This window comes from Desmodus rotundus, chromosome 1 (assembly GCF_022682495.2).
Source record: "Desmodus rotundus isolate HL8 chromosome 1, HLdesRot8A.1, whole genome shotgun sequence".
Taxonomy (NCBI): domain Eukaryota; kingdom Metazoa; phylum Chordata; class Mammalia; order Chiroptera; family Phyllostomidae; genus Desmodus; species Desmodus rotundus.
In genome coordinates this window covers 49,382,877-49,632,481 of record NC_071387.1, presented here as the reverse complement: position 1 = coordinate 49,632,481, position 249,605 = coordinate 49,382,877, and the positions used below count along the sequence as shown (strand labels likewise).

Genomic DNA, 249,605 nt, shown 5'->3' with positions numbered 1-249,605 from the left:
GTATAATTCAATGATTTTGCATTATTCACTAAGTTATGCAACCATCACGACTATGGCCACAACACTTTCATCATTCCAATAAAAAATCCATTTCAGTCGTCCCCCAGCACCCGTCCCCACCTTTAGTCCCAGACAACCACGGATCTACTTTCTTTCTCTATGCATGTGCTTGTTCTGGACATTTCATACAACGGGTAGACTTTGGGTCTGGCTTCTTAAACTTAACATAATAGTTGCACGGTTATCCATGCTGCAGCATTTATCAGTACTTCATTCCTTTTTATAGCTGAATAATAAATAGTCCACTGTACAGATAACACCATTATTTATCCATTCATACATTGATGGATATTTTAGATTGTTCCAACTTTTGGGCTCTTATGAATAATACTGCTATGAACATTTGTGTACAAGTTTTTGTATAAATATTTGTTTTCATTTCTCTTGAGTGTGTATCTAGGAGTAGAATTTCTTGGCTCAATGGTAACTCTATAACTTTCTGAGGAACTAAAAATTTTTCAAAGTGGCTGTACTATTTTACATTCTCATTATGAAGGTCCTAATTTATCCAAATCCTTGACAACAGTTATTACTGTAATCTTTTTGATTATTTGTATCTAGTAGATATAAAGTGATACCTTCTGGTTTTAATTTGCATTTCCCTGGCGACTAATGATGCTGAGCATCTTTTCATATTTTTATTGGCCATCTGTATATCTTCTTTGGAGAAATATCTATTCAACTCCTTGCCCATTTAAAAATTTTTATTGTTGAGTTGTAAGAGGTCTTTACTTAAATCTGATAAAGATACTAGTCCTTTGTCTGATATATGATTTGTAAACTTTTCCCCCTATTCCATGAATTGTCTTTTAACTTTCTTGATAGTGTCCTTTGAAACACATGTGTTTTTAATTTGATAGTCATATATTTACATTATAACATTAGCTAACACTGATGTTATAAGCTAACACAATAGTTTTTCAGACTATAAAAGTAATACATGCCCATTATAAGAAAAAAAAGCTTTGGAAAAATATTTAAGAGGATAAAGAAAAAATAACAATCACGTCTGACTCCATCTCCCAGGTATAGCCACTGTTAAGGTTATAGCAAATTTCCTCGGGCCCTTTTCTAATGGAGTATTTATTTATTTATTTGAGATGGCCCCCAGTGACATCATGTGGCCCTGCTCAGCTTAGGAAATGGATGTCAAAGCCCATGCTGCTGGTGTCAGAAAACATGTAAGATAATTATCTTAATCTAGAAAAAAAAAAGAGTTCCTAATTTATTTCAACCTAGAACACGATAGTCTCAGCCTCGTGGTTCCTGGAAATAACGATTTGGAAGGTAAAGGATGAGTTGAATCATTTGCTTTGGTTATGTTACAAGTAAGTGTTCAGTTTGCATTAAGCTGGAGTCCTGTTTGAATACATTTTATATGTTGCTGAAGGACATGACCCTAGTTCAGGAAATTTGAGCCAAGGGTAATCTTTATTCACAATTATGATCTTCATTATGTCATTGTTACTATTATAAAATATTTATAGAGGATTCAAAAAGGTATAGGGCATTCTTCTAGGAAGCTAAGTAGAGGGATTAGGTGTACAAGCCTGTCCCTGCAGAACCACTATATTTAGAACATTTACTTATTTAACAAATACTTATCGAGGGCCTACTGGGCCCAAAACACTGGGTTCAGCTTTAAAAAGGACATGAAGAATCCCAAGAAACTACCCATCTTTTAGGGAAGTTAATACACATACAAAATTAACTTTGGCCTAAGGAAGATATAAAGTATTATTATAGTTTAAACAATATGATTTTAATAATTGAAAACACGTACTGAGCTCTTACTTCCTGTGTAAGGTAGGCACGATTATTATCCACGATTTGTAAAAATGAAGATGGAAGTTTAGGAAGGTTGAAACACCTGCAGGAAGACACTGTGGGAAGTGGTGGAGGCAGGACTCAAACTCAGGTGGCCAGAGGCAGAGCAGAACTCGGCACTAATCACCTCCAGCTAGGACAGCATATGCATAACATTTTTAAAAATTTTAGAGATAAGTTTGCACTGAGTCATTGTCACTGAAGCTTTTTTCTTCCTCAGCAAGGAACCCTTGCTCTGGTGATCTTTCAACTTTGACCTCATATGACCATTCTCTAACCCAGTAATTTTCATATAACTGAGCTGCCTTTGAGCCTCAGAGTCTTTTAATCAAAGAAACGTTTAGTGGAAGATAAAAATGAAGGCTCTCTGAGTGAAGCTAAAGGGTAGGGGAGTCTTCCAGGGTGGTGGGGCCCTGAGGCTGCCCTGCGTTCGATGACAATTAGATTATGGCAGTTGAAACTTAGTAAGGAGTATTGATGTCAGTACAACCTCAGTATCGTCACTAAAGAAGTGTTGACTTTTCTCGCCATTGGCAGGGCTTCGTCTCGTTCCATAGATTGATGGGCATGAGCCTGATGCGATTTTACAATTAGTCATGTTTAATGTTCCTTGATACAGTTAAGTGTAGCTCCCTCTAATCATTAGTTATGTTTTAAATGTTAAAGATAGCTTGCTTACCTAGAGGTCCTCAAAACTTGTCAGGATGGTGGGTGGGTAAAGTCCAAGGTTAAGCACCAGAACCAACCAAGGTGGAGAAAGGAGGGTTCCCTGCTCTGGTTATGTCAGAGCCTTTTACCAAATGCTGTATTCAAAGGAGACCTGGTATGTATAACATAGTGTTGAATTCCAACAAAGAAGGGCTTAGGCAACTTTTCTCTTCCAGGCACAATTGCACAGCCTGACAAAGCACGGCCAAAGGAGGGGAAGAGAATGGTGAAAGGGGAGGAGGCAGACTCAGAGTCTGGGGCCAATGGCTTTAGTTCAGGGGCAGCACCCTCTCTGAAATTCAGCTTTGAGACTTGGAGCCAAGGCAGTTACTTATAGGATTTTATTGTGTACTGTCATTCCTAGGAATGACAGGAAACATACGGAATTCTAGAAAGCTATTATTATTATTATCTTAACCAGTAAGTGCACCCAGCTCCTTTCATTCACCATCTCAGGCTGGCTCAAGGGCAGTTTGCTTGTCTAACCAACGCACGTGTTTGCCCTCTGTTCCAGTCTGTGTACCTTAGGAGGGCTCCCCACTCTGTGTTGCCCGTCTTTTATCTCTCTAACGGGGCGTCACATGAAGTTGCAGTCACAATGTCAATGAGGGCTACTGTCATTGAAGCCTTGTCCAGGGCTGTGGGTCCACTTCCAAGAAGGCTGTGACTCACATGGTTATGGGCAGAAGGCCTTTGTTCACACCCTCTCCATAGAGGGCCTCTCCACAGGGCTGCTCTTGGCAAGGCAGCTGGTTTCCCCCAAAGCAAGTGATGAGAGAGAGAGAGAGAGAGAGAGAGAGTGAGAGAGAGAGAGAGAGAGAGAGAGAGAGAACAGCAAAATGATAGCTGCAATGTCTTTTATTTATTTATTTAAAGATTTTATTTATTTATTTATAGAGAGACAGGAAAGGAGAAAGAGAGGGAGAGAAACATCAATGTGTGGTTGCCTCTTGTGTGCCTACTGGGGACCTGGTCCACAACCCAGGCATGTGCCCTGACTGGGAATCAAACTGGTGACCCTTTGGTTTGCAGGCCAGCGCTCAATCCACTAAGCCACACCAGCCAGGGCTTTTGCAACCTAATCTCAAAAGTGACCTACCATCACTTCTGCCATATTGTATGGTCTCATAGGTCCTGGGACAATGTGGGAAACTAAAGAAGGGAGAGGGGTGGCTACTCAGAGACAGGGATCATTGGGGAATCATCTTAGAGGCTGGCTACCACAATTATGAATAACAATAATAGGACATTTTTTGCTCAAAAGCTTGTTTTGGTTATTAAATACACATTACAGATATACACTGAAATAGATATTTCAAAAATACTTAGTCCTCCTAATTATGCTTTTTAAAAATAATCATATTTACTTAGTACTTTCTATGAGCCAAGCACTATGCTAAACAATTTCCATGGACCCTCCCCCACAACTCACAACTCCAAAGGAGGCACCGTGAGTTGCCTCCTTTCACAGAGACAGAACTTGAAGCACAGGGAGGTTAAGTAGCTTGCTCAAGGGCACAGTGAGTCAGACTGTGGACTCACATCGTTTAAAACACGTATATCATCACTGAGCTATACTGATTCCCTCCAGTCATAGTTTTGTGAAACATCTCTAACCTACCCATGGTTTAGAAGTAAAGGACCATCACTCCAGGGAAGTAATTCAGAATTTCCCAGCAGTCACAGAGTAAATAAATAAAGACTAAAAATTGGAGGTTAAATTCCTGAGGTCTTTTATCATGATTAAGACTACACTGATTAACCTGTCTTCTCTCCCCCTTCTCTGCTCTTCCCTCTCTCCACCCCAGCCTCACTGCCTTCCTTGCAGCTCTTGGAACACTCCAGACGTGCTCCTGCCTTACGTCATGTGTGCTTAACATTCCTCGTCTCGCCCTCAGCATCAGCATGGCTCCTTCCATCACCTCCCCACTCTGATGTCAGAGGTCACCCTCCCAGAGAGGCCCACTATTTACTGTAATGCCTCTCCACCACCGTCACTTACTCCCATGCTCCATCGCCTGTTCTCCCTTCCCATCGCACTTACCGCCCATACGCTACCGAGTACGCTTATTTAGTATGCTTTCATGTCTCTGCCTACCCCAGAGCACAAGCTCCGCGAAGGCAAGGATTTGGGTCTGTTTTGTTCACTGAGGACCCCTAGCACTCACAACAGCCTCTGCTGCACAATATAGACTCAACAATAAATACGATATGTTGGATAAACAATGAAATAACAGGGAGGAGCTTAACGCATGTAGCTGACAATCACAGCTTGGCTGAAAATTTAATGGTCAATCTATTCTCCAGCCATACCTTTTTAAATTTGATAGTGAAATTATCTAGCGATTTTTGTCCAAATACATGTTTCTAGAGAGAATTGTTTCCTTTTAATGAGCATTCCACATTTGTTGTCAAATGTGTTTGTTTTTTAACCAGAGAAGATGTATTAGAAATTTCTAGAAACAACAAAAACTCTAGAAACAAAAGATGCTTTTAACCTAGAAGAGAAATAAACGAGGTCAGGATTGAAGTATTTCCATTGCCCAGGTGATGGTCCATCCCTCTGTAGAGTGACCCTATAAAACCTGAACAAATATTTACCTTTGACATTAGAAAAAGGAAGGAAGTCCAGCAAATGACATTTCATAAGGAGTGAAATGAAAGAATTTCCTTTCTTTACTCATTCGGTACAATCCATTCCTGTTCAGTGTGCTTCGTTCCCCTGGACACAGAGCTCTTGCTTGACGGAAGGTCCGCCATCAGTCTGACTGTCCCAGGCCTACCTGGGATAGTAACTGTAAGCTTGGGCATCTCAGAAGGACACTTTACTAGTTGACAGTCCATTCAAGAAAGGTCTTATCAATGTAGAGGTTTTTTACTTTAAACCAACTGAATATATCGATGGCAGTAATGACATCTAAACTGTATTAGGTAAGTGCTAGCCATCATATCCACATTATCTCTAACTCTTCTAGCAATTGTACGGGGTTGGTACTGTAGTTATGAAGCCCGTGAAGCTAAGCCATTTGTCAAGAACACACAAGCAGGGCAGACACTCGAACCTGGACTTTCTCTCTGACTCCCAAATCCGAGCCAGTGTCACGGTGTGGCTCTCCGGCCCTACCCCTCAGCCTAAGCAGGAGCCTTACCTAATCATGTAAGTTGCAACAACCAAATATTGCATGGTACATAATTATACTCCAAGTTTGCATTGTTTATCTGAAATCAAACGTCTTGTATTTTTATTTCCTAAATCTGGCCACTTCACGTGTAAGGAACCTTGGGGCTCCTTGAGCGTAGTGGTTCTTAGCCAGGGGTGCTTGGCAAAATGATCCAGAGGGCTTTTTCCAAACACGTACAGCTTCCACCCAGTATTGCATGAGGATTTGGGGGTGGAGCCTGGCCTATGAATTTTCAAAATGTTTTATTCATTCATTAAAAGTATATGTATATTGAGTACCTACCCTGTGTCAAATGCTTTCATATGCTTTGGAAACAGCAAGAAAAACAAAATAAAGTTCTGCCTTTGGGTATCTTCCCAGGTGACTCCCAAATTCATCCCTGTTAAGAACCAATGGGTCAAGCACCCTTATTTTACAGATTAGGGGAAGAGAGGCCCAGAATGGGTGCCACACTCGCTCAAGGTCACTGACAGACGAGGGACTAGAGATCAAGTCTCCTAGCTCCTAGCCCAGCACTTTTTGTAAAAAAAAAAATATCTTTGCCAACCACAGGTCCTCAATTTTCCAGAACACTTCCCTTTTAGCATTCTATTATCTTTTTTAATTTTTTTTAAATTTATTTACATTTAGATAGAGGGGAAAGGAAGGAGAGAAACATCAATGTGCAAGAGATACATCGATCAGTTGCCTCTCACACGCCCCCAACCAGGGACCTGGCTGGCACCCCAGGTATGTGCCCTGACCAGGAGGCGAGCCAGCAACCTTTCAGTTCCCAGGCCTGTGCTCAATCCACTGAGCCACACAGCCAGTGCAGTATTCTATTGACTTTAAACTTACAGTCTTTGGTTTGCAAAATACAGTGTCACAAGCCATGTCATTCTTAGAATAATACACTTAATACTGCTTGAGGCTCTCTCTTGTGCCCATAACACCAAGGTATAGATGTCCACAGAGAGCAGTCATAGAGAATCCCGACCCCAGATGAGAGTGGCGGTCACTATCGGCGTTCCATTCTTTACACAGCAAATGAGCAGCATTTCCCATGTACACTGACTTCTGCATTCTCCCAGTAACCCGCTCTCCTGTAAAGGAGACAGAGAAGATGTTACTGTAACTGCCCTTTACAGGTGGGGTAACCGAGATTAGCTCACACAGCCGAGCTCAAAGAACTCGTAAGTGGCAGAAACAGGATTTCCCTCTCCAAGGTGGGATAAAATAATCTGAGAATGAATGAAAATTTCAGCTTGTTTCTTTTTGTCCTCCCCCTGCAGGAAAGGGCAGTGAAGGCGGAAGAAGCCTGCTGTTACCAGCGAGGCACTAACGGGCCTGCTGCAAAGCCTCCCTCCCCAGCAGCTCTGCCCTCTCCTCTCAGGTTTCACATTCCTGCCACGGGGGACCGTGTGAGGGCATTCCACTGAAGGCAGAAAACACCTCAATCAAAATGCACACAAGTCACCCACAAACCATGCCCCAGGGTACCCCCATATTTGTAGGGATTCATGGAGCAGATTAACTAGTTAGTACTGCGTTCCTAGGAAGTCAGTGGGCACCTGGACTGTTTTGCTTACAAGATGAATATGAAGTAATTATGTGAGGCCTCGGAAGGAGCCTGGAAGTGAGAGCTTGGGAAAATGGGGCTTGAGGTCTGAAGGAGAAAATGCTGACTTCTTGTCAAATTTTCATGAGTCCCCAAGGCAGGCACTCCCTTTATCAGGAAGTGAAATGCAAGCTCCATACACATTGAAATGCAAATTCCACATGAATTTAAAAGATAAAACTGCTACAACACATAAAGAGACAACAAAAAATGGAAGAATAAAAAATAAAGTTGCCAAGTCTATACCCCAGCCCCTTGTGGGCACCAGGCTGCCTTCAGCAGCGAGGGATCGCTGGGGGAGGGTTTGGAAGCCAGACTCTAGCCCACCTCCATCATTGGAAAACTGAGCAGACTTGTCCAGGATAATCTGCCCTGGTTCCACCTCAGTTCCTCCAATCCACACTCCCACCCACCAGCACACACATCCCACAGTTTTCCAATTATCTACCACTCCCCTTTGCTTAAGGCTCTCAAGTGTCCTGTTGATGACCTATTCATCTAACAAGGGCTTAGAACTCAGAACAAAGTTCTGTTGCCCCCCAGGATCCAAGTCAGTCTCAAGGACTAAGGCGGAACTCGACATACAGGGTCTAGTGCAAATGACACCCTTTTTTAAATTACAAAATCTTTCATTAAAAAACCGTAAGCATGTAATTCTGTAACATAACAATATCATGCTCAAGCACACCATATGACATTTTAGGTGAAATGTTCAAATTAAAACTATAAATTATTACACCCACATTATTACTCTACCAACCACACTCAAGCAGGTGTTACTTCTGCTGGACCCTGTATTTATAAAACATAAATTTGAGGTATTTGTGAGAGAGGCCTTCTAAATGGCTCTTCTTTCCTACAGCCCTCCACCCCCAATCATCCTATATACATCCACCAGCTGAATTTTTTTGAAGATTTTATTTCTTTATGCCTAGAGAGAAGGGAAGGGAGGGAGAAAGAGAGGGAGAGAAACACCAGTGTGTGGGAGACACATTGATTGGTTGCCTCTTGCAGGCCCCCACCTGGGGGCCTGGCCAGAAACCCAGGCATGTGCCCCGTGAGGAATCAAGCCAGCGACTACTGAGCCACACCAGCCAGTTCCTACCAGCTGAATTTTCTAAAGGACCAAGACACTCCCACATAAAAATAAACTTCACTCCCCTACATAAGAATAAAAGCCTTCCACAGTACTGCCTTTAAAAATACCAATGTTTATTCACCGGGTAATCCCTGTCCAACCACAGTTTAGGTAAGGATCAACTGAGACAATGTATGTGAAAATGGTGAAGAATACAGTATGTTACATCCATACAGCATTTCAGAGCTTCTGAAGCACTGTACATGTCTCATGTGATTTCACGATATCAGAGAAAGCATTTATGTTACTTTTACTATGTGTATATTTTGTTTCTATAAGTGGGTTTTTAAATTCCAGGTCTTTAACTTTTTTGTCAGTTGGCTGATATGAAATGTAAAATTTCATATAAAATTATAATATTCAATATCAAGTACTATGTCATTAAATAGTAATTAAGATTTAAAAGGCAGTGCCCTCACCTAGTGTTTCGTCACAAGAAGGATATTAAAATAAGGCTTTTGCCATCATTCGTCCTCATCTGCACTATGTATTGAGAAGGGCAGAACAAAGCTGCAAAAAGCACAAGAGTTTGTGACTCCTGGAAATCAACTAGATTAAAAATCGTTTTATGTAATTGAAGAACCTATAGAATATGGAAAATGTTTGGGCTTTTGCTTGCTTTCTATTTCTAAAAGCTCAGAAAAAGGCAGTGCCTCTGAATAAAAGACCAGTGGAACTGCATTAAAAGCTGCAGTTAGGTTGGTGAGAATTTACAAGAGGCTGCAAGAGCGTGGCCTCTGCAGCTGGTGCGCCTGCGTCCAAGTCCTGCCCCGCTGCGGTAAGCTATATGACCTTGGACAAGTTGCTTAATCTCTTTAGACCTCAGTTTCCTCATCTGTAAAGTGGGAGTAATAATAGAAGTTACCTGCAGAGTGGTTGTAAAGATTAAGTGACTTAATGTTTGCAAAATACTTAGAATAAGGTCTGTCTCATATTAAACATCTTACAAGAGATAATGGCGATGATGATGATAACTTGAGAAAGAAAGACAGGACCAAATTCAGCATTACACAGAGCAGAGCATTTGTTCAGATGCTGCCGTGTGTCCTGGTAAAGCAATTTACCTAGCAAGGCCGAATCCTCATTTGTGAAACAGCTCTATGGCCATGTGTAAAATAATCTATAATCACAACAGATCTGAAGAGGGCCTTCCTATCTCAATATGAAGTTGACAAAGGTTTCAGCTCATGAGAGTCTGAAGTTATTCCTGTAGTAGGAGATTGAAAACCCCACATCAAACTGGCTTAAGACAAAAGGGGACTTCTTAGCTCCTGTAACTGAGAAGTCCAGGGGAAGCCCAGGCTTCAGGTTTGGTCGGATCAGAGTCTCAACTCTTGACTTCAGGACTCACTTTTTCTCCATCTCTTAGATCCTCCTTCTGCAGTTACTACTTAGGTCTCAGGTTCTGCACATGGCCCCCTGTAGCTCCAGGCTGTTTTCATCATCACTGCGAACAGACCCAGCCAAAAGGAATGTGGGAATCTCTCCCAACTCCGCAGCTAAAGTCTCCTTGTTACCACAAATGGGTGTGAGGCATCTTTTGAGGGTTGTGGAAATCTTCTAAAACCAGACTGTTGTGATAATTGCTCTGTAAATATACTAAAAAATCATTGAATTGTATACTTCAAAAGGGTAACTTTATGGTATATGTTATACCTCAAAAAAAACCATTTAAAAACAGATTTTCCTTGTATCTCTTTGGCTCTGTAGGGGGGTCACATGCCCATTTCTGAACCTGTCACGGTCTGAGAAGTGTGACACTCAGGTTGGCCAGGCCCGAGTACCGCATGCGCACCCTGGAGACTGGGGCAGCATCAATTTCATCCAAAGCACAGGCACTGAGTGTGGGGCCCCTGGAGGCCGGAGATGTGGGAGGAGTCCTGTGTCACCTCTCTGTGCCCCACTCAGCAGGCCATCGGCCCCATACTCCCTGAGAACGAACCAGGAACAAATCCTCCACCTTTATTTGTTGTCATTGTACACCCTTTATCTCACCTCTCACTATCTCTTTCAAACTTGATTCTCAATGCTCGTGACTGTGGGCCCCAAGGAGGGATGAGGTAATGGATTAGAGTGAACTGTGCAGCTCTGGTTTAACTGATTCTCCAGGGCACAGCGAGAGGCAGGGCTTTAGGCTCTTCTTACTTTACTGAAGAATGGCGACATCAGAGGAAAGCGGACACATCCGGGGTGCTGAGAGTGCAGGCACTGTGTCCGTTGTTCTTCTAATCTTTACAACAACCTCAGAAGGAGGATAATCTTATCCACCTTTCAGGTGTGAGCCCACTGGCTCCGAGACGTACATTAAGGCAGCACCGCTAGTCTGAGGCGGAGCTGGGCTTGCAGGGGGTTCTGCCTCCTCTGTCTGTAAGGCGCAACTTTAACCTCTAGTTGACTGTCTGCTTCTAACAAGTCCAAATGTGGCTGGCAGGCCCCATTCACAGTCAAGGCCAGTGTCCTTGAAACCCTTGGGTTCCAGTGGAAGGGAAGTGGCTTCTCTCAGCTCACCTGTGGCAGAAGCAGTGAGCAGCCACTGACCCGGTTCTGCCAAACTGAAGGTGCAGCTCCTGGGGGTGCAAACTGACACCCTACCTGCTCTAGGTGGGCATAGATGGATCTGTCTGGCCAGCGCCATATTGTTACGAGTAGCTGCTATTGTTTTTAATAAACTTGAGAGAACTTCATCTGGCATCACAGCTGATTTTAGCACTCTTTAGAGCATTCACCCCGTTACTTCACACCCGTACGTTAGCTGTCTGACACTCAAAAGCATTTGCCTTTGCATCTCCCAGAGAGCTAGCAAGTCGAAGGGGAGCCTGCCCAGCCCCTTTCTCCACGCTGCAGTGTCAGAAGACCTGAGTGGAAAATTGGAAAAATGCATTTTCTTATGCAACCAGTGGTGCATTTGCACTAGAAACTATAAACTTTGGTCTCATTATGGATCAACGAAGCTTCCAGGGGCAGGCCCAGGGACCTAACAGCATTGTGTACCACTTTTCCCCCATCTCCCCTGATCCTCTTATCAGCCCTGTGAAGCACACACCTCTGCCCTGGCCCGTGTGGCTCCATTGGAGCGTCATCCCATAAACTGAAAGGTTGTGAATTCGATTCCTGGTCAGGGCATGTGCCTAGGTTGTCGGTTTGGTCCCAGGTCTGGGTGTTAGGAGAGGCAACCAATAGATGTTTCTCTCACACATTGATGTTTTCTCTCCCTCTCTCTCTCCCTCCCTTCCCTCTCTCTAAAATCAATAGGCATGTTCTCAGGTGAGGACAAATACAATAAAATAAAGCATACACTTCCGTGATTCCTATTTGACAGGAGAGAAAACTGAGGCTCCCCCAGGCACCATAACTGGCCTGTGATCACAGAAATCGGGTCCCAAGCCCTGGTTCTCAACCACTGTTCACTGCCTGCATTCCCAACCCTGCCCTGCACAACAGGGTCTCACCTGGGGAGAACTTCGGGCACACTGGTGTCTGATTCAAACCCAAGTCCAGCTGAGTCTCTAGGGGCTTGAGGTGAGGCATCCGTGGTGGTTGAATATTTTTTAAATGCTACAGGTGACTCTAATGTAGTCAGAATGTGAAACTATTTGAAGAGCGAGTGATACAAATGTACATGTCAAATGGGTGCTTTGGGGGAGCTGAGGCATGCTTACATCAGATGGTAGGCCGGCGGGGCCCCGAGCTGTGGGGTGCGTGTCGGCACACTCACAGGAGCGGTGCAGCAACAGGAGGTGGCATTGCGTAATAGTTGATGGTAGACAGAAGACTTGGGTTTGAATCTGGGCCCCTCATTGATTGTATGACTTGGGGTGCCTTATTTTACCCTTCTGAGCCTCTGTTTATTTACCACTAAAGAGGGAAGAATAATGGGCCCTGCCTTAGAGGTTGTTCCGAGGAGGCAAGTGAGGGCGTGCGTGCACTGAGCTCAGCACCCACTTTGGCACCTTGTGAGCAGTGAGTCACTGTCAGCTACTGATGACAATTACTGCACCACCGAGTGCCTGCTACAAACAAGTGGTTTCAAAGACAAATTCAATTCTGAATGTGGGTCCTGCTTCCTCACTTGTGCTCATCAGGTTTTTAGAATTACCCTACTCACTTGAAAATGGAATTGATTTGCCGTGGTGGAGGTAAATGTCCTCCTAGAGGTGGCAATTCGATTCGCAGCCTGTTGATAAGTCTGCAGACTGGGTTGCGGGTGGATCCAGCAATAGAAGGGGAGCGCTAAGGGCTCTGCCTGCAGGTGGTGGGGCCCAGCTAGAGGAACTGGGAAACTGGGGCCCTAGGAAAAGCCTTCAGTTCCAGATAAGAGGGAGGCTGGAGGCTGAGGAGGAGCAGGATCCGGGCTCAGAACAGAGTGGGTGACGGGAAGCCAGTTCCAGAGTCTGGGGAAAAAGTTGTGAGGTCTTTTATAAGGATCCAAGGACCTTTCTTCTCCTCCCTACCTTTTGGCTTTTTCCTTTTTTTCTCTTTTTTCTTTTTTTGCCGTTCTCACCACCTGACATATCTACTATCCATTTATCTCAATGTTGCTAATTCTTTTAAGCCCAAATCAAGCCTTGACTATTCTGTGACTCTCTGTGGACTAATCTAGATGTAAGTTAGCAGAGTTTCCTGTGCGTGACTACAGGCCTTGATGTGATTTTTGCCTGGTGTTGTTAGTAGCCTTTGTATGAGCATATCTCATTTAAAGATATTTTTGAGTTCCTAGAGGATAGAGATCACATTTTATACTTTATACCCTGCCTCCTCCTACCACAAAGGTTAACACAAGTATTTGGCTCTTAACAGATAAGAGTACATTATTTCCACACACATCACAGAACCCAGAAGTCAAAGAAGGCTTAAGGATATTGCAGTCCACAAGTGGCAAACTGTTCTCTTGGTCCACAGTCCAAATCCAGCAGAGATTTTTACTTGGCCAGACCAGTCCTTTATTTTTTTAAATATTAAGTCTGGATGCCTTTAGGTGGGATGTGTCTGTTCAGTCCTTTGCTGTTTAATCTACTTCCTAATGCCTTAACATTTTGCACCATTTATCTGCCTGTCCCCTAAAGGCATTTGAGTCTGTGAGCCCAAATTTAAGTCCAGCTCCCCAAGCTCTTGGATCTTCCCCACAGCATCTCTAACACACAGCTCTCTTGCCTATGCTTCCAGAGGCAGCTTATGAAGAATGGAGAGCGAGTGAAAAAATAAAATGGAGTCACTATAGTCAAGCTGCTAAATTACTGAACTTGAGTTGCTGAGGCATGAGGAAATCATTCTATTCTTTCTTTAACCAGCTTGGGAACTTAAGCTTCTTAACTCTCTAGTTATACATTCTATAGAGAACCCTCTGAACACCCCCTTGCAGGAGACTTAGGAAAGAATGGTCATGTGTCCAGGTCACCTGACATCCATTATCCAAGGCCCTGGAAGCCTGGAAGACTATCGATTGTCTCAGACCAATCCAGAGGCTAAGGATGCTTCTTCTCAAGAATGTACTTTTTAGAATGTACTTTTTAAATATAAGAACTCTTAGCTTTTCTTTCTGTTCTGGAATGCTCTGGGTATATCGCTTAGTTGTGTTTGTGGTTTGCAGACCCCAAGACCCCTTCATAAATCTCTGCTCTTTATTTTTAGCCGAAGCCTCCTGACCTGCTGTGTCAGTCGATGGGAAGTTTGTCCCGTTGGTGGAAGGCTTTGACTAAAAGTTCTTCCTGAATGAAAATCATAACTTAAAGCCACCAGCTAAAATTAACCTGCTACAGATTAACTACTTTAAATCCTTTTGGTAGCTCACTGTTGACTGCTGAATACCTTTTCCTCTCCCAAGCATTCCAGCACAAGATGGATATAGGCTTGTAGGGACATTTTCCAACCTGTTCTTTAGGAAGAAGACAGGGAACTGAGAACCACATTTGACTTTGCTCTGCACCTATGGTCATCTGAAAATGACCTTGGCAAATACTCCTCTTTACTCTTATGGGATCCTGGCTGCATGTGTCTGTCCAATGTTTTGTACTTATGATTGAACTTTCTCAGTCATCTTGGAATCATCTAAGGTCTGTCTAGCTCATCTGATTCTGGGTGAGTTGAGAGTCCTAGGCTGGACCAGCACCCCAGCTGCGATCTGAGGATAGGATGGATCTAAGTAGATCTTATCCCATAACGCCCCATTAAACCTAGACATTTTCACAGTTTTATGCTGTACAGAAGTCAGCTCGTGCCTGAATGCACAGGAATGCAAGCCCAGCAATTATTTACCAGCTGGAATGTGCTTTTTGTGTTCCTCTCTGTCTTGAGGGAACTCTTTCAAAGCTTTTGGTTCTAGTTTTGACGGAGTGGATTGTAGACCTGTTATAACCTGATGAGAAAAAAGTGCTGTACTCTTCTGTTTTCAGGAAAATAATCTGTATGTGAAGAGCCATCTGGAGAACTGGGTACATCATAAATCACCATTAACACCAACTGTACTTACTGGGAGCCCAGTTATTTTCTTGCAAGTAGAGACAGGAGGATACAGTATCGGCTTCTGAAAACAATGTTGTCATGAACTTCTTGTGGGAGAGCCAGAGGTCAGCAAGATCCCAGGCTGCTAGTGTGAGAAGAAAACTGCCCTAGTGGGGGGAGTGGAAAACTATTGGGATTTTTCCTTTCTCCTTCATTTGCAACCTCCCCCCGACCAACCTAATGTTTTTATCCTATGCAGCTTTTCTTATATTCTATTAGAAGTATTTGTGGTGACCCATCAATCTTAATTAAGATGCGCATTTTCAAGTCACTGTCACTGAATCACCTCAAGTGAGCCATCTAACTCCCTTGGCCTCTCCTTACCCACTCGGTGATATGGCTACTGGAAATGTGCCCAAGGTGGCTGGCACCTTGCTGAACGTGTCATGTGTTATCTTACCTTCACGTATCTCATCTAAGTGGGAGACAGAGGCTTACAAAACTCACCAATTCGCCCAGCATCACTGTCTCAGTCTGTTTGGGATGCTAGGACAAAGCACTGTAGACTGGGTGGCTTACAAACAACAGAAGTTTACTTCTCACGGTTGGAGGCTGGAAGTCTGAGATCAAGGTACCGGCAGATTCAGTGTCTGGTGCGAACCCTCTTCCAGGCTGCAGCTGGCTGGCCCCCTTCTCGCTGTGCCCTCACATGATGGAAAGAGACAGAGTGAGAGAGCTCTCTGGGGTCCCTTTCGCAAGGACAGTAATCCCATTCAGGACGGCTCCGCACTCCTGTACTGATGAACTTCCAAAGGCTCCACCTGCTAATACTCTCACATTGGGGGTTAGGGCTCCAACATAAGAGTTTGCAGGATGGGGCACATTCAGTTTATTGCAATCACTAATGGGTAAGACTCAGGCCTGAGAATGGAACCACTGTATACCTTGGATTCCAGAGCTGTGCTACCGACACCAGTCCACATTGCTGTCTCGCCCGGCACCTCCTCTGTGCTGTGGAATGTCACTATTTTGCTTGAGGCTGACTTAGCATTTAACCTTGAGCTCATGGCTGACCTGGCGTGATGAGTTCATGACCCGCAGGCAGACAGACAGGCACCTACTTGCACACCCACTCACCAGTCGATGACACTCAAGAAGGCTTTGTAGATAAAATTCTAATATAAATAGAAAATCTCTTTTTGTTGGACATCATCACATAGGGCCAGCTGTTTCAGCTTCTTAATGAACTGTGGCTTAGTCTGATGCTGAAATCAACGCTTGTTCTTTCTGAGGGCAAGATCATTGATGGGACACATTCCGGGGTGACCATGGATGCCTGAGGTTTGTTGGGGGGATACTGCACATATAAATAAGCGGTGACTACCCCTAGCTAAGCACATCAAATTTTCTTCATATCCTCCCTATCGGAACACCAGAGTAAGCCTGGTGTAGGGCACTTCTGAGTGTCCCCATCACAGGAACTGCGGTAGAGAGTGATGGAGCTGAGACATGATGGTGCCCTGTCGGGGGCCTTTCGCATGGTGATCACTGCCCTGTCTGACATCTGACATTTCAGCTGTGCGATTTGTGAGGAAACCAGGAAAAGGCTGCGTTAGACCCTCACCCAACAGTCTCCGGGGTCCATGGCCCTTCTCTGGACCTTTCTTTGTTTCACTGTAGGTATTCTATAGAGGTTATGGAATCTGTCAGCCTCAGGTTCAAATTCTGCCTCTGCCACTCACTGCCTGTGGAGCAGTGGGCCAGCCCCTCGCCCAGAGAACTGCAGTAGCTTCTCCTGCACATGGAAATCACAGGGCAGGCGGTTGCCAGGGTCAGCTGAGCCGGCACAGGAAAAGGACCAGCACGGGGCCTGGAGCACAGCAGGTGTTCGGGCGCTGGATTCTGTCCTCCTGTTTCAGTCATCCATTGCTGTGTACAGACCGTCCCGAGTGAGTGTCCCTGAGGACAATGCCCATTTGCTGTGAGCACTTTAGTGAGCTCTGTTTGAATAACAACCAGGCATTTGCTCGCGGTTCTGCAGCCTGGGTTGACCTGACCTAAATTCACTCCTGCACTCATGCCTCTCATCAGGAGGCTCTGTTGGGGCCGGAAGTCCACGATGGCTTTACTCCCATGTCAAGCATCCAGGCAGGGGTGGCTGGAACAGTAGAACCCGGCCAGGATCCTGGGATCTCTCTTCCCGCGAGGTCACTCCGTCAGGGTGGCAGCCGGGCGGCTTCAAAGGAGCGCACCAAGTGCACTCACACAGGCCCTACACCCAGAAGAGACCCCCTTGTACTGATGCTCTGTGGCCACTGCCTTGAAATCCTTAATAGTTTATAAACAAGGGACCCTGCTTTCTCATTTTACACTGGGTCCTGCAAATTACCTGCATTTTGCCATGTATAATGTGCACTTTTAGCCCAGATTTTTGAGGGAAAAATACGGGTGTGCATTATACATGGATAGTACTAATTCTGTATCTATATAAATGTTTTTAATTATTTTATTTATGCTTATGTGTTAAAAGTAACTCTGGAAAGCAATAACGATATCTTTATGCAAAATAATACCCTGGAATACGATCATTAGTTTTGTTGCTAAATATAAATAAATAAATAAATAATTGAATTAAAAAATTAAAACAAAAGAATTTTTTTTACCTGAAAGTTTGGGCCAAAAACGCGGCCACGCATTATACACGGCAGAATATGGTACATCTTTCCACAAGGCTCAGAGCTCCCAGAGGGTGAAAAAAGAGGTTGGCAAGCTGCTTAAGGCCTAGGCAAGAACTCTTGCCGTATCACTTCACTGCATCCTATGGGCCAAAGCACAACTCACGAGGCTGTTCGGATTCAGGGGAGGGACAGGAGCGTCTTTGTGGCCACCCACCTCACCTCAGTGTCCTACTTTCAGCGTTTCCGTGAGCATCGGGCCCCCACGGTGCTCATTTGGTACCAAGAAGCAGAAACCCACCCGAGCTATCCCGTAAAAAGAGGGAGCTATGGTAGGCCCCCATAGAACTGAGGGCAAACCCAGCCCAGGGAAGTGGAAATAAGCACTAGAAACTCAGGGCTAGAGGCCGTGCCTGGCCTCCCAGGGATCACATTGATTTCCTTGGTCCCTCGACCATGGTCTGGGGAGTGGCAGGAGCCTGGTCACTCGGAAGAGACAATTGCACCTTCCTGAGACTGTGGCCAGGGCAGGCCCTGGACAAGAGGCTGTGGATAAGTGGGCCACACAATCTGACAGAAATGATTGTCTTTGTTTACCAGGTATTTACGAAGTGCCACCAGTTATGTTCAAGCCCATGTCTGTGTGATGTAACTCGGCCTCAGAGGAGAAGGGCCCCTTCCTTTTAGTCGTACAAGGGTATTTCTTGCTATCTCTGACTGAAGCAGAGGGCAGGAGAATATGGGTGTTGGATTTCTTTTTAGTGTTCCTTAGCCCAGTGAGTCAGGCCTGGTCCTTGCTGGCTGGCTCACAAGTCCTCATGTGGCAACACCCACCTACAGTGGGGGTAAGAGGATGCATTCTGTTACTAAAGAGTGACAATGAACTTCCTAGAACAGCTGAGTGAAGAAGGACCAGAAACTGTGACTTTCCCTTACTTGATTCTGTCCCTCTCCAGGGAAGATGGCAGAGTTGGGCTCTAAGAAGGAAGGATTCTTTTTCTATGATTAACCCCATCTCTTGACCTCGCTCCTCAGTGTGCCCCAAACCTCTCTCCTGTCCTACCCCATTGCAGTTCCTTCACTCACACCCTCAGTCCAGTGTCCTTACTCTTCCTTGGGAAACCCCATCTCTTTGCCCCCGTACTTACTGCCCTCCTCCATCCTTTCATGGGGCCTTCTTGCATATCCAACATTTATAGCCTCCACTGGTGCTGGGGTTTTTCCTGTGCCCAACTTTGTCAGCTCTGAAGGGTTCAGTCTAGTAGGTGAAGACACTGGTGGGTGATCAGATCCCGGGGCAGGTTCCCACCAGTGACAGCTGTGGCAGTTTTTTTCATTCGTTACCTAGGAAACAAGCAACTTCAACCAATTTCCCCGTGGCAACGCAATCTTGTGATATTTGAAGAAATGGTATTTCCTCTGTTAACATGACTTTGACCAGCTCCTCCCACAACAACAACCATGGCATTATTTAGTTGAGATGGAATTTACATTTTCCACTGTCTAGTTCACATGACGAGAATCACCACATGAACTACAAACAGCTCCATCTTCACTACCTGGGGTGGCTGGTGTCTACCTGGATAAGAACTTCCTCATCTTCAATCTCTCTCCTGCTGAAAAACAGGGATAGCTCCTGGTCTCAAGGAACTTCTGCTCTAGTGGAGAGGGCAGTAAAACTAGAGAGTAACAGGCAATGAGGGGTACGTGGGAAAGAGAAGACATTTTTAAGTAAGTGTGGCGTGGGTGATTAGCCCGTGACTAGGTTCCAACTTGGAGCTTGCGTGCAAGGTGATGAGCCTTCAAACCTCATAGCCGTGCACACATATGTGCTCCCACTGTTGAGGGGGTGCTCGCTGAGGGCGCAGACTGGCTCTTATCTCATCTCTGCAGGAAAGACATCCCACTTACACACTCAGCTGTGTGGGCTGGCCATGAGAACCCCCCCTCTCCCCACTTCTCATTTTTTTTCTTTTTAACCCTCACCCAAGGATATGTTCATTGACTGAACAATTGATTGATTGATTAATTGATTTTAGAGAGAGACATCGATTGGCTCTCCCATACATGCTAAACCAGGGATCAAACTTGCAACCCAGGTATGTGCCCTGACGGAGAATGGAACCCACGGCCTTTTGGTGGAGAAGATGTCACTCCAGCCAATTGAGCCACCTGGCCAGGGCTCTTCTCCCCTTTTCATTCCAAGTGCCCATTTAGCCGTGACCACCCAGGTTCCTCCCTTGGAAGTGGCCCAGGAAGGAGATTTTAGGTCCATGCCCGTTTGCCATGATGTTACTTTACCTGATTCCCACTTCGACTCTGTCTTAGGCAGCTTTGCAATTCCTGAGGGGAAAGGCCCCGAGCCGCCCTGAAATCTGCAAATGATGCTGCCGTAGCACTTCCCTTTCCCAATTTCCAGCTGCTGACTACCCCACAGGCTGACTTCTGCATCCGACGCCAAAACCACTCCAGGGCACATGCACATTAGCCACCCAGGGCCTAGGGTAGGTGGGTGCCAGAGGGGGGTGCTTGGTTTTGAAAACTCCGTCTAAACTGCTGCACTTGCTAGAACACCCTTAGCTCAGTTCTCCGCGGGTTAGGGCCAATGAATCTCTTAACCCGTGGTTGTTGCTCTGCGCAATCCTTTTTAGAAACCTTTTGCTTAACATGAACCTGGAGACATTCATGCCCTGGACCCAAAGTTGGAGCCAATGGAGTGGAGAACAGGAGGCCCCAGACAAACTCTGGGCTTCCAAATAAGCAATGTCAGCTTCATTGTTGCAAATCTGTCTCGGCTGCTAAGTTCTCTCTTTCTTCCTTAGTGCTATCTGGGAAACTTGCCGCTCAGTACTTGCTGCTCAGTTTCAAGTGGAAGACGGTATGCTTCGATACCCTCAGGGAGCACTTACAGGCTGGGGACACACAGGCGGGTTGTTGCACCCGTGCATTTACCTCCCAGAGGAATGTACTGGAAACATGCCACACACCAGAAGGGAAGCAGCGTCGGGTTTCCAGGCGCCCCTGTGTGCCCTCTCCTTCCACTGATAGCCTTTCTTCCTTCTGCCCTGAGGGCTCTTGCTGTGGGCCTTGGCCAGACAGGGCACACTGTCACTGCTAGTTGATACACCAGGCTTTTACTTTCTGGCACATCGGGCCTCTGTCCTGCCTGCGCCTTTGGCCTGCTTTTGATTGCCAGCGGCAGATGCAGCTGTGTGGGGGCCTGGCTGACTTGCTGGAGGTGTCGATTGTAAACAGCACTACCTTACATTTAGGACAGCACTTTCGAGTTTCCAAAACACTTTCCCATGCATCAGTCATCTCAGCGGATTTCCTCCACAGGTTGGAAGACAGAGCAACTCATCTCTACTTCACGGTGAAAAAACCTGAAGCTCAGAGAGGCATAGGAGATTGGCCAGAGTTGTAGACTAGAAAATGGCAGAATAAGAAACCAGGACCCTGAGCCTTGGTCCAGAGACTTTTGGCAGTCACCGTGGGTTTGGTTTTTTTTAATCTCACTAATAACCTGCTGGATGACGGAACAATTTGTTCATCCACGTCATGTTCTCTCTCTCATCACATAAAGGAACTGATAAGAGATATTTTGCACCTGTAACTTTTAGAGCTACAGGACCCTGAAAATCACTCCCTTATCCTTGCTACCATTGATTTGCTGTCTTCCAATGTGTGGGGAAAGTAGTAAAGGTGGAAGTCACTCAGCTGTCAACTAATGGCACAAAGATCATGGTCAAACCTGAGCGTGGGTTGGCCTCAGCAGCATCCTTCCAGACAGCAATGCCTCCCAGGGTGGGCTACAGCATCGAGGCCTTAGGGATCAGGAAGGTAGGCAGCTCTCCAGATAGTTTTCACCCGAGGCCATGCTGCAATTCCTCCAGTAACTCCAAGACTGAAAACCTCAGTGACCATCAGGGATTTGGCTTCTCAATCAGGCTCTGTGAGGTTGGGTTTAAGATTATTAAGGGTAAGGTCTTGGATGATTCAAGGAAAAGCACTAGAAAAGAGAAAAAGAATTCCCTTAATTCTTACTTACGCATTGTTAATAGGTAAAGTCAAGAGGAAATGGAAAGCTATTCCGCCAGGGCCATTGACCCTTATCATCTGTCCTCCTTCAGGAGCTGCTTTTAGTCCAGAGCGACAGAAAAGGGGCAGTCTGGCCGGAATCATCACTGATGGCCCCTCCATTCATTACTTCGGCCCCTCACAAGCATTCATTGAGTGTTGTCCACCGTGGGACACGTGCTGGGGATACAATGAAGAACAAAAGACAATTTTGATGTTTGACTTTTTCCCACTGAAATCTAATTTTATTCCATTTCCCAGTTGCTCTCATTCTTCTCCCACCTCTATGTTTCTGATTCCCGATCATTTGCACCACTTTGGCAAGACACCCCCGAGGATGAATCGCTGGTCAGCAAAACATCCTGCCGCAGTCTATTCCAGTCCCCACTCTCCTTCAGGATGTGACAAGCCCTGGGTCCTCCTTCATACACTGCAGGTCCCCTTCAGGCCCCTCCCAGGGGATGGTCCTGCCAGCTCAGAGGTTGTGAACATGATATGAAATGAACTATGATCCTTATGTCACAAAAGTTCCTTTTTCTGAATGCGTTTTCTTTAAAAGCAAAATGCCCTTCAGAGAGCTAATATGATTTGTTTTCCATCCTTTAGCCTTTCTTCCTTGTTCCCTGCAGAGCTACCAGTTCCTTAGCCATGTGGTGTGAGTTGTTGTTGATCCAACGCTTCTAGTGCAAGGAGAGAAACTTGCTTCTCGTGAGCAACTCCAAGTAGAGTGAACCCAAGGAAGTGTACTGGGGATTCTGAAATACAGAACCTTCCTCTTTGTGGAGGTTGGCGGTATGAGGTTGTGAGGCTCAGGACTGCATTTGCCGGGATGAATGAGCCTGGAATTTCCAGGGAAAGTGCGGGGACGGAGCCAACCAAGAAGAAGCAGAGATGAAAAACAGACCCAGGAGATGTGTCGGTCCTGAATCGAGCTGAATCTGAATGATTATTACTTCTGGATTATTCTACTAAATGAGCCAATGAACTCGACCACCTCATTTAAAATTCTGATTTAAGTTTAGTTTTCTGTCCCTTACAAAAGATCACCAACTGAGAACTACCTTTAGCATAGGGCTTGCCAGGTGGTGCACCAGTGGGCAGGCCTGTAGGTATTTCTCGGGAGTGATCGCCCCAGCCTTCTGGTGGGGACGCAGAGCAGCAGAGCTCCAGGGCTGCTCGAGCAGGTCGTCTCCAGCAGTGAGTCGTTTGTCTGTTTATCCTGGTGAGGCAAGAAATACGAAATTTTAATGTACCCTCTTATGTTGATTTTAAAACATGTTAATAATTATTTAATAGTCCTCTGTTCAAAATGGTGAACCTAGTTCTCCTCCTGGATGTGGACTGAACTCGGTGATTTGCTTCTGGCAGACATGAGGGAGTATGGCTTCTGGGGCTAGGCCATAACAGATATTGGCACTCTGGCCTTGCTTCTCTTCAATTGCTCACGCTGGGGACAGTAAAGGTCATGTCGTGAGGGCACCCACGCGGTCTGGGAGGGTCCATGTGGGGAGGAGCTGAGGCCTCCCATCGATGCCCAGCACCAACTTTCCAACGTTACGAATGAGCCACTTCGGAAGATCTGCCACCTTCGGTCAAGCCTTCAGATATGGCAGCTCTGGCGGACATCTTGACTGTAAGCTCATATAAGATCTTAAATCAGACCGCCCTGCTAAGCCACACCTGAAGTCCTAATCCACAGGGACTGGGCAAGATACTTATTGTTCACACTTACTGTTGTTTTAAACTAGTTAGTCTGGGTTTCTTTGCTATGCCTCAATAAATAGCATTTATGCCCACGATGTGAGGAAGATTGGGAAGTATTGCCCTAAGTCCCAAAGAACACACTGGATTCTGTGGACACACCCAGCATTCTGGAATGTGTTAAAACCTTTAGGGTTTTTTTGGGGGGAGGAGTGGGGGGTGTGAAGTGATAATCAATTGCAGTTTTACAACATTTGAGATAACAAGTATTTAAAAATAAATTCAAGGCAAAAACAGAGGTTCCCTGTCTTTGAAAACATACTTGCAACCAAAATGACCCATGCCAGGCTTGACAGGTTTTTGTTTTAAAGTAAGTCTATTGCCATGGATGGGGCTCCCTACTGAACAGAGTTGTGGGCTGTAAGACAAGGAGTGTCAGGACAACTCCACCAGGACTGTGCAGTGCATCCAGGCTTCATGTTTCTAAGATTCTTACGAGATAGTGACAGTTGTACCCTTGACCTTGCTGAAGGTCCAGGGGCCTGAAGCTAATCAGAAGATTTCTCCAATAAGGTTTCATGAAAGAGTTTTTCAAAATTAAATCAAGATGGCTTTCATGGCCTATCAGGTTTCTCTAATGTTCAGAAAACAAAAGGCCTAATTTGCTTTACTCTTAGGAATGTTTAAAATGCTTCTTTCTCGGCCCTGGCCAGGTAGCTAAGTTGGTTAGGGCATCATGCCGATACAGCAAAGTTGCTGGTTTTGATCCCCGGTCAGGGCACATACAAGAAATAAACAGTGAATGCATAAGCAAGTGGAACAACATAGCAAAGCTTCTCTCTCTGTCTCTCCCTTTCCTCTCTCTTTAAAATCAAGAAAAATAAATAAAATGCTTCTTTCTTAACCCCACATATAGACTACGTAATCAGAGGAGCTATGTCCAAGTTTTTTGTTTATGTGATTAAAGAAGTGCAGCAATGCTTCCGGTTTATTCACGACCTTTACTTAAAGTACAGCCACATGATCTGGAATTGAGGAAAGAGCTGGGGTTAGCTCAGAGAGGGTAGGAGCAGCCAGAACCAATGGTGACCAGTCCGTATAACCCCCACTCCACCAGCTTTACTCCTGGGTAAGCCCACAGGCTCTCATTCAGAATCCTGTTGTTCTTACTCCAGATGCTGTTCCCTCTACTTTGGCTATTTATATTCTGAGCCCGCAGACCATAGGCATCAAGTTACAAAAGCTGGAAGCATTTAGAACTGGGCCATCCAGTACAGTAGCCACTAGCCACATGTTGCTACTAAGTACTTGAAATGTGGCTAGTCTTAATTGGTATTAAGTGTAAAGCATAAAATCTGTAAGTGTAAAATACATTGAAAATGTATTGGTCATTTTGGTTGCAAGTATGTTTTCAAAGACAGGGAACCTGTTTTTGCCTTGAATTTATAACTGAAAATACAGATTTCAAAGACTTAGTATGAAAAAAAGAATGTAGAATGCCTCATTAATTTTTATATTGATTGCACTTTGAAATGACAATATTTTGTATATATCAGGTTAAATAGAGTATATTATTAAAATTCATCCCACTCATTTCTTTTTATGTTTAATGCGGTTTGCATTATATTCCCATTGGACAGCGCTGTTCTAGAAGCAGGCCTACTGATACTCGCTCATTTAGTCATTCAGCAAATACTTACTGAGTGCCTCCTGTGTGATGGACCCTGGGCCATGGGACAGGAAGGCAGCGGTGGACACAGTCCCTGCACTTGTGAAGCAAGTGACACGCACTGGGGTACTAGAGAGACTACAAAAAGACACTTTGTGACAATAGGTATTTAAAAGCAGGGGACGTTTAGTCAGGAATATCTTAGGTTATTAGGATTATTAAGGCTCTTAGCATTAAAAGCCAGCCCTATATAACTTAGCATCTAACCCTGTTGTTTGAGAGCGGCATGTCATAGGCGCCACCCTTGAGTCATTCAGGAAAGGCTGCATTCCGCAGGGCCTGCTGCAGACGTACGCGGTCTCTTCCTCACCACACTGAGGGGCTTTGGGGGTGGTGACAGTGTCATTTAACCTGGTCTCACTCAGTATCCTCCCCACAGACGATGCTAACCAACAGATGGAATGAGAGTGCATCATGTAAACTCATTTAAGAAAGCAAATAGGTGTATATTTTAAAAATAGTTCTGCCCCAAATGCTTAAAAAACAAAGTTTGCCACTTAAACTTAAGCTTTAGATTAAAAAGAAGTTCTCTTTCAAAATATAAATTCACGCAGACCTAACAGTATAGACAAAACGTTCGGGAATAGCCAAATCAAATTCTCTCTTCGGCCCACCAAGAATAAATACCGAGAAGAGCTACAACCCTGGGTAGCACTGTTTGACCAAGGCCACCACCACACACGCTTCTTTTCTCCGAAGTGCTTCACAAAACATTCAGACGTATTAATATAAAAAACACAAGTTGCACCCTGGCTGGTGTGGCTGAGTGGATTAAGTGCTGTCCTGCAAACCAAAAGGTCGCCCGTTCTATTCCCAGTCAGGGCACATGCCTGGCTTCCAGGCTAGGTCCCCAGTTGGGAGCATGCAAGAGGCAACCAATAGATGTTTCTCTCCCTTTCTTTGTCCCTCCCTTCCCCTCTCCCTAAAAATAAATAAATAAAAAACACAAGTTGCAATGGGAAACACTTTATTTAAAATTCTTATTACAGTTTTAGTACCAGTCAAGATAATCAGTCATATTACAAATATATAACTTAATTCTCAAACAATAATTTTATTCATCTTTTCCCTAAAGTACATTGTAAAAAGAAGTCACAGGTGACTGTATCCTGTAGGTGATATATACATGCTGACGTACAGCACTGTATTCTGATATGAAAGAAGAGATATTATTCTTTTATAAAAATAAACTTGATCCCGAGAGGAGAAAAAGAGTGAGCAAGCTTGAGCATAAGAAAAACTGCAAAGCACTATAGGAGAATTGTTTCAGTTTAAGTGAACGCGGCACCCAGGACTTCGGGCTGAGCGCTCAGAGTACCATGTGCCTCCTCAATCAGTGCTTCGAGTGTGTTCCTCTACAAACACACGTTAAATTAACTTAACAGCAACAATAGAGCAAAAATAACCAGACGACAGTGAGTCCACTGTCACTGAAAGGATAATGGTGTCACGAGTGATTAAGCCACGACCAAGGTTCCAACCACGACGAGTTGCAGATTTCTGGTGAGGCCCCTCATACACTCATTGAACACGTTTTGCGCTCCTGCAAGCTCACCCTCCTTTCCCATAAATCGGGGATGAGTGAGGTTTACTCTGAGTAGGCTGGTGGACGACTTTCCCATTTTTCCTCGGGCAATTTGGGTTGATCCTGTAAAGCCTAATATGGGCCAGAGGAAGTCATCTTTCATGTAGACAGTAACCGACCACTCAGCAGGAGATGCTGGTTATGCCTCGTTTTGTCCAACATTACGAAAAAACATGCTTTAGTAAATACACAAGCACCCTGATTAACCACACTCTATTACCTATGCCCCCCAAATGGGCAAAATGTAGTCAGACCCCACTGTGGTCATTTGGATCCCAAAGTTTCCAGAGTGCTGTCTGGTCAGCGAGCCTGTAGTCTGTCCTGCATGGCAAATGTCCTAGGTTTTAAGTACCGGTGAGTCCTCTGGGGTTGCAGAACCTCAGTCCCAGTCTCCATGGGTGAAGACAGTTTTTCTTAGCTGCCCTGTGACAACTGGGTTTCACATTTCCTCAAACTAGATCGGTGGAAGGAGTCTCTGAAATTAAGGAGAAAGAGAAAGAAAAAGGAGGTGAGAAAGATCAGTTAGACTTTTGAAGAGGGGGGGGTGGGAACTGCCCACTGGAAAAGGACATCAATCAGAGAACTCAGTAAATAATAAGAGAAGGTGCTGAGGTCCTTTTACATTGCACCAGGGAATACATAGCGGAGGACGGCTGGCACAGGGCCAACAGGAAGGGTCCCAGCAAGGACAGGAGAAGGTACAGGGAGGATCAGGAAGGACACAGAACAGATCAAGCTCTGGCAGCTTGTCCAACCCCAGGCCCACTCCCAGCGCTCCGCGGTGTGTGCAGCAGAGCACGCCCTGATTGCTGGGCCTCACGCCCTACCCTTTATCCCCCAGGAAGAGGCCTTCTCTGCCCCATTCTTACCTCTTTTGACTCTCAACTCTGAATATTGGTTTGTAGAGCTCTGGAATTTTCCGCTTGATCATGGGCCTGAGGTTCTCTTTCAGCTTGTCGTAGTTCTTCTTGAGTTCCTGTTGGTATTCCCTCTGGTCTGCTGTGATGAGGCGCCTGTTTTTCTCTACGGCCTCACCGCACCTGAGATGCACATTTCAGGGTGGGGAGAAAATGAGGTTTTATTTCAGAGGAGTTTGAAGTGCTTAGAAATGTGGGGTGATGATCTGGTGAACCTTTCATGAGTGACCCTAGGAGTGTTTACAAACTCGATGGCCTATCCGGATCACCTGGGTAGCATTTCAAAATGTGGGTGTCTGGGGCCCACCTCAGATTTCATAAATCAGAACCTCTAAAGGGCAGTCCCCAGGGATCTGTATTTTCAAAAAGTTGCCCAGGTGAGACTGATGCTCCGATCTGCTATGTGCGAGGTGCTATTCGAGGAATTTCACATGCATCGTGTGGTTAAGTTTTCCAACAAAACCGGGAAGCCTATGTTTATCTCTAGTTTGACCTTGAAGCTCACAAATGTTAGGTTGCTTGCCCAAGACAACCATGTGGGGAAGTGGTGGCCGCAAGACTCAAACTCAGGTCACTGCAGAATGGAAGCTCTTTGTTTACCAGAAACTCACTGTGACTTACAGCCACGTGGCAGAAGCAGCTAACGCCATTCAGGCCTCTCCTGCTACAGACATGGAAATGTCGGGGAAGCACAACAGAATTTTGTCGAAAGAGAAAGGGAAACTCCAGATGCCACAAAGGAAGAGAAAAATCAAAAGCAGAGTGACAACAGCACCAGTGCGGTGGCAGCTGCCAGGAGGGCTGTCACGTGGCTCTGAAGACCGCACACAGGTCCTGGGGGAGGGAGCCGGAAGGCAGGTTTCAATGCCCACACAGGATGAGGGGTGTAGCCTTGCCCAGGGCAAAGTGGGGTTCTGGATCTGCCACCTGCTTATAGTTCAGAGCCTTGAAAAGCTACCCCATCCATGTAAAAGGGTCTAGAAAAAAAGCTGAAAATTGTCCAGAGAGGTGGAATGGAAGTTTGTTATCAGCTTGGGGCCACTAATCGGAAAGCAAGTCACCTAAAGAAATTGAAATTGTAGGCTTGCACCATATGTGGGTATGAGTTACTAATTTATACCCCTCTATTGTGGGTACTCCAATTAACTATAAAATCAGACCGAGATTATTGAAATCCCTAGGGTTCAGGTGGAAATAAATGCAAAGCTGCTCTAGAGAAACAGTCTCTTAATCAGGGCCCTTGCCAAAGATGAGCTCCCAATAAAATAGTTACAGACCACACGTAGAAACCAACCACCATGAGGGAGAACCAACAGATACTATAAGCAGGAGAATTAGCCCAATAAGAATTGGAGATAATAGAATAATGTAAAAGCCCAAAGTTAATAGAGAGGCATAATACAAGGTACAAAATCTATGAAAAAAATGGGAGAGTATGAAAAAAGAGATCAGGAAAACTGCAGAAAAGAACTAAATAGAACTTCTAGAAATAAAAGTGGAGTCACTAAAATAAAGAAAAAGTCTCAGTGGATAGGCTGGACAATAAACTAGATGCAACTGCAGAACTCATGAACTATATGACAGACCTAAGAGAATCACCACAGAGGTAAAAATTTTAAATATGAAACAAACGTGTAAGAAACCTGCAGATAAACATATAATGGAGCTGCCCAGCCCACCTCTAAAAGGATGTTTAAGAGAATGTAAATGAGTAAGAGGCAATATTCAGAGATAACAGCTGATCATTTTCCAGAATTAAAAACAGAAGTCCCCTAACCAACAAAAACAGATCCACACCTACCCCACGGAGGGGAACCCGTAGAGCGTTAAAGAGAAAATACTAAAACCTTGTGTTTATCTAACTGGGGGACAGATAAGCCTAGTGTTTTCATGGTTTCCCACACAGTATGGACAAACCGAGGAAGAAAATCATATTAGTTAGGCATAATAAAGTCTTGCCCTTTATACTGTTCTACTCAAGGGCACTTCCATACCAACAAAGGTTGAAGGGACAACATAATGGCTGAAATTTAGCTGACATGCAATCATTAGTAACATTTCTATTATCCTTCAAATGAATAGGATTCTGGTGATGAATGTGGTTTAAACTGTTTTCCTAACAGTGGCGCTAATCTTGGTTAAATTAAGAGGATACCGAGACCTGGTTACCAAGTTCTCCTTGTTACCACTGAACTCATTTTCAGGATGGCAGTCAAAGGTGAAGAGCGTGGCCTGTCGCAGGGGCAGGGGAAAGCTACCTGGCCCAGGCAAAAGGAAGCCTGTGACCACAGCTTCATCACACAGTTCGCCAGCTGTGAGAGAAGGGGTGGACTTAACTCAGCCAGAAGCCAAAAGAACTCCTTTAACTGGATTTTCACCCATCGTTTAAGTCTGACATTAACTGAAGCCAATTGCAGGACACCTGAGGTTATATATCAAAGGTTTCAAGGAACGGCTAGAAAGGGGAGGTATATAGCCTATGAATCCTCAGAAACCTACCTCTCCCCCTATTATTTTTTTATTACTGCTTCACTAACAGTTGTGAGCTTCCACACGGGTAAAGTCAAGTCAGTTCCAGGATGACTTCGAGGGCCAGGTTTGTCAGTAACACAGGCAGACTGCAAGAGGCCTGCAGGAGCTGGCTGCTAACTTGGGGACGTCTACTCGGACAACTGTGGGAGAGCTAACTAAATTCACTGTAGTCCGTGTTATCAGAAGTAGTAACAGCTACCCGACACATACTGATGCTGTACCATGCGCTTTACATGCAGGCAGAGCTGGGGTTGAAACCCAGTTACGACTACTCATTAGCACGATGACTTAGCCATTGAAATCCTGGTTTCTCATTTGTAAAATGGGAATAATAATCTCATAAATCCCCTGGAGTTGTTGGGGTAATGAACGAGAGGCTGCGATGATCGGGTAGATACGTGCCTTCGGAGTGTGGCAGATTCTGTTTTTCAAAGTGGTCACAGCAATGACTGCCCCTCCTGTATTTTCTTCCTGAACCCAAGTTCAGGAAGACCTTGGGGATGCTGGCCACATCCCCAGCAAGAGGGGGTGGTCCTTTGTGACCACCCCAGTGGACACAATGTGCTGTAAGTGATTCTGTGTGACTAGGTAGTATGGCTTCTGCCTGGGTAGTATGGCTGTCTCTCCTGGGACATGTACCTTTGGAGGGCTGAACCACCAGCGATTCGAGTTATTCTCAGCTCAGACTCTGGATGCAGGGGGAAAGAAGCCTTTCGGCAACTCAAGCCCCAGCCGCTGTCTGTCACTGAGTGAGAGACCGGGAGCAAATCTGCCTTGTTGAGCCCGGCCTGCCCTTAGAACCACATTCATATTAAGTAAATGCAACTTGTTGTTTTAAGCTACTAAGTTTGGGGCTAGTTTATTACACAGCAATAGATAAACATGGTATTTTTACAATGACAAATATGTTAATAGGTGGAGTGAAAAATGTCCATATTTTTGTAGTAATATTACTTTATATTTTAACCAATTTTAGAATTTATAAAATTGTTTCATATATTACATTTTCTGTATTTCTTTCTTCCATTTGGATTATATTCTCTAGAATTTCGTATTAAAGTTAAGTAATTTCCACTATGTTAATTTAAATCCACGAAATAAAGAGAGCCATGTACTAGATTTCCCTCCTAGAGAATAGCTGTATCTCTTGGGAAGTATACACAGGATCACAACTATATTGCAAATAACTTTCTTTAAAAATGGTCTTATCTATAATATTTTCATTAGGTTCACTGACACCACCATTCCACTCCTCTGCTGCTCCCTTTGTTGATAAATTCACTGAACAAGAACATTTTCTTACAGAGAATGCACCTGGGGTTTTTCAGCAGCCAGAGGCCACAAGCCCAGCTGAAGGGGTCCAGGTAGGACAGGGAGTTGTGCTTCTAGAACATGGTTCCTGGCTCTTGCTGATAGTTACTTTCTGGGGCCTCCTACAGAGAGGCGGTCATGTGGACCTTACTCTCTGCATCTATTGGCCTCTCTCCTCTGCAATGCCCCTTCAGCACAGCCCGCACATCAGTCCTTCTGCACGGCAGAAAAATGCTGTTGTTTTCTCAATATCCATTCCCTTTGATCTTTAGGTATGCCCCTACCCCCTTGGAAAATTACATTCCCTAGCCTCCCTTAACAGATAGGAATGGCTGATGAGATAGAGCATAAAGTCACTAGGAAAGGTCATTAAAAGGGCATAGCTTTTTGCTACTCCAGGATGTGTTCATGATGGCCAGAGCCCTTGCAGCCGTGTTGTGACTGTGAGACTGTGAGGATGGGTGCATGATAATCAGTATGGTAGAGCAAAAGAATGGAAAGAGCTGGGGTCACTGATGATTTCTGAGGTCAGCATACAGCTCTGGGATCACTGTACCTGATCTTATTTTATATGATAGAATACGTTTCTTTATTTTCAAACAATTCCCCATTATTAGCAAGTGAATGTAATTCCTAGAGAGAAATGCACAGCACAGTAGTTAAGAAGAAAGAGTCTGGAGCCAAAATACTCAAGTCTGAATCTTGCTTTGCTGCTTCCTGGCTCTGTGACATCAAGCTAGTTATTCAAGCTTCCCATGCCTCAGTTTCTTCACCTGTGATGTGAAGGGAATAAATTACTGTGAAGATGAAATGAGTTTTAAACACACAGAATTCTTAGAACAGTCCTGGCACATAGCTGAAACCTAGAACACAGTGATTAGTACACACCCAGTCTGAGTACAGAAGCTATTTGTTCAGTCTGAGTTTGACAGACTATTAAAAATTGTATATTCCAGGCCCTCATTTTTCACAGTTGATGAAACTAAGATGAAAAGGCACGAAGTGCCCTGTCCAGAGTCACACACCTGTGGGAGCAGCAGAGTTGGGTCCTGATGTTCCCAGGCCAATGTTTCATCAGCCCCACTGCGTCCCATGGTGCAAACCCTGGAGGTGCACACAAGGCCTGGGTAGATGACCTTTATATGTCATCTGACTATGATCAGATCAAGTCCCTGTCCCTATCCTAACTGATAAGGTCTCTATTTGCCCCACTGAATAATGTTACACTTACCAATCACTTAGTATGTGCCAAAGCCCCATCCTAAGCTCAATTATTATTATTATTATTATTATTATTTTTATCCAGACACTAACTTTAAGAGGTATTCACTGTTACAGCTGCGGAAACTGAGGTTGGGTAACTTGCCCAAGGTCACATCGCTAGTTAAGGCAGGGTGGGTACTTGAACCCAGGCAACCTGGCTCAGGAGCCCACTCTCCTGACCCCAACCCCGCAGACGCTGCCCAGGCAAGACACTGACCTTTCCAACCACCATCCAGGCAGAAGGCCTTGGTCTCAAGAGGAAACTATTCTCTCTGGGGTCCCAATTTGTAGCATTCTGCCTTTCTCACTTTCTTCCTGATAACACTTCAGCAAGTCCCCACTCAAGGCCCAGTGAAAAAACACAGTGGCTGGAGCGAGGGGAGTCTGACACAGACGCTGGAGCTGCTGAGGAATGAGGCTCCCAGCCTCATTCCATGACTGGCCAAATATATATGGGGTGGGCAAAAGTGGGTTTATAGTTGCGAGTGACATTCTTTTGAGTTAATTGTAACAATCATAACCTGCAAGTCTTTTTCCATACGAACAACTGTAAACCCACTTTTGCCCACCCTTGTGTGCTCCAGGCCCTTTAAGGTAGAGAAGGAGTATTTGGGAGCAGGGCACCAGAGGAATACCTGGCCTCTCTGCAGAAGAGCTCCAGTGGAGGGGTCCCAGGGGCCTACTGCAGTAGCCTTCTCCAAGCCTGTCCCCTTCATTTCCTCCCTCGCAGCCTGGCCTCTGCTAGACCCCCGGTCCCAAGGGCACTCCTGTCCCAGTGGAAGAACAGTTTAAATCCTGCTTCTGCCACTTACTTGTTGTGTGACCTTGGGCCAGTCATAACCTCCTTCAACCTCATTTTCTTCGCCTACAAAATGGGTTTAGGGTAATGGAGTGGTGTCAGGTACATGAGGACTTAGTGGAGTAACTGCCAGTGGGAGGGCCGATGGGTCAATGTTGCCTGCCTTTCCTAGAGCAAAGAGGGCTTGCAGCCCGACAAGAGGCACTCTTGCTGTGTGCCCCCTTTGCTGTGGACGGGGAGGCACCAGACTGAAAGTGCACAGCACTACGGGGGCAGGGAGTGCACCCTCAGGTAGAGGAGGAGCAACTGCGGCCAGGTCTTCTTGCTGTCCCCTCTGAGCCACCTTGGCCTCCCCTGCTTGGGCCTGTGTCACCACCTCCATCAGGGAAGCCACAGTGGTGGCCCTTTCCCCCTCCTAAGGGCAGGTGTGGGAAGGGGACTAGATTGGGGCTACGGGCTTGGGAATGTGTCCACTCTCATATCTGATGGCTGGAAGCAGATTCTCAGGACCTACTAAGCACACTAGAACCCATGCTGGGGGGTAAGAGGGGTCCGTCCCGGATCAGACTGTAGGCTCGTCTTTAGTGCTTGGTTCACACTACACTGGCCCTGGGCTTCTGTCCTGAGGGGTCACAGAGCCTGTGGTTCCAGTGATCATATTCTCTAATTTGGTGTCAGCCCAGCCACCCTCCAGCCAGGGCCCCCTCCCTGAAGCAGGAGAGCGCTAGCAGGCCCTGGGGACCTGGAGCTTGATCCAGAGAGCTGGGGGTGGGGTGGATCAGAGTGGGGACAGGACCAGACTGTAACACAACTGGATTTTTTCCTTTAGAATCATCGCAGCTGGACGGGAGGGGGAACAAGCCATGCATGCATGTGTGTGCGTGTGTGCACGCGTGTGTGTGCATGCATGTGTGTGTGTACGCGCACACACAAGCTGCTCCACTTGTCGCTCAGTTTTCTGAGTTTCTCAGTTTTCTGTTTAGCATCCTAGGCCCACCAGAACAGGTCTCTGTGACCCTGGGAAAGTAACAGAAGTCATTCACATGTCCCCACTGTTGACCTGCTTCTGAGCCAATCTCTCATATTTAAGGCTTTGTTGTTGCATCAAATATTTGGATCTCTTTCTACGTACTACTTCGGTTTCCACCTACACTGTACACATTTGGTTTCCTTTGGCCACGTGGGCCAATTCCGTCTCCTTCCTCTTCATAGACCTTAACTCTCATTTAAAACCACCACCGTTCAGCACTCCATCTGCTGACTCTGTGAGTACACATGCACAGTGGAACTCTCCCTGGGTGTCTCTGAAACCAATCTGTCACTGGGGCCATGCATACTGCTATCTTTTATTTAGATATAAAAGTGAATCTAAAAATAATTTAGTCTTTACAGGATCGAGAAAGTTTAGATTATATTAGGGACTAAAGTTATGTGTTGAAACTAATACCGTGTGACGGTATTTGGAGGTGGGGCCTTTAGGAGAAATTATGGTTTAATCAAGCCCTGAGGGTGAGACCCACAGGACGGGATTAGTGGCCTTATAAGAAGAAATCCCAGAGAGCTTTCTCCCTCTTCCTCTCTCTGCACCACCTAAGGTGCAGGGAGAAGGTGGCCATTTACAAGCGGCAAGCGGGTCCTCACCAGGTACTGAATCTGCTGGCACCTTACCCTTGGCCTTCCGGGCCTCCAGCACCGTGAGGGATGAACGTCTGCTGTTCAAACCACTCAGCCTATGGCATTTTGTTTTACCAGCCTGAGCTCACTAAGACAGAAATATAAGAAGAAAATTTAAAACACAGATTGGCACAAATTGCAGCACCTAAAAGAGTTTCAGTGCTTTGGGGAGCAGGTGGGGGTGGGGGGACAGAATGTTTGTATCTGTCCATCTTGGGCTCTGAAACCCTGAGGCTTTTTTCTTATTACAGGAAACGGTAGGAGGGGATTGAGGTCCCAACTTGGCAGCTCTCTGAAGAGCCGCAGAACTGGCTGGATGGGCATCTGCAGCTGCAGTCGGCCTGCCAGATTCTTTACGGCTGCATCCGGTTCTGCTGCAGCTGAGTCAGCGCGGCCACTGCCCAGAGGCGGGGCCCAGCCGCAGCGGGCCCAGCTAGCGCACATTTCCACTATTAGCAATCAGAGTCGGAAGATGCACTTATGTTCACCTTGGATATCCGGGCTTATTGACCTGCAGCTAAAGTCTGCTGAGAAGCTGGGGTCACCAGAGGAAAAATCTGAGAGCTGTTCCGGCACCCCCCCCCCCCCCCCCCCGCCCCTGACATTTTCCACTCCTGTGTCACCTCTGCTGTCTGAAAGCAGAGTGGGCGGAAGAAAAAACAAGGTTCAAACCAACTTCACAAAATTGTCACTCTATTCATTAAAAAGCTGTCACGGATGACTGGACTTGAGCAACGAGAGGAGAGAAAGGCTTCCATACTTACCACTAGTGTCGCAGGTACAATTTATAGACCATAACATTCACTCATGTTAAATGTACCTTTTGAGGAGTTTTACTGAATGATTTATACAGCTATACAACCTTCACCACAGTCTCTCCTACGACTTTTGACCTGCGTGAACTAAGGTGAAAGGAAAGTCAAGCCAACCACCGTCTGTGCGGACGTGAAACAGGAGCGGGACTGCCGTTCCCCTGCGTGCCTGTCCCACTCGCACTGGGACTGCTCCACTTTGCCACGGGCAGCACAGCGCCTGGCACGAAGCATGGGCTTGATACGGTTTGCTGAATAGATGAATGAACGGACTCTACAGCTGTTTCAGAAGTGTAACAGTAGGGACACTTACTGTTTTGAAGGGAGGAAAGGGAAGAAAAAATGTGTGAGTCAAAAAAGGCGTGGCCTGAGGGATTAAGGCCCTGGGGAGACAGGGAGGGAAAAGAAACTGTGAGAGGCGGGCGATCAAGCAGCCTCTGGAAGTTCAGTCCCAATCCCACCCCGCAGCCCCAGCAGCCTGGAAGCTTGCTGGGCATGGGAACTGCAGCAGCCCAACCGGCAGTGGGGCAGGCGGGACTGTAGCCCGCTTCCCCGTGTGCATCATCATTAGAAGGGCTGGAGAACATTTTAAATGGAAAATTTGCTTTTGAAAATCCAGTATTTTTGCAGACCATTCGGGGTAGAAAGGTAACATTGCTAAAAGTCCACTGCAGGATTCTGTTAAAGGCCCACGCCTAGGAAAACCCACTTCGTTCTGTGGACCTTGTCGGGAACTAGTTTAACTCAGCCCTGGTTCTCTTTGTAGTCGCTTGTCCTGGGGCATGGAGCTAAATGCAAATCCACGTTCAGTGGAGACTTCATAAGTGCATTTTAACTGAGGAATAAAAATCATGTCTTTTCCTAATGAACTTTCTTTCACATTTAAATTCTCAGAGTCCCGTTTACCAATACCACTGCCTTTCAGGTCTCCCCTCCTTGCCCAGTCGCTCTCACGGAAATGTGCTGCTCTTGCTGAGTCAGAGGTGCCCAGACGTGTCCTGGACCTTCCTGCCTCTCAGACTTGTGGTCACGTCAGCCCCTTTACCTGTAACTGCTCCTTCTTCCCGCCACCCACTATCTGCCCCCTGTACGTTTAGGACAAGGTTTGAGCGATACTTTCCTTGAAGCCTTCCCCAGCTACTCCAGCCTATACAGGACGGTTCTCTTCGGAACTCTGTAGCCCTATGTTCAGTGCACTTTTTTTTTTTTAATATGGAATGCTTCATGAATTTGTGTGTCATTCTTGTTCGGGGCTGTGCTCATCTTCCCTGTGTCGTTCCCATGTTGGTGTATGTGCTACTGAAGCGAGCACTGTGTAGTGCGCTCTTAGCAGTTCCTAGCACATGCCACATTGTGTTGTTATTTAGCCCTGCAAATATGTGTCGTCGTGTCAGGAGCAGAAGGGTGCCCAGCTCTGGCATTCCCACAACCAATATCAGACCTGGGTCAGCCTGCATGCTCATTAAAAGTTCCATAGGGTCCTTCAGGGGTCCAGAGAGGCCTGGGCCACTGCCAACCTCAGCAGCCTTCAACCACAACTAATTTTAAGTGAAGACGTGTGGAAAGTAAATAAAATAGTAAATAAAAATTTTCCCAATACTTTCTAGTCTTCTGTTTCATGCAAATGCACTATGAAGGAAAATCTAGCTTTTGTGTAATGCTAGAATTGTTGTCAAACATTATCAAACACAGGAAACAATTCAAAGAGCAAAACATTAATACATATAATCTCTGTGTGTGCACGTGGGTGTACATGCACGTATCACACAGAGCCACACCCACCCACCCCTTACTACCACGCAGCTGTGATTTTCCTCTGTACATAGCAAATTTGCACACGTCCCACCAAACCTGTGAAGGAGGAGATATCAGTAGTCTCACCCAACATTAGCATTCTGATGAGTTGTCACTAAATTTAGCAAACTTTAACTTTTAGCCTCCAATATCCCCATCTACCAAGTAAGGATAATCCTATACTTTGTTTGCTTCTCTAAGGTTCCGGGTGAGAGAAATATTGGTATGCATTTTTCTGATGTTCTTTCTTATGAGTGAAATGCCACCACATCCTTCATAATCATGCTTTCTAGGGTCACGGAATCCCAATATACATGTCTATATTGCAGTAGATTTCAAGAACTTGCCCAAAGAGCCAGGCTGGGCAGGCTGCTCCTGAAGGCAGCCCCACTGCAGAGTTTGGGAGCAGAGAAGGGTCTTGTCTGACACTGGGAATTGCCAGAGGTGATTGGATAAAGCCAGGTTTAGAATATTGCCTTTGTCTCTCAATTCGAGACAGTGCCTATATTTAAATGTGTAAAAATAAGTTACTGCATGACACAGGAAACTGCACAGACTGCCAAGGCCACGAACCTCTCAGGCTCTAATGCATCTTGGACTATCAGCACCTTGATGGAAGTGTGGGCTACTTGGTTGGATTCAGAAGACCTGGATTTGAACTTCATGCTGCTGCTAACTGGCTGTGTGACCTTAAGTAAAGTCATCTTCCACCTCTGAGCCTGTGTTCCCCCTTTTGTAAAATGAGGATGGCGATAATACTTGTTTTGTAATGAGAGTGTGAGGCATATGTGCGACGATGAACATGAGCACTGTATAGTTGAAATGCCAGTTACTTAACAGTAGTACAAGTGGGTTCCTCCACTGCACCGGCGCCCAACCTTGGGCGTGTGTTGGAATGCCCGAAGGCCTTGTGAAAACACAGATTGTGGGGCCCCCCTCTGCAGATGCTGAGTCAGTGGGTTTGGCTGGTGCCTGAGAATTTGCCTTTCCAGCTAGTTGTCAGATGCTGCTGGTGCTGCTGGCCCGGGGAGCACACTTTGAGAACCTCTGCCCTACTGACTCCCAGCCGATTTCCTTCTTACCGCATTATGAATTCCTTAAAGCATAATCTCAATTTGTTGTGATGTCGATAGAATTTGGGGTCAGCTGGTATTTCAGCCAAAAACACTTGGGCTACTTCCAGTGGTCCCTGAAGGAAAAAGTAAAAAAACAATACTGACATTGGAAATAAAACAAAAGCATTTGGGAAAGTCTTGGCATGATTTCTTGATTTGAACATTTAATTTTATAGTTGGTTTGACCAAAACAAACAAAAAAAATTAAAGAAGGTCTTAAACTTTTCAGGAATCTTCGATTCTCAGGGAGGAGTCTAAAGTTTTCAGAGAATAGTCAGAAGTATAAATGTATTTTCTTAATCAAATGCTACTAATAATAGGTTTCCCTTCATATATAAAAACAATGCTACTATATCAAAGGCTTTAAGATGCTTTTCTAAGAATGGGGATTGTCTCGCTCCTTCCATTCCTATTCACTTGCCCAGTTGCCCTCGTGTAAGTCCTGGTTTGAGTCAGGACAATGCAGCCGTACGCAGTCCATGGTTGTGGGCTCACACAGTCTTCTGTTTTCATGAAGGGACTGGGACTTACGAAAGCAGAAGCTTCCTAATATTTTCTGATCTTGGAAATATAATAGTCATTTCTCCTGTCTGCTATTTTTGTTCCCTTGATGTTATGTGGACACAGAATTTTGCAGGGGGGTCCAGTTGTGCTGAGTGAGGGAAGAGTCACAATTCTCAGTTTCTCAGTGTGGGGTATGGACAAGAGTGGATTTAGATCTGAAATTAAAGTGATCCTCTGGACAGAGAATACCAAAGTGGTTACCGACCAGTCCATGGCCTGTTAGGAACTGGGCTGCACAGCAGCTGGCCACCAAAAAACTGAAATTACCACTTGAGCCCTGCCTCCTCCCCCCAACACCACTAGCCCCCCATCCGTGGAAAAATTGTCCTCAGCAAAACTGGTCCCTGGTGCCAAAAATGTTGAGGACCTCTATTCTAGACCCTTTTCCCATTCTCCTACAGGCATTCTTAGATTAGCCTCAAGCTGTGCAAAAACTCTGCCTAAATTGGGCATGACTAAGCACTTTCCAACAGGACCCCAAGTCTGGATCATGTCCAGTCTGGTCCTGAGTGAAGACTGAGAGAAAACGGTGCTCCTTTGATGGGCCACTCATCTCCAGGATTTCTTTTCTACCTTGGGTTGTTCCGTGAGCAGAAGAGGTCACCCAAAGTGTTCTAGACCTCACAAGTGTTCAATCCAAGTTTAGGAACATCATTTGCATGTTCATCAGACTCCCCCCATCAACCTCAAGTGCAAGCATATCATGGAAATAACAAGAACCAGAGGAGCTGCCACCAGCTGGATTTGCTTACCTGATTTACAGTTGCTCCCACGGAGCCCTGCAGCACCATCTGAAGCATCTTGGCATCAGGGGGCTCTTGGTTAATGGCAACCGCTAACTGCAGGGTCTTCTTCTTCATATCTTCAATGGCAACTTCGATTGGCGTCAAAACAAACTGAACATAAGACAAAAATGTAGGGAAGTCATTGTCCACTCTTATAAGCCATGGAAAACCTGGAGCTATGTTATGGAGTGCACTTGGATTTGAAGAAGCAGCTAGGCAGGCTTTCAGAGTAATTTAAAATAATCTGTACAGGTTAAGAAGAAGGAAGGGCCTAATATTTTTGAGTACTTATTATGTTCCAGGAACTGTGCATACATTTATTATTTACTCCTTTAAAGAACCTCCTTACTGCCTACATTTTATAGTTAAAGAGGGATTTGTAAGGTGAAGAAAGTGCCGTGAAATGACACAGGTAGTATGTGGGGAGGCCAGAATTTGATCACAGTGATGTCTACATTCAAAATCCATGTTCTTTCTGCACTGCTAGGCTTCCTTTTATGTTATTAAACAAGTCACCCAACTTGTAACTGGGAAAGCTATCAGAAGAAGAGCTTTCAAGACCTTCTCCCCCACCTTAACACAGGATTGTGGCACCACGTGTGCCTTCCCCAATTACCCTGAAGGTGAGTTCCTGTTACATAGAACTCTTTTAAGGGTCAGTCTGCTGGTTGCTAATTTCCGGTGGTTTCAGATACGGTCCTTCTTGAATGTTATGAGTGGGCTTGGGTCTCCCTAAATTCATATATTGAGTCCTAAGCCACAGGATCTCACAATGTGGCCTTATCTGAGACAGGGTCTTTATAGAGGTAACCAAGATAAAAGGAGGTCATTAAGATGGGCCCTAATCCAGTATGGCCTATGTCCCTGTAAGAAGAGGGAATGTGGACACAGAGACACACACAGAGGAAGGATAATGTGGAGAAACATAGGGAGAAGGTGGCCATCTACCAGCCAAGGAGAGAGCCCTGCACTGGATCCTTCCCTCACAGCCTGCAGAAGGAACCAACCCTGCCAACACTTTGAATTTTGACTTCTGGTCTCCAGAACTGGGACACAGTAAATTTCTGTTGTTTAAGCCACCCACTTGGTGATATTTTGCTCAAACAGGCCTAACAGACAATAAGCAGCCAAACAGGTTCTCAGAGAATAACAGATGGCCAAGAACAATCGTAAAGGCTTTTATTGGGACCATGAGTTTATTTTTGTGCTATGCCTAATGTCCTAGTGTTCAAAAGTCCAAAACAATAAGAAACACAGCAGATGCCTCCTGCACCACCCTCTTCTTAACTGAGTCACAGTCCAGGTTTTCCCTGCCCTGTGAAACTCACTCTCTGATGTGCCTGCTGAACACCTGAGCTAGTGGGCCACTCTCCTGTGAGCTCCGTCCCTCCTGCTCTGGCCCGGTGAGGTGCATACGCAGTTCATCTGTGTTTGTTCACCAACTTGATTAGGCCTGTTATACTTGTTATTTGAATGACCTAATCTAATAATGCACAAACTATGGGTGCAGAAAGAAAAACAGTTGTTTCTACATAAACCAAGCTCAATGCTTGGGCAAGACATTATGAAAGTTATTGTTATAAATATTCCTGTCATATTAGGTGTGCACATGACAACTATAAAAGGCTGGGAGTAAAAAAGTCATAAAAATCCAGAAGGATTCTTCTCTCATACTGTTTAGCAAGTGCATTATGGGTAGGGTTTACAAAAGGAAGACAATGCTGAATTGTGATCAGCCAACCCAAAATAATAGAGAAGGCTTTGTCATTCATTATATAAAAATGCATGACAAATAAATGTACACGGATGTGTTTTAAAGTAAGAGAAAATGTTTAATGTATGTTTAATTTTGAATGATCTGTGACTTTAGATACTTTCTTGACCAGTCTCATGGATGAGAAGTCTTCGGTACACAGATCCAGGGAAGAGCAAGGGCTCCTTCCTGTCACTGTATAGATGAGGGAACTGAATGAAGACAGGTGGCCTGTGCAGGGTCACAGGAGGAAGCTGGGACCGGAAGTCACTCGGCCTCCTCGTCTACAGTGCATGGTGCCCTGCCTCCAGCTTCACCTCTCGCTCACCGGGGCTGCTGGCTTGCTGTTTCTGTCTCTGATAGTTAACAACACAATCATGGCTAAATCACCTATAAGCTTTTACATACACAAAAACTTAATATAAAGTGTTTGAAATTTAAATTTGTACATTTCATATCAATTTGTCATTAAAATACAATTTAAAATTATAATTATATAAACATCTTTATATTAAAGGTAAAATATAAAATATTTAAACATAAAGTAGTGTTATGAAACATGTGGCTGCCTAACTGGGATTTCCTGGCATCACAAGAATGAGAGAATAACCACCAAAATAATATTTCAAGTGTGTCCCTTTTTAGATTCCACTCCAGTCCGCGATGGAGGAGGTTTGTGCTGTCAGTCAGGGAGGCTACCCAGGCCCACTTGTTCCGTGGCAGCCTTGTCTACAGCCCAGTCCCTGCGGGTGCCATTACCTCCTCCTTCTGGATGACGCAGATGCGGGTCTTGATGTAGGGGAAGGCGTGCATGGTAGTTAGGACCGTGTTCCGCCGGTACTGCTCGTGCAGCTCTCCACGAGGCCGCCCCTCCAGAGTGAAGGGGGTGGTGTACATGAACCTCCGCAGATTGAAATTCTTCTCAAAGTAGGTTACCCTGTCTTTCATCTCGTACTCATCAAAGTAAGGCTCCACAAAAGTGATCTGTATGTAAGCCTGAGGGGGAAAAAGGCAAGGGAAAGAGAAGATGAGTTATTTGCAAATAACCACCCAGGACGCACTGGAGGGGCATGCTGGAACCAGTGCAGCAGCACCACCACCCCCCCACCCCAGGTCACTAATGCCACAGAAGCTGAGTACGTCAGGCAAGACATTATGAGGCAACACTTCAGCCATCAGCCAGGCCTCTTCTCCAGCCGCAGGGAGAGAGAGGCCTGCCAGAAGCAGAGGGCAGTGTGTGTCTGTGAAGTCAGGCCCACAAGCCACCCCTCCTAACTGATCCAACTGAAACTTGGTACGGAAGCTTGCCAGCTGCTATTCAGAAGAGACAAACGCTCCTTTCCAGAACAACCGTGACCACTGTGCGTTTGGAAGAATGGCCAGACTAAGTGAAACTGACAACACCCCGTGCTGAGAAGGAAGGGGAGCAGCTGCAACTCTCATACACCGGTGGGGGGGATGCACAATGGTGCAGTCACTTATGAAACAGTTAATCACAGTGACCACATGACCCAGCAGTCCCACTCCAACGTGCATCCCCTAGAGAAGTGAAACGTATGTTCAACCTGAAACTTCTACACAAATGTCTACAGCAGCCTTATTCATCACAGACAAAAACTAGAAACCACCCAGGTGTCCCTCCAGTGGGGAACGGATAAACAAACGGTGACGCATGCATACAACAGAATACTGCTCGGCAATAAAGAGGAGCAAACTACCACAATATTGTTAAATCTCACGTGCATTGTGCTAAGTGAGAGAAACCAGACTCCAAAGGCCCTACGATTCTGTTTATTTACTCTAGGATTCCATTTACATGACGTCTGGAAAAGGCAAAACTGCAGAGACAGAGTGCAGATCGGTGACTGTCAGGGACTGAAAGCAAAGGGAGGGCACGGCTACAGAGGGGCAGGGAAGTACTTCGCAGCGACGCAACTCTTACATAGCTCGATTGCGGTGGTGGTTACATGTGTTCGTCAAAACGCATAGAATACCAGGAGAGTGAATTTTACGGCACGTACCTCATTTAAAAGTGCACGCACACACGCACACTGTGAATAAGGGCAATTTACTAAGAAAGAAGGCCTTTTTAAAAAAGTAAAAAGAATGACAATGACCATAGACTCCGCCACACCCACCCGCTGAAATGGATGGGCGAGGTCACTGATCTCAGGCCGTAAATCACTAACCAGTGTGATGAAGTCGGGTTATAATTCTGGGTTTGGATTCTTCTTTCAAACTCTCACAACCTACTTCAGTCCTTTTAAAAGAGGGAAGAAGAGCACCTTGCGTCGGGGGTGGCACCGGGGACGCTACGTAGCATGTGCTGTGCACAGGTCATTGCGGGCACACAGCCGCAGACAGTTCCCACCTTTGCAGACCTCAGACATTTCTGACTGAAGCTCAGCGCGGGCCTTACACCAGTTACTGCTTCAACCAACCCTAGACTAGGGAGTATGTCTCAAATGTGCAAGTCTTCTGAAATATGTAGAAAAACAAGCCATTAAATTTGGCCATTCCTCCCTGCTTGCATCATCTTCTTAATATCCTAGAGGGCGGAACTGAGAGAAGAGTTTGGACTCCTCATTTTATAGGCCTGCCAGATGGAACAGCTCCTCTGTCCCCCAGCCCTTAACAATACCTTGAACTTGCATTTTTTCCAGCAGCTCAGAAAGCTCTCTCATGAACATATCTGTCTGTGGGCTGAGTGGGCAGGCATCTCTCTGTGGTATAATAAAGAATATATCTAATCTCTGTTTGTGTTTCCTGGGACAGAGCTTCAAAAATCCTTAGCATTTTCTCACTGATAGGAGTATCTTTTTTATTTAATGAGGTGACTCTTGCCTGATGGGTCCCTAAATAGTTTCAGGATTGGGGCTGGTCACCCAAAAACCAACCATGTGATCAGAGGGTTGGGGAGGGAGGGGAGAGAGGCTGCAGACTGAGTTTGATTATGTGGTTGATGAGCTCACCAATCGGGCCCACCTAGATTGGTTAAATCTGGACACCAAGGCTCGGTGGAGCCTCCTGGTTGGTGAACACACTGACCTGCTGAAAGGGTGGCAGGCCTGGACTCCATAGGAGAGGGCAGAGAAGCTCTGGGCTCCCTCTCAGGCTTGCCTTGTGTACCCGTACCCGTAAAGCTGTAATCATTCGTATAGCACTTTTCGGAGCTCTGTGTCTTTCTAGTGAATTATCTGATCTGAGGGGTGAAGCGGGAAAATCTGAATTTGTAGCCATCTGGTCAGAAGTGCAGGAAGCCCGGGGCCCTACTGGAGACTGGTGTCTGAAGTGAGAGCAGGCCTGTGCAGGACTGGGCCTGTACCCAGAGGCGTGTGACGCTAACTCTCGTTAGGGATGAGACAGGACACCTTCTCATGTGAGAAGTGAGGAACCTGAACTCCAAGCCCCTTACACCTTCCCCAACAGCACAGTGGTCCTGCCCTTTCCTGGAAGGAACACCTGAAGCTGAAAACAGTTGTTGGTGAGAAGGCTGCATCTTTCTAACATGTTTTAAATTGAGAGTTTAAAGTTTTTATAGAAAGGCAGCAGGGAACAGTGAGTAAGAGTATGGTTTGGGAATGACAGAGCCTGAGTCTGAGTACTGGCTTTGGCACGTGAATGATCATGGCAAGCTGCTTCCCCACTGCACACCTCAGTTTTCTCATCTATAAAACAGGAACAACACCACCTACTTCACAGCGCTGTTGGAGAATGAAATGAGGTATGTAGGGCCTAACGTGGCTCTAGGTACACAGTTGGTGTTTAATAAGTAGTAGCTTATTATGATTCCTACCTTTGAGTATGGATTTTTTTTAAATCCTCACCCAAGGACATGCTCAGAGAGGGGAAAGAAGGTGGGGGGTGGGAGGGAGGGAGGGAGAGAGAGAAAGAGAGAGAGAGAGAGAGACTGATGGGAGAGAGAAGCATCGATTGGTTGCCTCTTGTATACGCCCCAACTGTGGACCTGACCCACAACCTAGGCATGTGCCCTGACCAGGAATCAAACCTGGGACCTTTCAGTTTATGGGACTATACTCCAACCAACTGAGTCACATTAGTCAGGGTGGTTTTTTAAAGATGTAACCAAGTAGTAGTTGAACTCTTGACAGAAAAATTTGGCTACATTGAAATGACCTGGGGAGTCCAACCAAGGAGGTCATTTTATTTTCCTGGGGTAGAACAAAGGGAATCATAGCCTGATGGTTATTTTTCGCAAATTTCCCCTTACCTTGTTAGGGTCCAACTTGGTTTTGTCCACAGGAGCAGAGTCTTTTATTACTTCCACAAATTCTGCACCAAAACATTGACTATAAAATCCCTAGGCAAGAGAAACCAACATATTATAAAGGTTATTTTAATGCAACTCTTTATCTCTCAGAAGCGGAACAAGGTTGGAATAAGGGAGAATTTGCTCATTGATTACTGAAAGTCTCTCTGATCTAATGAGGTAAGTCCAGCATTTCCTGAGACAAAAATAAAAACATAAGGAAGTCTGTCATCACAAACTTTTACATGTTTCCCTGGAGTGTGTACACTTCACCTCTAACTCAACGAGCGCCATCATCATTCCTGAAGCCGCCCCAGGGGTATGGCACTATTTACTTCTTGCCTGGTGTACCCTAGGGACTTGGGGGTCACTAGGCTTTCCATAATGTGACAAAACACAGTGCAAAAGAAGAAAACACATGTGCTTCTAGTCCTAAGTTGGGGAAACACATTAAGAACCCAGGTGTTCCTGGGGTCAATTGCTAGTTCTTCTCTGAGCTCGATGACTCTGGGCAAGTCACCCAGCCACTCTGGGCCATTGCTTCTTAGAGTAAAGTAAGGATTAGAGACCTTTGTTTTATTTGGCATGAAAGATAGTGTAAGAAGAAATCTGGCAACAAAAGTGTTTTAAGTTTTACAGCCACAGTAGGGCATAAATTCAAAGCAATAACAAGAAAGTATAAGGAGTGAATCTCTGGTTAATTGCTGTCATTAGTTCAGTGGACCCCACTTATTCACCCTGAGAGAGGGTTTTGTTTTGGGGGCACCCCTTGACTTTCCTCCTAAGTTCTAAGTACCTGGCTCTTTCAATGTCTGCTTCCTTTTTCCTCACTTTTCTTTTTGCTGTTTCCCTTTTTCTTCAGCCTCTCCTCCAGGAACATGCTGCTTCCTTCCACTACCACACAGATCATATATAAACGGCAGATTGAACTTGGGGCTGCCAGCCATTGGTTGGGGTACTGACTCTTATTGCCCAAAATGGGGTTCTCCGTGGACCAGCAGGAAGAGCTTGCTGTGCCATAGCCCACGGTGTGGCTACTGGGAGCATCTCTGTGTCATAAGTGGGATGTGTTGTCCAGTGACACCAAAAAGATGGCCACAGAATTTTCTAAGGATGGTTCAGTAATTTGGCCACATTACTTCAAAGTCAAGGTAATCTTCAACCTGAAAAACTATGACTAAAATTTGGAAAGGGTTCCAAGAAAGCATATGACTTTGGTTGAATTTTTGGATAGTCTTGAAAATATTCACCCTGTAAATTTACAAACTTTGACAAGTATACACATAAGCTTAGGAGAAAACTATCAAATCTTGCTTTACTTCATGATCTCACCTAATATGTTCATATTCTATATGCAAAGTGGAAAATTTTATATATCGATCAAAGATGAATCCACGACCCTTTGTTTTTTTGTAATGACCAAGTCTAACTTTTTTTTTGGTAAAGTATACAATGTTAAGCACACAAAGTCGCTTCTCTTACCTCTAGTCTATGAGAGATCTCAGGAAGCTTGGTAATTGCAGGCTCTTTGTAAACAAATTCTTGTTCATCCAAATCCCCAAATTTGGATCCATAAAAGCCAACTCGGAAGTAGGTTCCAAACATTCTCTTATGACCCTAATGAGCAAAACAAGAAAACCTCTCCTCAGTTATGTAATTTATGAGAACCTATTGAATTGAAAAGGACAGGAGTCTTTTATTGTTGTGTTATAAAGCATTTTTCCCCTGTGGAAAATATAAACAGAAATCACTCCTTAAAAAATTTAATGTTTATGGAATGAATTTTGGAAGCGATAACAAAAGAAATCCCATGAAAAATTTCTAGGGCTTTTTTTAAGTGAGATTAAAAGATTCTCACATTTCCTGCTTGTAAAGTAATTCAAGCTGCCTCCTTTCATACTCTGAATCAGGGTCAGTCCTCCTGTCTATTCCCAGCCCTTTCCTGTTTGGTAGGTGAGAGCTGTGGTAATGATGTGCTCAAGGTAAATCATTCCCTAGAGAGGATGGAGGGCTAAGCATCTCTGGGACAGGGTCACCTGCTGCCACCAGGTAACAGTGTTGGCCAGGATCCCCAGATACCTTGCTAATGATGCTGTCAAAGGCCTTCTGCAGCTTGTCGTGAGTGGAGGTCAACTTCCGGAAGTCTCGATGTGCTTCTAGGATGGGAATGACCAGTTTGTAGACCTCATTAACTGTCTCATACAATCCACCCTTGGAAAGAGAAGAAAATCAAAGAGGATTTAATCCTTGGAAAGTTGGAAGAGCAACCAGAATTCATTATGCACTGGAGAATGGGTTCAGTATTGGCACCACAATATTTTACAGAACAGGAGTGACATCTGAGCATCTTCAGGATGGTTGGGGCACTCACATTGAACATGCTAAATGGTTCCGCATAATGCTGTTAAGCAGGGAAAAGGGTTTTCAGAGAGAAAAAACAGGCCAAGAGATGAGAAGAGCAGTTCAGGACGGCAGATTTAGCATATTTAAATGTAATCAGGCGCCCACTGATGACCAGATATTCAATATATGCCTGAAAGGAGTTAGTAGGATTGTAATAGTTGGTCTTCTTAAATTTCAGGAAAAATATCAGTAGGAGTATTTGGGACTTTTTCTGAATCCTGAAAAGTAAATCAGGAAAAAAGAAGCAAGAAGATAGTTAAAACAATAATTAAAATACATAGAGGTTTGTAGGTTGGAAACTTGGAATTGAAAAGTAGGAAAGAAAGAAAAATATAAGGATGAAAACAAAATTGGATTATCTAAATATAGTGAAGTATTAAATATTTACTTGGCTTAAAATGTGAAGGAAGATGGAAATTATTAAAATACTTTCCCCCTTGCCCTGAATCTCAGTGACTTAATCCAGTGATTTCCGACCAGTTTGCCACAGCAGGTGAGCTGCAAATATTTTAAAAACACGCAACACCTGACTATTTAGTCAGGGGCGCTGACCTCTTTTCCCTTTGACAGTCAAATAAAAAAATGACGACAGCCAGTACAACAATAGCCATCTGGTGTGAATGAATCAAAATTATACCTATTTTGTTGTCAGAGCAGCTGCAAATATACTTCTGGTGTGCCGCAGTGTCAGTCACTAGTTTGTGTGTGCCGTGAGACGGAAAAGGTTGGAAAGTGCTGGTTTAATCTGTACGTGTTTTCTCTTACTAGGAGTGTTTACACCCAGACGGGGCTAAGAAGGGGTCTCCATGGTTTCTGCTCCCTGCTTTCTGGGGGCTGGATCTGGCCTGTGGCGATCCTGAGGATGAGTCAGTTGTTAGGAAGAAAGATGCTGCCTATTTATCCCTTCCCTCTCCTCCTTGTGGTGCCACCCTAATGTTTTCCTCTATGTGAGGGAAGATGAGGCAGTGAAAACATGCCTCATCATTTATTGTGTAACCCTGGGCAAGCCATGTCACCTCTCCGTGGCTTTGTTTCCACCCCTATTAAAGGAAATAACACTGCGAAACTGCTGCCCGGCCAATGAGCATGCAGGTAAAACCAGACTGCTGCGGTGATGAAAAGCTTTCTCCCCTCCCTTGAGAGGTGATGTAATTTGCATCCACCAAAGTCCCCCTGGCAATGTGTTGTCATACACACCCCTGCACACCCCTGCATGTGTTGTCATGAAGTGGGACTGGCTTGGCCACTAAGGCCACATTCACAGCATCAGGAGTTCAGCCCAAACATGGGGGCCAGGCTCCTGGACCTGCTGTGTGCTCACCGTGCTGAAGAGCTCGGCCGCCTGCTCCAGGAGGCCCACCAGGCCGCTCTCAGTGAAGTACCGGCCGGAGCACACGCCGTCCTCGTCAGGCGACAGGGTGTCTTCAGAGACGGCAGATTCCTCCAGCACATTGGAAGAAATGTTCTGAGACAGACCACAGTACAAGTTCAGAGAACAGGGAAACCAGACTAACAAAAGGCACCACAGAAATCCAAAACGCGGGACTGAGAGCCACGCACAAAGATCTGCAGCAGGCCTGACGTTACACAGGCCTGTGGTTCTGCGGGAAGAGCCCTGGCTGCCGTGCACTCCGAGAGGACAAGTGAGGAACCGGTCTTCAAATCCCACAGTTTTCTTTTTTTAATAGCCATTAGGAGATGTATAGAGGATACTTACCTCAATGCAAAAACAGTAGAGTTAGTTTAGTGAAACGACCTTAAGGGACATCCAGCTGGGGTCATGTTTTTAAAAAGCAAAAAGTAAGTAACAGTTGACTAGATGCCTTGTTTCACCAGCTGAGTGAACCTCTTAGTTTTCAGGGTGTTTTCTGAAGAATGTTGCTACTACCGCCTTGATTTTTACATGAATAGCCATAATGTTATATGCCAGTAGGAAACTGGAATGTCTTCTCTATGGAAATTTTTATGGTAATGTAGAAGTTTTTCTCCCTCCACCCCCAAACATTTTGTTACTTCCTACATACTTCCTTTGCATAAACTGGAGTTTAAAGTCTCTGGCAGAGAACACAGTGAGTGAGGCCAGGGCTAGGGTGAACCACTATGACCCCAGGGCTGCACTTACTCTCAGGGCGGTGTAAGTGCTGACCATCAAGTTGCTTGACCCTGAGAATGCTTCCTTAAAATCTATTTCCTTAAACTCCATGCCTTATGTGCCTTGCTTGCCTCTCCCCAGCTCTGGCCCTGGCAGTGACTCTCATACTCTTGACAGGTCAAGAGAAGAGTCGTTTTCTTCAACTTGTCTCACAGCTGTGGAAGAAATGAATGTGGAACATAGACAAAATGGGAAATCTTTCTAGCTTAAGAAATTTCACAGCACACATACCACTATTTTCTTTTCCTGCACTCATGGCAGGCATAACTAATCAATTATAGCACTCTTTCCCCTGAAGCTTAGGTAGAGTCTCAACAGTCTTCTTAGCATAGTACTCTAGTCAGCCACTATCAATGGACCAGAGTTGGCTTTTAAAGTAAAGATCTGTCTGCCTCCTAGCTTGGCTAGCAGGATCAAGTGAATCAACCTTAGCAATCAAGGAAAAAACAGTTGTTATGGTCCCATATCTTCACACCCAATATTGTAATGTAGTTTTAAGGATATAGGAGGCTTTCAGAATCTTTTGTGGCCGTCTTTCTTCCAAATGTGTTCTCTCTATAATGAAGTTTCTGAATTGGAGATAACAGAAAATCCAAAAGATTCATTCAAAAGAATCTAACCCAAAAACCAAATACTTTTCAGAATTGTATGCAATTGTCTACATGCAGAGGAACAGATTTGAGATTAAGTAGTTTCAATAGCTGTAGTCATAGGAAAAAGATTCTGGACAGACTTCCCTGGCTTCAGAATTAGGAGGTAAAAGTAACAGCAGCATCTGAGAATGTATTCACATCTACATTTGTGAAGTAAATAGTGTACTCCAGAGCATAGGATTTCAATGATCTCAGTTCCTTGGAATTCGGTGGCCTCAAAGTTATTTTCTTTTCACAGATTTATCATCTCCAGTTTATTATTCTTTTCCAAAAATTCCATTTTATTGGAGCAGAACAAGGTTGAAAACTAAAGCACAAAGCATTTAAGAACTCAACACTGAACATCTGTTACTAATGCTGCCAGAATTCTTTCACCCTTCTATAAAGTAAAGCCTCCTGGGGAGCCATCCATAACTCCAGGTGTGGACCTCAACTCTGGCCCAGCCAATTCCACTTCTCATTCCATTTCTCTGGCCATTATGATTGGTTCAGGCATAAGGACATGTTCCCATCAGAACCAATGAGATGCACTGAGACTTTCTCAGCAACTGCCAGAAAAAAATGAGGCACTTGTCTATTCTCCTGGACTTGAACCTGGGAAGATGTAAGCCTAAATATTTCTCAGTAAGTGTGGGAAACCTGTGAAGAATGAAGGCAACATAACAGAAAGCAGAGACAGGAAATGGTGTTGACACTGAGGTCTGATGACATTGTTTGGGCCCTCAGGTCCAGTTTGGCAGGTGCTACTCCAGGCTCACCTCCCTCATGCAAGCTGATAAATTCCATTTTTACCTTTGTTCACTCTGGGTTTGGTGTTTTGTCCCTTGCAAGCATACATTGCCAAATGAATTTGGTATGTCTCATTTGAGAGAAAAGAGAATTAGTGCCTAAGCATCAACATAATTTTGCTTCTCTTCTGTATCTAACACCTAACTCACCATGTTTTGTGTATCATGAAGACTTCACACTTCACAGCTCCTTCTGCCTTCCCCTTCACCTTCCTTGTCTTTCTGAGCTTCCCTTGACCTCCAGGCTTGGTCACATTATAAACACTCACAGCATTTTTATTATAGCCTTTATCATAATTATAATTGAATAAGGAGTGAAATAGTTATATGTCATTTTACCTGGCCAGAATGTAAAACTCATGAGGACAGAATAGGTGCTTAATAAACATCATTGAAAAGAATGAATGAAAGAATGGATAAAGAATATGAAAAAGTAGAGCTATATGCACCCCCATGTCAGGACAATGTGGGGTTTCCTGTAGCTTCTAGAATAACTATTCTATCTTGCCCAGGCTTGACTCAGTATAAGCAGATCAACCAAATTCTAGATGAAATTAGAATTGTAAGGTTTAATAATTATTAAAGTGATAGATATCAAATAAAATAGAATAATTGGGAAAAAGCATAAAAGAATACTAATAGTTCTGTTAATGAAACAAGAAAGGAGGACAATACAATTCAAAGCTAAGCGATAAACCTAAAGATTTTTCTGGGTATTGAAAGACTAGCACTTATAATATTTACCCTTGATAATAACAAATGACCAAAATAAATTTGATGAAAGAAGCAGATACAAAACTAATGTGATATTTTATGCTTTTTGAATGAGATTTAATTTTTGGCTTTTATAACAAATATTGCTAAGTTGAGAAGAAAGTTTATTTGCTGAGGATAAAAAATAGAAATTTTTGTTACGAAGACCGTAAGAAAAGAGGAGTTAACAATATGAGGCATTCCCAGAGTGGCAGGTGAACAGTATTCTGGGAAATCAGAAGCTCCGGACTCTACCAGCAGCAGATTCAGTGATTTCCTTTCTAAGCCGGTGAAAGCTACTTTCAATTGCCCTCCCTCTGCTTCACACAGCGTCACAAAAGTGCGTTGAAGAACAATAATGAGAACAAAGCCTTTTACAAAACCAGTCATGCAAATTCAAATAATAATAGTACAAACACTTATCATTTTGTGAGTCTGGCTTGAAAGGGGCTTAATTACTGTACTAACTATATTGTTTGTGGTTTTAGGGTTGGTCATTCCTACAGATAATGTCTCATAAAAAACAAACAAACAGTACTCCTAACACTTTTTCCTCCTCTAAATACTGTGCTAAACTATTTAGTAAAAACAGTCCCAGTGGCTACTTAGCATTCTTGCTTGAATCAATTTTCAGGCCTGGCAAACGAATTCCCTTTGCTAACTATGGGAACATTCAGCTCATCATAAGAATGCACTGATTCATCCCCCTTTTCCCTTCCCACATCAAATTGGTTCTTCCTTGGTTTTTGGCTTAGGGAATGGGATACTACAGAGTTGGGAACTGTAATCCAAGGAATGGGCCGTAAGGAAGATCATTTCTCCAATGTTTGGAAAATGTTCTCATGGTTCACAGGTCTGTGAGAAAGAGTTTAAATAACCTTAGAAAACTTGCTCTGCTTCCTTATCTGTGAAGTGGGTGTAGTAATACCTTCCCTATCTGCCTGCTTCACTGGTGGGTGGGGAGGTCAGATGAAATCACAGGTGTGAAATGTTTGGGAATGTGTGAAGTGCCTATCAACTCTACATTTATTGTAATCAATAATTTAAAAAACAAACCAAGATGGTGCAGCAACACAAAGAGGCAAATATAATACACTAAAGCAGGTTTTTCAACCTTGGCACTATTGATTCTTTGAGGGGGCCAGACAATTCTTTGAGGGGGACTGTCCTAAGCATTATATTTAGAAAGTCTAGCAGCATCCCCAGCTTATACCTATTGGATGCCGGTAGCGCCCACCCTCCCATCCTCAGTGGTAACATCCAAAAATGCTTCCAGAAATATTCAAAAGCCTTCTAGCCTGCGGGGCAAAACTACCCCCAGTCGAGAACCGCCGCTCTAAAGGAAAAGCTGAACTTGCCCCCACCTGGAAGCTGACGCTGCCCACGGGCAGGTAGCTATGATCCTCCAGCATGCTCAGGTACTCAGCCACTAAGGCAGCTGCGTGCACCAGGCACATGGCGGCCTCCGTGTAGCACTTCTTCTTGGTGTGTTTCTCTGCCATGTTCTGGAGCCAGGTCAGCCGCAGATCCGGAGATGTCTGGTAACTCTTGGCAATTCTGAGGGCAGAGTGGGAGAGTTTCAAGGACAACTGCTTAATGACACTGCTTTTCTACTGTGTATGGCCACTTGGTTTTTCTAAGAATTTTTTTCCCCAAGAGTTTTACCTACACATTCAGAATACAAGAGAAAAGGCCAACATTTATCAGTCCAGCTGTTTTCGTTCCATGTCTAAGGTGTTCTGGACTCCAAGAAATAGCATTTAATTAAAGCTTTATGGGAGGAAAAAGACCTGATAAAATGATATCTATTTTATTTTATTTTTGTAAAGATTGTATTTGTGTTTTTAGAGAGAGGGTAAGTGGGGGAGAAAGAGAAGGAGAGAAACATGGATGTGTGAGAGGCAACCAATGGATGTGCGAGAGAATCATTGATTGGTTGCCTCTTGCACGCCACCAACTGGGGACCCGGCCTGCAACCCAGGCCTGTGCCCTGACGAGGAGTTGGACAGGAGACTTCCTGGTTCACAGGCTGGCTGGGGCTCAATCCACAGAGGCACACCAGCCAGGGCAAACCATATGTATTTTAATGGATCTCTAGCAGGTTTCTTCCTTTTCTTTCCTTTTTCTCAAAATAACAGGGGACAAAAGTACTACCATTTTTATACCATATCAGAACAATTTGCTTCTGTAAGTAGTTTCTCCTGAAGAAGGGCTGTAAGGCAGTATTTTTAAACTACAGAGTAAAATATGATTTTTAAATAAAACTGTACATGTATGTTTTAATAGAATAGTAAAAAATTGTATAGGAAGTAATTCATATAACAGTTGATAGTTCTCTTCTCTCATCCTATGGTAAGCAGGAGATAGTGTTAGAAAATAGGCATCTTACTTTCAGTTCGGGAGATCTTCCTGACAACTTGCACATGAATCAACTTACTCTGAATGATTGATTTCTACCAATTTCTATATACGGTTTTGGATGTCATCCAAAACAGTGTGCCCACAGAGCCTGTGATAATCATTACATTAACAGGAGCCCTACTGTGACAAACCCTAGATGCACAAGTGACCCCCTCCTGATTGTGTCAGAGAAGTTTACCTGTACATGAGATCCATAAGCATCTCAGGATCTTCTTGAAATTCCCTCATTTTCACTGTGTCGTATAGGATGCTATTCAGGTTGCAGAGCAGTTCTTCTACCTGCAAAAGGTGAGTGTACAAGGCCCAGATAATCTTTACTTTGTATGTAGTCCAGGGCAACGAGTCAGGACCGCACTGAAAGTGCAAGGGGCAGCCAGGAGCAGGCTTCTCTAAGAGTCAAGATTGCAAATGGAAGGCAGCATTGACAGGGTCCTCTGGAGCCTTCGTCTTTGCAGGTACAGGTGCTCCTGAGGCCCAGATGTGCACTGGCCCTTAGGACACAGGAATTAGCCCTGAATCCTGAATCCTATTTTCCCCTCTTGGTTACCTTTTTTAAAAAAAAATAGTTTGAACTAGTTGCACTATTTACATAGTTTGAACTATTAGTTTCAGTTATTTGCAACTTGAAATGCCCTAAACTGTTATCTAGAACATCAGGGCTTTTTATACCAAGCGGGAAGCAGCTTAGGACCTCAGCTTAGGTTCTACATTTTTATTTATATATATATAATATTTACGTATTTTATAAATATATATCTATATATTTTATATATAACTATATTGTGGTATGTGTATATATGCATATGTATACACACATACATACATATGCATAAATTCATATATATGTATATACACATACGTATTTATTAGTGGTTGATCCCCACCCAGTCGTGAGACAAGGAGTGTTCTTCAGTCTACCTGGGTGGGGAAAGGTGTCGTCTGCATGGCCTCGTCCTCTTCCGCATAGGCCAAGATCGTCCTCAAGGATTTTCTCAGGTGCTCCTCATTAAAGTCTGACGCTTTGCCCACCAGAGATGCCAGAGACATGGTTACTTGCATCTTTACTCTTGCAAAGTTCTGCATTAGGGAAAAGAAACAATGGAACAAATAAGAGGCATTCAGCTAGTAGGTAATTGAAGACAGTAGAGACAGACACCAATAACTCCAATGTTTTACGCAGTTTCAATCATCTTCTTTTCTCTCCATGAAAGATGAGGTGTACTTTGTATAAGATGCATATTGTTTAAATGGTTTAAAAGGATATTGCTCCGACGTAAATCTGTCAGCTCCCTTTAAATTTTCACTGGGGCCTGGGCAGCCTCCATGCTGCCAGGCTAGAAGTTTCTTACAAAGTTGGGTCACAGGATGTCTCCTTTTGTGCCAAGATTTTTCTGCTTGGAATTTTAATTAAACTGCAAAGAGGAACAGGATCTCTCTCAATGGCTGGGATTTCCAAGATCCTGGACTCTGGGTAGGCGGTGACTTTCTGTTTCTCCTTTCCTTCCAGGCCCATGTAGAAATATGACTATTCTAAAGTCCTCTTTTAAACAGTTATACCTAATACATTCTGAGAACACTGCTTTCTCCCATGGGCCAATTTATCTTTTAATATCACTTGAGCATGCCCATTAACATGACTACAAATGTAAATTCCAACTGAACATATCAATCTCTAGACAAGCTAAAGCAAAAGTTGAATCTTTTGCAATAAAACAACTCCAAAGCCGCCTAAGCTTCAATGAAAACTAAGGTGTAATGATAATAATCACCTTCCACAGGTCATTATGGAACCAGTTAAGCAAACTTTATAAATAGGACAAATTCTTTTGAATTCTTAACTTGCCTGTTGTATTTTTCCCTACAGATGCCAACTTTTAATCTACATATATTCATTTATCTTTTTTATTTAAACATGCATGTGGAAACCACCGCATTCATCAGTTTTGATTTTACTTTTGAATGCAAATTCAAACAAAGGCTGCTGTCCATCTGCATACTTGATTGTTTCTTCACACAGGAAGAAGTAAATTGCAACCCTGCGAACTTTTCCTCAACCAGTGCTTTGCATTGACTTTCTCTGTTGAATCTGGATCACCCTTCTGGTGTGAGCTCTTACACTGGTGGCTCCAAAACTGAACCTCATGAGGAGGTAGAGGGTGGCGCAGGCTTGGCTCCGGGTGACGTCCATGCTGCTGCTGCAATGGTGCAGCACACGCTGACACAGGTCTGCACACTGCTCCACCTCCTCCTCGAACAGCAAGTCGCCGAACTAGGAGAGACATAAGGGGCTATTAGGCATCACTTGCTTTCATATGCTTTCTGGATGCTTGTTGAACTATGCGAATGTCTGCTTGGACAAGCAAAAAGCCCAGAAAAGTTAATGCGTGGCTCCATAAAGATAATGAGCTACTTGACTCAGAGGATGAATTGAAGTGATGGAGTTGACTTAAGATTTAATTATGAACCGCACAACGAAGAACGGCTGCATAATTAATTGCTTTGTCAGCCAGGTTGCATTCACCGGCAAAGTCACAACTCTGAAGGAATCATCCTGCCTTACTGGACTCCCTAAAAATTATTGGTGACTAAGAAAGAGAAAGTGATTCTGCATGGGGAAAGCAGAATTTCACTTTCTAAATGGAAAGATCTCATGTAGAAGGCATCAACTGAGATTTGCAATAAAGGGGGAGAATGTGAACTGCCTTAAACCACTTTACTTAAGGAATATCTATATTTGGGCTAAGAAAAAGAAAAATTTATTTCTAAACTTTCTGACATTTTATGACATGACATTTTTATACGACTTACTAATGGGTGACATGCATAGAACTTCAATCTCACTCAGATGAGGTATTAGAGACAAGAGTGCAAGGCAAAGTTGCTCAATGCACTTTTGCTCTGATATCTCCGGTGAGTGGCCAGTCCAAACTTCTATAGTTCAGCCCACATTGCAAGTGTGAGGGCCCCTGTTTTTCGTCTCCATGGTGCATCTGCTTTCTTTCTAGGGGAGACTTCAGACCTTCACTGCGGCGTCAATAGAATACTCTGTGGGTTTGGGTACACCTGAAGGGAGATGTAGGAAGCCAGATGAGAATCTTAACTCTTAATTAAGAGTCAGAAAACAAGCAATCCGTGTTTACCTTGGCAATGAGAGCACGGAGTGTTGCAAAGCAGTGAGTCAGGTAGGTGGTGCTCTGATCACAGCTCAGAGAATTCACCAGGACTCTGAGAACACCTCCCAGCAGGCTGTCTTTACAGTCCAAAGCGGAGGTTGCCTGGGGAAATGGAAGAAGAGCATCACTGAACCCTGGGCTGTGCCAGGGCACTGAGGGGTGAAGACACAAGCAGACACTTTTGACAACTAGCACAGGGATGGCTGAAGTCCTATTTCTTTCGATCTGAGATCACAAGGTTTCGTAAAGCACTGCATACATCCATTAGCATGAGAACCGAAGACCCATCTCCAAAAGATTTTGTTCCCAAACTCCCAATTTATTTGGGGTTTATGCCTAATTCTGGGCTGATAAACTAAGTTATAAGGCACACCTCCCCCACCCTGGGCAAAAGCTTTTGGAATGTTCTTTCTTTGTATACCAGGCACAGCTTTCCCTTGAGCTTCAAAACGCAACTGTGGGCTTCCCAGAACAATAGGGGCTGCTTGGTGGCAGAGACGTTTCTACATACGAGTTTGTTTATTAGAGACAGTAAGATTAAAACCACCAGAGATAATGACAAGTTTCAGCTTTCTCTGAAAACTGCAAATACATGTTGAGGACTGGCATTAAGTACGCAGCACTCAAAGTTGTATTACATAAAGATATACCCAATGGGATGCCAAGCGTTTCAGTTGTCAACAATACCACATACTTTTTATCTTTATTTTTGTACCAGGATTACCTTGATTTTAGACAACCTGAAAGTTGGATACCTAAAATGCCACTGTGTTTCAACAATTTTTCTTCTTCTAGCCACGCCCCCCCCAAACAAACATTGGATCTACTCTAATGATTTCTCACTGGAAACACATAAAGGACTAATTTTTCAGGTTAACTAAAAACCGAATATAACTTAGACGTCTTGGTAATTTTGGGACACATTCACTTAGAAGATGAAATTAATGTGATGACTTGTATTGTTCACAGTGATTACTGTTCACAGTGATGCTATACTTTTCTATAGCAGGGATGGCAAATTCAGCGCACAAATGACTTTCCGTCACTAATTTGTGTCCAAAACAGACACACTCTTTTTTACACTGAATCCAGTCATAATCGTAGCTCCTATACCAGACATCAACCGTAATTCAACTGGAGTTGACCCACCCAAAACAAACAATAAACAACCCTAGCAACCATCCTTATTCTAGATACTGAACTATAAGCCCACCAGCACATTATAAACTTGAAACACTCAGGCAGATTTAACTACAAGGGTCCAGTTTATAAAGCCCCTAACTCATTCCAAGTGAACAGCAAGTCAAAAAAGCCTGAAGAATGTTCATTATCTCTGGAATTTGTAATTTGGACACTTGTAAACTGCCTAACTTCATTTCTTTTTAAAAAGGCATTTAGAGATCATGTTTATTTCTTTGACAAGTTCCTCTAAAGAATTCTTTGTGAAATCTCAGTAAACATACTCATGCCAAAGAGATCGGGTGTTTGCTGTCCTCACCTGGATGATGTTTTCCTGCATGTCCAGGATGATTAAATTTGCTTCTGTAGCTAGATTGCCACTGATCAAGGCTTCTTGATCTAACTCTGCCTTTGTTCTAAGAAAGAAAAAAGAGGTCAAATTAAAGCACATATCAAACCTGGCCATATCCCAATGCTAGCAATCTATGCAACAAGGCATAAAGAAATCTTCTAAATAGTCAGTCTTGGATGAATACAAAGCAAGCTGGCTATGGGTAACTAAGGAGCGCAGGGTGCTTTTTGTGACTGGCGTCTGGTTAAAAAGATTTTCTAGGTAGAGTCTTGAATCTATCCTCGTTCTCACTATTATAAATAATGACGAGAATTACAGAAATAACAAGGTGGATAGAAAAGTAATCACTGGTTGCTACCAGCAATTACGCTAGCCAGTCAAGCTGCTGCATAAAGCCTCAGGAACATTCCTGCATTTCATGCTTAAGAACCATCTCCACATGTGAGCCTCTGCAACCAACTGAAGGGGGAGAGACTGAGTGGGATGTGAATTTGGCAAACAGCAATGCTGCTGGATTAGGAAAGGGTGATGCTTCAGAACTGGGTCAGGGATGAGGCAGTCTCTTGACTTCTCAGAGGCTGCCTTGGGGTTGCACAGTCAAGTGCGGGCCTTTTGTCCTTTTCCAGTGGGAGGCGAGACTGCATTCCTGTGGGGCGGGCCTTCCAATATCCTACTGGATGTTCATGACTGGCTATTGCCCACTAGGGAGTGGAAAATTGACTGGTGCTCTTTATCTACTAGGTTACATTTTAGGGACTCAGAGCGTTTTATGCACAATTTCATCCATTCTCACAAAATCCAAGGGAAGCTGGAGATGGATATCATCTAAATTTAGTTGCCAGGAAAGGGGAGTGGAAAAAATTGACCTTCCAAAGATGTCCTAGTGGCCAAATTGTTAGCACAGGGGTCAGGGTGTCATGAGGTGAGCTCCAAAGGCTTGGATCCGGATCACCAGCTGCTCTTGAGACCCCTTCACCTAACGGTGGGGGTGGCACTGGTGTTCATGCCATTGATACCTCTGAATAAATATTTCCCTTAGTTTTAAATGATTTCATGCTTAGTATAGGCTCTTTGGTCCCCAGCTGCTTTACATGTTTTTCTCATTCTCCAATTGATGATATTTGTGTAAAATAAGTAAATTCTAAAAGCTAAAATACATTTCATTAATTCACTGATAGGTGTAGATTCAGAGCAATGCTATCCAACAGGAACACAATGGGGACCACATATGTCATTTTCTATTTTTCAGGAGCTACACTAAAAAAAGCAAAACAAAATGGGTGAAATTAATTGTAATGCATTTTATTTATCTCAATATATCAAAAATATTGTCAATGTGTAATCACTACAAAAATTACTGATGAGATAGTTTCCATTCTTTCACCTGTACTCAGTCTTCAAAATCCGGTGTGTATCTTCCCCTTATACTACTGCTACGGTGGCTGCTATGGCGGATGGTGAAGGGCTAGGGTATCCTAATTCCTTTTTTCCCCCAAATTTTGTATCATGCTAGAATACGTATAACACACAATTTTCCATATTAACCGTTGTTGAGTGTATAGTTTGGTGGTATTTAGTACACTCGTGTTGTCCTGCGACCACCACCAGTGCTAATCTGGCTTTTCAAAAGCCCATTAACTATTCCTTTGAAATAGTGATTCTCAAAGTTGACAGCACAATAGAATCACCTGGGGAGTTTTACCAAATGCGGATTGCTGGGTCCCACCACCGGAGATTCCAAATTAAATGGCCACAGGTACATCTGGGTACTGGAAGCTTTAAAAGCTCCTGGGTGGTTCTAACATACAGCCCAGGTTAGAAACTACTGCCCGAAAAGGAACAGAGCCAGAATGACTGACACATGGTCTGAAAGTGGTGCGAGACACCACTATCATAATTACAGAAAGTTTTCCAAAAAAATTTTCTAAATTGAGCAGCTTAATTTTGCTATGGTGTCTTTTAAAAAAGGAAGACGGAAGGGGAACGAAGGCAATTTTAAAAAGGCACCACCCCTGAAAATCTGCAGAGGTGGATCGTTAGCTCTGACAGTGAGCAGCGCACCAGGGAGTTCAGGGGCCGAGAACCCAGGAGAGAGAACTGCGAGACCCTGAGTGAGAAGGCTCAGCATGGCGCTGTTTCTGCAAGTGAAAGGGAAAGGTTTCCCAAAATGTCAGTTTACACCGTCCAAGCAAAACATGCCTTGTTAAGCTCTTCTTTTAATCTCATAGAGTAGATGTCCTAACCATCTATGCAGTTCTGCATCGCCTACTACATGCATGCTTAAAACACTTTTTTAAAAGACTTATTTATTTATTTATTTTTAGAGAGTCGGGAAGCGAGAGAGAAAGAGAGGGAGAGAGACACTGATGTGAGAAACATTAATCGGTTGCCTCGCAACCCGACCGGGGATCGAACCCACAACCCAGGCAGGCACGTGTCCTGACCAGGAATCTAACCAGTGACTTTTCAGTTTGTGGGACAATGCCCAACCAACTGAGTTACACCGGTCAGAGCTTTTTGTTGTTGTTCATTGCCTGGTCTAGAACTTACGGACTCTGAGAACCAGTATCTTATAAATCAGTTCAGGAGACATAGAACAAGAATAAAATACCTAAACCAAATGGATGTCATTAATAAGACCAATAACTGGGCTTTCCAAGTAACATCTATAATAAAAATGTGTTTATCTCTTTAATGTTTTAAAATGAATTAGGGTCTCCAAGAGTCTTATAAGTGGATCAGAATGACGCATTCTGTGGCAACAACAAAGACAGTAACTTATATTTAATTATAAACTAACATTGTTACTCAAGTCTGCCCCACCCTCCACTCCCTTGTGATGGGTGCTTTACACACCATGGGGATACCCTTCCTACGCTGTGCCAAGTGTGTGGTGGGCGTGCCGTTAGCTGTGCAATGCTTTGCTCAGTGCACTCTGGGATCCGTTAGGTTACCTGCTGCTAAGGGGAAGAGCAGACATGTGCTATATATTCAACATACTTAGTTCTGTGTCCTCATATATCCAGATTATTGTGCATATACATACCTACACACACACACATCTCATATATTTCAATCCAAGCAAGATTTTTCTTATTTCTTTATAATTTTTTTTCTGATGATATACATAATACTACATCCATAGTAGGAATTAAGCAAAGCATAAAGTAAAAAAACATCAATTACTTCCAAAAGAAAACCACTGCTAGTATTTTGGTAAATTTCCTTCTAGTAAATTAAGAATGTATTTACTATATATAGTTAGAGATTTAAGATTCTACTCTCAAATCAAGTGTCTATCCTGCTTTTACTTCTTTAACTACATCATAAGCATTTCCCATATCATTAAAATGATTTCAAAACATTTTAATGCCAACCTAATATTTCCCTATTCTTGAGCATTTAGAATGTTTCCAATTTTAAAAAATAATTTTATGTGATGCCGATATAAACATCTCTGAAGAACAGGTCTGTGCACATTTTTGGAGAGGAAATGCAAATTGACATTACGTGATCCTGGGTACCCTGTGCTATCCCCAGCAGCAGCTTTGGAGAAGCTATCTGAGATGGCTAAATATTTGTTTTCTTTAAATGTTTATCAATGTGATAAATGTTTAAGAGCTGGAAATCATAACTTATACCTTTGATTATACCAAGCCCCTGGATGAACCGAATTTACATAGAATATGATTTTAGTTTCTTACCCTTGTAAGGAAATAGTAATACAAGTAGCCTGGGAAAAATAGTTTGGAACTTTAGGTAAAGGTAGCACAAAGTTGCTGAGTGACTCACTTATCTAGCTTCTCATTAGCTTGCCGCCAATGTGTCTGCTCCTTCTTCCATCTCAAATTTTCACTTAGGCATGAAAACCGGTCATTCCCTAGGAGTTCAGAAATGCATGATAAGAATTTGATTAGCGTGAAACCCTCCAAAATAACCAGAAGTGCTGTAATAATGTCAACTAAGAGGACTCAGCATTGTTTCTCTGGCTAATTAGAATCCATGCTGGATGCTGCTAAGAGACAAAGCCCCTGTCCGTGTCCACACTGGCTTGCTCTTTGATTTATAAGCTAGAGCTTTAGGAGAAACCCTGCCTTTCTGGGGTGCTGGTGAGCATGTTCTCATGAATGCAGGGTTCCAGTGAAACTCTGGAGGTTCTCGCTGAGTTACTGAAAAGGACAGGGTGGCTGTCAAATGAAGGTGCCCATCCACCCCTGAAACAGCTGAGCTCCTTTCAAGTTCCAATCTTCATGTCCCGTTGCATCAGGCGAGCTATCAGTAAGACTGAGGGTACCTGAGCCCTTCCCTCTATTCTGAATGATTTGGGGAGGTGATCTCGGAACTAGAACTACCCAGTGTGCTGACCATGCTCCACGGAGACAAGGTCAAATATCCTGTGGAGAGGCTTCAGCCCTGAGAGAGACACCTTTTCTCTCGTACTGTGACTCCCCTTCTTGGATGTGATCTCTAACCACCACCCCTGGGGACATTTCTGGGGCTCCTGTGACCTCAGGAAAGTAGCTTTCCCTGATAGACACAGGGCTAACATTATACACTCCATACGCAGAATCCCAAACCTGCTGGTCTCTATTCCCATAATGCCTTAAGTCAGTGATGGTGTCTCCTCATGTTGGGAGGACATTCCTTCCCACAGACGGCGCAGAACTCTCTGACAGAAAGCAGAGAAGGGCAGATCCAATGCACCTGGACCCCGGCGCCGCATCATCTCCCCTCTGGCCCCTTCACCACGGAGCAAAGCCTCTTCCAGTCTGGCCTTGACATCCCTTGACTTCTGCAGGACTTGGGTGCTGACTTTGTCAGAACTTGGCTTTCCCTGGACAGGACAGAGGGAGAAGGACATTGAGTTTGGTAAGATCTCTGTCCATGGGGAGGTCTATGTACTCCAGGTGGCTCCAGCCACTTTGGACATGTGCTACACAGAGACCCTGTTCTGGGGGATCCCATGGCTAAATCCTGTTCACGGGAGTGGAGCTCTCTCTGTAGAAGGCAGGGATCCTTTCCCTGTGGAATCTACAGAGGTTATGGATATGCAAGTAGGTATGGATTTTAATACAGAAATAAGAAAAATTACTGATGCCTCCATTGCCCAAAAAGAGGGGGACAAGGACAAGACAGGATGGGACTTGGGAGATGCACATGACTCTAAAACCGAGCCATCACACACCTACCTTGTACTCAAAGCACGAGACACAGATGAAAAGGAGATCTAAAATCCTGTTGAGTTGCATCGATGGCAGGTCAGCAATCCACTTCCTAATGAGGCTCTGGTCTGCGTTTTTCATGATCCAGAGGAAGCAGATCATGAGGTTTCGGGTTGTGTCGGCATTTAGCATGTTGTAATGCTTATAGGGCTGGAAGCAGGCAGATGGAGAAAAATGCAGGGGAAGAAGGTGAGCAACAGAAACATTGAAAGTTTTAGGGGGTGTTAATCTCTTAGAACACTCTAACTGTACTTTTAACTTGGCTAGGGTCTGTCTCCACGAACTTGGCCTTTTCCTACAGGGGAAGCTGTGTTCTTTGAGCTGGGCTGCCTGGACAAAGGGCTCACCTGGGGCAGTATTTGAGCCAGGCTTTTAGCCACGTATCTTTGGACATTCTCTGCCTCAGGAGCTCTGTGGTCTGGTGGCCTGCCCTGGACCTTGACCCCACCCCATGCCCGCAATCTCAATGATAAAAAGGGGCTCCCATGCTGCTAAGTATTTCTGCCTCAATCTGGACACTGGACAACTTAAAGCAGAGTCTTACAGTAGAGAACTAGCCTGGCTAGGTTCCAGAAATGCCCTAACTGTTCAGAATTTAACTTCTTTGTCACAGAGTCTAAAGTATAATATGCTCAACAAATTAACCAAATCCATAATTTAGTGGAGTCCTCTGCAATGTGACTTTAACCACAATTTATGTCTTCCTGGGTGTGTGGGTGTGGGACTTCAGGCTATTTCCTTTAATACATTGGCCACGAGAGTTCATGTTAGAGTGCTGGGCATCCTTTCTGCTACTTATCAAATTGGCACAAAGAACAGTATGTGGCCGCAGCCTTGGTGCATGTGACGTAGCTAACACCCAGTGGAATACAGTGGTGAATTTGCAATGAGGTATTTGTGAGTATGTGATGGAAATGTCGGTGTTGATGGGGATGATAGGGCTCATGACGTTACTTTAGTTTTTCTGAGTAGGGTGATAAGAAGATATGAAATCTTTAGATATAATTTCACAGGGAATATCTCCTAATAGATGAGCTTTGGACATTTGGCGTTTGCCCTTAGATCAAACGACAATGTAAAAGGCACCCGGCACCTCAAAAAGCTAACTTTCCTACGATGGATATTAGAAAGTGGAGGAAGTCATTAAACACAGTATTTTCCAAACTATAGGATGAGTGCTGTCAACTGTCAAATGTCTTTTTCTTCCTTCTGGCCCTCCAACCCTCATGGGGGTTTGTTTCCTGGGGATGTGGGTGGCAGGGTGACTACATGCTGGAGGAAAGAGAAGAAAGCCATCCAGCAAAGACAAGTTAGGTCTAGATGCTGCCTTCCCAGGAGAGAACCGAGTTGCGTGCTCCGCAGATAGTCTCTACACAGTAATGCTCAGTTAAACTAGCCGGAGGATGCAGAGCTGACTTGGCAAAGGGATGGTCAGAGATCATCCAGGAACAGAGAGAGACTGTGTCTCAAGTGAATCAGAAGGTTTATTCCAGGAAGAGCCCCTCTTTAAACCCACAGTCCGTGCGTGAGGACAGAGTCAAATGCCTTTGCTCAGAGTCTCTGGGAACCTAGAGAAGCTGAAGACCTTTGCTTAAGAAGTCTCTGTCAAGTAACCTTCACTCATTTTTTGGAGGCAGACACACTGTGAATGAGAAATACATAGAATAAACATAGCTCAAACCTCCCACCTGAGGGAGCCTTGGTTTGATCCTCTGCAATAATCTGATTCCCCAGGTTCACCTCTTTCCTGGTTTTCTGAGCCTTGACCTTGGCCCACTGAGACTGTCCGAATTTGATCTGTGACTCTCCTGCTGGGGCCAGCACCCTGCCCGACCATGCGCAGCCTCATCTGCACCGTTTCCCTGCACAGCTGCCAGCCTCATAGTGGCTCCTTCTAGCATCAAGCAATACAGCAGAAATCTCACTGCCTACTCTATGGTAGGTTCTACTAGGTGAATATGAGAACAAGCTCATCAGAAGATGGGAAGAGACATAAAATGAAAAATAAACTAGAGAAATGGGCAACATACCAGGGAAGACAGCATTGTTCCATTTGTCTTCAAATTAAAATGATTCCCAGCGATGGCCAGTGCCACATTCTGGTTAATTGCACCGATCCCTTCTTGTTCTTCATCCGAACCACTGGTGCGGTTTTTTCCACCACGGGGATCTGCAGCTGCAATTCAAACATCACTGGTTTCATCAATGCAGTCGTGCTCCTTGGCTTTTACCCAAAGGAGCTGAAAACTTATGTCCACGTAAACACCTGCATTCAAGTGTTTATAGCAGCTTCTTTAATAATTGCCAACACTTTAAATCAACCAAGATGTCCTGCAGCAGGCGAATGGATGAAAAAATTCTGGTACATCCAGACCATGAAATATTATTCAATACTAAAAAGAAATGAGCTAGCAAGCCATGAAAAGACATGAAAGAACCTTAAATGCATTGTGCTAAGTGAATGAAGCCAATTGGAAAGGCTACATACTATATGATTCTACTTCTGTAGCCTTTCCGATTGGCTTCATTCTATGTGATTCTACTTACGTGGCATCCTGGAAAAGGCGAAGCTATGGAGACGGTAAGAGTTAAGTGGTTGTGGAGGGTTAGGGGGAAGGGAGGGATGAATACGCAGAGCACAGAGGAGTATTCAGGCAGAGGAGCTCCTTATGGTACTACAGAGATGGATACGTATCACACATTTATCCACACCCTTGGGATGTACACCACCAAGAGTGAACCCAATGTAAACTATGCACTTTAGGTGATAACGGTGCGTCAGTGTAGTTTATCAATTGTAAGAAACCCACCATTCTGGTGGGGGATGCTGCTAATGGAGGAAGCGATGCATGTGTGGGGGCAGGAGGTACGTGTATGGGGAGTCTCTACACCTTCCCCTCAATTTTGCTGTAAGCTGAAAACTGCTTTAAATAGTTGTCTTATGGAAAAATACAATAAAAAAAATAAAAACAGTGGTCCTCAAAACCAACCCCAAAATTTAAGTCTTAAACAAAATCTTTGGTAATGTCAAGCCAAAGATGGTGCTTTCCTATGTCCCCTACCCAATACCCAATGTGTGACTGGTCCCTATCAGTCCTAAAGGCAGCACAGTAACTTTAAACCTGATGTTTAGCATTATTTATCTGTTACTATATACAGGGAAAAGCAGGCTAATAAAAAAGACAGAATGTCCAGGACAAGACGCTGCTAGAAATTAATGTTTCAAATTGTGAAAATGAAAATCTCAAAGCTTTCGTAACACTTTCCTATAATATTTAGAAAATTTATTCACATACTTTAAATAATAACTGAACATAAAGGAACCTATAATTGTAGCATTAAACAAGTATCTTATAGAATGACAAGCTATTATCATAAATTAAGCAATACTTTATTAATTTTTAAGTGTTGGAAGTGAATGCTAATTTATCACATCTGTAATAGAGACATACTTTACACATAGGTATGGAGGCATGCAAACAGAAAGGTTCAAAGGGTTGGTTTTTAAGAACACTACCAAAAAGTATTGGTAGTGTTCTGTATTTCTAAATACAGAAAGTACTTAGAAAATGCTTAGAAAAGTGTGTTAAAACACTTGCATCTGATTGATCTGTTAACAACTCATATTTTATTAGACCTGTCTACATTATCAGTATTTGGACCTTCAATTTTTCAGAAAAAGTAGAGTGTGAACAGTATTTTCATCTGCTAATGTTCTGCAAACAGAACTCAGTTTTTTTTAAGAGCTCAATTAAAAAAAAATAATTCAGTATTATGTTTTGAGGCAATTGGAGTTTTAAACAAATAGTAAAATGATTGACACATAGAACTTATATGAGACCTGATAATATTATAGGGATATTTGAGGATGCATTCTCACTTCCTTTAAACATGCATAGGGCCACGGGTACAAGAAAAGGAAGGAAGGATCTAAACATGTGCTGCACAAAATGCTCTTATAGAAGAAGTTCTCGTGCTTCCTGAGATGTAGGCGCCGTTTTCACCTTTTTCCTCCTGAGGAAAGGGAAGTCATTGAAAGGCTGAGGATCTCCTCAAAGGTCCCATATAGTAATAAATGAGCTGGAGTTTGAATTAAGTTGTATCCTCTTAATTTAATTTAATTTTTCTTATTTTTTTAATCCTCACCTGAGAATATGTTTATTGATTTTAGAGAGAGAGGAAGGGAGAGAGAAACATTGATGAGCTGCCTCCTGTACATGCCCTGACCAGGGATTGAACCCACAACCTAGGTATGTGCTCTGACCAGGAATCAAACCTACAACCTTTTGGTATATGAGACAATGCTCCAACCAACTAAGCCACCTGGCCAGGGCTATATCTTTTTTAAAGACTATATTCTTATTAGTTTATCAAACTAAAGATTACATATACAATAGATGTATTATATCACATTAATAATGGGATACTTTTTACTGTTTACCCATTTGTTACTAAATCACAAGCATAAGGTTCAATGCATAAGAAAAGAAATTATTGAGATTTAAAAGGTTCAAAGACAAAGTGCTAAAAAGTTTTGATCCCAAGTAACTGATTTGGAAAATTCTAATCAGCAAGGAATCTCTGGACAATGTGTGTGCTTTGGGAACAAACCAGTGATGGGTCTTTAAATGAGACTTTTTAGAAACTTTCGTGCAAATCTCTGGCAATGGTCCGCAAGATACCCTGCTCTGAACTACATCTTAAAAATCTGAAGATGACTCTGCTCTCCGCTCACCCTCCAGTCGGGCACTACGAGAGGAAGCTCTAGGCATCTCACCCCGCAGCTTGCTCACCCTGTGTACTAAGCTTGCTTCTGTCATTTCCTTGGCTGTTTTTTTGCTCATTTGATGAGCTAAATAATTCTTACCAACAATGATTTTAGAAATAATTTACTCACACATGAATGATACTTTTCATTAGAGGAAGCAGGAAAATGCGGATGGTTCCAAGATTCCAAGGATTATTGCCTGCCGGGATGCTGGGCTCATGTGAGCATTCCTCAGACCCCAGGATGCTTCATCAGCCAGGGGGCAGTGGAAATTTCTAAGAACCTTTCTTGAGTTAGGGGAAAAGCAAGAACCATTCTGAAGTGGTCAGAGTCCTGTGTGTGTATGTGTGTGTGTGTGTAGGCAATGGGATTGTTTTTCTCAGGTGCAGGGCATTTTCTTTCATTTACATTCCCTAATCCACACTGTAATACACACCCTTTGAGACAATTCATCCTTTCCTCTCTTTCTTTGTGAGTTACCTACTTCCAAACCTTAGCATCGGCTTCTTAGTACCAAAGGCAAAATTCCTCTGCTATGGCAGAATGTCCTAATGCTGAAGGACACCATGCTTTATTATTTTTTTGGCATGGAGCGATTGTTTATGTTCATTTGCAGCTGCTTCTTTGCTTAAGCACTCATAAAAGAAAAGATAAGGAGTACCTTTATTTTAAGGCATTGGAGTAGTAATCTCCAAAGGGATTGTGATTCTGTTATTATCTCATCCTTTGTGGTGTATAGTTTACAAAGTTCACTATATACCACCAGACCAATGAATGAATGAATGAATGAATGAACAAATAATTTCTACATAAAAAACATACACAGGGCTATGTGCCTTAAACAAAAAAACGTATTGGGGCTGTAAGAAGGTTTGGGGAGCACCAGTGAGCAGAACTGTTCACATAACCATATCAGCACTAGAGCTAACGACAGAAACCTCATTCAAGTGGAACATTTGGCAGGGTCCCCCATCAATCCAGAGAAGGAAACAGAAAGTATGGTTACCTGTAAAGTCATAGAGCTGTGGCAAAGCATCCAAAATGATGCCAACCAAAGGCAGGTAAAGGGCAGCAATTTTGACCTTCACCTCTGGTTTGACACAGCGTGGGTCCAGGTCGTGAGAACTTAGCAGGCTGTGAATGGCACTGACGGCTTTCCTTTGCACTCTGCTGACCCTGTGGCACAACACGGAACACTAGAGGTTATGGAGGTTCTGAGGGAGAGTACCCGAAATGGTCTCAAACAACAAGGCATGACCAGAATGCTCCTAAGCAATGGGGTGACAGTGTGAAAATCAATGGGGTGGCAGTGTGTACAGCTCAGAGACAGACTACCTGTGTTCTAGTCCTGGGTCTGCTGTTAGCATGAAGTTTCCAAGTTCATCATGTTGTAGCACCAAGTACTTCATTACATTTTATTGTTAAACAATACTGTATGAGTATATGACCTTTTATTTATCCACTCATCAGTTGGTGGATATTTGGACTGTTTCAACTTTTTTAAGATTTTGTTTATTTATTTTTAGAGAGGGGAAGGAAGGGAGAAAGAGAGAGAAACATCGATGCATACATGAGAGACACATCAGCTGGGTGCGTCTCGCATGTCCCAAATTGGGGACCAGGCCCAAAACCCAGGCATGTGCCCTGACTGGGAAATAGACCCTGCAACCTTCTGGTTTGCAGGCCAGCACTGAAGCTACTAAGTCACACCAGCCAGGGCTCCACTTTTTGACTATTATGAATTATGAATGCTGCTATGAATATTTTTATATAAGCTTTTGTGTGGATATAAATTTTATTTCTCTTGGGTATATACCTCAGAGTACAATTACTGGATCATATGGTAACTCTATGATTAACCTTTAGAGGGACTTCAAAGTGTTTTCAACAGTGGCTACACCATTTTACAACCCTAGCAGGAGTGCATGAAGTTTCCATAGTCTGTTTGTCAACACTTGTTACTGTCGGTCTTTTTTATTAGCCACCCTAATGGGTATGAAGGTGCTATGGACTGCATGTTTGTGACCCCCCCAAAATTCACAAGATGAAACCTAATCCCCAAAGTGATTGTGTGGGCCTGTGGGAGGAGATTAGGTCATGAGGGTAGAGTCCTCATAAAGGAGACCCCAGGGAGCTCCCTTGCCCAATTCTGCCATGAAGGACACACAGAAGATGGCCATTCTGAACTAGGAAGTGGGTCCTCACCAGACACTGAATCTGCTGGCACCTTGGTGCCAGGTAATTTCCACATGCTTGAAAGCATTATGGATTTATTTAATTTTTTAAAAGATTATTTATTTATTTATTTTTAGAGAGGGGGGAAAGAGAGAAACATTAATGTGTGGTTGCCTCTCATGTGCCCCCCACTGGGGACCCAGCCTGCAACCCAGGCATGTGCCCTGACTGGGAATCGAACCAGAGACCCTTTGGTTTGCAGGCCCACCTGAGCTACACTAGCCAGGGTGAAAACATTACAGATTTAATGATGTGTGGACATCTGTGGACACCCCCCAGGTAATGGGGGTTGCAGGGAGATCCATTAGAAACTGGAGGTGTGGCTCCTTTCAGGGGTCCAGGTACTAAGATCTGTCCCCCTGGCGCTTGCCTACCACAGATGGGCAGGTGTTGGTGGGTCTACAGATTGTCCTGGCAGCAAAAGAAGTACTGACCAAGAGGAAGTATTGTTAAAGGATGAGATCTTTCCGAGAGTTCGGTCCACATGGTAAAGTTTGTGGGAGTAGTTCTAATAACTTACCAGGAGAGTAATTGACAACCCAGAAATCAGGGATTATTGTGTTGCTGAAGGGATGATACTCTTAATTAGTAACCCACTGGGGGTTAGAAAAGGTAGGGTGTGTTTTGCTAGTACAATAACAGCAACATATTTACAAGGAATCAAAACAGGTGTCAGGGCTGTTTCTCCAGACATCTGACTGGAAGGGAAACAGAAAACAGAACTACTGCTAATGTGATTAATAAGAGTACTTTCAGAAATCATGTAAATCACTCCTATTAAAGGACAGTTAAGTGTGTGTGTGTGTGTGTGTGTGTGTAGGCAGTTTTCTTTGGGCTCAGAGCTCCGTGTTAGCACCTTGTCAGAATGTGTCAGGGCACTTTGTGTTGCTGTGGAAATTCATGTTAATTATAGGCTAGAAATGCTACTGAGAAAATTAAGAGGAGTTTAGTTAGAGTTAAGAGAAGATGAAACTGAAGCCTTGGAAAATGAAGCTCACTAAGGATACTCTTGGAGGGAGGCAGAATTTGGAGCTAAACACAGGAACTTTCCCACACTTACTAGGAGACAGAGGCATGCATTTACTTAGGCAATATCCGTATGAGCAAAGCAGGTAAAATCTATTTGTTAGTGCAGTTACACTAACTTGGATGTGCTCCTGTAATAGTTTCATGCAGATATGCCCTGTTTCTTTCACTAAATTATAAGCACTTTGAGAGAGAACTTGAGAACTCCCAGTTAAACAAAAATCTGTAACATACAGCCACACTGCCATTCATCAGCATACTTTCCCCCAGAAACTTCTTCAGCAGAGGAAGAGAGAGGTCCAAGCCATAGAAATAGGTTTTCCGGGCTGGGGATGGTGTGGTAGGGAGAGTGAGCGCCGGGGAGGGACTTGGAAGAATGCGCCTCTGGATTTGGTTCTGCTATGTAACTTTGGGCAAGTTCCTTCACTTCTGTGAGTCTAATCTAAACACCGAATTACATTCCAATCCTAATGATCTTGGGATCTGAGGCCCTAAATGGTGAGCTCTGTGGGGGCAGGGAATTTTGTCTGTTTTGTGCGCTGATTCTGATAGGCTCCAACACTCAACTGTGCCTGCCCCATCTACGGCATTCAGCAATTGTTCATAGAATATATAATATTTTGGAAGGCACTGCCTCCTTTCGTCAAATCAGGTAGACAGTGTTTTTCCGATCATAAGGGCTCGTGGAGCATAGGGAGCAAAGAAAAGAAGAGGGTGGTCGACCATCCTTCCTGTCCGTTGACTTCAAGGCTGGATACTGCCACATGCCCCTCGGTGATCAGGTTTACAAGAAATCAAAGGATTTACAAGCCCCAGACCTGTGCCATCTCTTAGCTTGGGAGGGTCTCTTTACAAGAAACCTTATAAATCTGGACAAAGGGCAACTGCTTTCTCATTAGCAGCCACTTTCTTTGTCAGCATTGAGCCTGGTGGCGTCTTGCTGCTACCTCTGTGTGCACACTGACCCCCCCCCCCCCGCCCCCCCGCCCCACCCAGGGGCACATGTTGAAAATGGCTTCATTCCTGAGGAGTTTACTAATCAAGCAGCTCTGGGAAGCCTGCTACGCAGTAGAACTGGTAAGTTCTTCTCAATGAAAAGTGGCTGGAAAATGCCATTCCATGGTTTCTCTCCCTCCCCCATGCCTTCCACATTCCTGTGGGCATAGTTTTCTGAAAGCACCGATGCGCTTACTCTTCGGAACTGGTGAATGGCAACGTTGTTCACCAAGCACAAGGGGGCGAACTGCAAACTTTAGTAGGTAGCAGATTTTTTTTTTTTTGCTTTGCATTCCAATTTCAATGTCAGAAACATACCCTTCCCCTTCAGCATCCAGGGAAGCAGCCAGTTCAGTGAAGAGAAGCCCCGTGAGGAAGTGCTGCTGGCGGTACTCCGGAGTCAGATCGAACATGCTGGCAATCTTCTGGTCCTGGAAACTGGAGCAGGAGCTCGAGTTCTGCAGAAATGCAAGGGGCGGTTCTATGAGTAACAAGAACTGGAATTGAGATCACGAGAGCTGGTACTTATCGAGCACGTAGTATGGCCAGGATTTGTAAGCACTACCCAGTGAGGCAGGTACCACTACTATCTCTATGGGACAGATGAGGAAACCAACACGTAGAGTGGTCACTTAGCTTCCCCATCCCCACATAGAGAGGACTGCCCATTGGGAAAGATATAACAGAAGCATCCAGAGTCTATTACACAGTGAGTAGTACTTCCTTCCCACCCACAATCAAAGGTTGAAGATGAGAATCCTAGGATAACAATTGGATAGGGAAATGGGAGCTGGATCCAATGCTGGAGCTGTGAGCAGGCAAGTCCTCTCTGACAAACTGCCTCCGTTGAACAAACAGGCCCCTGGATACTGCGCTGCACTATGCGTCGTTTGCACACAGTGTTTGAATTTGGCTGGTCTGGAAACTAGAAGCGGTGTCACGTCGGGAAGTGTCAGACTGGCCAGTCTGAGGCAGTCCCTGCGCCTACGGGGCACACTTTCTATTTCACTAGGAGAATCTAAAATGTCTCTGGAAACCCTTGACATTTTCCTAACTCCTTGGGGTGGTTACAAGGGAAACGTGGGCGAGGACCTAGGGCAAAGTTAGCACATTGGGAATTGCTGCTTGCAAGACAGGTCCTTCTCAGTCCACACTCACAGTCACGGAGCTACTATCTGGCTCATGTCTTCTGGCAAGATTATTATTATTTTTTAATTAATAAGACAAGCCTTACCCTTTGTGCTAGTATCAAGGAATATGCAACAGAAACAGAACCTAATATTGAGAAATCCCACTTGCTTCTCTGAGCTACTGATTTGCTCCATATAAATGGAATGTTGACTATAAAATAGCATTTCCTTAAAGTTCTTCTAGAGCACACTAATCCCTTGAGAAATCTATGGAAGAAAAACAAAAAGTTTCTGGAGTCAAATCATGTTGGGGATCACTGCTTGTCATGCACCCCTCCCATTTCTTCCCGCACCACTCCCCGGTGTATTCACAACTTACATGAACAAGTTGGAGACTCTTGGATGGCCTTCTGCAAAGAAATCTGTCAACACAGGGTTTCCAAAACTGATATGACTTTGGAATCCTGTATTTGCTTACTACCTCTCAAAATCGTCCAGAATCTGGGGCCCACTGAACCTAACTGGAGAAACACTGTTCTTGGCTGAAGTCCTGCCTCTAAGTATTAACGCGTGTGTTACTCTTTTTGGCTGATCATGTCCCAGACTTGTTAGAAATACACTCTCTATAAAACAGCCCGTTTGCTTGGTTTATAATGAGCTCTTTTCAGTGCTTCAAGAGCTAAGTTATCTGGACTATGATTCAAGGTGGATTCATGTTGTGCTGAATTCCATTCTGTAAGAGTATCAGGAAAAAGGTCTAAGAAAGTTCAAAGATATAACACCCATGTTAAAAACTACTATTAGATCATTTTGGAATTAATATAAAGGAGCCTGCAATTTCATAAATTTTGTGGTGCAGGGGTTTAGGAAAAGTGAAGTGAGTAAAGGAGACTATCAAGCTAAAGTAGAAAGATGATTAATGTGAGACAGAAAAAGACATGTGACTTTTCTACAAATTTCTAAATTTTCATAGTGTACATGGAGTCCTTGCTCTACTTGGCCTCAGCAGGGACCCTGGAGCCTAGAGAGACACCAGTCACGCAGCACGCAGATGACCAGTGAGGTGGTGCAGCTTCGGGTAGCGTACTTGTATGTATCTGGATCAACCGATCCGCTTCAATAGTTTTCAATAGCTTGATTTTTCTTTTAGTTAAAAACACCAACCTTTACAGAATAAGTGACTAAACGAAGCTGATGCAGAGAAATAGCGAGTACAATTCTTTCAGTGAGCCGATTACCTGGGAGGATATGGAGGGACAGGGAGATACTGGCGCAGTGTCAGCGTTCATGAAGAAGAGGTTCAGATTGAGGTAATGCTCGTGGCTGCAGAGGATTCTCAGGAACTCCAGCCTCATGGAGATGAGGATTGGGAGGCTGTTCAGCTTGGCTGACAGCTGGGAAGAAAAACGAGAAAAGGACAGAAGCATTTATTATAAGGTCAATGGAGTTGAGGCTGACAGACACAAAAACATCCTTTCGCCCCAGATTAAGGCTGTCGGGTTAATAAAAATGAACAGGACAGCGTGACAGATGGCAACCTGTATCACAAGGAGGCCCAGTTAAGTTGCCCTCCCTGCACTGTTTCCCTTCATGCTTCTAGCCTAACCCCCGTCTAAAATGAGCGCTCCGGTCCCGAATCCCAGTCTTGTCGAATCTCTAATACCACGGCAAGCCTCTGCTGGAAGTAATCTGGAGGTATGTCAGTGTAACACAGTATAATTAATTTTACAAAAAACCCTACTGTGTCCAAGAAACTAAATGAAAGGAGGGGACCCCACATGGTGCCACACAAAACTAAGGGACTGTGACTAGATGGCCTTAAAGCTGCAAGTGTTCTTTTGTAGTTTCTAATTAAAGACCCCCACAGGAAGTTTGCAAACCAGTTCCCTGGATGAGAGCATCGAAGCACTTAGAAGAGTATGTAGTCCCTGCAAAAAAGCCATGGTGTTTGCTTCAAAGGGGGAGAGGAAGAAGGAGAGGAGGAAGAAACAGAAAGCTGAAAGAGTTTTCAGGAAAAATTTTTCTTTAGCAAACAAACCATGCAATTAGCAATAAAAAGCTGACAACGGTGACAGTCTGGAAGAGGTCTCTTGCTTCCCTCCCGGGAAAGTTGACAACTAAAGGACCCTGGCTCAGTGGGCTGTGACTCAGAGGCAGCTCCTCTTCAGGCAAACTATGGGAAGAAGGGCTTTGATGGACCGTGAACCTACCAATATGTCATTATAAACGCCCTCCCGCCTTGGCACAGGGAACCAACACCTCATCCTTACAGATGGACATGCCTCCTCTTCATGCACTTTAAGAGCAGTTTTATAAATGATATAATTTAAATGAGCACATATTTTCAGCCATTTTAGGAGAAGCCATTGTGTTGTGGCATTTTTGCCTGGAGAACCAATTGGTAGTTAGACATTTATTTGAAACAAATGAATGCCATTATGTATTATGTAAAAATAAAATAAAACATATGACTTCTGTGTAAGAACAGTGATGAGAACCCACACGTTTATCAATGTATGTTGTTGGCTAATTTTGGACCAAAGGGGCCACCAGCAAATTGAATTGGTCAGAACCTGGTCTTACGCTCATCACTCATTCACAGAGTTGTTGGATCAAGCCAGCTATCAGGACGTGAATGCATGAGATATTTACACTTGAAAAGGCCACACTGTGGGTATCTTTCATAGTTCCCTTGAGACTTCATTGAAGACAGAAATTTCAAAAATAACTTTTGTGATGTTTAGAACAGAGTAAGGTGCAGTTCCTGAAACATCCTCCTCAGAGGTCAGGACCCACAGTGGCCGCCTCGGTGGCCCTACCCAAGGGACGTGTGCCAACTTAGTGGCACGTTGAAAGTAACATAGAGCAACTGAAAAACTAGATTTTTCTATCGTTAGTGACTATTAATAAGAGACTAAGTTTATATTCGTGGTCACAAAGTCCATAAATGACAAAAAACATGACAGAATATTTGAATCAGGTTATGCAAAATGACGAAATCAGAGGACTTTGGAAGAATAGAACTTGCCCCAGACAAGATGCTCATACTGTATCTGGATGGCTGGGCTCAACGAGTTACTTCACCATTGACTGGGGCCATGACTTTTCAGGCCTGTGTGCTACTCACTGTGCTAAGCAATACCCATGGTGTCACTGGCAAACACAGAGCACACATTCAGAACGTTTAAACCTCAATAAATCTGATGCATTCGTATCTTTTCTCAGACCAGGAAGCTACTGTCCCAAATGTTGAAACCCCCAAATGACAGATGTGCTTAATGGCATCACTGGCCTTAGAACACGGGTCTCCAGATTTCTAGCCTAAGGTTCTCTGGCATTGGAGACTGGAAAGAGGGAGAAAAAGGAGAGTAAATTAGAGGTACACTCTAACTTAAAGGAAAAGGAAAGGATTAAAAAGAGAAAGAGAAGAGAAAGGAAAGAGAAAAAGAAAATTAAAATGTGCATTTGCAGGGCTGGTACATATCTACTTTTGATTGTTTTATTTGCCTTTTGCTAATAAAAACTGCCCACAATGAGCAGTGATGAAGATTCTCTCTGTGACCAAACTCTAGTCAGGCTCAGTCTTCAGGTGTACCCTCAGGAACCCAATTTTAGCAAAAATCCTGCTAAGACAGTTTACTTGCAACCTCCCACCCTTGATATCAGAGCACCTTTAATATCTGACCAAATAAACCCTCATCTCTTACCATCCTCCAGATGGAGGTGATCACCCTCGCCTGCCTTCAGCAACAATCCTGTTTGGTCTCTTTAGCCAGAATCTTCCCTTTCCTCTGATGTTTCCTTCCTCTCAGTAATTACTCATCCACTGACCACCCCCACTCTACTCCTTGGCTATAAATGCCCACTCTTCCTTGTTGTATTCAGTTTGGAGCCTAATCTCACTCCCTTATTGCAAAACCCCATCTCAGTGGTCCCCATACCTATCACGACAGTGCTGAATAAAGTATGCCTTACTGTTTACTGGCATCATAAATAATTTTTTCTTTAACAGCAGCTAAACCTGGACTTACAGTGATGTTCTAGTATCTCCTTTCTATACATAATCTCTTGGAAAACAGATTGACTTCTATTCGTAATTCATTCGATGACCTGTAATCCTAAACCCCTAAGAGGGATGGCGCATTCCCCACCACTCCAATCTGGTGGAATGTGGACCAGAAGACCCACACAAGGTCAGGAGGTCAGAGTGCAGCAGGTGTTGGTGCTCTGGGACTTCCGATGTTTCCTTAGGGTTCTCTTTTTATAAGTCAGTGTTCTTACTGGGAGTTCCTTTAGCGAAGTCATGGTCTTTTTGGGGGGAAGGACAGATCTTTTTATTTTACAAATGAGGAAATGAGACCCACAGAAGTTGAGTGACTTCAAGCTCACTAAGGGATTAACCACAGGGAGCCAGGCCTGGTGGAACAGGGTGATGAACGCATTGTGCCTGGGAGTCGAGCAGACATGGCTCTTTTCTCCCTGGACTAGTTACATTACCCCTCTAACCCTCAGCCTTACCATCTGCAAAATGTTGATAACAACACCTTGCAAAGAGTAAAAAAACGACTTTTATAAAGTGGCTAACAGAGTGCCTGGCACAGAGGAAGAAGCCAGTGGTGGTGACCGTGGCGGTGAAGGCGGAGGCGGTGGGTGCCAGTGATGGCGGGAGTGGCAGGTGATGCCATGGAGGCAGGCAGGGGTGGCAGTGCAGACGACAGTGGTAGTGATGTTAAAACAGGGTTATGGAAAGAAAGGAGTAGTGACAATGACAACTGCTATTTATATTACTATTTTTGGGGCAGTCTGGAGGGGGCAGTGAACATAAGAATTCCATTTTAAAATCTGGGGAAATGGCACTAAGATTCTTGGATTACAAAATATTTCCTTTGTGCTCAGTGAAATTCAGTCCACTTTTTATTTTATCAGGGTCCTTTAGAGTCAGAATTTCACAACTACAATTTCATTAATTACTTCGTATGTGAAAAGAGACATCATACTTTGAATTCTATACCTGGTCAAAAGTAAATGCTAGTCATGTAATTTCCATTAAATGTTAAATTGACAAAGCAGATCTTATCATTAGCAAATTTTAGTCTCCGTAGATTAACTTGCTAGCCCTTCAGCACTGGCTTGGTGAATGCTCTAGGAATGAATGCCAGGCACCGCGTCTGCGGATGTCCACGGCATCAAACTCGGAACGTTCAAGAGCCAAGCTGTCTGAGTTGGCAATGACTAAGAGAGCACACCACGGCCATGAGCATCACACGGGACAAGAGGGAACCAGGAATGACGTGGCCGTGCCTGAGGGGACACTCACCTGGTTGCAGTAATGTTTGATGAGGTTAAACACAAAGCCACGATCCATGAGTGAGAGAAGGTCATACAAGAAGAAAGCGAGGCTGATATTCATCTTTTCCGCCTGATCGTTTTCCTTAAAAATAAACAGCAAACACCCAAATCATTCCGTGACAAACCCTGGTCATAAAATCCCAGGTGCCTGGTGGAAAAATTGGGAGAGGCAGGTCCTATTTTTATAGTCAGTGCTCCTCTGGGAGACACTGGGCAAAGCAGGTAACCCTGCAAAATTGGAGCAAATACCATTTAGAACTTAACTGAAGCCAGGGGTGTTAGGTTGAATCAAGTAATTCTCTCTCTACTGTTAATGCTAAGGTACATTTCCTTCTAGTCTTTTTTCCTACATGCATATTTATATGTATATAATTGAGCTCATTCTCTATATACAATGTTGGTCCTGAATTTTTTCATTCAATGGTACATAATAAACATTTTCCTATATTCTAGTCTCTCCTTTTTCTTCACATGGCTCTACCATAATTTATTTGATTCTGGTAAGTGCTGTTTTGGCAAAACTAACTTGAAATGTACCGACCATCTTCAATGAGACAGATTCTTGTAAGGACTGTTCCAGAAAATCAAATCTGGATAAAATAATCCATTTTTACCTACGGGCTTTTTTCCCTCCAATTAGGCAGGATCCCCAGCCTAAAGGGTCACAGTCACACACGGTAGAGTGAACTCGTGCATAAACTGAGGCCAGGCTTTTGTTTCCATTACTTCACAGTGCTCATATATCTGAAGGGTTTTACAGTACTTCAGAGCAACGGGAATTCACTTGTTCATGGTCACGTGTCCTATTCTCAGAATGATAAATCCGTTGTCTCTGATACTACTGAAGATATTTTCCTCATGTTGTATTGTTCAGTTTGCCAATCCAGGCCAAGCTGACCAGTCACCAGCATGGATGAAGACCTGACAAAGAAGATTCCCCCGTATCACTGAGCAGCACGTCCTCATGCTCCCAGCATCCTCTGCAGGGGCCACTCCTGAGCAGTAGACACAACTGTCTGAATATCCTGGCATGGAATTGTCGGTCTTGGTTTTGCTGCTAGCTGTGTGACTTTTGGAAAGTTTACCAACCTCAATGTGCCTCATTTTTCACACCCACCAAAATGGAGACACCGTTGCCGCCCTCACAAAGTTTGCCGTGAGAAAAACCAAGTGGTCATTTCTCCCGAGCACTTGGTACAAGTTCGTTACAATGAGAAAGGTATTAATCATGATCATTGCTGCCTCAAATTTTACATCTGCCTTCAAAATTTTGTTTTATTTCATTTTATAAATTTAACTTTCTATTTTAAAAGCATTTTCAACTTAAAAGAAAAGGTTCAGGAACAGTACAAAGAACTCCTGTATACCCTTTAACCAGGTTCATCAGTATTTGACAGGTTGCTACATTAGCATGATTGTTCTCTCTATCTATATAATTTTTCTCTGACCCATTAAAGAGTAGGTTGCAAATATCATGCCCATTTACCCCGTAATGCTTCAGGGTATGTTTCCTAAGAACAAGAATATTCTCTCTCATCTCTACATTGAAGCAATAATTTAAACTATTGCAATTCTATGTTGCAGTTTCTTCATAGCAATGCTCCTGCCCCACCGCAGGGTCCCATCCAGTATAAACTGCAGCATTTATTTGTCAGGTATAGTCAGTCACATTCAAATCACTGTTTTAAGAGGATGCCTATTTTTCTCTGATTATGAACACAGCAGATGTTTCAGGTGAAACATTTAGAAAGTAAAGAGCAAAATGACACAATTACCTTCTGAGGCTTTACTACAAGGGCTGCAATCTCCGAGGTGACCACATTGACAATGGTAGTTATGTCATCTTTGAAACGGTCGGAAAAGCGAGTCCTCCGAAAATTGTCCTGTTTGTCCGTGTTGTGTACGTACTGGGCCATGCTTTTCACCTATAGTGGGGGTGGAGGGAATGTCAACATGGAAGCTGGTGACCAGCCTGAACACTGCGGAAAAGGAGAAAAGGCTGGAAGAAGAGCTCATTAACAATACACTTCCTAACACTTTATTGGTGCTGGTCGTTGCCCAAGCAGGAGGCTCTGGACTAAAAAATGCTCCTGACATGCAAATGGTTACCATGGTGGCGGGAGGTGGGAAGGGTGTCCTCTTCTTGACCCCAAGTCAGGGAGCTTCCTCCTTGCTGCTGACAAAGCCAGAGAGCTTAATTTTTTAGCTACTGTGTCATAAGACTCCCCTTCTCTCAACTGCCGACGTCAGGCGGGCAGACCTGGGCTGGGCTGCCCGAGCCACGTAGCTCTCAGTCTGTCGTAACCCAGCGCACTACCGACAGAGGGATGGTTTACGGGACTGTTTTGGATGTGAACTGATGTCACTGCTATCCCTGAAACCACAGCAAGGAGAAGTGGGAAGAGATGTTCCTCCTATCTTGATTTCGAGTTGAAATGGAGAGCGTGTTTCTTTCCAGGAACAATTCTATAGGGTGCTAGCTGGAAACTTGACCACTATTTGGAACATTGCCTCCAAGAGAAATTATGTTTTCAGTTCTATAAGACTAACTTGTTTTACATATATTTTAAATATGTGTATTTATATATGTATAAAAATACATATTTATATATTTCAAATATACTTATATATTCATTTATGTTTTATATTTGAAATACATATACATTAAAATAAAAACCTGTGTGTCAGTTGGTGACTGTATTATGACCAGTACATCACCAGCTCAATGCCTACCACGATTCTAAATCGAGATCATGCTTATGTTTTGGACTTTTCCCTGGGACCAGGAGATTTGTGGGTCCACACGACTCCCTTGGATACAGTCTGAGTTGCATCTTGGCCTTGTTGGAATCTGCTGGGAGCGATTAGGAACAGTCTGTTGGGAAAGATGGGGAGTTCTGCTGCTAGTTGGGTGCCTACCCTCTGAGGTCTTTTTCATGAATGTGTCCAGGCTAGTCAGGGAACTGCTGCGAAAAGAAAGGGCCCTGGAAGTTAAATCACCCACATTTGCCTGAATGTGACCCCCCAGGTCAGGGCTGGACAAAGAGGGGAGAAAGATAGTTGTATGGGGAAGGACTCCTGCTCCTAAGAGCTATATGGGTGAACTTCTTTGCACTAACAGCAGATTTCTTTTTAAGAGTGCAGGACTGGCAATTTTCACCAGCACTGAGACAAACAGATATTAAAAAAAAAAAAAAAAAAAAAAAAAAACAAGGAAAAGGTAAGTTAAGGAGAGAAAACAGGCTGATAAGCTTTACATGCTTCATGTGTAAGATAATGCCCTGGCCCGCCTGGGGAAGACCTGAGAACACACAGCCCTGAAGCCCCGTGTCAGAGCATGGCTTCTCTTCGCTGTGAGGTTCTTCTCGGGCCAGCCCACATGGACAAGTCTGCACCCCAGTCTCACACAATTGGTGAGAGGACCTAAGGAGGGGTGGGAACTGGACCCCATTTTTGTCTGACAGTCCTGCCTCTCATTATGCTAACAAAGGACCTGGGAAGACAAGGCCTCTTTGTTTGGCGCTACCCTATTCCTGATCCTCTGCTGGCTACCCTACCCAGCACCAGGCTTTTAGAGCTCACTGTGGTACTCGGCTCCTGCCTGCTGAGCCTGGCCATTCTACAACCAAATAAATAATTCTCACAATACCGCACTTCCAACCAATGGCCTCTTTCCAGACCGTCAGCAACTTGCCAGCTACCGTGTCCTTTGTATCTCTAAGAGGAGCACCCAATAGAAATATCAGTGGATGCTTGGCCCATTATTTGTACGGTGGGGTAAGGCAGGAAAATATTTTCCCTCATATTGGCCTTTGTGACCTACTCAAAGCAGGGTACCTCCAAAGAACACCTTGGTGCAGAAGTTCATGTCCTGAGTAAACTAGGTCACCCATTTACCACTGGGTTCCCAAGGTCTGGCTCAGAGGTTTACAGAAGCACAGAGATTTATTCATTAGCAAGTTTCAAACTCACAAAAGGAGTGTTTAACGGCTCTAATGCCAAAGCGGTTGTTCATTACTGCTTGGGCATTAACACAACTGAAAGGTGTTAAGCCTCCTAGGTTGTTGGCCAAGTTCAAGGAGAGGCTGTCCTTTCTTTCTTGTCAAGATTCTTGGGCAAAATAAAACTCTCTTGGTTATCATCATCATCATCATCGTCTTTAATCCTTACCTGAAGAAGATATGTTCATTGATTTTAGAGTCGGCAGAAGGGGGGGGCGTGGGAGGGAGGGGGAGAGAGAGAGAAAGAGAGAGAGAGAGGAAGGGAGAGAGAGAGAGAGAGAAACATTGATGTGAGAGAAAAACATTGATTGGTTGCCTCCCATATGCATCCAACCCACAACCTTGGTATGTGCCCTGACTGGGAATTAAACCTGCAATATTTGCTGTAGGGAAGGATGCTCCAACCAACTGAGCCACCCAGCCAGGGCCTGTCTTGGTTTTTAAGTAAGTTCCTGGGCATTCATGAAGCAAATGTATGAACAATGCAGGGAGGGCTGGGCGCCTTGTCTGAGCCTGAGATCAGTTTCCACACAAGGTTCTGGATGGGGCTGACATTTTCCATTTGTCCCACCCTATCCCTTAGATCCATTTCTTGCCCTTTTCTGCCTGTCTCTGAACCTCAAGAAGCTGATCTCCATAGACTACATCTCTCAGGCCTCCTTGGGCTTCTGGCTGAAGTTGGCCAATGGAGCCGCCAGCAAGGGATGCATGGGTGGGAGGACAGAGAGGTCCCAGTATTTGTCCACTCCACTGCCCTCATGCCCACCACAGCACGGTTCCTGGCAGTGGCAACATTTGTCTAAGACTCCAGCTTCTGTCATGGGGCCTTTCTCCTCCGTCTTCGCTTCCTCTAGGCCCCAGTTACAGTGCTCCTTACCCTTGCTTCCTTAGAGCCGGAATAACAGCTTCCAGCACTTGCTGCTCTGTGGGTGCCTCACCAGCCCTCATCTGCTTCTGTAACCTTACATTCACCCTGGGGAAAAACCCTCCAACAATGCTTTTCAGTTAACCCTTTTGAGTAAATCCAACACTTTCCTGTCGGGACCCTGGTGGACTTAGGTTACAACATTCGGAGCACTGGGTAATGGTGTCTTGGGTGATCTGCAGGTTGACCAACCCCCTCTGTGTGCTGAGATTGCCAAGAGCTTTCTTTACAATTATTGCATCTGTTTAGCATAAGGGATTCTTAGAGAGAAGAAGCACTATCAGCTTTAGCTTGTGCTTTCTCTCCTGGGTAAATAAATGTGCAAGGTCAAAAGCAGTTTTCACCTTTCCCATGGTTCTTAGCTCCCTGCAGTGAGGGGCAGCAAAGAGGTACTGATGAAGCCCCGGGTGGACCTGGAGACTCCTCCTATGGCCACCATCCTCCCTTGGACCCTATCTGTAAATTGGGGATGACAGAAAACTCCAGCTTCAAGGTTGAGGATTAAATGAGATAACACTGAAAATGGTGCCTGGCACAAACAGTAAAATGTACAACACATTTCGATGTTGTTATTTTCCTCTCTTACAGATGCCAGTTGTTAGTAGAATTATACGAAGGAGAGAGCCACTGTCCTACATACAGAATGCCAATGCGCTTTCATAGGACAGCTCCAGGCTGCCGTGTGGAGTGGCCAGCACTGCTGAGTTCGTTCTAATTGAGAATGGAATAATAATTGCAGCAATGCATTTAAAGCTGACTTCTGCATGTGGTCAATATGTGTTGCAATTTTGACCTTCCAAGGGGAAGCAAATGGCAGAGACACGGGACTAGAACAGAAAGTTGCAGAATTGAGGCTCCACCCCTCACTGGCTGAGAGGCCTGGGCAGACCCCCACTTAGCCCCTGTGTCCTGTGAGGGCGGTGGTGCTAATCCGCAGGGCTGCTCTCCCACAGGGCCTCCCTGAGGCTTCAAGGACACATTAAGAAGCCACTAGAGCTGCTATCAGAACCCTCACACAGCACAGTTTGAGGACCAACATCCTAAGAGTTTGGTTCTCCAATGTAACAACTGTAGCACCTATAATACATTAAACAATACCTAGGAATGATTAGGTGAAGTGTGTGTGTATGTATATATGTATGCGTGTGTGTGAGCAAATGACAATACATCTTTATATTGAGATACTACTTTCCTGTGAAGGGCCTTTTTCCCTATGAGAGTCTACAATGTTGGATTTAGTTTTTGCTTCTTGCTTTTTAAAAACCTTGCAGTATGACAGATGAATCTAGTTTGAGATCATTCATACATATTATCTCTAGAAGGATTAGGACCCAAGTGAATCTTCTATATGGAGAAACGTGATGGTGGTGGGATGGGTAAGGAGAAGCCGGATGTATGGGACATGAAATGTTGGTTTTGATACTTCTCACATCTTAAGAAAGAGCTTAATGGCCAGTCCACTTGGCTGCCAGAACACAGAGTTCACGTGTCACTGGGAAGTCGTCGCTCTGAGACCTGTGCATTACAGCCTCCCTCTTCGTGGGCATGGCTTTTAGGATGCAAAATGCTGGCCCTGGCTGGGCAAACAAAGACCCTCAGCTTTGTTTAGGCCTCTCAGCAGAGGTGGGGGAGACTATGGACCTTCAGTGTGCTTAGAAGCCACCCAGGGAGACAAGTTAATGCACAATGCTGACTCCCACCTCTCCTAATTGCATTCAGTAGTTCCAGGGAGAGTCTCGGGAATCTGCTTTACTTTTGCTAAGCGCCCCCATGATTCTGATGCAGGGATTTGAGACTGAATTTTGAAGATACTTCTCTAGTGAAACCAATCTTCAGCTAGGACTTGGAACTTGGTGAAACTCTCAGGAATTTGAATCCTAGGTGTGTTTCTGTGGCATGGGCCTGAGGTTTTTTAAGCCCTATTGTACACCACTTCCCATTTCCACCCCAGGGTGTGCTTTATTGCTGTTTCCTTTGGCCCTCCAGTTCGCTGGGTGCTGTTGTTCAGAGCTGACCCCATTTTCTTAGGCTTGAACATACACAGATCAGCTAGAGCTCAGCTGAAAACCTGACCACCTCTCTCTCTTTCCCTATACAAAAAATTATCCACTTAATGCCACAGGAGAAAGAACCTGGTAAATATAAAGTTAACTCTATCACTATCAACCCAGTCCTAATTCTTATTCTGCTGATTATCTGTACATTTTCATGTGGTTGGGGGTCTGCCCTTTTATCCCTTTTTCATTTAACATCACTTCACAATGCATTTCCATTTACCAACAAAAGTTATTCTTACTGGCTTTATGGTAAAAATCTTTTCATTTCTAGCAACAATTAAACAAAATATAGGTTTACTATTATTCTCTTTATTTTCAATTTAAGAACTACCTTATACTTCTGCTTTTCTGCTAGAGAACTGATAGAAGATGTAGGGTAAAAAGATTTACAAGTTTCATTGTTTCCCCCAACAAATATTAGTTGGTGCTTGTATGATGCCAAGCCATGTGCTGGGTCTAGAGGTAGGATAATTGGGAAGGTAGACTTGCATCCTAGAAGTCTAACCAAAAGTCAGGAAGCAATTATAAATTGTGATAAGTGTTAGAAGGGAAATAAGGCACTTAACAGGAGAACAGAGAGAGGAAGACATATTACAGTACCAGGTGGGCAGATAGGGCTTCTTGGAGGTGGTGACATTTAAGCTGAAACCTAAAGAGAAGAACCAGAAAAATTTGCGCTTGGGAGGGAGGAAAGGGGGAAGGGGATTGAGAGTTTTAAAAAGCCTTTGAGGATCAAAAGGCCTTGGCATCTTCAAAGAACCAAAGGGGGAACAATGTGGTTGGGTGAGGTGGGGAGGCATGAGAGGAGCCGGTTAGAGACGGAGGTAAACAGAAGCACCCAAGGGCTTTGTGGGTGGTGGCAAAAAGGTGTGCTTTATTTCCCCTACTCTGAAAATCACCAAAGAGTTTTAAAGAGGAGAGTGACACTATCTGTTTAATTTGGAGAGCTCCGTGGAGAATGGATGGCTAGGGCAAAATGGCACGCAGCCAGGTCAAAGACGAAGTTACTGCAAGAGACACCTGAGAGATGAGAGTGGCTTGGCCAGGTGGCGGGTGGTGAAGATGGTGAGAACCAAGGTGTTGGAGGTAGATTTTCAGAAGATTTGGTGGCACATGGGTGGCAAGGTGAGGGAGAGTAAGAATTTAAGTCATGATCCCAGGTTTCCAGTGGGAGCAACTCCGTGGATAAAACGTCAGTTTTGATACGGGACACTTCATTGCCTTTCTGCAATGTGCTCTTCATGCCCTACCAAGCACACATGTAAACATGCAAGAATCTCACCAGAAGCTCAAAGAAGAACCAGGCGTACTTGAAGACTGTTTCTCTCACCATCCCAGCGCTGACCACCATCTGCAGGGCAAGCTCCTCGTGGAAGTGCTGGATGACACACACACAAGAGACCACATTCACGTATGACAGGCTGTGAGGACAAATGCTTTATACTCCAACGCCTCTCTTCTTTCTGCAGCAACTGTAACAGCTTGTTACAAAAACTGTAATAGCTTATTACACGTGTTACTGCCACGTGTGTCCTAGATGTCCTAGACCACAAATGGGTGGCAAGGCCCATGCTGAAATAACCCGAGCTGGGAGAACATTTGGGGCAGGTAGGAGAAGGCTGGCCACAGTATCACACAGGAGAGCTAGGTTTCAAGGACGGGCCTCAGCACGGGAGTGAGCCTGCATTCTGGCGCGGCGGCCGGAACTGAGACTGCCCGTGTTCCTCCTTTCGGACCCTGCAGCAACCCCCTGTGCGAGCCAGGCCTCTCTTTACCCTCAGTTTCTCACCCATAAAATCTGTTGCTGGTTGGTAGCAATGGTTCTCAAATTTGAATGTGCATCAGGATCCTCAGAGGGCCTGGGAGGACCCAGACTGCTGGGCCCACACCCAGAGTTTTGGATTCAGACTCAGTAAGTCTGGGGCAGGACCCAAGAATTTGCATTTCTAACTAGTTCTCGCTGGAGACCTCTATTTGGAACCAATGACTACAGGCATCTGAACTCCCTTCCTGACTGGACGGTTCTTGTTTTTATATCCTGCTATGGCTTTGAGGGAAATGAAATGGGTTAATTTCATGGGCAGATCCTCTGCATTAAAAGGTATCTTGGTAGCAGCCTGAACTCACACCTTCTAAATTCCGACATCCCAGAGTCAGATGCTTGAAAATTCCTCAGCTCCACTTCATGTCTACACGTCCCTTCCAGTTGTCTGAGTGCTCAACAGCCAATGTAGCAGATGGTAGTTTTTCCACCTTTTGTACCTTTCCCATTCTCCACGCTATCTGGCTACTTGTTAATGTCCTTGATACCAGTGTTGATGGGAGGAAATTTGAGGCTAAAGGGAGGGCACTGACTCGTCTTCATTTGCCTGAGACTGTCTTGGTCTTAAAATGAAAGTCCTGCATCCAAGAAACCACCCCCCGCCCAGTCCTGGGAAAACTGGGCCAGGTGGTCACCCTAACTAATGACAAAAGTGGGTATTTTCTATGGATTTCATTTATCAAATGACCACAAAACATATAATAAGACAGATGAACTAATTGTTTAGTTGTTCTGTGGGTAAGAAAGCCCAAACTATGTGAACATCCTAATATCTGACCCTACGGTGCTGGCTCTTGTGGCAGGTGAGTTTTGCCTAAAGTAAAAACTGATTGTAGCAAAGACTGCCCTTAACCAACCTTTAAATCACCCACAATGTATAGTATGCATGCAGTGCAATTTACTAATTCCTATGTACATTAAAATTTGAGAGTTAGTTAAACTGAAAGGAGAAAAATAGAAAATCTCTATATATGGAGAGTCTAGGAATTCCATTTACATCCCCAACTGGTTCTGGTCATGAATGGAGAATGCTGAAGCTTCTCAGTGGGTTCCACCTCATTCTCCCATGTGAGTCAAGTCTTTCTAACCTTAACACACGTGAATACATTTGTTTGCTGTTGGGAGTCTTAAGCTTTCCCCTCTGGGAGAGGAAGAGGCTGAGTGCTAACCCAGCAGGTGGTCTAAGTGTGCACATCAGGTAACGTGGTTACACGTGAGTCTTCCCACTGCAGGAAAGGTGACACTCCACCAGCTTCAAAGTAACCTCTGGAAAGTAGGTCAGTTTGAGTGCCAGGGTCTTACCACGAGATGAGATTAGACAAGGATAAGCTGCTTCTTAAGGTAATTTATGCTTATTACATGAACACCTTGCTCCAGAGATGATAGAAAATAGCCAGGCAGCTAAACCCTGTCTGCTCAACTAGGAAGGAAACACATTGGCTAAACTTCCCTCTGAAATAAAATGATTTTCTTCTGGTCATTAAGATGACTGGAAACCAAGTTAAAACAAAGTAACTGCAAAACTCCATAATGATGGCCCCTGGGAGAAATCAGGGGCTGCCTTGAGATTGTCAGGCTGTAGGAAAAACCATGGTTTTAAGAAGGAAAATGGTACCTGTAACCAGTGACTGCAAAGCACGAAGCTAAGTTTTAGAGTAAGTGAAACATGTATTTTCAGCACCTACCCATATCTTCTTTCACTGCTTTCACAGTTACCTCCTGGTACCTCTCTCCAGGTTTACGGTGCCTCATGACTGCGGTGTGCAGCCCGCACGGCCTCTGGACGCCTGATTTTCCCCTCACCCAGTCTCAAGTGAGCTATACTGAGGTTCGCTTCTCCCCTCCCTGCGTAATACACATTTTCCTGAGGTGCCAGCTCTTACAAATGGCTCCCATCTTAGTAGAGGTCTTGAAATACACTCAAGACCTTAACTTAAGTGGCTACTACAATGGTGAAACGCGGGTGCATGGCGGAGAAGAAAACTTGGAGAGACAGCTTTCCCCTGCCACATCTTAGACCACACGGGCGGTGACTCTGATTGGAGAATTTTGCTAATATAAGGAGGTCTGGTGAGCAGTTTTACTACTTGTCAAGTCTCTGAGCTTATAGAACAGGTTGACTAGAAAGAATTATGAGGAAGCATTTCATATTTCTTTGATATATGTAGTATTAAAATAAACGAAACCTAATTATTTCCATTCACATTTGTTGAGGATGAATTGTCCCCAGTTTACCTTCAACTAAAAAAAGCTAATGCCGTGGTTCTCAAAGTGTGGCCCCTGGACCAGCATCGGCTAGGGGCATGTTAGAAATGCGAATTCTTGTACCCCACTTTAGATCTATTAAATCAGAAATTCAGGGGGTAGGGTCCAGACAAACCACCCAGGTATGTCTGATCCTTAGTAAGTTGCAGAAGCACTGAGTTAGTAGGTAATTACAGAAAATGATGGATAAGGACAGGGCCCCAAATGTCTAGTGTGTGTGTGAGTGTGTGTGTGAAGGGTGGGAACAGGCACCAGCAAATGTCATCCTCACACAGCCCTGCTCAGTACCTTTTTGCTGGCTGTCCTTGGGGTTCCGGTGGCACTTGGAACATCATTATTGCCAGAGCCATAGTAAGACATCCGGCTGCAGTTGCGATCGGCGATCTGAAACACACAAACCACGATTCAACAGACGGCTGACAGTTGTTCATGGGGAGGGTGAGCCAGGGGCCTGAAGTCACGACCTCAAAATTCATTTTTTAATGTATTTCCTGCTTTTACCCTGGTTACGAAGGTAAAACAATCGTCATACATAAATATAACACAAAGCAAAGAAGGTAAAGTTACACCTAATCCTACTTCACCTATAGTGAAACCTAGCTCAGTACCAGGGGGCGTGCTTTAAGTGTTCCTTCAACAGTCTCTGACTTCATTGGGACAGTGGAAAAAAATGTGTGGGAACAGTGCCTCTCTGTGGGTTAGTATGGTATTGCATCCAGCCTCCCAAACACTATAGTTAAGAAATTGTCCAAAACCACACGGACAAACTTTTATCCCTTCGCTACAAAACAGAAAATTCTTAACTCAGTCCACATAGAAATTCAGTATTTTCATTTTTGTTAAACTGTTGTGATTAAGGCTGTCAAGGATAACTGTGGATCACTTCTCCCCTGGGAAATCAGAAAATGACATTGTTTAAAGGGACCTTATATATGAGCTTGAACTATGGGGTGCTGGCAAATGTTTAACAACCAGCTCTCAGGGGTGAAGTGAGGAGGGGACCAAATCGTAGCACTTGCCAATTTCTGTGCCGTAACTTCTTCCATCATCACTATTTCAACATAACATGGTGTCACTGAGCATAACATTGAGAAGAGATATGTGGTAGCAAACCATTATATATTGTTTCCAAAAAAACAGATACAATAGACAGAAATAACCTCTAGAACACAGATAATAGTAAAATGTAGTAGGATAATTAGGGAGGGATAAGGTTTGAGGGGATAAGCTGTGTAAAGTGGAATAATTTAGATTTCTGGACAAGTGCGAAGGTGGTACAGGGAGTTCTAATGCGCCATTCTCCCAGATTCCAGGACGGTTAATGTCTTACACAGCTATGGTATGTCTGCCAGAGCTAAGAAATTACCACGGCCACATCACTATTGACTGACCCACAGCCTTTCTCTGCATCCCACCAGCTTTTCCGCTGATGTCCTGTTCCTGTTTCCAGGTACAGTCTGGGACACCACAGTGCCTTTAGGTTACCTTTGTCCTTCATATCACTTACTTAATTGTCACTTTACATAATTTAATTTTTAATAATTCAGACTAAGAATTCATGTGGGAAAAACCCCACTGAATTATATACTTTGAAAGGGTGTATTGTATAGTTTGTGAATTATATCAGTTTTTAAAAATTTCAGATGAGAGGTACTCTACAAAATACCTGACCAGTGCTCCTCAAAACAGCAAGATCATCAAAAACAAGGAAAGTCTAAGAAATTGTCACAAGCAGGAGGAGCCTGAAGAGACATGACCACTAAATGTAATGTGGTGTCCTGGATGGGGTCCTGGGACAGAAAAAGGACGTTGGGGAAACCTGAGAAAGTATGACCTTTAGTTACTAATGATAACATGTCAATATTGGTCCATTAATTGTGACAAATGTACTATTATAATGAACAGGAAAACTGGGTATATAGCATATAAAAACATTCTATACTACACTCACAATAATTCTATAAATCTAAAACTGTTACAAAATAGTAAAACGTTTATCAAGAAAAAGCAACAAATTCATGGCAGGAAACACAATAGAGGGCAATTCACCAAACCTCTCAGGATCTCGGGTTTTATTTGTTCATAAAATGTGGCTGTGCTCTTTGGGATTATTGTATGGGGTAATCAATCAACAGATGCTAATGAATGCAGAAGGCAGCTATGCAAAAACAAAACAAGACAAAGACAGCCTTTCTAGGTATTAGAGAAAGCTAAAGCTAAACATTTTTCCTGGAAAATAAAATTCATGATAGTCATCGAGTCCTATGGTTAAACCAGCTACACCCTAAACGCCTCCTACCAGAGGGAACTAACTGAGCAGGTCCTCAATGCCAGACTTGCGTCTGCATCTTTCAGGATGACCTCAATCACTTCAAAGGAAAGAATATTATACCTCTAAAGCTGAGCACGAAAGCATTCGACCAACACCGCAGTCAGCAGTAGTGGATGATTTTGTGTTATTTCTCCAAGTGTTAGTTAAAAACAAAAAAAGCCTGCATTACTTTCCAGGGTTTGACATCTTCCTTACCTTTGAGGACATGATGTTCTTAACTTCCTCGTCTGCTGGAGAGTGTGCCCCCGCAAGGTCTGGGTTACTGCTGCTCATCACCCGGGCCTGCATCAGCTTCGAACTCACAGCAGCAGCAGACGTGCGTCCATATGTGTGGTAGCGAGGGTCAGGGAGGGCAGTGGGGCCACCTGCTCCCCATCGGGTATAGACATGTCAACAGAAAGGGGGTCAGAATCACTGACTGGGCTTGAGAAGGAACAGAAGAAGGATGGGATAGGCAGTAGGATGAAAACCTACTGGGTTAGGGCTTGGAATTCGAGTCTTATGATCAAATGCCCGGGAGAGGCCGGGGAGGCCAGATCCGGGGGTAGGGGGATAGGATGTGAGGCAGAAGGGAGTGGGGAGAACTGTGGTCGACTGCTGCTCAGCTACAGCCTGTAAGTGCCATGGGGAACTAGCCCTCAGGGTCGACAGAGCTTCTGATTTCTCAAGTGAAGCTAGAAATGCAGGTATTTTTAATTAATATTTAAATGATAACAACTTTGCAAGTGATACCGTAAGGTCCTCTGAGACTTCACATCCAAGGGATCATCTGAACCTCATGAGGATAAGTGTAAATTATATACCAGTGTTTTCACCTCTAAGTATTGACTTGTCTCCAAAAGTGATTCTGTGAGCCTATGCTACATTACTGGTATTTAAAGAAACTCAATTGAAATTGCAGGTTTACTTGAAGCGAGGCTGCATGGACGAACAAAAGTGCCGTGACTCTTCGTCAGGGCCTGGGGCTCTGGAGACTCACTGATGAGACCCTTTGTTTCATGCCCACCAGAGGTTCGGTTTGATTACTACCTATGTAAATAATTAAGAGTGGAGAAATGTGAATTTCTTTTTAATTGCAAAAGTTTAGTTTGGGAGAAATGAGAAAAGGGATTTAATTTTTCATCATTACTATCAAATATATATAATTTTCTTTGTCATTATTATCCCAGAATCCTAGGCATCTGTTGTCATTTCTCCATATTTTAAAAGAGATCCTAACTGAATCAGAAGTTACCAACTGGGGAAAGACCAGTGAGGGATTATCAAAAAGGCAGAAAAAATAAGTGCTTCGAATAAATAAAGAGGGATGAAGGCAGGAAGAAAGCAAGAAAAAAAAAACTAGAAATAAGCTTTTCATTTTACTATTCATGCCATTTTTGTCACTCTGAAAAATATAATTTAACTTTTGCGCTTTTAATGTTATTTTGCATGATGTGGCAGGGGGGCGGGGTGAGGGTGCCCTGCCGCCAGACTCCCGCCCTCGAGGCGACGCTACCTGACTTGGGCAAGTCCCTCTGCAGCTCTGGCAGGCGGAAGACGTAGTGCACGTAGGAGGCCAGCAGGCAGTTCCTGCCGTGCTGGTCTTTGCTCAGGTCCTTGCTGTTGTGCAGGCTGTTGGCGATGGCCACCACGGACTCGAAGGCAAACTGGGAGAAGTTGGCTGAGGAACCAAGATAAAAATGGGCAGCTTCACAGTCAGTCCTTAGTGAGGCCAAGGTGAAACGCTCTCCAGGGCAGTGACAGGGAGCCCTGCCCGCTGACCAAGAGAACCAGGGTGGCCAAGATGGTGGTCTGAGGCTGAGTGAGTGTTTTCGGGAGCGTCAGCTTGCCAGCTCTGCTCATTGCCGATGATTTCTCATTTCCTCCCTCGTTTTCCTCCCCCCGCCAGCACTGTGGTTTTTCATGACAAGGACATGAGGCTGTCTCGACACCCTCCCCTCTCTAAAGCATGATGTGAAGTGGTGCTACTCAGTGAAGCCTGCACTGATGTCGTCCGCATCACCTGGGAGCCTGTGAGAAATGCAGAATCTCAGGCCCTCCCCAGACCACCTAAGCCAGGACCCGCATTTTAACAAGATGCCCAGGTAATTCTCATGCATACTGTGGTTTGAGATGCACTGTTGCATCTTGGAGTACAGATTAACCTCAAAACGTAGGAATATGATGTCATTCCCTACTGGACCTGTACAGAGGATTGGTTTACCATATCCCCGCCTGCTCGGGAGCTCAGCCCTCCAGTCTGGCTCCACCCTACTCAAGCAACCTTGGACCCTTTTCTGCTCAAATTCATCTTCCCTCAGAAGGAGGCACTGTTTGTATAATCCCCATTCCGTCTTTTCTTTCTCGTCTTGGCGATTTTGCTGACGCTGTTGTCCTCCCCTAGAAAGCCCTCCTTGCTCCCACCTGCAAAACCACACCAACCCTTCCACGCTCAGCACAATCCCCTCTCCTCCACAAAGCCTTTGGCGCTACTCAGTATAGGTCTTAACTGACACCAAGTCACAAGGTTCTCCGGCTGTTTCCGGTGGAAAATCCTGTCTTTCTCAGTAGGCTGGAAGCCCGTCCGAGGCAAAGCGCATTTCTCACACTTTCTTGTCTCTCCACAGTGCCTTCCACAGTGCCAGACACAGACAGGTCTGAATAAATGCTTGCAGCCTAAAGGCGCCTGTTACTCTGCCTGCTCTAACACCCTGCTGTCCCCACATGACAAGGCGGCAACTAGCTATGGAGAAGAGGCTCAAACTGTATGAATGAACATTTTTGCCTAATAAACAAGTCTACATTAAATAACTGAAACATTCAAAGCAGTGCGCCACAAAAGTGGGGGCATAAAAAGAAATCTAGGGGTGGGGTGGAGGTCACTGCTCTGCAGGAATCTAGCTGGAGAGGAGACAGCTACATGTATGAAATGTCGTCTGCAACACAGGATGTCTTGTCTGTGGAACCACAAAAGACACATCCCAGGATACAGTGCAAACCAAGGGATTAAGAAGACGTGCTGGTCCCTGGCCTGCGCGTTCAGCAAGCACCCCTCTTACCCCTCCACCGCCACCAATTTACTCATGTTCCACGGCCCAGCTGTGCTATTCGTTTCTTTCCTCACACTCCTGTGCTGTTCTGGTTCTCTGTTTTTGCCACTCTCACCTCACTGTCCCCATTTTGGCTGCTTTCTTTCTACACCTCCTTCAAGGTCATATCAAACACTCTCTGCTTCCTAGGGGCCTCCTTCATCCTCCCAGACGGAAGTTTTAATGCTTCCTCCCCCCCCTAATATCTAGCTGTGTCCTTTTGAGGATTCTTGTCCTGCGCTGCTGCTCTTCACTGTATTGTAAGTCCTCTGAGGTCAGACATACTCTCAATTATTATTGTGAAGCCTACAACTGTTAGCTCAGCACTGGGAGCACAGATGGTACCCAAAAGCCATCTGCTAGACTCAGTAGCACAGGATAAGACAAGCCCAGCTGAAAACAGTTGTAGACAAAAATGCCCTACAGCAGCCAGTCTGCCCCTGCAGGAGGCAGGAGAACCACAGGGCCCACATCTTACATGATATTATTTCTGAAGGAAGTTTTACACATTGTATTTAATGGTAATTTGTTAAAAGCAAGCCTTTAAAGTATACTATCAGCCAGAAAATAGATGAATGGTTGCTAGGGGCCGAGGGGAGGGGTAGATGGGGAGTGACTGCTAAGAAGTATGGGATTTCATTCAGGGCTGAAGAGAATGTTCTGGAATTAGTAGTGGTGATTGCACAACCTTGTGAATATATTAAAAACCACAGAATTGTACACCTAAGTGAGTTTTATGGTATGTACATTATATCTCAATGTAAGAAAGTGATCACATTGCATTTCAATTTAGAATTCCTTTCTTTCCACTTAATGAGTTGTCTTATTCTTTTAAAACATTATATTTCCATGTTGGTCAAGAAAATAAAAATACCTTAGAAGTACAAGAAATGCAGCAACTATCAGGAATGGAATTTGAAAGACTACCTCTAATCATTCAATAAATTTATTTTTAAAACTATGATTTTAAGCATTCAGTCTTGATTTTTTTTTTTTTTTAACATCCAGGGAGAGTCAAAAAATAGCATTGGACTTAGCCTCCCTTGGACTCACATCATCAACAGAAAGGAAGACCACACTGTCCCTGGTCCCGGGGTTTCTGGAAAATCACGTTTCCTAACACAAAAGGCACTGCCTGCCTCTTCCCAGCCCCACAGGCCTCCTACCTGTCTGGCCAGCGATGACCATGGGCTGCACGGACAGCTGGAAGAGCTTGTCCAGCACCAGGTGCAGGAAGAGCACTAGAGGCTCCAGGCGGGAGGAGTTGAGGCAGATGATGCTGAGCTTCAGCTCGTGCTCCAGGGTTGTCTCACTGATCTTGTGGTCCAGCACGCGGATGGGGAAGGACACCTGGCTCTCCAAGGAGTGGCAGAGAGTGAAGAACTTCTCCAGATGGTTGTCCTGGGAGGGCAGACAGCAGGTCTCAAGGGTCTTACCACATCAAGATTCACCAGTGGATTCACAAACACAATTAAGTATAAGAGGTTCCTTATGGGCAGATCCTCTCATCCCACGTTTTAGACCAGAAGTTCTAAGATTTTACATTCCAGAACAAGGTTATGAACTACTTTGTTGGATGGTGTGCACCAAATAGAACCTCTCAATAATTATTAACTGAAGAAGAAAACAATTTGCACTCTGACACGTTTTGTAAGTAAAGGCAAGCAAGACAGGTAAGCACAGCCAAAAAGGGGTCTACTTAGGTGTAAAACCCAAACAGGGGCAGGAAAAGGAGGGAATGTAGAAGTGGGCGGAAAAGGCTGGTGAAAGGACGGAATTACAGAAGGAAATGAGATAGCGACTTCAGATGAAGTCTCCCCACGCAATTTCTCAGCCAGCAGTGCTGGGTTACTTCATTTAGTTGCTCAACCTCTTTATAAGGTCATCTCATTTAAACAAAAATTAAAGCTGAACAGGCTTGTAGGTCCCCATGAAGAACTAAAGGTTATTTTGGTTCTATCCACGCACAAAGCTCTGCATTGATCTTCTACTGGCCTGTCCTTAGCAGGTTCTCTGTTGCACCCCCACCTTCATCGTCAGCCCTTTGGCTCTGATGGGAAGTGGGCCTTGATGTTCCTTACCTGGGTGTGAACGGAAGAAACAGCTTGCACTTCAATGTTAAATACCCCCTTGTGTCCTTCGGCCCACTTAATGGGAGGATTCTGTACAGGGACCTTCTGCGTTAGAGGGAAAAAAAATAGATAAAAATTGAGTCCCCTTTTCTGATTGCTAACAAGCAGATTGAAGCCACTTGGCTGTAAATGTCAGGGTTATACAAATAGAAAACTCCCTGGAAATTAATAGAACTGGCCTTGGGGTTGGAAGCCCTGGGTTCAAGTTCAGTTCTGCACTGAACCTACGTACTATATTTTGCTGTGCATAATGTGTACTTTTTGCCCAAATTTTCGAGGGAAAAATAAGGATGCACATTATACGTGGGTAGTACTAATTCCATGTCTACATAAATGTTTTTAATTCTTTTATTTACACTTATGCATTAAAAGTATAACTCTTAAAAGCAATAATGACATTCATATGTTAAAAAATAAATACTAAAATTCTTTTATAATACAAAAAACTACCTAAATATAAATAAATAAATAACTGAATTAAAAAACTGAAATGGAAGACTTTTTCCTGAAAGTTTGGGCCAAAAATGTGGGTGTGCATTATATGTGGAAAAATATGGTACTTTTACTTTAACAAGTCAATTAAACTCTCTGGAACTTCATTTTACTAGTCCAGAAAAGGGGGTTTAAACTGCGTGATCTGTCTGTAAGCTCTCGTCCAGCACTGATAAATCACGGATGCTAGGAACTGAAATAATGTAATACGTTGGCAATTTCCTCATTAATCAGGAAAGTCAGGGCAAAGTGTAAAGTATCTTTACATGACATAAAATGTTAACGTTTGAGTGCCTGCAATTACATTCCCTTTTAGCGAAATGTTTCCAAGTAGCAGTCCTGCTAGGCTCCTGTTTTAATTACTTAAGTGACTGTTTTATACCATTTATGTATCAGTAGCTCTATAGCTTGAAGAGGCCGTTTCTTGCCCTAAATTCCCATGGAATTATCTTCCTCTAGAGACATCGGACAGCGCCGGGTGAGGAGGGCCTAGCCTGCCACAGCCATGTGAGTGTGGATTTTGCGTCTCTTGCATTTTAATGGAAGGAAGCATGCTGTATTTGCAAGGGTCCGATGTGTGGATGGGGTGGGTACTTGTGGGAATATCTAAGAGTGTCACAAACTGGGGTCAAAGCTGGATCCAGCCCACAGACAAGTTCTGTTTGGCTCAGTGTTAGAAACTTCTTTGAATTAGTTGCTAACATTTAAAAGTCAGAAAATTTCACATGAAAGCCTATTTGTCTAACTTCTTTTGAGAACTAGAAGATATGAAGACATTGGGCTTGCAGCCCAGAACGGCACTGATTTGTAGAGTGGAGGAGCAGCTGTGACCTTCAGTGGGCAATCTCCAGCATGGACAAATTCCACCAGGATCTGGCACTCATTATTATTTTTTTAAGACTTTATTTATTTATTTTTTAGAGAGAGGGGAAGGGAGGGAGAAAGGGAGAGAAATACCAATGTGTGGTTTCCTCTCGTGCACCCTGTACTGGGGGCCTGGCCCGCAACCCAGGCATGTGCCCTGACTGGGAATTGAACCAGTGACCCTTTGGTTTGCAGGCCGGCAGTCAATCCACTGAGCCACAGCAGCCAGGGATGGCACTCATTAATGAGTCCCACTCCTGGGGACACTGGAGTCTGCCATCTATGACCTTAAGCAGCACGGTCCACTAACAAATGTATTGTGAGCTATATGTATGTCACTTAAAATTTTCTAGTAGCCACATTAAAAAAATTTAAAAGGAATATGTGATAGCAATTTTAATGCTACATTTCATTTAACCCAATATAGCCTAAAGATTATTGTTTCGATATGAAATCAACATAAAAATTATGAATGAGATACTTTACTTTCTTTTTTTCCTACTAGGCCTTTGAAACTGGGTTTGTATTTTATACTTAAAGCACACGCCAGTGTGGACAAGCCACATGTGATTAGTGCCTACGGTACTGGACAGCGTAGGTCTACACGATATAAGGAGGGGCTGAGGGTATATCTACAAAGGTAGCTTAGGGCGAGAATGAAAAGCAAATCATAATTACTCAAGCAGAGAGCTTGATGCTTGATATGCATTATTTCATTTAACGTTCACTGCAGCCTTATGGGCAGATATGGGCTAGTTTCACTCTGAGACACAGAGAGGGTAAGCTACTCATCCATGTTCGCATAACTAGGGAGTGGCAGAATCTGGATTTTGGATCAAAACTTGTCTTTAAAACCCAGGTTTGTTCTGCAGTATTAAGGAGATAATTGAGGGGTGTAGGCAATTAGATTACGCACGATGAAAAGGTGGGTTTGAGGGCATCAGAAGGGACTTTGTGTCCAAATCATAAAGCGTAATTAGGGAATGTCTGGGAACAAACTCAGGTGGCTCTGAGGAGAGCAGTTTTGGTCAAAAGCCAGGCATGTGACTGTGCCCAGGGCAATGAAAGCTTCTCTCTCCAGAGAAAAAAAAGGAAATAAGAGAAAAATGGAATAGCCTGGGAATGATGGATGGGTAGTCAGAGTAGGGGAAAAAAAGTTCACTGTTAAGGTTGGGACTAAATAAAAGTCCTAGGAAATTCTTCAACTTGAAAATTACAAAAGAAAAACACAAAAGAGATGAAGGGGAATCTGTATAGATTAAAAACTCTTAAAAGACAAGTCAACCAATAGCAATGTATAGACCTTATTTGGATCCTGATTCAAACAAACAATTGGAAATAAAAATATGCCATTGATGAGATAATTGGAAATTTGATCATTGGGTATTTGAAGATATTAAGGACTTATTAATTTTTAATGTATAACAATGATATTGTGATGGTTAAAGAAATAGCCCTTATCTTTGGAGATACATACTAAAATATGTATAAATGAAATGCTACCATGTCTTGGATTTTCTTCAAAATAGTGCCAAGTGAAACCAACCAAATACAATACAGAAGAAAAAAGAAACAAACCTACGCCCACCAGACTGAGAACATGAGAGCTGGTGCTGCTGCGGCCAGAATGGAGCGTCCCAGGGCTCCCTTTCAGTGGCTGTACCGCAGCGGAGTGGGTGGGCAAGGGGCAGTGCGGGAAACAGGAGGCGGGAAAGACCACTGGCATTGGCAAGGGAGTGAAAACCCCACTAGCCATCTGAAAATTAACCCAGAGGAGAAACCGGTGGAATCTAGACTGGGAACCTTTTTTAAGGGTCCGTGCTGAGAGCAGCTGTTACCACGAGTGGGCTCTATTTGTCTCCCCTTTCATAATACATTATTCTGTGAATCCCTTTTTGCAGATAATGCAAGGTAATGCTGCCTCTGGCACCAGGCTGCACTTACTAAACATTCCGAATTAATGATTTCTAAAGAAATGAGTTTTAGGACCGGTTGTTTTTCCCATCCCAGCAGAACCACGTGTTCTCAGAAAATGCCATATGCAGACAGACTCCTGTTCCCCAAAAACATGCCGAGCATCCTCGATCCTGTTCAAAGGACCAGGAAGTGGACCTGGGAAGGAGGTCCTAGACCACGGCTGGACAAGAAACAGCGGATGGCCAGCTTGCTGGTTACCTCTGCAGAATGCATGGAGTAGTTGGGTGGCAGCTTTTCCAGGGCAACTGGGAGACAGTAGGATCCAGTTTGAAGACGTTCATTTAAGAGAATTGGCAGCCACTGAAACAGATGATGTAAAGAATAAAGTGGAATTTATTACTACATGTAATTCTGGCAATTTATCTAGCTCACAATAATCAAATGCAACTAAACGATGATTAGATATTGACCAGGACTCTTTTTGGCAGTAATTTCTGTCAAGTTCTTTGCATTTTAAATGATCCGAGGGCTCCTGAGATCCTAATACCAGTGATTTACTGTTTCAGAGCCAAAGCAGTAGTGCTTTTCTTTAAAGCCAATGTTTCTGTGAGTCTGAACAACACCGAAGTTGTTCATTTTTTAAAGAGATGATATTTTGCTCCCTGGAGGAAAAAAGAGCTAGTTTTATACAGGAGTTGGCCAGAGTAGGTTTAGAGTTGTATGTGAAATACGGAGTTTATTCCTGTATTATTATTTATTAATTATTGTATATTTTCTATATGAACAACTGTCAACCTATTTTTGCCCACCCTGTATGTGAAGCATATATTAAAAAAATTGGAAATACTAGATACTGCAATGCTTTTTCTAAAAAAAATAAACGAGTGTTCTTTCAATATCTATCTCCCACTGGCTTTCCGTTCCTGAAATTTGTCATTGGCTAAGTCAAGTCATCTCTGCTCTTTGCTATAATCCGGTTTGGCACATTCTGTTACTTCTGACAGGAAAAGGCAATGGAATAGAATTTAGTTGTTTATCTCTGCAGGGACCTTGGATGCACCACGAACTTCAGTGTGAATCGGCAAGTTGAAAATGACTCACTGAGTATCCCAGGAGACTTTCTACGGAGGCTCCTTGCTTCTGCTGACAACTGATATGATAGAAGGTGAACAGGAGGTGGTGATTTACTGTGAGCTTGGCAGGGAGCTTAATTTTCACTTCTTCATAGAAGTCAGGAGACCTGTTTCAAAAGCACATTATACACACATAACTTTCAGCAAGAATGATGACTTCTCTGACTATAAATTGTAGCGCAGCGGACCCTTTGTTCTTTAGAATTTGTCTGCTTGGTGTTTTGCTTTTTACTTTACATCATTCTGCTCTTAAGCTGGAAGTCCTTGGGACCACACTTACGCCACTAGATACATTTCACTTACATAAGAGCACTCGGAAACTGAAGACTTTCGGGTGGACAGGATTTCCCCACACGATGGAAAATTCCAGCAACTTAATTTGAAAAGGGGATGAGGTTCAGCATCCTGCCATGACCCCCTCTCTATCTCTACCCCAGGAACAAAGACAGGCGCACCAAAGGGTAGTGGAGAAACAAACGAAGGATACAGGAAGAAAAGGAATCTGATTTTACTGAACTATGAAGTCCCAGCTACTTTACCAAGGACTTCATGTACATTACTCATTTATTCCTCATCCCAACTCAGGAACACGGGCTCAGATGAAGACTCAAGTGGGCCAAAGGTATCAGGCCAGGATCAAACCCAAGTCTGCCTGACCCTGTACAGAACCCTGCCCTACCTGTAAAATGTGAAGAATAATGCAGACATTATTTTGGAACTGAATTTACCCACATATTAACAAGTGTTCCATTTCCCCTTTGGGCAACTTAAATGTTCTCAAACTAGGCCATGGCGCAGGTGCACAGTGGTGGATAGAAGACAGGGAGACAGAAACGGGATGGCTGGATTCTGTTTCTGGTCCCTCCAGTATCTCAAACCCAGTTAAGAAATGTATTTCTTTATTTTACAGCATAAGACCCCTCTGTATTATACTAGAAGAGAAGGCTCCAGGACAGTCAAAACAATATTACATTCCTGAGGATATGTTCTCCCAGTCTTAGTGGCAAAAATTGTGCATCTCCAGCAGAAATCACGAAACTAGTGTGAATTTCCTCTGTCCCTGAGTCCCTGAATTGTAAACACCATTGGAAGGAATCAGGATGGGATTCAGAACAGCCAGCAGATAACAAAACAATCTTGGCATGTGTTTAGAACCACAATATACTTACTTATTATGGTATGTGACAGCTGTGTACACTTCCTGCAGAAATTCAGGCCCACTGGATTTCCCGAAGATAACCTGTACACCAATATAGAAAGGACCTAATTAACAGTGGTATTTGGATATATCAAATCAACCATCATCAGCCCAATGGATGCTTTGTTCTCACAGAGCTCTATTTTGTAAATTCAGACTGCTGAGCTCTACAACTAGCCCAAGCACATGGATTCAGAAGAACTGGCTACAAAGGCTAAAGTGAGGCTCAAAGGGGCTGTATTAGTGACCCAGTGACGCAGGTTTGTGAGACTGGAAAACCGGTGCTCTGTCCACTCTGCCTCACTGCCTAGAGGTCTGTATTTTCGGGCAAAGCCATACTGTTTCGTCCACAGTTAAAGATCCCTGGCCCTGGCTCCTTTCCCTCCAGAGACATGGGCCTGCTCAGTGGGGTGGTCAGGACCTTCACTGCCCACATGGTTGTGCTATTTAGAAAAGACACCTCTTGGGCCTGATTCAGCCCTAACAGTACATGATTTGACAAGTGGACTCACCTTTGGGCAAAGAAATAAAGGGCCCTTTCTACTGCAAAGGTACGCAGTAACCCCTTTGCTGGGTCCCAGGGATTGGTGAATAGAGAACAGGCTGGAGTTGGGCCCCCACGCATCCCTGGCTGGGCACCTTGGCCATGTTCAGGATCTGCCCTGCTGTAGCTGGCAGCTCTGGCGGACTTGCCATGAGCCAGAGCAGAGACAATCAGGGGGGCCTCCTCTAGGATTTCTTTCCCAGAACCACTGCAAGAGAATACCTTGCATTGGGAAGGTAGATGAGATATGAGGAGGATTTTTTTTAAAGGAGGTATTTGAAGAATGGAAGGAATGAAAAAAATTATTTCAGTAGGAAGGTATAGTAATTGAATTCTATGATTTACAGAAAATTGTAATAGCTAACTATCAATTTCATTTGTGGCAGACGGCTAAAAAAATACAATTCTGGCATTTTGGGTTCCTTAGAGAACACTGCATTATATATTTATTATTTGATTTATATTTTGCCTTGGGATGGACATCCAATCCCAAAAGGTGTTGAGATGGTGTGTCTGTATTATTTTTATTTTTTATTAAATATTTTATTTATTTATTTTTATACAGAGGGGAAGGGGGGGAGAGAAACATCAATGTGTGGTTGCCCCTCACATGGCCCCTACTGGGGACCTGGCCTGCAACCCAGGCATGTGCCCTGACTGGGAATTGAACTAGCGACCCTTTGGTTCACAGCCTGCGCTCAATCCACTGAGCTACACCAGCCAGGGCCCTGTATTATTTTTAGGCGTACTTTACATTCATCTCTTGGTGTGGACTGGGCTTGGGTAGATGCATGCTGCCCTGCACATCCGGAGGTGTAGCGAACACGGCAGGCATGCTGGGCCCATCTCCCTACGTCTTGTGCTGTGAGGGTGGCATGGACTTGATTATATTTTTCAGTCTTCTAATATAATCTGCATTTCCAAATTTCATAGCTCCTTATGGAATGAGTTAGGAAAGAATCTTTCCATTGAGACTGACCCTGTCTCCCCATCCGCATGCTGGGACCAGTACTGGATGAGCCACAAAGGCCTGTGCACAGGCTGAGTCGGGTTGCGCTGAATAGACATACTCAGTGCGCTCACGAGCCCTGGATTCTGACTGTGTGGACTGACAAAGGACGGTCAGGACACCTCGGCCTGAGGCAAATGTTTATTTCCCCCTTTACCGGCATAGCGCTGCTAGGATCCTCTCCACACATAAACTGGATCTTTATTGTAATGTTCCGGGCAGATGCCAGTTTGTTAGCAAAGTTCAGCCTCTGTGGGTAGACATAGAGAAGGTTTCTGGAAAAGAGAAGATGAAGAACCGGTGAATAAAGCCTAAAGCTTATTTTAACCATGTTCTCCAGTGAATGCTAAAGCCTGCACTCATGAGGTGATTTTTCTGAATAAGGTTTTCCTTTCAGAAATGAATTATTTTTGGAGGAGTGAGTGAGATACTGCTGCTTCTTCCTCCTCAGCTGCAGTCATCTGATAATAACCAACAGTGTTCTTTGTTTCATTACCTATAAGAATGTGTCGGCTGCAGCTGAGTCTTAATGTCTTGGGTGTGTAAACCCGCCTAGGGGCAACCATATATCTGAGGCACAGATAAAAAAGCAAAAAAGGCCCAGCTCACTTTAAACAAAATTCATGGCCATAGATAATGGCCTCATTTCACTTCCTCTCTAGTTTCAACTTGCTAAATGGCATGACATTCTGTAATGGTTTAGCTTTCTTTTCTTATCTAAGATGACAGTTCAAATGAGCTACATAATAATAACAATGATGTAAATGATATATCTATTCAACAACTTCAGGACATCTTATAGACTCAGTATAGTTTTGTATATTTTTTCTCTGCATTTGCATTATTTCTAGTATATTTCATTAAAAGGTAAGCTGTATGAGAATAGAAATTTTTATCTGATGTTTTTAATTCATTAATGTATATCCAGCAGCTAGAGTAGTGCCTGGGACATAGTAGGTGCTAACTAAATCTTTGATGAATAAAAAAATGAATGTGTATATTTTTAATGAGCTAAGCAGATACTAGATTATAGGGTCTAGGAATCAGGGTTTTTTTTTTCATATTCCAATCTAGATGAACTTTTAGAGTTTAAAATTTTATTATGTAAAATATTTCATGCAATTTATCATTGATAAAAGCAAAGATATGTATTTAACTGAATCTTATAAAAACTTTAGTCTTACACCAGGTATCAAGCTAAGGTTAATTCCATCACAAGCAGAAAACCACACCACAAACCTGCATTGCTCAGTCTGTTCCACAAAACCTCAGAGCTTTGCAAAATGTTAGCAAGCATGTGGGGAAGAGAAGGAGGGGTGGGTGATGGGTGAGGAAATGCTGTTGGAAAAGGCTGTGTAAACCAAGATAAACAGGTGAATGTGCCTTGTGAATCTCTAGGGGAGGGGGAAGACTCTGCTCTTTTCCCCGAGTATTTGACCTTGGAACACGTTTCATTGATTTATTCTTTCATGGTCTATTTCACAAGTTTAACATTCTCAGAAATCATTTGGGGAAAAAACTGAAATAGCTTTTATAGGTACAGAAGAACATTCCACATCAAGGAAGGAAGAGTTAGAGCACAAGAATTCTCTAGTGAAATATCTTGCACAGTAATGAATGCTCTCAGGTATTCAAGGAGAAAAAAAAAATCCTTGAAAACTGCCAAGAACACACAGGAGCTGTTATTCTTTGCATGTGCAAGTTCAAAGGCCATGGAGGCAAATAAATAGCATTTCTAAGTCTTACTTGAGTACAGTTTCTCTGTAGTGGTAACTCACTGGAGGCAGAATAGGGGTGACACAGTGTTGGAAACAGATGTGAGCTGCTGTATCCTATGACCTCTCTAGGCCACCTGGCCTCTTGCATGTCATTACCCTGGCATAGTAGCGACTGGCACGTTTCCCCTCACTGGCTGGTCTTCTCTTCCACATCTTTCTAGCTACCATGCGGTCCTCTTGTTCTTTTTTAACAGGGTCATAACTGGCTGTAAATGATCAACTGCATTGAACACTTCCTACATTCCGGTGAAAAAGAAGATAAATGCAAGACAATGACCTCATCAAAAGGAAATGAATTAAATTTAGATGATGAGCAGAATACTCAATGAGTACCAACTATCAGTGACATGTAGATGGCCTCCCAAGAAAGGCAGACGACAGGCTGTGACACAATGAAGGGATTAGCATAGAATTCTGGGGAATGCAAGATGGGAGGCACCTAGTCCAAGCCCCAGATTTTAAAGATGAGAAGCTGAGGCCCCGAGAGGTAAAGTGACAGTTCACTTTGAGTTAGCCACAGAGTGGGTGCAGGATCCAGTTTAGTGCTGTTTGGACTCTACAATGTGGCTGTCTCGGTGACACCTTCAAAATCACCCTCTGTCAAACGGAGGGGGCTCCACCTTGATGCAGGTAGGTATAGGGGGACCTCAGACACCATCAGGAGTGGACATGGATATAGTAATGACAGCAGGCAGTTCACAGTTGGGTGTGGGGGTATATGTGGGCTATACACCCCTCTTTAACTCTTGTTCATCTGCTGCCACTTCCATCAGCAGCACTAGTGTTTACCAAGCGGCAGTGTCGGGGGAATGGGTAAGGGTGTTGGCTTTGGAGCCAGAGAGCTGGCCTTGGGCAAGTTACTTAGCCTTTCCAAAGCTCCTGTGAGGCAAATAACTGTGCCTCTACCTCCTAGGGCTGTGGTGGACATTAATGAGTAAGAGCTTAATAGATGATAGCTAAATGATGATTGTTTCTTCCATAAAGCTGATTAAGTTACACACTTCAACCTACACGCCCTTGTCCAACCTACCCTCGTTTCTCACCTGGACCACTGCAATGATTTTCCAGCTCATCTTTTGATTTCTACACCTTCCCCTTACAATCTATTCCTTACATACTGGTCAGAAGGATCTTGCAAATTGTAAAATAGATTATGTCAGGTCCTACAACAGTTTCCCAAGTTTCATATGATGGGCCTATATGACCTGGCCTTTGGTAATTTCTCTGATTTTACCATTCATCACTTTCCCACAGTGGCCTTTTTGAAGGCCTAAAACATTCTGAATTTATTCTCACCTTGTACCCTCTGCTCTCTCTACCTAGAATTGCTTCTCTCAGTTTGCTATGTGACTGATTCCTTCTCCTTGCTTGGGTTTCAGCCCACATGTTATGTCCTCAAAGAGGTCTTTCCTATCATCCTATTTAATCGGTTCATTCCACTCACACACATTCTCTCTCTCTTTTAAAATGATAAGATCAGTATAAATACATGCGATGATGAAAGTAATATGTGGTTATAAAAATAATACCTACCCATTAAAAAAATTTGAATACTTGGCAAGTACAGAAAAGAAAGAATAAACTGGTACCCTGACCCATGTGGCTCAGTTGGTTGGGTGTCATTCCTCAAAGCGAAAGGTCTCTGGTTCAATTCCCAGTCAGGGCACATGCCTGGGTTGTGGGTTTGGTCCCCAGTTGGAGCACGTATGAGAGACGACCTCCCTCTTGTAATCACCATACTGTTGTCTGTGTCCAGCCCCCCAAAACCCTCCCCCCCGACAGCTGTCAGTCTGTTCTCTGTATCTGTGACTCCATTTCTGTGTTGTTAGTTTATTTTGTTCATTGGATTCCATGTATAAATGAAATCTATGGTATTTATCTTTCTCTGACTGCTTATTTTACTTAGGATAATAATACTTTCCAGGTCCATCCATGCTGTTGCAAAAGGTAAGATTTCCTTCTTTTTTTTTTCTTTTTTTTTTTTTAACATCTAAGCGGTATTCCATTGTACCACAATGGAATAAATGCATCACAGCATTTTTGTCCACTCATCTATTGATGGGCACTTGGACTGCTTCCAAATACTGGCTATTGGAAATAACACTGCAATGAACATAGGGCTGTATATATTCTTTTAAATCAGTGCTTTGGGTTTCTTTGGATGTACTCCTAGAAGTAGAATTGCTGTGTCATTGATCTGCTCTTGTTCAGTTTGATCAACTCAGTGTGGCAGGGAGCGATGTACGGATTAATAAGTCCATGAGCTCTGTAAGTTCTGTACCACATCTTGGGACCCTTGTTTACCTGAATATGCTCAATGACAAGAGAATCTACATCTTAACCCTGAAGTTCAGCATTACTCTCTGCATTTTTAAGCATGTGCAGCAAAAATTCAGCACACTTTTTGGGCCAGTGGCACCATGTCCAGCCCCACTGTTTAGCCTGGGCACACTTAACCAACTCCACCATTGTAATGATGGAATGGCACACATCACTTCTTTAAAGTGACATCCTTCATATTCTTGGTGGCTTTTCGGATATGCATACCCTTGATGGCCTGGGCAGTTTCACAAGTGTTCTTAAAGTGAACACAAAGATTTGAACCTCTTGATTTGTATGATTTTGTGGGGTTTTCTGGGTCAAGTGAACAGGAAACCATTCAGAGGTCACCTCAGGCCACTTATGTAAAGAGCAAATATTCTTTTTTTTAATCCTCACCTAAGAACATGCTTATTGATTTTAGAGAGAGGGGAATGGAGGGAGAGGGAGAGGGAAAGGGAGAGAAACATGGATGTGAGAGAGAAGCATTGATCAGTTGCCTCTTATACACATCCCGACTGGGGACCAAAACTGTAACCTAGCCATGTGCCCTGACCGGGAATCAAACCCATAACCTTCCAGCTTATGGGATGATGCTCCAACCAACTGAGCCACACCAGCCAGGGTGAGAGCAAATATTTTTAATAATCATGATTTCAATGGCTGCATGATATCTTATATTATAAATGTGCCATAATTTACACTAGTCTCCAAAAATAAGCATTTAGATGATTTCATTTTAAAAAATTATAAAGCTGTGATAAACACTTTATATATATATGTATCTCTTGCCCTTCTGCAATGTAGTATACTTTGGGAAGAATCCCATTTAATTCTATATAGTTCTTCATCTTTGAATTAATTGAAAAGACACCAAGCAACCTTTCTTTATGCTGTGCTTAAAGAAATGAAGAGCCAGAGTTGGTACAAACGCTTTGAAGTAGCTGGATGAAAGGGCCCATGTAAACGACAGCAGTAGTAGCCCTGCCAGATGGGTAAGCAAGTTAGCTGCCACAGCACCCCTCTCCTCCAGCCTGGTACCAGGGCACCAGCTCCCCATTTCACATATCCCCCAACACTGGCCAACAATTCTGCACATTGCTTCTGAAGGGGCTGCTGACCCCAAGTTCAAACAATGTCACCATGGCATTCAGGGTCCTTCCCGGTACTGAATACACTTTCCTCCCAGTACAGAGCTGAGGGAAACGCTGAGAGAATTTAGTCCAACATTCCTTTCTGCAGGCTAGGAAACTGACTCCCAGGGAGGTTAAATAACTTTGCCTAAACACTTTTTTAGGAGGATGCATTTCCCAAGAATCAATATATTTCTTAATGGAAAATATGTTAAGTGACATGTTTTGTTAAATCTGAAGGCTTTTAAAGACATGAATATAAAAAAATAATAATATTTTCTATTGGGAGGGAAGATATCTGCCTTCATGGGCCATAATCCATACAGCCTAAACCATCTAAAAGTAATTATTAATAAACTGATAAACAGGCTCATATATTTTATATGTGGTAAATTAAGGTCTCATATTAGCTAGAGAAAACCCTAAGAATTGTATCTAATGATTTTCGAGAGGATAGCCCATAACCAAAACAGGAATTACTTGGTATAGCAAATCATCGTGAAAGCTTCTCTGGTAACTACACGTCCAGTGCATATACAAGGCAGTTAGTATACGCTCATCTTCCCCCAGGAAAAATGGTTTTCTTCAGTCACATGCATCGCAACATAGAAGGGAACATTTGGTATTCGTCAACAGTGTTCTTTCCAGAGCTACTTCAGATGGCTTCTCTCGGTTATAAACTGTTTTGGAAACTCCAAATTCTTTCCAGTGATTCAGCAAAAGCCTCTTAACTAATTTAATTTATATCCTGCTATGATTTAGCAACTCCAGGAAGTCAGAGGTTAACTCGTGGGATTTAATCATTCTTAGATCAAATCGTTGACCAAACTGTTTCTGTTCTTTACTGTCTTGGGATAGTCTCCTATTTTCTTTGCTGAAAACAGGTTATCCCAAGGGACCTTGAAATCTTTCAAAGCCATAATGCAAAAAACATCAGTTTGGTTCCTCCTCAGTTTAGCCTGTTCTTTATCCAGTGCAAGGAAACAAAGAGAATGGCATGCTCCTCTCACTTATTCCCAAGATGACATCAATGTTCTCTCCCAGGGGCTTCTACAGCTTGGAATGGAGCTCAAGATGCAAGTGAGCTACAGCAAAAATCGCACTGGCCACCTCTTTAAACAACTGGACACTCTGAACACCTCTTTAGCTGAGCTTCTTACTCAAGTTAGCCAGCAGGAGAGGAAGGACGAAGACCTGGAGAGGAGAGCTGAGCAGCTTGACAAGAGGAATGAAGGCCTCCGTCAGCTGGTCGCTGAGCTCCAGCATCAGCTGGTTGCGGGGATGCAGTACAGAGAGAAATTCAGTGAGAGGCTGGAACTGCTGGAGCGGAAGATGGAGGATGCTGTGCTCCCCAAGGCAGATGGGCTCTCTCTGACACAGGTGATGGACGACATCATGGTGAGTAGATCATTACTGATCATTTTAGTCGACTATTATTTTATTGGAAATGAAATATTTTTTAATACTATTATCACTCTTTTAAATAGAAATACCATTCTCTTGCAAAATAGACCCCAAAGTAAGATCACAACAGGAGTTATTTCCGCTGTGAGAAAGCCTGGTCAAGAAGAGGGGTGGTGCAGATTAATCCCATGTGATGCAAATGCTTATTTATCTTCCATTGCTGGTAATGGCAACCTAAACCATGTTTTGAATAAAAAAAATTTGTGTCACTGGCTCCCAAGGAGTGGGTGGAGGAACACTCAGTCATGTCATAAAGCAAAAAGGTAGCTTTCTATTCTCTGACAACATTTTACTTGCAAAGCCTTGGGGTTCCCAACGAGAGCCAAAAGATTAAATGTAGTTGTTCAAAGTCAAACAATCCTTGGTGCTTCTTATGTCCCTCTTTGAAAGTGAGACCGAAGTGAATTAAATGGCTTGTACTCATTGCATCGTGTGGAGTGAACATTCAGAATATAAAAGGTTATCTATGACAGGGCTGTAAATATTCAAACACTGAATATGCATGAAGGGTCAGGGCTAGAAGATGATACGAGGAAATGAAAAGAGTAGATTTGACTTTGAAATGCAATTGGTATCAATTTTCGTTTTCTTTCTATTTTAGTACAGAAGCTGGAACAAGGCCCCAATATCAAATATATACTTTTCTAAAAAACAAAATAAAAAATTGCCATTTTGTGGCCTGTGGTATCTCCGCTGTCTTTTGAATATCAGTAATGCCCGTAATTTAAGCTGCTGTTATACCAGGGAAGATGGGCTTGTATGGAGAGCTGTGATTAGCGGCCCTTCCCAAATAGATAATGGGTGAAACAGTCCTTTAAAAAATTACAGAATGCTCTACAAATGTAAGGTGGACAAGTGAATTTCCTCACCTGTAATAAAAAGATTGGGATTAAATTTCAATTCAATGATCCCTGACAAGTGCTTTGCTGTAAACTGCAAAATATGACACAAAGGAGGATTATCTGCGTATCAGGACTATGTAGAACAGCTGAGCGAACTTTAAAATACAATTCTAAACACTCTGTGGGACTGTAAGATCTTAATATATGAGGGGAAACCAAAAAAACCATTTACTATCTTTGGAAGGGTGGGCCCCTTGTAGTACAGGCTTCCCTGGCTAGGTGAGTGTTCTAGGAAGCCATCTGTATCAGCGTACCAGTTGGTGCTGTTATGAGAAGCTGTGCTCAGTTTCCATGAATTTTTTTGAAGACTCTTTCAACGCACTTGCCCATTTTATGATGGGTGATTTTCCAGAGCCCCTGCCCACCCTGCACTGAGTGTTTAACAGTTTTTGACCACACCAACATGACCCCCGTGCTCTACCCTCCTTATTCACCCAATCTCACCCCAAGTGACTTTCTTTGTTTCCCCGGATGAAAAAAGTCCATAAAGGGAAACATTTTGGGAGGAAATGGGAGATGGGAGAGAAGAAACAAAAAATGGAAGAAGCATGAAAAGGCATCAAGATGACAAGTTCAAAAACTGCTTTGAGCAGTGGAAAAAATGCCTCAGTAGGTGTATTGCATCAAGTGGAGAGTGCTTTGAAGGTGACTGAAGTTTAAACATGTGAGAATACACACATGAGTTTCTATAAATAAATTCCGGGGTTTTGGGGGGGTCTCCCCTTGTGTGTTGCTTGGGGAATCCATCAGTGTCTCTGGGCGTCTCTCTCCACCTTTCCATCTCTTTCTGCCTCTGTCTCTGCATGCCTGCCTGTCTGCCTCTAATCTGTGATTGTGTCTCCCTCTGCCCCTCTGTCTGTCTACCTCAGTCTCTCTTTTTCTCAGATCTACCCTCTCCCCTCTCTCTCTCACTGCCCCTAAGACAATGACAAAATGCTTTTCCTGAGGGGACACTCCTCCAGGTGCATCTAGTCACTACAATCCATTTTGTTACAACTTTGCAAGTGTTTGACGAGTTCCTACTGGGAGCTGGGAGTGGGTTGTGAGCAAGGCCACATTTCTCTCAGGATGATCAACACAGAGCCTAAGATCTATGGACGGTTTGCGACCTCACAAAAATATCTGAAACGTCCAAAAATAATCAGCTCCAAAATCCAAAAAGTGAAAGCTCAAAACCAAAATTAATGAATTTTAAATTAAATGCTTAACAAATCCAACATTTTCACAATTAATTAACAACAACTCTACTGAATTTCACCTACAGATGAAAATCCCCCCCTCCAACTTTACAGACTGTTATAAAATTACACATAAAGTATTATAACAAATGAGGAAGTGGGTGCATCCTAATGTTTTAAATGGCATGGTCAGTGCTTTGGGGTTCAGGGAGGCCTTAAAATTTTCTTGGATATAGATACCAGAGAGGGAAAGGATAAAATCCCAAGAAATTGGTTTTTCTGCTTTATTAGTTTTCTTATAGCTTGAGACACAGTGATGGTTTTTAGCTGACCATGGGCAACATGCACAGGGTTGAGAAGGGCTAGGAAATTAGTACCTGGTTCTGTTGATACAACTGCGAAGACAGCTTTATACAGAGAAAGCGTGCCTACCTATTTTGGCGATTTCAAAGTAATTTCTTTTCCTTTCCTTGTGTTTTAAAATTCTCTTTCTCTAGCCCTCTGTGCAAAGACAGAACCAAAGAATTGATGAACTATTTGCTGAAGTGAAAATGCAGCAAAATCACCTGCACAAGCAAGATGCCCTCATTAAAAAACTCCGGGAAAAGGTTGGTGCCTCTTACTCCGTTCAATAATTTGTTGGCAGCAGACTTAGATTCCAACAGAACGAAATTGAAATGCCTCTTAATATCAACAACATCTTACACTTATTTGGTGTGTGTTACTCAAGGGTTGCAAAGAAAATTGCAAATCTAGATCTATTCTTTTAAGGTACTTAATGCAAAATGAGCAACTGAGGAGGTGGCTGTATTTATCATTCACATTGTCAGCCAGAAAAATTTACTTTAAATGTAATGGTAACAAATAGCCAACATTATTTAATTCTCACTATGTGTGGGCACTATTCTAATAGCAGCTAGGCGTACCTGCAGCAGATTCCACTATTAGCCCCATTAGGTAGACGATAGAACTGAGGTACAGAGAGGACGCATGACTTGCCCCAGGTGACGCAGCTAGCACAGCACATTCAAATCTGGGTGCTCAGAAGCTCACACTAGACCCAGTGCCCATAACCACTGCTATTTCTAAGAACAAGAGTAAACAGTATCTTTGGTCAACAACAGGATTCACCAGAACATTATTATAATGTGGTCTTCTATTGTATTATTTACAAGGGCAAAATAAAGTTTCCCCAAACTACATTTAAAAAAAAATGTTTGAAATAACACAGTTAAATTAAAAGATGAGAATAATTACTGTCCCTCGGTGTTAGATAGAAGTTTGGATGTTTTAAATACATCAACTGCAAATTAAGCTAGAAATCTTAGAGCTCCATATCTGGTATATTCTGGAATTACCTAGGATACCTGCAAACCAAATATGGCTGTGTATTTGAAGTGGGGGCATACACTGTAAATGCACACTTACAATGAGCTAAGATTTTGTTACTCAAAGAATGGTGGGGGCGGCGCTGCATCAGCACCAGTGGCACCTGGGGGCCAGTTAGGTAGGGTGCACCATTGACCTGCTGAACCAGAACCCGCCTTTTAACAACACTATGGGTGATTCAAATGCACGTTGAAGTTTGAGAAGCACTGATCCCTGGTTTGTTTTTAATTTGGTGGACATATGAATCTTCTGGTTTATTGTGTTTCCTTCTGTTTTCTTGGCTGCTAGGAAGCTCCAAGTCAAATTTGCAACTGGCTTTTTAAGGCATTGCCAAGGACCTGAAGATATATTCTGAGTATTAACCTTATCCAGGTTTAGATTGATTTCTCTCTCCTTCTTTTCCTTTTACCCAGAAATTTTATGCCTTGTTTTACAATCTGTATAAGCTGCCTTAGATACCTTTTAGAATGAGAAGGTTTATAAAGACATAACACTAGCCCTATCCTGTCTTGTCATTCCAGGGTCTAATGCCATGATTTATGTTTATTTCTAATACTTCAGGTTAAGTCAAAGCACAAACCCACAAAGGAATCAGTGAAAACTGGAAATGGAAAGAAATCCCTTGATGTGTAGGGTGAAGAGGACATTCCAACTTCAGAAAGCAGAGCAAGAAAAACGAAGCATGAGTCCTGCTCTGGGGCACAAGTCGGAGTCCACACAAGGCTGCCTGTCCTGGGAAAGGACACAAGATTAGAAGGAGGAACTGGGCGGGGGTGGGGGGTGGGGAGTCACAAGCAGCAGCTTGCCCCTTAGTAACCTCTGTGCTCAGTGGGCTAGGCTGCAATGTTTCGTGTAAATGCCGGTACTGTATTCTGAAAACTGGGGTCCTCTACCCCGCCCCTACAAAAAGCAAATGCAATTAAGTAGGCAGAGACTAAATGTTACCAAATTGTTTAGAAGCACTACAACAAAAGACTAAATATTCTCTCTCTCTCTAGTCATGTTATGGTTTAAAAAATGCACTCAAATGAGAGGGAGAAAAACAAATAGGAAGCCAGCAAACTCTCATATTGTACTTGTTTTTGCACCACTTTTAAAGGTTTTGAAGGGAAAAATAATTCATTCTTTCTCAATTGATGAACTACAATTTGAACATTAGATATGGTGTCTTTATATTGAACAGTTATTATTACTACTAATAATTTGTTTCAAACATGGACAAAAAGCTCACCTATCCTCTATTTGCAGAGTTCCTTTTCTCTCACATCAATTCCCATTAATCCTCTTAAGAAAGGAGCTTCCCTATGGAGAGACTAATATAGCAAGGAATTTAAGGAGGCCTCTTGCCAACAGCTAGTAAGGAACTAAGACCCTTAGCCCAACAGTCCAAAAGGAACTGAATCTTGTCAACAACCATGTGAGTGAGCTTGAAAGCAACTCCTCTTCTAGTTGACCCTTGGGGTCATCACAGCCTTGGCTGACATCTTGACTGTGGTCTTTTGAGTCAGAGGCACCCAGCTAAGCCACACCTGGGTAACCAATGGAAACTGAGAGATAATCATTGTTTGCTGTTTTAAGCTGCAAATGTTTTTGTTACACAGCAAGAAATAACTAATACATTTAAAAATTATATGTCAGGTAGTCAGTGAGAGCTGGACATGCAATTTCCTTTAAATATGACTTTACCTTGTAAAATTTCTTCCTCTTAGCTGATTCTCAAGGTTATTCTCCTGGACTAAGGAATACAATATAATGACTACCTATAGAACAACAGTCTTAATGTCAAAAATAGCCTCTTTGGAGTCAATCCAATCTGCAACTAAGTATAAAAACTGAGAACTTTAAAAAACATAAATAAATAATTTGGGAGGTTCTATTTTGATTCTACTAACCAAATTAACTAACACCTTCTAAAGAGGCTGTGACAGATAAAAGTCATAAAAGAATGCTAAAGAGTACCTCCCACAAACATCCTTTCTTCTCCCTAAAACAACAAATTTAATGAAAGCCTCCCCAAGTGAAGACAAAGCATACATTTCAATATTTGGTTTTGTAAAAGAACAAAAACTCAAGTTTACAGATTTCGTTTTGATGCCAGATCTTGACAGGGCTGCATGTTTTAAAAGATCACCAGTCAGAATTGTCACATGGCTGACTGATTGAACCAACCTGGCATTCTTTTAAGGGATAGAGGGAGTACGTTTCTCCCTCTATCCCTTCAGCTTCGCAAATAGTTTCCTAAAACAAATCTGCCAGCTAACAAAAACACATACACATACAGAAAGTTTCCAACTTTGGCTGTTGTGGAAGATGACTTTTGTTTTCCTCTTGGTGTGGGGTAGAGCCTTTATTAGCCTTCTACCCATTAAAAAACAGCCAATGAATAACCAATATTATTCATTAATATGCTTGCTTGACCGTTCCTGATGTTTAAATATTGTTCGCTGCTTTGCTGTGGGTTGGAGAAGGAAGTACTGGAATTAGAAGAAACAGCAGGCTTACTAAGAATAAATTGTCCTGATGCCCCCACTACCTCTAGAAACATATACCTGCTTCGGGGACTTGATGAGAGAGAAGTCTTGTCTGGGTTTTGGAGGTGGTTTCAAAATATTGTAGGGAAGGGGGCTGGGGAGCACAATTGTTATCAGTGTGCTTTTTCACAAACTATGGACAGACCATTAATTTGATGTTTGATCTCAACAAAAAAGGAAGCAGCCATTGATCAAGCCTCCACCCATGGGTTGGGCGGTTATTAGAGTGGAAGAAAACCTGTCTGAGGAAAATGAATCACCTCCCTTCTCTCTTCCTCACCCCAGTAAGAATAAATCACTCATGGTACGAAAGAATTACAGTAGCATCTGAGTGTCCTGGATGGTGTGTACATCGGCAGCCTTTGGCTCAACATCTGTGAAATAAAAAGTTTTGCAACCAGGAAACATAAAGGCCAAGGATGCAAGAAGAGAACAGAACTCTGAGCTTGAGACAAGCCAAGGTTAAGGAGCACAGGGAGCTCTCTGCCAAGGTGGGCGGAGGGGAGGCCAAGTTCTCACCTTGACAACAGTGGGAGTGAAGGGAAGGACAAGTAAGCTCAGAAGATGTATCAGAGGGGGAGAAATAGAATAAAATTAATCAAAGAAGAATTCCTATGTTCCTGCTCTGGGAGGCAAATTTACCCAATTCTTATCTGGAAAAGAGTCAGAATTCTAAGGTGTCTGAGTTTGACTCCTTTTTCATCTTCTGAAAAGTGAGACACAGTTTATATATTTGTGCATGTCATCTTTGAGGACATTAACTGGCACCTTGATATAACAGAAATCTAAATCTATTAATAAGATAAAGAAACTGGTCTGCTTCCTATCTGTGAACCCCTGGAGGGAATTCTGATAGGAAAGAAAACACGGTGGCCCATGGCGAGTGGACTGATACAAAAGGAAACACAGGCTTGGTTTTAAAAACTGTAACTAACTCTAGGAAAAGATGATAAATAATGTTCTTATTGCAAAATATATAATTTTTAGCATAGAGGTCTTATAAAACTCATTTAAATTAGCCAATAGTTTGAGTTCCTCTAATTTTATCCTTATTAAACAATAATATTTATATTTCCACTTGGTTGCATGAATCTCAGTTTACATTTTGAAGATTTTCAAACAAAGAACATAAAACAAATGAGGCGGAACCAGACAGTTTTGGAAACTGTATAACCTTTCTGGTATTTAGGCCAGTGGATATATGAAATTCATTTTCAATTGTAAAAACAATACACGATATCCAATTGATTCACCATGGTTTTTAAAAAAATTACCTTATTACATTGTCAAAACTTAGTCCTTCCCTACTCATAGTTCTCTCTTACTCTGTGAAGTGAGACCAGAATGCATTGCCTCCACCCAAACCCACTTTTCCCCTGGGAAGACGGTGGCAGTGACACAGCACATAGTATTTCTCCCAGAGCATTCTGACTTCTGCTGAGATGGGCCAAGGGCAGCCTGCCTGAGGCCTCGAAACCACAGGACACCCACTGACAGCTGTTAAAATGCCTCTGCTCCAGAGGCGGCCAAACTCTTCGGCCAAACTCTTCGCAGGGGGAGCGGGTAAATGCTGAGCTTTGGGCCGCCCAGAAAGTACACAGGAGAGGCAGACCTAAAAACGAAAAACCAGAAAAGTAGAGAAGATATCCCCCTCCCACCAAATGGTAAAAGAAATAAGAGGGAACGATTATCCGGGGGATAGCTCATCAGAAGACAAGCTACTTCAACGAACTAATTTTAAAATAATAATTGAAAAACTAACAAAAGCACAGAAATCAAAGAAAGAAGGCTTTTTCGGCTTTAGGAGGCTTCTTCTAATCTAAGCAAACTATTCATCATCGTAACCAAACACAAGCCCAGATTTGCCTTACTTTCATCACCACTTATATTGCTTCTGCCCTCAACCAACCCCAAACCCATGGAAAAACAGGATATTTCATGAACCTTCATGCTGAATTCTATGTAAAGAATCTATGAATAAAATGACATTTGCCATCATTAAGTGGACAGAGCAGATTTTTTTTAGGACAGTTGTTTATAGGCAGTAATACTAAAGCACAGTGGACTCAAAATGAATGAGTGTAACGTAGGGTCATGACTTGTGGCAACAGTGACATAAATGTACCCAGAACCGAGTTAACACTATTGCAGTTCTGTGTATGAGTCAGGATCGGTCAATGTGTATACAGTGAACGACCCCCTCCCCCAGAAATGAGATTTAACTCTCTGTCTACACCACAGGATACAGACCCCCACTGTATCTTCCAAAAAGTTCCAGCTTCCTAAGGTCATGACTTTACTAATGAAAGAAAGCAGAAGCTGACAAGTGAAAATAAAATCCTTTGCAAAAAATGAAAACAGTGCTCTCTTGAGATACCGAAACAGTTTTTGGTGATTTTTTTTTTAGTGCAAAAAAAAAGCAAAGAAATAAAATGTGTTTTGCTTCAATAAAATCACAACTCTCTTTGTAGCAGGAAAGAGCAAATTGTGCCTGAATCTAGAAAGTGAACAAATTGTGCCCCCCAGTGGCTGAAAGGATAACTTTGCAAAACCCGCAATTGTTAACTAAGTAATCTTAAGTATCAGGCTTATCCTGAATTTTTCATTTTTCCAGAAAAAAAAAAAAAGGAGGACGACTGAGTTTTGGAGCAGGGTATCAGGAAAGCGGGGGCTGAGCTCCTGATTGTACTGGTATTATTGAGACCAACTTGCCACAACGAAGTTGAGTACAGAGACTTAATGACCTGGGTAATTCAGGCAACAGGAATCACTTTGCCTTTGTCTCCGTTACTTGGCTAATTCAAAAGATTTGATTTTGCCTGGGCTGCACTGCTGTTCTTAAATTAAGTATTTGTTCATAATAAGTTTCATGTTCCACAAGCAACTACTTGCTAAGCTTGGTAAAAAACCAAGGACTGGGCTGCAGGGCTTACACTTAAGGCAGAGTTCTTTAAAGGGTGAAAAGCAGGAATTTATCCAACAAATATGCTTGCATATGTGTGAAAGACTATCAGATTTTTCATTGTAACTTCATTTGTAATACCGAAAATGGGCAACATATAATGATGTAGACGCTCGTCATTAGAGGGTTGAATGCATCGTGGCACATCATACAATGAGATCCAGTGCAGCTGTTAAAAAAAAGCAGGAGGCAGTTCTATGCGTTCCTATAAACCACTCTCCATGCTACAGTGACCAGTGAAAAATCAAGGTTCAGAGTAGTGTGGTGACTGCGCCGCATGTGCCTGGAACGGAAACCTGCAGGGCTATGTCAGCTGCGCATACACAGGCTGTTTCTGGAAGGACGCACAAGAAACGGACTTTTTTAAATGGCTGTTTCCAGTCATCAAAAATAGGATTCAACTGTGGAATTTATGTCATTTTTTTTCCATCTGTTTTGTTCATTAATATTTCTCCAGTGTTTAGAATAAGGCCTGGCACATTGTATGCACTGAATAATATTTGTGGAATAAATAAATAAGTAAAATCAAATATTCAAATATGTATCATTATTTGTATGTGTATATATATATACACATATATATAATCTTCAAGGAGGAGACTTGCAGGAGGTCAAGAATGGGAGAATTTTCACTCAGTGTTTTTTTTTATTTTTTAGTTTGTAACACTTTTATTAAGAGTGAACAGATATCAGTAATTTCTGAACTGTAAACAATGGGAACTAAACTATCAAAGGAAATACATTAAGGAACATATACATTAGACAAAACCCCCTCAATTTTCTTACTGTCTTTATACATCAATGTGTAATATTTAAGTATAACTGAATCCCTTATTAAGCAAATGCTTTTGCATATGCTGCCTTCTCTTTTCCTTTCTGTGCCTTTATCTTTTGTTTGACTTCCAGCAATTCTGCCTGGATGGCTTTATCTTCTGATGTATCTCCTAAGCTTTCTTAAGATCAGCCAATGCTGATCTTCTTTTAACCCTTCTTTTAACCCTTGCCATCCTTGAGCTCTACAGTACAGTGCTTTGGTATTTGATGGGTCCACTTCAAGAGCCACCACACTGTCAGTTGCTCCCTGCCAATTTGACATCGCCAGTTTACAAGCACCAATACTCAGCATGCAGCTTAAAGCTACAGGTTGCAGCTTCAATCTATCTAAGTAGATAGAAGTTACAGCCTTTGAACCTTCCATGTATCTTAAAACCTCTGAGTACTTTTTAATGGCCATCTTCTAGTTCTGGGATTTTAAAAAAGTACTTCCAATGTTTTTTAAGTCTTCCGTTATTAATACTATTTTATCTAGGTGTTTTAAATCTATATCTGCATCCTTGGGGAAATCTGGATGCCTGCCGCCTGAACCATCTTCTGGGAATATTCCCCGATCATCCCCTTCCTTCAATTCTCCGCATTCTTCAATAATGCACAATTTGGCAGGCTTTTCAACTTTCACTTCTACATTTTTCAGAATTCTTGCCGCACCCATTCCTTTAATTACTTGGCCAAATACCCCATGTTTCCCATCCAAATGAGGAGTCGGAACCATGGTGATAAAGAACTGAGAGCCATTTGTATTGCTGCCTGCGTTTGCCCTGCCCATGCCCAGTAAACCCTGCTGGTCATGCTTATAGTAGAAATTCTCATCTTCAAGTTTCTCACCATAAATACTTTCTCCACCTGTCCCGATCTGATTTGAGAAGTCTCCATCCTGAATCATAAATTTCTTAATAATTCCATGGAATGGGCATCCTTTGAAATGGAGAGGTTTCCCAGTGGTGGGTCCAATGCCTTTTTCTCCTGTACACATTACACGAAACTTTTCTGCAGTTTTGGGTACAATATCTGCAAACAATTCTAAGACAATTCGACCAACTTGCTCGCCTCCAATGTCCATGTCAAAGAAGACTCGGGAGCTAACTGGGGTTGGAGGGCTTAGCTTTGGGGGACAGGTATTACATTTTGACTTGCAGATGCGTTTGAAAACAGGTTCGGAGCACCTCGTGGCCACCTGGTAGCTCACACTCTGTTTTGTATGTGATAAATTTAAACCATTAGAATCAGCTACCTAATCCAAAATAAACTTCAAACAACTAAAGAAACAAATAAGAATGGGGAGTTATTATTTTGATAATTATTTAAGTAAGGCATTGCTTTCATAGTGATTCAGACCAGGGTTAAACACTCCAGAAATGACCAATGTTCATTAGCAACGACACTGGAGTACTTACAGCACCTGAGGGGCAATACTCCATACAAAACTGTCCTCGTGTGGAGCGGTTTCCTGCTGTGGTATAGATTCCTGATAGACAAGTACTTGCTCTTGGCCAATCCATCTCACCTGGTCTCCCTGCACACGCTGGGACTGCTTCCCAAGTCAGGTGGATGATGCTGCACAGCCCTCTGGGACTGCTTCCCAAGTCAGGTGGATGATGCTGCACAGCCCTCTGGGACTGCTTCCCAAGTTAGGTGGATGATGCTGCACAGCCCTCTGGGACTGCTTCCCAAGTCAGGTGGATGATGCTGCACAGCCCTCGCCCTTGAGTTTCCAGTAGCTGAAGTCACTGTGAACCTTTGTGTGACTCCATAGATTAGAAGATTTATTTGAAAGGGACTCCATAAAAGGGAGGGGGAAACTTTGATTCTTAAAGGAGGCCCAAGGCCCTGGGCCAGACTTCCGGAATGGGAGTCCCAGGTAGGTAAGTCTCCAAGAGGGACATTTGTATTTTTATGAAGCTCCACAACAGACTCAGAGGCACAACCACCTTTGCTCCACCCCACCCCACCCCCTCACCCACAGCAGTGAGAAGATCCAGTCTGGACACACAGCCAACTGGGCTCCGATGGGGAGTCCATTTCCTTTGACAAAATAAAGTCCCTCTCAAGGACAGCTTCCATTCCCTATGCCCCAACTCCTTCCTAACCACTTCATCCAGAATTATTTCTGGTTCATTCTCTTCCTTAGAAACCCTATTCTTTCAATTACAACTTGCAAGCATTCATTCAAGATCAGCTTGTACATTTATTCTATGCCATTCTTTTTTGCCCCTGCATGACGCCAGGCTGGTAGTAGTCCTTAAATCTCCACTGTGATGTGGGAGGCACCTCTATTAGACCAGTTATCAGGCAAGCTTTGAGAAGATCTGAGAACATTCAGCTGAATATGAGGAAGCCTGAAAACAGCTAATTATCCACCAAAGAAATCACGTTCTAACCGATAGGCCTGTTCTCCACAGCAAGTCTGTGATCATTGGTTAAAGAGACCTCAGAGGCTCTTGGGGGCTGGAATGAGAAATGAAAACATACTTTATGTGGTTTCCCCTAATGTAACCACCAGTTAAAGGGATGGAAAGGAGCTTAACGAGCTCATTACAACCTCAGCCCCTGTGAACTCTGTACATGCCCCCAGTGGCAGCCATAGGATAAAATGCTTTTCAAGGTCTTACTAGGCCTTGGCCCCAGCCTGTGCTGTTTTCATTCTGCCCCCACCAGAAGGCAGCTGGAGTCTCCATTACCACCTGCTGGGCTGAATGGAAAATAAGTCCAAACGTGTTCCTGGGCTAACAACTAGTGTTTTCTTAATCTGGGTGTGCAGAAAGGGATGCTAAATTCAGATGTGGGTGATCCTACTTATCAACCTAATTTTTCCAGCTGTTCTGCTCTACTTATAGAATTCCTGTCCTCTGTGATTTCGCAAAAGCTCCTGCCTGGGTTTGTTTCAGGGAACACTGGTCTGGTTCCATGCCTGTAACCCATCAAGGTGGCACACGGCATGGCAGAGGGGCCCCTGGTCTGGGAGAGGCTGGCCATTCCTGGGATGAGCACTTCTGGATCTAGAAGTTCACTTTTTCCCTTAGAGAAGGTGCTTGTTTTATCAGTGACTAGCCATCACTGGTGCAGGGGATGTTTCTGAGTCCAGCATAGTTCTCCTGTAACTGATCTAGATTGCTCCTTAAAGCAATAAGAACAAGGCCAGCATCCACAGAGGACATAACATGAATGGTTCCCATTGTGGTACAACACGGTGACCATGACTGAGGGCACCAGAAGGGGGGGCAATCAAAGGAGGCACCTGAAGAGGTAGGAGAATGGGGAGACTGAGAGAAGGCAGTTTCACCCTATCCTAAGCCAATTTTGTTTGAGGTTCCATGGGAGCTGCTCCTTTAAGAGAGATAAAAGTAACCTGAATTCTACTCCATAGGTGTTAAATTGAAATTTCACCCATATTAGAATCCTATAATGTGTGACTCTGGCCACCACTCACACTTAAGGCAAGACGACATCTGCCATTAGATCCATAATAATTCCCCCCACCCAAGGGAGCTCTGCACTTTATGTGAAAAGTACACAAATTTGAACTTTGAATCCTGGCTTTGTCATTGAAGACAACCCTTCCTCAGCCTAACAGGTATATTCTCCATAACTTCCAGAAAATCCAATTTTTGTTAGTCAAATCATATTTTATATTCATTAGGTGAATCCTCTATCAAAAAAGAATTATTCATGGATTTATCTGCTCTGTAAATCTTAATTTTCATTTGTTTGATTTCCTGAAAGGGATATAGCTGTGAGCAGGATTGGAGTCCTAGAAACAGCAACGTCAACGGGGCCAGTTACCCTACTTACTAACCCCTTAGAAGGACGTCCACAATTCACCTCAGTCGAAGGAAAACTTTCCTAAATGAAATGGGAACTGCTGTCCTTACTGGAATAACACTCTTGGGAGAGATAAGGCATTAGGCCATATCTAATATCGATACCACAATTTAGAGACCTTTGCTTGAAAAGAGACTTTGATTTGCAGGCAGGAGGGGGTAGAAAAGCCATGAGATTTTAAGTTTTTTGAGGTACAGGGAGATGGCAAAGGCAAAACGAGCCAACCCACCTATCTGGCCGGAGGAGGTTCAGACCTGACCTGAGCTTCACATGTCCGCTCTGTGAAATGGTGGTGGGGGTGCAGGGAGAGGGAGAATTACCTAAGATTGGTTACTGTCAAGACCAACCTAAACAAAACCACCACAAATCATGTGAGGCCTGGAGAAGAAATATTAAAAATTTAACAACAGCACGGGAGATTTAGACAAGATGCTCTCCAAACTCCTTGAAGTTTTCAGGTAGTAAGATTCTGAACCAAGTTCACTGTAACTCTTGTTCCTTAAACAAGGGTTGAAATATGGTCTGGCTGGGAGCCAATAGAAGATACTATCGCCAAACTGGAGGAAAGTGTTTTCTTCTGTCATTCCCAAGGGTGGCAACCTAGTTCTTAACAGGTGGCTTTGGCAGTTTTATAGGGTACAGAACAGCTTAAAGAATATTCACTTTGCCCTCGTGGGTCCATTTCTCATGAAGCCATGTTGGATCCAGAGTGATCCTTCCAGGCTTGCTCTCCCCAGCACGCCTGCGTTTCTGCGCCATCTGGCGCGCTAATGCGTTCTGAGTCCCGCTGTGATGTAATTAAGGGTAACGTTTGCAGCGAGGAGTAGAGTTGTAAATGCTTCCCATGGGTGATTAAATGTTGAGGGGAAGTTAAATAACTGTAGGATTCATTTAGTGAAAGCTTATTCCAATTCCACAAGCACTTTTTTTCCCCAATTATAGGATAGGATTTCTAAAGATACAAACACAGCACCCATAAACAAACATTTTTATGCCTTCATCTCCCTCTAGGGAATGAGAGCTGAAACAACTCTGTCCTAGGTATGTTTATTTATCTAGGAGGGGGACCTGGGTTTAGTTTATGTTTAAGGATTGAGAATGGAAAACGGAGAGCTGCTTCAGCAAGGATTGAATGGGGGAGATGGGACTTCACCAGCACTGAAAGGAAGAGCATCACTTCTCACTGTGTGGATGGCTGTTTGTATTTCTCACCGCAGTTTTTGACCTCAGTGAGCCACCACGCACTTCTCCTACCTCAGTCTCAATTTTGTGCATCTGGAAATGCAGAGGTGGGTGTGTTTGGGTTGGGTGAGTTCTGAAAGTTTTTGTGTTTCAGTCCCATACACACATAGACCCTACTGGAAAGTGTGGGTGAGGGTCTGGGGGAATCACAACTCTCTTACACTGCTGGAAGCATTGCAAACTGGTACAATTTTGGAAAAAAGTGGCAGTATAAATAAAACTTAAAATGTCTACCACTTGTGACCCAATGATTACACTTTTAGACATATTCCTTAGGAAAACACAAATAGGCCTAGAGACAAAGACAGAAATTCTCACTGGACAGTGTTTGTAAGAGCCCCACATGGGAAAAACACATAAATGTCTACCAGTTAAAAAAATAATAAAATGAATAATATCTCTTTACACAAAGGAATACCATACAGAAGTTGAAAAGGATGACAAAGCTCTATAAAAATCAATATTAATATTTCTAAAATACAAACTGTCAAGTAATTCCTATTATTAAATTTCTAAAAATCTAAGTAACTACAAAGGATAATAACTGTAACTAAGTGTAACACATTGAATCAATAAAATTCATGAGTCCACAGTAATACTCAAACAAAAAAGAAAAAAATCAATACTGTTAGATGAAAAGCACAGTATAACACATAGAGTGTGCAGCCACTTATGGACACTTAAAATGAACATAAAGCCCTGCCCAGTGTGGCTCAGTTGGTTGAAAGGTCTCCGGTTCGATTCCTGGTCAGGGCACCTGCCTAGTTGTGGCCTTGTCCCCAGTCAAGGAGCGCACAAGAGGCAACCCATGAATGTTTCTCTCTCATATTGATGTTCCTCTCTCTATCTCTCTCCCTAATTCTCTCTCAAATAAGTAAATAAATAATGAATATTCTTAATTAAATACATAATAGTTCTTAAAAAAAGGAATATGAAAATGATACCAGTGGGTGATCACAGGTACATATATGTGTCCCCGCACATGCGTGTGAAACAGGGGAAAAGGGAAGACGGGACACGCACAGGCTCATCACTGATGTTCTGCAGGCAAGGCAGAAGTCTGTGACTAGCGGCTGGGGACAAAGTGGGCTGCAACTTAGTACAATTGTACACACGCAGTGTCGTTTCCGGATGGTGGAGAAAAGGTGACGGTTACAGCATTCTTCTCTGCATTAAAAAAATCTTCTTAAAAGCAATGGCTTTGGCAGATGTGTGTTGACGAGTTCCCTCCCAGCCCCAAGTAAAGGGCCTCGAAGAAACAGAGGCAGCCTAACCTTTCGGTCTTTACTGTCCAGCTCCATGCTGTCCAATGGTGGCCACCAGCCGCTCACAGCTACTCCACTTGACATTCAAATTAACTAAAGTTAAATAAAACTAAAATTTCAGTTCCTCCATTGCCCTAGCTACATTTCAAATGCTTAATAGTCGCACGCGGCTAGTAGCTATTATATTGGGCAGTACACATATAGAACATTTCTATCATTGCTACAAATTTTATTGGACACAGCTGGTCTCAAGGTAAAATCCCATCTTATAGATACCAAGAACATTTTTGGTCATATTGTTCTCTCCCTAGTACATTCTGATGCACATAACAAAGCCAAGGTAACGATTAGGAGGATTTTTTTCATTTCTCAAAGGAATATACCTGCTATAATCCGAAATTCTAGTTATGACTGAAGTAACACTTTCTTGTTAAAGAAAATTAGACAGCCATTTTTAGAAAGCAATCTACCAATTATCTATACTTAGGTAAACATCATTTCTCCCCAAAACATAGTAGGAAGGTAGATCGAAGGATGATGAAGACATTATGCAAACAAAACTGTGAATTTGGGTTCAATGGTTTCCCAAGAGCCGTTGCTTCTTACCTGTACACAGTGTGAGGGACGTACACCTCCCGTATTGGAAATTCCAAAATCTCTTTGTGTGGACGTGACCGGTTTTCAGGGAAGGGTTTCACTGGCAGTAGGTCAGGAGTCAGACAACAACTGATTACCTCTGGAGCTAGAGAAATCTCCAGTCTGAGCAAGCCTAAAGAGAGAAAATAGGACTGCTGTAGTAAAGACATTGTGTTACAAAGGAATCAAGAAGGATCACTGGAGCCTATTTCTCTTATGAAAATAAGGATGAGTTGTGGGAGTGTGGGAGTTTTGCAATTCCCAGCTAATTTCCTGTAGCTGGATAAAAAGCAGGTCATGACAACTTTTGAGATTTAGTTTCTAGAAACTAAAAAGGAAGAAACTGTAGAATGGGTAGAAATCGATGAGAGGATTTTTAAATTTCCTTGCAGAACTATCACACTATAATAGTACATATGTAAGTAAATATTGGTGGTTTTGGTGGTTTTCGAACTGGGTTCTCTGGGACCCCGGGGTGCTGCAGAAGTGCCTCAGAGGCTATAAAGCAGAGGATAAGGCAGGTGTCTCACCTTCCATCAATGCATCTCCTTTCATTTTTCTTTTCTATTAAGAGTTCCATATAATATTTTATATGATGAAGAAGGCTCTTCTGTTCAATTATATGATTCGCTGAGAAACCAGATCTAAAGTATGGTTTTTTTTACAGAATCAAGCCTTTATTTTTTTCTTTCTTTCTTTTTTATCCTCACCTGAGAACATGCTTATTGATTTTAGAGAGAGGAGAAGGGAGGGAGAGAGAGGGAGAGAAACATCAATGCCAGAGAGAAGCTTTGATTGGTTGCCTCTCGTACACGCCCCAACCAGGGATCAAACATAGGCATGTGTCCTGACCAGGAATTGAACTGGCAACCTGTCAGTTTACAGGACAATGCTCCAACCAACTGAGCCACACTGGCCAGGGCAGAATCAATCCTTTAATAGAATAGAAAATATTAATAGAGTTTCCAGAAAAGTAGACCAACTCCTACTCAATTCCTAGTGTAAAATCCCACATTTTATTTGGTACACATAATTTTATAAATTGTAGCATTAGACAAATAATGTGTCTAATTATAAATGGCTTTGGCACAGCTTAAGAGGATAAAGACAAGTGATCCACACCTGGAATTGACTTGACTCTTCTCTGTAAGGATGAAGATCTCTTGTAGTCAGCTAAAAACTTGAATAAGTCTTCATCACTAAGGCGATCTCCCTCCTGCCAAGAAAGAAATAAGGGTTAGTGTAGACATACCATTGCCTCCTGGGGTAGGGGCCAATGATTTAAGGGAAGATTTTCATCTTTAAATTTCATTTTAACATGCCTTTCATAGAAACTAGGGTTATGGGCAATGCCGAAGTCATTTAGTTCAACCTCTTGTCCAATGCTCCTCCTCTCCTACTCCTGGACGTGCTGTCCCTCAGCCTCTCGTCACTCCTTTTGGGGATGGGGCTTCCAATGTGTTCTAAGGAAGTCTGTTTGACCATTAGAAATCTCAGCCCAAAGCATCTCCCCCTATAACTGAAGCTCACTGATGCTTGTTTTGCTCCCTGGAATGATACAGATTAAGTTTACTTCCTTCTTCAAAGATTTGAAGATGGGAAAAGCATCTTTCTATTTTCTCCTATCCTCATTTTTTTTCACATTTGTCTTGGCTAAGAAGGCTAAGCATGAATACTATGCTCTATGTGCCTACACGGGACAGGCTCTCTACCAAGGGGTCCACGGACAAGAGCTCTAACCCTCGCAACAGCCTGGTAAGGTAGGAAGGTAGGTGTATCTTATTCCTGAGCACAGACAAGAAAACTCAGACTTAGTTAGGTCAAGTACTTTGTCCTCCCTCCCCACCAAGTTAATACAATTGGAAATATACCTGGAATATAAACCCTTTCAGTCCCATGCCATTACGTGGCATGGTACGTAGACCCCTCAATCTCCCTTCTGCATTTCAGATTATTAACACAATCCCTTGAAATGCCCCATGAAGACTGACTGTGCTAAGGAAAGTTTTCTAAGACAGAGTCAAACAAAGTCTAAAGTGGGGGTTCTTTTGGTAGAAAAAATACACACAATATAAAATTTGCCGTCTTAACCATTTCTGAGTGTCCAGTTCCATGGTGTTAAGTACATTTACACTGTTGTGCAACAAATCTCCAGAGCTTTCATCTTGCAAACTGAAACTCTGTACCCTTTAACCAACAACTGCCCATTCACCCCTTCCTGCAGCCCCTGGCAACCATCATTCTACTTTCTGCCTCCGTGAATTTGATTACTCTCAGGAAATTTTTTGTTTGTTAAGTCTCAGTGTTTACTGAGCTTACAAAGAGCACCATCTGCAATGGGCACCTTCTCTGAGCAAGCAGGGCAGCCCTGCAAAGTGCACATGGAATAGTGGTGAGAAGGTCAACAGCCAGGCCAGGAAACCCTGAGACCCAGGGGAACAATGTTTCAGCCAGACCTTTTTCAGGCTGCTTTCCTAGTTGAATAAATGGATCATGAGAGTTGTTCAGATAGGAGAATTTGCATTGATGGGAGCGAATCCCTCTCTCAATTAGAAGAGCTAACACTCGTTGAGCATTTGCTGTATCCCAGGCATTCTGGGAAGAGCTTTACTTGCCTCATGTCATTGAATCCTCCTTAAAACCCCATGAAGCAGGCACCACAATCCTTGCTTTGTAGATAATGAAATTTAGGCTTAGTGAGGTTAACCAACTTGTTCTCTTACTCACTACCCCTTTGGGCTCCAAAAGCTATGACATTATGGGCACAGACACAGACGTATTGTAACATGGAGAGATACCTGCTTGTAAAAGCTGCTTATGGTCATGGTGGTGGTCTTGTAGTTGGATCCAGCCCCATTTTCCTCCAAGGAGAGGGCTCTTTCAGAAAGCCTTCTAGATTGGGACAAGGTTCTCCGTTCACCCACAGAGCCTCTTCCTTTAAGCAAAACAGTTGTCATTCTAAAGTTTGCCCTTCTGTTTCAACACCCAGAAGTTATTAACTTTACCATATACAAGGTCTGTCCAGAAAATGTCCAACCATTTTTAATATAATGAGAACAGTTTGCATGACATCAATGTAACCTGGCAGCCAAGGACAGTGGACTGGAATGTGTATGTTTGAACAATGATCACTTCACTGTACTAGTCAGTGGGAGCAGTAGATGCCATTGAGTGAGCGTGTGTGCTGTGTGGCTGCCGCATGCAAAATGACTGAGTGAGTACAGCAATGAATCTGCATCCAATATTGCATTAAGCTTGAACATTCCTCCGTGGAAACTATTCAGATGATTCAGAAGGCTGTAGGTGATTGGCAGCTTCACCATGAAAATGTGCCTGCTCAAATATCACATCTTGTACAGAGTTTTATGCAAAACATAACATCACCCAGGTGACTCCGCCCCACTACAGCCCAGATTTGGTGCCCTGTAACTTATGGCTTTTCTTAAATCTAAAATCACCTTTGACAAGGAAGAGATTTCAGAACATCGATCAGATTCAGGAAAATACGACAGGGTAGCTGAGGTGATTGGGAGAACTGTGTGAGGTCCCAACATGCCTGCTTTGAAGGGGACTGAGGCATCACTGTCCTGTGTACAGTGTTTCTTGTATCTTGTACCTTCTTCAACAAATGTCTCTATTTTTCATAGTACATGGCTGGATACTTTCTGGACAGACCTTGTACATGTTTAAAGTTGCTGAACAAAAACTCTGAACGTGGCCATTTTAGTTGTGAATAAAAATTTCCCTCCACTGAACCCTACCTTTCTTAGACCCCTGGGGAGCCCCTACCACCCGCCCCCCACCCCCGACCAGAGTGGGAAAGCTCTGAGCAGCGGCAGTCCCCTTCCTCATAGAGGCTGGGCCAGATGCCACCCAGCAGGAGTCCTGAACTGCAGCCAGAACGGGGTGTGCACATAAGCTTTATTTAGTCAACAGTGTTTGTTTTTGTTTTATTTTTACATTTCATTCCATTGGGAGAGGCATGTTCTCAAATGCCCTTAAAGGCATTTGAGATTGTGACCCAAACATGCTAGGGTCAGCCCGAGTAAATTCTGGATCCCAGCTTTCTTCTGCTCTTGCTGTGTGGACCAGGCAGGCAGCAGACCTCACTGACCTGCCTAATGGGGGTTGGAACGCTGACTCACACCCAAACCTGGGCTGGACCCTAATACTCTGTTTAGTTGTTTCTTATCCCCTTTTGAGACTTAGGTGAGGATTTTGTTGCTTTTCTACTGCAAAACTCAGGGGATCTGTTGTGAATAGTCAAATTGCTTAGAACTCTAATATTGCCAACCCTGTCTTTGAATATTCTCTTATACCAAATTCTTGCTATGATGCTGAATTAGAACTTCGTGCTACTACGGCCCATCTAAACTTTCCCTACTGCCTATTTTGGCTGCTTCTTAAGAATCAGCCTCTGTAATCAGGTTAATCATCCTTGACCCAGAGATTAATAAGCCTCAGTAAACCCTACACCTGAATCTGCGGATTCATCTCATTTATGGCATCCTCTGGGCTTTATGCATAACTCTTTCGAATAAGGCTACCTGGATCTACACAGAGGTTGGCGTTTAAAAAATCGTGGCGTGAAGGTCAGGATGCACTGAAGTTAGGTTTTTTATTGATAAATCAGAAAAAAAAGCCAGGATTTTTGACTGGTAATTATGCTGCAATAACTCCAGAATAGCAGCAGCAATGACCAAATAGCCTTTCCTCTACCCCTCTGCTACAGGCAACATTTCAGAGGTGGCAGAGCAAGGGAATGCACGAGACATGTCACGAGAAATGTGACTCTAGCCTTAAATATTTGTTGGATCCAGAGACATTTAGGAAAAATAGAGACTCTGCCACAAGTAGGGGTGGGTATACTTGAAAATTCTATAACCCTCTTGAACAGTTTCAGATCCACCCTGTTTTAAAAACTAATGACTTGGATCAAGGGTGAGGTGATGAAAAAGAAACATGTTAAATAAATTGGAAAGGCAACTAAATATTCTTTTGGCATCCCCTTTTTCATTGCAGTTGGCCAAGTAAACTTTAAGGGACTGGAAAATCTGCTGAGAAACCTGAGTTTTGCTTTTTGAAACCTCCGTGACTATGGTTCTTCTTATGTTTTGGAGCCAATCATGGTGCCTTTGTTTAACATACTATAGATGGTTATAATATTTTCTTGTTATTTTCAAGAATTTTACTTTTAAGAACAGCTGGATACTTAAAATTAAGTTTTTAAAGTATCTGGCCAAAAAATTCCAACCACAAATCTTACTATAAGGGCATTTAAACTCCACAAACATTCATGATAATTTGGGGAAATTATTGTCTAATTATGTATTTGTAATCCATCCACAAGAGTGTTTTAACCCATTAATCTCTTTCTTCTTTCTCACTTCCCACACCTTACTGTACCCCAAGCCCCACTAATAAGCAGTTGACCTCAGAGGTGGTACATTGGGGAGCCCAAGACTTCCCACTGCAGCTGAAAATCTTACCAACCACGGACTCCGCGTCGGTTACCTCCCTGTCCAGGGTGGAGACATTGAAGAAGCTCGCTATGCTTATGGGAGCCCAGGCAAAGGGCATGCGGTACTTCCCCAAACGCTGGCAGAAGGATTCGGCTTGATGCTTTAGTTTTTCAATCTTGTCTTTACTCTAGAAGAAAATGGAAAGAGACAAGCAGAAACAAACGATAGGGCACCAGCATCCAGTCAGCTGCCCTGCCATGGATATGACAGGCGTTCCCAATCCCTACCCTGCTGATCAGAAAGAGTGAATAGGCAGAAAAATAAAACGACCTAGGTCAGAAGTCTAACTAATAAGGAAATACGGATTGGAAAAGGAGGAGTTTAAAGAAAGACTACATTTGACTATTAAATATACCTTCAGCTAAAAAAAGTCCAAGGCTTATTATAGAAGCTGAACAACAATGGGCAGTTTCAGGGGCTAGTTACATGGCTTGAATTTGCATGAGGATCTTGGTATAAAACGTTTTATATGTCATCTACCAAGCTCTCGTGAGAAACTGTTTTTTCAAAAGTTGCCTTGGAAAACTCCAGAAAGATCTATAAATGTTCCTAATAAGTTCCTTACTAAGTTGACAACAGTTCCCAGGTGTTTTTCTAAGTTTAGAATAAAAGGTAGATTTTTTTTAAATGTTGTGAGCTCAATAAATATTGTTTGAAGTTTATGAGTCTGTAGTGGTGCTGATTAGTCAAGTCTTAGTCCGGAAACGCCATGCCTTCAAAATCATACTGGGCGCTGAGAAGAGATGTCCTTTCCATAGGTTCAGTACCTACGCTGTACTAATGAATTTATGAGGTACGGTAATCTCAGCCAGTTTCCAAACATCCGAACCAGAAAGGACGGTGGCCCACGCTGCTGAGAAGCCAGAAGAGCTCAGGCTCTGTCTGGTCTCACAGAGTCTCCGTGGCGCTCCCAAGGAGCTGGGCCAGAGCCCCAGAGCCAAGGCAACAGGGAGTGGCTTTGCCCTGGTTAAGTTTTACAATTAGACATTAGTGCATATATCATCATTTGCTGAGTTCAGTAATTTATTTCTTTAAAAAGTTGTCATTAGTAACCAGTTTCTCTTCTTTCTTTGGTTCAAATACAATGTATCAGTACTTCATATGGGAATATATTATTGACTAAACCCCATTAAACTATATTGTGGAACACTTCTGAAAAATATCTGCTTATTCTAAGATGCCACCATTTAGCAATACTCAAAACATCATACCTTCCCACCATCACTTTCTTTGATGACCATGTAGGGTTCTGCACAGTCTCCAATCTCTCCCTGCTGGAGAACCTTTTCAATCTACCAACAAAAACAATATTAGAACAACATACATAAATTATATCCGTGTAACAGAATCCATGCAACTATCAAAACTAGGTTTCGTTACAACATTTGTTGATATGGGAATAATACGTCTGTGATTTATTTTTTATTTAGAAAATTAGTATAAAAAGTACTATATAGTTTTGTAAAAAGATCATAAAAGCACATTGAAAAGATGATAGTAGATAAACAGCAAATGTTAATAGTTATCTTTATATGATGGTATTATGTACTGCTTATTTTATTTCTGTTGCTTATGTGTACTTTCTGTTTTTAAACAATAAACTTGTACTATACCTACAATAAGAATACAATAAAAATTATTTTATAAAACAAAACCCAAAAGACATATGTAGGAAGTGAAAAGCTCATTTTCTTTATTATTACTTACAGTGTAAAACAGAGATATGACCTCTGTAAAAGTCAGGTTGGGGACTCAAACCTTCCACAAAATGAATAAATGAACAGAATAAATCGTCTGTAATTGTCTCCCTTGTACTTCCTATTAGGGCTGCTTCTCTGGATTTAATGGGCTTGCACAGAAACCGAAAGCAGTGGGACAGTACAGCTTTTTACTCTGCTGACTGGATGGCAATATGAAAATGCTACCCTTTGCTCCATTCGGGGTGAGGGGTTGCGGGGGAGGGAGGCTGGTTCAATGCCTGGCATGTCTGTTTTTAAAGCTTTATACCAGATTTACTCTCATCCTCACTCTCCATCCCTCAGTTGAGAAACAGAAGCTTTAAGGCTGAAATGCCCCGTTAAAGCAGTATCACATGCAATACTAAACAAGGTAACCCCACCGAAAATGCAGTTAATATCCTCGTGTCCAGCCTGACAATAAGAATAAGAAGGGAGGCTCTCTTTACTGTATGTCAACCTCTTGGACAAATGTGCTAACTATTACAACACCGTTTACTATATATTTACAGGGAAAGAAACTATGTGATGGCATTACAGAAAAGGAAAACAAGCTAGAAGCAAACCAGGGACTATAGGAGTGGATTTAAATTTCCTAACTATATCCAGACAATGAAGGGAATGTTTGTTATTGCCAAATGAATGCAGGCACACATGTGAAACTTTTTGAATATATTTAATAAGTAATAGTAACCCACAGGTAACTGCTGATATTTAGCACACTACTGTGGCTTAACCAAAATAAAGCCATCCAATGGGAAGTGGAGTTTGAAGTAAAATTTGGCTCTAGAACTAGCATTGGTTTCTTTGTTTTCCCAGGTTTAAAGAGAATTTTGAAGTTAATTACAGGGCTTCTAGAGTGAGCTTTAAGCTAATTTTTCTATATGTGTAAGTAATTTCACAACAAAAAGAATACACATTAAAGTTTGACAACAATAGATACATAGTTTTAGGGACAGAATTGTACCTATAGTTTCCATGAGCTTAAATAAGTTCTCTTCAAGCTCAGTAGCCTTTCAGAATCTTGTGAAAAGAAGCCAGCACCGAAAGACATACACATGATAAGTGACTTCCAAGTCACCTACAGTCTCTGAAATCTTTATGCTACTCCCATGGGATCACAGGGTACTCATGTGGGTGTTCATGAAATCAAATCACCTGATCTTTTAATTTTTTTTTTTTTTTTTACAATTTTGGGGTAAAGAGTCAATGTGACTAATTATTTTACTTAAGGTAGGTGAAATACTCAGTGTTGGTTGTTAATTTCTAACCAGTCATTTTGTATGTAGAGAAAGTCTCTGGTTGCCTTACATCAGCAAAGAGCACAGTCTAGAATGAAGGGTCTTTCTGCGTATAATTGCTCCAAAGATTTTTCTCATGAGACATACTCAGTCTGTGAGATGGAGATAAAAAGGGAGAGTAAATCTCAGAAAACGTAGCCCATACCTCCAATTGTCGGGGCCTGGACCCGTGGTCATTTAACTGTGGGCCTCTAGAAGAACATGATCATCGTTAGGGAACTCTGTCTGAGATACAGCAGCAGCCTCCTGGGGCGGGATAGCGGAGGGTGCTTCCCTTGTTTAGGAGGAAGGGTATCTACAATATGCCAGGCTTTATTTTGCACAGCTACCATTGAGGGTGGTGTTATTATGCCCACTCTACAGAGGAGTGAACTAAGTCTCAGAAAGATTAGGTAATTGCCCCAAAAGTCATGTAACAGCCAGATTGTAAAGCCAGGTTTCAAAACTAGGACTGTATGACTCCCAAGCCCATAGCTGTTCTAGTATTCAACACAGAACTTGCTTGTAAAGGAGAGGGACTAAGCTGAGAGGAAACAAAGTGAATCTCTCAGAAGACAGAGAGGTACGTTCTGACACCTCTTTTACCTGGTACGTGCCCCGGGGATCACACAGAGATGGGAACAGGGGCGTGTGCACATCAGATTGTGTTTACCTTGACTACTAGGTAGATGTCTGAAGATGGGTAGGTGACTGAGAACACCGCAGATCTTGCCTGACTCGAAGGGGCCACAGAGGGGGTGTGGGCACGCAGAAATCCTTTGAACTGGTCAGAGTTCAGGTCACAGTGAAAGTTTTCTGAGATCTGTAAAAGAGTAGCAAAATGGAAGATAAGTTAGAGCTGCTATTCTCATGGTCTAAACATGTTTTAAAAAGTGAAAAACCAAAACCAAAAAGAAATTTCTCTAAAGGAATAAATGAACCATAAACATGGTTCATGACTAGTGGCTGTTGGAAAATCTGATACATGCTTTGTCACAGTATCTAGATATTTTGGAGTCATTTGAGAGATATTCCTTTAAACGTTAAATTTTTTATTAACCCACCAATAATTTCTCAGCATCAGTGATGTGCTGTGTACTGTGTGAAGAAGACCAGGACACTGCCTCTGCCCTCAGCTTATATTCGAAAATGAGGAAGAAGTCAAACACAAAACTGACTACAACAAGAGCAAAATATAAGTGATCCCATTCATACAAAAAAGCATCGTGGAAGTTCCAAAGGGTGAGAGACCCCACTCAGTGGGGGTGGTGAGGAATGCTTCCCTCAGAGTGAGATAGATGGGCCTTGGAAGAAGATGCTGCTGGGCAGAGCTGGAGTGGGACCATGTACCAGGGAGAGAGGAGAGCTCTGAAATATCTCAGAGGCTGGAAAACCTGGAGTGAATTCAATTAACAGAGATTAGTCCAGCCTGACTCTGCATAGGCTACAGAGGGGAAGAGAACAAGGGAGAGCCATACTGAAGAAAGCCAGGCATGGAAGCTAAAGAGTGTGCATTTAATGTTGCAGGCAGTGAAGATCCGTTAAAGGTTCCGAGCGAGAGCATGACTGAAGGGCGCTCCTTGGCTCACTAGTGCTGCGTCACTTACAAGCCACTGCCTGGTTGGGTCCCCCCTTCATCACTGATAGTGTTATAGCCGAGAACTGGCTGCTCGGGCAAAGACTACATGTACCACCCTCTCTTGCAGTTGGGAGTGAATTGTGAGCATAGGTGATATGTCAAACACTCAGGCCACCCTCACCCATCTTTCCCCCTTTTTTCAGGATCTGCAATGGCAGTGACAAAAGTGACTTTGGGAGAGCACATTTTGAAGATGGAGAAGCCACTGCCAGCTTGGGTTCCTGAATGACTAAGGGGCTCAGACTACTGCTGACCCAGCACCTCTATGTTGGCTTGCTGGGAAACAAAGCCAGAGACTTCTTTAAGCCTGAGGTCCTCAAAATGTGACCCCTGAGCAGCAGCTTTGGCATCACCTGGGAACTTGTTAGAAATGTACATCCTCAGGCACCACCAGGATCTACTGAATCAGAAACTCTGAGGGTGAGTTTAACATCTGTTTTAATAAGCTTGCCAGGTGGTAGTGATGCACGGTCAAGTTTAGGGACGAATGCCTTAAACTAGGGCATTTGGGGGACTCCTGGTTTTAGTTGTTGTCCTACCATAACTAATACAATTCTCAGTGATTATTAATATTTATGCAAGAAATACACATTTCCCTAAATACAGTAAAGAGGTGCAGAAACACCTTACTCTGGTTTTGTTATTTTTGTTTTTCTCTAGGAGTTACAGAATAACTAAACAGTAAAGCATCCATGGAGAAATCTTAGTTCTTTGAATTGTTTTCAATTAATAGCACATTACGGTTGGTGAGGCTTCCGCCCTGTGGCAAATTTAGACTTTTGCTGCACAAGACACCTTCCATTCATGATAAGCCTACTTCGCAATGCACAACACTCCCCAAGTGAGGAAACGCTACTACACGCACATCCAAGCTTGTTAAAAATGTATTTAAATTGCCTTGTTTTCCGAGTAGCCCTCTACACTGCAATATCATTTCTCTCTTATGCCAACCAGGCCTCTAGCTATCTTTTGGCCAACCTCCAGCAGGCTTTCCCTTGAGAGTCGTCAAAGAATATAAATAACTAACATTCCCAGATTATTCCCTCAAAAATTGCAAAGGCAATAGAACTAGGTGTATCAAAGGTCATTGGCTTTCAGATCTGATGTGTTTTTGCTGTATAGAAGTGAGATTTAAAAACATAAACTCAGCCCTGGCTGGTGTAGCTCAGTGGATTGAGTGCAGGCCTGCAAAGCAAGGGGTCGCTGGTTTGATTCCCAGTCAGAGCACATGCCTGGGTTGCAGGCCAGGTCCCCAGTAGGGGGCGCACGAGAGGCAACCACACATTGATGTTTCTTTCCCTTTCTTCCTTCCTTCCCCTCTAAAAATAAATACATAAAATCTTTTAAAAACCCTATAAAATTTTTTTTAAAAAGTAAACTCAAAGATTCATCAACAATCTGTGTGCCCCCAGGGATGGGTTATTTTTTGCTTTCTTACCTTTTTCCTTTCCTTAACATCGTAGAGGGCAATGCTGGCAAATAGAGGCTCAATTTCAATCTCAAACCTGTAAGAGTAGGAAAGAAAAATCTGTATGGTTTTAACCTAAATAATTTTGAATTTTCTCTAAGTGCCTAAATACATAAATGCATATAACATGTAAATATACATAAAGATGTAAGTAGTTTCCAGAAATATTTTGATAACTCCATGCATATGAGAATCATGCTGGGATATTAACGGAGAACTGTGGAAGGTCACGGAACATTCTTAATCATTTGAGATCACGGTGGGTGATGAATTCTCCCAAAAAGTGCTTGTTGGTGACACCACAAGAGAAAGTGGGCGGGACGGACCTTGGTCTGGTCCAGCATGGCACTCCTTACCACTGTAGCTGCTGTGTTTTCAGAGGTCTTAGGTAAAGGCTTTATTTATAGTTTACAATTTAGTGCTAGCATAAAAATCCCAATTACTCCATTCTAAGGAATAGGACTTTTCAGATAGCAAAAATAAGAAAAGTTCAGTTGCTTTTCCTTACATTTATAGCAGGACCATCAGAGGAAGATTGGGTTATGATGTGGGTGAGTGGCCTTTCTAAACTCCATTGCCAGTGGGTTTGCTGAGTTGAGGCAGAGGAAGAGGACTGAGTACTACTTATAAATACTGAGGTGTGTGGACCCAATGACAGCTGGAAAGAGGAGCCCTCATAAGGCCCTAATTGCCCATTCCCCATGAAAAATGGTGGGTTTGAAAATGCACCCCCAAAGCATAATCCTGCCACGTGTTATAATATGCTCTTGGAGCACAGATGTTCACCTTCCAAGTTTCTCAGGTCAACAATCCATGACCTTGGGCACTGCCAGCTGAGAACACCGGTAATCAGGCCCTGGACCAACATTACTGCAGAATTCACACAAATTAGACCAAATTTTGTTTCAAGGCATATTTCAGAGGATGGACTTCCCACTGGATAGCTTTACCTTAGTGGGGAGAGGGGTTTTCAGGAACTACACTATAAAGGACACATAGACAAAACCAAAGGGGAGGGTGGAGGCGGGGAAGGGAGGTGGGTTTGGCTGGGGTGGGGAGAAAATGCAGACAATTGTAATTGAACAGCAATAAAAAAAGTTTAATTAAAAAAAAGATAACTTTTTAGAAGATATTTGTGTCCAGGCTCACCAGCTATTGCCTGGCATGGTTGATTTGTATTTTGCTGTTTATTCCCTGATATGCAAAAGTCTGAATATTCCTGTAACTTACCTAGGTAGGCAGTGAGTGTTAAGTTCTGCATTGTTCAGAGACAGAAAGTGAATTAACACTTGTTGAACACTTGCAATTGTGCTGTGATGAGCGCTTCCCATGTGATACAGATATTACCCCCATTTTTGAGGTTTAGAGAGCTTAAGTAATTTGCCAAAGGTCATGAGGTTAGGAATTGGCACACTCAGGTTTCAAGCCCAGTCCTTTCTGATAACAGAACCTGAGTTCTTTGACCAGTGTTTCTCCAATCGTGGTGTCCAGAAACTAGCATTTTGAAGCAAATGAGTTTGTCAAAATGCAGGTTTCTTGGTCCCACCTGAAATCCACTGAACAAGAGTCTCTCGGGAAAATGGCGGTAGGAGGTCTCCCCAAACCTTCATTTAAAACCAGCTCTTTGGGTAAATTTAATGCACACTAAAGTTCCACCACTAACAAGGCTCCTTTGAGCTGAGGTTACTTGACATAAGACAGTATTAGATTTTAAATTAAACTGAAAATTTTTCCATTTAAAATGTAAAATAGAAAAAATACTCTGCTGTTACCCTCTTCTTTCTTGCTGCTATACACATTTACAGAATCGGCATTAGCCTAATTCTTTCTGTATGCTTGGCGCTTTAGATACTTCTCAAAAGCAAAACAGAAAGTTACAGAACTCAATAACTTTTTAAAAATTCCCTAGCTGATAAAATCTATAGTAGTAGAAATAGGATTCGGCATATCAATGGGAAAACATGTGTATTTAACATTATCATTAAATTTTTACTATTCATATTTTAACATTCTAGGTTTACTTGTAAGAATTTTCCTTCTTTTTTAAAAAAAGATTCCAGTTTGTTGAAAGTAATTACACCTCGGACTCTCTCTTCAGTCCCTCACTCTGGCTGGTATGGATACTGTTTAAGACATTTGAGCCGACCAAGTGCACTGAACAAACACCTCGGAGCCTCTTCATTTCTGTTTCGGCATTTTGGGGGGAAAAAATCACTAGAAACTACACTTCACAATTTTCATCACGAAAAAACCAAGTGATTCAATTTGTTTTTTTTTTTTAATAATGTACATCTATCTTAGTGGCTATGTTTTCCCACCAGTGTGAACAGCTGCCATTTATTGGAAAGTTCTAGAAGTCTTAGTGATAAGCATCACCAGAGAGAATTCCTCCAATCCTGAACAGCAAAGTTACTGCATCCCAAAGTGCATCCTGTGGGGATGGGCGAGTGCCTCAGACAATGCAGGGGACTTCCTGCACAGTGCAGAGGAGGACGGAACAGCCACTTCCACTCAGTCCTCCTGCTGAAAGACTAGGAGGCCCCCACCTCCGGTTGGCTTGCCAGGGCTAGAGTTTGCCTTTCTGTATCCCTTACCCAACAGAGATATCAGGCTCACTGGCTGCTCATCTCTGTGCACAAGACAAAAGGTCCCAACTGCCCCCTTTCTACCTACTGGTAGAATTGGCTAGGGGGCGGGGGCTGCAACATCAAGAGAGCACCCACAACCGGGTGAGCGGTCATGCTGGCTTGTGTTCTGAGGAGAGGAACTGGGGAGGCTATGCATCAGAATTAGAAGTTTAGGACAGGTGGGAACTGTGAGACTATCTGGTCTAACAACTTTGTTTAAAGGAAAGGAGTCAAAATCCCAGAGAAGTTCTCAGGGTTGACACAAAGCCTTGAATCCAGTATCCAGATGCCCTAATTGCAAGCCAGGCACTGCTTAAGGGGTCTAGGTATTAATTTCAAGAGTTGGATGACTACCCTAGCAGGGTATAAAATATAATATGCTCAGGTACGTTTGCCTAGGCAGAGCATTTACAACTTAATGTTTCCAAAAGAGTCTGTGATTTGCAGAAGTCAAAGAACTGAGTCTCTAAAGTAGTAGCCTGCAAAGAGGAAAGAGAGGTGCACACGCACTCCAGGGGGGCGCAAGATAATCCACTGGAGTGCAGAAAGAAAACACTGTCATTTATTTTTAAATACTTAGTTCAGCCGTTACCATTTCTTGATTATATATGTTTAATAATGTATATAATATTCTAATATGCAAGTACAAAATTAATATACACATATGGAGGACATGTGACTTTTTTTAGTATGAAAGTAAGCAAATGCCTTGGAGACAATTGCTTTAAAGTAGATGTGACAAATAACTGGCCTACAAGAGGACTACAGGCATGCTTTGTGTGAATTGTGTGGTATTTTAAAAGGAAATGAGAAAATTTTAATAAAATTATTCAGAAAAACCTGGATTTTGAGGGGGGAATCAGACAACTGACAAAAATGGGCTTCTTTACTTGGATGTCAAGGCTAGGTCCTAGATAGTGAGTGTCCCTTCAAAACAGTTTGCTACAGTCCCCACTACTCTCTATTGTCTCCTGACACTGAGACTGGGTTTTAGGTGTATTCATCATTGTGTTTCAACAGAGGGATGTTGGGTAAATGTTCAGAAAACAAGTGTCTTCTACCATGGCCAATTTCAAGTCACCAGTGTGACTTCACTGAACAAAGAGTTGGGAAGAGACATGCACAGTCAGCTGTCAGGAGCCAGTCAGAGCTGGCTTTCACTGCTGTTTTTCTTCATGTAGGCAATTTTACTCAATTACCTTACACGTCTAACCTTAGCATTTGCCTTCCCTATTGTGGAAGAAAGACTGTCAAAGGCTTAGGAATAGAATTCAGATCTAGCTGACTCCAAATTCTGCTCTTTCCACTACCTCACAGCTGCCCATTTTTAACTGTGTTCGAAGATTCTCCCTGATTCAAGCTCTGATGTTAAAGACACAGTCTGTATCTAAAAGGCAATATAAACCTCAGTGTAGTTACCCATTGCTGGTACTTACTTCAGGGTCAGCAACTTGACCAACAGCCTGTTGCCCAGATGTTCCTTAGGACATTCTGGAACCGGACGTATTTCCACAGCATCCTCCTATTATTAATTACATGGTGAAGAAATCATTAGTGAATTTCTGTTACAGGACTTCCAGCTAGAGTTAACCCAGGGAAGAGAAGGCTGCCATCCACTGCTCAACTCAACTTGCACTTACTGTATTTCCAATAGCAGAATAACATGGACATTTATGAGAGAGTTTGTTATCCAACCCCCAAGCTTCAAAGTCAACCTTTACAGCATTTTCTCCTTTCAGGAAGCCAAGCATTTAAGACAAAGAGACTGAGGGAGGAAGGAAATGTGAACATGAATATGACTTAGTAACATCCACCAGATGGCATTGCAAAATCTTATACCTATTGTTGGCTTTTTTTTTTTTTTTTTTTTTTTTTTGCTGCTCTAAGTATACATTTAGAATATTTCTCCTGCCAAGGACTGTGCTAGTAAATATGTGTGTTTCAGACTTGAGGTCTGAGTCAGAATAGTTCACTTAAGGCTGTAGACCATCAATACTATAATACAGTGTCTTTCTCAGTTCACTATTTTCTTAAACAGATGATGGAGATTGGGGGTTGAATTTACAGGGTCTATAAAAATATGTCCAGCTAAAACTTGCTGAAGTTCTATGTATAGAAAGGCTTTGTAATGAAAAATTAGAAGATATACCTGTATCTTACTACATTGGGACTCAAGACTTAAAGAGAAATAACAAGTCCCTACTGTAACTTTTAGCACTCAAATCTAAACTATCACAGTATCTTAATTATATTTCAGCATGCAAAGATAGGCAGTGCAAGTCCCTGAAAACTTTAATTCCTGCTCTTGCAAACACCCGTAGGTGGCCTGCGGCCCACAAGGGTGTGAAGAATAGAGACAGGTCTTAACTGTATGTTGCTTGGCTATAAAGGGTGGGGGCTTCCACCGAAACCCCACAGCAACCATAGCATTTTGACTACTAGCAGTAAAGTCACCTTTTTGGCAAATCTGTTCCCAGTTTGGTAGAATAGCCAAAGTGGTAAACTCACAACCACTGTAATCTCTACTCTCCTCCAAGGCCCAATCAATTGGCCACCTTGCGGGGGGGCGTTGCTGTTTGTTTCAGAGAGGGCATGGTTCTGATGCCTACACTGAGCTGAATTCCCTCAGAGCAAGCTGGAACTTTTTAGGGTGATGAGAACAGACACATTGGGGGGGGTCACTGTTATTGGAAAACAACCCAACAGAAGGACACTCATGGGTCTCTAAGACTACATTAGGTCTGAATTCAATTTTTCTTTAAAAGCTTTTCATTTGGGAAATTGTAAACATATACAAGTAGAATAATGTAACGAACCACCTTTACCCATCACTTTCCTTCAACAGTGTCAACTCATGGGTGACTTGGTTTCATCTCCACTTGCTACCTTCCCCCATTCAATATTGAATTACTTAAAAGCAAGGCCCCAAACATCATATCATCTCATCTGTAAATATTTTTGTACAACTCTCTAAAAGATAAGGACTTTTCAAAACACGTAACTGTAATACCATTATAACCCTTAAAAAATTAACAAAAATTTCTTGTTGTCACTAAATACGTAATTAGTTCTAAATTTCCCCAACTGCCTCAGTTTTCTTACAGTTAGTTTTTATAATCAGGATTCAAACGGTGTGTGTGTGTGTGTGTGTAAATGTATTTCCAAAGTTTCTCCTAACCTACATGAGTTTTTTGAGCCTTTACAGTTACCTAAACTAGGAACAAATTCCCAAAGAAGCAGAAGAGGAAATGTAAAGTTTTACTGTACCTGTTTCATCTTCCTGAGAGGAGTGTATGTATGTGTGTGTGTGGGGGGGGGGGGAGAGGTGAGACGTAAAAGAGAAAGATAATGAGAGAGATGACATCCTTCCATCAGTTGACCGAATGAATCCTGAGGCCAACTCTACATCTGCCTACCTGTACCTCCATTATGTGAGTCAATAAGTTCCTCTATTTTTTAAACTGAGTTTAGTTGGGTTCTGTCACTTGCAACCAAAATGCAAACTCTTCAGTGATTTGGAATATAGTGGCAACTTCTTAGGGATCAACACATAGGACAACACCTTTTATAGACTCAGTGAATCAAGAAAAGAACTCACCTCATCTAACTTGGTGGTTGAATTCTACTTTTACCTCTCCTGTACACTCAGTCATAATTTTGATTAATAGTTCACCTCTCTTCTAACTTTCCTCACCAAGAAATAAATTAATGATAACATTAAACAATTTCATTAATGTGTTATCAAAAATTCAGCATTTTTAATCATTTCACGGTAGGCCAGAAATTTACCTTTCTTCCACAGGACTTTCTTTGAAGCAAGTACAAATTACAAGTACAAATGCAGCTGCAACACATCAAAGGGCTGGTGTAGGGGTACTCAAGCGTTTTTGACATACCAGTTTACAAATAACTGTTACACTAATTACAAAGCATTCCTTCTCACTCAGCAAGGTGGATCCCATTAGGGCCTCTGCTAGATTATAACTTTCAGTCTCAATTGGGTTTCAGCATTGTTCAGAGACTGTAAAACAAAGTTCCTTCAAAACAGTCTATGATTCACTTTTTTTAATCAATTCTGACTGGATATTCTCCATTTAATCCATTGAGGGAAGTTTTAAGGAATTGATGTCTCGCTGGAAGTATTCTCCTCATCCTTTAATGTTTTCTCTCTCCTGGTGCCCACTTTGGGTCCCCTTATTACGTACTGGCACCTCCAACATGGAATCGGGATGGAGAGGAATGCAAGTGAAGGTCAAGTCAGCCAAACAATATTTCTTGGACAAATGTGTTAAAAAGTTTTAAAGTTGCAGACAGAAAGTAAAAACGTTTGAGATAAAATGGGGTTGTTTATATCATCTTTGGATTTCAAGTGTGTGTGCTCATCTACCTGGTGGTCATATGTGGATAAATAACAGGCAAACACAACAGTTAGAGTTAATGGTTTAGTATCTCCCTCCTATAATTTACTTTACATGTTGATCCTTGAGCAAGTCATTTACCCTCTCTGAGTCTTACTCTGCAATCTGAAAACATGGAGATGATAACATTGTCCACACTATTCATATTTATTTTTTAATCTGCCTCATTCAGAAAGGATTTGAGGCCACTGACAAGACTATACACAAAACAGGTGAGAGGACAAAGGTAGTTGGAAAATAAGAATAAGAAAAAAAGAAAGTTGAAGTAAATTCAGTGCACCAAAAAGTAAGCTCCCAGACTGAGCAGAGGTGAACACGAAGTTGACACTAAGTAAAGAATTTAGGAGAGTTGATTACAAGATGCGCACAATCTCTAAGCACACACATTTTCTCAGTGGAAGTACAATTCTTCTTTGTCTGAAGGCTCGAGGGACAACTTCCCTGCTGATCCTTATTGAGGTGGGTGTCGGGTGATAAGTAGGTCAATGTTCTCAATCACATTTACGCAGTGGACACAATATCATATCTCAGGACAGCTGACCAGGGTGAGCTTTTGTCCTTTTTGCTGAACCTTATAGTCCTTTTTGCTGACCAGTAGTGAGCTCATGAAAAGGCCAGTCAGCTAACACAATTCTTACGGGTGGGGGCTTCACACAGGATAGGAATCAGGCTCCCCGATGGTCTTGTTTGATCCAAAGATCAAATTTCAAATACTTAGAGACATGGATGGATGGCATCTCTCTTACGTAAAATTTCCCCCAATCATTTCCCTTGCAACTGAATTTTGAATAAAATTCGGACAGCAGAGATGCGGCAGTAATCTGTTCTGGCAAGACCCAGAAGTGTAGGTATCCTGACATGCAGAAGGGGAGACGAGAGCCTAATATAAAGTACAAGGCGCTGAAACAGTCTCGCACAATGGTCACCCCTCATCCCGTCCAAAGTGCCCTGAGGAGTGACCACAGGCAAGGCCTCAATTATCAAATTGTTCTGGGTCAGGTCCAGTTATAAAGAAGTGGACAAGCAAGAGCCTAATGCATTGGGACCATGGCTGTGATATTTCAGGCTGGGATGTTTTCTAAGATTAAAAAAACCTTAAAGCACTAAAGAATGCATGTCTTGATGGATAAACTGCAAAACATACCCCTAAATAACTGAACGGATGGACTGGCTGCGTGGGATTACTGCATGTGGACCCCTGACATTTGTGAAGCATAAATGAGACGTCAGTGAAAGTGTTTCGTAAAGTGCTATGAAAATCCTAGTTATTATTGGAATCTCAAGTGTATTGTTGACCAATAATTGCTTCTGCTATTATGCAGGCTTGCCTTAGTAAAATAAACAGCCCCAGCAATCATAGGATTAAGCATCCTGATGTTGCTGTACAGTAATGAGGAGCAGTACTATTTTCCTGGAGACTCTCTGTGCCTTCACTGAAATTCCCCAGCACGGAGATGGCCGCACCCACCTCGTCCAGGGATGGGTAAAGGGCAAAGAGCTCGGCCTGCCGGTTGGTCCTCCGGGCCTCCTCATTCTTCTTTTCGAAGTCCTCCGCGCTCACACTTTGCAGGAGGTTTTCCAGCCGCTGGTCAGGCTGCAGGCTGCGGAGATCGAAGTCACAAGCAGTGAGGGGGCCTTTCCCAGACACATCACACAGCACGTTTAAGTGGTGGGGGCCTGCCTGTGAGAAAAGACACATCTTTGTGAGAGAGATTGAGGATCTACAATGAGAACTAAACAATCCGGATGTCTCAAGACTGCTCCAATGTGCAATTATAGAATCAGGCCTCAAGGAGTTTCTGAGCCGAAGGGAGTTTGACAAGAATCACATCTTAGCTTCCTGGCCCAAGAATCCTAAAATTAAACCTCGCCTTCTCACCTGGAAAGAAGTAATTACTCATCACATGTGGACAGACCTGTCCTTGAGGAAATGTTTGAAAACAGCACCGTGTCCCTGTCAGTTTTGGGTGTGCTTTTCCAGAGATTGGGAGGCAAGCGTCTTAGGAGCCATGTCTCATGTTCAAGCAGAACAGACTGGATAAAGGTATGACAGAGAGGAGATTGGACTGGGGAATGGAGGGACCTCATCCTAATCTCAACCCCAGAACTGGGTTTTTGAAACTAGAAAATAACATGACCTGTGAGGGGCCTTACAAATTAAACTTTACATGAACTCCAAAGCTGAGTCTTATGTTTCTGGAGACACAGCTGTGGGCTTGGGAACACTTTCCTACAGGACTTCAGTAACAGTTACAGGAATAAGCCCCAGAAAAAAAAAGAAAAAAGAAAAAGCATTTGCTACTCAAGCAGTATCCACTTTTAGCTGCAGTATGTTTGAAAAAACTATTTTAAATCAATCACAAAATGAATTCTTTATTCCATCAGAAATGTGTTGGAAATGGGACCTGCCTATCTAACCAAAGACTTGGCCAAGAACATATAACCATAATCAACATATGTCACAGGAATATCAATGCATCTATTATAGACATCTATAGAACTGATGGTAGAATGTTATCCTAAAGTTCTACTAAATGGACCACTACTGTACAATTTCTCAATAAGATATACTTTTGTGTCCTGGCTGCTGTGGCTCAGTAAATTAAGCACTGGCCTGCAAACCAAAGGGTCGCCAGTTCAATTCCCAGCCTGGGCACATGCCTGGGTTGTGGGCCAGGTCCCCAGTAGGAGGTGCACTAGTGGCAACCACATATCCATGTTTCTCTTCCTTTCTTTCTCCTTCCCTTCCCCTCTGTCTAAAAATAAAATAAATAAAATCTTTAAAAAAAGATATACTTTTGTGACATCTATCTACCTCATAAAAATGCTACTTTACTGGATCATAAATTTTACCTAAACTGAATATGCTAGCAATAATCAATATTGATACTTTAATTATTAATATTTCTGTTTGTTTTAGAATTTATAAAGGCCTTCAAAAGGCTTTTACACCCCCTAAAAGAGGGAGCATTAAGAGAGTTTAGACCTTTCTTACAATGGCGTGTTATGCAGCCATTAAAAAAGAGAACATGTATCATTGGAGGAGAAAAGAGGGTCACAGTACATTGTATTGTTAATATGAAAGAGGAAGTTATACAATATTAAGTACAATTGACCTAATTTGATGAAATACATGAGTACCATGAAGTCATATCACACATATATTAGGCTTATGTAAATTCAGGCATTTGGCCTCACCATTCCACTTAATAAGGTACATAATACTGAGAACGAAAGGGAAGATGTTGCTGGTCATTTTACGGTCTGAGTACCTCTCCGGGATGAGTGTTAGTCTAATAATTAAAAACATAGTATTTGTATAACTTGGCTGTGCAACTTAGCCAGACATCACTGAGTGCTCTGTTAGTCTGCTGGAGAATGAGTATGCTTTATGGGCGTGCTGGTCATTCACCTATTGTCTGTCAGCTCTAACTTCATCCTTTTACACAATTCTGTAATGCTAGATGTAGGTTCAGCAAATCACATTTCTGCTTTGCCTGCCACTCCATTTAAATTATGCCCATTGGGGGCACTACAGGGAGGCTGGATGGCTGGAGCTGGGAGCAGAGACTGGCCCCTTCCTCTTTGCTTACAGTTCCTTTTGCCACCGTAGTGGCTGTTGTTTTAGCTTTGAGCTTCTGTTGGCACTTCCAGAACCATCCTCATCTTACCTCTTTGGAGGGACCAGACCACCTGGACTATTCCTCCTCCTAGGAGGTCTGACTCCACACTTCAGGCCTCTTTGAGGTCTTTCCCCTGAGATCCTAAAATAACCCCACCTGCTGGGCCACAGTCCCTCCTGGGAGATTTGAGTCCTAGCTCGGAGGCCCCTCTTCTGAGCTTCTAGGCTCTCACCTCCAAGCTCTGCCCATTAGACCCACAGTTCTCAAACGTGGTCCTGGGACCAGCAGCATCAGTAGGTCCTGGGAAATGCTAATTAGACATGCAAATTCTCAAGCTCCACTCCAGACCTGGTGAGTCAGAAGCTCTGGGGCGGGGCCCAGTAATCTGTGTTTGAACAAGCCCTTCCCGGGATTCTGAGGAAGCTAGAATTTGGGAACCCCTGCCCTAGACCCCAGCCCCAGGGTGGTGTGCTGTTTCTTGCAGTTATGATTTCTGCATGACTTCACTTTTCTTTTTGGTTCTCAGTCCTCCAAAACCTGTTTAATCAGTTCCCTGTGTTAAATGTCTTCTGTGGAAGTACCTAGTGTGGCTTCTGTCTGACTGATACAAGGAACAATTGATTTGGTCATCACGTGTGGTGAAAACTGAATTTAGTCAAAATTACCAATGAAAAAGTCCCTTAAACCTCCCAGAGAGCACAGCACCCAGATATTGTAGGCCTCGGTAAGCCCATCATATTCAGCACTGGGACGATGGCTGAAGAGCTGTAGAGCTCCGATTAGGTAGTTGGCATGAGAGGTAGAGACCATGTTGTTGGAAAAATCGGTGTTACTTAAAAACCTTCCAGTAAGCATGTGAGGTGCTTGGGTTATGATAGCACCTGAAAGCTACAAGCTATACTGGTTTAAGAAGAAGTCCTAGGCAACCTTGGACAAATTTCTTCCTTTATGTCTTATTTTTCTCAATTATAAAATGGGCAGGTTGGACTAGAGCACTGGCTTTAAAATTTTAAAAAACTGTGGTAAAGTATACATGACAAAATTTACCATTTAGGCATTTTTTAAGTGTTCAGCTCAGTAGTGTTAGGGACGTTCGCACTGTTGTGCAACCCATCTCCAGAGCCCTTTTCATCTTACAGAACTGAAGCACTACACTCGTTAAACAGTCACTCCCCATCCCCCCCTCCCAGTCCCCAGCACCCACCATGCTACTTCCATCTCTATGAATTTGACTAATCTAGGCACCTCACGTAAGTGAAATCATACAGTATTTGTTCTCTCATGACTGGTTTATTTCACTTAGCATATTGGCTTCAAGGTTCCTGCATGTTGCCATATGTGACAGTTTTCCTTCTTTTTAAGACTGAATAATATTTCATGGAATGTGTATGCCACATTTGTTTATCCACTCACCTGTGCATGGATACACGGCTGTTTCCACCTTTGGGCTATTGTGAATAGAGCTGCTATAAACACAGGTGTACAGAGCTGCCTTTTAAACTGTAACTACTCTGTGATAATAACAGTAACAACAATAACAGAAGCCAACATTTATTGGGCACTAAGTGTGAAAGAGACATGGTCCAAAGTGCTATATGCATACTAACTCATTGGATACTCCAACAACTTCATGGGTTAGTTACTATTACCACTCTTGGTTTCCAGGGGAGGAAACTGAAGCCCAGAGAGCTTAGTTATCCTGCCTGAGGCTGCAGAGTTAGACGTGGTAAATCACAGAGAACCCAGGCCTTTTGGCTCAGTGTGGAGCTTTTAATCACTCTGTGGCCTCCTGAGGGGCATCTTTGAGTCTCTGCAGGAATGTTATAGGGATAGGGCCCCCCAATGGCCTCCTCCAAGCAGCTAGAGCCTCCTGACTTTTCTCTATTTTAATTACTGAGCTTTTGGATTTTTTTTTTTTTTGAACACTGATGTCTGTGGCTACAAACAAGTCTGAAAAAAACCCCACTGACTCAGATGGTAGAATTCCTCCTGCTCTAATATTCTATGAACTTAGCCTTTTTATTAGTTAATAAAACCCTGGGCAGAACAGCCAGTAACCTGGTAACCAGGTTTGTTGGTAGGAAATACCTGAGCTCTGTGTTCACTGCACTCCAAGGTTTCTGATTCAAACGTCTGTTTCTGAAGCGTCTTGTGAAAATCTTTTCGGCATCCAGTCTTTTTAAAACCGCAAATGTCTGAACTTCCTTGGTGTCTTTATTGTTGTTAGTGAGAGAGACAAAGGGAGGGAGGGAGGGAGAGAGAAAAGAGGCAAAATCATTAGATTAAAAATAAAAGTAGTGGCTTAAGCACAGACTTGGTGCTGAAAGATTTTCCAAAGAGAGGACCAATTGTAATTCCTCACATCTAATTATGCACCAGGCCTAATACAAGGCTCTCTTGTAATGAGATACAAACTTGCCTCCTGGCTGGCTCATTATTAAAGGCAGGAATGGCCTGGGAAAATGCCACTTCAGAGGTGTGGTCATTTCAGCTGTGGGGCATTTGGCTCCAAGTTGAAGCTAAACTATGACTCTAGTGTAAGAAGTTGGAATAAATCTAGCAATGTGCAAGAGCAGCAACTAAAGGTCGTTTGAAGATAAAAATAGAGGAAAACATTTAACTACACATCAATATTCTTAATAATGAGTAAAAAAGGCAGGGCATGATTATGAAAAGCTAGAAATAAATGATTTATGTACTGAAAACCTTTGCTAAAATTCTCAATCTCCACTCCATCCAGTCCATTAAAATGGTGTCTTAAAAATGTGTTTTAAACCCATGGAAAGGGTTTAAAATATAATGTCCAGGACTGTCACTGGGAAAAGAAATTAGACCATAATTTCATAATGAGAAGAGCAATATGTATAAGCTGGCAAATAATAACCATAGAAACCAGTGTGTATATCCCCCTTTTTATGATTCGAAGGCTCCCTGGAAAACATGCTGCAAAGTCAACAGCACAGACATGTGCCCACTTTGTTTGACACCCCGCACGATCAGGAAAACCACTGAGCAAGTTGGTGGAGGAACCTGAAATGAGTCGGGATTTATTAGGCACATCAAACGGCAGACAGATGCAGCAGGAGATGGAGGAGAGCCACTAGCAATGACCCAGACGCAGTTTATAACTCTTTGGGAGGGGCCAAGTGCTGGCTTCTGCACAGTGGCACACACAGAACGAGTATTCCATACATTTTTGTTGATTGAGTTAATTAAAGAAAAAATGACACCTCCCTCCCTGTGTTGTCTGCAGGGAGAATGGAGAATAAGACTCTCACTGGATTTTATTATGCTCTAAAGATGAGCAATTTATTTTGAGTAAAGGAGACAAGAAATAGCCTAAAAGACAGATAGGATGGGCTTGGTGACTAGTTCAAGTCAAGGTTTACTGTGAATGGCCATCCACCTTCAACGTCTCCTGGACACGAGTGTTTCCCTGACCCAACCTGCACGGGCCAGGCTGGGTGGACGACAGGCCACAACGGGGACCTGAAAAAGCAGTAAGAAAATGAACAGGTGTAATCTAAATAAGGAAATAAGACTAAGCTTTTAGAAAGGATTTTAAGAGAAATATCCAGCATAACTTCTGTTTGAGATTCCTAAATACCAACAAAATAAATAAAATAAGAAATGTTAATTATGTTGTTAATACTCATCAATGAACCAACAGTATTTTGGAGAACCCTTTGAACAACTCCTTAGAAGTAATAACTGTTTGAAATACTTAAGAAAATGAGTTTGGGTGCAGTTGCTCTAAGTGTGCAGACCATTGTGGTAAAAAAGAGTAAACACACGTGACCAAACTTTATTTTATTTTATTTAATTAATTTATTTAGACTTTTTAAAAACTTTTTTTATTGTTGTTCAAGTACAGTTGTCTCCACTATATTATAATGCTTGTTTTCTAGTTTCTAACACAGATCCTTTGAGAGAGAGCCTCCCGTGGGATTTCATAAAGCTGCTGGCTTCTTAAAAGTAATTCTCGCCAATGTGAACTTAGACGGCAATGTGTATGTATGAGCTGGATGGGTAGGCTTTTCTAGTGCATCATATGACTTTTGGGGACTCTCCCTAAGGATTAAAAGAAACAGTGTCATGTGATAATGTCATGGGGGGGCGGGGAAGCCACCCAACTTAAAGTAGTGGCAGATACAAGCAAGTACCAAGTTGCATCCTAAGATTATACTACCTCGGGTGATAGATAACATGCTGAATTAGTGATCCTTTTTCCTGAAAAAAATCCAATTTTAAGGGGGAAAATTCCCAAAGGAATTAACTAATATTAATTCATTCTAAGATTGAAAGCCAACAGTGAATTAAAATTCAAATTTCAGCCCTGGTCAGTGCGGCTCAGTTGGTTGGAGCGTCGTCCCATAAACCAAAAGGTCACGGGTTTGATTTCCCCTCAGGGCACATGCCTGTGTTGCTGGTTTGGTCCCCAGTTGGGGCATGTATGGGAGGCAACTGATTGATATTCCTCTTCAGTGTTTCCGTCTCTCTCTCTGGAATCAATCAATAAATACACAAAAATAAAGTACCCTGTCTTTAAAAAAATTCAAATTTCACACTTTAGAATCTGCCTTTTGCCTTTCTTAGGACTTGTCCACTGCAAAAAGGGGACTGTTGTCAAAGTTTCAGTCACATGCCTCTTCACCAGGAAACCTGCTTGGGCCACCGAAACAAAAATCAGGAAGCAGCCTAGTTTTAGACGTTAGCTTAAGCCTTGGTGACCAGAACTGCATTTGTTTTAGCTTTGGCTCTTGTCTCATAAAATGTACCATTTCCAAGAGGATTTACTTACAAGTGTACAACACACACACACACACAGACACATAGTTACAGATTGTGCCTCCATCATCCCTCAGCCTCTGCTCTCTGTGCCTCTGTTGCTTCATAGGGTGAGGCATGGATATAACATAAATGCTAGGATATTTCTCCCAGCTTTAAAATTGTATGACAGTTCATACACTATACCTGAAAAAATTCAGATCAAATCTTCTTCCCAAAGATGCTTAAATTTGGGGAAAATTAAATTTATTTGGCAATCGTTCTTTTGCTATTTTATGCAAGTAGAGGCTTTCTTTCTTTTTTTGTCCTCAGTTTTGTTAGAATGTTTTCTGGAGTTCCTTACACAGACCCCAAAGACAGTGACAAATGAGCATTTAAAAAATGAGTTACAGAATAGTGTTAAAAGTTCATTTCACAACATATACACGCTAATCCTATGTATATGCCAGCCCTCAGAATGTTTGGTAAGAAAAGTATTATGACTAATGTATTCTGTAGGTGTATGTTTGATACCAGAGCAAAACTTTTCCCTTCCTTGTTCTAGATTAGCATTTATTTCCCCATTTAAAATCTCCGAAAGTTGCCAAGCTCCCCTGCAGCAGTTAAAGTAAAGCTAGCTGGGGACGAAAGGACAAGGGCTGGCAAGCTTGTACAGATGACTCATTTCAAAAGTGCCAGCCGGAAAAGGCTGACCCTGGTAGGTAGTGAGACTGCTGGCTGAGCACCACTGGCCACCGGAGCCTCAGCCTCACCGCCCCACCCGGGCAACATAGTGAAACAGCCATGTTTCGGGTGAGCCTGTCTGCAGAAGAGATGGGGAAGCAGGCCAAGCGGTAGAGAGACCACCCTCGTGGAATGAACACAGCCTATTGCTTCTCAAGAGCATTGCATTTCTTTTCTTCAAACATTACGTTACACATTTGGGGCAATCCAAAGACCAGACATATTTTGAGAGCATTCTCCTTAGAGGCAGTGTGGTGGAACAGACAGAATTTCCACACCTGGGTTCAGATGCTGGCTCCTTACATACTGGCTATGAGAGCTTGGGCGAGTGACTTCATCTCTCAGAACCAGTTTCCTCAAGTGTACAGTGGAGGAGAACATGGCTCTTTCAAAGGCTTATTGTGAGGACTGGGAAATAATATGTGTCTCTTCATTTTTTTCCTCTTCCCTTTCCTATACCTTTTTCCTTTCTCTCCCTCCCCTTCCTGTACAATGTATAAGAACCATCGGAACAAGGTAGCCATCCATGCTGGGGGGTGGGGTAGCTGAGGAAGCACAGAGTGGGAAGTTGAAGGCCAAACATTTAAAAGGGCTGTTTGGCGTGGAGAATCAGAACCCACAGGGTGTGGGAAGGGCGTCCAAGCCTGGGGAAGCCTGGCACAGCCTGGCATGTGACAGCAGAGGCTGAATAGAAAGAGGAGGGCATACACCTGGAAGAGAAGCCTGCCATGGGGTTTCAATGCCAAGGCAAGATGACAAGGGTGTCCCTGTAGAGGAATGTCCTGACACTAAGTGTCAGCACAGGCTGAGGAGAGCAAGCCTGAGGCAGGGTGTCAGAATATGAAGAAGGGGGCAACCTTATGGGGATGGAGGGGTGCTGGCAATGGTCACATATAGGGAAACTAAGTAAGTTAACATATTAAAAACAATAGGAGTCAGATTGTTCACTATCTGAGAAGCAAGTTAAAACTATGGAGAAAAAGAAAACTAAATGAACATTGTGTTGTTGGCTTGGGAGAGCACATATTGACATGATCTCATAGCTTTCAGCACACACACAAACACACACAGCTCTATTCACTGAGAAGAAAATAGGAAAAGCAACATCTTAAAAGCAGTGAGCACAGCCAATATTTACATTTTGGCTACTAAGTACCATTTTCCACTAAAAGGCGTAAGAGCTTCTTGGAGAAATGACCAGGGGTGAGGAAAGGGAAGTGTAAGATCAGCCTGGGATATCTTATGGCAGAAAGCAAGGATGTGATCCCTGACTACTGGGGACATGTAAAAAAGACATAAGAACCAGCTGAAGGGATTCACACAAGCCAAACTGAGGACAATTTGAGCATAAAAATAAATAATGGGGAGGGGTGGGGGGAGAAGTCAGAAAGCTGTACTTGAACAACAATAAAAATCAAAAGTATTTAAAAAAAGAAATTGATTAAAACATAGGAAACTATAACTCCATATTGATACAAATAAATCAACAGCTTGATGAGGAATGTGGCATTTACAATAAACCCAAAATGGAGGGACTTTCTAAAAAATAACTGGCATGTAATTTTAAGATCATGAAAAGTCAAGGAAACACCGAGGAACTAACTGGTCCAGAGTAAACAGGACTGGAAACATGGAAAACCTAATGTAATGCATGACTTTGAACTAGATCCTTTCGCTCTATAGGGCCTTCGTGGGACACTGTGTGGGATCCAAGGATTAGACTGTAATAATATATCAAATTAATATATTAATTTCCTGAATGTGATGGTTTTATAGTAATTATGATGGAAATGTCCTTGTGTGTGAGAATTACACACCAAAGTATTTGGGGTAATTAATGGAGAATTATATCAGCAATTTACTCTCAAATGGTTTGGGGAAAGAGAGGGGAAGGTCTTTGTACTATATTTGCAAGTTTTCTGTAAATTGTTTCAAAATAGGAAAATAATATATGTTAGGTGTACGGCACTGTAAGAAGGACTTGTGAGGGTCCTATTTACTAACACATGCATCGATTCTGCAGCTGCCAGACTGTAGGAGCTGTCATGCCCAGAGACCTTTGACGGATTCACTCTACCTCCTAGCCCCTTAACTTTGCTCCGCTGGTGGCTACAATAGTCCTATCCCTTGACTCAGAGGGGGACAGTGGGGCAACTCTGCAGTGTGATCCCTTCAGAGCATCCTGTGGATCAGGCCAAGAATTTATTGTGCTATCAACCTTAGTTGACTCCTGCTTCCCTATCTTGCTTCTCTCCCACACAGGGTTTTTCTAAAGATTATGCTCTTGAAAATCACATGCACCTGAATTCCTGTCTTGGACTCAGCTTCTAGAGAATCTCAACTAAAACAATTACACACCAGCTCAATAAATGATAGCTATTATTTTTAGCGTCCAAGACAATACGATCAGATGCAATACCAATGCATTGTATTATAGATCTAGATACCCTTATTCTATGAATATGTTAAAGTCTCCTAACACCTTGTTTCTGCTAAACTATAGTTCTTACACGGGAAATTTACTTTATTATCAAAAACAAAAGTAGAACTTTGAAAAGTGCTCAGATTCCACTTGTAGAATTCCCCTAACCTCACAAAACAAAAACAAAACAACACAAAAAAACAGAAACAACAACAATAACAACAACAACAACAAAACCCACTAGAGTGGTTCTTATTCTGATTAAACTTGTTTCATTCAACTCCTTCCAGGGTGTCTTTACGACTTTTCTTTTCCAGATGTGCTGTTAAACTCTGGATTTTGGGATTCCAATATTCTGACACATTAGTAGTAATGGTTCCCACTGAGGGTAATCGGTGCTTCCCTTTCTGATTGTCTCAATGACTAGGGTGTGCTACTACATTTCATATCCTGCAGTGCATGGGGCATCACACATAATGACGGATCATCCCAAATTCAGCATCCAACACAACTATCAAATTTCCTGTGGGACATTTATGGAGGTGAAAAACTAGTCTGTAAATATCTGAACCAAGACTCTATACCATTGTGCAAATAAGTGCAAAGTATTTTTGCACTGAATTTTCCAGGAAAACAACTACCATGTAAATGTAGGGGAAATTAAACTTTGTGCTGATTCAAGTTCTACCAAGAGTTTTTCCCCATTTTGGAAAATCACATTTCTGATGGCAATGCTGCTTGTGGTATCTGAATTGCCCATACAACACAGTGTTGAACTCTGCTTTTGTAGGTGTTATATTCCTCCTGCAGCTGCAAACAGCTGTTATTATGTTCTCTGGCGCAGTTGTGCCTAAGCATTTGCATATCTGCATACACGCTATTTTATATATTATGTTTCTCTTATTCCTCCTTTATATCACAGTTAGGACACTTTATTGACCTCTGAAAATGAGAGAGGTTATGGGTTATAAAGGTAGTATTATAAAATATTTGTTACATAGAAAGGAAGTGTTGAGTCTGACAGATCGGAGAATGCTTGTCTTAGAGCAACATGGTACGGATATTTGCTTGTTAAAGTTCCATTCGTTCTTCCATTCAACAAATGTTTATTTAAGTATCTCCTGAGAATAAGGGATGCAGACAGGAAGACGTAAGAATCCTAGCTCTAAAGGTGTCCCTGTCTTCAGTGAAGTGATAGGTTAGTGAGAAAGATCACATATTTAGGAGGGGAGATACAAATTTAGACAACTAACTAGAAGGCAATGTAGAGTATGACAAAAAGCTTCTAAGAGAAATACAAACAGCATGCTTTGAAAATTCAGAGAAGGGAGTAACTACTTCTGGCCAGGTCAGGGAAGCCTTTGTGAAAGCCCTGGCCTTTGCATAGGCTTTAGTGGCTGCAGAGTTGTGAGATAGGAGTCTCCACATAGCAGGTCAAGAGTGACTCAGTGCTACCCACAGCTGTGTTGCTCTTAGTAACTGCATAGGTTGGTAAGCCTGGCACGCTTTCCACACTTTTAGACAGCAAATGGCTAAGCACCTTGACAGCCAACACAACAAATGCATGTCATAATAAGCAATTATTGATCAGGGAGACATTTTTATGGTGTCCAGGGAGTAACTGAATTATATGCACTGATGTGTTTGAATTTTAATTGTTTACCAGTTCACTGGTAGTAAAATATGGCATAATAAAACAAATGATACCCCATTCCTTGATATCCCAGCTCTCCTTGGGCATGACCTTCCTTCCAAACTACCTTAATCATCCAAGATGAAAGACAAAGTATAAGTGCTTTTATGATGCTGCTCATAACACTCATGAAATGTTTCACTGTTGCTGTGGATAATACACCAAGAATAAACAGCATGTAAACAAGTTTAATTACTTAAGACTGTGGCTCTCCACCAAGACATCAAACACATTCTTAAGTTAATCACTTTAGCTCATTTAGAGAAAATGACAGAGCATATAATGCTTAAGGTATTTAATATCACCCAAAGGATGCCAGCAAATATTAATCCAAACAAAAATTATCAAAACATATGAAAGTAAGCTCTGACCAGGTAGCTCAGTTGATTGCAGCATTGTCCCGACATGCCAAGGTTGTGGGTTCAATCCTTGGTCAGGGCACACACAAGAAGCAACCATGAATGCATAAATAAGTGGAACTAACAAATCAATGTTTCTCTCTCAAATCAATCAATAATATGTATGTGTGTGTGCATATATATGAATGTAAGATGGAATAAACAAGTAACCATGGCACCATTCTATTCACTAAATCAATGGCCATTTTCAAAAGTTATGGAGAGAAAACCACTATCATTTTTAGAGCAAGGGCACCAAACATTTCAAGTAGAAAATATATATTTACCCCCAAAAGAGATCATGTATTTTGTGCTTTGGTGTAACTTAGTCTTTCTCTACTAACTTTAAAAATCTGAAACTTTCCTGTCTCCTTCATGGGCAGTACTATTTGTCTGATTTAAGAGTCTCAATTATAGAACTTGAATGGCAAATGCATGATAGAATAATGAGAGTGGGAGAGAGCGGAAGTGGCCATTACTCCACTCCCCTGCCCCCTGAGTGGGATTCAAAGCCATTATCACAGATAGCAAGGACAAAAAAGACTAACCTTAGATATTATAGAGAAATGTAATATCAGCAAGGAGATAATTGAGGACTAAAAGAGCTAACTAAATCAGTGTTTGACTGCATGGTTATAGGTGACAAAGATTTATCCACAGAAGGCAAAATGTCTTCATTAAGTATGGTCCTATAGAGGAAGGTTGTTTTTTCCTCCATGGTGCATTAAAATATTTGGGATAGAGTTTTGGGTTCATTCCTTTGAAATGTTAATATAAGTGCTTTTTCTGAAATTTTCAGGAAATCTTATTTCAGTTGAGAGGAATATTTTAGACAAGTTGAATTAGAACTAGATAAGCCCTACAGTATAAATCTTATCATTTCCCAAATGTTAACATTGTTCCACTTTATTCCATAAACATGTAAGTTATTGTGCCTATGATGTGATATCTACTCTGGATCATTAAATTAATTTTCAATAACACTGAATTGTCCCTTGCTATTTTCCTTTGTATATAAGATCTTACTAATTGGTCTAATTTAAATAATTTGTCAATTGGTCAAGAACAAATTAACCTTATTCTATAATGCTATTTAATAAATAGTAACTAATATTTATTGAATATTGCCATATGCCAAAAATCTTCTAAGTGCTTTACATGTTATTTATTTATCACATACAACAAAATTTATGAGACAGGTACTATTCTAATTTCTCTTTTCTAATGAGGAGATCGAGGCACAAGGAAATAATCTGCCTTAGGTCACACAGCTAGTAAGTGGTGGAGCCATGAGTTGATCTATTTACTCCTGCTCCAGAGAAACCACCATTCTGTAATATAATATAATAAGCCACAGCAAAGCAATAGACCTGACCTTTAATGAGTAATAACTTAATGCCAGGTACTATCCTAGATTTCTATCCACTGAGTATGAAGTACATTATAATTCGTCTTTTTTATGATTGCTATTCTGTGAGTTTTGACAAATGCTCAGTTTTGTAACTATCACTACAATTAAGGTATCGATCACATGCAACACCCCCTAAAATTCTCACCTGAAGTTTTGCAGCCGACCTCTTTCCCCAACTCTCAGACCCTGGCAATCACTGATCTCTTTTTGGTCCCTATAACTCTGATTTTTCCATAACATCATATAAATGAAATTATGCAGTTAATCACTCTTTTGTCTGACTTCTTTCACTTAGCATAATGCATCTGAGATTCATCCATGTTGTAATTTTTACCATTTTACTGCTGAGTAGCATTCAGTTGTATTGATATACCAGGGTTTGTTTACCCATTTCCCAAATGAGTACAGTTTGGGTTGTTTCAAGTTTTTGACAATTACAAATAAAACAGCTATAAATATTTGTGGACAGATTTTCATGTGAACACAGGTTTTTATTTCATTCAGGTAAATACCTAAGGGTTGGGCTTCAGGGTGTATGGTAAGTGTATATTTAACTGGGATTTTAAAAGAGGTAAGGGAAGAAAACTCAGTGATAGCAAATGAATTTTAGAATGTAGGTATAATAGCTCCTAGTAGAAAATAATAACTAGAAAAAGATTGGAAAAATTTATATTTTATTTTAATCAATAGTATCTAGAAATGGCAAGGACTTGGGGGGAAGGGTCATTTCATGCCTGTTGGCAGAAGTTGGGTGAATTAGCCCAACTTTTCTGGAGAAAAATTTGGCAGTACATATCAGAATGTATCATGTGCACTGGTTCCATTTCTACCCTCAGCAATATTCACACTTGTGTCCAGGGGCGAGTGTGCATAGATGTTCGCTGTGGTACTACCTGTAATTGTAGAAATGGAGACAACTGCGATGTCTATCAACAGAGAAGGAGGCAACAGCTTATGGAGTGTTTCTTCACCCTTGGGATACCAGGCTGCAGTTTTAAAAGAAAGAGACAGATCTCTGACATCGAAAGATGTCAAAGCTATTGAAGAGAAACACATATTCTGTAGGCCATTTGATCCTGTCCAGAGCATTCATGGAGACATTTGGTCCACATCAAAACGTCCTAGATATTTGGTCTGGTCCCAAACACTCATGCTTCGAAAATGCTCTTGGGTTCAAAGACTCTATAACATTTATTTCTACTTTTGGTTTACAGGATTCCTACATAAAAATAATATCATGTTTTATTGGTCCAATTATTATATGTTGGCTGTATTGCCAGTAATGACCCCTTTGCCTCGGTAGCCTAGTTAGTAATGGTACATGAGGCCAGGTAGGTAGGTCAGCGTGGACCAAATGTCTCCATGAAGGTTTAGGTATAGGACCAAATATCAAGGACAAAATTTCATATTTTAAGGACACTTTGATGTGAAACAAATGTCTCTGTGGATGTTTTAGGACCAAATCTATGCTAGTGTGTGTGTGCACATATATACACACACACACATATATTTACATACATATATATTTATGAAAAATATAAACATTCACACACATATATATTTGTGAGGACATGAAAAGAACATCTGGAAGGCTACACAGCAATCTTTGTGCAGTTAAGAGTGGGTTGAAGGGAAGAACAAGGAGCAAGAGAGCATGAGACAAGAGTCTTGCTGTTTACTTAATATATTTCTATATTACTTCACTCATTTCAAAACAAGCACGCATCATCTGCCACATAAAATAACAAATTCTAAGGAGGGCTAATTAATCATTAATTATCAACTGGCAAGCAATCCCTATTGCATCCTCCTCTGACTTCCCAGCCTGCCTATAAAGACACAGAAAAATGGAAACTCGCCAAAACTTACATACAACTTAATGCCTAAATCTGGACAGAAACTCTGTGGATCAGATGCAGCCAGTGATTCTTTCCTGCCAGTCTTTAAAAAGTCAGTGTCTGTACTAGCCAGAAATCTGAACTCTCCTTCGCCATTGCAGTACACGCGCTTTCACTCATATGAACCACGTAACCGGAACCACCACCTTCCTTGCCTTTGCGTTTCTGCCACCAGTCTGCAACCACATAGAAACAACCAGAGAAAACAGCTGGGCTGAAATGGATGGAGTGCTGGGAGATGAAGGAAAGGTGTCTGGCAATAATGTACTGGAACCTCCTCACAAATAAAATAGTATGCACAGCCCTGACTGGTGTGGCTCAGTTGGTTGGGTGTCGTCCTGCAGAGCAGAAGGTTGCTGGGTCACTTCCTGGTCAGGACACATGCCTGGCTGTGGGCCCCGTCCCCGGTTGGGGGGCGGGGTGTGTGACAGGCAACCGAGAGATGTTTCTCTTACACACCAATGTTTCTCTCCCTCTCTTTCTCCCTCCCTTCTCCTCTCTCTAAGAATAAGTAAATAAAATCTTTAAAAAAATAGTATGCACATAAGGGCAGAATGATCTCTGGGAAGAGTGTGTCCTAGAAACCGTAGCTTTCATGTTCAGTGTATCAGATTCAGAGTACCAAAGAAGCAAATAGTGGGATAGAAAACAGTGCTCACTCAGTAAAACACAAGTCAGAGCTTGCCAGGAACTGCCAATGCATTTCAAGCTGCACACATCTACCTGTCCATTAGCTAATTTCTGGGAAAGGAACTGGTCCATTACATAGTGTGCAGATAATGAGGCCAATGGCGATATGCATTCCAGCATGTTGTCAAACATAAAGTTAAACAGATATTGTTTGTTTTATTTTAAAAATGCAAAAAAAAAAAAAAAGACTTCCAGCCAAGATGGAAGCATAGGTAAACATACTTCATCTCCATGCACAACTATAGCAAAAATTACAACTAAACCACAGAGCAAATTTTATCCAGATTCCTCAGAAAGCTGAGCTGTATGTAAGTCCAACAACCAAGGATTTAAAGAAGCCACATTCATCCAGATGGGTAGGAGGGGTGAAGGTGCAGAGAGCCACAGAGAGGCAGCAGAATGAGAAGCCCACATTTATGTGTAATGGATAAAAATTGGGAGGAATACCTCGGGAGAAGCAATCCCAGCCCCAGACCAGACCACCCAGCCCAGGATTCCAGCATCAGGAATATAAGTCCCCATAACTTTTGGTTTCAAAAGTCAGTGGGGGGTGCAGCGGCAGAGGAAACTGAGGGATTTGAAAGAGACTTCTCTTAAAGGGCCCACAACAAACTCAGGACTCACATAGACCCACCCCCTCTGGGATTCAGCTCCAGGGCAACAGCTGAAGGATACAAGTGGCATATGGGGAGAAGGACAGAAAGTGAAGTGATTGTAAGGGGATGAGTGCTGGGAGACAGTTTCCTCTTGGACAATCTCCAGAGGCCAGGCAGCAACATTGTCCCCTCTCTGAACCCTCCCCTACAGGGAGCCACAAAGTGGTAAAGTGGATTACCCCACCCTGGCAACTACCTATGGCTCTGCCTCACACAATTTACAGGTGCCTTTTCTACAGTAGGCCATGCTACTAAGACAGGGAGTCAAAGCAACTCCATCTAATACACAGAAACAAACACAGGGAAGCTGCCAAATTGAGGGGAAAAATATGGGTCAAATGAAAGAACAGAACAAGACCCCAGAAAAAGAGCTAAACGAACTGGAGATAAGCAACACATCAAATACAGAATTCAAAACACTGGTTATCAGGATGCTCAAGAAATCATTGGGTACTGCAACAACATAGAAAGGACCCAGGTAAAAATGAAGGTTGCATTAAGTGAAATAAAGAAAAGTCCACAGGGAACCAACAGTGGAGGGGATGAAGCCAGGATTCAAATCAATGATTTGGAACATAAGGAAGAAAGCAGTCTATCAGAATAGCAAGAAGAAAAACGAATTAAAAAATAAAACACAATAGAATAAGGAGCCTCTGGAACATCTCTAAATGTACCAACATCTGAATTACCGTATTTTTTGGACTATAAGACACAATGGACCATAAGACTTCCTGTAGCAGTGACCCTGCTCCTGCCTCCTGTGACTCTGCTCCACTGCCGCCACCCCACCACAGCGAGCCAGGTAAACTACATGCGGACTATAAGATGCACCCCCATTTTCCTCCCAAATTTGTGCGGGGCAGGGGGGAGTGCATCTTATCGTCTGAAAAATATGCTATAGGGGTGCCAGAAGGAGAAGAGGAAGAGCAAGAAATTAAAAAACTATTTGAAAAAATAATGAAAGAAAACTTCCCTAATCTGGCAAAGGAAATAGGCATACAAGTCCAGGAAGCACAGAGAGTCCCAAACAAGTTGGACCCAAAGAGGGTCACACCAAGACACATCATTATTAAAATACCAAAGGTTAAAAAGAGAGAATCTTAAAAGCAACAAGAGAAAAGCAGAGAGTTACCAACAAAGGAGTCCCCATAAGACTGTCGGCTGATTTCTCAAAAGATACTTTACAGGCTAGAAGGGACTGGCAAGAAGTACTGAAAGTGATGAAAAGCAAGGACCTAAAACCTAGATTTTTCTATCCAGCAAAACTATTGTTTAGAATTGAAAGGCAGATAAAGTGCTTCCCAGACAAAGTAAAACTAAAGGAGTTCATCATCACCAAGCCACTATTATATGAAATATTAAAGGGAACTATATAAGAAAAAGAAGATAAAAACTATGAACATTAAAATCACAAGAAATGCACAACTATCAACAACTGAATGTAAACAACAAGCTAAGCAAACAAGCAGAACAAGAATGGAATCATAGACATGGAGATCACTTGGGGGATTATCAGCTGGGAGGGAGAAGGGGGAATGGGGAAAAAGGTACAGGGAACAAGAAGTACACATTAACAGGTACAAAATACACAGGGGGATGTTAAGAACAATATAAGAAATGGAGTAGCCAAAGAATTTATATGCATGACCCAAGGAAATGAATGAAGGGAAGGGATTGCTGAAGGGAACGGGGGTACTGGGAGGAGAGGAGAAAAGAGAAAATTGGGACAACTGTAATGGCATAATCAATAAAACATATTAAAAATTAAAATGCAAAAAACTAGCACAGAATAAATATAAACATTTTTCCTACAGAAGAGATAAAAACAAATGGAGATACATAAGGAAACAAAAGCAACAATCAAAGTGGCAAATGGTGTGGGTTTATATTTTAATTCAAAACTTTTAGTAAATAATATTAGGTTGGTGGATAAAATTTTAGAGCATACCAGCAAAAATAGAAATAAGGAAAATTGTCAATATAGGTTTTGTTACATAAATAATTCTGAATGTTAAAAAACTATAAGCAATTTCAAAAGCAAAGAACATACTAGGTAATGAATTTATTATATAGGATAGACAAGAATCCTAAAGATAAATAAGAGCAGATAAATATATTAATAGAGATGCACAAATTTAATGAAAAAGCAGAGCACCAAGGAAAAATTACCAATGGCCAATGAATATATGGTAAAAAGATGCCCAATCTAATAATCAAATAAAATTCAAATAAAATACAGTCTTTACAAAATTAATTTGGAAATTCATTAAGAGAAACCATCCAAATTCTTAAGGGTTCACACATTTATTATTAATATGCTTTCTCTCCAGCCAAGATGGAGGCATAGGTAGATACACTTTGTCTCCTTGCACAACCAAAAGAAGGATGACAAATTTAAAAACAAAAAATAACCAGAACTGCCAGAAAATCAACTGTATGGAAGTCCAACAACCAAGTAGTTAAAGAAGAAACATTCATCCAGACCAGTAGGAAGGGCAGACACCAGCAGCTTGGGCGGAGAGGATTCATGGCAAGGCAGTGGCTGGAGGAGTGGGCAGTCCCACAGTTGAGTGTGGATAAACTGGGAGGAACAACTGGGGAGCAAAACAGACCATGCCAACCCAGGGTTCCAACGCTGGGAAATAAAGCCTCAAACTCTCTGATGGAAAAACCTGTGGGGTTGCAGTGGTAGAAGAAACTCCCAGCCTCACAGGAGAGATCGTTGGAGAGACCCATAGGGTCCTAGAACAGACACAAACCCACCCACGCAGAAATCAGCACCAGAAGGGCCAAATTTGCTTGTGGGTAGCGGGGGAAGTGACTGAAAGCTGGCAAAGAGCCCAGCAAGTGGCATTGTTCCCTCTCAGACCTCTCTCACACATATACTGCCACAACCCAGTGACATGGGTTGCCCCACCATGGCAAATACGAAAGGCTCTGCCCCTTACTACTTAAGAGGCATGCTGAGACAAAAAAAAAAAGAAAGAAAGAGAGAAAGAAAGAAAGAAAGAAAGAAGAAAGAAAGAAAGAAAGAAAGAAAGGGGCCCAAATGAAAGGACAGAGCAAAGCTCCAAAAATAAAACTAAGTGATGAAGTGATAGCCAACCTATCAGATGCAGAGTTCAAAACACTGGTAATCAGGATGCTCACAGAAAATGGTTGAGTGTGGTCACAAAATGTTGGCTATGTTCACAAAAAGTGAAGGCTATGAAAAGTGAAATAAAGGAAAATGTACAGGGAACCAACAGTGATGGAAAGGAAACTGGGACTCAAATCAACAGTCTGGATCAGAAGGAAGAAATAAGGATTCAACTAGAAGAGAATGAACAAAGAATTTTTTTTAAAAATGCAGAGAGGCTTAGGAACCTCCAGGACAACTTTAAACTTTCCAACATCTGCATCATAGGGCTGCCAGAAGGAGAAGAGAAAGAGCAAGAAATTGGAAACTTATTTGAAAAAATAATGAAAGAGAACTTCCCCAATCTGGCAAAGGAAATAGACTTCCAGGAAGTCTAGGAAGCTCAGAGAGTCCCAAAGAAGTTGGACCCAAGGAAGCGCACACCAACACACATCATAATTACTTTACCCAAGATTAGAGATAAGGAGAGTATCTTAAAAGCAACAAGAGGAAAGGAGACAGTTACCTACAAGGGAGTTCCCATAAGGCTATCAGCTGATTTCTCAAAAGAAACCTTACAGGCAAGAAGGGGCTGGAAAGAAGTATTCAAAGTCATGAAAGGCAAGGACCTGCATCCAAGATGACTCTATCCAGCAAGGCTATAATTTAGAATGGAAGGGCAGGTAAAGTGCTTCCCAGATAAGGTCAAGTTAAAGGAGTTCACCATCACCCAGCCCTTATTATATGAAATGTTAAAGGGACTTATCTAAGAAAAAGAAAATAAAAAATATGAACAATAAAATGACAACAAACACACAACTATCAACAGCTGAACCTAAAAAACAAAAACAAAAATGAACTAAGAAAACAATTAGAACAGGAACAGAATCACAGAAATGGACATCACATGGAGGGTTATCAGCAGGGAGGGGGAAGGGAAAAGGTACAGGGAATAAGAAGCATAAATGGTAGGTACAAAATAGACAGGGGGAGGTTAAGAATAGTATAGGAAATGGAGAAGTCAAAGAGCTTACATGTACAACCCATGGACATGAACTAAGGTGGAGGAATGCTAGTTGGGGGTGGGGGATGCAGGGCAGAGGTGAATAAAGGAGAGAAAAAATGGGATAACTGTACTAGCATAATCAATACAACATATCTAAAAATATGCTCTCTAATATTTTCAAATTCTTGAATTTGTGCACACACTCAGACATAAAATTCTTCTTACAGAAGTTTATTTGAAAGGGAAAAAATCACAGTGTGCAAAAGGATGTTGCTGTATTGCGGTTTAATACTGAAAAAGGTGATTCATCCAAATGTTAAAATTGGTTAAATAATTTTAGTGTAAATATATTATAACCATTAAACTTGTGTTGAAGTAGAATATTTAATAGGAAAGAGACATATTTACCACTTACTGTAAAAATTAAAAGGTGTGCTGCCAAATAGTATAACAATCTGATTTAGTTTTTATACAAATACACACACAAAGAAACGTGATGCAAAGGCTCTACATCAAATGTTAGTTATGATTGTCTGTCTATGGTGAAACTGAGTGACTTTGTTTTCTCCTTTTACTCCCCTATGCAGCAATCTCTAAACTTTCTACAATGACTGCTCTAAAATGAGTCCTTTTTTCTTTTAAGTTTGTGCAAAATAAAGAAATATCCTAATGGCAATTGACATGAAATTCAACTTCATGAATGAAATGAGCAGGAATAAAAAAATGCAGTGTCCCAAACAGCAAATAAAAATTAAATGTAGTAAAATGGACCTTTCCATGTATTGTTTCTTCTCAGATTTCTTTTGGAACCTTACTATTGGAAAGTTATCTCTACTTATAACATATAAAAGCTTGAGAACAACTTGTTCTGAAATCTTTTATTTATTACCAACAAAGCATAATCTTATTTGACTGCCTGGCACTCTTGGTTTTCCACTCACTTTAGAACAGATGATGGATTAGCTATGAACTTTCTTTTAATTACTTTATACAAGTGAAGCTTTCTCTTTTTCAGCTATTGAAAATACTATGCATCCCGACATTACTCCAGAGAACATCAGCACAAATTCAATAGCACACTTCCAGGAACTAGATAAAACACAATGCTTAGTCTTTCATCATTTATCCCATTGAGCAGCGATTCTTGCTGAGGTGTAGGCAGTGTGAGGGTATGAGAACTTTAAATTACGGTAATCTCCCCTGATTCGAGAGGCATATGTTCCAAGACACCCAGTGGCTACTGAAACTACAGATAGTACCACGCCCTACATGTACTATGTTCTTTCCTATACACACACACTTATGATAAGGTTTAATGTACAAATTAGGCACATTAAGAGATTAACAACAATAACTAATAATAAAATAGAACAATTACAATAATACACTGCAATAAAAGTTCTGTGAATGTGCTCTCTTTCTCAAAATATTGTATTACACTGTAATTGCCCTTCTTGTGATGATGTGAGATGACCCAATGCCCAGTGGCGAGACGACGTGAGAAGAATGGCGCAGGCATCGTGATGAAGCACTGGACTACCATAAGGGTTACTTACATAAGCACTACCACAAGCTGATCTGATAACCAAGATGGTGAGAGACTAATGGGCTGGGAGCATATACAACATGGAGACGATGGAAAAGGGTGATTCATGGCCCAGGAGGAGTGGGATATTGCGAGAGTCCATCACATTACTCAAAATGGCGTACAATATAAAACCTATGAATTGTTTATTTCTGGGCTTTCCCGTTTGATAGTTTTGAAACAGTGGTTCACTGCTGGTAACCAAAACTGCGGAAAACAAAACTGCTGATAAAAAAAGACAGTTGAGTTCCAGTCAAGATGTTGGCACAGGTAAACACAGCTTGCCTCCTCACACATCAAAATCATAGTTAAAATATAGAACAACCATCACTCAGAACCATCAGAAATTGAGTTGAATGGAAGTCTGACAACTATGGAATTAAAGAAACCAAATCCGTCCAGACTGGTAGGAGGTGCACAGATGTGGAATGGACTGGTCCCACATCCATGTGTGGTACATAAAAATTTGGAAGGGATATCTTGGGAGTGAGGAGTCCTAGCCCCATACCAGTCACCCCAGCCCAGGGTTCCACTGCCAGGAAGATAAGTCCCCATAACTTCTGGTTGCAAAGACCAGTGGGGATTAAGTTGGTGGAAGAAACTTCTGGAGTCCCAAGCAGTTCCTCTTAAAGAACCCACATATGGATTCAGTCAGATTCACTTCCTCTGAACTCCAGCACCAGGGCAGCAGCTTGAAAGGCACCAGTGTCATACAGGGAGAAATTCAAGTATCTGGTATCAAGGTAAGAGCTGGGGACAGCTTTCTCCTTGATGGAAAAGTGGGCACAGGCCATTGTCTCTTTTCTGAACCCTCTACCCACAGAGGCACAGAGCCACAGAGCCAGCTATATCTGAGACTCCATCAACCTGGCTAAAACTGCTTCTTCGTGGATATTCCCAGAGACTCCATCCCACCCAACTTACAGGCCCACCCAGCTGCTTTTCCATATGAATGGCTGGTCTTGGCTCATAGTTCACAATTTCCTAAATCCTCTCTAACAAGCAACAGCCAGCCTCAGTGAGCTCCCTCTCACTAAGTGGCCCCAGGACCAGCACTACCAGCAACCAGCCTAGATTCACAGCTTGGTTTCGCCTGGGAATCTCCAAGTCAAGCACAAATAGCATCCATTTTAGATTGCTTTATAGGTCAGGCATGGTGGCCCCGGGCAAAACATAGGTGGGGGCTGACCTTGGCCTGTACCACCCAGGAAACTCCAGAGTCTGTGCATGCAGTGGACAGCTACAGACCATGTCAGAGCACAACCACCCTGCTCCTGACAGCTGATCCTCCACAGAGGGCAGAGGTTGGTGGTCAGTTGTTACAATTATTCCTTGCAGCTGACTGGCCTGGGTAAATCCCTCCCATTGACCTGCCAAGAGCAATCAAGGCTCAACTACAAGAGGAAGGTGTACTCAGCCCACACAAAGGGCACATCTCAAGTACCCAGCTTAAGTAATAGGAGAGGCTTGCCACTGGACTCTACAGGACACCTACTACATTACACCATGCTACCAAAACAGGGAGTTATAGCAGTTCTATCTAATACATAGAAACAGATACAGGGAGGCTGCCAAAATGAGGAGACAAAGAAACATGTGTCAAAAGAAAGAGCAGATCAAAATTCCAGAAAAACAACAAACAAAATGGAGATAAGCAATCTGTCAGATGCAGAGCTCAAAACACTGATTATAAGGATGCTCAAGGAACTTAGTGAGGACCTCAACAGCATAAAAAGATCCAATCAGAAATGAAGGATACACTAATTGAAATAAAGAAAAATTTACAGGGAAACTACAGTAGAGTGGATGAAGACGAGAATCAAATCAATGATTTGGAACATAAGGAAGCAAAACCACACCAATCAGAACAAGAAGAAGAAAAAAGAATCCATAAAAATGAGGATAGTGGAAGGAACCTCTGGGACAACTTCAAGCATTATAACATTTGCATCATAGGGGTGCCAGAAGGAGAAGAGAAAAGCAAGAAATTGGACATCCACTTGAAAAAATAATGAAAGAAAATTTCCCTAATTTGGTAAAGGAAATAGACATACAAGTCCAGGGAGCACAGAGAGTCCCAAACAAGATGAATGCAAAGAAGTCCACTCCAAGACACATCATAATTAAAATGACAAAGATTGAAGAGAAAGAACCTTAAAAGCATCCAGAGAAAAAGCAGTTAGTTACCTACAGGGGAGTTCCCATAAGACTGTCAGTTGATTTCTCAAAAGAAACTTTGCAAGCCAGAAGGGATTGGCAAGAAGTATTCAAAGTCATGAAAAGCAGGGACCTACAGCCAAGATTTCTCTACCCAGCAAAGCTATCATTTAGAATTGAAGGGCACATAAAGAGCTTCCTCAGACAAGAAAAAATTAAAGGAGTTCATCATCACCAAACCATTATTATATGAAATGTTAAAGGGACTTATTTAAGAAAAAGAAGATCTAAACTATAAACCATAAAATGGCAAAGAGTACATTCCTATCAACAATTGAATCTAAAAAACAAACTAAACAAACAAGAAGAACAGAGACAGAATCATGGCTACAGAGAGTGTTTTGATGGTTGCCAGATGGGAGGAGGGTGTGGGGAAATGGGTGAGGAGATTAAGAAGTACAAATAGGAGCCCTGGGTGGTGTGGCTCAGTGGATTGAGTGCTGGCCTGTGAACGAAAAGGTTGCTGGTTTGGTTCCCAGTCAGGGTACATTGATGTTTCTCTCCCTCTCTAAAAATAAAATAAATAAAATCTTAACAAAAACAAAAACAAAAGGAAGTACAAATAGCTAGAATAGGCACGGGGATGTAAAGTACAAGTACAGTATAGGAAATGGAGTAGCCAAAAAACCTAGGCATGACTTGTGGACATGAACAATGTTGTAGGGTTTGCCTGAGGAGGTGGGGGGTGCTGGGTGGAGGGGGACAAGGGGGAATAGTTGGGACAACTGTAATAGTATAATCAAAAATATATAATTTAAAAAAGAAGAAGAAACAAGGACTGTTGCCACAGGTTCTCTGATGTTTCTCTAGTAGGATATGAGCCCATTCTGCAGACACTCCCCAGCCACCTCCCTAATACAACACAACACACACATACAGGTCGGGGCTTGTAGTGTGTGTAGATGTTTCTCCTGAGTGAGTGCTGTCCAGGTCAGTGACATAAGGATAAAATTTGATTAACCCAGGAGAGAATAGCCTTTTTTACTAGTAGGCTAGCAATAGGTTATTTCTTGCTCATAAATTTGAATGTTACCTTTGAATCTCAGGCCAAGTTTCAATTCGTTTACCGCCCCCACCCCCAGGAATTCATCAGAATGGAAACAAAACAAAAGACTCGATTCTTTGTGTTTGAAATGCAGCTTTCTCCTTCAATGGGTGAATAAATAAACTGTTGTAAATCCGAGTAGTGCAATATTAGCCAGTTTAAAAGAAAGTAATTTATTAAGCCACAAAACACATGGAAGAACAAGGCAAAACTATGGAGACAATAAAAAGATAAGTGGTTGCTAAGGAGGGATGACTAAGTGGAGCACAGGGGATTTTTAGGGCAGTGGGACAATTCTGTATGACTCTATAATGGCACAGAAATGTCATTATATTTTTGTCGACACAAAACTGAGCCCTAATGTAAACTATAGATTTTAGTTACTATTGAGGTATCAATATCAGCTCATTAATTTTAAGAAATGTATCACACCTAAAATCCATTGAAAAAAGGCTAAATCTGTTAGAGACAGCTATGAAAAGTAAAAGAAATTTTGTCTGACTTTTAATCCATAGGTAGGATTTGGTAGACAGGTGAGTGAAGGGAGGGCATGCCCAGAAGGGACACAACCAGAGCAAAAGGGGAGAGGTGGAATAGTGAGGAAGAGGAAGCAGGTACAGAGAAAGGAAATGACTCCCAGACTTAAGAGAAATAAGTGTTAATAGACAGAGTGGGATTAAATTATTACAGTCCTTGAAAGGCAAGCAGGTGGAGTTTATATCTGGTTTAGTAGGAAGACTTAGAAGGTGTTTGAGCAGGGGATTAATACAAGATACAGTCAATGCTCATTATTCATGAATTTTGTATTTGCAAATTCTCCTACTCATTAAAATTTATTTGTAACCCCAAAATCAATATTCATGGTCATTCAGGGCCATGTACAAAAAAATAAAATTTTGTTTTAAAAATTCAAAACCCAAGATCTAATAATAAGGGAAACTGTTGGGAGGTGGGGGCAGGGGATATATAAGATCTTTCAGTACCTTCTACCCATTTATTCTGTAAGCCTAAAACTGCTCTTTAAAGAAATCTATTAATTAAATAAAAATTAAAAAGCTAACAATATAAAATATACACATAAATAAAGAAAAAAGAACTTACTTCTGGTTCACAATCAGCCAGTCCCGGATATAGGTCTGAACACAGTCCCTGACATGAGGGTCCAGTTCAACTCTAATGAGATGGGAAATGAAATGAAGTCACGTTATCACTGTGGGAAACAACAAAGCAATCCTCTATCATAACCAAGGAGACAGCAGCATGATTTCAAATCCACGTCAAATGAGAATGGCAGGGGTATTCTTACACACTCTTTCAAGTGAATTCCTGAAGCAATAACATTTTTACTTTGAGAAATATGCTGGCATTTTATGCTTTGCGGGTTTTCTTTATTACAGAGAATCATGTTCAGTCATACTTATCCCTAAAGGTATTCCGACACAAGACAGGTGGAATGAGCTATAATCACATACAAAACAAGAAAAACAAGTATAAATAGTTTGGACATTTTTTTTTGCTCATGTGTAACCTTGTTAGGACGTGCATGTTTTCTTTTTTGAAAGCCATGAAGAACAGCGGTCTTATGCTTTGAGGAGTTGACAGGCATTGGCTTTGGTCAGTGATTATTAATTGGGGTGGTTCTTGTCATATCCACATAGGAGACTGTCATGAGAGATACTCTTCAAGGACTTCCAAGTCTGGAAATAATATCAGAAATAACTGCCGTATTTTGCTGTGTATAATGTGCTCTCATGCATAATGTGCACCCATGTTTTTGTGCGCATTATACTGGGGTTATTATACCCATGTATAATGCATATCCTTATTTTTCCCTCAATAATTTGGGCAAAAATTGCACATTATATGTGGCAAAGTATGGTAATTTCCCACAGTAGCAAAGCTTATTTGCTGATTTTCCCCAATGTTTTGGTATTAGAGGTAAATAGGTCTAAATACTGCAAGTTTAATTTTCTTGTTTGTAAAAAGGGGGTAAGAACAATACTTACTGTGTGGGCTTGTTGTTGGCATTAGATGAAATATTGTGAAAGTCAGCCATGTGGTCCCTGGGCCCTGACTACCGAAATGCTAGCCCCACCCCTTATTAGCTATGTGACCTTGGGCCAGTCACTCAACCCTTCTGTGCCTCAGTTTCTTCACCTTAAACTGGTGATATTAATAGGGGAGTATGTCCTTTAGAAAGGTGTGATGAAGTTTGAATCAGTTAGCTTGTGAGGTGAATGTGATAACTACTACACTACAGAAACCGCCTAAATAAGTTAGCTTGTGAAGTGCTTAGCAGAGTGGCCTACATCTGACAGATCACACTCAAGTACCATTTATTATACATCAGTCAGTGATGTGATCACTTGAAATGCAGTAATTCAGTTCATTCTCAATCAGCCCCATAGGGCAGGTGCTGTCATTATTCGCATTTTGCAGAATGAGACGAGGAGGATCTGGCTTCAAGTCACCCAGCAAGTGGTGACCGGATCCCAGGCAGCTCACCTTTGGAGTGCAGGCTTATAACCTCCACTGCCACTGCTCAACATACAGTTCTGCGCTAGGCACCGGGGGCTCAACAGATCAGCTCTCGCTTGCCCTGATGATCACACAGAACTTTAATCGCACACAACACTTTGGGGGCAAGGACTGAAATACTAGTACAGGTTGTTGTTTTCAAGTCATCCAGCCATGTTACCTATAAAGTCTAGTGACAAAGCAGTATTACACTAAAAAATAATGCTAAGAAAAAAATTAAGTCCCGTATCAAACTTCAGAAAATAAAAATCCTCTGACCTCTAAATGTATTGCAGGTATTTAAAACAGTTTCTTCCGATACTCTAATTGACTTGAAAACAATTAACCAAAAATTTTACACAAAGAAATCATATTAAATGATTCCCCCAAAGGTAAAAATAATAGACATTACCTATATTAAAGCTATACTTGAATAAATGGGACTGAAAGCTGGGAAAAATGCTTCCCAAGGATTATAAAGTTTTTATTTTGTGGGAAGTATTTTCAAAATGTTAAGAACTGATTGTGTGGTCAGCTCTCCTATGTTAATGAAAACTGTCTAAACAACAGAGCAAATATGGTATCAGAAATACCATATTAGTGTCATCCATCCTCCTTAAACTGTCATTAAATGAAATACAAACTAGAACTACAATAGCCCAGAATAATGAGGGCAGGGGCCATGTTTCATGATCTCCTTTCTGGGACTTTTTGGAGGGAAGATGAGAAGGTCAAAAATGTCCAGGGGGATGTGAATCTTAACTTTGTTTTGAAAATGAATGCAAATAAAAGTTCATCCTAAATCTCCAAAGAGGCATTGTTTTTTACACTACAGAAGTAACAAGAGTTTTGTTTAGATGTAATTCTATTGTTTGATACCAAGAGCTAATGCCTGTACCTATAAACACATAGACTAATACACTGTGGAAAATGATGCCCTAACAACTATTCATATATTCACTCTAAGGAGCTTTCTCCATTGTTTTTCCACTTAACAAACATTTCTTCAGAGAAAGGGACTTTTTATCCCAGTGCCCAGCACATAGTAGATGCTCAGTAAACATGGTTCAACTTATGTTTATAACTTGACCCAGTCATAAACCAATTAAAATGCTTGTGAATGAAGGTGTTTTTGAAAAACTATTTTTTATGAAAAATCTAGACATATGTACAAATGGAGGAACTGAGGCTCCACGAGGTCACACGACTTACCCAAGGTCACTAAGTTGACACCCATCCAGTCTGACTCCAGATCCTGCACTCTTCACCTCTTAGAGAGCATTCTGTTTTCTCCCATTGCACCCCTTTAACTGGTTTAGTTCCCACATGGCTTTTCAAAGCCTCTGGTCAAACTGATTCAAAAATTTGTCTTTAAAGGAAATTATATTCTGAATTTATTTAAATCAAAATATATGTTATAAAAATTGTTTTCAGGATTTGAGGAAAATTTAATAAAATTGCAATATTTAGAAAAAAAAACCTTGTCTACGTGCGGCTCACTGCATCGCAGTAGTCGTCCTGCACATCTTATTAGAGCTGAGGAATTTTGTTTATTTTTTTAAAAGTCCAGAATTAGGGCATGCCCCCTTACCAAGAACAGGCATGAACATCACAACCCCGTTTACAGCTTAAAAAAATGATTTACCCCTCCTCCGGCAAAGAGGGCTGCAGAGTCCGACATTCCTTTGGTGTGAACACCACCTCCAAGTTGTCTTCCGTGAAGTCCCCCAGCTCCTGGGCCAGCTCCACATCTAGACTGTTCAGGTGTGTCATCAGAAGTCCTTCAAAGTCCACCGGCTCCACTGGTTCATAAAACTGAGGCTGCAGGGGTAGGAAAAAGAAAAAGGAAGTTACCTGAAAGGAACCTCCAGGTAAAGCACTGAGGCGACAGTAGGTGCTCGCCTCACCCTCCCTTTCGCTCAGTAAGTGCCTCACTCTTGGGGCACAGCTCGGGGGAGCTGTCCGGAGAGGAGCCGTCAAACACCGAGCAGTGACAGGGAGAAGGAGTGCCGCGCGGAAAGTCGAGTCAGAACACGACAAGCACTTAAAATCATACCCCAAGGCAGATGTTTTCTCTGCTTAATTGCATCTTGATGAGAAATCCTGAGGAGATCCAAATGAGATCATAAGGCTTTGCTGAATTTTTATAATTTTTCCTGCAAAAGCTCTCTGAGGCCATGTTTACCCAAATACAGTGAAGTAGTGAATAGAGGCAATTTTCCAGAAATTCAGGCAACTCGACATTCCTTTGACTATTTAGGCATGGTGTTTCCTTTGGCCGAGTTATCCTATGTGGTGACTCTTGAAAGCACTTCCTTCGTAATCACAGCCCACGGTGAACCAGACTTGGTGGCTGAAACACTCCAAGGCAGCGATCTCCAGACACTGCTGGGCTGACTGGGGCTGGTTGGGGAGACATTTCCACTAACTGCATTGAAACGAGCAAACTAAGGGCAATCGGCAGAGGTTTCATATGGCTACAATACTCAGTTTAAAAGGATGGTGGTTTTTTTTTTCTCTTCAATTACGTCTTTGCACAGTGGAGAGGATGAAAGAAGTGATAGAAGTGAAGGGTAATTAAAAAAAATAATTTTCTTTAGTTGATAAAATAAAAAGCTGGCAATTTCAACAAATTGTTTTCTTGTCTGTGAAGTCCAAAGAGTTAGGAACCACTGTCTTAGAGGAGTAAAAGAATCACTTAGATTAGTTGATTTGTGTGATAATAATAATAGTAATAGCAGCCCTCTGGTGTTCATCTATGGCAGACTCTTTGTAATCATCAGACCGAGGAGGTACTGTTCTCTACCTCTGCTCCCCCGCTCTGTGTGCCAACAAAACAAACACCCCAGATTCTTCTTGACTTGTGCTGCCTTGATATGAAACAGGGACAGCTCCAAAGGAAGTGCTGATAAAACCGGTTTTCATTGCCCTGCAACTGTGCATCAGACTAGACGTATGAGCTCCAAGTTGGAAAGGAGGAACAAAGTACTACTGAAGAGACCAAAGGAAACAAGATGAGAGAATATAAATGTGTCTTTCTTGTCCCCCCTGTCGTTGGTGGTGGGGGAGACATGAGTGACATGTCGGGGAGTGAGGACAAAGCTGAGATTGAGTAAACAGTTACCCTCCTTTTTGCCTGAGATTCTTGAAGTTGGAGGACTTACACAGTGCCAGCAGGGGCAAAAGGGGCAGAAGAGAAGGCAACAGATGTACTTCAGTAGGACAGAGCGAAGGCACTCTCTCTAGTTCCCCCAGGCTCCCATGTGGTGTGACAGAAGGCAGGGAAGTTTCCTTTGCTTCTACCTGGAAGGGGCTTTGGAGGCCAGCTAAGGAGAGGACCATAATCCTTAAAGGCTGCCTCTCCAAATGAAGTGACAGGGACCAGAAGGGGCAGGGGGAGCCAGAGATCAGCCTATGCAAGAGCCAGAGTGGGGACAGAGTTTTGCAAAAGGACACTGTTGACGCCTGCCAGAGGGAGCTACAGGCATCATCTATGCATGCAACAACAAAAAGTCTACTGCAGACCTACGTAAGACCAGCCTCACTGGGAAAGTGAGCTTTCTCACTCCTCACCACAACCAGCAGTTTGGAATCAGGAACTGAAATGAAACTTTTGAAGTGAAAAAAACTGAATATTTTGCACACCCAACCTCAGGACTGTAAAGTTTATACCTGTTGAACTAATAATTATTGAGCACTTACTATGTGCCAAAAAGTTGGGACTAGGTCATTTTATATATATTATCCCATTTAATTATCACTAGAACTTTATAAAGTACATACTTTTATTACTCCCACTTAACAGATGAAGACACGGAAGGCTAGAGAGTTAATCATTTGCTCGTGTTTACAGAGCTGGGAAGTAGCCCACCTGGAATTCGAACCTAGGTGGGCTCATGATCTCAACCACTATAATTTGTCTTCTCTTGTGGGCTTTTCAAGAAATCTGTATTTCCAGAAATAATTAAACCACAAGGCAATAGTAAGTGTGTTTGGAAGTCAGTCAAAATTATATATTCACTACTACCCACAAGTCCACTCCGAGCTTCTCATGAGATTAACTGCTCAAATAACAATAAATAAGTAAATGAATAATAAATATGAATTTAATATGAAGAATATCAATTACTCAAGCAGAGACACTGGAAATATATACTTAAAAATTATATTGAGCACAATTTGAAGCAGTGTGACTCTAGCACTAATAACTAGTAAGCAGAAGTTTCTATAGAGAAATGGCATTTTTGTGAAATCATCAAAGAGAAAAAATATTCAGTTTCTACCACAGTATTGTACTTGTCATGTCCCTAAAATTCAAAGCCACATATGATGAAAAACCTGGCTGATAGCAGCTCCTATTCTCTGTAAGAACCAAGGAGAAAGGGTGGCTGCCTCCCTCACTCAGCGATTACTTACTGAGCTTCTACTGAGCACAAGCCGCTGAGTTGGGCATTAGGGACACACAAGCATATGGGAAACTACTCTCTGCATCTTTCCATGGATCTTTAGTCAACAGCCATGAGATGGTGAAGTCTGTTACATTCTCACATGTAAATCACTATCTTTGAAGGGGAAAGCTATGCTAAAAAACACAGTATCATCACTGAATGCTAGTTGTGTGGCAATGTGCCAAGACCATACAGTCATAAGCTCTTGAGGTCTGAATGTTTCAGGACTGAATAGACTGTAAACACAAACTGTAAGGACAGGATTATTGAGTGCGGCTCTAGCGCTACCACAAGCTGGCATTTAATAGTCTCCTCTGCCCTTCTCTGGTGAAACTAGCAAGGGCGGAAGCTTTCGTTCTGAATGTGATGTAAACTAGTCTTGCCCTTGGCAAGTGGGTGGAGAGCCCGCACCGTTAACAAAGCCTCCGTGCATGTTGTCCCTCTTGCAAATGGAAATAATCACCAGGAGCCAAATGAGATTTCTATCCCCTAAAAGATTTGAAGTCTTAATCTCGAGGGTAGGATGTGTTGTGAGCCAATCAGCGCATACATGCAAACACACACAGTATGCCTACTTAGTGAGAAGCAGAGGGAGAAAATAAATACTGGAGAGTGTTGCGGTGAGTGGTATTGCATGCCACTGGGGGCTGAAGTTTGGGAATGGGGTAGGAGGGTGTTCTAACGTCACTCCCTAAGACAGGATTTTGGCACTTGGGGGGCCTAAAAGCCAAATATGAAAATTAACTTATTTTGTTTTTTCTGCTACTGAGCTGTGTGTAGCATCCTAGTCAGTGGAGATCCAAGACTACTTTAAATAGTATAACCCAGAATGATTTCAAAGTTACCTTATACCATGAATTATCACATTGTACCTATCATTTGTTAAACTAAGAAAACCCCCCAAATAATCAAAACAAAAACATCCTCTAAAAATGAAAAAGTAATAATACAAATTATCCTAAATCAGGCTTCACCTACTGTGATAGCTTTGTGGTGTGTCAGTCTGGCTAGGCGGAACTACATTCCCTGGAATTTCCTTCCTAGCATGTTTCCAGACGGGGTGGGCTAGAGAGTTTTCTCTTGCCAGGGCTGGAGGGCAGAAGGGAGGCTGCAGTACACACCTACTGAAACAATCAAACATTAGTGTAAGTAGTGCTGTGAAGGGATAGTACCAAAGTAATTACAGTCACTAATGAGTTGACTTTAAGTTAATCAGAAGGGAGATTATTCTGGGTAGTTTAAATAAACTGGATACCTTTTCAAAGGATGTAGAGGGCCTCTTGAAGTTCAGCTCAGGCCCTGGGGTTCCAGCTTGCTTTTGATCTTGCCTTCCTGACTGTCCCGGGGACCAGGACAGTCACCATCAGTGAGTAAGCCAGTTCCCTGTATTCAGTTTTTTAATATGCATACTTATGTGTCTCCTACTGGTTCCGCTGCTCTGTCTGAGCCTGGACTAACACACCTACTTTCATTACTTCAATGAATACTCACTGGGGTTCGATGGCAGTCCTGCACTAGGCTGAAGGGACACGGTCACCGCCCTGAAGCACTTTTCAATACTTTTCTAGTGCAAACTTGTGTGGTCTTTCTTTCTAGCTACTTTTTCTCAGAGGCCTGGTCAACAGAATACTAGAAATACACAAAAAGATTTTAAACACCCTAAAAGTTTAAATTATTTACAGCTATTTAAGGGAGTTTGAGCTTTTCCTTGTCTTCCAATGCACATCAAAGGCTGGTTCTCCTGACTTGGGATAGGATTCAGTTTTATCTGAAATTGAAAATTCCTACATTCACGCTCACGGAAGAGCCATAGAAACACCACCTGGTTTCTGGCAGATCCAAACTCTGGGCTCTGGACCTCTCATGCTTTCCTACTAGGGGCTCTGCATCGCCAAGTTCAGGGAAATCATCCAGGACAGATTCAAACATGTGGCTCGAGGACACAGGAACCCACCCACCATCTTCCTAAAGTCTGAATGGCACCTCCCAGAGGAGATCATGGGATCTCACTCTCTCAATTCTGCCAGAAGCCCTGTAAGAAATAGTCGGGTAAGTGGCTACAACTGACAACACACTGGCAGGCAGAGGCAGGTGCAAGTGGCTTGGGATTTTTGCTGACCCATCCCTGGACCCTACCTTGCAGTGAGGTGTGGCCCATCCTGGGCACAGCTAAGCCCGGAGGAGATAGCCACAAAATCATGGATCATTTGTAGGTCTGAACAGGCTGCTGAGGGCTAGATGTGGACAGCATCTGACATTGGCTTACGCCAGCTTCAGACAACATCCGAGGGGGATGACATCCAAAGGGAGAACCCAGCAGGCAAGCACTAAACTCTGCTGAGCCAAACTCCACTCAGATCTTGTTCATTATTTTTGTTATTATTCCTTTTTCATATCCTTTTTATTATTTTTTCTTTTTCTTCTATTTATCCACTTTCTCTATTTTTCTTTCACATTTCTTTTTTTACTCTTCGCTTTTCTTACTCCATTCCTCCCACTTCTTTCTTTTTCTTATATTTTATTCTTTCCTATATTTTTTCTTTTTTTTTTTTTTTTGCAGTTTTTCTCTTTTTATTCCTTACTCTTATTGTTTCTCTTTCTTCTCTCATTCTATAATCATTTTTCTTTCCTTTGGTCATCTTGTATTCTTTTTCTTCTTTTACCATTCTATTTCTCTTTCCACTTTTATTATGCTTTGCTATTTTGTCATTGATTTTGCTATTGTTGTTGGAGTTTGCTTTTGTTTTTGTTTTTGCTTGCTTTGGTTCAGTTTTTTGTGTTGTCTTACTTTGTTCTGTCAGCACTTGTACAACAGTGTACAAGATGTGGTGGGGGCTGAGCCTCTCAGTCAGCTAGCCAGAGGGCAGACACCACCAGTGAACAGGCCAACAATAATCAAGACCTAAATACAACAGGAATGCCCACACAACCCACACCAGGGACATTCCTAGAACCTCCATCTCAGGAACTCAAGGAGACTGCACAACTGAGTCCCACAGGACTTCCACCACACAAAGTCACCCCACAGAGAAAGGGAGTCAAAGCATAGAAACAAACAAAAAGAGACAGCTAAAATGGGGAGACAAAGAAACAACCCCCAAATGAAAGAAAAGAAGGAAACCCCAGAAAAAGGTCTAAACAAAATTGGGGCAAGCAATTTATCAGACATACAGTTCAAAGTAATGGTTATAAGGATGTTCAAGGAACTTAGTGGGAACTCCATCAGCATGAAAAAGGATCTAGAATCTATGAACAAGAACTAGTTGGAAACGAAGAATACAATATCTGAAATGAAGAATACACTAGAGGAAAGTAAAAGCAGGCTATACAAAGGATAAAATCAGCCATTTGGAAGACAAGGAAGAACAAACACCCAATCAGAGCAATGAAATTAAAAAAGACTTAAAAAGAATGAGGATAGTTTAAGGGAACTTTGGGAGAACATGAAACATAACAAAATCTTCATCATAGGGATACCAGAAGGAGAAGAAAGTCAGCAAGGGATAGAAAACTTGTTTGAAGAAATAATGACAGAAAACTTCCCTAACCTGGTGAAGGAAAAAGTCACACAACTTCAGGAAGCACGGAGAGTACCAATCAAGATGAACGCAAAGAGTCCCATACGAAGACATACCATAATTAAAATGGCGAAGTTTAAAGACAAAGAGAGAATCCTGAAGGCAGCAAGAGAGTTAGTTACCTACAAGGGAATTCCAATAAGACTGTCAGCTCATTTCTCAACAGAAACACTTCAGCCTTAAGGGATTGACATGAAGTATTCCAAGTAGTGAAGAGCAAGGAGCTGCAACCAAGACTACTCTATCTAGCAAAGCTATCATTTAAAATTGAAGGCAAAAAAAGAGCTTTCCAGACAGAAAAAGGATAAAGGAGTTCTTTAACATAAAACAAGCATTGCAAGAGATGCTAAAGAGACTGCTTTAAGAAGATAAAGAAATAGAGGAAGGAACATAGGTATAAAGAAAAAAAATGGCAATGAATAAGTACCTATCAATAATAACCTTGAATGTAAATGAATTAAGTGCTCCAATCAAAAGACATAGGGTAGCTGCATGGATAAGAAAACATGACCCATATATATGCTGTCTACAAGAGACCCACCAGAGAACAAAAGATTTACACAGGCTGAAAGTGAAGGGATGAAAAAAATTCCATGAAAATGGCTATAAAAAAAAAGCTGGGATAGCAATACTTATATCTGACAAAATAGACTTCAAAACAAAGGCCATAACAAGAGACAAAGAAGATCACTACATAATACCAAATGAATCAAACCAACAGGAGGATGGCTATAACCCTTGTAAACATATATGCACCCAATATAGAAGCACTTAAACATATAAAGAAAATATCAGTGGACTTTAAGGAAGAGATTGACAGCAATACAGTCACTGCAGGGAATTTTCACACTCTACTGTCACTAATGGATAGATCTTCCAGAGAAAAAATCAACAAGAAAACAGTGACCTTAAACTACACACTAGATCAAATTAATTTAATTGATATTTACAGCACATTTCATCCCAAAGCAGCAGAATATGCATTCTTCTTAAGTGCACATGGATCATCCTCGGAAATAGACCACATAGTAGGAGAAAAATAAGTCTTAACAAATTCAGGAACATCGAAATCATATCAAGCATTTTCTTGTATCACAATGGTATGAAACTAGAAATCAACCTCACTCAATAAAAAATTTAATAAACATTCAAATACATCAAGGCTAAATAGCATGTTATTAAGCAATGAATGAGTCATCAGTGATATCAAGGAAGAAAACAAAAAGTACCTGGAAACAAATGAAAATGAACAACGCAAAACCTATGCGACACAGCAAAAGCAGCCCGGAGAGGGAAGTTCATAGCTTACAGGCCTACCTGAAGAAAACAGACAAATCTCAAATGAACAGTCTAGCCCTACACCTAAAAGAATTTAAAAAACAACAAAAAAGAACCAGAGTGAGTGGAAGGAAGGAAATAATCAAGATCACAGTGGAAATAAATGACACAGATACTAAAAAAACAATTCGAAAGATCAATGAATCCAGGAGCTGGTTCCTTGAAAAGATAAACAAAATTGATGAACCTTTGACCAGACTCATCAAGATAAAAAGAGGAAGGACACAAATAAATAAAATCAGAGATGAAAAAAGAGAAATAACAACTGACACCAAAGAAATACAAAAGATTTTAAGAAAATACTATGAACAACTATAAGCCAAGGAATGGGACAACCTGGGAGAAATGGATAAATTTCTAGAAACATATAATCTTTCCAAATTGAATTAGGAAGAAGCAGAAAACCTGAGAAGACCAATAACAACTAATGAAATTGAAGTAGTAATCAAAAAAACTCCCAGCAAGCAAAAGTCCTGGACCAGATGGCTTCACAGGTAAATTTTACCAATCATTCAAAGAAGAACTAACACCTATTCTCAAACTATTCCCAAAAACTCAAGAGGAAGGAAAATTTTCAAGCTCTCTTTATGAGGCCAGCATTATCCTAATTCCAAAACCAGGTGAAAATACAACAAGGAAAGAAAACTATAGGTCAATATTGCTGATGAACATAGATGCTAAAGTCCTCAACAAAATATTAGCAAACTAGATCCAGCAATATATTAAAAAGATCATACAATATGATCACATGGGATTTATCCCAGGGATACAAAGTTGGTACAACATTTGCAAATAAATAAATGTGATACATCACAAAAACAAAATGAAAGATAAAAATAACATAATCATATCAAAGAATGCAGAAAAAGCATTTGATAAAATCCAGCACCCATTTATGATAAAAACCCTCAACAAAGTGGAAATAGAGGGAGTATACCTCAACATAATAAAGGCCATATATTAATAAAATCTAGAGCCATCATGATACTCAGTGGGCAAAAACTAGAACCATTTCTCTTAAGATCAGGAGCAAGACAGGGATGTCTGCTTTTACAACTCCTATTAAACATGTACTGGAAGTCCTAGACACAGTGATCAGACAAGAAGAAGGAATAAAAGGCACCCAATTGGAAAGAAGGAAGTAAAACTGTTGTTATTCACAGATGGCATGATATTGTACATAGAAAACCCCATAGGATCCACCAAAAAACTACTAGACCTAATAAATGAATTTGGCAAAATAGTATGATACAAAATCAATACTCAGAAATTGATGGTATTTCTGTATACACCAATAATAAACTATCAGAAAGAGAAACTAAGAAAACAATCCCATTTACTATTGCAATAACAAAAAATAAAGTACCTAGGAATAAATTTAATCAAGGAGGTAAAAGATCTGTATTTGGAAAACTATAGAACACTGAAGAAATAAATTGAGGAAGATACAAATAAATGGAAGAATATACTGTGTTCACAGATTGGAAGAATTAACATCATTAAAATGTTCATGCTACCCAAAACAATCTAAGATTCAATACAATTCCTATGAAAATGCCAATGGAATATTCCACAGATCTAGAGCAAATATTACAAAAATTTAGAGAGAACCAAAAAAGACCCCAAATAGCTTCAGCAGTCTTGAGAAAGAAGAACAAAGTTGGAAGGATCACAATACTCATTATCAAACTATACCACAAGCCCACTGTAATCAAAATAGCCTGGTACTGGCATAAGAACAGACACACAGATCAATGGAACAGAATAGAGAGCCCAGAAATATGCCCACACCTTCATTGTCAATTAATATCTGACAAAGGAGGCCAGAGCAGATGATGGAGTAAAGACAGTCATTTCAATAAATGGTGTTGGGAGAACTGAATGGTACATGCAAAGAAATGAAACTATACTACCAACTTACACCTTACACCAGAATAAACTCAAAATGGATAAAAGACTTAAATATAAATTGCAATACCATAAAAATCTTAGAGGAAAAGAAAACATAGGCAGTGAAATTCAGATATCTTGCATAGCAATATTTTTGCCAATATATCTCGTAGGGCAAGGGAAACAAAAGAAAAAATAAACAATTGGGTCTACATCCAATTAAAAAGCTCCTGCACAATTAAAGAAACCATCATCAAAACGAAAAGGAAACCCATTGTATGGGAAAACATATTTGCCAATGATCTATCAGGCAAAGGTTTAACTCTCCCAAAATACAGTGTCTAGCACAAATAATGCCCTTTTTTATTACAAAATCTTTTATTACAAAGTCATCAGCATGTAATCCTGTAACATAACACTACCACACCCAAGCACACCATATGACATTTTAGGTAAAATGTTCAAATTAAAAATATAGTTATTACACCCATGTTATTACATACCAACCACACTCAAGCAGGCATTACTTTTGCCAGACCCTGTATATAAAGAATTATATAACAACACCAGGAAGACAAACAATCCAATTAAAAAATGGGCAAAGGACCTAGATATTTCTTGAAGGAGGACCTACATATGGCCCATTGACATGTGAAAAAATTCTCAACATCACTAGCCATCAGAGAGATGCAAATGATAACCACAATGCCAAAATTGGCTATTATTGATAAATCAACAAACAACAAGTGCTGGCAAGGAAGTGGAGAAAAGGAAACCGTTGGGAGAATGCAGACTGGTGCAGCCACTGTGGAAAACAGTATGCAGTTTCCTCAAAAAATTAAAAATGGAACTGCCTTTTGACCCAGCAATTCCACTTCCGGGAATATATCCTAAGAATACCGAAACACCAACTCAAAAGAATATATGCACCCTATGTTCATAGCAGTGCTACTTACAACAGCCAAGGTTTGGGAAAAGTCCGAGTGCTCATCTGTAGATGAGGAGATAAAAAAGCTGTGGTACATCTACACAATGGAATACTACTATGCAGTAGTAAAAGAGAGGGAATTCTTACCTTCTGTGACAGTGTGGATGGAACTAGAGACCATTACGCTAAGTAAAATAAGCCAGTCAGTGAAAGACAAACATCATATGATCTCACTTATAAGTAAAATCTAATGAACAAAATAAACTAACAAGCAAAAGAGAACCAGAGGCATAGAAATGTGGAACAGACTGACAGCTGTAAGAGGGGATGGGTAACGTGGGGACAGGGCGTGGGGATTGACTGTGGGAGTTGGGGGTAGGCTGAATGGAGCGGGGAAAGGGGGAAAAGCTAGAAAAACTGTAATAGCATAAACAATACAATATTTTTTTTTAAATTAAAGAAGGGGTTAAGAAAAATTCCTATAGCACCAGAACCATATCTGTTTAGAATTAATTCATGTAGCTCCTAGCATAGTGTAGTATGCAGATGGCACACAGATAGCGGATTAAAATTAACGATTCTGGACAATAATTCACAAATAAGAAAACTGAAAAACAGAGAGGTTAAATGACTGGGCCCAAATCACACTAGTAATCACAAAGGATGTAGATCCCTCATTATACAGCACTGGAGAGGCTTCATGGTGCTCTGTGTGGGGCTGGATGCCCTGCCGTTGTACCCTCATGAATGTTTACTGCCACAGGGGGTGGTCCTCCACTCTGCCTGGCTGTTAATGAGTCTTGTCAAAGTTACCCGAGACCTCCTTGATGCCAGATTCAATGGTCATTGCTCAGTCCTGGTTTATCTACAGTATTAGACACAGTTAATCACCCTCTCCTTCTTGAAACACTTTCTACAGATGGAGGTCCACCAATTGCCCTAATATGTCCCAGCTTCTGAAAGTCCATGTACCAGAAAGCCCCTCAGTCCCAAGCAAACTGAGATGATTGGTCACTGCCTTTGAGACACCACTTTTTCTAGATTCTCCTCCAGCTATGTAGTGCCTAAGTGTTCAGTCCTAAAACACCTTCTCAATCTGCATTCACTCCCAGATGATCCCATCCACTTCTGTGGCTTTAAATGCCTTTTTTGGTTTTTAGATTACAAATTTTTATCTGCAGCTTCAACCTTTGCCTTGAAATCCAGGTTGACTTTTCCAGGTACATCTCAATATCACCACTCGCTGATCTAACAGATCTATCAAACATAACAAATTCAAAACAAACTCTTAGTTTCCCTGCCAGTCTGCTCTCCCCATATCTTCCCAGGCTCCATACCTCAGCAAGTGGCAATTCCATTCCACAGGCTGTCCAGGGCAAAAGCTTTGGTGTCAATGTTGGTTTCTCTCTTTCTCTTACACCTTATGTACCATCCATCAGAAAGTCCTTATGCACTTTACTTCTGAGATATATCCAGGATCCAACCACTTCTCACCTCCTCTACTGCCACACCCTATTCCCAAGTTCCACAATTACTTTCTGAGTTACTGTGGCAGCTCCACCCTGCCCAGTCTATTCTCTCTGTAACAGCCAGAACAATCCTTATGTAAAGAATCCTACAAGCAATCTTCACAAAAGTTCCAATGGTGCCTGGCTGGTGCTCAATGCTTCCAGAGACTTTATCTTAACCAAGGGAAGAACCAAAGTTCTTCCATGGTTTCTGAGGCCTGTGACCCAGCCCTCCTTTCTTAATGATCTCATCTCCTACTACCCACTCTGCTCAGCTAACATTCTGCTTCCTTGCTGTTTCTGGAACATGCCACATACTCTTGCCTTGGGGACTTTGCTCTTGCTGATTCTTCTGACTGGCATACTCTTCCTTTAGACACCTGTCAAGTTCGTTCAGAATTCTTCCCAAGCATCTCCTTTCCAGACAGAGGCCCTCACAAACCTCCCAAATAGCCCCTCTTCTGTGTCACTCTCTATTCCCTTTTTCTGTTTCATTCTTCAAATACTCAAAAACCCCTTGATACACTTTTTTTTTATCCATGTCTCCCATTCTAGAATGTAAGTTCCATGAGGTTAGATCCTTTGCTACATTCACTACTGTATCCCCAGCTCCTAGGGCAACTCCTGCTAACATATGTATTTCTTGAATGAATGAATGAATATTTAAGACAATCCTTTCAGCTCTCTACTATATTTAATTAAATAAATCTGAAGATAGGTTCTTCTGGCTTCAGTAATTTCAAAGTACTACATCGCTTAGAGTAAACAATACTTCCCTGCTTCCACCAATGGCGATCGTCCACTGATGCCACAGGGTGGAAGATGCCACAGAGTGGAAGAACCTGACATGCCGTCATAGGCCTCAGTCTACTTTTACCAGAACAGATTTGATTTCCCTGCTTTATACAATGACAGTTATGAAACTCCTACTCTGCATGCAGGGTGCTGCTGTTTCATTTACCTTCCCTTGTGAATTTGCATAAAACCTATATTGAGATCTTCATTTTCCACCATGTCCCCTCCAGTGAAATCAATGAAACCTAAGAACAACCCAACCCCTTGAAAGATGAAGCACACAAGAACAATAGCACAAGAAAAATGAATGAGGACCATATTTATCAAGTGATCTACAACTTAGATCACCTTTAGCAGTAAAAGAAAATGGTGGCGTTATTGTTCAGAAGCTTAAACACAAAGCAAAAATGAATGCTTTCTAAGGTATGAGGCTTTTTTTCAATGTAAATGGCATAAGATACAAACATGTCACGTAACCATAGTGTTTGGCATATACCCAGGATGTGGCTTTTCACATCTTTTTCTTCAGCCAGGGCCATTATGGTCCAGCTGATTCATTCCACTTCACTTTAAAACTTTTCTATTCTCAGTTTTCAAAAATAGGATTTTCCCTCTATAAAAGTGTAGGTTAAGATCATTAACTTCATGTGCAATGTCTCAAATTCTCCTTTATACCTTAGGGCATAGATCTCAGCCCTTTTTTCCTAGCATATTTCACTCCCCTTTCTACTTTGAATGATCAAAACCATTTTGTTTTAATGAGGAGATCAAATACAGATATGTTCGCCTATGTAGGTGATCAACATCAGAGGGTGTCTGGCCAACCTGTTCACATGGCCGTGGCAATGGAAAATGCCAAGACCAGCGAGTGATGCCGCACTCAGGAGCACTGTCTCTGGCCTGGGGCACGAAGCACTCTGATACGGGTGTCAAATAGGTCTAGGACAATTCTATCATCATGTTGAAAAGAACAACTCCAAAGGGTGGTTCCTGTTCATATTAAAAAATGCACAACTTAAAAATACTGTATTTACTTTGAAAACATTTGTACACATATCATCACAGCTAACATTGGCAGCTCGAATTCAAACACAAAAACCTGATCAAACAGAAAAAAATCACACACCCTTCCTCTCACTGGATTTATCAGATTTCTCACAGAAGCCACTATCTTTGTATAAGGACACACCCATAAGGTCAGCGAGTGGTCCCTGCTTACTCCATGCAACTAAGACAACAAAAGAAGCTTCACTTCCTTTATGTTCTTCCTCCTGTTTGGAACACTCCTACTATGTCGGTCTTTAGAGAGACCGCATGTTAAAGTCCCAGGGAACTTTAAAATAGTGACGCCTGGGCCCATCCCTTGGGATTTTGATTTAATCATTCTATGGTGGGCCTGTCCACAGTGGTTCTAAAGGTTCTGGGGATTTTGATTGGCAGCCAGGGCTGAGCACCTTCCTGTAAGTCGCCTCAGCCTTCCCCACCAAGTCTCGACCTCCTACAATATCATGGATCTTTCTTCTGAAACCTACCACACTTGATTGAAGTCAGTATGGATTTTCTATGTTATCTCAAATAGATCACAAGGCCCTTCAGAGACGAAACCATCTGCTACTCATCTTTTCTTTCAATCTCGCTGTGCCTCCACAGCACCAAACAGGTAGACACTAATATCAGCCACTATCTACACAGCATCTATTATGTCATTCTATATAAACCCTAATGGAGGTGGCATTATTATGCCAATATTGCAAATGAGGAAACTGAAGCCTTCACAGAAGTTAAGTAACCTGCCCCAAATTATATCCTGAATAAATGAGTTATACTTTCACTGGAGGGAACCTGGTGGAAAGTGAAGATCTCAATATAGTTTTTATGCAAAAAAAAAAAAAATACCCCAGATCCATCTGACTCCAAGTTCTTTCCTCTTGTAAAAAAACAAACTTATAAATGATTGGGTTTTAAATAACTTTTTGTCAATTAAATACTTTAAAAAATGAAACAGTCATTTGTATCAGCATGTGGAGTTGTTGGAATGGTGGTTATTAAACAAAGGTAAGAGAAACAAAAGTCAAAATGCACTCAGTCTTACTTTTCCATTGTTTAAAATAATACAATAAACAGTCTATGGCTTCTCATTAAAGAAAAGTTTTTGAAAGCTGCTTCAGTTTAAGAGTCGTCAGATGATAAACTACTTCTCTGCCTGGCCAGAGCTGAATCTTACTGAAAGGTCCCATTATCTTTCTATGAAATGAAATAATCCTTTCAAGGGAAAGGGAGATCACCTTGAGGGCTGATTTCTGTCCGAGGCCCCTTCCTTGGGGAAGGTGACTCAAGGGGAAGAACAGTCACTTCACTGACATTGCAACACTACCAGCACGTACACATCAACCAGGGTGATTTCCTAAGCAGGCCCTGCTTTTTTTTTTTTTTTTAATGGGAATTGAATTTGGGTCACTTGACTCCAGGGGCAACAGACAGTGCTGAAGCTGTGGTAGAGATCTGGGGAAAGATACTCAGCAAATCAAACTGGAATAACCCAGGGTGATATATTTCAAGGGCTATTCATTTGCATATGGAACAAGGGATAAACTATGACAGGTAGAAACACATGATTCTCGTATAGTTAAAGATTTTTGCTACTTCTTTGGGATCTTCTGTTAGAAAATGGGTCATTAAGCCACATGTTACTTGGCTATCCAGCTAATGAAGCAACTCATCAAAATTCACTTCCGTCAAAACCTACTAATGAAGCAGCATAACTAGCCAAAGGACACCCGCAGACATTCAGTAAATTTTTTCTTTGAGACTATACATTTAAACAAGATGTCTCCTGAAGAAACTTAGGGCTGCAGCAGTAAAGTCAGAGCTGGCCCGTGGAGAAGGGGTTAAAGCCTGCTGGCTAAACTTCCTCCCGCCTCTCCACAGTGCTGTCCACACGATTTCTCAAGACTGCTGCTGCCCAGGGCTGCAGCCTGAATTTACAAAGAAGCAAAACCCCAAGCCCCATCTCCCCACCTCGTTCAGGCTAGAAAAGTGTTTTTCTAGCTGAAGTCATTTTTTAAATGACTTTTGCATATCTTGGAGTACATTTTAGTCAAAAATGTAATAATAATTTGGGGGCTTTTCAATAAAATATATATTAGCACTAAATTAAACCAAAAAGCATTTCTAATTTACCTTGGTTCAAGGTTTATCTGACATATCAGAAAGCATGAACATTATGCACCGCACAGGCTTTTATTATAACCTACAATTTTGAAACAGGCAGGAAAAGTGCAAACAAAAACAGCAGTCTAGCAAGCCACCAAAGTCATAAAACACATTTTTTGAAAAAATGTCATCACAAGCTCCCTCTCGCAGTACAAGGTGCTATCCATTTGTTAGTAGTACTGCTTCATCAATGACACAACACACCAATTATCCTACTGAAACAAGCACCGATCACTCCAGTAAACATACCTTTAAAAGATACATAGTCACACGGCGCGCAAATTGTTTCAGGACACAAAATGGCGGCTACAGGAAACGGTGGAAGGTTACAAAATCTCTAAGAGCAGAAGTGGTTTTGAAGTAATAAGTGAGCAACAACGAAAAAAAAAAAAAATTAACCTCCCCAAGATAACTGCCAGAAACCAGAAACAAGTGCCCTGTGCTGTGCCTGAGGAAGTGAGGGCAGTGGAGGCTGCAGCTCTCTCACAAAGGAAGTGAGGGCTCGCTTCTGGTTTTACGAACCATCTTATTTAAATCAGAAGATTCTGTATCAGATCTGTCAGTTACTTTACCTCTGCGTAGAGTAGAGGTAAAATAACTACAAATTGGCCAAATTCATCAAACCGTGCAATCAAAAATGAGTGAATTCTATTGTATGGAAATTATACTTCCAAGAAAATGATTTTTAAAAATTAAGGTTTGTAACTTGACTTTTAGAATACAATTTTTTTCCCCAATAAAAGCATGTTACAAAAGGTAGTAATTTTCCAGTGTAATCTTCCCCCTCCCTAAAATATGACTCATAATTTGGGTGAAATCAAGTAGCCTGGATGTCCACTAAGTCCAGGGATGTCAGAACCACAACTCTTAGAGTTCCACTTTGCACTCTAAGCCCTAGTTGAGGGAGGAAGAGGGGGAAACTGATATTAAAAATTAGGCACAGAGCTACAGACTGGTGTTGGTCATGTAAAGGTAGCAGCGGGAAGATCTGGGGAGAATCAGGAAGCCTTCACTGGGTGCTTCTGCACTTGACCAATGTCTAAGCAAAGCGGTCACCATACTTACTAGTTGAAGAGAGGAGAAGCCAGAGGTATTTATGCTTTGTCGATGGTACTGGCCAAGGTTTGGTGGAAGAGTAAACTGTTTCCTTATGTCCGCTGAAGAATACCTTGGGTTAAAAATAGAAAAATCTAAATGAAGTGATTATTTTTTAAAATCATCACAATTATAGATACAATCTTTGATGGCATGTTATAAACTCTCTGTTTGGATTGGGCAATTGGTAGAACTGACTAAAATGTCTGCAGTGGCCTGTGGATGGACTTTTGTGTGATAATATGCACTCTTGAGAAGTTCACGAGGCCAGGATGCCTGCAATCGAGGCTTCAGCCCAGTACTGGAAGGATGACAGCAGGAGAGGGGGGGAGAACTCGAAGCCCAAGGGAAAGGTCCCGGGCACCTGGCTCCTTCTCCCCAGGCCATTCGGAGTCATTGTCCCTACATGAGAACATCTGCCTCTGACGAGAGCCCTTTAAAACCCTCATCTGCCACTGTGATCTAGTCGTTCTCCTTTCTAGCAGTTGCATCCTTCCGGTCAGCTGCCTGCTACAACAGAAAACATTAGAGAACTATTAAATGAACACATCTACCTCCCTGAGGCACCTGAGATGGTAGCTGGAATTCCAAGGACTGCATGTTTTCCAAACTGCTCCTAGTAGAGAGATCCTTCGAGTCACCCGTATCGACATCGGTGTCCACATCCCTGGCAGCAGATGGACCACATGACAGTTGTTCTCTATTGTCCACCCACACCTGCCAGCATGAGCCTGCTGACCAGTGGCACGTCAGCGTACGAGCAGGTTGACATTTGGGCACTCACTGGTTCGTCATTTGTTTGGAACTGAGAACACACGTTCTCAGGAGATCAGTTGTTGGTGGTTGGATTCTGAGGCTAGTTCACAAACCTGTGCTTAAACCACAATGAGGCCACTGTAGAATATGACTAGAAACTAACAGATTACTGAGGATGAAATGAGATCATATATGAGTATTGCATAATTAATAACACAGGCTCCTGACATTACTAGTGAGGTTTCTGACAAGGTCTCCTTGGCTCCCAACCTTGGCAGTGTGGTTCATCCAGAGAGGCAGGAAACGTGCTCTGGTTCAACTTCCTCTCAGGATCTGCACGCTGCTGTTGTGCATTGTCTAGTCCTAGTCAAACTACAAATCAAGGGGGTGGGCACAAAGCCAAGCACAGGACAACGATCTCTCCTTCCCAGGACTGTGAATGTGAATGGATGTGAAAATGGAAGAGAATTACTGCTGCCCGCTCACTCAGCGCTGGCCCCTTACATTATGATGCAATGACGTGTGAAACCCCAGAGGAAGTTATAGCAACCCATGTTCACTGCACTGTAATTTCCTAAAGCATGCTACTTATTTTTATAAAAGTATAAGAAAAATACTAAGCTAAGAAGTAAGGATTTCATTATCCATCAGGGACATGCAAACCAAAACCACAAGGAGATGTCACTGCATAACCCCTAGGATGGCTATGACAAAAAAGGTGGGCAGTGACAAGTGCTGGTGCAGATATGGAGAAATTGAAGCACTCATACATTGTTGGTAAGAAGGTAAAGTAGTGTGGCTGCTTTGGAAACTGATTGGGCAGTCGGTCAAAAAAGTTAAACAGGGTTCCCACATACCCAGCATTTGTAGGTATATGCCCAAGAAATCTGAAAACGTATTTCCACACAAAAACTTACACATGAATGTTCAAAGCTGCATTATTCATAATAGCCAAAAAGTGGAAACAACCCATCATCTTATGAATGGATAAACAAAATGTGCCATATCATACAGTGGAGTATTATCCAGCAATAAAAAAGAAAGGAAATACCGATATATACCACAACATAGATGAATCCTGAAAATATTATGCTAAGTGAAAGACACTAAACCAAAGACCACATATTATATGATTTCTTATATAAAACGTCTAGAATGGACCCTAGCTGCCCAGGGCTGGGAGGATTGGAGGCAAATGGAGAGTGACTGCTAAGGGGAATGGGGTTTCTTCTGGGGGAATTAAAATGCCCTAAAGTTGACTGTGGTGATGAATGCCAACTCTGTGAATATACTAAAATCCATCGAATCGTATATGTTCAATAGGTGAATTTTGTGGTATGTGAATTATTTCCAAGTAAAACAGACAGACAGGCATAGATAGATAGACAGACAGACATACAAATACGTCTTTGTGTGTAAGTATTCTACTGAGACCAGAGTAAGAATTGCCAAGTTTAGCATGACAGCCAGGAATGGAGGAAAATGTCCAGATCATGATCCCGATAGGCTGATTTGCCTTATAAATTGGACAGTCACCAATTTCTAAAAAAATCAACAGACTAGACCACTGTCCAAAACAAAAGGCCCATCTTACATAAACAACGCTGTACTGCGTTTGGCACCGCAGAAACCCAAACCAGCACGGCAACCATGCGTTCGCTTACTTGAGAAGATGGCCACAGTCACAGAACAGAGACAACCAAGAAAAGGAATGTTTTTTTTAAATCCGAGTTGACTTTTCACAGACGAGACTGACTGCTCCTGTGACTTCTGTCTCCAGGTCCTCTTCTCAAGGCCTCTCAAATAGCACATTTTAGTTTCCTGGTCATTCTAAAGTCCTCTCTGCCATAGACCACAGGGGTCTACCTGAAATTGGGGTGCCTGAAATTTCAGGAAAGGAAGTGACACTGTGTGAGAATATCAAAGAACGGCTGGAGGGACAGTCTCTGGTGTTCATTTTGAAGCAAAATATCTCATCCTATGACAAAGCCCCAACACTTTTTTCATCATGAAATTATAATGTTTCTGCTCTCCAGTCTTCCTTCAACAGGGTCAGCTGGAATTTCTGTCGCAGCCGTTCACATAAGTTTTCCAATTCAGATCTATACAGATCTTCCTTGACACATTGAGCCTTACCTAGTACCTAAGCATCTTATTTCCTATCCCCTCAAAGTCAATTTTACAAATGAAAGTTATACCTGTCCCTTCGAAACTGTCAATAAGGAGCTGAATTGTTTGTCCTTAAAATGAAAATAGTTAATTATCCCATGTGGAAAAGAAATGCTTCATGTCACTTAAAGAACTTAACAATAAAATATCTCTGCAGAGGCCCTACATTCATATTATACTAGCAAAAATGGGCTGGAATGATAAAATTACATGTTGGTCAATCTTGGGGGAAAATCACCATGCCCCGCATCACTATGGGCTGTATATTGGTTCAGTGTCTCTGGGAAGCAACACTGTAATATGCAATAAGAACTATAAAACTGTCATTACTCTTTCATCTAATTATTTCACTTTGGAGGATATACCCAGTGGAATTCACACAAACAAAAATATAATTTGAGCAGAGATGAGCATAAGAACTCTATATGATAGCAAATATTTGAAAATAACCAAAGCATCCAATACTTGTCAGAACACTAAGTAAATAATGGCACAAAATAGATGAAATATGGTTTTACCATTTAAACTAAAAAAATTTGAATTAGGTTGATCCACAGAAATTTGCATATAAAATAAGTTATAAGTAAAAAGTATGCTTTGGCTGGTGTGGCTCAGTAGATTGAGTCCCGGCCTGCGAACCAAAGGGTCGCTGGTTCAATCCCCAGTCAGGGTACATGCCTGAGTTTCAGGCCAAGTCCCCAGTAGAGGGTGTGTGAGACGCAACCATGCATTGATGTTTCTCTCCCTCTCTTTCCTCCTCCCTCCTTCTTTCTCTAAAAATAAATAAATAAAATCTTTAAAAAAAAAGTAATATGTGGAAATGAATACAAATACCTTAAAATATATGTATAAATATCCCACAAGGACGAGAAATCCTTTTGGTAGTTATATAAAGGCACTACCCCATTCAGCTCTTTCTCCTGTAAAATTGCTTAATTCCATCACTTTTTAAAAGAAGATGCATACATATAAAGTCAGATGCAGGCACACATGCAGTACTTGAGATTTTTAAATATTATGTAAGCATCAGCTAACCTAGCACCCCAGTGTCTAAATCAACCCTTTTTTCTCTATGTCAGCAACCGAGAAGGGGGAAGTCTGCCTACACAAATAAGAGAATACAGCCAAGGCAAGAGCTCATACATATACATATAGCTTAGTGCCGGTGCAACCATTGTATATTGGTTTTTATTTCCTTTGCATTGAAGTCTCAGACTGAATTCAACATGTCTAACAATTTTCATGATGCTTGGTTTATATCATGATAATACTTCCTTGATAAACAAAGACACCTTACTTCTAGTCACTCAAAATGCTATATACATAGTATCTTTATTTCTATAAATTTAATTGGGAAGAAGCCTTGGAGGTTGTTCAAAATGTTGAAATCTCCACTAAAGGAGTCAGAATGGTAGAAGCTCTATGTGTTTAGTCAGTTGGACAGATAATTGGGATATATACAGTCGGGACTAAGTACCAGTAGAACAAATGGGAGACCAGAGCTTGCCAAGTGTGGCCTAAGGACCATTTTTCATCAAGTCATCAGCAGCTTAATAAAAATGCATATTCTTGCCCTGGCAGGTGTGGCTCAGTGGATTGAGTTCCGGCCTGCGAATCAAGGAGTCACAGGTTCAATTCCCAGTCAGGGCACATGCCTGGGTTGTGGGCTGAGTTCCCTGGTAGGGGGTGCACAAGAGACAACCACACATTGATGTTTCTCTCCCTCTCTTTCTCCTTCCCTTTCCCTCTCTCTAAAAATAAATAAATAAAGTTTTTTAAAAATACAGATTCCTCAACCTCACCCTCATCCTGATTCAGCATCTCTGTGGTGTGGCCTGGCAACTGCACTTTAAGCCAACAAGGCCAGGTGATTTTTATATGCAATAAAACATAACATGCATTGACAGTTGAAGACTATGAGAGAGTGGTTCGTTCACACATTCATTCCTAGAACATGGAGGGCACACAAAGTGCCAGGTTCTTTGTCAAGTGCGAGGGACTGAAGTCTGAGAAGATACTAATGCTACTCCTGGAAGCTCAATCCAGTGGGTAGGAAGGAGGAAGACAGATGGATAATTGGATACATAATTATAGTACAAAAAATAACTATTATAATGCAGGATATACACAGTATCTTATGAGTAAAGAAGAGGAAGTTACTAATTCAGCCCAGGAATGCTTAGGAGGCTTCTGGGATATGAGGACTTTTGAACCATACTTTGAAAAAAAAGAAAAAATGAGTAGGAGCAGGGCTGATGGAAAAGAAGACAATGCATTTCAAGCATTTTTTAAAACATTTCATAACATCTAGACATTAGGCTCCCATACTCCTACTTCAAGTATTTTAACCATCAGACTGCCCTGTTTCTTAACAACGGCTAAAAGAGCAGAGAATAAGAAGGTGAATTAGTCCTGAGCTAGCCATTTGCCAGCTGTTTGAGTTCAAGTACATTAGTTAACCAGGCAGAATCTTAGTTTCATTAGATGTAAAATGAAGGGGCTGGGCTACATGATCTCCCGGGCACCCTTCCAGCCCTAACTGGCAAAGATGCTTAAGAATCTCAGGCTGAACAATCAGCACCGTGATCTACACCAGCAGCTGCACTAGGAAACCAAACAGCCCCGGAAGGCTTTGCTCTGGCTTTCATCCCTGAAAGAAAATTCTTTCACTATGCTGGTATGGCCAGCAGCCAAGATGGTTGGAAGGATTTTAAAACTGATTCAAGAAGAAAACTTGTCTATAAGTATCGAAAGAAGTTTAGGGTTTCCTGAATCTGACATGTTTTAAACAGTAGTGAAAGGGGTAGAATAAAAGCAAACATATAATTTACCCTTAGTAACTAATGCCTGACTGTGAAAACACCCAATAAACACAAAGTGTAGAGTATATAGCTAGTAATAAACAATAATTATGGACACTTGTGGGTGGCATATGTAGCCACAAACACATGATATAATTGAATCTTACAAAATAGCCATTTTCATGACTAGAAATAATTTATAGCAAGTAAGCATTGAAAGAACATTACCCCCAAACTTCCTGAATTACAATGTCAGGGCAGTATAGTATTTAAAAAAAGAGAAATGTTTTAAAATTTGTTGTATACAGAAAAACTAGCTCTGAATGATGTAAATAACACAGGGTTAGACCACAGGACGTGGTCTGTATAAGGCCAAAAACACAGGGCTGGCTCGAGACTGAGTAGTTCGTGGAGTTGACCACATAGAAATAAACTAAGACTTATTCCGAGGTTTATCCTCAGATACTTTTAGTGAAGTACACCTTTAAATTTAAAAGGCTACAAAATTAATTTCCATAGCAAATCTGATATGTGTAGTATGTATAGTATTGTATAATGCACACCATATAATAATATCCATTCACATATCTCTACCCTTACATATATACATGCATACATGTTTTGAGCAATGAAGTCTTGAATGAATTCCTCACAAGCTTGCCAGCCTGCGGCTTCATAATAGCTCTTTCAGGTTTAATGTTTCTCATATTTTCCATCTCTTCTCATAAACAGACACGCCATAAATGTACAACTTCTATAAAGATGATCCAACAGGTGAAAACATGACTATGAAGAGATGTTTGCTCCTTATTAACAAGCTGGGGAATCTACATTTCTTCCTCACATGGAGGCTCCAAATCCCTTTCACTTGGAAAATTCCTCTGACTACTGAAAAATACTTACGGGATGACTTAAGTGTTTGAGGGTTCCCACAGCAATCCTAGAGAAGGGTCACTGAATGTCTCCAGTGTCTCTTAAAGGCACCCCCTCTCCCCAGTCCTTATTTAACATCATGTAATTTAGTTTCTCTGCCGACATAATCACTACCTACTGATGAGGCAGCATAATCACCTAAAAGAACACCTGTAAATATCAAGTGATTTGTGTTTGTAACCTTAAAGAAAAAAGGTTTTTTTCAGAAAATTGTGTTGAGACATAAAGAAACAGCTCTAACATATGTAAACTGAAGTCCCAAAAGAAAAGAGATAAAACAGGATCAGAAGTAATATTTAAAGTATTGTTGACAGAAAATACTGAAGATGCAGATTCATAAAACTCTATAAATACCCATCACAATCAATAAAGAAAATCAACCTAGACCTTTCACAGTAAAACTGCTGTAAATGAAGGAGAAGTTTTAAACACTCTTGATAAAATCTGGAGAAAAGACACATTATCTTCAGATATATTACTTCAAAATGTAATACTACTAGTTAATTTCTCAGCTGAAAATATGGAATCCAAAAACCAATGCAATAACATCTTTAAAGTGCTGAAAAACTACCAATCTAGAATATTCTACCCACTGAACATATCCTTCACAAATAAAGGATAATGACAAACAAAAAGTGAGGAAATTCATTACCAGCAAAGCCACCCTAAATGAAATAGCAAAGAGAGTTGCTCAGGCAGAAGGAAATGATCCCAGATGGAAGCCCAGAAGTGCTGAAAACCACAAAATACTCAATAGGTTAAATATGTAAGTCAACCTCTGTGATAGTGACGATACAAAAAGCATTATAATAATTATAATAATGTGAAGTTTAAAATACACACAGAATTAAAATACATGTCCACAACACAAAAGGTGAGAGGCATAAATGGAGTTCATATGTCCTAAAGTTCTTGCACTGTTTTGGAAATGGCAAAAGTACCAATTAACAGTAGAATTCTAATATGTCAAGTGTGTATTGTAATCTCTGCGGAAACAAGAGACAGACTGGAGAAAAGGAAAAACACAGTAAGATTATATATTTAAACTCAAATATGTCAGTGATTATATTAAATATAATCAGATAAATTGTCCAGTTACAAAAGTCACCAAATTACATAAAAACCTTTGATGCTTACAAGAAACCTGCTTTATTTTTTGACATATTTGTTAGGGCATATTTGACATATAGTATCCTGCACATATTGGAAGTGTATTTTATAGCCCTAGCTGGTGTGGCTCAGTGGATTGAACACCAGCCTGTGAACTAAAGGGTCGCAGGTTCGATTCCCAGTCAGGGAACATGTGTGGGTTGCAGGCCAGATTGGGGGAGCATGAGAAGCAACCATACTTTGATGCTTCCCTCTCTTTCTCCTTCCCTTCTCCGCTCTCTAAAAATAAATAAATAAAATCTTTTTTAAAAAGTGTATTTATAAGTTTGACACATGTATACACCCATAAAACCATCATGTCAATCACAAAGTTTCCTCATGCCCCTTCTTAATCTTTCCCCCATGTCCCGAGGTAACCACTAATGTGCTTTCTTTCATTGTAGATTAATTTGCATTTTTTAGAATTTTATATAAATGAAATCAAACAATTTATCTCTTTTTTTTATCTGGCTCTTTTTTTACTCAGCATAATTAATTTGAGATTTATTTATGTTTTTGGCTATTACAAATAAACCATCTATAAAACATTCATGTGCAAGTCATTATATGGACATATTCTTTCATTTCTCTTGGGTAAATTCCTAGATAAACTAAGTTTACAAAGGGATGAAAAAAAGTTATGTAAAAATCACCAAAAGATGGTGTAGCTATAGCAATGCTAGGCAAAAAGCACTTTAAGGCATTGGAGATTTGGTTTAGATATACTGAGTTTGTGGGCCTGATGAGGACTCCAAGTGGAGGTCAAGTTGGCAGTTGGATCTGGAGCAGAAATGAGAGGTTTAGGGTGCAGATATACATTTGGCCAGGCTTGAGTTTGAGGCTGTTTTTCCAGTAGCAGTGAGAGATCTACACCTCTCCACCTCTGGTTTCTCACCCATCTCCCTAGCGATGGTGTGGTTAGAATCTGTGGTCTTGGAGCAAAGCCACACAACCTAGCTAAGAGCGCAGCTACACCAACCTCTCAAAACAAACGGCCATCCATCTGTTTTGACTTTGACTCCTCTTTCGTGAATTCAGTCTCTGAGGATAACCCAGGTCATAGGAGCTCTCAACAAGCTGGTCAAAGGTCTTGAAAGCAGCCTCTGAACCACAGAAGAATTTGTGGAATGAAATTTTATCAAACTCATGAAATAAAAATAGGGATGCTTCTAAACGTTGAGAAGAAGAACTTCCCAATTACTAGGCTTGTGGAAGGTTGACATATAGCTTTTTAGTGAGAACAGAAAATCGTGCCTGTGTTCACTGAGTGCTTATACCAGTTCCAGCCCTATGAATTTCCGGCTCATTTTACTGAATCCTCACAGCAACACTGTGAATCAAGTTTGTCTTCATTCAACAAAGGGGAAACTCAGGGCTGAAAATGTCTGGATTCATGATTTGAACCCAAGCTATCTGACTTCAAAGACCCCGCTCTTAGTCACTATGACTATAGAAACTTAAAAAAAGTTTCTATATGTATTTAAGTATTTAAATACTTAAAGTTTCTATATGTATTTAACATGTATTTAAGTCTAAGTACGCTATTTAAAAATGTATAGAAGGAAAACCACTAGAAAGAAACCTATTCACAGTTATATTAGAGGCAAGATAACAGAGTGTTTTTCCCCCATTCTCTTTTTCCAAAGTGTGCCGTGGTTGCCCATAGAAATCGTGCACACACACACAATTTTAACCTACACTGTTGTCAGCTTTCTGAATGATGTCAATTCTTCTGTTCAGAAACAGGAATGAGCTTGAACATCTTAAGAGTCTCCTAAGGGTTCCTTTCATCATTTCTATTTTGTTTCCAAGTCTCCTCCTGGAATTTCTAAATAAAACTGTGTTCTCAGCATACTTTGAACTCTTGTATCCACTTCCTGATCTACCTGATTCAATTAAACTCCACAGACATTGTTCAGTGGTATTGATTAAAAGCACTGCATTTTCTACTCTGATTTGTGATTATCTAAGTTATTCGTCCTGGGCACGGCCAGCTCCTTGGCCATTTAGAGGTCACATACGGCATTTTCATCGAGGGCCACATTGGGGCTGTTTGTTTCGGATATGCTGTGCCTGGCAGTGAATTAGCAGCATGTCTGTGTCCTGGTGAGATGGCTTCACTGAGACTCCAACAGCCTGCTAGCGTCTACTACCCACGGTGACTGCAACTGTGAATTAAAAATGCATTTTACTTGAGGTAAAATTATAACTCCCTCTATTTTTGTGAGTTTCCTTCATCAAGTTGTTGAACTTGCAAAGGCAACTGAGAAAGTTTTTTGTTTGTTTGTTTTTGTTTTTTTCTCGCCCTTGAACACAGCCTCAGCCTGTGGCAGACAGCTGAAGTTGAGGACTGCAAGGTTGGTTGTATCTTTGTGAGAACCTGTAATACCACAATGCTTCCTAAAGTGTGGTCCCCAGACCAACATCAACATCCCCTATTAGAAATGTGATTTCTTGGGCCTCACCCCAGACTTAGTGAACACTAAATGCTGACAGTGGGGCCCAGCAATCTATAGTTTAACAAGCCCCTGAGGGGACTGCACTCTGAAATCTGAGAGCTACTGCTCCATTTTGACCAGACCAATTCCAGCTCTACCGGCCATTCCTTCCTTGCCTTTCATTCATCCCCCCTCAGAGACTTCAGACCCTCCCTCAGCCTAACCAACCCTACCCAGCTAGTTAATGTGAAAATCAAGATTCTAACAGACATTCTTTCGATGATGCTGATATTCCCTACTTAGTCAGATTTAACTGAAATATGCTACTTTACACAAATAGTTAGTCTACCCCCAAATAACCACACTCCCCCATTCCCTTGTTCCCCAAACCTGTCTATCTTTCCTCAAATTTTATTTTAGATTGAAGAATGAGAGCAATGGTTCTTAAACCAGAGAAACTGCACTGTTCCAAAATTATTAAGCTATAAGTGGTTAACTATTATTTACTTTAGAAAAAAAGCTCTGAAGTGAGGGGGAGTGGAAACTAGTAGGGGGAATATTCTGGGGGGGAAAGAGCAAGGTTAGGAACATTGTAGAATGAAGAGAATCTCTTAGTTAAGAATAGGAAGGAAAGATGAGACATATACCCAGAAGTCTGACACTGATTTCTTCTTTCAACAAGGATTTATTGAGCACCCACTTGTTCAAGGTTCTACAGTGAGGAAAGCAGATAAAAGTCCCTGCCCTTAAGAGGCTTATATTTGAATGTGCATTGATGCCTGAGCTTCTGCATCATTACTTTGTATCAAGCATTGCCCCAGATGATCTTCCAGCTCAGGTACTGCTCTGCTTCCTGACACTGCTGCGCTGCGTGACAGTGGGTAGCAGAGGCAAGAATCATTTGGTGCCTCTGTGGGAGGGGAGGAGATGGCTGAATAAGGAAAAATTATTCAGAAAGTAAAGGTAACCAGACCCCACCTCAACTAACCAAATTTAGCCCCTCACAGAGCAAAGGATATATCCCCGAGGCTTCCAAATTGTGTATTTTTTATAAGTTCCAAGTATCATGCATATTCTGTGAAGCCAAAATCATTTTTATAATAGACCTCCCATGATAGAAGTCATATCTCCACTTTACAGAAAAGACACTGAAGCAGGGAAGAGCTGGGTGACCAAAGCAAGTTCTGAGATAAGGCCTATTCTGACCTAAGGAACCAAGTCATCTGCTCCTAGCTTTTTTTTTTTTTCCCCTTGCCTGGACAGGCATGTTTAGACTCATTTACCACTCATCGTTTTCTGGAAGCGAGGCCCAGCCTCCTGACAACATTTTCTGGGAAGCCACCATGCCCTTTCACATTTCTGCAAATATCTTTTCCTGCTGGCCTCAGACAGAAAGAGGCTCATTTTTGTGCTCTACCTACCTACTACTTGCCATAAAAATCCTAGTGCTGTATCCATAATCAAATTTCTATCTAGTTAAAATAATAAGTTCCTTTACTCATCCCTTAGTAACATGTTGTTCATGTCAGTAAGACATATGCAGGAGTAAAAAACCCGTAAATCACTTCCTAATAAATAGGAGTACACTCTAGTTACTAAACAGTTATTCAAGTTGACTGTTTTTAGGGTATTTGCTTTGGCGAAATTGTGAGGCCTGAGTTATGGACCAAGGAGGTATTTTATGTCAAGAATACTGGCTAAAAACACCAGCTAATTTAATTTGGGGGGAAAGAAATTTCTTATGCAGGATTTTTCAAAATATTGGAATAATAGAATATTAAAATAATACTATACTTCTTGTATACTTCTTGGTAATACTATACTTATTGCAAAATGTATACTAATGGGTATAAATTATTCTTAATACTGAGAAATGATAAGAGAATAGTGCACATGATCGGTAAAATTACAGGAAAAAATTTCAAGAGATATATGGCCATCGTGAAGATTGTACAGGAAGAAATTAATTTATCTCCTTAATTGATGATTTCTTCTTTGTTATTCATCTTAAAATCAAGACTGTCATAAGAGTCTCAAAATAATTTTAAGGACAACCTAAAGACATTCTATTTAGCCTCCTAGACAATTATGCAAAATACTTGTTAACTGGGCATATATATAACAGTCTTTCTTTTATGTACTAAGGTGATGTTTCTATTTATTTTTATTTTTCTTTTTAAGAAAACTTTAATGTGAAACCTCCAGATTTTCAAGTTGATATCATAACAACAAGGCTAACTTAAGCAAACTTAGAACACTGCCTTTGCCATGCCTGTCCTGGAAACCTTTTCCTTCCATCAATGAGCCTCAAACATTAGCATACATAAGAATGAGCTCTGGCTGGTGTGGCTCAATGGATTGAGTGCTGGCCTATGAACCAAAGGGTTGTTGGTTCAATTCCCAGTCAGGACACATGCCTGGGTTGCAGGCCAGGTCCTCAATAGGGGGTGATCGATAGGCAACCACACACTGATGTTTCTCTTCTCTCTTTCTTCTTTCCTTCCCCTCTCTCTAAAAATAAATAAATAAAATCTTAAAAAAAAAAGGAATCAGGTAGGGAACTGGTCATGATGCAGATGTCTGGGTCCCATCTCCAGGTTCCTGATTCGTGAGTCTGAGCATGGCCAGAATCTGCATTTTCAACAACCCCAGGGGGTCAGGTGCCATGCGCCTAAGCACACATTGAGAACAGGCAACGACTGCCTCATGAAATCAAAGCCAATGGAAAACCTGACAGAAACTTAGCTCATTATTAAACCAATCTGGAAATCTCAGGTAATAATACATACTTGGTGCTCACTTGGAACTAGGAGAATGTGCACCTATGTGGTTCTGTCTGTAATTCCCCCCCTTTTTCTGCAAGGGAATTATTTATTCATAAGGCAGTAAAGTCGAGGTTCCCAGGATACCCTAAGTAAATATTTCCTCTTCACCACTATGTAAACTAGCTCAAGGCATTTTAGATTGCACAAGTTAAGAAAGAGGAAAGAGAAAGGAGGAAAACAGGAAGAAAAGGAATTTTTACAGGAAAAGAGAAAAGAAACACAGTATTACTCACGTAAGTAGAGAGAACTGCACTGTAAATGTGGAATCTGCTTCAGAAGGCATTTACTCAGCGCAGCCGGCCCGTAACCAAATAGTAAGAGTTGGGAATTATTCATTTTCGGGCCTCAATTTTCTGCAGAGTCCATAAAGATTTAGAAGGATGGTCTTGTTCAGAAACCTTTATCTGTAACAAATTGAGGAATGGAATTGCATCCCTCAGTGAGATCTTGCTGACCAACCCTTCTTCAGTAGCCACCATGCACCACCAAGGGTCTGCAGATTCTGCTCTGGGTCTGGCTGTTATTACATGAATAATGTATCTTACTGTTGATATCATGGTTCCTATTGAAATGCTCTCCTATGCAGTTCCCAATATAAAACACACAAGGAAAAGCACTCTCCCAAAAAATAATTTTCTTTTTACCTTCAACAAAGGAATAACAGCTTTAACTTCCTACAGTTCTAGAACACTTTGTGCTTTAAAATCCTCTTGTATTTGAACACAATTCAAAATCTCGGTCTCACCTTCTTCCCTCAATGCATGAATGTGTAGTTATTTGCACCAGCTGACTGCACTAAACATGCCAAGGTGGACTTAATGCACAGTAATCAACATGAATGAGGTTTTAGAAATGAAAAGCCTGAAACTGGTTTCTGAAATAAAATGGTGGAAAGGATGTGTGGTGGGAGCAAAGCCAACATCCACATAGCTCTTCCTGTGGCATCCTTTTTGGTCAAGAACAAGGTGTTCCCCACAGGAAGGCAGTAAAACATGTCTACAGCTTTGCTAGTATCTTATTTTAGCATAATTTTCAGAGCCTTACAAAGGCTTGCCTTCCCCATCAAGGGCCTCACTGCTATGAAGTAGGCAAGACAAGTCAACAATGCCTAGGGAGGTTAAGGGACAAGTCAACACTCAGTTAAGGGACAAGTCAACACTCAGTAAAGTTGAAGGACTGCCTAAAGCTGACAAGCCTTGCAGGACTTGACAAGAACTCCGTTTTCTTAATGCCCAAGAAAGTAGACTGTGGTCTTCTTTCAAAAGAAAGTTGCTTTAAGTAGTCACAATTGGCAGAAATCTATGTGTTGTGATTTAAAGGGAGAAGAAAAATCCCTGGCCAACTATAATTTACTATGCTTGTAATTCCCACAATTCTAAAGCTTATAGGAAGTGTTCCATTGGGTTGAACGACTAGTGACTTTAAAGAATAATATATAAACTAAACCTACTATGGTGTCAGATCACTATATCAGCTCAATCTATTTCCACTAATTCCATACAGGAACACTGAGGAAAGGAAGCCCAGACCATCCCATGGGGGTGTAGGGAGCTGAGGAAGATAAGGAATCCCTGAAGCAATGGTGGGAATGGGGATCCAGTCCTTTCCTAGGAGGGTTGAAGAGTAAAGAAGGTATAATCAGGCTTTCAAGACTAATCTCAGACAAACGCATTTTGGATCAAACCTTTGTCCCAAGACCAGAATAATGTATTCAGTGCCCAGGATCAACTTTTCCATTTCCCAGTTTTCCTTGGATGAGAAAATGAATTAGTGTAAAAGCATGTTGACTACAAATAAAAGTTAACAACAAAAGCCTGCCCTAACATATGCAAAAAAGTCTACATAGGGAATTTTTTAGAATACACAAGTCTATTAAGACACATGAATTGCCCTGGCCAGGTAGCTCAGCTGGTTAGAGCGTCGTCCCGATACTCCAAGTTTATGGGTTTGATCTCTGGTCAGGGCACATACAAGAAACAACAAATGAATGCATAAATAAGTGGAACAACAAATCGACCTCTCTCTCTCAAATAAATAAACTGAAAAAATATTTTTAAAGATGAACAAATTGCCAGTTATAAAAACAGTCATAGGAATGATGGGGATGTAAAGTACAACATAGGCAATATAGTTAATAATATTATAATAACTATGTTATGGTGTCAGATGGGCACTAGACTTATGTGGGTGATCACTTGGTAAGTTATATAAGTGTTTAATCACTATATTGTACACCTGACACTAATTTAACATTGTATATCAACTGTAATTGAAAAATAAAATTAAAAATAAGCAAATCTAACAAAATTATCTTTAATATCTTTATGCTAATTTACAGAATAACCATTTTCCAACAAGTGATAACTTGGCTCAAATCCTGCTTCATCACATAGTAATTGTATGATCTTGGGCAAATCAGTTGATCCTGTTAAATATGACGAAATGGGCAGAAGCCAGGAGACACAGAGAGAGGAGACGATAAGCAGAAGTTGTAAAGCAGTAGAAGCCACAGTGAGCAGAAGCCATGAGATGGGATGTCAGCAGGGCTAGCAGAGAAGGAAGAGGAGCAGGTAGAGAAATGAAGAAAAGAGGGAGACCTGGAATCTCAAAGCTGTCAGGCTATAAGAGTTGCCTTTGCCAAACTGTAGGAATTCAGCCCCTATTTGGCCTCATAGTTAGGTGCCTTGTGCAGTGAGCAACCTACACAGCCTTACATAGAGGGCCTGGGTCCATGCTTAGTAGCACAGATTAGTGCTAACCTAGGCAAAGCAAGATCACAGACACATTTGGAGATGTGACTACTCGGCTCCAGGCCATCACTGGCATGTAGGAATACATGTGTTCCTGGAACACATGTATTCCTAGTGTTACTGGAAACCTGGATTTTCATGTGAAATCTGCAGTTCGTAATGTTGGCAAGGGAAGAAAAAAACACAAGAATTACTCTTGGATCTGCAGATCCAATTCTGGCTAAGCAGTTTTTTGTTCTCCTTACTTTGTGCTGTATCCTTAAAATAATTAACCATTATCTGAGTTAACCTGAGAGTATCTATAATCATTATAACCTAGAAAATCCTACTACTATGTATAACTACTATTACTTCACTTAACAATGCGAGGTCATGCTTAACGAGTGCTTACTCTCTGACAGGGAATGTTTAAATCCCAGTTAATCCTCACAACAGTCCTTTGAGGTGATATTTTTATTTCCACGTTACAAATTAGGAAACTAAGACCAAGAAAGGCTAAGGAACTTGCATAAGAAAATTCCTTACAGGAGTTAAACTTCCAGCATTTTCCTTTTCTACAAGCTTAGCAATGGAAAGCTTAACGTGTGAAAGCTTTCTGAAAGAAGGATATTAAACATTATCCTGACTACCGAGAACAGGTTTTGGCTTGTCGCTGAAACTTTGAATCCAGCTCCAGTATCATTAATCCTTCCATGGGTGAGTAGTCTTGGAATACGTTCCAAACGTAATTCAAATGCCCACATTAGCAATGAGAAAGATTTAAGAGCAATTACTGAAGGCCGATTTTTCACTGACTACAATACTCTTTTTTCTGTATAATTTTGTCTCTTTGTGTTTCACCAAAAAAAGAACAAAAAAACCTCAAGTACAATAAAAGTGAAGCCTTTGAAGTCCAAAATGCACCAAATATTTTTGTAGAGTGTGGGATGGGGAAGGCAGAGGTGGTACTTGGAACAGAAATTTCATTCAAATTTGTAATCAAACTCTTTTTGTATCAAATGTTTCCTATACTATCTTGACCAGCACTCTCCAACCCCAGGCTCTTCGCTCTCCTCCTAGAAACTGGGTCAACGCAGTTCCATCAGACAAGAAAACCCTCATCCTCCAGCCCCTTATCTCTCTCCTTCCCCTGCCCCCCAGCCTCCACTTCCTGCACTCCCTCGCACTCCCTCGCACTCCCTAATCCAGTGTTCTCAGGCTTCCACCCTCTACAGAAGCTGTCCTTGATACAGCCACTGATGACCTCTTTCCAGTCCTGTTTTAGACTGACCTTTCTGTGGCATCAGACACTGTTGACCTTCTCCATCCTTGATGAAACACCACCCTGGAATTACACACATACTCTCAACCCTACTAGTCAATTGTCCTCAGTTTCTTGAAGTCCTTCCCCTTTATGCCTCCTAGGTGTTGTTCATTCCCAAATGGAAGTACTTGGATGCATTTGAGATTGAGGGGCAAAGAATCAGCAGCTGCACCAGATGAGTAAATCTCGTTCCTAAAACATGGGAAAGCACTGAAGAAAAAAAAGGGGAACTCCTAGCAATGAGAAATCCGGTATTACGTCAGTGTTAGAGTGTCCTGTTGTAAGGAGTCTACTGTGAATATTTTCTGTGGAGTGGACAAATTATTATACATGGCCTTTTCTCACAGGAAATCAGTTGCTTTAATGGTTTCCTTCCTTCAAGGGACAATGTCAAAGCTGTTGAGCCCCGCACTGCCCATTTGGATCATTTAGCTCACATGGAAAACTTCTCCCTAAAGAATACAGAAAGGAATGTCTGTTAAGCAATTAACTTATCCTCTTTTGCCCAACAGAATGCAGTAGTGCCTGAGCCTTGGCTATTTCCTGTCAGTTTAATAATAAACAACCCAGCCCTTCTTGCTCTCACATCGTGAACCCTACATGATCCTGAAGATATGCTAAATGCTTGTGCCAGGACATAATGACAACGTAAATGACCCTTAGTGTGGGGGATACAGTCAAGAAGTTCAGATGGTCACAAGACATGCTTGCTCCTTACAAAGCCTGTGTTCTAAAATAAGAGAGGGCCTTGGGGCCAATGGCAAGTTTATAGAGTTTTCAGGATGTTATACATTTTCTTGACGCTATAATTAAAAGTAATAGGATAGCCTTGGAAGAGCTAAAAATGGCATGGCAGAGGAGATACACTCAAACCGACCAGGAGTAGAGAAGAAAGGTTTGATACATTAATTGTTTGAAGGCAAATTCATTGAGGTGGTCAGATTGGTACTGATGGGATATAAAATATCACTGGTTTTCTTCATTTCCCTTTGCGGAGGAATAGGCCTGAGGTCTGAGGCAGACTGAGCCTTGGGCGGTGACTTGTCTTTGCACTGTTTACATAGCCTACCCTTAGGGATGAGAACTCAACAGGCAAATTTAGGGTGAGGTGAATACTCTGGTGAAGGCAATTCTCCCCAGAAGTCACATCTTAGGGGTATCTCTGGTCTTGAAAACTTGCCATTGGCCAAGATCTGGGACAACTTTCCAGCACTCTTGTGCCGCCATCTTCACCCCATCCTGTGAGGTGCCAGGTAAGCGAAGTACTTAGAGCAGCGACAACAGCTGCAAAGACAAGCAGGGTCAAAGGGAGAAGTGAGAAGATGCACTGGGTTCCACGTGGGAGAGTATGATCTCCCTACTATAGTACAATCCTCCTTTCAAAAGTCCCCACTCAATTTTGCACTCATCTCTGTCAGCTAGAATGGAATAACAATATCAGGCCACAAGAGCCCATCCATAAGATTATTATGTTTCTGGGAAGTCCCCATTTTCCAGAGTCAGTTTTGCTTCCTCAGGCAGCAATACTGCATTTGGTAACAGCACTGTCTCAGTAAAAATGCAAGTAACTCTACGAGCTATAATCCACTAAACACTTACCAGCCACAGACCAATTCAAGCTGAAGGGTGGATCATTTGAAGGCTGGTTTAGAAGATGCTTGGGGGAAAAGCCAGACAGGTGCACACAGAGCCCTGGGAGACCATGTCTGGATGACAATCCCAGAACCTGCTGAAGTGGGTAGAATCATGCAGGGAAGGGAACAGGAAGGTGGAGAATCTATAGTTAATACTACTTATGTCCCAATTTTATTCAGGCCTTGGTAGATGAATCAGAGAGGGAAAAAAGAGCACTTGACATAGATAAATGGTGTTCCTTTGAAAGGAAGAAATGTAAAATTGACCACATCTGGTCATGAGTCAAGCTATATACACCGTGCTAGATAACTCAATGCTGGAGGCTAAGAACAGGGTGACGTTAACCTGTTTTATCTCAGAGGCACAAGTCAAGGAGACTACAGGGAAAAACAGCCAAGGCCAGAGAATCTCAGGAGGTAGGTGAGCCAGAATGATAAACCCACCTGATACAGGCAAAATAAGCGGCCGGCAGTTCAAAAAAACCAGGTGTCCTGTGACTTTCAGAGGTCTACCCTGCCACTAGAGAGCCCTTCCATCAGCTACCTTGGAGGGAGGCACGTGCCCCCCAAAACATGGTAAGCAGCAACCAGCCTTCTTCAAATGCATGGGCCCACCTGTCGTGATTGACCACAGATGGACTAGGAAGAAAACACCAACGGGATCTTCAGGGTCTTTGATGGGGAAGTACCTCCAGTAATTTGGAGCCTCAAACCTCCACAGCTGGGAGCCTACATTAAACTTAAAAAGGGTGGGATTCTAGGGGAAAAGCATGCAGACCTGGGAAGTTTGGCCAAATTAATTAGTTAATTCTTTAATGAATATTTATGAAACATCTCTTATATGCTTTGTATATGCTAGGCTCTAAAGATTCGAATGAGAAAAAAACTTATCCTCCTGTAGCTTCCAGTCTACTGGGGGCAGGTAGGTTGGGGGACATTAAATAAACAATCACATAAATTTAGGGTTATACATTGTGATAAGTGCAAATAAGGAGGAGCACAGGGTGTTCTCTGAGTATAAAAGGGGAGTCTTAGTAACTGATCTAAGATCAGTTTACTGGGTTGTGACCAGCATTTCAAAAAATATGTAATAGAACAAAATAGAAAACATCAATGTGTCCTGGAAACAACACAAGGTGGATATGGTTTCTTGAAGCTTTCATTTCAATGTGTGTGTCTGTGTGTGTGTGAGAGAGAGAGAACTAGATTGACATGTAAAGTGTATTTCCTTCGTGAACTGTGGTGACAAAACTTTGAAAGCTGATATTAAAGACCAAGTTAACAAGACTGTGAGTAGCAGGTACCACAGATTGTCTTTAAGGATGGATGATAGAGTTGTGGAGAAAAAGGGGGACTGTGAGCCAAGGGGTCCCTTTCATTGACATTATTCCAGAGGGTGGGGTGGGAAACACATCTGGTGTCAGAGTCATCTAGATTAGGGCAATGAGATGTTCAGGACAACCCCACCCACTCCATTTTATGGAGAGCCACTTCTGGCCTCGGGGAGAAGTGTAGAGAAGGAAAAACATAGCTATGCAGTTGAGACACAGTGGTTGTCCAAAGTGGGGAACCCTGGCAATCTTGACATTAAAGAAAGCGTGTGCCAAGCAGAAAATATTAAACTGTCAGGGGGCTAACTGGATCTTTCATCTTTGTCTCTAACACTCTAAATTCATTGATAGTAGAGAACAGTCCGTTGGTAGTAGAGACCAGAACCCAAGTCTAATCACCAGGGCGGCATCTTGTTCTCTACACCTTGATGGCTTCCCAGACAACGAACACCACAGTGACTTCCGGTGGGTTTGCAGTGTGACTCTGATGTCAGTAGCACTCAGGGGTGGAACTGTGCACTGGTTTGAAGGGGTCAGAGGTGAATGGAAATGTCCTTGTTACTCTGAAGCACAGAGAGATCACCTCCCAACATCCCAAACATTCTCTCTTCCATCTGAAAATCAAGTTTCATGCATTCTACCATTGAGTTGCTTAAGCCCCTGAAGGCTAGGCAGTGTTTTTAGTGGACTGTTTCTAGTTTTGACAGTGTGGTGGGGAAGAAAAAAGTTTGAATCTTTAGTTTGAAAATGCATCTTTGCTCCTAGCTAATTTCAGAGGCAAATCAAGTCAGTTTTGGCCAACTCTCATGGAAATATAGGGAAAAAAACCCATAAAATCATATTCAAGCTGTGAAAAGATACCACCACAGGATTTTCAGATGCTGTAAAGCTACCTCTGGTTGTGTTTAGAGTGGACATGATCCATTTTTCTTGAAAGTTAATCCTCTGACCAGTCTGAGGATTATTTTCCATAAACATATTATGGCATATGGAAAAAACGGGCTCAACAGATTCCATGGCAAGGCCACGATGAAGCTTATTTCAGCAAGAGAGTTGGTTTGCTGGCAGCAATGGTTTACAGGCAGCAGTTGGGTCACAGGCAGCAATGGCAATTGCAGGTGGTTAAGAGCTTGAGTTGGTCTCAGGTAGACCTGGGATTCCAGCACAGCTTCACCACTCACTCCTGGCGTTAACAGCATAACCTCGCTCAGTCTCAGTTTCCCAATCCACATCCTTGGGATGATAAGAACGCCCTCAACCTTTTTAAGGCTGTTATGAGGATTATACAAGGTAATGCATCTGAAGGACATAGTTAAGTGCTCAATAAATGCAAGAATTAATTTTTTAAAATAATTATTAGTGATCACATTGTGACTCTTTCCTTCTGCCGTGACAAGAAATACACACTGGTTTTTCAGTTTCTCCTAGTTTGTATTAGTCTTCCCCTGTTAATGAAGACAAATTATACAGTCGATCTTTCTACTTCTCAGTAAAACAGAATTTTGGAAAAAGTCATAGCCAAGTTGCTATCATTTTGAAAGGCTTAGGTCTCAAATATCTTCTCAAGGATGGTCTGGGGCCTGGCAGTCATACTTTTGCGTGGATCTAGTGGGCAAAGAATTTAGAAAAAGACACAGAAAGTAATATTATCTTGGAAAGGAATTTTAAACAAACTTCTACTATAACCCTATCTTGAGGAAACGGAGACCCAGAAGGATGAAAGGTATGATTCCTCTAAGGTTCTTCGGGTTGTGTGCAGCAGCCCAAGGGAGCTGTGTTCAAGGACGGGCAGGAGCGAATCTGAATCATCAGAACCACTTGGTTTGGAGGCTCAAGCCGTCCTTTTCTGCAGAGAAGCAGCTGCTATTGAACAAAACAAAACACTTTTAAAAAAATTTACCTACTCCTTCTTTTAAAGAGGAGTGAAGAATTTGCTAATTTCTTAATCTCAAATGAGAATTATTTATACCAAATCACTTTCTCTTTTCCAAATGTCAAGAGGAAAGAGAATTCATATTTATCAAACACCTATATGGTAAGTAATTTCCACATAGTTTCAATTAATCCTCATAACTCTAGGGAATAGAATGTTACCTTTTTATTTAACAGATAAGGAAACTGAGGCCCAGAGAAGCTAAGTAACTTGCTCAAAACTGATTAAAAAGTGATAAAATGGGAATTTGAACTCTAGTGTGACTCATATGCATGTTTGTCTCAAAGTAATGTCCTCACGAGCCCTCACCCTGTGTTATTTTTCTGAACAGCACTTAACACCACCTGACATTATATGATATATTGACCTGTGCATTTACTGATGATCTGTTTTTACCATTAGAACCTATAGAGGGCCAGGTCTTTCTATAACCCTAAAGGCTAAAACAGTGCCTGTCACATAGTAAGTGCTCAAGAAATATTTGTCACATGAATGGGCGAATGAAAGAATGAATTAGGTAATTAGTGCATTGATAAGGGGATATAACAGAGAAATAAACATCAGACTTAAATGTAAATGGAATGAAAAAATGTAATCGGTACGTAACTCTGGCAATAAAAAACAATTGTGCATAATACATTAACAGCTTTCTGTAGGTGATTGGACACTTCCACATAACTTTATCCTCTTTAAGAACTATAGTATATGATTGTCCAACCACTATGCTGTTCACCTGAAACTAATACAAAATAATATTGAATGTAAACTATAATTGAAAAATAAAATTTTAAAAAGATATAATTTTGAGAGGTGTGAAATGCTGTGGAGAATGGATAGCAACAACAGCAGAAGCAGATTAGCAAATAAAAACCAGAGGAAAAGGATGGGCCTCAATGACTAGATTATGGATTATGGATTAATATCAAGTTTACCTATATGTTAATTTTACTTATAATATTACCATAGCTATATAATATTAAATGTTGTAAGGGATACATGTACTTTAACATTATACAGAAATAACTTAAGTAAATTGTGTAATAAATTGCACATATAGTTAATACACAGTGATTAATCCAAAAGAAAATGTACATTTAACTGCCTGAAGATGGCTAGTTTTTAGATTCCTGGGTATAGCTGGAAATGTTGGTGATTCATGTGAGGATGGCCTAAAATAGGACCAAGATTATCCAGAAAAGCATTCATTTTAAGAGCCTCTCCTCATTTTTTTGAATTCTTGTTTCTTTATTCTGTTCTGGTTGGATGCTCACTTTTTCATTTTGTTCCAAATCATTGATTTGAGTCCCAGTTTCCTTCCCTTCACTGTTGGTTCCCTGTATATTTTCCTTTATTTCACTTTGTATGGTCTTCATTTCTTCCTTCATTTTGTGGCCAAACTCAACCAATTCTGTGAGCATCCTGATTACCAGTGTTTTGAACTCTGCATCTGATAGGTTGTCTATCTCTTCATTGCTTAGTTCTTTCTCTGGAGTTTTGATCTGTTCTTTCATTTGGGCCATATTTCTTTGTCTCAGTGCACCTGTTATGTTGTAAGGGGAGGAGCCTTAGGTATTTGCCAGAGTGGGGCAACTTACATTGCTGTGTTGTGGTGTTGTATTTGGGGGAGGAGTCAGAGATGGAACAATGTCACTTGCTGGCTTGCTGGACTTTCACCCACTTTCCATCACTTCCCCCACTTCCCACAAGCAGATTATGCCCTTTCAGGTGCTGATTCCCAGGTGGCGTGCTTGTGTACATTCTAGGATCCTGTGGGTCTCTCCAACAGATTCTCCTGTGAGACTGGGAGTTTCTCCCACTGCCACAACCCCCACAGATTTTTACAGCCAGAGGTTTGAGGCTTTATTTCCCTGCACTGGAACCCTGGGTTGCACAGTTTGACTCACTCTGCAGTTGTTCCTCCAGGTTTATCCACCCTTGTATATGGGAAATCCCATCCACCAGCCACCGCCTCACCTGTCCCAGTCCTCTGCCACCTTGCCTCAAGTCCTCTCCACCTGGCTGCCCGTCTCCACCCCTCCTACCAGTCTGGATGAATGTCTCTTCTATAACTCCTTGGCTGTTGGACTTCTAAGCATTTTGATTTTCTGGCAGTTCTGGTTGTTTTTTGTTTTTCAGTTGGTTGTTATCCTTCTTTTGGTTGTGTGAGGAAGCGAAACATTTCTACCTGTGACTGAGTCTTGGCTGGAACCTAATTTTAATTTTTAAAATTTTTGCTTATGTGAACTTCTGACTTTTCTATAATTCACATATATAGCTTTTATAACAGGAAGCCATTTTTTTTCTAGGAAAACCTAGGAAACACATCTGAAGGTTTCCAATCTATAGTTCCAGATTCTATTCTTCAGGATGATTTGCTTATTTTCCTCAATGGTTCTACTTTTTCAACATTTCATTTCTTTCCCATCTCTCATATAAGCATTCCTGGGATCATATGACGTGCATTACCTAAGTGGCTCTACCAAGTTTCCTCTGTAGTCCTTCATAACTGCCAGAAGTTTCCATAGAAGTTATTTTTTGGAAAAGATAAGTGTCTGTCATCTCTGTCAGTATTCAGAAAATGTGAGGTCATGGGGAAATTTAAGATCCAAATTTCCCTTTTGCCTTTACATCTCATTCCTTACAAGTTTACCATTATGGGTGCATGTTCATCTATGTGTGCATTTTAGGAGGACAGGCTTTGAATGATTTAAAACCTATAATCAACAGAAGAAAAAAGCAAACAAAATATAACCAGAGACACTGAAGTTAAGAACAATCTAACAATAGCCAGGGGGGAGTGGGGAGAGGACAGTGAGGAGAGGGGATTACAGGAGCTACTACAAAGGACACATGGACAAAATCAAGGGGGAGGGTGGAGGTAGGGGAGGGAGGTGGGTTCGGCTGGGGTGGGGTGGAGGGATGGGGAGAAAAGGCATACAACTATAATTGAATAACAATAAAATTTTTTTAAAAAGAAAAAGAAAAAAGAAAATTAAAAAAAGAAGTGATTTAAAACCTTAATTTATGCTGCTGTGGTGGTGGCTGTTGGTAACATTTCTCCATCTCTCCATTCCAGTGGATTTGCTTTGTCTTTTTTTAGTTCAGTTTTCTTTTATGAGCATCTACTAAGTGTGACACCCCGTGCTAGGTGTATGTCATGCTACCTCACTGACTAATCACAGAAATATGGCACTTATTCCCATTTTACGGTCATTTCATTAATGTGTGTTTGGTGCTCTTTGGTTTATATAGCAATTTTCAGAGATAATATTTCATTTGATCCTGTGATGTTGCTATTATTATTTCTGTTTTACAGATGAGAAAACTAAGGCAGGGAAGGTAAAGAATTTGTGTAAGATGCTCCCCTTGAGAATCAGTGAGTGAAGTTGGGACAGGAATCTGACTTGTTTGCCTCCCCAAATTCCAACTTGAATGTCTACGCTGTTTTCTGTCTGAAGTAAGAGCTTTGTGAGTTGTTATCATCACTACAAGTGTTAACATGAAAAGAAAGATTGATTACACAGATTATTAAAATGAATAAAAGGCAAATAAAACAGGAGGATTCAACAGACCCAAAGTGAACCAGAACAAAAAGTAAAGTGACCCAACATCTCATCAATATTGTCCTGTGCTAGAAAGGAGGTTGGACTGTGACACCTCCCTCCTCGTGTGGGAGTGAACGTTTTAGAATGCTTATTTCTCTTACATCAGAAATATCTTGTTTCCTGTCAAATAAAATATTGATTCTAAGTTAATTACTCAAGAACTGTTGAAAAATATCTTAATCTTGTGGCTCTTCCTAAAATACTTTAAAGCCCATTGATCTCAGAAAACAAAAGTGGCTGAGCAATTTGCTTCCTTATCTATCTGTGGGATTTCTAGAAAGGGTTCAGTTGCACGTGGCACTTCTGGTTTCCTTGACCTGTGATTAGATTTTAAACTGTTTTTCTACTATCAACCACCCTGCCTTACAGGATAGTCGTGCTTTGTGTTCTTACTGTCTCCTCCTGGAATCTCAAATGCTTCAGCCATATGATCTGGTTTTTGCTTTCCCTGTAGCCTCCACACCCCTATCCCTGTGACTTAGACCACACGGTTGGTATCTATCTGCCAACAGCACAGCAAACCAGGCCAACACAAATGTTTACTAGCTCCTCCTTTGTGACTGGGACCCTGTGGCACAGATGGCTAGCTGACTCTTAAGGATTCATGCTCCCCTTTCACAGTGAAGAGTTGTTGATGTAAAGTGCCTACCAGACAAGAACTACACTCCCAAGGCCTCCTTGTATGTCAATGGACCTTGTAAGTAACCTTATGATGGATTGTGCCCAGAAGTGATACATACCAATTTTGAATTGAGGTATTTAAGAACTGGATGCACAGTCTTTCTCTTTTCATGGCCATTGGCTGAATGATGCCAGAACAACCTGAAACTCACGAGAGGGCAGAGCCATAAGGTGGAAGCAACCTGTGTACTTTAGTCACTGCTTGAGGGAGAGCTACCTGACAGGCATCAGACTGTGACATGAATATGAAGTCAGTTTTTGTGGGTTTAATCCACTGAGACTTTGGGATTACTTGTTACAGCAGATAGTTTACCTTGATGAACGAATATTGGACCCATAAGCCCAGATATCCCTCCTCAGCAGGCAAAGGACCTGGAATTAGATGAGCTTGAATCTGCTATAATTATTAATGTGGTGGAGGTGTCATGATGCCACAGTGCAAGTTCTGTCACTAATTCCATAATTGTTGGGGGTCACGGCAGAGACCACTCATTGCCTTTCAGTAGCCATTATCCCCTTCCTTCTAACTCAACCCTAGTTTTGTTGGGGATGGCAATGTACTGGCGTAATAAAACTACGGATATGACCAATGAGATATCTAGCAAATGCCATTGTATGAGTTTCCAGAAAACTTCCTAAATGGGAACAAAATTAGCTGGCGTGCCTCTTTTGCCTTCCTTCTTCTTCCTGTCTTCAACATTCTTCCAATGCACAGAGTGTCAGGAGCCATCTTGTGTCCACAAGGATGACAGCCACACACTAAGGAAGGTGGAACACGAAGACACAAGGAACCTGAGTCTCCAGTGGAATCTTGGGCTATTATATCAAGCCTGGATGGCCAACGACTGGAATTCTTGTTATGTAGAAAATAAATGAGCCCCTACTTTGTTCAAGTCACTATTTAGCAGGGTGGTCTGTTCCTTACAGCAGCTAAAAGCAATCCTGACAGTTACTAAGGTGAATCTTCTAAAACAACCTATAACACGAATCTTTCTGACAAGTTGGCCTCTCTGCCTCTCTGCTCCTTTCTCCTTTTCTACTTACTCTAATTCTTCCCAGCCTAGAACTTCCACAGTGCTCACTGAATTTCTAAGCCCATTTGGTAACCCTCAAGGATAAATAGCTCACTGACTCTTTTCCTAGTCATTGAATTTAGACTCAAATCCCCTCCTTTGAGTGACACATAACAATTTTCATGCACAATCTCTCCCTGATAGTCTCAAACTGCTGCTTCATCTCTGAACCAGACAGCTCTGCAATCTGGGCTCCATCAATGCAATTATGAGATTTAAAAGAAACTCAAGAAGTTATTACGTTCACTTACCTGCCTCCAGGCAGGACTGTGATTAGCTCTTCCACACATATAGGTATCTTCCTTGGGCCAAAAAAGTCTTACAAAGTATGACTCGCTGGTAACTTTGAAGGAGTCCATTTAATCTGTTTTCAGTTTCTCTGCCAGTAAAATGGGTATTATAATCTTTGCTAGGAATGACAAGGCCTTCTGCTTAAACATGTAAAGTTTGAAATGGGATATGATTACTTTCTTTGTTGTGTGCTGCAACAGATTAAAATGGGCAAATATTTTGTACTTCCTCCCATCAGAAGACTGAGTCTATCTCCTTACCACTTGAAGCACAGTTGCCTGTGACTTGCTTTGACCAATGAATGTGGCATCAGTTATGTTTTATGAGTTCTAGACTAAGCCTCAAGCAGCCTTGCAGCTTTCACCTTCATCCTCTTAGAATGTTCCCAATACCATGTAAGGAATACCAAGCTACACTACTGAAGGATGAGACCATGTAAAGAGGGACAGCCAGCAGCAAAGCTGGGACATGTGAGAGAGGCCATCTTAGCCACCCCAGCCTCAGCAGAGCCACCAGCTAACTGCAGCTAAGTGAATGACCACAGCAAGACCAGCAGAACTGCTTCACTGAGCCCAACCCAAACTGCCCACCCACAGAATCATGCGAGTTAATAAATTACTGTTGTTTTAAGTCACTAAACTTTGGGGTAGTGTGTTATTTCCTAGGGCTGATGTAACACATCCCCACAAACCTGGTGGCCTAAAACAACAGAAATGTATTCTCTCTGCTCTGGAGGTCAGAAGTCCAACAGTAAGGTGTCAGCAGGGCCATGAGCACTCTGAAGTCACTAAGGAAGAATCTTTCCTTGCCTCCTCTACCTTCTGGTGGTTGTTGGCAGACTTTAGTGTTCTTTGGCTTGTGGTGGTATAACATCTACATCTCTCTCTGTCTTTGTAAGGCCTCTTCCCTGTGTGTCCCTGTGCCCCTTTTATATGGACATCAGTGATTGGATTTAAGGCACACCCTAATCCAGTGTGATCTCATTTTAATTTGATTACATCTTTAAAAATCATATTTCCAAAATAAGAGGAGATTCAGAGGTACCAGGATATAGGAATCTTTTGGAGGAACACAAATCAACCCACAACAGGTGGTTTGTTAAACAGGAAAATACAACTGATATGGGTACTCTTTCCCACACTTTTTTGCACTTCAAATTTAAGAAGATAAATGTACAGGTAATAAAATAGGAAGAATTATCATATTCTAAAACATAACAATGCAAGAGAGAGTCAAAATCTCCTAGGAAGAAAATATCTAAATAGAATATCTTACTTATTGTTAGGAGTCTTAATGCTAGTACAAAGCAAAATTGGTTATAAATTAAAGAGTATTGGGTATTCAGATTATCTTTATCTACATATAAGACATATTTTATGGGAATAATAAACCTGCTTTCTCCCATATACTCGGTTCAGCATTACGTGTTATATCTGTGTAAAAGCCAGAGACTGTCAGAACCTTCTGGTTACCGTTGTCCCACTTCTCTTCTGCCTCATCCAAACTTTTTAAAGGAGTGGTCTCTACCAGCTTCCTCCATTTCCTCTGCATTGCCTCCCTCTGTGACCCTACGAGATCTGACTTCCTTCCCCACAACTCCACAAAAACTGCTGTTTCAGAGGTTCAAACTGAACACTGTCAAGGCAAAGCCAATGGCTCTTTCTCTGTCCTCATAATTTGGCATCTGACCCTTTAAACTGCCTTGTTAACTCCCTTCTCTAAATTACCTCATTTGGCCATATCTTGGCCAAATTCTCCTTCCTTTTTTGTCACCCTTCCTTCTTATACCAATTGGCAGTGACTCTTCACCTACACCCATTCTTTTTCTCTTCCAGTATACTTTCCCACTTAGGAAATGTGTCCGTTCTTCATTCCCACCCCCAACTCACTGATGACTCGCTAATTAATATTTTCCATCCTGACTTATCATTCAAGCCCTAAGCCTATATCTCAAGTTTCCCAAGGAAAGAAAATATTGCATATTTTATATTCATCTGTATTAGTTAGGATAGCTTCAGTGATACTATGCTAACAAAGAATCCAAAAATCTTAGTGGCTTATAAAAACAAGGACCTCCAGACAGCAACAATGGCTCTGCTCTAATTATCTTTACTCCAGGATGCAGGCCAGCAGATCAGCCTCCGTCTGGAACATTGCTGGTTGTATAGAATAAAGAAAAAATGACGTGACAAAATATTGAGAGGAGGGGGCCAAGATACAGGCATAGGCAGAAACACTTTGTTTCTTCACACAACCAAAAGGAGGAAAACAACCAATTTAAAAACAAAGAACAAGCCAGAACAGCCAGAAAAACATTTGCACAGAAGTCCAACAACCAAGGAACTGAAGAAACATTCAACCAGACAGTGCACCGAGACAAAGAAATGTGGCCCAAATGAAAGAACAGATCAAAACTCTAGAAAAAGAACTAAGAGACGAGGAGATAGCCAACCTATCTGATGCAAAGTTCAAAACACTGGTAATCAGGATGCTCACAGAATTGGTTGAGCTCGGTCACAAAATGAAGGAAGAAATGAAGGCTACACAAAGTAAAGTAAAGGAAAATATACAGGGAACCAACAGTGAAGGGAAGGAAACTGGGACTCAGATCAATGCTTTAGAACAAAAGGAAAAAATAAGCATCCAACTGAAACAGAATGAAGAAACAAGAATTTAAAAAAATGAGGAGAGGCTGAGGAATCTCCAGGACAACTTGAAATGTTCCAGCATCTGAATCATAGGGGTGCCAGAGGGAGAAGAGGAAGAGCAAGAAATTGAAAACTTATTTGAACAAATATTGAAGGAGAACTTCCCCAATCTGGCAAAGGAAATAGACTTCCAGGAAGTCCAGGAAGCTCAGAGAGTCCCCAAAAAATTGGACCAAAGGAGGAACACCCCAAGGCATTTCATAATTAAGTTACAAAAAACTAAAGATAAGGAGAGAATCTTAAAAGCAGCAAGAGAAATAGAAACAGTTGCCTACAAAGGAGTTCCCATAAGACCATCAGCTGATTTCTCAAAAGAAACCTTACAGGCAAGAAGGGGCTGGAAAGAAGTATTCCAAGTCATGAAAGTCAAGGACCTGCATCCAAGATGACTTAACCAGCAGAGCTATCATTTGGAATGGAAGGCAGATAAAGTGCTTCCCAGATAAGGTCAAGTTAAAGGAGTTCACTGCCACTAAGCCCTTGTTATATGAAATGTTAAAAGGACTTATCTAAGAAATAGAAGATCAAAAACTAGGAACAGTAAAATGACAACAAAACCCAACTATGAACAACTGAACCTGAAAAACAAAACCAAAAACTAAGCAAACAAGTAGAACAGGAACAGCATCACAGAAATGGAGATTGCATGGCCTGTTATCAGTGGGGAGGGAGAGGGGGACAATGGGGGAAAAAGGTACAGGGAATAAGAAGCAGAATAGGTAGGTACAAAGTAGTCAGGGGGAGGGTTAAGAATTGTGTAGGAAATGGAGAAGCCAGAGAACTTATATGTATAACCCATGGACATGAACTGTGAGTGTGGGGGAGTGCTGGAGGGTGAGGGGTGCAGTGCAGGGAGGAGGGAGATAAAGGGGAGAAAAAAAATTGGGACAACTGTAATAGCTTAGTCGATAAAATATACTTTTAAAAAAATGATGTGACAAAGGCCAGGCCAGTTCTTAATGCTGCATCTGGAGCCCTGGCCAGGTGACTAAGCTGATTGGGGTGTCATCCCATACACCAAAAGACTGCAGGTTCGATTTCTGGTCAGGGCACATACCTAGATTACAGGTTCGATCCCTGGTTGGGGTATGTATGGGAGGCAACAAATCAATGTTTCTCTCTCACACTGATGTTTCTCTCTGTCTGTCTGTCTCTCTCTCCCTTTTCCTCTTGCTGTAAAATCAATAAACATATTTTTCAAAAGCTTCACCTCGAAATGACTACATCGACTTCAACAAGGTAAAAGTAAAATTCACTCACAGGAAGGGAGAGCAAATATATGTAGATGTGCAGACTACTACATTCTCTTAAAAAAAAAACTCTACAAGAGAAATACAAAATCATCCTCCCCAAACTAACTCTAATCCCGAGTTTTCATTAATTTCTCATAGGCATCATCTCGGTATTACCTCTTTTATAAATGTTAGTTTATTACAAAAGCAGTCTTTGAAGAAAATTTGAAAAATCTGCATACATTCATATACTTCACAAACAAGTAAACAAAAAATCATCAATATTCTAACCCAGGTATAACACTTATACCTGTGTTACAGGTATAACACATGTTGGCATGTGTCCTTCTGGTTCCCTTGCTGTTATATTGTATTATTTCTATAGGGAGATACACACATATTTATTTTCCAATTAAAATGTCATACCATACATATAACTTGTGGCTGTTAAAACTTATTAAGATAATTTAAATATTTTCTCTTCCTCCCTTATTTAAAAATATCCATATGGTAATGACTTGTAAATTTAAATATCCAGCTCTGGCCTCTCCCCTGAGTCTCAAATGTCTAAACAAAACCACTTAACAGGGAATGCCATTTGACTTTCTAACATGCATCTAGACTTAATTCAACTCTTGATTTACCTGAAAAGCCTGCTCCTCCTTCAGTCTTTTCAATCTCTGTTAAAAATATCAGTATCCACACATCACTCCATCTTTGGAGACATCTTGATTTCTTTTTTACTCTCTTTGTCCCTCACCCCACAACAAATCTGTCAGCCTAACTTGCAAAATACATCCTGGAGCTGACTGCTTCACACCCTCTCTATTCTCAGCTCCTGTCCTGCCACCATCATCCAGGATCCTGCACTACCTCCCAGCTGCTCTCCTTGCTTCTACTCTTTGCTTCTCTATATGGTAACCAGGGTGATCTTTTAAACACAAAAGTCAATTACATCATGCCTCTGCTCCAAAGCCTTCCCATTGCACTTAGAATAACATTTAAACTTTTCCCAGGGCGGATAAGGCCTTTCTGTGATTTGGTTTCTGTCTACTTTTCTCTTCACCTCTGCCACTCTCTGCCTCTTTCACGCTACTTCACACACCACTCACTGACTCTTTGTTTCCTTCCAACACAGCAAACTTTCTCTTGCATCAGGCCCAGCACTTGCTAATTCCATGGCCAGGTCTTGGCCCAGAGTTACCTCTTCAGGAATGCCTTCCTTGACCATTCTCTCTAAAGTATCTATGCCCCCCTCATGGCCCTTTTGCATTCTCTGCATAGCATTTACTGTATCTGATGTTTTTTTATTTTTTTCTTATCTTTCCATTGGAAAATTACTGCTTTTAGAACAATGACCTTGTTTGTCTTAGGCCTCTATCCTCTGCACTTAGAACACTGCAAGGCACATAGTAGGCTACAATCAATATTCACAAAATGAACAAATGAATAAATATTTAGTTGCTTTTCAAGTCCAGCTGATTCCCTTTGACGTACCTGTAGACAGTCCCCTTTCATTCCTTTCTCCCTACACCACCTAATCCCAGACCTCGTCACCTCACGTCAGAATGACTGAAGCTCCTTCCTTATCCCTCTTATGCAACCCCCTCCAACCATTTTGCATACTGCTAGTTAATCTTCTCATTATATCAGTTTCTGCCACTCACAATTTTGTCCTTCAGGACCTGGATGAAGTCTCATCTCTTCACCCTCCAGGGCTGCTGCGACTCCTTCCCCTGAGTTCTGTCAACATTCCTGTCCTTAACCTTTACCCAGTTGCAGAAACACCACTTCCGTGTTCTCTATATTTTGCATTTGCGTTAACCTGCTCACTCCAGCTGAATTCTGAGGGCATATACTTGTTCGGTTTTGATTGGTTTTGGTTTTGGTTAGTTTTTTGCCTCTCATAATGCCCATAGAAAGTTATAGGCAATCAAAAAATTATTGTTGAGTTGAATGAAATTACTGGGCAGGGAACAAAATACTGTAGGGGAGTTGGCTACCCCATCTAAAGGGATACTATGAGAACAAGCAGTGATTCGGAATGAAGGAGTAAAATACTGGGAGGTGAGGCAAACCAGCCAGATTGTCAACAAGGAGATGACAATCTTGTTCCCACAGAGAACAGATGGTCACCATTGTCTTGAAACAACATTTATTTAACTAGTAGGACAAAGTACATGTTTAGTGGACTTTGAACCCGAGATTTCACTGGCAGAAGGGAAAGGGGACTGTCATTCCACTGTAAATTACTATGTGATGACTAGTACCCCACAGGCAACACTTGTTTGCTTCCCTAATGAACCCTGCACCCTAGGTAGGTAACCTTGATGGGAGCCCAACTTCTCAGTGCTCTCAGTCCACAGCAGGGAGCTGAGTGCTGAGAACTCTTAATAGTTCCACCAGTGAACACGTTTGCTGTGTGCTGAGTACGGCCCTGTGCAGCAGCAAGGGGAAGCGGAAACTGGGGAGAAGCATTTCTCCCCATGACCACTTTCCCCAGTTTGTCTAAATTTGAAGTATGGTGCAATGGAGAGAATATATATCCCTGAACAGAGGAAAATCAACCCTGCCCATTCAGGCATACCAAGGCCAAAATAACAACATAAAGATTTTTGAGCATATACCATACCCTCTTTTGCTAATCCACATAATTTCCCTAATCAAATGTCTAGGCAATAAGACAAAATCTTTACTATTTTGTTTATTTTAAATAAAATTAAAACCATATTGTTTAAAAATAAACATGCTATCAACTCAAATACTTAGCTCAAATGAAAATCATGGGTACATTCATCTTATGGAGAAAAGAATGCTTTTAAAAAATTTCCTGACCATTCTAGGAAATGAATAATGTGAATATAATGTAAAAATTATTGAAAAACATTACCAGAATGTACATATCTAAATAATTGTTGTTTTTAATAATTCCACACAAGAAGTGCTGTACAATTTATTCTGATAGAGCTGGCTCCCTAAAGTCACTGTGGGAACTCCTCTCTGCGATTGCTTTCGGAGCTACGTAAAGAGGCATCCAAAACAGAGCTCCATTTTTTTATACATAGTCCCATGTTATCTTTACCTCAAACTGATATTACCTAATTTAACTGGCTTCCTTAAATACTAATGACTATGGTTCATTCCAGAGCCCATATAATATGTTGTTTATAGATAGGTACACACACACACACACACACACACACACTAAAAGCCCAACTTGGAGACAATGCTGGCCTCTGAAGGTAAGGAGAATAGGAGTGGTGAGCAGAGCGAAGGACGTCTTCAAATTTATCATGTTAAAAAAAAAAACAGCCAAAATAGAGTCACTTTGCTAAGCCGCATCACCAAACAAAAGTTAATGCCTAACCTAATTTCAGTTTCAACCTCTGCCAGAAGAGGAATTTTAAACTGATCAGTTGAAATCTCCTGAACAATACTAGTGAGGTATTCTTCCTGATAAGACTCCTTGCCTTCCCCTAAGGAAAGGTGTCCTTGCCTGAAATAATACTCACCTTTAAGGTCTTAGTCCCACCCTCCTTTTGCCTATAAAAACCTTCCATTTTGTACAGCCTCTCAGGGTGCCCTTCTGTTGGTAGATGGCATGCTCCCCGACTAGTGAATTGCTTAATAAAGCCAATTAGATCTCCAAATTAACTTGGATGAATTTTGCTTTTTAACATCTGTAATGTTCTCTTTATTAATTTAAACGTTTCTAAAGCAAAAGTGACCAGATGTTAACATTTGTTAATTCTGGTCAGTGGGCCCTCCACTATGTGCCACATTGTTAAATTTGCCATATTTTTCACACTTTCTAAGAAAAAAAGGAAATTCTCCCTCAAAGGAAAAAAATTTCATACCATTGAACTTATTTTTAAAAATAATTGTATTCCAGTCTTTGAGAGCAATTCTAAAAGGATTTCCAAAAATGCTTTTTGGATAATGCTATTATCCGCGGAATAAGTGGCAGAACCACCCCCTGCTGCCGCCCAGATGACCACTCTGAAGGCACAGTACCCAGTATAGAGGGGTAGGAGGTCAGGGAAGTCCCCCTCCTTTCTCAGTCCATGATTTGGGGTTAGCCTCTTGTTCCTTGCAGGGCAAAGTCATGACTTATTTGTCTTTGTATTTCCAGGGCCAACCACAGTACTTAGAACACAATACCCTCAATAGCTGGAATGAATGAACGAACAAATGAATGAACAATCAAACCAAACAGTCTAGGATTCACAAGCCTATTAACTCATCCATGAGCCAGAAAGTCAAGAGATGGAAGAAAGTAGCAGGGTCAATTACTTCACAGTTCTGCATTTCTTAACTTATGCCAATTTAGCTTGAATATCACTAGATAACTTGTTGGTTGTTTTTATGTTTGGCCTCTCGAAGAGAAGAACAGTGAATTTTATCTTGTGTATGGTGAGAGTAATAGAACTTCATGAAGCCTTTTGAGGTTTCTGGGCAGAGTGATACTAGCACCAAAGCCAATCCCAGTGGAAGAGGAGTACCCAAAAAGTGTGAAATAAATTCATTGCTCTATACTCTGATTCAAGGGAAAACACAGTGAGCTATGTTATCTGGAATCTTATTTTGTAATAGACAGGGATTCTGATTTTCTATTTGCCATTGCATTTAAAAGGGCTAGAGTTTATGCAAAGGGTAGACCAGACTGTACTGTTAAAGAAAAAGCAAGTGGAAGTGGGACAACTAGAGTCTAAAACAAATCAAGAAAGAACAAGTTGCTAGAACAATCTGCTGTTATCATTTACCCATCTATTCAATGAACAGAGGCAGAAAGTAAGACAGAGGTTACCATGATCTTTAGTTGTACATAAAGCAAAGAAAATAGGATGAATTCATGGCTATTTTAATCCCCGAAGAATGACAGGAAGAGGTCAGACACATTTAAGAGAAGGGATCAAGACTTCAAATAAAGATTTAAAAGAATGATAAAACCCAGCAGGGTGTGAATGTAAGGAAATTATCACACTTAAGACTACTAGTGGGAGTGTAAATAGGAATAACCTCCGGGAGATAATTTTGCCATGTGTCAAAAGCTTGAAAAATGTTTCTCTCCTTTGATCAAGCAATTCCACTCCTCACAATATTCAAGGAAATATTTGCATTAACACATAAAGATGTATGTATAAGACTGTTCTATCAAGCACTGTACATTATTATAAAAAATTGGAATCTGTAGGCCCAATAATAGAGAATTCAATAAATCATTGCATATCCAATCAAGGCAATTTTACACAGCCTATGTAAACTATAATATGGATCTACATTGATTGACATGGAGAGTTGTTCGTATTTTAAAATTAAAAAAAACAAATCCTAGGGCAGTACATGCAATATGATCCCACTTTTGTAAAAATGGAAGGATACACGTCCAAATGTTAGCAGCTGTAATTCATGGATAGTAGAAATGTTTGCTGACTGTACTTCTCTACTTCTACTGATGAACATGAATGAAAAGAATAAAGGACAGGAGACACTCTGGTTCTGCCACTACCATTTCTGGTTTCTGATGGTACATTTGATCGGAATGCAGTGGGACACAATGATTGCTAACCACCACGTGATGCTAACGTGATGCTAACCACCACGTTGTTTGATTTCACCAAACCCCTGCCTACAGATGCCTTCATACATACTTTTGGGGATTTCAACCTGTTTTTATTCTGTGTGTCCCCAAATTGTCAATACGGAAACCTGTACCACTAATGCTGCAAACTCCAAAGCACAGGGACCACACTTAGCCACACTGTACAAGCTTTGTTGTGTTTTCCTCCAGCCGAGAGAACCTCAATGGCTGTTAATTCGTAATAAATTAGAGTGAACATTTGTGGGACTAGAAATAGCACATTTCTGTTGTTTTAACCCTTCTTGACCAAGACATGAGTAAGCACCTGGTTGTTCAATGCTGCAATGTGCTCTTGTTTCTTAACTTTCTCCAGCAAAAGAACTAAGTGCTCCTATTTCTTAACTTTCTCCACCAAGAAGTCCTGAGTGCTGCCCAATGCCTGCCTTCTCAAGATCCCTGTCAAAGAGGATGGAAGGGGAGGTGTTTTAAATATCATCCCATTCCACCATGAGTTCTGTGCAGGGAGTTGAGATGGAGACCTAGTCCCCTGAGTTGTACCTCTCTCCCATGATATAACTATATCATGTATCTCCCACATGATGTATTTATATTTTCTTTTTCATGTAGAAGTAACCATTAGGTCACACATACATGTGAATTGCCAGAGCTCAAAATTTCACCCTAGCAGGTTTTTTCAATCACACAAAATGCCTGAAGTTCAAGAGGCTTTCCCAAAAAACCTCTGAAAGTCTCTAAAAGAAAATGTTTCTGAATGTGAAAGACCAAAATTCTGTGTCTGAAGCCTCTACTATTGGTCCTTGGTCTAGAACATATCAGGCAAATGAAACAATTCCCGAAAACACCAACAACCCACCTTGCCATCACTACTAAAGAATAACTGCAGACATATGTGTCTACATGCGAGTACATATACAATACTATGCTTGCCTCATCTCTGAGACAAAAGGAGCAAATACTTCTCAGGAAGATCTCGATACCTTCAACTTGTCTGGTCCTTATGCCTAAAATTGTTAGGGTTTTTTAAATTCAATCTGTCTTCTTAGCTCCTTGTTTTTATCTTCCATAAATCACTCGCTAATGGTGATTATTATGCTTAATACGTTGTTCCTTTTCTACAATGATGAATTGAGGCTATATAAAGTCCTTGAAACATAGTAAATAGTTATTAATGTCAATTATTTTATTATTATTTAAAAATAAAACTGAGATGGTAGCATGGTATAGTGGTAAGGAAGAAAGTTCTGGAGCCAGGCTTCTAGTATTTGAATCCCAGCTTGCCTCTAACTAGCTATTTGTGATTTTGAATAATTTTCATAACTTCTTTGTGCTCAGTTTCTCCACCTGTAAAATGGAGATAATATTGCTCCTATTTTATAAAGGATAAGTGAGTTATGATATGTTAAGACGTAGACCAGGACCTCTCATACAGTAACCATTCTATAAGCATAAGCCATTATTATTTATTTATTTCAATCCTGAATGTCCAGAGAACCATTAATATTTTCTCTACATTTTGCACTTTGTTCTCTTTACCCAAATTCCTTATTTTTTTTAATTTTTGATCAAATTCTATATCCATTCTGTTTGAAAAAAACAAAGATTTTTAATGAATTTTCAGAATATTAGTAATATTTTTTATAGTCTATGAAAGCACTAAACCCCAGTAAGAAAAAAGGGTAGTTGATAAGGTTTGGTGCTCGTACAAAAACTGTGTCATGACATTTAATGCAGCGGTGTCTGAAATCCCGAATGCAAACATTATTATGAATAGCAGATCCAGTCTTTTTCTCTGGACACAGGAAGTCAGTGATAATTAAACTGAAATAAAGACAAGTATACAACATTTATAAGAAATTGTTTTGTTCTTCCAGCTCAGAAAAAGTCAGTGGTAGGTCTTTTACATCTCCCTGAGCTGTGGGTTCTAGAGAAATGGTTAACATAACAAGTCACACAATTACACTTGCTGCTCAAAACAACACACAAAAAAGGCTTATATGAAGATTTCAACACATGAAAAGTGTAGGCTTCATAAAAGCACGAAAGAGCTAGGGAAGTCGCGGGGGAATGGGCACTGGTGGACACTCCCAGCTTCCTCCTTCGCTTCGCCCTGCCCCTACACCAGGCAATGCAGCTTGCAAGAAGCCACAGAATCTGAAAAACGCAGGGACATTCTTTTCCCACTGTGAGGTAGTCTGCTCACTCTTTCTTGAGGTTGGAGTGGGAAGAACTAGCTTCTTGAAAAATAAAATTTTTAATACATCAGATTTCAACATTTCCTTAATAGGAAGCCCATTAATTTTACCCCACAAGCAATTCTAGGGGTTAGTTTGTATTATTCTGAGTAGAAAGGTAAAGAACATGAACCCATACAGGATATACTGATGGCCTTATTTCAACAGTTTAACTTTTGTAAGTTGATCTATTTTAAAAAATAGTTAGGCATCCAAGAGAAACTATTTGCTTTTCAGCTTTGAAATTGCAAAATATCACATTGTTAGTTTGTTTAGATATTAAACACTGAAGAGAATATAGAACAATTAGTCAATACTGCTACTGAAACAATTAAAAAAAAAAACGAATTCCCTCTTGTATTTAAAGGAAATTCTTAAGATACATTGATCAAAATAGCTCATGACCAATTAAAAGCAAAGTCTTTGGAGCAGTCTGTGATCCTAGCTCTGCCCCCTGTTGTATGGTCTTAAACAAATTGCGTGGCCTTGTGCAACTACGTCTCCAAGCTTCATTTTCTTATTCTATGTGAGGCTGCATGCTGAGTCTCAGGATTTTTGTAAGGAGTTAATTATATAATCCATTAAGAATGTAACAGTCTCTGAGACATAGTTAAGTCATCAATAAACGGTGAATTTTAAGATTATATTAATACTAGTTATGTCCTTATTAATTGACTCCTTTAAATTATACTTTATGCCAACTTCCTTAGTATAGCTCTTCTACCCCATACACAAAATGAGCCTTCAAAATAGGAATATCCAATCTTTATGCTTGCTTGAGGATTTGGAAAACTTTTATATTTTATTTAACTTGAGGGGGACTCTTCTTGATCAGATTGCATTGCACATTCTGTTCCATTGGGTGTGTTTGATATTCTTAGCCCAGAGAGAGAAGGTGTATGAGGAAGAACATCCACCCCAAGGCAGTTCCAATTAGCCACTGGCATCACCATATAAAGCCCAAACCAGCCTCTGCATGGGAAGTCCTCCAACTTCAACTTTTCTTCCTACCTTTCTTTCTTATGATCTCAAAGAAGTGATAATAGAGATGATGATGACAATGATGAATTTGATAGTAATGCTGATGGGGATAGCAACATTTGTTCTGAGCCAGGCACTACAAGCACTCTGTAGGTACTACTTCACTTAATCTTCCCAATAGTAATAAGAGATAGGTACTGATTAGCCCCATTCGAAATATAAAGAAACCAACGTGTAAAGAGGTCAAATAGTATGCTCATTGTCATGTAGTTTGTGACAGAGAGCCCACTGACAAGCAGATCTGATCCCAGTCAGGCTACACCAATCTCACTGCTGATTTCAAGACTGAGTATAGGATTAGTTGCTCTCCACCAATTAACTCCATCCAACCCACAATCTCTTTCTGTCTGAGTCACACTTTCTGACCTCAACTTTTACAAGGATGGAGGAGTAGCGGCCATGGAAAGTGGTACATCCATCAGTAACTTCAGTTTGACTCCCAAATGAATTGCCCCTCCTGGTGTGCAACAGCCACAAAACCTAATGTAGGGGGAAAAAAACCCATAGGGAAATCTCTGAAGTACCTTATGCTTTTTGACCAGACCTTTGGTCTCCAATATTAATATACAGTACACATTAATAATTAAACTCATTTTAAAGATGAATAAATAGGTCAGAGAAATGGTTTGCTCACAGCTACACAACATGTAGAAATAAAATCGCCTATGAAGCTCAATATGCCCTCTGGAAGTCCTTACCACCTCCTTATTCTGGGCCTCTAATTCCTTCTTTCAAACTTCTTCATACACTAGCAGCCCAGAAATAAACTTCCTGTGAAGCCAGCTTTTCAAAGGCTCAGCTAAAAGGCTAACAAGTCCTAAAGCAGTGAGGGCAGTAGAATAATAAGTTGACCGTTCAGGATGAGTTTCACATTATATTTTAAGCAGAGTCTAGATTTCTCAGGGCAAGACAAAAACGTCTCCAAACACTTGTCAGCAGGTTTCAGGGGTGGAAAAACTGCAGTTAAAGCTCCTCTGGTGAGAACTTACACAAGGAGTACTCAATGTGCTCACATTTAGTTGGTACAATTTTGATTATGAATTGAATGGTGAGTTGGACCCATGTCCTTAGTTCTTCGCTGGAGCGCTATAAATGTAAAAATGTCAGCCACAGGCCATTCCTTTTGTTTATTTAAATGGAGAATTTTAAAAAATCACTTTTTCCACTTCATGGCTCCTTTGGACCAGGGAATAAAAATAGCCATGTTAGCAGGAGCCAAATTTTTCTGAAAAAATAAAACAAGAGGGGAAAGAGCCCTACTTCGGACAACTGAAGTCTTGAAGTAGCTGCCTCAGGGCAAAATGTCAATTCAACCACTTTTTTACTTGCCCCTTCTCAGCGGAGCCTCCGTGGCGTGCCCAGCACAGCCATCCCCTGGCTCTTCCGGCTCCCCGGCCGGCCACCTGTCAGCAGCCCCAGGGCGCTGCGTGCCAGGTGGGGTTAGGGAGGCGGCTGTGTAGGTGGCTCTCTGAAGAGACGGTGGTGGCCGAGGACTCCCGGGAGGGCTGGGGCTCTCGGAGAGGAGCTGGCCGAGCCCCAACGCGTGCTCAGGTGTCCCACCGCAGCAGCGGAAGGATGGGCGCTCCCGGGTCTCAGGAGTGCCCCCCTGCGGTGGACTCCCCGCACCCCGGCCAGGCTGCCCCTGCGACGCGCTCCACCCGCTGGGACCAGCGGCGGCGGGGTGGCGGGTCCACCTCTCCGTAGGGCGCGTCTTACCTGTTGATCTTGAGCACGAAGGCGCGGCGCTCAGAGGTGGGCAGCGTGGCCATGGCGGGCGCGCCGGCGGAGGGCGGCTAGGGTGGGCGGTGGCGGGTGGTGGGAACCCGGGGCGCCGCAGAGCCGCGGCAGCATACGCCCGGCGAGCCGCAGCCTCATCTGTCAGCGCTGGCTGCAGACTTCCGCCTTTCCACCTTCTGCACCGAGATGACCCCGGGGGAGGGCCCAGCCTTCGGGCGGCGGGGCGCAGCGGGCTGGGAGGGCGTGGACGCACAGCGGGACTGCCCTCTGGAGGCCGCTACCGTCCGGGCTCAGCCTTGGCCCCAGGCGGAAAGGAGTGCGGGCGGGTGACCGGGCGACCACTGAGCGGGGCCAGGGCACGTGGGCGAGGGGCACCTGTGCCTCCCGCTGTCTCCCGGAGCTGCCAAGTCGGAAAACCAACCCAGGAACTTTCTACGTTAGACATCATCATCATCGTCATCATTATTATTTACTATTATTATTATTTTTTTATTTTAAAATCTTCACTCTATTTTGAGAGAAAGCAAGAGAGGTGAGAAAGAAACACTGACTGGTTGCTTCCCGTAGCTCCCCACCCGGGGATGCAGCCGCAACTTTCGTGTCCTGACCAGGGATCAAACCGAAGTCCTTACCCACAGCCCTGTGGTGAAGGGGCCCACGCTCCGACCAAGTCACCTGGCCCAGGGCAACACTAGGCCTCGCTAAGGGGTCACCCCCTGCCTGGGAAAAGGCAGATTGAACACAAATAAACACACAAAAGACAACAACAAAAGCAAACCAGTGGGCACTTCAGGATACAAATAAACTTTTGCAAACGATATGTCCATCATGCTTCCTGGGGCACCTTAAATAAATAATAACGATCTATCCAAGTAATAAACACACAGCCTGGGGTTAAATGCTTTTCTCCTGCAAAACACTGCACACGGCTTTCCTGTAATTCAAGAATACGCTGCAGCTCTGTTTATTTCAGTTTCAGACTGAGAATTCTACTGAGAAGCCCAGGCCCAAACCCGAGAAAAATCAGAAAGTCCCATTGCTCACTGAGTGGAAAAGTCCGTGTTTCTTCCAACTTACTGGTTTGCACTAAGGTTTCCTAGACTCAAGCACTCGCTAAATAATGCTTCTGTCAACCCGCCTTTAAATAAAACACTAAAAAAGCAAGATATTTTTGGTTCAAAGCTGCACTGCTGTTCAATGTGTTAGCCACTAGCCACGTGTGGCTATTGGCCTTTCAGAGTGATGGTTAGTCTGAATTGAGATGTGTTGAATGTGTAAAATATACACCGAATTTTGAAGACAGTTCTGAGAAATTAATGCAAAATACCTTGTTAATGATTTTTTTATGTCAGTGACATGTTAAAACAATACTTTTCCTATATTAAATAAATAAAACCTATTAAAATTAATTTTACCTGTTTATTTTTCCCTCTTTAAAGTACGAGTTGCATTAAAAATTTTTTAAATTACATATGTAGCTCACATGTGAGGGTCACATTATATTCCTATTGGACAGTGCTTGTTTGCAATTTACAACCTAATACTGAAATGCCTGACCACGGAATTTGGTCTGTTCCCATCACCTTCCTTCTCTGGTTTTGGATGCCTCGGGTAGTTTAGCAACACTGCAAAGCTGGTTAGGTAACCTTTGCTCCCAGATACCGATGCCTGTAAGCATTTACGACAAAGTTTAGTCTAACATTACATGCACATGAAAAGGATCCAAAGAGAAGCCTTTTTGAGATGTGGAGTTTCTGACTTTCCAAATTCTCTGAAGTATTTTTACTGCACTGAGATTTGTAAGTGTAGGGGAGGAAAAGTAATGGTCCTTCTCCCCTTTAAGTTCTTCTGGCTGGACTAAGTATCTAACTAATGTGAGACAGATTAACAGGAGAAACATAACCAAATTCCTTACATATGTGCATATGGGGCTTCCACAAGAATATGGGGCTAGAAGACAGATTGGGCAGTTGAGGCTTGTACTCCATATTTCACCTTGAGCTAAGGAGATGGGGTTGTGGTTTGGACCTTTAAAGGGCAGAAAGGTCATATACGTGGGGCTGAAAAAGCAAGTGTTTGGTAAATAAATGCTTGCTGGGCCATCTTTAACAATGGGTCACAGAGAGGACTTTGGTCAAGGACTTGTTAGGTTCCTCCCTGTCTGTCACACTAGTTTATATTAAACTGTACTTATCTATGATTATATCTCCCTTTGGGAACAGGTTATCCATCTAAATTCTTTTAAGCAATTGAGGGAAGGTCAAAGATTTTCCTCAGTCTTTTCTTTCTTAAAAAATAATCAGCTTAAAATAATCAATATCCCAAAAGGCATATTTTGGAGTGGCAAACTCAGCTCCCCCTCATAAGCAAACGTTTAGACAGAAAAACACTAAGAGAACAATTCTATGAGTACTTCTTCAAACTGGGAACAAATACAAGATTCATAGTGAAAATTTTAAACCAGAGTCTTTATTTCACTGTACAGTAAGTTGGTCTTTTAGATGTGCTTCTCTAAATTTCTGAATATTTGTGATATATACTTTCATACACTTTAGAAAAACTACAATGAGAGCATCTCATTTTGAGAATTTTTAATAAAGGAAATATATATTTATTGAATTATAAATAAAATTCAAATTATAAATAAATTATAAATAGAAATCATAACCTTTATAAAATACAAATACATATATATTAATAAATATATATTGTGCATAAATAAATGAATATTATGTATTATATATAAATAAATATATTATATAAAATATATATATGAGGGGGAGGGTGGAATTCATAAAATCTCCCATCTTAATGTCAGTTCATGCTGCATTCTACTTAGTATTTGGTACCTAACTATGAAGTTTAGGCCAAGATTAATATCCTCCATGCTGTCAATTCTCTGATGGTTAGAAATGACTCCAAATTTTCTAAATAGCCTTTGACAATCCGCTGTGAATGTGTTCCCACTAATTTAGTCAAATGCCTATTTTAAAACTTTATCTGCCCTTGGATACATTCAGAGATCATTGGCAACTTTCAAAAACTTGCCTCTACCCAGTTGTAAGCTTGTTCTCCCTCCATACTCATCCCTTTCTGTTGGTGGGACTATTTCTCTATTTGCAAGGCTTAAAACTCTGGAGTCATCTGGGGTGGGAAGCAGGAAATGTGGGTTCTGGCTTCAGCTTTTAACTACGGTGTGATTCTGAATGAGTCACACTCTGTTTGGATCACAGAATACTTGGTCTTAGAATAACACAATTCATTCACCTCTCTGAACTTTATGAATGTATCAGCTCTAGCTTCTTCCTCTTCTTTACCCTTCAGATCTAATCATTTACCAAGGCCTGTCATTTATTTTTATAAATATCATTCTTTTAAAAATATTACTGTTCTCACTGCTTTCATTCCAGCCAGCCCCTTATAAATTAGGACATGGTTAACAGTATTAATTTTATTAAAATACTTGTTTTACCATGTTTCTTCCTTGCTCATTTAACTTTGGTGGCTTCCCATAGTCTCTATGACCAAGAGTTACCTTCTCCAACTGGATTATAATGGCTTCCCCACTTTATATAACTGGCACTATCCTGTTCCTCCCCAGTGAAGTAGGGAATATCTCCCACTTGCCCCTAAAGAAGGCAGTATTTTCCTTAGCTGGGGCCCCCTCTGCTTATGTCATTCTTCCTGCCATCCTCACCTGCCATCCTTCAGTGCATGTCACTCTCCAGCTTTCAAAGTTTGAGTCAAGTTTGTTAAATTCTACCTCTACCAAAAAGAATATCTCTTTCAGTCTGACAGCACCCTTTAATTAGTTAAAAAATGTAGGTGGTCACCAATAAACAGAGCCTAATGGAATGCAAGGTCCATAGGACTATAGAGAAAAGCATGACCATTTGCACATCTTCCATATTCCCCAAACCATTCAAGATCTGCATCAGATATTGTTCTTCAGGGACAGCAGAAACAGATGTCACCTTCCCTGACAATCAACTTAATATTACCATGCTCCCCTCCCGAGACCAGACACTTCCTAACTCCTTTTTCAATTTTGTTTTTTTCCAAAGCAGTTACCACTATCTGACACAATATATGTTGTATTTATTTGTGTATTTGTTATTGCTCATGCATCTAGAATATAAGTTCCATGAGTGCAGAGATTTTTTGTTTTATTTATTCATTATTCTCTCTCTATTGCCTTGAAAAACGCCCATCATAGAGTAAGTATTTAATAGGTACTTGTTGAATAAATGAATGAGCAACTACCTGATCCGGTATTGAACACACCAGGACTCAATAAATTATTATTAAAGTGAACTTGAATGAGTGGCCAAGTTTCATGTGTCTTTCAGAAGGACGTAAGAATCTATATTATCCTCTTGAGTATTTCAGTTGTGCTGTTCTATGAATATCTTCCAGCTTTCTTTTGTGCTTATCTCTTGGATTGAGAAATGAAACCAGTACTAGCAAATAGATATCTTTATTGTTGTCTTATAACTTGAGGACAGATACGAAAAGTTTTGTGTGCTGGCATTTAAAGCCAGCTGTAGCTCAGACATTAGAATTTAGAGTTCCTCCTTTCTCCACTTCATTTTTTATATTATCATAAGAAATCTATGAAAAGAATAAAGATTAAGAAACTTTCCCTTAAAATTATCATGGCAATATGTACATATATACACACATACATATATATGCACATATTATACACTTTATATGTATACTTTACATACATATTAGTATAAAATACTAATGTATATTAGTATTAGTATATATTAGTATTTTATACTTAGGATTTAGATAATATTCTAGTGTACAATGTTATTTCATATTTAATAGGAATATTTATACTATAGAATTTTATAATTAAAAGGACCTTAAATAAAGTCATGAATGAATTAATTCTCTCATTATCATTTATGTGCCTTCTATTTATTCCTCAAACATTTACTAAGCAGTTTCCATATGTCAAGCTTCTGTACTAAATGATGCTAGTGGCAAACAATTAACAATACTTTTTCCCTGACTTCCGAGAGAATGCAAGTTTTAGGAATGAGACACATGTTCTGAGGGATGAAGGAGGCTCGAGTTCTGGGTGGCCATGCAGGAGAATTTTGCCACACAGGCTTCTGTGAGCGAGAGGAAGCACAGAGAGGAAATGATTTATTCTTGCGGAGAGGGTGTTGGCAGAAAGATTGACGCTGCGGAAGAATGACTTTGCCAACACAGACACGGGAACTGTGTCTTCAACACGTAAGCATTGGAGTGTGTTCAGGATGTTCCCGGCACCAGGAGCACTATACCCAAAGGTAGGGAGTCAGAGACACCACTGCCTATCCCAGGAATTAAAAGGGCGATGGGAGCTCAGGGGCACAGAGTGAAGTGGCAAGAAATGAAGCTTTGACAGTGGGCAGGGCCTGAGTGTGAGGGACCTATCAAGGAATTAGAACTTTATCCCACAGGCTATAAAAACCACTAAACAGTGAAAGCTGTTTCTGTACCTAGGTCATTGTCTCTTGCAGTCTACCTCTTGCCACCTGGCAGTCCATGATAAGGTCCAGTAGAGTACAGGCACAGGGTAGAAAGAATTATATCCCCTAATTCTGGCACTGCCATTCTTACCTTTCTCAACCTGAGCACACATACTGGACACTAAAGAAGAAATAAAACTTCTTTACAGGAAGATTTAGGCAATTTTCCCAAAGTCATATCTCATAGAGAGCGGGAGGATTTATGGAGAAGAGAGTCAGGTACTGGTCCCCTGGTCTGGTTACGTCTGTCCTCACTGAAATGCCCCACATGGATGTGGTCATTGCCTCATTCCTGACTCCCAGCTCTCTCCCTGACTTCCCTCAGGCCTCTCAATGTGCCCACTTCCCTATCGGCCTACTTTCTTTTCCATAAAGAAAGAATCAGGACCCCATGCCTTGGTTTGTTCCTATGTACAGGCAATTTCCCAGGCATCTGCTAAATGTACTTTCTTTTCCCCCCAGTTTCTGTTGTCCCTGCAGAAGGAAAAAATCGGCTCTGATCCATGCTTGGGGGGATTTTGTGGTGGGCTTCTATTCCAGACTGTAGTTGACAGTCATCATATAAAGTATGATTAACATTGGTACCTCTTTCCAGGATTGTTATAAAGATTAAATAATATAAAACTTTTATAGTGACATATAATCATTCCTATTACCATTATCTGAAAAACCTACTGCAGAAAGTTCCTAAAAGTCCAGATAAAGTTGGCTAATTTCTCATTACCCAAGTAAAGCCGAGGAAGGCAGTCCAGGACTATGTCAGCAACTCCATGATGCCATCAGGCATCCTGGTTCATTCCCTCACTCCACTCTGTCATCCTTGGCACATAGGCCTTTGGTTGTCACTCTTATGACCCCAAGGCTACAAGATGGTCCCCAGGACCCCAAGCAGGCACAGCACACACTAACACCCTAAGAAGGAAGAAAGAAGTAGGCCAAGGCTTTCCTCATGTGAGGCTCTGCTTTTCCCAGCAGTCCTCCAGGATGCCTTTCGAACCCACTGACCAGAAATGAGTCTGATGCTTCTCCTCAGCTGCAAGGGAGGCTGGGAAAGAGTATCTGGAGACAGGAATGGCAATCATGGTTGGTTTAGCACTACTGATTCATTCTCTTGAGCTACCAAAATAGAAAAGGGTCAAAGGGGAGAATTGTGAACAGAGGCTACCACTTTTATTGAGAAGGTTAAGTAAGATAATGCACATAAAGGACAGAGTACACTGTTGGATATCGAGTATGATCTTAGAATATGTGGGCTGTGATTTTATTACTACTCAACCTTGTGTTGCTTTAAAGTCATACAAGTTGGGTGTTTTTTTTTTTTTACATGTTTACTATTATTCTCTCATAATGGATTCCCAGAAGTGGAATTTATTAGGTCAAAAGTTATAAACACTTGCCAAAAAAAATTCCTGATTCTAATTATGAGGAAATAACAGACAAATTTAAATGAGGAACATTCTACTAAACAATTGCTAATCTTTAAAAACTGTCAATGTCATGAAAGAAAAAGGAAGGCTCAAGAACTGGTACAGATTAAAAGAGACTAAAAGACTGTAATTGAATAACAATAAAAATTTTTTTAAAAATAGAGCAGAGTGGATTGTGGATCAAGTAAAAATATATAAAGAGTATTACCTGGGCAACTTGCAAAATTCTGCATCTTGACTGTGTACTTAATAACAGTACAGTGTCAAAGTTACACTTCCTATATTTCATACTTACACCATGGTTGCATAAGTGAATATCTTTATTCTTAAGAAACATACACTGAAAGTATTTAGGTAAAAGAACAGAATGGTATTATGTCTGCAACTTACTCTCACATAGTCATCAATAATGATGATAATGGTAATGATGATATTGATAGCATCAAAATAAAATGATAAAAAACAATAATAATAACTTAATAAAACAATTGGTTAATCTGGATGAACAGGATATAAAAATTCCTGATCTGTAACTAAAAACAATTTCAAAGTAAATGTTAAAGATTAAAAAAATTAAAATTACAAACATAATTTTGGCTTTTGTTAGTTCATACAAATTTATAAACCAGAGGAGGATCCAAGATAGTGGAGGAGTGACTGGAAGTTACACTAACCTCCTCCCAGGACCAACCTGGAATTACAACTAAACTGTGGAGAAATCATCTGAAATAAACAACTGAACAATAGTGACAGAGAAGCCTATAACTACAGACAGACAGAAAAATCAGCCTTAACACAACATGTCTGGTAAGGAGTGCAGTAGAGATACAAGAGGACTGGCTGGGGGCCCACAGGCGGCAGCTGAAGAGCCAGGGGGATATTTAAGTGGCCAGTTGGATCCCCCTGAGAAGTGTGGTGTCTAAACCCCAATCTGGGCTCCCCAGCCCAGAGCACCGGACCCTGAGAGGTACACAGAAACATCCACCTGCGAAAAATGGCAGGGTTGCTCTCTGCCAGAGACAGACGGCTGGAGATGCAAAGAGCCATTTGAAGGGCCAACATATAAATTTTCATTTGCGGCCACTTACCCTGGGGTCTGGCAAAGTGGGGGAAGAGTGGACTAGAGACACTTGAGGAGCAACTGGGGACAGAGGCTTTGCGGAGAGAACTAAGAAAGTAGCCCCCGAGATCCTGGTGCTGAGTCATCTCCCATAGAGCAGCAGCCATCTTGCTCAGGCAGACCACTCCCCTCGGAGCGGCAGCAGCCTGAGGGGAAGCAGACTGAAGTCAAGGAGACTGCACCACTGAACCACACAGGTCTCCTACAATAGAAGTTCACACTACAAAGACAGGAAGTAAAAACAGATCAATTTAAGAAGCAGAAGCAAACAAGAAGAGTCTCCCGACAAATGGGAAGAAACAACACTCATTTGAAAGGAAAGGAGGAATCCCCAGAAAGAGTGCTTAGTGAAATAGAGGGAAGTCAACTATATGACATTGAGTTCAAAACAATGGGTATAAGGAAGCTCATTGAGCTCAGTGAGAATTACCAAAAACTACAAAGAAGCTACAAGGAACTTACTGAGAAATACATCAGCATGAAAAGGGATAGAAACTATGAACAAGAGCCAGAAGGAAATGAAGAATACAATTTCTGGATTTAAGAACACAGTAGAAAGAATCAAAATCAGGCCAGATGAAGCAGAGGGTCAAATCAGCGAGCTGGAGGACAAGGTAGAAAAAAATTCCCAGAAAGAGCAAGAAAAGGAAAAGAGACTCAAAAAGAATGACGAGGGTTTAGGGGAGCTTCAGGACAACATGAAACAGAATAATATCCATATCACAGGGATACCAGAAGGAGAAGAAGAGGAGCAAGGAATAGCAAACCTGTTTGAACAAGTAATGAAGGAAAATTTCCCTAAGTTGATGAGAGAAAAAGTCACACGAGTCCAGGAAGCAGAGAGGGTCCCAATCAAGAAGAACTCAGAGAGGCCCATTCCAAGACACATCATAATTAAAATGGCAAAATTCAAAGACAAAGAGAGAATCTTAAAGGCAACAAGGGAGAAACAAAAAGTAACATACAAGGGAGCTTACATAAGGCTAGAAGCTGACTTCTCAACAGAAACACTACAAGCCAGAAGGGAATGGCAAGAAATATTCCAAGTAATGAAAGCAAAGGCCTGCAACTGAGACTACTCTACCTAGCAAGGCTCTAATTTAAAATAGAAGGTGAAATAAGGAGTTTTGAGACAAAAGAATTCTAAAAGAATACACCTCCACCAAACCAGCATTGTAAGATATGCTAAAGGGACTGCTTTAAGAAGAAGAAGAAAAAGAGTGAGAGAGAGAAGAACACAGGTACAAAGGGGAAAAATGGCAATGAGTAAGTACCTATCAATAACAACCTTAAATGTAAATGGATTAAGTGCTCCAATCAAAAGACTTAGGGTAGCTGAATGGATAAGAAAACATGACCCGCACATATGCTGCCTACCAGAGACCCACCTCAGAACAAAAGACTGACACAGACTGAAAGGGAAGAGTTGGAAAAAAAAATACTCCAATCAAATGGACAGGGGAAAAAAAGCCAGGGTAACAACACTCATATCAGACAAGATAAACTTCAAAATACACTTCAAAACAAAAACCATAAAAAGAGGTACAGAAGGATACTTCATAATACTCAAGGGAAGAATCCATCAAGAAGACATAAACATTGTAAACATATATGAACCCAACATAGGAACACTCAACCATATAAGAAAAATCTTGGAGGACTTCAAGAAAGATATTGACGGCAACACAATTATAGTAGGGGATTTTAACACCCCAATGTCAAGAATGGATAGATCTTCCAAACAAAACATCCACAAGGATATTGTGGAATTGAATGACGTGTTAGATCAAGTGGACTTAACTGATATATACAGAACCTTTCATCCCAAAGAAGCAAGATATACATTCTTTTTAAATGCACATGGAACATTTTCAAGATAGACTACATGATAGAACACAAAGGAAGCTTCAACAA

At 41.9% G+C, this 249,605-nt stretch overlaps 2 protein-coding genes, 1 non-coding gene and 1 pseudogene across 6 annotated transcripts; 1 reads left to right on the top strand and 3 right to left on the bottom strand.

Annotated features, from left to right (window-relative positions):
• Nucleotides 1-26,089: 26,089 nt before the first annotated feature.
• On the bottom strand, nucleotides 26,090-239,780 carry DOCK8 (dedicator of cytokinesis 8). Of its 4 annotated transcripts, none has more exons than XM_045191179.3 (48): nucleotides 239,596-239,780; nucleotides 197,364-197,466; nucleotides 180,246-180,421; nucleotides 177,185-177,256; nucleotides 154,522-154,645; nucleotides 150,279-150,491; nucleotides 145,829-145,914; nucleotides 141,736-141,802; nucleotides 139,332-139,481; nucleotides 136,854-136,934; nucleotides 135,610-135,769; nucleotides 132,919-133,055; nucleotides 131,243-131,336; nucleotides 130,091-130,253; nucleotides 106,823-106,940; nucleotides 105,084-105,154; nucleotides 103,883-104,021; nucleotides 103,040-103,141; nucleotides 99,458-99,553; nucleotides 98,543-98,777; nucleotides 95,804-95,968; nucleotides 94,504-94,673; nucleotides 92,265-92,360; nucleotides 89,172-89,267; nucleotides 82,682-82,831; nucleotides 80,875-80,988; nucleotides 76,796-76,951; nucleotides 74,746-74,885; nucleotides 71,177-71,346; nucleotides 67,433-67,578; nucleotides 65,370-65,552; nucleotides 64,885-65,014; nucleotides 63,973-64,060; nucleotides 60,148-60,244; nucleotides 58,617-58,751; nucleotides 57,593-57,745; nucleotides 56,395-56,553; nucleotides 55,655-55,755; nucleotides 54,420-54,612; nucleotides 50,031-50,174; nucleotides 48,386-48,517; nucleotides 47,789-47,923; nucleotides 46,268-46,357; nucleotides 42,796-43,032; nucleotides 40,251-40,394; nucleotides 38,902-39,008; nucleotides 27,587-27,757; nucleotides 26,090-27,192 (listed from the first exon to the last, which is right to left on the bottom strand). In XM_045191179.3, the coding sequence occupies exons 1-48, from the start codon at nucleotides 239,646-239,648 to the stop codon at nucleotides 27,132-27,134; spliced, it is 6,303 nt and encodes a 2,100-aa protein (XP_045047114.2). In that variant the 5' UTR covers nucleotides 239,649-239,780; the 3' UTR covers nucleotides 26,090-27,131. The 4 variants fall into 4 exon arrangements, with proteins under 4 accessions (XP_045047114.2, XP_024410905.2, XP_045047107.2 ...); XM_024555137.4 differs by lacking the exon at nucleotides 239,596-239,780 and adding an exon at nucleotides 230,673-230,775; XM_045191172.3 differs by lacking the exon at nucleotides 239,596-239,780 and adding an exon at nucleotides 199,814-199,920.
• Nucleotides 37,232-37,337, bottom strand: LOC112300436 (U6 spliceosomal RNA). Its single transcript, XR_002974391.2, has one exon. It is a non-coding gene; the product is annotated as a U6 spliceosomal RNA (small nuclear RNA).
• On the top strand, nucleotides 112,662-117,986 carry LOC123479209 (angiopoietin-related protein 3). Its single transcript, XM_045191190.3, has 3 exons — nucleotides 112,662-113,293; nucleotides 115,937-116,047; nucleotides 117,390-117,986. Exons 1-3 carry the CDS (start codon nucleotides 112,817-112,819, stop codon nucleotides 117,459-117,461), a joined length of 660 nt encoding a protein of 219 aa, XP_045047125.1. The 5' UTR covers nucleotides 112,662-112,816; the 3' UTR covers nucleotides 117,462-117,986.
• LOC112299892 (peptidyl-prolyl cis-trans isomerase D pseudogene) lies at nucleotides 122,984-124,282 on the bottom strand (annotated as a pseudogene).
• Nucleotides 239,781-249,605: the final 9,825 nt, after the last annotated feature.

Bases quoted from the DNA above. Each gene is read 5' to 3' on its own strand.
- LOC123479209 (XM_045191190.3), top strand. From the start codon at position 112,817: ATGCAAAAAACATCAGTTTGGTTCCTCCTCAGTTTAGCCTGTTCTTTA. The intron at 113,294-115,936 runs GTGAGTAGATCA...CTCTTTCTCTAG, and splicing joins AGGTGATGGACGACATCATG to CCCTCTGTGCAAAGACAGAA. The intron at 116,048-117,389 runs GTTGGTGCCTCT...CTAATACTTCAG, and splicing joins TTAAAAAACTCCGGGAAAAG to GTTAAGTCAAAGCACAAACC.
- DOCK8 (XM_045191179.3), bottom strand. From the start codon at position 239,648: ATGGCCACGCTGCCCACCTCTGAGCGCCGCGCCTTCGTGCTCAAGATC. The intron at 135,770-136,853 runs GTATGATGTTTT...ATTTTCTTCTAG, and splicing joins AAGAAAGTGATGGTGGGAAG to AGTAAAGACAAGATTGAAAA. The intron at 105,155-106,822 runs GTAAAGGGGGAA...ATTGGTGTACAG, and splicing joins ATCCTAGCAGCGCTATGCCG to GTTATCTTCGGGAAATCCAG.